General features: G+C 42.1%; 2 protein-coding genes and 1 long non-coding RNA gene across 10 annotated transcripts; 2 read left to right on the top strand and 1 right to left on the bottom strand.

The window, feature by feature from the left end:
- Positions 1-9,713: 9,713 nt before the first annotated feature.
- On the top strand, positions 9,714-43,334 carry GPATCH2L (G-patch domain containing 2 like). Of its 6 annotated transcripts, none has more exons than XM_033062088.2 (11): positions 9,714-9,780; positions 10,234-10,556; positions 10,669-11,336; positions 17,535-17,599; positions 22,016-22,192; positions 22,564-22,643; positions 24,709-24,776; positions 25,573-25,612; positions 27,715-27,800; positions 37,215-37,306; positions 42,304-43,334. In XM_033062088.2, the coding sequence occupies exons 3-11, from the start codon at positions 10,678-10,680 to the stop codon at positions 42,474-42,476; spliced, it is 1,440 nt and encodes a 479-aa protein (XP_032917979.1). In that variant the 5' UTR covers positions 9,714-9,780; positions 10,234-10,556; positions 10,669-10,677; the 3' UTR covers positions 42,477-43,334. The 6 variants fall into 6 exon arrangements, with proteins under 6 accessions (XP_032917979.1, XP_032917977.1, XP_032917983.1 ...); XM_033062086.2 differs by having other exon boundaries at positions 10,666-11,336; XM_033062092.2 differs by lacking the exon at positions 42,304-43,334 and adding an exon at positions 39,370-42,292 and having other exon boundaries at positions 10,666-11,336.
- Positions 43,335-91,997: 48,663 nt separating this feature from the next.
- On the top strand, positions 91,998-217,975 carry ESRRB (estrogen related receptor beta). 3 transcript variants are annotated; one of them, XM_033062854.1, is made up of 8 exons: positions 91,998-92,159; positions 119,942-120,042; positions 177,999-178,408; positions 187,005-187,121; positions 201,308-201,418; positions 202,020-202,181; positions 207,899-208,168; positions 214,262-217,975. In XM_033062854.1, exons 3-8 carry the CDS (start codon positions 178,012-178,014, stop codon positions 214,504-214,506), a joined length of 1,302 nt encoding a protein of 433 aa, XP_032918745.1. In that variant the 5' UTR covers positions 91,998-92,159; positions 119,942-120,042; positions 177,999-178,011; the 3' UTR covers positions 214,507-217,975. The 3 variants fall into 3 exon arrangements, with proteins under 3 accessions (XP_032918745.1, XP_032918744.1, XP_032918743.1); XM_033062853.1 differs by lacking the exon at positions 119,942-120,042; XM_033062852.2 differs by lacking the exons at positions 91,998-92,159; positions 119,942-120,042 and adding an exon at positions 136,606-136,798.
- LOC116997760 lies at positions 206,362-218,057 on the bottom strand. Its single transcript, XR_004418238.1, has 3 exons — positions 217,970-218,057; positions 210,733-210,760; positions 206,362-207,547 (listed from the first exon to the last, which is right to left on the bottom strand). It is a non-coding gene; the product is annotated as an uncharacterized LOC116997760 (long non-coding RNA).
- Positions 218,058-288,358: the final 70,301 nt, after the last annotated feature.

Raw genomic sequence — 288,358 nt, 5'->3', positions numbered from 1 at the left:
GATGTTTCAGCATCGTTAGAAGACAACATGAGTAACCCAGAATTTCAACATGCAAGCTTTTTGTGACAAGCATTTTTGTCCATTTCCATTTTACTGGTGATTTGCACAAGAAAAAAGCAAGACATATACACTGTGTTGAAAAAAGCTAAATGTACAGGCTTTCATAAATCATTCTGGCTTTAAAGATTTCTAACTCTGGTTCTGGACCTGCTCTTAATGGTCTGTTAATGATTCACTCATTGCCAACAATTTTCTCATGGGAATAAGTGCATGAAGAGAACCTGCCAAGGATTGAATGGATCTTGGTGATTACCATGCCCTCCAGCTTGCTTTCTAAAAGACCATGTATTCCTGGACATGTCCTCTATTTGTCAGCAATGAAACTTGGTGCTAAATGGGAGGCCTTGCCTTATGGGGAGGGTCTGCTTCTCTCTGCTTCTGTCTGGATCACCCCGAGGAGCTGGAGATTACTAGAACTCAACACATGGTCACACATAGATGGGATTAAGCTAAGAAGGGGTAGGAGATCTGTCTGGTTTGGGAGTTGGGAGAGATTAATTGTGCTACTGTATGTAGAACTTTATACACGTCTGCCTTTATGGTCTCTTGTGTGATCTGTGAGAAGTATTTCTGGTTTTACATGAATTTATTGTGAGTCTTAAACTGGATTGCTTTTCCTGCAGCCTATAGAGTGGCACAATCTGCCCCTCATCTTGAATATAGAGGAATGGCTTTTGTCAAAGGAAGAGGAGAGTTCAGACCCCATAGTTTTTTTCAATTTGCAGCTGCTCAGTCAACACTCTGACTTCTCTGTTGCATCTTTTCTCTCCCATATGGACCCTTTGTCATCTCAAAAACAGATTTTTGACAGTCTCAAGTATGTTATTGGCAATAGATTAAAAATCAAAAGCATTAACTAATATTAACTGTGGGAGTAATGAGTTATATTACCGTAATTCAGCAGAAACATTGTTATCTTCCTGTCCACACAAAATTTGTCTGTGATACCAAAGTTTTATATTGAAAAAGGAATGAAAATTAAAGTGATGGGTTTTTTTCATAGAATCATTCACATTCAAGGTGGGAGTTCAACTTTTTATCCTAGTCTCATCCCTTAGTGTTTATGTGGGCTGGATGAATCTTCAAGGCTGCTTACCTTCACAAAGAGGGAGAAAGTTATTTCTAGCAATGTCAGGAATCAAGGGGATTCTGTAGCTATTTGTCAGGGGAGTGATTGTGAGCTGAAGGACAGGAAATTCATGAAGACATAAACATGGTACATGAGATGGCTTGGGGGCTGGTGTGCTGTGTCACAACAGTGATACCTCTACAATAGAGGAAATATCTCAGGAGGCACACACAGAAAGAGTAGTGCAAAAGCTGGATCACAGTACAGTTTGGGGTAGTTTTCCTCCCCTTGTATGTCATTCATTTAGAAGTCCTAGTTTTTAACCACCTGTTGAGGTATCAGCTAATGTGAGACACTCTGAATAGCCATGCATGACCTCCTCATGAAGCTGGCAGGGAGGCCAACACTTGTTGCATCTTCTTCTTTGGCCAAGCCATTTGAGATAAGCTGTCAGACAGCCCTTTAGGAGCTGAACAGATCCAGTGGGCTTTTGTTTAGAGTGTGCAGGCTCTGCCACCACATAAAGCATCTCTTCAGCCACTAAAGCTGCTGATCTATGGAAATTCTTCATTGCTTTTTCCTCAGATGTGAGTACTGGTCACTGGTGCTGACATGGAGAAGAGGTGTGTAGGACATGGCAGTGAGGGTGAGAGGGAATGGTTGGTTGGTGCAGCTGCCCTTCTGCTGGGAGTCCCTCCCGAATTCTCTGCCACTCTCCTGCTTAGCCTGATAGTTCCTCCAAGTTCTCTAATCACCTTCTTGCTGTAATGAGCCTCTCATCTCACTGATGGAAATCAGGGTATTTGGTTATGAAAGGGACACTGTTAATAACACGATCTCTCTCTTCCCCACTCCATCCCCCACTCCCCCATCAACCCCCCTTCCAGTTCTCCACACAATTCTCTCAATTAACGATAGGCAGAAATTAATTTTTCCCCTGGACTGAAACAATTGCTTGGCGGAGGATTGCCAGCTCGGTTCCAGATAGGGACCTTTCCCAGCAGAGCCCAGAGAAAGGAGGAGAGACCGAGGCGATAAGCAGGGCCCTATCAGCAGCCACAGGACGCAGTAATACAAATGTTATCCTTAGAAATGTATTTAAAGAGGATATGTTTATAATTCGAAGGGGATTGTCAGGACTGCTCCCCTCCCCCTCCCCACAGATCCATGCTGCTGCGTTCTTCCTTACTATGAAGTACTCTCAATCCTCCGAAAGGCTTGGCAATGTCAGCACCCTAGGCTCTCCCAGCCACAGTATGAGGTAGGAGAAGGGAGTGCCTGAGTGCAGTGCTGGGAATGGCCGTGGAAGGCCAGAGCACTCAGCAGGCAAAAGACAGGAAAGACAGCAAGCAGGATCTTCCTCAGAGGCAGGGGTTTGCAGTAGTTCTATTTGGTTTTTGAGCAGCAAGAGGCAAGGAGTTGACAAATACACATAGGCTGTGCTGAAAGAAAGCAGTGGTAGAGGAATGAACAAGTACATGGAGATAAGGTGAGCCCGAGCTGCAGGCTGGTCTGGAGGGCAGGAAGAGGTTAAGTACAGCCAGGGGCAGGGATGTAGTTGCTGTTGCATGAGACTGGCCTATTGGTTGCTTTCTAAAACTACACATTGATGCATCCCATATTTAAAATGTAATGTCTCATGTTTAAAAAAAGCTATCTGTCTCAGCCCAACCTACAGATGCCAGCCAACAAGTGTGCTCCTGGCTGAAACACGCAGCCCAGTTCACATACCCATGGAACAGGGCACCTTCATCTTCCCTCAAATAAGGAATGACAGTGCACTCAATAAGGCCTTCTGGCAACCCCTGCCTGCCCACTTCATGCAGATTTGTGACATGCCCCACAGCTCTATATTAGACCTGCTGTTCTTCTTTGTGCCAGTTGATCTCAGTGAAACAAAACAGGCAGATAATCACAAGATGCAAGGACAACGGGAGAGAAACAAACAAGAGAGGCTGTAGAGGACTTTCAGGAAGCAAAACCTGCAATCATTATAACGGCAAAAGACATAATTCCAGCCTCCTCGAGGCTTTACCTGTCCTTGCAGGTGATCCCCACACTTGGCTGTGCTGGGTTGCTTTGAGGCCTATGGATTTTGAAACACCACTTGTTCTTGCTCCGGGCAAGCTAACACTCAGTTCCTGCCCAACCACATTAACATCCACAATGCTCCAGCCCTCACCAGCATCACTGGTACCACTGCCTGCTCTCTGCTGCCATGGCAAATGTACTTCTTTTCTGAACATCCTCAGGGAATTTAGTCAGGCCCCTGCGGCTGGCTGGTAGACTGCTAAATGCCTCTCTGGGTGTCTCTGAGGCCGCTGTTTTTACACCAGCAATGGCAGGTAGGCACTCCAGTAAGAACCCAGATCATTCCAGTCCTACAGAAGTCCTTGATCAACTGCCTAATAAAGCAAAATTATAAAATAAAACATGCTAGATAAGAGATAAGTAGCTTCACGACCAGACTTTCTGTTGCAAGATTAAGGGGAATCCTGCAATTTATTTAGTGGTTCTTTAGTTGCTGCCTTGCTTGCCCTCTGTTTCTCTTTTTATGTAGTTCTTGCTTTCAAGTTACAGCATTTACATCCTTCTTTCTGTCCTTTCCATGGAGGAATCCAAGTAAAGCTGATTTCATTTTATTAATTTCTTTCTGGAGAAACTCTGTGACACCTTGTCTTTCGCCTGTCACAGTAATAATCACGGTTGTTTTATGTTGCCTCACACCTATATTTAGTGTACTCTTTGCAGCAATCAGGAGTTTGACTTGGCCATATCAGCAGGAGTGGCACCTTGTCACAAGTCCCAGCACTGTATCCTGCACATGGTAATTGCTCAGCCAACTGCTAGCAGTGATGGAGTCCCCATGAATCCTCACTGAGGTAGGATCTGCATCGCTATTCAGCGCTCAGCACACAATACTGGAAGGAGGGTTCATACACACCAGGTCCCACAAACCTTCTGGCCCCCCTCACTTCAGCTCACTCTGTCTCCACCATGCAGACTTTGTCCATCCCCTGCCGCATGTGTGAAGGTAGGCACGGGTCCCCCAAGGTCCAGAGCATCTACTGGGGCAGAAAGGGTGGAGAACGATTTGGTAGACCCTACTGGTCTTCCAGTGCAGGGGAGCAGTGATAGATCAGAGAAGATCTGATTCAATGAGTCTGAAGAAAAGATACGTGTTTTAAAATACAAAATCAATTTGTTGTTGTACAGTGTGAAAACCTCTTTCTTTTGCTGGGCACAAGTGAAGTCTTTTGGCCTCACGTAGAGGTGCTATGGGAAAAAAATAAAACTTAAAATCCAGACCACATTTAATGGAACTAGACTGATTCACTTCAAGATTAAAATACAATTTTTGAAGGCAAGCCAGCCCCACTTCGCTTCACGTTCATAGCTAGGAAGTTCTTTCAGATATCTCTGTGGAGTGTATTAGAGACACTGGAAATTAAGCACAGGATTAAGCACAGGCCTGTCAAAGAATGTTGAAATGATCATACCTAATCATTGGGACTATCAGGAATCCTTAAAGTCCACATTAAATGGATACCAAAGATGCTGGCAGCAGATTATGTAGTGTAGGCCTGAGTTTCACTGCACCCTCAAAGACACTTGGGAACCAGAAAATATTAGGGAAACACCACCTGGTGTTTGTAGAACAGCAACCAGAAATAAACTGACCCTGTCTGTTCCACAGCTTCTGGCAAGAGTCCTGATGTTGGGTCAAAAGCAAGAGCTTTGACTATAGAGAAAAAAGTATATACTGCTGTGGTCTGTAAAAGAATGCAGACTGGATATTTGCTTTGCAAAGAAGAGAAAACACCAATTTTTTTTTCCCCCCTAGTGTCTCTCTCCACTCCTGCCCTGACTCCCTCAGCAGCATGGTTTCTCCATCCATTCCCAGTGCTGCCACACAACTGCCTCAGATCAGCACACAGTGATATTGGTGGTGTTGGGGTAACCTATGTCACAGGAGCATGTGATGACTCATTTTTCCAGGCCCATGGGAATCACTAATTTGAACTGTTACTGGCTTCTTTGGCAACACCCATGGAATGATATGACCCACTCTGTAAGGGAAGGACACAGAGCTGTCTCTGCAATTGACTGATTTGCTTGAGCTTCTGCATTGAAGTTCAGGGTTCTCTGCATGTCATTTTTTCCCTTCACTCAGCATTTCTCACTGTTGCCAAACTGATAATCCTCAGTGATGTTGTGAAGCCACCTATCCTAGTGACAGTGAAATTCTTCTCCTTTTTCATCATATTTGGTAGTACTAAAATATTCTTAATTATAGTGGCATGCCCAGTTGCTCAGAAAGGGTAACTGTGAGGTTCAACACTAAAGCTGTCACTCGATCACTTTGCATGTTTTGTACCCAATGGTACAAAACATGGGAAAAGAAGCTGAGCTCTGTAAGTGTGTTTGGATTGTCCTCCCTAGCTATGTTTTTGGGGCTGGTATTTACTGACTGTTGCCTTACACACATAACCAGAGCCTCCATGACAGCCTCCTCCTCTCCTTGCCATTTTCATCTAGCTTTTGTCACTGGGCTGTCCATGCTGAGCCAGCCTGGCATTGGTCACCTCACACAAATGTCCACGTTGGTGGACTAACATCTTCAGATGAGAGCAATCCAAGGCAGACTGTACCAGCTCCTGGGGAGTTCCTAGGAGGGTCTTGACATGTGCAGAGCCTCCCAGATGCAATTTCTGTTACTTTCAGGTGCTGTTTCAACTTGGACTTGGGAAACTGGGCTTTGAAGGCATCTGAGGGAGCATTCTTCCAAGACAAGTAGACACAGCTGATTAGTCACACCAAGATGCTGGCGAGTGTTTGGCAAACATGCACAGAAAAGGTCTCTCCCTTTGGCCAATGTACACCTATTTCTGGTAAGGACTGGATCTCTGAGAGAAGGTACATCCCACCACACCCACACAGCTGGACCAAATTGACAGCCCAAGATCTTCCAGTGGGCAACTTGCAACTTGACAGTCAAAGTCTTCAGAAACTCCTTCCGGGTGGTGGGGCAGGAAGGAAGCATGGCAGTACAGCCTTGTCCACCGTGCACTTCTCCCTCCCTCGCTCCCTCCCTCCCTTTCAGCCCTGTCCTTTCTCAATACCCAGGAAAGATTAACTCCTCTTCACACACCAGAGAAAGTTATTATCATTAATGAAGAATTAAAAGAGAGTGATTAATAAAGGGCCCTTATCTGGCCATGAGGAGGAGGCTGGACAATGGAAGGAAGATGGAGAAAATGAAAAACAATAAATATGAAGCGTAAAAGGAGGCGAGCACTGCTCCCACTTGTTAGATCGCAGCTGCATCTCCTGAGGGGGGAAGGCTCCAAATTGCTAATTACTGCCTCTGAAAAGACCTCGCTCTGATATGTTTTCTGCTGAAAGGTTCCTATTAATGAAGCAGCGATGATGCCGTTTCCCTTTGACTTGCCTTCAATTCCCTCCCTGAGCTTCCTCCCAAGCCGGGAACAATGAGGCCCTGGGAGCTGGCGGCTCCCACAGGCCTCTTGGAGACTAGGCCGGGGGCAGCCGAGTGAGGGGAGCCGAGCCGGCTGTGAAATATGGAGGGGGGAGATAAGGCAAAGACAGAGGAAAGAGGCTCACTCCCAGGAGCCCAGGGAAAATTTGCAGTTATTATGAAGGAGATGAGACAGATTAAAAGCCCTTGTGTTCTGCGCTGCCCTTTTATTTAGTGGCTTCATCTCTGAGATGAAAGAAGTTGGAAATGACTTTCTCCGCATTTTGCTGCAAGAAGCTTCACGGCACATTTTTTGACTTTATTCCTCCCTTTGTCTCTTGTCCCCTTTCTGTCTCTCTTTTCCTTTTAACCCCTGGAAGGTTTTGCTGAGAAGTGCCATGGGACCAGGCAGAGCATTTGCTGGGGTAGAGCAATGACCCTGCTGCTCTCCCCATCCTACTGGGCTGTATGGCTCCCACTGCCCACCGGGGAGGGAGCTGGGCCAAGGCCACGACAAGCAGAGAGCATCCAGCCAAGCTTCCTCTCCTGCTTGCCTCAGAAATGTCCCTTACCACTAACACACCCTCTCCTGCCTCCAGGCCCAGCAACAGTTCGGAACGGGTGACCGCAGCGGGAAAAACCCCACCCTTACAAAGCCCATTGATGGATAACAATCCATGTGGGATAAGAGTGATGAACATTCTGTATCCCTGGGGCACTTAATGAGCAAAATTACAGCTAAAAAGTAGTTCCCATTCAGGCAACCTACAAAGTGCACAGAGAGTAAACAATTTGCCAGGGATGTGGGATGAAGTTGAATGTAGATTCAAAATTTACTTTTGCTGACCCATGTCAGGGTGAACCTTGTAAGATTGGACAGGAATACAGTAAACTGCCCAAAACCAGATTATCCCAACTGCTTCATTATATTTCTTTAACTCCTATTCAAAATTTTCTGATTTTTCCCCATACACATCAGTGCTTCTTTGTGGCACCCTTTAGTTCTTGGGACTCTTGCAACTGCAAGAGCACTTTCATCCTGTCTCTTGCTCTTGCTCTATCTCTCTCACAGAAAACTGACCCTGTGTACCAGTATGTTATATTTACTCAGGCCAAATGGTGACAATATCTGCAGAAATTTGGGTTTGAGTGTTAAATGTGGAAAAAAATAATGGACAGGTGAAGTAAAATTTATACCAGTTGCAAAACATTTTGTTGACCTACAGAAACGGCAGAGAACTAGTTGGGAAATGAGGGGAAAATAAGAGAAATGAGAGTGGGCATCTGCTTCCATGTCCCCAGGACATCTGAATACAGGATTTCTTGTACACAATTGTTTGTCTGGTTTGTTATCCTGCCTGGAATGGCAGCCAGTATCTAGCGCTTGAAGTGAAAGGGTAAGAAGCTCTGAAGTGATGTTTACAGAATAACCTTCCCATCAGGGGAGTTTCTCTCTAACCCAGACATTTTGTAGCTGTTTTATATCCTGAAGCATGAAAAAGGATTGCAGCAGTGAAACAGGATTAGATTTTAGGAGGGATTTTCTCTCAGATCTAAGAGTAAAAAGAAAACTCCTGTATTGGAAATAGGAAACTGGAAGGGAAAACAAAATGCTGCTAGGAAGTAAGTTGAGTTACTGCCCCAAAAAGGGTTAAAAAACCAAAAGGACAGAATTTTACAGGCAAATTGGTACACACAAAGTAACTTTAATCAAGTCAGCTATTGGAAATGGGATTTAAAAAAATCTACCTAGTGACTTTTCTTCTTTTAATATTTATTTTCCAAGGAAATAATTGAGAACTACAAGGAAATGAAAATGTTAACATGACAGCTCTGACTGGCATAAAGGACTGGTTAGATAAACAGCATGAAGAAAGTTCACCAAAGCTAAATTAAACTTGTCCTATTGGGGTGTAGGAATCAATGGCAAACTCAAGGATTCAGTTATTTTTGAAGCATCTTGACAAACTAGGGAGGGTGCCAGAGGACTGAGGAAGAGCAAACACAGTGCTGGTCTTTTGTGGGGTGGGAGCAGGGAGGCAGCAGTGGTCTTGGCAAATATCATCCTTTCAGAGTAACTTCTCTTCCTGGCAATGTGAAGGAATAAACAGAAATGGGGAAAAAAAGTAAGAACACAAAGGACAAGAGATATGTGAGCAATAGGCAGCAGTATATATTTATAGAGAATAAATCACATTGAAATAAATCTGATTACTTTCTTTTGATTTGTTTTATAAAATTAGTGGAGAGAATACCTATATATATACCTAAATAATATAGATATGGACTCTGGCAAAACCTTTGATATGCTGCATTGTAAAACATTACATGAAAAACGAGCTAGTATTGGCTTGATTTTGAGTGCAGCTATGTCGGTTAAGAAAACCCCAAACACCCTTCTGAAAAAAAACCCAAAAAACCCCAACCAAACCCAAACAAAAAAAACCCCCCTCTCAACCCCCACCCAAAACCAAATAAAAACAAACGAACAAAACCCCCAAACAAACAATAAAAAGCCCCCACACGACCCAAACAAAAAATCCCAGAAAAAAAATCCCGAAAACAAAACAAAACAAAACAAAACAAAAACGACGATGAAAAAAATCCATTCGAAACCCCCTGAAGACGCATCATGAAAACTGAGAAATAAAACGGAATGTTCCGCAAAACTGCATGGTGGCCGGTTCACACCTATCTTTATTCTGATGGCTGCTGGTTATGTGTGAACTGGAATGGTGGGAAAAGAGATGCGAGCCTTAAGGACGGGGAGTAGCACTGTGAAGTTTAATTTAGGATGCACACAACTAGCGTGGCAGCAACGCAACGGAGGAGTTTGGGTACCAAGTTTATTTCTTGTCCATTAAAAATAAGATACGATAACCAAGCAGCTAAAGGTTACGTATATGGCGAGGGCTGCCCCGCTGGCAGGTGAGGGATCCGCAACGGCTCCGCTGGCGGCAGCAGGCACAGCGTAAACACAGAGGCAGGGAGCTCGGCGCGCCGCGCTCGGAGGCGGGCCGGGCGGCGGGGCGGGCCGGCGCTGGCCCGGCCGGGCCGCCAGGGCTCGGCGGCGGCGCGGCGGCCCCGCCCGCGGGCGGGGCGGGCGGAGGAAGTGGCCCGGGGAGGCCGGAAGCGGCGCTGAGGAGGGGCTGGCGGAGCGGGGCGCTGGCCGGTGAGCGGGGTCGTGGGGCGGCCCGGCAGCAGGCTGCGCGTCCGGGACAGTGAGGGCAGTTCTCCTGGCTTTTCCTGGTGAAGCTGGGGGCTGTCGGGCAGGAGCTACGGCGTCTCCCCAGAAGAGGGAGTTAGTGCGGCCGGGTCGCTGAGGACTAAGGGAGGCGGCCTGCGGCAGCGGGTGGTTCACCGGGCTGGGGAGCGCGGGTGTTTCTGAGCCCGGTGGGGAGAGAAATCCCACGCCTGCAAGGCAGGGGTAGAGAGAGGGGTGTTGTGAGGTGTGGGTTTTGGCCGGGACTTCGGGATTGGCACACTGACAGCCGTGAGGTGTTTTTCGGCGGTAGGCGTTGGGGCTTGGTCTCGTACACCCTGATCTAAGGAGCCCAGGGTACCGCGCGCCTTCCTTTGCTGCTGACTTGCAAACTACCTGTTTTACCATCTGTTTTACTCCCAGCTTTGCTGCTTGTCTACTTTTTGGAAGACTCAATCTGTTTGTCAAGCAGACTGACCCTTCTTTGTGGCTTTACTGACACCGGGTAGCAAAAACTAGTTGCAGGCTTCCATACCGTTTGGGATGTGTAATTGAGCATGCTGCTTCAACACAAACGATGAACCTTAAGGCCTTTTCAAACACAGAGCACTCAGTCCAGCTGCTGCAGGAGAGAGAGATCTGTGCAGCCATGACTAGAAGAGGGATTTAACTCTTGCAAAAAGAAGTGAGTGTTAGCCCAGGAAGTGGCAGTTGTCCTGCATTGGGTCCTCCCAGGTAACTTCAAAGTAAGTGTCTAACTCCATTAATGTTACAAAGGCTATGGAATACTACAGTCTAGTGGTGTGTTGTTAGCAGTATTTATGTCTAGTGCTGATTGTTTGTTGTCATTTTTAGTAGGCATTGCCAATGGATGAGCTGGTGCACGACTTGGCCTCGGCTTTAGAGCAGACTTCAGAGCAGAACAAACTGGATGAGCTATGGGAAGAGATGGCCCTGAGCCCACGGCAGCAGCGGCGTCAGCTTCGCAAGAGACGGGGTCGTAAACGACGCTCAGACTTCACACACCAGGCAGAACATGCCTGCTGCTACAGTGAGGCCTCAGAGTCGAGCTTGGACGAAGCTGTCAAGGATTGCCGTGAGGTGCTGACAGCTAATTTCAGTGACTCTGATGACATGGCAGTGGTCAAACGACATCCAGCTCTTAGTGCCACCCTGAGGAGCAAGCAACACTTGTGGCATGAGTCAGACTCCTTTACAGAGAATGCACCCTGTCGACCTCTCAGGCGCCGACGGAAAGTCAAACGTGTGACATCAGAGGTGGCTGCCAGTCTCCAGCAAAAGCTCAGGGTGTCAGAGTGGAACTATGAGAGGGGCTGCAGGTTCAAGTCTGCCAAGAAACAGCGTCTTTCACGCTGGAAAGAGAATGCTCCTTGGACATCATCCAGTCATGGCCTTTGTGAATCAGGAGAGAACAGGCCCTTCCTCAGCAACGGGGGAAGGAAGGAGCGGATGGAGTGTGAAGCTGATGATCAGAAGCAGGGTTCAGATGAAAACATGTCGGAATGGTGAGATCTCGGTTTCTTCCCTGTGCTAGTCAGATGGCCGCCTTGCTTGTAGCTGCTTGTGCCTTGCTTTTTGAAGTTCTTAAAATTATTCAGTGCTGCTCTCTTTTTGAAGATGAGAAATATCTCAACTGCTTCTAAACTGTAGATTTTTTCCAAGTCTTTCCTGTCAGTACTGTATGATGACCCAGAATGCTCCCTTGAAAAGTTGGCAAGCTGATAGGTTTCTGGCTCCTGTTACACAAGGAGTCCTCTGAAATGTCTGTGGTCTTGCAGCTACAACGTGGCATGCTTGTGGCCTGTAGTTTGGGGAGTAAACCCACAGCTGGCACTTGTGTTGCCTGATTGATACGAACTGATCTCAGTTTCTTGTTTTCAGCATTTACTATAAGTAGTAGTCGATAACAGATCTGATCTCCCGTCATAGCTGCTTGCCCTCTGTGCAGGTACTGTGTGAACCTGAGTCTAACCTACCTTGCTTGCAGTTCTACATTTCTTCTCCTGATCTGATCATCAAAGCCTAGCTATGGGGAGAATGTGGTGAGGTAATGAAGAAGTTGAAGGGAACTTATGTTACTTACAGGATAAACCAGTGCAAGCGGTGGAGTCTGATGTCCTGATGTCCAGTTTTGGAGAATTTTGATGAATTTGTGTCAGAATCACATACAAGGGATTAAAACAAGACATGTAAATGTCATGGTCTAAATTTGTGTTGCCCTTGGGAATTTTTTTTCCCCAAGTCTGACCTTTATTCTCTCTGTCAAAGGCTTGGGATCATAAAACTGCTTCTGTCCAAAGAGATTTGTCAGGTGAGAAAAGAGGCAGTTACTAAGAATCAAATGGAGGAAATTTCTTAATGAATGGCATACAAAAAGCAAATGTGATTGCTGGTTTTCTAATTATCATTGTGTAAGAACAGCTGACATTGAGGAGACATTTAAAACAAACAAAAAGTGTTCTTTTTCACAAAACATGAGCTCTGGAACTCTACTGCAGGACATTTTAGAGGTCAAAATTGAAATACATTCAAAAGTGAGATGTGGAGCATAGGTATATCAGGGGCTGTTAAACATTACAGCCCAGATGAAAGATCCTGCTCAGGAACTCCTTATATTTCTGACTTCTAAAAGCTAGAGGAACATACAGAGAAGTCTGCATTTGTCATGTTCTCATGTTCTTTTCTCAAGCACTGTAATAGTCACTATGAGAGGGGAGTGGATTTGGAAAGTCTAACTCTTTGATACAGTATGATTGTTCATATGTTGAGGTTCAGTTAAGTGTTGTGACAGTCTAGCTCCTGCAGTTTGTCAGAGTGGACAGGTAACACTTCATTATTACTGCTTTGTAGATAATAGCTGAAATTGCAGACTTCTCAGTGGTGTTTTCTGGGACCCTGTGAAAAGCTTAGGTTATAGTAAGTCCTCCCGGTGGTCCAGGGAACCACTATTGCATTTTTACTGGGTCAGTTGTGATTTGTAGCATGTAACTTTTACAATGTGGTGACTTTTTTCTTTTAAGAGTGGCTGTTGCTATGAAGTGGGTGTGAAGAGGGGCTTTACAAGAAACTTGTGGATGGAAGCTTTGTTACTGGTTGTTAAAGTAGTTTTATCTTCTCAGAGCTGTTTGCTAGTAGTCCAGGAAAAGAAGTGTGCTAAGTAGTTTCTGAATAGTGCACATCAGTGGTGATGGACTGAGAGATACCCTTACTAGATGCAGCACGGATGGACAGTGTTCCTTGAGTTGTTTTTTTTTAACACCAGTCAGAGTCTGTTCCATCATGTTAAACTTGAACTTAAACCAACAGGCTTTCATCCAGCCTTTATTTGTGCCAGCCTTGAAAGAGTAAATAAAGAACTGTGTCCAGACTGCTACTTGAGGACCATGCTGGGAGATGGCTTTGTTCTGTCTCAGTTGTCCCTTGCTCTCAGACTAATTATTGTGCAAGTGTATGCATCAAATGACACTTACCATCTGCTGCCAAATCCTTGGGATTCTCTCTGGAAAGCTAGTGCTTGGAATATTTGACCTCTCCAACACCACATGTGTGATCTGTGCTGTGACTCACTAGGGAGGGCCACAGTTGGAGCGAGGAATACATACAGCCCTCTTCACTGCAGAGTATCCCTCGCAGCAGTGAAGGATCATGCCTTGGTCTCTACTGCTCTAAATATAGCACTTTGCTGCCAGCAGCACAGTGAAACTGGCTGTGGTTGCCTCACTCCCACTGTGCTCTAGCTGTTTTTTCTGGTACAGTAAGAGAAGTACTTTTCACAAATGTATGACAAGGGCATATCCTGAGGAAGGGAGAAGAACATTGGATGCCTGGGAGAGCAAATGGTGTGGTTGTCATCACAAGCTGATGGGACGAAAGGTGACTGATGCTACTTGTGGGACTTGGAAGCAATCTGTGGTGATCTGGTGATTTACAAAACTTTCATACTGAACAGGTTCCACTACTGTTCACTCCTCTAATAGTAGGGAATGTGATAAAATGAAATGAGTTTTCAGACAAACTAAGTTGTGTATTCAGAATGGATTTTTTTAACCTTATTTTTCCTCCCCTACCCTGACAATTTCTTTGGTTTGTTATGCAGGAATGAATCTGTAAATGCAGAAATATCCAGTATTTTTTCTGCTTTCTAGAAGGCTTCTTATCCTAAGTCAGGTCAAAGACCTGTTTATTCAGTTGATAAACTCCCATTAACTGAGGAAGTCTTGGATATGGGTTCTTAATGGGGAAATGTTTTTTTTTCTAGCTTACTTGTGGGACTATGTCCAGTCCTTTGCTGGAGGAAGATGAGCTGCAGTACTATAATTCAAGTGTGCATGTAATGAAATCTTGGAAATTGTTTACCAAACATGGCAAAAGGTGAACATAAATTGAGTGAAGGATGGATGTGCAGGAGCACGATAAGGAAATGATGATGGTTCTGAATTGGGTAATGACATGACCCAATACCTGATCTATAAATAATCATGAAAATAACAAAGGAAACAAGTGGTTTTAATTTAAGCATTCATTTGTATATTTGTACAAAGGTGGCAATTAGCTGCTAAGACTGTTAAAAGTAACATGCCTTTCTGTTCCTAAATGTTTTGAGATTCCCTGCAGCCATAAATAAACAAAGGCAAATTATATATTGAGTGCTGAAGTTTTTTCTCTTGTTGATCTAAGCTGAGTACTTCCAGAATGGTCTGGGTTTGGGCAGAACAAGCTGTAGTACAAGAGCTGTCTAAAAATCCTTTTGAGTACTGTATTTACTTGTGAAAGATATGCAGTTGGTCTCATATGTTTTCAAGTAGAAGAACTCTTACTGTGACTTTTTCAAACCTGGCTGTGAGATTTCATTGGCTTAATGCTGATGCATTGTGCTTTAACCTGAATAGGCAGCTCGGCTCCAAAAAGCCACCTGCTCACTCCCCTGCAGGGTTGAGGGAGGAAAATGGAAAAGTAAAAGTGAGAAAACCCTCAACTTTAGGTGAAGTTGGTTTAGTAGCTAAAGCAAAAGCTGCGTGTGTAAGGAAAGCAAAATAAGGAATTCACTACTTCCTATCTGCAGGCAGGTGTTCAGCGCTCTCCAGGAATGCAGAAGTCCATAATTTGTAACATTATTTGGGAACACAAACACCACAACTCCAAAGGTCTCTGGCTTCATTCTTCTTTTTCCCAGCTTTTATTGCTAAGCATGACATTATATGATGTAGGATGTCACTGTAGTCAGTCAGGGCTGGTTGTCCAGCCTGTGTACCCTCACATCTTCTTGTGCACCCCAGCCTGTTTGCTGGCAGGGCTGTGTGAGACACCCATGGCACTGTGTAAGCGCTGCTCAGCAATAACTAAAACATCCCTGTGTTATCAACAATGGTCACAAATCCAAAAGATAGAACCAAAGTGCTACTATGAGAAAAATTTTAACTCTTAGCCAGCCAAAACCAGAACAATCTTCTGGCCCGAGAATGTGACCATCGCTCATCCTGAATGTCCAGTCAAGTTCCTTTACCATTTGGAAGGGAGCTACTTTGATGACAGTCTGCAGTTGTATTCATGAGTCTGGCTAAGCTGATGAATTGGAGGCCAGTCTCTCCATAAAAGAAAAAAATTCCTCTCTCTTGGAAGGCAAGTGACAAAGACAGAGTGTTCTGCTTCCCCTCCTTCTCCAGCCCAGCCTGACCTTCTGCAGCCCCTCGGTGCCTCTTGTTTTCTTATTTTTATAGAAAATCAATATCCCTCCTGACACAAACAATAGCTCAGGCAAAAGAATAAATGGGGGAAACCTGAGATCTCTGTCCATCACCTCTCAGTTTAACTCCCCCAAACTATTTAATTATAAGCATGCTTTGCTCCAGGTGTTTGCGACAGTGAAATTGCTAAATGAGGACCATTTTAACCAAAGATTGGGTGATCAATAACACTCTATAGCAGTAGCTTGTCGGATCAATAGCATTCATTATTTCATGGTTAAGGTAAGTAGCCTCCTTTGCAAGTGGAGGTCATTAATCAGTGCTTACTGGACCTGCAGAAAGGTCTGCATAGGAGTCTAGTTTGTGTTCAGCCCTGCAGTGCAGAAGAGGTAATGAAGAGGGTGAAATCCCTGAAAGTTTTTTCCTTAAAGCACTGGCAGTGATGCTTATCTATAAGGAACGAAAGAGCTCTCAGTTCAACAGGATTCTTAAAGGACTGTTCATATGACCTGGATTCTTGTCAATGCTTTTTCCTTTCTCAGGCACTTTTGCTCTGAGGATGCTAAAGCCCTTATGAAGCAATCACTTGGTCCTTGCATCTGCAGCTTGTGAGGATTGTTTATCCAAGCTATCAAAAGGGAAAGCAGGCATGCTAAGAGATTGACCCAGGGTCATACAGTGAGTTGGTAGGAGAGCTTGGGATGAAACAATTACTTCATGGTTCTCAGTCCTTGGCCTTAATTGCTATAGTGTATATGTGGGAGGATGAATGCATGGCCAAGCTTTGTAATGCATTAATTCGGAATTTGATATTCACTTACATGCTGAAAGGTGAGAATGCTGTACAGATTGTTCATCGTTTAACTATAAATGACCTTTACACAATGATGAAGATGCAGAGTTTTAGATATCCAGCATGATGAGTTAACTTGGCTGTACTTTAAGAGTGCATTTTCTAAGAACAACAATATGCTCACAAATTTGAGTTTTATTCTGTGTCATTCTTTGGAGTGACATATTTTGTGGTCCCTCATCATTCAGCCTTATGAATCAAGGGGTTTCCAGTTGATACTGGTCTCTAGTGTGATCAGGTTTCCCTGGAGAAGAGGCATCCAGAGATACTTTCAACCAGCTTTCCCTGACTGAAGACTGATTCTAGTGCTGACTTACACCTGCTGTTCACATCTAGGGTCTTAGTGCTCAGGGAGTAGGCAGTAAGTAGTTTCTACTTGTCCTAATATCTCTCAGAGGAAGTATTGCCTGAAGTATCCAAGGAATGATTTCAAGTCAGTGTTAAAGCTTTCAGATGCTTGGGACTGACATGAACATATATTTCTGCTACAAATATTCATCTAGCTTTGCAGTCAATTAATGGCTTTTTACACATGAATTTCTGTCTTTATTCTTTTGTTCAAGAATGAAATCTCCTCTAACTGCTTCAGCAAATGCAAAGCATGCTGTGACAAGGTTGTGTTCAGCAACAGCAAGTCAGGCTGTGCTAAGGTATTTAGCTGGAGAGTTGTAGATGTTGCAGCTGCTCTTTACTCCATATAAAATAAAAGTTGTGGGTTGGGGGAGGCTGTTTGTGTGACAGTGTAACATTTTTGAGGAAAAGGAGTCTGAAGTAGAAAACTTAAGAGGGTTTTCAGTAGCTGTTAAGTGACCCAAGGACAGAGTTTTTAACTGCTTTTAATTTCCTGGTGAGTATTCCACATGATGCCTTAGGTAGGTTATTAATTCTAGTACCCCAGGCAAATGCCATTTTATTAATTACTTCTTGATAACTTAGAACTAAACTAGATACGGGATTCTACTCTTTTTCAAGTGATATAGCATTGATAAGTCTTAACGGAAAGCAGTTACGTTCTGTTCTAGAGTTAGTCATGTATCTGAAATTCAATTTTTCTGAGACATGTAAAGCATTTTGGTCTTGGAGAAGCTAGTAAAATGTAGTAGAGTGATTTTTATATTGTGCCTGTTGCAATTGTAACCATGTTTTTTTTTCTGTTTTTCTTCCAGTGAAACCAGCAGTGTTTGCAGCAGCAGTGATACTGGCCTGTTCACCAATGATGAAGGCCGCCAAGGTAACAAGTGTCCTGTGATTTTCCTCATGCGCTGCTAGGGAGTTCCTTACTTTCTTTAGAAGTGAAAAGAAAGATCTATATTTGAAGAGACAGAAACAGAATTGTGTGAGGAAAAACCAGTGGCAGGGAGTGGCTAGAAGTTAAGAAATGAGGGCTACATTATATAATTTTCATAACACTGTATTTTTCCTGATGAAATACTTTTTATATCGGATCCATAATATTTGCTATATAAGAAGCTACTTTTATGGAAAGGCACAGACATACAGGAGGAATTTGAGAACTCTTCATAATGAAAAAGCACAGCTTATGGTTGTTTCTGTAGGTGTTTTAAGTGTTGTCTACATCCCATTAGTGCCCAAATATGTTAGTTGTTTTCTCTATGGCAGAAAGAGAAGATGGGAAAAAAATGACTTAATACTGACAAGTCACCTAATAGACTGTGCTAAGAAGATGATGGTTACACGTGATAGGTTTTATTTCTTTAAATATCTGTTCCTCCCTTGCTCTTGTGTGCATTAGTTGAATGTGGTGTTTTCAATATCTGTTGTAGAAATGGTATCTTAGGAGTTTTGAGTGTGAAGTGCTATCTGGTTTTATTTATCAGCCACGGCACAGTGTTCAGTTGGTGGGGGATACGGCAGAAGCAAGTGTGAAATAGGTTGTAATAGGCACATAGGCATTGAGAACTATTACATTTGGAGCATATGGAATGTGACCCTAGAGACCTGCAATTCTGTGCACTCTGATTCTGTCACATTTCACAAGCTAAGCTTTGGATGAGGTCTCTTCTGGGAATGTATGAGTGCTAAAGGAAGTAGCACCAGTAGCTCAGTAGGATATGCTGCTTTCACTAGCTTGTTAATGGCCCAGCTACCTGTGTGAAGCAGCACAATGATAGCAAACATGCTTATGTGTTTTTTGATAGTATTTTAGGCTGTAGGACCAATCTATGATCTTAGGGGAGTACAAAACTTTCCTTAAGAGTAGGGATTTCAAATATCAGCTTTGACCATTGCTGAAAAATAACTGTTTCCAGACTCTGGTTCTTCAAAGGCAACAGAAAAGTAGAATCTTTTGCCCTCTCTTTTTACTGATGATTGTTCAGGGGGAGCTGAAATTAGTGAGCACTTGTATATCAGATGATGAAGCAGAGTGGTAACTGAAGTGTTTTACTTCATCACCTGAGACAAGATTGATGGAGACTGGGTAGTGTACAGTAGTTTCACGAATACAAGCCGCACGGATTATAAGCCGCACCCCCGGTGCCTCGACAATGTTGCTGTCTTTGTCAATAGATAAGCCGCACCCCGAATATTAGCCGCACTTTCGTTCGTCGCGAGAATCCGTGCGCAGCTTTCACAAATTGGCCAATTAGTAACAGGATCGTGGCATAGCGGGGTTTACTGGCTCGGGGCGGGGCCAGGCAGGCTCGGCCCGCTCATGGTTGCCGACGGGGCCGGGTGGCCCAGCTCAGCGCCACGGCTCGGCGGGGCTGGCCGGGTGGTGCTGCCGCCGCCGCCGGGCTCGCTGGCCCCCCTCTCCCGTCAGCACCACCCTGCTGCCGCGTTCGCTCGCCCAGCTGGCAGGGCTGCCGCCGCCGGGCTCGCCGCCCGCCCCGCTGCCGCGTTCGCTCGCCCGGCTGGCAGGGCTGCCGCCGCCGGGCTCGCCGCCCGCCCCGCTGCCGCTTTCGCTCGCCCCGCTGCCGCTTTCCCTCGCCCCGCGCCGCGCCTCGCGAGCGCCGCGCCCGCCCCGCGCCGCTTTCGCTCGCGGCGGCGCTTTCGCGAGCGCCGCTTTCGCTCGCCCCGCCGGCAGGGCTGCCGCCGCCGCCACCAGGCTCGCCGGCCGCCCCCTCCCGTCTGCACCGCCGCCGCGTTTCCTCGCCCTGGCCGGCACTGCAGGCCCCCGCACCGCCGGGCTCCCCCACGCTGCTGGCCCCGATTATGCTGGGCTTCCCCCGCTGCCAGGCAGCCCCACCCGCCGGCCTTCCTGCTTCTGCCATGCTCCCCTGCACTGCTAGCCCCAGTTCTCCCGGGCTCCCCCGCCCTGCTGGCTCAGGCTCTGCCGCCCGCCCCCCACACTGCTGGCCCCGCCTCTGCCAGGCTTTCCCACCTCTGCCGGGGCCGGCCGGGCTCCAGCTTGGCTTGGGGCTGCCGCGGGCTCTCACTTCCGTGTTGGCAGCTTTTAGAATTTTGTTAATAGATTAGCCGCCCCGGAATATTAGCCGCACTTCCGGGTTTCCACCAAAATTTTGGTCAAATTGGTGCGGCTTGTATTCGTGAAATTACTGTATATACATACTTTTCTATATGCTTGCCCTATATACTTGCCCTGATTTTTTACCCTGTTTTAGACATTAATTTTTGACTGCTACTAGAAGTAGGATGCTCAATATACAGGAACGTGTAGAAATATGACTTAGATAAATTAATAAAGTCCAATTACAGCCTTCCCTGTGTAGGTAAGAGAACATCCTTGTCATCAGGCCTCTCTGTTGAAACAGTTTGTACTGTGATAGCTTTCAGATCAAGATGATGTAGCTTACAGTTATGTTAAAATGGTTAAAAATATTATTGCACTTTAGACTAAATAAAAAAAATCCCCTTTTCCTTTTTTTTTCCCTTGACAATTCTCAGTCATAAAGTAAATAAAAAAAACCAACAACTTTCCATGTCAGTGAGATGGAGTGAGCACTTTTTTTTTTTTTTTTTTGGTCACAGATCATCACCTTATAAATAGTTTTCCAGCACAATTCCACCCTGAATAATGGGAAATTTAAGCTGACAGCATTCTTAAATAAATGCAGGTTTTTTTTCTTCCTTCTTTTGAGGTTGCATCATGCAATATTTGTGCTGTTGCTAATTAAATAAATTGTCTTTGCAGCTGCATATACCAGCACACTTCTATGAGCAGAGAATGATCCTAGTTCATAATTTTTTTTTTGTTTTATATTTGTTAAATGCATGGGGATCTCTCACAGTGAGAAATTACTGAATATTAGCATATGATGCTGATTGTTAAAGTTTGTCTTGTGAAAATAGTGATTTGAGGTATGGCAGGGCACTACGCTCATAGACCCAAATTTATAGGAGTAGTTTTGCACAATTTAGGACCTCTTAGGAGAACTATCCAATGTTCTTTACAGTAATTTCACGATTATAAGCCGCACTGAGTATAAGCCCGAGTATAAGGTCAGCTTGATACATGACAGAAAAAACAATATCAGAGCTTTGGGATAAAGTATTCTGGCTGTCCTACCTGTTGCTGATCAGAGTTGGTTTTGTGCGTTGCTTCTTCTGTTATGTGCAAGATTGTAGCATACTTACTAGGATGAGGTTTTTTTACTTTCTTGTATTCTTTTGTTTTGTTTTTCTTTGTTTTTCTTTTTTTTTTTTTCCAGCAGGATGTGTAGGTAGACATAATGGTCTTTGGTCAGGAATAATGTAACTCAGTGAGCAAAGGAGAGTGAGTGGGGATGCTTGAGTTGAGAGTAAATGGTAGGCAAATGAGAATTTTCCCTAAGGTAGGCGTGCCAGTTTTTTAAGGCAAGATGAAGCACCTTGCAATTACATGGACTGTTTGTGAGTTGGGCTGCTGAAATGCTATGTGTGTCAGGTTGCTTGCTCTCTTCCTGCTTTTTTTTTCGTGTGCTGCTCATATGCTACTGCTCTCAGGAATTTGTGGCCAGACAGATTTACTATGAACAGTGTCTGATGCAGTTCAGTTTTAGACTGCACCTGCTTTAACTACAGTGACCCAGCTCCATGGAGACTTTGGTCGTGTCTTCTGTTGCTGTTGTTTTAGTTTTGCAGAGGGTTTGTAGTTCTGAGAGATTCTAAGAAATTTTGATTGAGAGCAACTCACTGCATGGTTAGTACTGACACTCACAGTGACCATTTCTGATAGTTGTGTGTTTTTGTCTTAGCTGCTGTCTTAGGAGACTAGGGGTCTTTCTCATCAGTATGTTTCTTTTGCTTAGTCTGTGAACCTGGTCTTCCCCTCTTGTGAAGTGTCTCCTGTGACAACCTATAACATGTGCCAAATGATTGGCCTCTACCGGTGTCGCAGTAATTACTTCAGAGAAAGAGCTCTGCATAAGACATCACACAACACTGAACTAAGGTTGATGAGATGCAGTAGCAACAGAGTGCTAAACCTGCCTTAGGCAGGTCTATAAAGAGGCTTTGTTCTATAGGGAAATTCTGGAGACTGATGAGTTGGATAGTTTAAAGCATTTAGTGAAGCCCCATAGTTACTGAGGATCATTGAAACAGAATACAAATATAAGGCTCTTCAAGAACGAATTCCTAATGAGACTTCAGCTGTTTCACATTCAGGTATGCCTACTTGTATTTTGAGGGACTGTCACAAGGTATGTTGATGTTATTTGTGGCTAATTTCATCCTATTTCTTTAGGAGATGATGAGCAAAGTGATTGGTTTTATGAAGGAGAATGTGTTCCAGGATTCACTGTCCCCAACCTTCTTGCCAAGTGGGGAGCTGATCACCGATCTGAAGTGGAGAGGATTGACTCAGGCCTGGACAAACTCTCTGTTTCCACCTTCCTTTTGCCCTCACGGCCAGCTCAGAGAGGTGAGGTCCATATGGAATAATGTTTGAGAACTTTTAATAGGATGGCAAGAGTAGATTCTGTTCATAGGTGTTGCATTTAAACTGGTGTTGGTGATGTTTTGGTATTTTTTTGAAGATCCAGTTAAGAAAAAACTGTACTATCGGTGAATTTACTGAAATAGTCATGCCAGCTGCCCACTGGCAGTCTTCCTTTTTTTAAAAGTAAGGGTTTGATTTGATTTGTGAATAAATCGGCAAATCTACGTCTTTGAGACTGAAAAACAAGAGACAGAGGATGTGATTTGATTACTGAACTAAGGAGTTTTCCTGGTGGTTTTGTCAGGAAGAATCTTCTGTGTTCATTGTTCAGTTTTTCTGCATTTGATTTTCAGGATTTCATGCCCGCCTGAATCGCCTTCCAGGAGCTGCTGCTCGTTGTCTCCGTAAAGGTCGGAGGAGGCTGGTTAGCAAGGTATGCCCTTTTGAAAGATGGTAATTTTATATTTCAAATTCTGATCAGTCCTGATGTGCTATTCTAAGATACCATGTCAATTGTTTTCTGCAGAAACTGGTCCTGTATATTTTTTGTTTCATGTATTGTTTGATTTGTTTAACTGCTTTGACTGTCAGAAAATGATTGAGTGACTAACTGGATTTTAAGGCACATTTGGAGTGGCAAAGACAGCTGATCAGCACTGAAAGCATAAAAGGAGGCCTGAGAAGAATGACAGGGAGCATAACTGTCAAGAAGATTTAGACAGAATGTAGGGGAAAATGGTGATGGCATGAGACCTGTGCATGCTCATCTGAGACTACAAGGGCAGAGAGGTGCCTCAAAGGTGAAGGAAGGCCAAATTTTATATAGGGAAGAAGACTGATATGAATAGCAGCAAAGGAAGGTGGTTTTAGCACTTGCATTTTCAGTGGGAAGACAGGAGACTAAAAAGGTATATGCAGTAAATGCAGACAAAGCTGCCCAAAGTTATTGACTGGTTTTATTATACGTAGGGCAAACACCAAACAAAATATTTTGTTCTTTTTCTGATAGAACAATACTTTACAGATGTCTGTCTAAAAGAGAGGGCTACAGCTGGATTGGTCTGCATTGTGGAGTATTGAGCACTACTGTTTGTTGTAAAAAATGATTCTGAGAAGGAAGGTCTTGGCTGTGTTTGGCTTTTCTTTTTATTGTGATGTGCTCTGTGCTTTTGAAAACATTGCCATAAGTTCTGAACTGGCTGGCCATAGTCTGCTAACAAGGTGTGTTAGGGGGGCCTGAAGTCTAGAAGAGTGTGACAGCTGCCTTCTGTTCAGTCATACTTGAAAGATCCTTGTCTGCCCCTTCTTTCTTCCACTCACCTTGCTTAATTGTAACCAGCATTCAAAATATGAATCCTCAGCTGGCAAGAAACTGACTACGTAGGGTTCCTGAGGCCACCTGCAAGTGACTGGGCCTGGCGGCACACCTCTAATGATCCAAATGAGAAGGATAATATTTACTTGTTTAATTCATCTTCATCACCTTAAAGGGATCTTTGTCATTTGCAGCGGAGGTCACTGCTCCCCCTTCCCCATCTCTCTCGAAATTGTAATCATAAATAATGAGTTTCATTCAGAGCTCCCCGCCAGCGAGCTGCTAATTACCAAAAGTACGGCTTGTAATTTACACAGTAATAAACCGTAAATTTAAACATTATGGCACTTTAAGTTAATAATTTTCCTGCTGTAACAAATAGCCCATCTTTCACCCCTGCTGCTACAACTGCCCCCAAACTTCGAGTGTTTTTTGCCTATATACCTGGCACAAACGAACCTTACCTGTGAAAGACTTTTGCCCTCATCTTCAGCCCTTTGCTGAAATGCATGCATCTTTTTTGGAGGTAGTTTCTATGCAGATGTGAACAGCTGGTGCTTCAGGATGTATGTGTACGTGTGTGCCAGCATCGAGCACATACACAGGGCAGCATCTTGCAGGAAGCAACATGCTCCCAGAGCAAGTCCATTCTCCTAGGACCTACGTTTTCTTTAGTTGCTAGAGGTCCTGCTGCTGAATTGCTGCTTTCAGAAAGGGCAAAAGCATCACACTTTCCCTCCTTAATTTATTCACTGGTGATTGGTGACTCCCCACTGTTAATAGAACAGTATAGTGTCCTATCTCAGCCTGTTTCTAGCCCAACTGACCCCAGTAACATGCAAGGAAACACTTCCCAGCCGTCTCCTCTGCTCTCATGCGTTCTTGTGCTGCATACTTTGTTCCAGTCCTGTTTATGGTGTGTTCCTCTGCAAGCAAATATCATCACTAAAAATAATAAATAAGCCTCATAGATAAAATTGAATGATTCTCTGAATGATTCTAATTAGTTAAATCATCTCAAATGAAGTTCTAAAATGAAGGAGTAAACATGTTTAGCTGAGAGTGGGCTGGTAAGGAAAGGATGTAACCCAGGGTAGTAAGATTTATTCTTACTGGCAGCAGCAAGTTATTCTCTGCTCACTGGGTGAGAATTTGCAACCTTTTGCCTTTCTTTGTGTTTCAGGAGACATCCATGAGCAGTCTGGGCACTGAGAGGCTGGGTCATATTGTTAATGATCCTCGACAGAAAGAGTAAGGCCCTTAAGAGCTGTTGTATAGAACTTTGGGAGGGGAAGAAGAGCTCAACGATCCTCTTCCCTTCTGAGGGGGAAGAGCTGGGTGGACACTTAAGCATAACCTGTGGAATGGGAGACAGTATTCTACTGATGGGTTCTCTGTTTTCTTACCCATAATTGCCGAGTTCCCCTTTGTTATATATATATATATATTTATATATAAAGCTACCCAATCATGTAGGCGCTACTCAAATGCCCTTTTTTTACAGTCAGCATTTTTTTTTCATCCTCCTTTATAATGTGCCATTGCAGTAACTGCCAATCTTTTAGACATTAAGAGAAGACTGAGCCCCATATATTCATTTTTTAAAATGCTTCTTTATGGAACTGTACTATGGGCAGACTCCAGAAATGATGCTGACAAGGCAGCTGTGAAATTACTTTTTCTTTCTTTGGTGTTATGTCTGCTTCCCCATTTGTGTATTTAAATTGTAGTAAGCACTGGAAGTACTCATGGTGCTTATCCTTTGGCATTTCCCTAATGCTCTTCTGGGGAATGGGTAGGTGAGGAAGGCATGTCTTGACTGTAGTGCAGTGGGTCCAGCCTTCACCAGCTGTTGATACCTAATTTTCTTCCTTGGATCTGAAATTTGTTATTTTTAATATGATTCCTGATGATGTTTAATCTTTTTCCTTCTCTCTCCGTCTTTGTTCTTCCCTTCCCCTTCTCATCCCCAACCCTCCTTTTTTTCCCCCCATGTTCATTCCTTGGCATTGCTCCCACCTATCCTTTTGCCTTTGCCTCCTTCCAGTTTTTGGTTGCCATCCATGGGGAAGAGAGATCGCAACCAGGTAAGGTCACTCTGCTTTTCCTTTTTTTATTTTCTTGGTTTCCTTCTCTCTAGAAAGAGCACAATGCTGGCTTCTGATTTCCCACACACTGTTGCCTGTGCACTTGAGGTAAGGCAGTCCTATCCCTTCTCATTTTGTTAACTGATGTCTTCTGGGCTTTGAACACAATCCATTTCTCAGGCATTGTATTGTCTATTTAAACTGAATAGCTCAGGAACTCCTTTTATTTATCTCCCTGTTTCAGGTTAGTGTAGGCCATCCTTTCTGACAGTGAGTGGGAGGGAAAATGCCTCTTGACAGGAGGAGCTTTGGCCTCTCAAAATTCCATAAGAATTGGAACATTTTTCTCTTTTTAAAATGCTTTGTTTTGCCTTGTTTGGCTGAGGCTTCTACCTGACAGTCTCATCCATAGAGAAGGGAAAAAATGGTGAGCTTAAATTATGTAGTTAAATAGCAGCTGTAACAGGAAAATATAAGAGGTGATAAGCAAGAGAAACAGGTGTTCTTGTAACTGAAACTCTTGTGTGTGCACTTTTATATTCTCCAGTAAGTCTTTCTTCGCTTCAGTGCTAGGAGTTATTTTTTACTTTAAGATATAAAAGCTCAGGCTCTTAATAGCAAAGATCAAAAAAACCCCTCTTCCATTTGAGCAGTCATATTGTAACAGTGCTCCTGGCCATGCACACTCCTTTCTATTCCTATGCGAGTTGTTTTATGGTTGGTGAGCAGTAGGACTGAAATTTCTTTTACTGTTCAGGTGTCTAAAAATGTGTATATGGCAAGAAATAATTTTCAAGCCTTTGTGCAATTGTGTGTTTTCCATTAGTGAGAATATTTTACAGATTGCTCTTGTATTGGTAAAGATAAGAGTAACTACATAAGATTTAAAAGTAAGTAACTTTTGTTTGTCTTAAATGAACTTGAATCAGCCATTCCAGTAAGAGTCAGCTCCTGGTGGTTCTCCTGACTGTGCAGTTCACTGACAGTAAAAGAGCAGTCCCACTTGAGGAGGAGCTCCCTGATAGCAGCAGCTTTGTGGTGCATCTTTCTCAGAAAGGTGGAGGGTAAAGGTACTAGTACTGAGTTCTGAAGTTACAGATAGCTTGTATGATGAGTCCTGCTACAGGTGTGGATTGTTTCTTTGTCCTTATTTAAAAATGCATCAGTGGTCCTAGTAATTCAAGAGAAGTGTTCTGGAGATTGGTGTAGCACTTTGCAAAGCAGATGGAAATTAATTTCCTGCTTGAGATGTGAATTATAAATAAAGAGGAAATGCCAAATGGAAGTATAAAGAAGCAGGTACCCCAGAGAAATCAGTCTAAAACTTCTGTTTACATACTGAGCAAAGCTTGTTCCATGTGTTCTTTGACCGGATTATTCCGTTTCTGTGCTGACCATTAAAAATCCTGACCATTGCATCTTCTACAACAAGCTGTGTTGTGCAGGTTTGATGCCTTCAAGATTTGTCTAATGTATGTCTAATGGAATATCTTAGATTAGCCTGACCATGCATTGTTTCAAAAATTTGTTTTAAGCAGTTTGCAAAGACAACTTGTGAGGTTGGAGGTGTGTGAAAGGAGCAACTCACTTGCCAGGGAATGAATTGGGTTCTCATTGTGAACTTAACCTGGTGGATCTGAGTCTTCTAGAGATCTGTTTCAGTGATTTATACAACCCTTGGGAATACAGGAACTGCCCTGTGGAAAGTTCTGTGCTCGCACAATTCATAACAGTGACTTTTCTTCCTCTGCAATGTGAAGGTGGACAAGAGGCTTTCTGAAGGAGAAGCAGACTTTTTTTCTCATGGCATGCAGCAATACAGCACATATATTCTTAGTCAACCAGCATTTTTAATAATGCAAGTTGGAAAAGGAGTGTGCTGAGGCTGTCTGTTGTGAGAAGGTGGTTATGAGATTTGCTGTTTCACCCTTTGTGCTAGCCTTTTGTCTGAAGTGAGAGTCTGTTCTCATCTGGTCTTACCCCTTGAGGTGCCAGAAAGGTCTCCTTATACTGTGTGAACAGAACAGAACAGATCTGAGGAGCTTTATCTGGGTACTATTTCTTTTAATGCTTTGCTTAAATAAAATCTCTTGACTTTCCAGTTCAATCCATTATCTCCTCTGTACTCTCTGGATGTGCTTGCTGATGCTTCCCACCGAAGATGCTCACCAGCCCACTGCACTGCCAGGTAACTCCCTTGCTCTGCTCTCTTGGGGTTGTCTCACTTCCCTCTTCTGGATATCTTCAGTAGTACTGTGTGATCTGAACAGCACTCATGGACCTGTAACTTAATGCACTTTTCCCTGGGAAGTCCATTTCCAAACTTAGCACAAAATGTAGCAATGCAGTTTATTTGAGAGTTTCAATGAACTAAATACTTACAGTAGATGAAACAGTGTATGACAGGCAGAGCATACTGTTCTTCTAGAAATAACTGCAATGTATTCTGAAGTGTGCAATGAGTTGCTGCAAGTCTATTTTATAGGTACAAATGGACATAGTATCATTGCCCACCATTAAAATTGGAACAAGATGAGAGGGAAAATGCTGGCAAACTGGTGTGGGTGACATGCTGAAGCATTTTGCTCTCCTGGGTGTCTTAAATAGACCCTCTGAGCAGATTAAGAACTCTCCTGAGGTGACCTCTAATGGCTTGGTATCTCTCTATAGCAATAGCTGAAATTTAGATCTGGTTTGGCCAGATGTTAGGTATATTTGAGTCTGCATAGTTCAGGTTAATATAGTATTCAGGCGCCTTCTGCTGACTAATCCTAAATGAAATTCAAGTGTTGGCCTTAGAGGTGACTCCCGTTTTTGTGCTGCAGGTGACTATCTAAAGATAATGTGCCCTTGAGCTCTTTCTCTGTGCAAGTAGACAAAGCCTTGCTTTGGACACAATTCTGCTTATGTGCTTGTACCACAGACCCAATCTGAAGGAAATGTCTGGACTTTCAGCTTCATGGCTTTCTTTCCCTTGTTAATTAGCAAATAGAGCATGAAAAATGTACTAAGGTTGTATGTGTCTGAACAGAAGCTTGGCATCCACCCAGCAAAGCCTCTCTTCCCACTGGCTTCTGCAGGGAATTTTGCGATGTCGCACCATGACCTCATGCTGCTGTAGCCAGCATGTTAAAGCTGGAAAAGGGGAGGGAGGAAGAAATCAGCGCTTAAATGTTCAATTGGATGAGAATAAAAAGAATTCAGAAGATCGTGCATCAGCAAATTATTCCTTTCTCTGCTTTTGCCCCACTCTGGGGATGTTTTCTGCCTGCAAAGCAAGAAGATTGAACAATCTCTTAATTTTCAGCTAGGATAACCTTTCTTTTGCCTTCATTGTTTTACTTGGTGCTTTATAGAAGTTTGTCTTCCAGAAAGGTGAGCTGGACAAATCCTGCTTGCAAATTCAAACTGGGCAAAATCTCTACCTTTATGATGGTCAGTGAAGGCTCTTTCCGAAGCCAAGCTCTTTATAAGGGATTTCTAAACCTGGAGAGATTGTGCTTGCTAGTTTTTTCTGGTTGTATAGTCTAGTTAAACAGGTAGTATATGTGTTTGGTTCCCTCCGCTAATGGACAGGTGGCTGGTGTCCTGACAAACATAATCACTGATGAATTGCTACTGAGTTAACAGAAAAATTGTACAGATGCAATTGTGTTTTTAAATGCCTGGAATTTGAGAAAATAGTTCATATTTTAGTGTGAAATGTGCTCAAGAACCTTTATGAGAGAAAGAAATATGAAAAGAATAAATGTGTTTTGTGGCCTCATGTATGTGGCAAGGTTGAACTCTTTGATACAAGGAACTTACTTTATGTAAAGATGCTGCTAGGGGCACAGAAGGGGGTTGTTCCTTCACAGAAACATTTTCTTGATAGTCATTCTGCTTTAGTTTTACAAGCCAAGCATACTCGTTAATAGTCCATTTTCTTACAGGAGGTTCATCTGATCTCTGTAAGCTCAGATAAGCTGTTGCCTGAGTTAACATCTCCTGCTTTTCCTGTCAAATCCAGTAGTTTGTGCTTTAGGAAGCTTCTAACAGCTTGCACCTCATCCTGGAGAAATTCTGCTCTGAAATTTGCTGAGCAGAAATTTGCAGAAGTAACGGGATATGTGCGTGGGAAGCAAATTCTCTGAAATAATATGAAACATATTAGAAAAGAAATGATCTTGATGTGACCATCCAGTTTCTTCAACCTGATCCTATTGTGCCATGCAAAATCTCCTTTCTCTGCTTTATTTCTGCTATCACAGAGTGTGTTCAGTGGAGTATATTTACCAAGTGGAGTCTTTTCTCTGCTGTGGAACTGTTTCCTGTGTCTCACTGGTGGATTTTGGTGCAGTTTATCTGGAAGAATGATAACCCTGTACTTTTAGTTAGGCAGAGCTGAAGGCCAGAGTACTGTGCACAGCTGAGGATTGAGAAAGAACCTCCTCCTTGACACTGACAAGCCTATGTGGAAGGTTCCTTGGGAAGTCTTGTTTGAAAGGCAGTATAAATCGTGCACTACCTTTCTTCATTTATGTCTGTGATGAGAAGAGCTTTCATTCAAAGTGTATGCACAGCACTGGGAATTTCACACCCATCATTAGAAGCAGTTTTGTGTGTGTGGTGACTGTTATCATTAGTGGTATAATTTTATTTTGTGAAGCAAGGAGAGTTTTCTGCTTTCTTGCAGTCTTCCCAAGGGATGGCTGGTGTATTAATTTGCTGTATTGCCTCCTGGCTGTTCCCAGACTGTTTTTCCTCTTCATCATGGAATTTTTAATGGCCCTGCTGCCTCTCGGGAGGCATGCAAGGAAGAGTACCTCAGGGATCTCTTCTTTTTTCACATGCCTATAATTACTCTCCTTTAAGAGCACAAAACGTTTGCTAATCATGTCTTGTCTGTTAAGGTTTCGACTTCACGATGCAGACTGCTAAAAGCATGCAAGTAGAGACTTACATGGGCAACTCAAGGGATCCTTCCCTCTTTCCCCTCTGCCTGTTTGCCTCTCTGGGAGGAGTGGTCTGAACAGAACTTTGTTGTTGAGCTCCTTCTACTTAAGATAATTTTGTGTAGGCTGAAGTGGAATATCTTATTAGATGTTGGTTATTCAATATTCCGTAGCTGAGAAGATGTTGTAGGTTGTTGGTAGATGGAATGCTATTCCCTTGAGGTAGGGGAAGAGTTTCAGGAGAGCCTAGAACCAATATTCCCTGTAATTTGAATAGCAAGCAAAATAAGAGAGGAAGGTAGAACATAAATTGTCCCTAATGCCATTTATTATTTGTCTAGCCTTGAAAATAGGATTATGAGTGAAAAAAAGCAATTAAATGTTCCCACTTGAAGTCACAGGAAAAGTGGACCTGGGATGGTAGGGAGATGTTGAAGGTGAAGACTTGAAGAACTGTATTAGAATTTTGAACAACACAGATAAAGAAAATTGCTTTGCATATGCTCTGTTAATACTAACTGTAAATGTAGAGCTTAATCTGATTTAGAAGCAAGTCGTCATCTTGCCTGGAACATGGGATATAGATGTGGATGGGTGAGTGATCTCATTTACTGCGAGTTGCCCCATACTCTGGGTTTGGTGGTGCTGTTAAATTGAACAGACTTAAATGTCTCAAATTCTAGTTCCAGCTCTAGAAATACTCTTGTGAAAATAAATATGGTTCTGTCACTTCTGTATCTGTGCACAGAGATCTTGATATTTATGCCTCTTACCCAAGCATGTGGAGATACAGGGATTGCCTGCAATGTCAGGCCTTTTCTGAGACAGCTGAAGGAGTGAACAGGTGCCCACAATTCATACTTTCCTGCTTGAGCAGGACAGTATCCAGTTCATTCTAGGCAACCTTTCTCTCTATTTTTTTTACTCTATTTCCATTTAGCTGGAGGATTTTCATGTCTTCCTTTGCTAAAGCTTGTCTAATATACCAATTGGGAATATAACTGAATTCTTCTGACAGGCATGCAATGAACAGCAGCTATCAACCTAGTGTCACATGCAGTTGACTGGGGCCTAATATTCCCATTTTGATGAAACCAAATTCTCAGGAGTGAAAAATAAATTCCCCTTGGCTTCAGAATTTTTTTTTACTTACTATTTCAAGTCTGTGTACTCAGCAGATCTGGCAAACAGTAACAGTCTTTCTGGCACAGATACAGTGTGATTCAGTGTGAGAATAGGGAATATTATATGTGGGATCATATCTTCTCTGCTTAGAGTGCTTAGATGGAAAACAAGAAGAAAACACATTCACTTGCATTTGCCACATGCAGACTTCTAGGAATGGAATTGCCGCATCATTATAATGCTTACTTGGGGAACAGACTGCTACTGTTGAAGATCTATGAGAGTTGGATGATTGAAGAAGTGAGCTGACCTATTAGAGATTTTGGAATCTGAAAATGTGCTCTACAAGCCTTCCCAAGAGGCTCTGCAGGGCATAGGAGACTGCTGTGCATCAGGAATATCCACACTGGGATGTGATAGTAAAAACCACTTGAATGTGTGGGAGCTTTGCATGCAGATGGGATGAGCAACTTGTATTGATTTACACATGTTATGTGCAGATTAGACTGGTGCCCAGCTGGCTCTGTAGTCAAAGAGGAGGAAGAATTCTGCTTTTACTATTAATTTTGTGAAGCCACCACCAACAGCCTCAGGTAACACCTCAGGGCTTAGAGAAAGAGCCTTTCATTTGATTTGTGTTTGCTCTGAATAGAGCATCACAACAGCAACAGCTGAGTTGTGTGGAGTTTTAGTAGCAGTATCTTTGTTAAAAGGCAGTCTCTATTAACATTCACTTTAACATGAGGATAATAACATCCCTTGTTTTTATAGTAGTAGACTAATGACTTCCTCTCACTTTCACTGTATAATCCACATGCTTTGCTTCTTCTGAGGATAGGGTTAGAATAAAGAGTGTAAGCAGACAAGCTGGATGGTGTGAGATGGCAGCGGGAGGCATACATACCACAAGTGTGCAATGTACCTTTTGTCTCCAAGAAGGTCACATTTAGCTCTGTATGGCCTTTTCAGACACCTTTGTTGTGAGACTGAGCTGGTTTTTACCCTGAATTTTGAAAGAGTGGACTTTATGCTACAATTTAGACTTCCTAGATAGTGAAGTTTTCAGGGTCCTGATGCTGTTCAGTAAGATTCTCTGTGGGCTGATGTCTGCTTGTGCTCTGGATTGTCTCCCACAGATTATATTGCGAGTCCTAATTTTCTGTTGAAATACTGTGGTAGGTGTAAAATAGTGGCAAGCTCCAGTGCATGGTCATCTCAAACTGTAGAAGCAATGGAAATCCTGTATATGCAAGTACTGGTCGTTAAAAAATATGTAAACAAAGTCATAGAATAAATATATGGAAAAGAAATTAAAGGAAGCATTACTTCTGACACATTAGACTACCATTAATTTCGTCTTGCTGCATAACAAAGCCTATTTTTTCTCCAGCATGACTTGCATGCAGAACTGGGTACCATAAGTACTATGTTAAAAACAAAAGACAAAACGTATTTCCTGAATAATTCCTTTAGTTTGTGATTACAAAAAATGTTATCACTGTCAAAAAGACACTATAAACTTTTCATATTGTTGAAAGCCATTTTTCCTATTCCTGTGTAATTTTTCATTCACTAACTGCTGGCAGTGACTGCTTTGTGAGTTGAATATATTGCAGCTAACAAAACAGCCACATTTTTGATCCTGATATATTTCTCTAAGTATGTTCTCCTTTTTCTCTTCCAGGGCTAGAATTTCAGTTATCTCTAGATTATAAACTATATTTTCATGTTAGTTTCTGGTCACCTGGCTGATCCACCTGTAACTAAGCACTGTGACTTCGTTTTTAACTTATGATAAACCTGTTGTAGTCCAAAAGAAACCAGGGAATTATTTTCTCATTACATGTTTAGGCAACATTGAAGAAAGCATGGAGGCCTAGCAGAAGAGATTGAAGGTTAGTAAGGACAGTGTAAGTTCTATTCTAGTTTGTAAGTTTAGGCCCAGATCTTTCATCTCACAAAGTTCTGGTCTCAAACTTCTTCACAGAGAGGGCTGTGACAATGCACAGCCTTTCTTGTTATAGTCTACTTTAGAGTAATTTTTAGCTGTTCAGAAGAATTGTTAAAATTCAGCTTTGGAAGGAGAACTAATTAATCATTGCAACTTGTGATATTTTCACGTTTTATAATTCAGCCTGTCCACTGCTATTTTGGGTGCTGTGCATATCCATGACTTGATTTTCCTAGTGGTGGTGGTGTTTGTAGGAGTCTATAGGAGTCTGCTGTTAAACTGGGATTTACTAATTCTGTTATCTCACTGATATAGACCTTCATGCAAGCTAGTGATTAGAAATTTACATTGAAAAGTGTGATATCTACCAAAAACCTGTAAACTTCATAAGTTATACCTCAGACATCCTTTCTGTCCATGTCTTAATGAGGACTGTCGTCCCTGAATGTAGTCTTCTGCTCTTCTCTCTCCCAAGGTATTTACTACCTGGAGATTCCCTGTATGTAGATTTATGGTGCCTGTAAAGTGCACCAGCCACTTGAAATGACACTTTTACCACTGGGTCAGTCAGAGCCAGTGAGTAATCAATAGGTTCCTGATTTACTAACTGAAGTGTGGGTGATCAATAAGGGATAAACCTGAATGAAAAACATGTTACAGAGACAATTTATGACCTCTGAGTCTTTGTATCTTAGATGCAGGGCTACTAGATACAGCATTCTTGCTAGCAGTCTTTGACTGAAGTATGATTTGTCTTTAACTACTAGAAGGGATTTTGAGATTCTTTTGTTCTAATTTTTTTTTTTTTTACCTCTTGTGTAATCATCAGGTAAGGGTATATGTTTGAGTATGTTGCTGAGAACCAGGAGCTTGTATGCAAAATCTAGCTGTAACATTTATGAGCTGGGAAAAATTGCATGAAGTCCCTTGGAAATTATAGTACATATTTCTTTACTAGTCCATAGTGATTCTCCACCAAGGATGAGCTTGTTAGTGTTGGTGTAAGTTCATAAAATTAAAAGGAGAACATTTTAAAATTGTTTCTGTTGTTATTGTTATATTATTTAAAATTAATTGGATTATTATATACAATTATGCAGTCTTGCAGTTAGTAATCTAATACTGTGTCACTGATGCAAAATAAAAAGCTGTTTCTTTTCTTCAGGTTATGTGTGTTTAGATGTTTCAGAATACATGGTTGCAGCTGTGTTAAACACTGTATAGCTGCTATTATAATCATGTACAAAAGCAGTTTTTAGCATCTGCAAAGTTACTTAGAGGTGAGTCACTTCAGTGTACAAACATGGCATTTGAATGTGCACTCTGTAGGTGTACCAGTATTTTTGAAAGCTTTTCACTTCCATGGGTGGTTTCTCTAACCACCTTCCTGGGCAGTTAATTCCAATGTTTGACAGCCCTTTTCCTGAAGAAACTCCTCCTGATACCTGACCTGAACCTCCCCTAGCACAACATGAGACTCATTCTTCTGCCAGTTGATTGGGAGAAGAGACTGACCCTCACTTGGCTACACCCTCCTTTCAGGTCCTTGTAGAGAGCAATAAGGTCTTTCCCGAGCTTCCTTTCCACCAGGCTAAACAACCCCAGCTCCCTCAGCTACTCTTCACAGGACTTGTGCTCCAGGCCCTTCAGCAGCTACACTGCCCTTCTCTGGACATGCTCCAGCACCTCAGTGTTCTTGTAGTGAAGGGCCCAAAACAGAGCATGGGACTCGAGGTGTAGTTTCACTGAGTACAGGGGAGTGATCCCTTCCCAGGTTCAGCTGGCCACAATATTCTTGATCCAGGCCATGATCCCACTGGCCTTGGCCACCAGGGCACACGCTGGCTCGTGTTCAGCCATGATCACCTGGGAGTGTTGATCAGCACCCCTGGGCCCTTTTCCTCTGCACTGCTTTCCCACCACCTTTCCCCCAGCCTGCAGCTATGAATGGGGTTGTTGTGGCCAAAGTGAGGGACCCAGCACTTTGTCTTGGTGAGTTTAAGTCAAAGTAGACTCAGGAGACTTGTTTGTCTGGTTGTATTAATATGTGCTTCCAGATTTGAAAAACTGGCTGTCTGTGAAACGTAGCATGATTTAAAAAATTTTGAAACTGTTCTTTAATGTCACATTCAGAGGACAGATCTTAAAGACTTCTTGTAGAACTTTCGAATTTTAGTTGAGAAGATGGAACAGTAGGTATTTCCTTTATTTTGTGGTTGCACTTTTTTTTCAGGTGAGTAGATAGACCCAGCAATATTCAAATAATTTATAGATTGGACTAGTGTAGGAATTTCTTTGTGGTCTCTGCATTGTTCTGTATAGATACAATAGCACAATTTGGTTTTGCATAAATACAGCATCTAAAATGATGCATATTGTAAATATGTGGATTTGATTTTTTAAATAGATTTTTGTCATGGAAGTAAAAGCCCATGAAGTTTTCCTTTTGTTGTATTTCAAAGGCTGTAGTATATAATAAAAGTGTTTGTTAAACTCAGGATTAAAAAAAAAAATCAGAATAACAAGGTTTGAAGATACTGAAGCTTTTCAGCACTTAATCATCAAAACATACATGGTTCCAAATTTTACACCATGTAAGCGCCTCACAGTCTTTAACTGATTTTATTTTCACTGTACTTCTGCATTTTACACATCAGATCTAATGGCAAGAGTGACCAAGGAACTTGCCAAAGGAAGTCTGTTATATTGGACAAAGAAGGGCTGTATTTATATTCATTATGGATTATATTTGAGGAAGTTCTCTGGTCTGCTGCAAAGATTGTTATTTCTGAATTAAACTTCTCTGCTTCCTACAGGTATAGAACTTGGAGGAGTTCTCAGCTCAAGTCAGTTCCAACAATACAGATTTCTTCTTAATTGGCAAATGGCTACTTCTTAATTGGCAAATGATTAAAACAAAACATCCATCAGTAGGCTTCAGACTTAAGAGTTTATATTAGCAGGACAGATTATGCCTTTCAGTTGATTTAGAGATGCAGCAAAGTTGCTGTAAGTCAGATTCAGCTGTTTGCACACCACTTTGATAAGGAAATAACAATTTTAAAAACACAAGACAGTTTTGCATTCCTAACTTTATGAATTTACTACTGTAGTGAAACAATATGCATGGACATTTGGCATTATAGGTACATTCTAAGGTGACTCTGCAGTACCAAATAGGTTGCAAAATAATTTCTGACTGAGGAGCAAATATCACACAGTTTATATATAAAGAGCAATCTTGCAGACATTTGTTATTCTAGCATAGAAGTAATTGTAGGACGCATGTCATATCACTGCTTGATCACATCTTTATGTATGCAAAGAGTTGGTTTGGAGTTAATACAAAATCAGATCCTTTAAAGGTTGAGAAATAATTACTCTTCTGAGCAGTTTATGTGTAAGCTCTTAAAGGAAATGGGAGTATAATTTATGTTGACAAAGAATTTGAGCAAAACTCTCCGAGAAACTTCTGGGTTGTGCTACTTACTAGTTAAGAAGCTGATGGGAAGGTAGGAGCTGGAGGTAGGTGGTCAGTTTTGCAGAAATGGGATATTGAAATGGAGTTTAATTTGTTTTATTTTCTCCATAGGCAAGCAAATGTCCACCTGGGACCTCCATGTTCAAGGGACATCAAGAGGAAACGAAAGCCAGCTGCAGCCTCCATGTCTAGCCCAACATCAGGTAACCTATCAGCATTTTTATAGTCATGTCCCTTTTGAGCAAAGCACCATAGACAAAAGTAGTGTTACTTTGGTTTGAAACTAATGAAACGTGTGAGAGAGCATATCATGTGTTTTCGCATAGCATCAAAAGCTGCCTACCAAAAAAAATTTTGGCAATGTAGCAATGTGAATATAATTTGCAGTGCTTTACCTTACTGAGAATTGTAATCTGCTTCTTCACGAGGTGTTATTTCCACTGTCCTAAATTATGCAGTTCATGGTAATAGGCAGTTGATCAGTATGCACAGTGTGTTCCTTCAGTGTTGGGGTGGCATTAGCTGGTGGCTCTGATGCCCTTTATCAGGATATTTGTTGACAATTTTACAGGAGCAAAAATCTGGCGATTTTTGTATAATCTCTGGGTGAAACCACTTATTCCCTGGAAGTTGTCTTATTCTTTTGGATGTAAATAGTGTTTTCTTGTTACAGGGATGTAGAAATTAAAATGCTGGTCAATTTTCATGTGGCTGTTTTCTGAAAGTTACTGATTAGTCATCAGAATATGAAAAAGCTTTAATCTGGTGAACACAGTGGGTTTTCTGTCCTTTCACATTACTCTGTCTTGTGGCTATCCACTGACATATGTTCTTCCAACTAGTTTATTAAATAACTATTCTTGTAGTCCAGTAACAAGGTAGTGGGTAAGATGAGGGAAAAAATGGAGATGTGAAAACATTGGGGAAAACCAAGTAAACTGATGATTAATAGAAGGAAATTTGTGTTTCTTCCTTGGGCTGGTGGCTAGACAGAATAATGAAGTAGAGAAGAAAGCTGAGCTTCCTCTCCAGGCCACTGATCTGGATTGCAAACTGTCAGAAAGGTTCTGTATTAAAAAAGAAGATAAAAGAATATTAATAATCTGTTGTTCAGCAGAAGTCTCTTCTTTTATTGATTATTTATTTAGGTTATTCTTTCCTGGCTTTTGAGTATTCAGTTTTGGGATATTTGAACTTCTGTAGTAAAAGGGATGGTATCTGAAACCACAGAATCTTAGCACTAGAATATTAGATTTTCATGGTGTGAGTACTAATGTTTCACTGTCCCCTGTTACCTGTCCATTTATTTATTATTCAGAATGTATTCTGTACTGCAGTGCTGGTCACTTTCTATAAGGACAGCTTCTGTTTCCATGCATATATGTTTAAAAATACTATTTAAGTTGTACTTACCTGATCCCCTGATTAGGCAAATTGTATAGTGAACACTTCTTGAAGAGCTGAGAGTGCATTTGAAGTGGAACTTAGCTCTGGAAAATAGCATAGGGCTTTGGAAAACTCTCTTATTATGGACGTTATTATGGGAGAGAGGATTATTATGTATTACAAAAGGAAGAAGAGTAGTTAGAGTACAGGCAGCATGCTTCTGCTACTCAGCAAGAGACAAGGTCTGCAAAGTCTTTAATGGTAAGAAATGGTAAACATCTCTTCCTCAGACCCTGTTTAGAAATATCCTCAGCCAAGTGAACAGCCATGGGCAGAGTTTGCTGCACTTGTGGAAAGAAATTTTCATTGACTTGTGGAAGAAAACTGTTATGATTGGGTAGCTGAAGCCGTGTCCTAAATAACGTTCTACTGCAGACTCCCAATTACAGATGAAACACAATCTGGACATAACTTGGAAACTTCTGGAATCTGATTTCTGTCAAAGGAGATTTTGCTATGGAATTACTAATGACTAATAAGATACGTAGTATTATTCTGCAATAATGTAGAATTAATTGGACATTATTTTGTTTGTTGGATATTGATGAGATAAAGATTTTTCTCCCTTGGCATGCATCTACTTAATTCCATATAAATGCCATATACTGGGGTTCCCATGTGCCTGAGGAGTCATGGCAGCCTCATTTTTTTGCTTCTGGGGCTTTTTATGTTTGTGGTGTTTTACTTCTGCGAAAGGTGAAGCACATGTAAATCAGAATGCAGGCCTGTGCCTGTCATGCAGGCACAGAGCGCTGGATTTCTTCACCTTTAAATAGCTTCTTTGCTGCGTCCAACTGCTCTCGTCTCACTTGTTGACCAGGTCCTGCTTCAGTGATCTCCTTTTTTGCAACCTGAGTGCCCCGTGGAGGTGAAGGACACAGCCTGAGCTGGCTTCATCAGTCAGCAGAACAAATGGGCTTGCTCTGCCGAACATCGGGCCATCTCGGATTCCACCTCTTTTATAGAGATGAGTGATGAAGAGGGGCTCGTTCCGCTTTGCCGCTGTATTAATACACATCAGGGGCCAGCTCCCGGCACTAAATCACGCTACTGCATACATCTGTTATCGGACTCCTCACCAGTGTGATGAACAAGACTGCAGATAGAGGCTTCCTCGTGTCATTCTTTATAGGATTTTCCTAAAAGAATAAATAGCTCAAATCTCTGCCAACACTATCCCCTGTCATGGTGATGAATTTAGCTTCTTTCTTAAACATGCAGCTACAAATCTTCCCCTGTCACCTCATCCCCCCAGCATCCACAGAAAGTTTTGAGTTGAATTTGGCTGAAATCAGAAGATGCTAATAAAAGGCAGATGAGATGTGGGTGCTATTTCCCTCCTCAGTGCAGGAATGGGAAAAGGCAGCAAGAGATAATGTTTATTTGGGAACCAAGCAACTAAATTTATTCTGTGTCTTCTCACATACTTTCATGAATGTGAGTATTTGTTAATTCTGGTAAAGTATCTTTTCCCAGAGAAAAGATACCCTTGCATGAGCGTCAAAAAACTGCATTACTGTAGAAGTGCCTTGGGTATCTATTGTATTGCTATAGTATTAAAGTTCTGGTATTTATCCTGCTCTTTGAGGCTAACTGGCCTAAATACCATAACTGAGCTGTTGAGAACAACAAAAAGTGGGTAGAAAATTCAGAATTGATTTGCACTTCAGGAAGTGACTTTTATCAAAAATAAGTTGGGCAAACTTATGCAAATATTCAGAGAGACTGAAAATTAATGTTTTCCACACTACACAATCAAACAGTGTGAGCCCTAAAGCATGAGGCCTTCACCAGAGAAGAACAAAATTCTGGCTAGTGTAGTTTGGCAGTAGAGTAAGAAAATCTGGAGGAAGTTAAGACTGACTGTACTAGATCAGACCAGAGATTCGTCCAACTCAGTGACCAGCAGCCAGTACCTAGGGAGGAAGAAGGTCTGTGGTGGTAAAAGTCCTTTGACCTTTCGTTCGTCTGAGACTTCAAAGGCATGGATAGTGCCCTTGTGTTTCCATTGCAGTACAGTAGATTTGAAATAATATCCCCAGTGGCACAGTAGAGCTTGTCTGAGAAATACTGCATAAAATGTTATTCTTATGGAAGTTATGCTCTGGTTTGAAAGGAATCTGATGAAGACTGTCATGTCTGTTTTCATTTTGTCAGAATAGGACACAAGTACAGGTGGTTGTACAATAAATGGTGAACAACTACCGATCTCTACACTGATGTTTTTAGTGTTCATGTGGTTCAATCCTCTATGCATGTAGCAGTGCACATGTAATAGGTATCCTAATCAGCTATTACAGTGAGTCTGGGGTAAAAATCTGTATAAATAGATTTTTGTCTGCCTTGGCATTTATTCACACTTAGCTTGTAAACAAGATGACAGTTAGCAGCCTGTGAAACTGCTTATTGGCGAACAGTCTGATGAGTAGTAGCAATTTGGTGAATTTTCCCTCTCCTATTTCTTGCTAATTATTCACTGTTTGTCATACCCAGAAACAGTTTCAGTCCTTTTCTTTTTATGAGGAAAGATGGAGAGCCTGAGTAGGGAGGCTGCTAGCAAGGAGCACATAGTTTGTATTGGTGGTGATTGTGAAATTAAAAACTGACTTAGCTGTTGGGGTTTTTTTCATGTTTCATATGACCTTGAGATGGAAGAAGATGATGGGCGGGATGTAAAATTGCATGGTACTTTTATCAGCTATATGGGAATGACTCACTGTTTTGGATGTACAGAAGCAGCATTGTTTGGGTTCTAGATCTACTGAATGTGGAACCTCAAGCATTGAACCAACTTTTTATTTAAACTTCAAAGCAATCTGTCCTCTAGTTGAGGCTTACTGTGGCCTCTCTATCCTTCATCCACTACAGAACAACAGATGCAACTTGTAATTAAAACACACAAGCAGCTATTATCTGTTGTGAGACTACAATGAAGAAATATGTTTTATATTGAAGTAGTTACTTGTTAAAAAAATTCCGTTTGCCTCAAAGACTCCTATGGCAATTACTCTCATTTACCCAGCCCTGTTCTGCGTGTGAGGATTCAGTGATTCAGGATACTGAGAATTTGAGTAAACTCTCATATCTCTGGGTTTTTGACAATCCTTCTGGAAATTTGAGTGACTGTTGGGTTGAGGTATGGATCTGCAAATCTCTCTGGCTATTATAGCCTGTCTCATTTGAAGCAGTGGCTGTATTGAGAAAATGAGAATGGATTTCAACCTTGTTTGGCAAGTAGTTTCTTATGCCAATAGTCATAATATGCTGATGTACCGTTTTGGATATATGTGGAGGACCATGGTGCTACCCTTACTGGGTGAGGAGAGGTATGTTTTCCTCATTAGGTGAGCTTAGCATCCTGAAATTTGCCACATCTTCAGAGACTTTGAAAGTCTCGAGTAGAGAGTTAATTGAGTCTATGCAAGGAGTCTGAGTTATTTTGAGATGAGTGATTGTGAATTATGGACCAGCTAACACTTTTGATTTTCAACAGGGACTCTGACTAAGGGAACTAGTTAGTGGACTGGGAATTTAGAGTTTTAAATATGTGAATCATTAGAGCAAAATTATTAATGCCATCAAGAACCTCTATTTCAAAGGAATTTGGAGAGAACTTTTAGAAATTCCATAAATAATATCTTCATAAATGAAATTATGTATATGAGGGATTTGCCATGAAGTCAGTTCTAACTTTTTTATTGCCCTTTCTTACTGTCTTTCTCTGTTCCCCCTTTCCTGCAATTTTATATTCCAGCAACTTTATCTGTCCACATGGATGCAGCAGAATCAGAGCTACCAGCAACACCATCCTTGAGATCCCAGAACTCTGAGTGGACTGGGAAAACACCAGCAGCTGAGAAATCTACTATTGTTGCCTCCAGTAACTTTTTTAAAATGCCACCAGAGAAGAGCCCTGGATACAGCTAAAAGGAAGCATTGCAACTCTAAAAGCTTGCTTGGTTTTGGAAGTGTTTGATTCTGGTGCTTGTCTGCACCAGACATCTTGTTTGGCAGTAGTGGTAACTTCAGTATTGGTGTGTGATGTGTGCCATCATCCAGGCTGGTCTGTGTGCCTCACACACCTAAGTCATGTTTATGAATCTATGCTTAAGAAAAGGTAATCAATGTTGGGACTGCAGTGGCTTTTAGAAATTTTCCTGCTATCACTGTATTTATTAAGAATTCATCTCTTTCCCTGATTACAGCTTGTATGTAATGGTTCATGTACAGGTTCTTTTGGGTTTTCAGATCTTTATTCACCCCCTGGACATGCTGCTTGTTTGTGTATTTGGTATTTTCAGGATGAAAGTCCCACTGCCATTCAGGGAGGCAGGAGTCTCCCTTTGCTTGCTTCCAGGCCAGACGGATTTCTTGCGTGGGGAATGAGGAGGGAATACTGACACATTGAAACATGCAACCTGAATCCTGTATTAGCAAAATGTTTTCTGGCCATGTGCTAATGGACTCAAATCACATTGCTTCTAGCAAAGCAAATATGGTGCTTGTCTATGTTGAAATTGCCATCAGCTCACTGGCAGCATTGTCCATTAGACCTTTTCCTTCTCCCTTGTTCATAATGTCTTCAGTCTTTATTGTGTATTGCATGTTCATTCCTAAACCTCCTACTGGATAAGGATTTGGGAGAACTACTTGGACGTAAATATTCAAGCTGGTGTCCTGGATGGAAACCCAGACCCTTGAATGTTGTTGCAGTATGGTAGATGATTATACAAAACATCCATATCTTAGTGTATAAATTAAAAAATGCCTGTTAGTGTTTTTAAAGGATATTTCTTGAAGTTAACATGCCATTGAACAAAAAAAAAATTTAAAGTGTCACCTGAGTTCAGAGCGTTATGGGTATAGATCAGACTCCTTCTGTATCATGCTTTCTCTCCCTCCAAAGGTCTTGTCTGCTATACCAACTGGAGGTGTCTCCACGTACTGATGATTGCACATTACACTGCATTGTACACTAAAGAGATTCTCTTCATAGAACTTCCACTTGGTCTGCTGTTACCTTCTGTGTTGCAGAATATATGGACAGCGATTTCTTCCCTCTCTTTAATAACTCTGAAGCTTATCTTGGACTTTGTTTTCAGAATGTGTACCTGTATTGCATGTGCCAAGGAACAGGTGGCCTCACATCTTCTTGAGCCCTTCAAAAATGGAATCTGTTTGTATGAATAGAACTTTTTGCTTTCCTCATGTGGAGCTTTCAGACAGGAGTGTTTAAACTTGTAAAATCTGTTTGGATTGTGGCGGTGCATCTAGCACTTTTAAACACATAGCAAAATTTGTGTGATTTTAGTGATTTTGCAGTGTTTTGCTTTCTTATGAATCAAATGACTGAGGGACAGATTTGAGTGGGGAAATATGAAGCAGTGGTTTATATTAACTGTGTATTAAAATGGGAAATAGTCATAATATGCACAAAACAAACTGAATGACTTGCTAAATCATGATTGACAAATATAGTTAGTTATACTACATGCACACTGTGTCTGATCCCCTAATACCTACTTATTCTAGGGGAGACATCCAAATTGGATTTATATTTCGCAGCACAAGCAAACTGTTGGATCTGTCACTATAAATCCTTCTCAAAACTACTTTTTTCTTTTTTCTTTTTTTTTTTTATTTGGGCAGTATATTTTAGAAGTAATAAGAGTAGGAAGTTCCTTTTTACCTTAACGAAGGAATACAGAAGTCCATTTGGAATACAGGACAAGCTGTAACAGTTTGTGAAGGAAGAAGTATACCTGTTTTAAAGTTGTCATGGCTTTGTCTTATTTGTAGCTATTTTGAACAATGGTGCCTAAGGGGTAACAGAGGAAGTTTCAGCACTGGAGGGCCTGTAATCTAAAACATCTGAAGAGAAGGTAAACCTGAAGAGCAGTAGCTTGACTATCTAGTGCTCATGAGTACAGTGAATGGGAAAGGTGGCCACGTTCTCCTGACAACTTGCAGATAAAATTTTTGATTTGAAGCCTTGTAGTCTAAACACTGCTCCAATGATAGGGAGTGGTTCCCTAAAAGAGCATTTGTGAAATTGAGTGCTTTTGATCTCATGAAGTATCCTCCACAACCTCTCTTACTTTTGAGTCTATTCAAGTTACTCAGATTACTGATCATTCAGCTGAAATTTTATATTTCAGCCATTGTATTCTCTTTTAAAAATCAATTGTGATATATCTTGCTACACTCTTGAGTATTGTCCACAGTAGTTTTTTCCTCTTCTGTGATGTCAGGATGCTTTAAAAACTTTTCCAAGAAAGGTGTTAGGGAATCAAGAGTCTCTATCTCATTGTGGTGGTGGAGGGGTGGGTTGCAGTGCTTTATGTGATTTTTTTCTGGGGACAGGGAAAGAGAATTGATCAGATTATCCTATTGAGGTCAGTAGCAGTGTTATGTGGTTAAGCCCTTACTTAGGTTGTAGGCTCCTAGGAGGTACTTCTTGCCTTTAAAAGGTGATTGTACCTGTGGCAGTACTGAAGAGCAACTGTGGCAGGTCTTGTCTTAACAAGCCCTACTTCTGCCAGGGCAACTTCCTGGAAGTTCCAGGAGTCTCCAGTTATTGCAGCTGCCCTGTCTTTCTTATTTCTAGGTTAGAATCCATTTACAAGTCAGTCAGATTCTCAAGCAAATTTGATTCTCCTGTGTAGTAGGCAAGCTAAATGGATCATGTATCTTGTTACTCCAGGGTATTTATCACAGTATATCTTCAGACTTCAGTAACTTGGTACTTAATATCTACAGCATTCTTAGATGAATAAGTCCATTTTTTGCCTCTTTTTTTCTTGTAAGGCAGATTTCGTAGAACTCACTCTGCTTATACAGTGTACTCAGTGTGAAGGATACTGCTTCCCATGTAAATTACTTGAGTAGAAAGGAGTAATAACATGGCTTGATTTGGTAGCTGTGCTTCTGTGAAGTATGTGTATGCAGTATGTGATTGTTGCTTCAAAGATACACCGTTCACTCATTTTCCACTTTTTGTCCACCAGGACTCCCCAGTCTTTTTTTCAGTTTTGTCTTCTCTCCAGTTGTGTTTCTCCTTGTCCTTATGGGAGACTTCAACTTTCCAGACAGGACCTGGGAATACCATACTGCTGTGACAAGCAAGTCTGGGAAATTCCTGAAGTTTATTGAAGATAACTTGTAATCACAAGTACTCAGTGAGCCAACTAGGAAAGATTCCCTCTTAAACCTGTTACTTTTTAATAAAGAAGGACTTTTGAGAGATATGATGGGAGGTGCCTGCCTTTGACACAGGATCATGAAATGGGTGATTTTAAAATTTTTGATGTAATGAAGAAAACGATCAGCAAAGTTGCTACCCTGAATTTCAGTAGAGCTAATTTTAAGTGACTCAGTGAGCTCATTAGTAGCATGCTGTTCCTTGAGTGCTGGTCAGTTTTTAGAAATCACCTTTTAAAAGCACAAGGGCGGGTGATCTCTCTGTGTTGAAAGTCAAACAAGCCATGCAGAAGACCAGCTTAACTAAACAAGGAACTCCTGTTGAATCTCAGGAAGAGAAAGAGATTGTGTGATCTCTGGAAGCAAGGTCAAGCTTCACAAAAAAATTACAGAGCTGTAGTTCACATATGCAGGGAGAAGATATGAAAGACCAAAACTTAATTGGAGTTGAAACTGGCCAGTGTTGTATCAGACAAGCAAGGCTTTTTGTAGTACATAAATAGCAAGAGGAGGTCTAAGGAAAATATTGGACTGATATTTGTTGTAAATGATCACCTGACAAATTGGAGTGAAGAAAAGGTGGGGGCATTCAGTAGTTTTTTTGCCTTGATCTCTTATAATATTGACAGACCTTGGGCTGCCCTGTCTTCTGATTTGGAGGACTATTACTGTGGGAATAATGACTTTATGTTTGTGTACATGGAGATTGTAAGGGACCAGTTGAATGTTTGTAAGTCTATGAGGCTGGGTGGTATTCAACCCGGAGTACTGAAGGAGCTGCAGTTGTAGCATGACCTCTTTCAGTCCCTACCAAAGGTCCACGCTTACTAGAAGCTATTCAACATTATGCTCGTTTACAAAATGTGCATGAAGCAAGACCCAAGAAACACAGACCTGCTAGTCTAGCCCTGGTACCTGGGAGAATTATAGAGGAGGTCATACTGGGTGCTGCTGAAAGCATTTAAAGTCCTTTAAATCATAGAATCATAGAATATCCTGAGTTGGAAGGGACCCACAGGGATCATCAAGTCCAACAAAAAAGGACTAGTGGGTGATGTGGTGGTTGGCATCTGTCTTAGGCATAGTGACTGTGAAATGTTTTCAATACTGGTTGAAGTAAGGAAGGGCACCAGCAGAACTTCCAGCATGGACTTCCAGTGGGCAGACTTTGACCTGTTCAGGAGATTGACAGAATCCCTTGGGAGTTGGTCCCAAATGGCAAAGGAATCTAGGAAGGCTGGATATACCTCAAAAAGGGATTCTTAAATATATTCAGTAGCAGCACCATCTTAGTCCTGCTTTGGATTCTCTCTGATAGCTTTACATCCTTCCTGTATTGTGACACCCCAAACCGCACATGGGACTCAAGGTGAGATTGCATCATGCAGGGCAGAGCAGGACAATCCCCTCCCTTGACTAGGTCATGATATAATTTTAAATCAGAGCAAACAATAAACAAGCTGGAAGGCATCATGTGGGAAGTGGTGAAGGAATTTGGTTTTGTCTGGTTTGGAGAAAAGAGACTGCTCCCTGCAGTTTCCTGAGGCGGGGGGAGTAGAGAGAGAGGTGCTGGTCTCTTCTCCCTGGTGTCTAGTCACAGGGCATGAGAGCTGCATAAGTCATAGCCTAATGTGTCAAGTGCCATGTGCCAAGGGAGATCAGACTTGGCGTTAGGAGACACTTCTATACAGAGGGGGTAGTCAAACACTGGAGCAGGCTTCCTAGAGAGATGGTTGATGCCCCAAGCCTGTTGGGGTTTAAGAGGCATTCGAAAAATACCCTTACTTTAATTTCTGTTCAGGCCTGAAATGGTCAGTCAGTTGCACTAGTTATTAATTTTAGGTCCCTTCTAATTGAACTATTCTATTTTAATCATATATTCATGATATTTCTTTCTTTCCATTCCTCCAATCTCTCCAAGTCCCTCTTGGTGGTATCCTCACCCTCCAGCATATCAGTGGCTCTCTTCCTCAACATGCCGTTATTTCTGCTCTTGTTGAGAGTATGTCTTTTTCCACCAGGTCACTAATGATCTCTGAACACTATCAATCCCAGTATTGTCTTCTAAGGCATGCTTTTCATAAATGGCTGTCATGCAGATTTCAAACCACTGATTGCTTAACCTGATCTTTCTTACTGGATGCTACTCAGTCCGTACCTCCCCCATCTGGCTCTAAGGGTGCTATGAGAGACTGCATCAAGAGGCTTACTGAAGTCAGTGGAGACATCCCTCACTGCCCTCTCTGCATCCTCAGAGCCTGTTGTTCTGTCATAGAAGACAGGTTCATAGGCTTGATTTTCCATTATTTAATCTGTCTGTCCATTCCTAGTCACCTCTTTGTCCTTTGGGTGCCTAGAAATGGCTTCCAGAACTTGCTTCGTAAAGCTACAGGGGACTGAGGTAGGGCTGACTAGCCTATCACTCCACCAATATTACTTCCTGTCATTTTAGAAAGGTGATGTATACATATATACACCTTCTTGTCTCTGGGGACCTCATGCAATTGCAACAATTTTTTATAGATGGCAGTGACCAATCTCAAAATTATATACTTCTGTGTGTAGGGAGAAGATGGACATTCTCTGAAAGAGAAATCAAGAGCTGAGAAGCATGTTTTCTAGGTGTTCTTTGCACATTTCCAGTAGTTCCAGTGAGTTCTAGAGCTCTTAATACCCAGTTTAGTAGGTACTGGAGAAGACTGAATTAAAAGAATGTCGTTTCTGTCCTGATGGATTTATGATTTTAAGGTACAGTAATGAGTGAAGAAAGCAGCAAAACAAGAGCTGGAGAGAAGCTTGTTAGAGGCTGGGACTAGTGCTACTGAATGATAGATTAGCTTTGTGATTGTGGTATGCAGAGGTGTGTCTTGCCAGCTTCATTCTTGAATAATGACATTGAGTAGGTTAGTGCTGTCCTTCAAACTGTAGATGCTCTTGCTGTTATTTTGTTGATGTTGCAGAGACCTGCATAGTGGGCAGAGGATGAAAAGGGAAATTGTAAGAAGGGCAGCAAGAAGCATGATGGAGTGCCTTCTTTTATTGTAACCCCTTCTGTTCTGAAGAAGGAATATGATACAAGAAACAGTATGTGTGCCTAGATATTGGAAAGAAATTATGTCAAATGGATAAAGAACTTTGCTTTTTTGTCTTGAAGAACAGTTTGTAACCAGAGAACTTTTCATTGAAGCAAAAGTGAAGGATACTACATTTGTTCAGAGTATGTATTTTAATAGTCTCTTAGGAAACTATCAAAGGAAGATGAACTTATATTCTCATTGTGATATTTAATTTCTCTGTCTTTGTTTCCTGTATTCTGTTCCCGTTTGTGATTTGTGACTGTAACATCCTCTTGTACCATCAAATGCAGGAAAAATGCATTACAGTAATGCTTTTTAAGGCACAAAGCATGAGGGGACACTTGCTATACATGAGGTAAAACAAGATTATTTTAGGCCATTAACTTTACCCAGTACAAGGCTTGAACTCAGCACAGAGGACATAATGTCTTAATTATACCAAAGCATCTCTTTTTTAAGAAAGCAAATAGTGCCACAGGCAAGTGCAGGGAGACTAAACTGGCACCAGTGCCTGGAGACCCGTGTGTGGCTGGGCCTCAGTCACATGACATATAATACAGATTTACATTGTAGAGACAGAAGGAACTTTCAACATCCTTCTCAACTTTAGTGTGGTTAGAATGCCTTCCCAACTGCCCACATGGCTGTCCATGAGTCTGGTGAGTTGAAAAGATGTGCTCGCTGGCATACTGTGTAAAGAGAATTCTTGTACCAATTTAAAGAATTGGTAAAACTGGAAAATGGACTGGTACAGCCTGTTACATGAGAGAAAGATGCAAAATGTATATATTTGCAGACAGACAATAATCAGGAAAAGTATTGCTGAGCTCTGTGTATTATGAGCTAGAGTATTCAATGTGCTAAAGCAGAAATGCCAGTACTACAAGGATGATCAGGGTTGTGCAAAGCTGCCCTCTTGTCCTTGTAACCTCTGAAGGAAATGGGATAAACAGCGTGAGAAAGGCTGTGCTGTGTCAGACCAAAGGTCTGCTTGTCTTGATAGTCTGTCTCTCACAGTGACCTGGTTTAGATACCTGGGGGAGGTACTATAAAGATGAAGCAGTAATATAGTGATTTTTTTTTTTAGTGTTTTCTTAGCCCAGTGTCCTGCCTCAAAAAGATGTATAAACTTTTTTCAAGGCTGGAGAAAACATTCTTGAACTTTTGGTTATAGTATTTATCCTGCAACTGGATTTATTTTTACAAGGACACATCCTGATGATGAAAACATCAAGTAAGGATTAGCATATCTTTGTTTGTAATGGGTTTTCTTATTAATTACCCTTTTTATAAGCAAGTAACATCTTGGAATTTCTTTTTTCCTAATAGCAACATTCTGGCACTATTTCTTACAATGCTTTGTTTTCCAGCAAGGTTGAAAATTCTTGTTCATTCTTTATAGTGAGGCTTCTTTGACATGTATTTGTATGTCAACAAGTCCTATGTAATCCACTAACCCATATAAATAATTTTTCGTAAGCTTCATACTGTAAAACTTGTCATTTAACCTTTAATTGTGCTCCTGCATGAAAATCCTCTGTATTCCACTTCCATATGCATTCAGTTCTAGAGTCTACACTTAAAGTATTCTTACTTTATATTAATGTTCAGAGTTACAGAGTAACTGTAAGATTCACTTATGGTACTCCTTATAGAGTGTTCTAATATTGCTATTCAGGCTTCATATACTCATATATCCAAATAGGCTGCTAGTCTTTGCTGCCCAAACGCTGCTGTAACACTACCATAGGAGGTGATACTCAGGCAATTGAGTCTGAACATAAAGTTCTTACCACTGCTTTTCAAGTACAAGATCCTGGAAGGTAAGAGTTTTTTTTTATCTCCAAAATTTCTTGCATTTCCTTTGGAGTAGTATAGCACACAATTTTGTGCCTATCATAATTTGCAATACTTAAGAGCTCAATGTGTTTAGTTTTATCAGAAGTGGATCAGAGGTGTCATGCCTGTGTGGTAGAAAACCCTTTATGACATTGAAAATAATAAGTAACAAACCATCTTTTGTTTTTGCAGATAGGCATAAAAATGAACTTGGAGCTAAAGCCTGGGTTGCCTAGATTGGTGCATGTGAGATTTCATTGCTGGAGGCATTTCTAAGAGGGTCATGATCTGAGACTGGTCTGGCCTGACCAGAGCCCTTGGGCACTGCTGAAGTCCTTGCATTTTCCCTCAGGTTTTTACACCACCAGACAGTGAGACAAAGCTACCATCAGTTGCATTTTAGCTTCCTCCTGCTGTCAAAGAGGGTTCTTCTAGAGGTAGCTCACAAACAGATCTACTCAAAGTCTGTGAAGAACTGAGTTGTGCATGTCCCAAATATTTTATGAGGTCATAAGATTTAGCTGCTTGATAGGAGTTGGACTCTATTTTAAGGATAACATGTAAATAAGAAAGATTCCTGCTTGTATCCCTCTGTTTTAAATAAGATGTGTGTTCTCTGAATGAGAATCTCTGTCCTGATTATAGAAACTGGAAATAAATCAATATATGAAAGAAGTGTTTTATCTGATATAAAGCAAACTGAGTTGACAGTGGGGGAAGAGAAGTTTTGCTGACATCTGACTAGATTTACAGTTTTGGGCTCTCCATTAGTCTGCAAGCTTCCTTGACCATTTCCGTAAGTATGAAGTATAAACTGTAATCTGAAGGTCTGTAGGGAGTTACTATACTTTTCTTGCTTTGAATTGCAAACTTGAGTGAAGGATTTGATGTAATTTATCATGTCCATTCTTTGAAGTTTTTTTGTAATGATTTTGTTTCCCAGTTTGTCAGGGCATTGTCTCTAGACAAGTGAGATGCTCCCTGTCTGGAGCATCTAGAAACAATTCTAGAGTTTCTGAAATAGCCTTTCATTTCTAAGCCACGGCTTCAGATCCCAGTCCCAAATGGGATGCCATTTAAATGAGAAGGTTCAGTTTCAACTGACAGTATAATGGATCAATTCATTTTGCCAACACTAACATCCTTTTAAGATAGATTGGCATCAATCTTTTTTTACCATGATAACAGTGACTTCAAAGATCAAATGAACAGAGGACTTAGAATTTTCTTTGCCTATGCTTGTGTATCAGTATTAATAGCTATGCATATTTGTGGTAGGAACAACACAGGAATCCCTTACCTTAACTGTTCCAATTAATAAACTGTAAAAATTAGATCCCAGGTGGACTGAACGTTTTTAAACAGAAAGACCAAGAGCCTTTGGAATTATTTCAAGTTTTTAAACACCACGTTGGGAGAAGAGGTTGTCCAATTTAAAAAAGTGATTATTTTCCTTTCTCATCCACAGGCTGAACCTATGAGAATTGGGAAGTGTTCCTAAGTGAAATATGCTGATTTTTGTTAGGTATAAGGAGTTGGACAAATAGATTTTCTTATGGGAAGGGCTCAGATTTGGCAAACTATTGGTAATGTCAAAAATTTCAGGTGTCCAAAAATTAGCTGTTTTGGTCTTACACCTACTTGCAATTTTAAAATTTTAAAATTTTGAGTAATGAAGTATTTCATCTGAATATTGGATTAATTTCTATTTAAAAAGCTGATTGGTGTTTTTTTACATGTCCTTAATTTTATGTCCCAGGGCTGAGAATTTTCTCAGTTCAGTTTGAGTAACTGGTGGCAAGTTTCATGACAGTGCTGACTATGATGGCGTTTTTCAATTTTGATATTTTTTGAAACCATGAAACTTTGCTTCATGCTTTTTCCAGCTCATAAAAATCAACTGAAACTACAGATGAATACAAGTAGACTTCCTATGTATTAATGGAGAACTTCTCACATATAAATAAAAGGCTGTTTCAAATCTGGGGTACAAATTTTGTTCTCTACTGGCATCAAGCAATTTCCCAGTCAGAACAGATACTTAGTTTTTAAATGAAATATAGTATAGGGTTTCAAAGTGATAAACTACATTAATTTAATTCATTTTTAGTGGGGTAGTGACAGGGAGGTGTTTTGATATGAGAATGTGAGCAGATCTTAGGATCTGCAGTAGGGTAGATGTAGCACACAGAGTTTTTAAAACACACATTAAAAATTGTACCTGCAGATTGGAGAATTGTACTTGCAGATTGGAGAAATCTTCCTCTGAGAAGTGTCATAACTCACAGACTGCCTGCAGGTGCAGTGATGGCAGATTAGTGGTTCTGATAAACCAATGCCAGCACTGACACCGATGTTTCCCTGGTAATTTTGACACCAGCTTCCTGAGAGGTTCACCAGTGTTGCCTTAGGGCTCTTTTTCATCCTGCTTCTCAACATAGTTTGCAAGTGCTTGGACTTATCTAGCCTTTCTCCATCGGGAATCACATGTTTCCATTTTGAGCCAGACATTCTTACTGCTGAATGTTGTATGGTGAGTGAAAGAAGTCCTGTGTTTTGTTTCTTGGTTGTCCAGTGAACAGCAAGGGGAGCTTTTGTGAATCTTTTATCCCTTGCTGGTCCTTTCAGATACTATGGAGACAGGAAGGAGGGCAGTGGACATATAGGGTTTGGTTCCTGGCTGGGGAGGAGGGGCCATGAGGTGTGTCTGCTATCCTACACTCAAACAGTGCAGGGGCTGCCTGGGGAAGGTGACATTTCACCCTTCTCTCTACAGTGATAGACTGCATGACTCTAAACCATGGGCTTCATCTGCTTACATATATATTTAGACATTTAAACAAGAATCTTCTTCAGCACCCCCACTCACCCCTCAAGTAACAAATGCAACAAACCAGAAAATTTGTGCTCTGATGACAAGGCTGCAATTTGAGTGGCCCATGTTGCTGTAATCAGTGCCCTTCTGCATGAACAGTGCAATGCAATAAGGCACTTGCATGATTTGTTGTTGGGTTTGAGGGTTGTGTGTCTCGGCCTGTCCATCTGCCCCCTTTCACACAGGGTTCCTGCCTTAGTGTGGGGCAGTTGAGACTCTGAATGTACAGCTACTGGTGTGGATTTTTTCTCTTTCCCTTACTTAGGCTGACTTCAAGCTTTATTTACTGCACAGCATCCAGACTCCACTCTGAAGAGGAAAGAAGTAATTTCCTTGTTAGTATCATCAGGGTACCTCCTGCTGTGACAGCTTAGAATGTTAATGAATTTCTGTGCATAGCATTTGGATGTTATCGTCACTCTTATTACATAAGTGAGGAATTTGAGACTGAAGCAAAACCCAGGAGTTATCTCTGAATTTGAGGGGCCTAAGATGAGATATGCAGACACTGGGCAATTTGCAGGGATTGACTTTGTACCCTTCTGTAGGTTCAAATCACATTTCCTACAAACTTCCTTAGCAGCTAAAAGTGTTCAGAGCTTCTGCACGTCCAACCCCAATTACTGATGAGGTGAGGAGTACTGTCTTTACAGCTGAAGTCTTTCCATGGCTTCTCAGCTGAGAGAGAGATGGCAGCAGGGTGGATCTCTCCAGGGCTAGTTGTCAGTCACTTTCATCATGAGAACCCAGACAGATTCCTGCTTTGTCCTTTCTGTTATTGGGTCTGACTCCTTTGTGCTCATCTCCTTCAGTTCCTGCCCTTCACTCTCTGGAGGCATGCCTTCTATGCTCTGTATAGAATCTCAAAAATAAAGTGTGTAATCATTTGATTTAGCATTATTGTAAAGTGTATGAACCAAGGGATGACTTAGGGTGGCAGAAAAGGGATTTCTTCCCTTTTGAGTATTTTTATCTGTAACCAGATATATGTATATCTGTGTGTGTATATATATTATTTCTTTTTGAGCTGGGACTTCTTGGTATGTATTCACTTTGTATTGAGAGTTTCCTTATAAAGGTATTTTAATTTCCCCAAGTATGTTTTGTGTCTGGAAATACTATGATTCCTGGATTTGAAAGGAACTGAAAGAGCAGCCCCCAATACATGGTATCATAGCGAATCTGCTGGGAATCTGCTGTACTGCTTTGTCTGCTACACCTCAAGAAAGAGCAATAGGTAGGTGAAAACTTGCTATGCAACAATCACACTTTCTGTACTTTTACCTGAACATCATAGGATGAATGTCTTGCAGTGATATTTCAAGTATTGTCTTCTTGATTTTTTTCTCTAAACTACAAAGTAATGATTGTCTAGTGAAGTAAACCTGACTGTTGTTTAGCAAATGATATGCTGCCTTCTAATGCCCAATTCAGCAAAGTTTTAAAGTATCAGAAGTCTTAATGTTTATTTTGGGAAGAATGCCCTTGGAACCAGAATCAACCATCTTGACTACTCTGTATCGGAAAAAAAGAGAAGGGTACAAAGAGAAAATGGTACTGACTATTGTCTTTATTATCCTCAGCCTTGTTCTGTTCTCTCCATGGGCTCTTGGTTTACATCTCCTAGAGAAATTAGCACATCTTTAAAAAAAAACCAAAAGGGCAAACACAAACAACCTCCCTCTACAAGCTTTTTTGTGTTTGTTTGTTAGATATGGCAGGCTCTGTTTGCAGCTGAATACTCATTCTCTCATGTAAACAGATTCCATTAAGCTGAAAGATGAAAATCAGAATGTCTGAATTTCCATTAATATGATTTTGGGACTGGACAGATAGCTACAATTGTGATTTTCTTATCCTTGCAGTAAAGTATTGCAGTCCACATAATTCATTGCTCTCACATTACACCTCACACCTGTGCTAAGTGGGCATTTTCTGAGCAAAGTGAGTTGTTTGCTCAACAGAAACATAAAAGATGACACATGGTATGTTGCTGTATACTTTACCTTCTCTCTGCTAATCACTGTGGATAAAGTGATGATGGTGCACTACCATATGACTCAGAAACAACTTTGCTGAAAACCACAAAGTTATTTCAGGTAAGTTACATCCCACGTGTGTGTATACTTAAATGTAACTGTGTATTTGTTCCTGGGAAGAAACCAAATGCTTGTCACAAGTAACTGGTGACTGAAAGCATCGGAATGGGTCTATTTAGAATATGTCTACTCTCTGTCATTCTGCAAGCACTTCGAGTGTTTAGGACATGGATGAGTACAACTTCTACTGCTTGTCACTGAACTGCTGCTGGTAATTGAAAATTGGAATACAGTGTTCCCTGGAGAGTTCATCATGGAGCTCAAGAGGTTAATATGTAGTTATGTGATGATACTATAATTTTATATGCATCTGCAGATACTGCTAATAGACATTAAAGTGGGCATTTACATCCTTATTATGGGTCAGTACTTGATGTCATAATAAAAAAGTCACATCAGAAAAGTACAGGATAAAAATCTGATTATGCACATTTTGGAATGTAAATGGCTTTAAAATTCAAATTGTCACCTGGTGGGAGGATCAGGAAGGAGTCAGAGCAAGGGCAAAGGGGCAAAGCAGTGAGACACGAGGGGCAAGATAAAGGAGGAAGAAAAGACAGTCAGGAGTAGGCTTTTGCTTGGGTAGTTTATATCCATATGAATACTATACCCCATTACTTAAGCCCTTCATGTCATCTCATTAAACATAAGCTTGAGTGAAAGGTGGACTTTGTAATGGGGTGTGAAGGTCAGTAAATTCCAGATCTTCTGTCTTTCCACAGAGTTCAAATCTGCTCAGTGTTGTAAAGACTAAAACATCATGTGAGTTAATGTAGGCTGTTCATTTGGAAAGCAACATCAAAACTAATAAAGTTTTCAAGGCAAGACAACAGCTGAAACTCTTTCATAAGTCTGCCCTAAGTAAATATACAAGTAGCACTGCAACTACTGGCCGCAGAACCTGAGGAGGGGAGGGTACTGAGGAGACAGACTTTGAATTCTGAAGGGCTGTGCAGCTCAAAATCCGTGAAGTACCATGAGGACTAGAGCAGTGTGTATGATGCACGTGCAGCTGGATACATCAGGGTACAGTGAGTTCAGGTGCAGATGCACTCAAAGGGTTTCCAACATCACCTTGAGTGTCTGGTGACCCTCCTTGAGGGAGCATGTAGAAATTTGGAAGGGTGTTGGCTTTCTGTTTCTGCACTACTTTTTAATTCAAGCACATCCTAAAAGGCCCTAAAGTTTTAGTTTCAGTGGACTGAAATTTTAGGGATTTAGTTTTTGTCAGAAGTGCAGGATGCAAGGCCATTAAGTGAGGTAAACGGTTTATGACTGATGGAAGGAAAAACCTTTTCCTTCCATCTCCACTGCATTGTTTCTTCATGCTTGGCTGTAAGTTCCTGCTGCTTACCTTTCTCTCCTTTGACTCCTCTGAGTCACTTGAACCTCTTAAACTGCAAAAAATGACTTGATTTCTGCTGGTTTTGTCAGTTGGTTTGGCTTGATTGATGTGCACGAGGAGTGCTAGGGGCAGCCCGAGGCATGATGGCAGGACTGGGACTGGGGAGTTGGGTGGGCTGGGAGAAGGTCCTGGGAATAATGGTTTGGCTGAGGGAGACTCACACAATTGGCAAGCACCAAGGTTCTAACTTTGGCTCAACTGTTTACAGGTCTGTGCCCACCACCCCATGTTCTCCAGGGATCCAGCAGCTCATAGGAAATCCCCACAATGCAAGGCTGTAAGAGGGGCTTTGAGGGGTTGCTAAAGTCACATAACCAAGAATTGCATATGCCTCTTCTCCCAGATGCTCCTTAAGGGTTTTGACATTCTCTTTAGCTGAGGAGAGAAGGGACATTTTCTGTGACATAACTGTATATGCTTCCTAAATAGAGATTATGGCTGAAAGGGACCTGCCTGCTCTAGAGAACCCAAAGTGTCATTTACATGGATGTTTTCTCATTTGGGGTCTGATTTGTTTATCTATGAGACACAATGAATGGTGGGGCAAAATTATTGAAAATTGGTCTCTCTACATCGTGTTGCATGTGATGAAAACCAGCTTTTCTGATAAATGAGAATGTTATTAAAAACACCATCTATCTTTTGCAACAGCTTTCAGTAAAAGTACTGAAATGTTGAGGCCCACAGCCTGCTCTGCAGGTTTTTGGGATCTGATATAAGGTAATTTTCTCAGGAAAAACAGGAGGCACAGAGAGAAGTTAAAATTTTGCAAGGATTATAGGACAGATCTGTCACAGACCTGAAATGCTTTTGGAATTGCATCACTAGAAGCCTTATATTTCTGTGTCCCTACACTAATGAGGTGCAAATAAAACTCCAAGATCCACTCCATTCAGTGGATCAGTGAGACACCAAGCAGGCTGGTGGCAATCAGTCAGCTACTGAGTCATTTAGCGATTAATGGATCCTTGTTTGTGAATGGGCATGTCCCTTGGCTCAGATCGCTTTAGGCTGCTGAGAGAACAGGAATGGAGAAGTCCATCCCCCTGTTTGCAATTAGTGTTTGTTATTAAATGCTGACAGTGTGTTCTCTCCTCTCATGTATCTCATCTTTGTTTATGCACTGGATGTTGGCACAGGCTTCTGTGCTGTAATGTCTTGAATTAGCTGCTGTTGAAAGGAGTCCAAGGAGCAGTGTGCTCTGAGGAGGACAGGAGGGTGGGAGAGTGGCTTGGCACCAAAAGAGCAGGAGCAATTCTGAGGGAAGGATGAAAATGGGTTTAGTTAAGTGGGAGGCTGGCAAGGAGCAAGCAGCAATGAGTCTATACACATCTCTGCTCTCATATGTAATGCCAAACACTTTGATGGGAATAAGGAGCTAGATAGGAAGTGTAATCGATGGCAGGAAGGGGAGATAGCCTTGGAAATGGTTTGGTAGAAGGGGATTTTGGCAGACTTGTCTTCAGGAAGGTAGGTAGATGGTGCTTGAATTAGGAAGCATGGGATCTAAAAGGAGGAGACTGGAATTAGTGGAGATAACCATAGGGATAGAAATATTTAGAGAAACGATAACAGGACTCAAGCTGTCTGTGGAGGATAATACACTAAAAGCAGAGAGAAGAATGGAGAAAAAACCCCTGTAATTTCTGAAACCCTGACAAGAGAGTGGGCATCAGCCCTCTGATTGGGAGAGCAGGCTTATTCCAATATGTGGGTTTTACAGCAGCTAGGAGGTTTAGGATGCAACATCTGGACTAAATACCGAGGCAAGTGCAATGGCTGTATCTCTCTGCCCTTCTCTGTGATGCTGCAGGAGTGTGTGGCACAACAAGCAGTCTGAGTTGGCCATTTTGTAGGTCAGGTCTTTCATCTGTTTGTGTGATGAGAAAAAACATGCCAGGATCTACAAGAAACAAGTATAATTTGGTTATAAGAGGCCAGGACTTTGAGCTCTGTCTCCTGCAGCCCATTTGCTCAAAATGGCTACAACAGGTTATTTTAAGATGAGAAGTAAACCCAAAGTGAGTTGATTTTTCTTTCTCTAGGAGCTAGGTACCATCTCTGTCACTCTTCTCCTGCTTTCTTCAATAGGGGGATGAAATTTTAAACAGGAATAAACAATTCATCTTGTTAGAGTTCTTACCATGTTTCTTCACACAGTGGGAATAGAGGGGGAAGGGTAGCGTGAGGCCAGGTTTGCCTCCATTGGATGCATTCACTCACAGTATCAACTTATGACCTGACTGGTTGCAGATTTGTTTGGTCCATCTGAGTCACATTCCTAAAATACAGTTATCTTTGGCAGTTGTGTCAACTAGAACCTTGATGTTCACCAGTCATCTGGAGTGCAGTGGGACAAACAACATTATCAGGTACTGTTTATTGATCACCAGGTGATCTGTGTGTAACTGCCCCTCTGTGTTTTGTGGTTTTGTCCTGAAAATATTTTTCTTTAGTCTCTGCAAACTTTGCTCCAGAGTATCTTTGACAGCACAGCTGACTGCTTCTAGTTACTTCAGGTGTTTTGGATCCACAGCTTTGTTAATCCAGAGCTCATTTGTTGCAGCAAATTGAAGTCCACGTCACCAGAAGGATACCTTGCTCCAGTCAGTACTCACCTAGCCCAATTGGAGTGAGCATCTTTATCTTTTCCCATCTCTTACTTAGTCTTTCCTGATCTTCCCATCCCTCTGATGCTGCTCTGCCACTGCTTCTCCCCCATAGCCCACATTCAGGTGTGGCTCTTTAAAAGCAATCTCTGTCAATATTTGTCATTAATCTGTTTCCATTTTTATTTATAAAAGAAAGAGAGAGAGTGAGAACAGAATAGCAGCAGGAGCAGGGCAATTGCAGATGAATAATGAAAGAATTCATCACAGCCATACCAGGATATATATATTTTTTGCAGCCAAGCGAGACGGATTCCCATCACAGCTCGGGGACTCGTTCCACACAACCACTCATCTTTCATGCAGGGGGGAAGGGAAAGGTGGAGACAGTATCATTATGGATGTAACGGGGCTCTGAAGTGACTGGTCAAGGTTGCTGCTTCAGTCACGAGGAATCTGCTTACAGGAATTTTCTTTCCAGCCGGTGTTATTGCCTGGTAAAGTGGCCTTCTACAGCAGTCTGCCACTTGTGAAAGGGAGGCTAAGGGTTTGCTAGGGGGGATGCTTGCTAAGTGTTCAAGTCCAAGGAAGGACAGAATATCCAAGTGAGAATTTCACAGGAGTGACAAACTTGTTTGAGACAGAATGAGGGACACACTGGGCAATGCAAGTGTCACTCTTTCTCATGTTTTTTGTCTCTTGAGCCCACTCTCAAGTTCCCTGTTATATCAAGCCTCTTAGCTTGCCCTGCACCATCTAACTTTACAAATCTATCTGTCCTGTTGAACACAAATGTTTTGTTCTTCTTGTTACCTTCTACTAGGTTAGGAAGATGGAAATTTGTCAGATAGGAGTGTTGAAGCATTCTGAGGTCTGGAACAGAAGCCAGAGGAAAAGAGCTGGTATTTATAAAGGATGAAAAAACTCCACCAACAACCAACCAACCAAACCCAAAAAAACTACCCCACAAACAAACACAAACAACAAATGTCTGAAATATGTCTGATTGATTGGGGTGTGCACTCAAATCCAGAAAGGTCTCTGTTTTCTCCTATCTTCCAGGTCCAGGTTAGCAGTGTCAGTGGTTCAATGCTATTTGACCTCTGTGTCCTGCACAGCTGAAGAGATAGCCTGACTCTCCAGCCCTCTTGTGCTTGTAGTGAGGCAATTCAGGCAATGCAATTACCATTCTGAGGCAGAGGTGAGCTGTGCTGAGTAATTCCTGGATGCAGATGTGCAGGTACTGTCCACTCCTGGGGCTTAGAGGGTCTGAGTTTCAGGAAAGAGCATAACATGTGACTGTATTTTTCCATCTAGGAAAGCACAAAGCAGGTTGGTTTAAAGGGCAGGATGGTCTTATTTTCTGGTGCTGTAATGACCTGTGTTGCTGGTTATCCATTCCACTTCCACCTCTGGAGACTGCGTCAGTCCATAAATAGAAAAAAATATCTTGTCCCAAGGGACTGTATATTTGTCAGGCCTCTTTGCATCCTGGAGTACTTCATGCATCTCTGGCAAGGTATAAACATCAGAGTATTAAATGCTTTTTCCTCTCAATTAAAGCTATTGAAGGCAGTCCCAGTTGGATGGGAGCATCCAATGCAATGCTACAGCTGAAGTGATCCTTGAAAGAGTAAGAAAGCAAATATGTTGCTTTGGTGGACTCTTAGGACTGTCATCTTGGCAGGGAGAAAAAGAGTTGTGACCTGTTCTATTCCAGACCCTGCCAGTGCTCAATTTTTCCTGTATAAAATCACAGCTTTGCCAGCAGTAGGGGAATCAGGGAAAAGCGACCTTTTTCTCAAGCAGCCCCTGCATTTCCCTTTTGTATCCAGGGAGTGCAATGCAGTGCTTAGAAGCTTAGACTTAGTCTGTATTTTTTACTGTCCAGTTCTAACATATGTCTGCCTTTGGGAAACCATTTGGTCCATTTCCCTATATTCCAGCAGAGGTTTATGACATGTCATTATGAACTGGATGTCAATTTGGCTACATGATCTAGCTCCATTTACGCATCCTACTAGGTCTCCATTTCCATCCCTATATAAGGACTCTTGGTTGCTCAGCATCGAGAAGGATTTTCTATTGAATATGGAAATTCTCAGGATATAGAAAAGGAGGAAGCTTCTATATGGTGTGTTTGCTTATTAAGAAAAGCAAAAAGAGTTGCTTCAGGCATGATAGGTCTCATTGTTGTACAGCTGCAGAAGTTGATTCTTATATAGCCTCTGGTTAGTGGATTCTTACTTTTTTTCCTGAAGGAACTTTTTTTTTTTCTTTTTTTTTTTTTTTTTAATCACCATAGGATCCCTGAAAGTGTTTAAGAAACTGTTATTGTTCATGGTCACCTCCTGACCTTTGTTGGATATAGCCAAGTGTTTAGACATCAAGGGAAAACAATAAAAACTATCAGCATACTTGTGTTTACAAAACTGGGCTTCATGGGCAGGTGAGAATCTTGAATAGTTCTGAAAATGCTGTGCTCCTTCTGTTTTACTTGGTGACATTACTTATTATTAATGGAAAACTTGCTTTGCCACAGCCTGGGAGATTGTCTTGCTTCTAACTGGTGCTTTCCAGGCAGATATAAACTTGATGTGCAATAAATGTGTCGTAATGTGTTTGTGGAAGAGAAGGTTCTCTTCTGACTCCTGCCAGTGAGTGGTTTATGAGATCTCGTCTCTCCAATCACATTTGTCCCACTGATACTCTGACCGAATTCTTTTATTTCAAGATTTTAGTGGCTCCGTGCAGTGGCTAACTTAGGGCATTCATTATTTGGTCTCCATGTCTATTCTGCCTAGACCCCTTCTCTTCCCCTCCCAACCAATTCAGTAGCTAGTGGCTGCATTCTGTTCAAAGTTCCAGCTTCTAGGGCTTCTTGCTGTGCACTCACTGACACAGGCAGTAGCACCATGGCACAAGGTGATGACCAGTTCTCTACCTCAGGGTGTCACTGAGATACTTTGCATTTAAGTAATGAAGATTGGTTTTCTGTAGCCTAGAACAGTCTGTAAAATACTGCACATAAGAAAATTATTTGTCTTGCCAAAGGCTTGTAATGCACCAGCATACAGTTTTTTACTGGAGATGTCTCCTCCCAGACATGTAGGCTCTTCTCAATTGGAAATATTTAATGCCCTATTGGTTTCTGATGTGTGTTTTAATATATTGGTGATCTTGATGTTCCCTGAGAAGCTTTGAATTATGAGGATATAATGGGTGCAGGTTTGCATAACCTTCTTTGAAATGCTTCACTCCATCTAATCCAAACTTAGGTTATTTTAGTGTGAGTGTGCTGAAAAATCTGCATGGTATCAAGTGAGTGGTGGATGAAGAGCTCTGAACTCCTCCAACAAAGATTGTCTGAAGAAAACTGACCAGGTAGCCTTCTGGAAAAGTAGCACTTCAAAGAATCTAAGGATCAAGGTGCCCTGAGCTACTGCTGTAGCTGTGGGATCAGTGTAAACTCAGTCTTTCCTCTCTCTCTGTACTCCTATAGTCCCTAGAAGGTTTTGGTCAATATTGAAGTCCATCTGTCCCTAAGCCATTACAAACTTTGAATAGCGGCATTTACTGTTCAGAGGGCATACTGTCCAAGCAGAGAAGGATGTGGGTGTAGGCCACAAGTAGTAAAGGTGAGGAAGGGCAGGATGATACATGATCTGTTATGACATCAGTGTGAAATGGCAAAAAAGAGATACTGATAAACTGTTGATTGCTGAATTAATTGTCCTTAACCTTCAGGACCTGAGCCAGAGCATCTTATGATGGTAGCTTAAGCATACTGAAAGTCATCAGGGAAGATACATGTATGAAGGTATGTGCATGCAGGAAGAAGAACCAAGATGAAAGGTAGATGTGTTTTGAATAGAGATCTAGCTGGAGAACAGAGCTCACATTTTGGAGATTTTAACAGAGAAATATGCTTTGGGTTGAAAGATGAGTACAGTAATTTCACGATTACAAGCCACATGACTATAAGCCGCATCTCTGGGTGTTGGCAAACATTTCGTTCTTTGTCCATACACAAGCCGCACCCAATTATAAGCCGCTCTGTCATTCGCAGCGAGGACCTGCATACAACAAAGTTGCCAATTAGTAACAGAATCGCGGCATGGCGGGGTTTACTGGCTCGGCCCTGCTCGGGGCGGCTGCCAGGGAGCGGCCCGGCCCCGCTCGCCGCAGCTGCCAGGAAGTGGGAGAGCGGCGGGCCCGGGCACCACTGCCGCTGTGCTTGTCAGGGCTGGGCAGCACCGCTGCGCTTGTCGGGGGCGAGCAGTGCTGCCGCGCTTGCAGGCTCTCACTTCCGGGTTTGGAAATTTCCTAAATTTGTTAATATATTAGCAGCTTCGGAGTGTACGCCGCACTTCCGGGTTGTGAGCTAAATTTTGGTCAAGATGGTGCGGCTTGTAATCGTGAAATTACTGTAATTTTTTTTCCTTGTATCTTAATCTATTGTCCTATTCTTTGGGTTTTTTAATTGTGAAAGCCAGACTGCGCTGCTGCCTGTGTGCATGCATTTCATTCTGTGTATGCCCTACCAAAGCAGTGGGAGCCACTAGGGAATGGTGTTTGCCTGTCCCCAGACTTCCTCCTTTTTGTTCTTTCTTTTCTGCTGAAGGAGGCACAAGAGGAGACCAAGGCTCAGTATAGATCCACCTCAGATCTGAGGCCTGAGTTGGGGTGCTTTGCTGGTGGCATGGTGATAAGCGTTGTTCTGTTTTCTGTGGTCTCCATTATTTGCATTTCTAAACTGCTTTCAATGAGGAGGTTCCTCTTTCTTAGAGCAGTGTAAGAGGCCAAACTATTACCTGTGGAAATAGTATTTTCTGGGCCCATGCTCTTGAGTGGCAGCAGTTCAGCAGTGTCTTTCCTGAAGAGGTCAATCACCCCAGTTCTTGCTTTGCCAGGGCTGCTCTCAGGTGATTCCTTCCTGTGTATGATGGCATGAAAGCAAAGTGAATCTTCCCTTGCTGATTCCTGCAACTCTGAGAAGAATTGAGGAGTTGTAATGATTTCTGCCAATTTCTGCTGTACGTTTCTGGTGAAGGACCTAAGGGCAGTGCTGGCATCTGGGGCATGGAGCTCTTGCATCCTACCCTGCCTGGGTCTGAAAAGTTGCAAAACAATGAAAAGGGATGTTTCAGCTGTTCTTGTTGGCAACAGCTATGGTGGCTGATGGGCTCAGCTTAGCTAGGGCAGAGACTTTAGGTTCTGTCCGAGGAAGCATTTGAACTCAAGAAGCTTTATACAGATTGAAAGTCTGGCAAATGGAGCAGGCCCTCCACTGTTTTATGTGTTGTTCAAGAGCAAATATCCCAGGTGCACAGACAGTTTTTTCAAACAAGTTACCAAGAAAACACAACTTTTCTAATACTTATAAAGTTAATATCCAACATCAAAGCAATATTAGCACCTCAGTGCAGAAAATGAAGAAGAGATCAAAAGCTATTTTCCTCCAGCTATTAATGGAAGTTACCCTCCTTCATTATCTCTTTCCTCCTGCAAACCACTGGAGTAAAGAAGATGATGCAGTGGTGGGGTTCTGGATGTCTTATCAAAAACCAAGGCATGACTGGGACAGTGAGACTGGATCATCCCAGCAAGTGATGAAGAGCTACTTTAAGATCTCTGATCTGTATCCTTTTTGAGGATAGGTAGAGTTTCACCCTTTGTATTTGGAATTTTTCAGCGGTGCTGAATTTTCATTGAAATTGCAGGGAACACAGGTGTCTTCCGAGTCTTACCAAATACTCCAGCTCTCCTAAATAAGGCTGCTGTCTTGCTGATCTGTATGCAGAACCAAAGGCTGCAAGGAGCCTGTGTAAACAAGGTGTCCCAATGTGTTATCTGTCAGTCCCTGAATTTCTCTTTGCCTCAGGAGAGTGGTGAGAAGCTGGACTGCTCAATTTGACCTTGCTTTTTCGTTTTTTCCCTATTTTTTTGGTTTGTGTGTGTGTGTGGTTGTGGTTTTTGTTTGTTTTTCTCTTTGCACGTGCCTCTAATTGATCTTGAAAAGAAGGGACAGTTAAAGAAGACGTTAAGGTGAAATGAAGCCATAACTGTGACTGGAGACTTTTATTAAGTGTGGCAAAATTCCCTGGGCTGCGTATAAATTGTTTATTGATTTTGGTATGGCTGGATGCTCTGGAGTAATCGCCTGCAGAACTACTAGAGAGTGAGCAGAGAGACAAGGGCTTTGCCAGGTCTCTGCTGCTTCCTGCTCCTGTCTGCTCTACCTCCTGCCTGTGCTGGTGGCCTCCTCTTTAACCTGTAAATGAGCAGCCCCAGCTGGATGACTCCTGTGGCCAGCTCCTGCAGCCCAGAGTGGGGCTCTGCCTTGCTCTTGCAGAAATAGCCCGTGAAAGAATGTAGTGAGGGAAGAGATGGCTTTGGAGCATGTATCATACAAGTAATAGAGACTTAAACTGCCTTTTGGCTCTTCTACCTGTTGGTTGTTACAGAGAGAAACCTGTCTGTGACAGCAAGGTTAGTCATCTCTGAGCCTGCCTTACCATGGGGCAGGTCAAATTTGTGACAGGGCAGAGATGAACATGTTCACGTTTCTCAATAGTTTCTGTGCTGTGAGGTTTTGCCTCAGTATCCCCTGCTTGCTCTCACATGCCCTTCTCCTCTGCCAAACCTGCAGGATGCTGTGTGCCGTGAGCCAGCCTGCCTTGCCTGTGCCATTCTGTAAGCCCAGGAAAGCTTCAGCCCCTTCTGATTTTTCCTTTGCATTTTGTTGCAACATTAGGGTGATTTTACTGCTCTATTTCACTAAACTACTTTATACTGAGATTTTTCTGATCCCATCTGGATCATCCCATGTCAGGATGAGTGCCTGACAGAACTGGAGTCTCTGTTTTGTTCACTTCCCATGGAGGTGCTGCACACTTTCCACGTTACTTTTGTGCAAGGGCAATGAAATCCTTAATTGTTTCTTATCCAGAGTGCTATGACTAATGTATATTCCTAAAACATACTGTCTCTTCAGGTCCAAGGACAATGTAGAAAGGGAAGCAATATTTTTTTGACATTTGATTGGGAGAGTGAGTGAATTTTTGACATTTGTTGCACAGTTGATACCCCCTCTTCTACAAGCGAGGTGCTGATAGTTGGTGGGAGGTTTTATTCTCTATCTCTGTCATTCAGAGTCCATATTTTTATCACCTGGTAGCATAGATTGGTTTAATTTCCTTTCTTCTACAGAGGACTTCTGAGGCCTGTAGTTGTGTGGCCATTAAATGAATGACACTCAGATATAAGTCTCTCTGTGGAGAGAAGAAAAGCACTTGTCTGCCTGTTAGGCCCCTTAAAGTCTGCTGAGCTTTAATATAATTGTCAGAAATTCTGTTTTTAGAAGATGCAGTAACAAACTCTGTTCCTTTCTTAATCATCTAATCTATATATGAGAGGGAATATGAAGCCAGAGTAAAGGTAAGATCCTCTTTTGTGTCAATTGGTAAAATTTTCAGGAGATCATGTAGATTCAATAAAGAAATGTTTTTTCTTTGCATGTACATAATGTTTCTTTAATGAAAAGGAAGGGTAAATGTGTATTAGTTTAAATTTTCATTTTCTGGAGGGCATAATGTTAATGGAAGGGAAAATATCTCTAAAGTGTTGGCAATTTTACTCCAAGGTTTGAAAATGGGATAAAATAATCTAAATAAAAATTTGCATCTACCTAGAGAGTTCTCTGACAAAAATGGCATGTGAACATTAGTCCTAGGAAGAGCAGTAACTGCTTCAACTCTGATATTTTTGATTTTTTTTACCCCTGTAATAAAGGTCAAAATTTTATCTTACTGTCAAGTAAGGACAGTGAATTATGCTGATGTTGGTCAGTGTACTTTGGCTAGGAGATATGAATGCTGTAACAGCATCTGCATTAATCTACACTGGTATATCAAAGCATTTACTATGTATGTACATCACGTAAACTTTTGTAATGCTTAGTTGCTTGAATGAACTAGGATGACTGATTTATTCTCTCTCACAGAAAAAAAAAAAAATCTCATAGTTAAAGCTGCAAAACTTTTTGCCATGGCTTGAGTTCCCTGACTACAAGGTCTTGCTCACAATTGCTGTAGATTTCTGATTCTGTTGCTTGTCTTGGAGATTTTTGAACCCCCACCTTGGGAAGAACAGCCTGGCTTTAAATTCCTCAGTCCTGCACTTCAGACTGAAGGAGTTATTTTTAACCTGTCTTGACCTCTGCCTGAGCAAGAATAAAATAGGGATTGGGCAGAATATGACACAAATCAATAGGTTATCCCAACAGATATGATCTTTGGCACCGTTTTGCCTTGGATACTTGCTGCAGTAACAAAGATAAATGGTGATTTGTTAACATTGTGATCTAGGGACTGGGTGGCTCAGTGGATCGTGTGGTGGCCTCTGACCTCTGGGTCTCCAAGCTCTGAACATCAAGATGAAATCTCATTCTGATAGTAGGAAGTTAAAAAAGGTCCACAAGGGTTGGACGATTCTGGTTCAGTGCTGATCAGTGCTCCAAAAAACATCCCAACAAGGATTGAATGGACAATATCTCCTGACAAAAGGGAGTACGGGGAAATAGGATGGGAACTGTTGCAATAGAGAGCTAGTGATCAGTTACTGCAGGCTAAGACTTTCACTGCTTTTATGGAGTGATACTAGGGCACTCAGAGCTACTTTGTCTCTTTGCCTACCTATCAAACAGGACTTGCATCGCAGTCAATTTGTGGTGGCTTCAAGAAAAAATGCAATTTGTTTTACGGAACAGCTTTTATTTCATCTTCTGGGACAGTGTCTGCATGTCCTTTGATTACTGAAAGCTAGTGATGAGAGGTCTTTTTGGGGAGCTGAAGTATGAGAAACCTCAGATACAGTTGTGATCCAGTCATGTCTCTACTAACCTTGTGTGATCTGTTCCATGTCTCTAGAGTCCTCTAGAATTGCAGGTCCTCTGTAGATGGGTGACTTTTAATATGTACTCAGCTGCACAGAGCTTGTCTTTCAGCAGTCCAAGATTGTGCATTCTCATCAGGTGAGAATAGAGTCCTGCAATAGAATTTCTTCCAGGACATTTACAAGGATTGGTATGCAGTGTTTGAAGACAATTCTATGTTGTAACTTACCTCATGTAAAAAGGTGTAACCCCTCAAAAGTCAGATCTCTTCTCCCTTGGCTGGTGCATAATTCCCCCTGCCATCAGGAGGCAGTATGACAGTATTTAATTCTGAACTGAATCCATCAGCTTCAGCTATTTGAGTGTATCTCTTTATAGTTCTTTCTACAAGACTGGCACTGTGCTCTCAGGTGCTTTGCCATGGTAAGCATTCTCTCAGTCTTGACTAGTCAAGGGGATAAAAAGCTTGCACCTGTGGGGGACAAGGGCTCTAACAACTGCCTCATTGATGTAAACAAGATGTTTACATAATAATAAATAGTACTTTTACTCTTTCCTATGTTGTACATCCTAGGGTTACATGAGAGTTCATGCTGTGCTTGGGAGCCCCAAATTTATCTGTGTGATAGTCCCCTGCAGCATCTGCTCCTCCAACTTTGTATTTTGCATTGGGCTGTGCATTGCTAGGTTATAGAGAATGATGTGAGTCTTGTCATTGAGAGCAGTTTCTTTTCCATGTTTTAACTCATTCCTTACATCTGTAGGTTGTACCAATACTAAATAGCAAATGAGCTGGAATTGCAATGGGTCAGTACAGACTTCTGCTTGTGTCTGTGTGTAATGTCATCTTACTGTTGACAAATGCTCTTGAGTCTCAAATGTGGAGCCTGTTTTTAATCCATGGATTACATGCCCAATGTGTTGCTTGCAGACTCGAGATGTCACAGAAGGAAGTTTGAGCCAAAGAATCTTGTCCTACATGTTCCTCTCCTCATGGGGTTCCTGAAAACTCAGCACAGTGTCTTCCTCGTTCCAGACCAAGGCACATTTTTGTATCCTGCCCAGGTGCCTGTTTTGTGTCACATTGCTTCAAGTCTGTCATGACACTTGTTTCTCCAGAGACAGGGGGTGCAGCCTGCCCATAACCAGAAACTTCCAGCTCTATCCCTTTTCTTCCATGGGAACACAGATTGCCCTGCCATTCTTGCATGTCAGTCCTTTGACAGAAGGTTGTATTTTTCTGTCCTGCAGCCCAGCCCAGAGCTTGTCGTGGCTCCAGGATGTGCAGAGCAAAGTGCACTGGGCAGAATGAGTGAAAGCAGCACATCCAGTGCTTTCCCCCTGCAGCCAGCATGCCACTGTCATCAGACTGTCTCTACTGCCTTCATGTGTACAGAGGATAGCTGGGGCTGACCTTGGTGCATGCACTGAACAGGGTGGTTTCTGGGCCAGGAATATGTTAGGACCTGCACAATGCACATGAAATGACACCTAAAGTGGCCATGGCTGTAGCCTTGCTGTAGATGTTGAGAGTATGCTGCATTAGCACAGCTGTCTTTGCCTACCAGGCCTGCATTCATGTTAAAAAAAAAAAGAAAAAAAAGGAAAAAAACCCAATCAACAAAAAAAGAAAGAACTGGAGAGAGGCTAGCAGCCTAACAAGACCTACTTTTCACTATATTTTTAGCCTCTGATTTTATTTTTCCCTGTATAAATCTGTATTAACTGTTTCATTGTTTGTTCAGGTTGAGATCAAGTTTAACTGATCTAGAATTCTCTGCCAACAACCCCTTTGTTCTTTTCAAACTGCAGAATTTTCTCTATAATTGCTTCATTCATGTTTCATGTTGGGTGGGTTTTATGTTTTTAAAAAGGTGTTAAGTTACATCACTGGTGAGTTCTTTGGAGTTCTTGGAGTTGTTCCAATTACAAGTTTTTACTTTTGAAAGATACTTCCCTCATGTCTTGAATATAAAAACCACAGGATCTCCTTCATTGTAAGATATATGGCATGAGCCATCTTGTGTTCTTTGGGTTTTAGAGAGAATTAGTAACTACAGATTTCTACCAACTCTCCAACTATCTAGGCCTAGACAAGGATATTCTTTCTACCATGATATCTAGTTTTACAAGGAGACAGGTCTATGTGTGTGTTGCTGAGAAATAACATTTTTTTAAAGTTGTCAGGATAAGAAATAAACTGCTCAACTTTCTTGTCATACAGCTCTGCCCAAGACCCAGTTTACTTTGCTCTCATGGAAATAGCTTAGCATATTTCTTGGTATGAAGAGCCTTTTAGGAGCTTTCTTCTGAAGGATTTGTGTTCTTATAGAGAGACCTGCTGAAGAAGTTGATACTTGTACAGCTTGCTGCATTCAGAACACTGCTGTTGCTGGCAGAGTGTCAGTGGTACCTCTGATAAGGCAAGAGCCATTCTTTTACTGGTACTAGAAAAAGTGGCAGTAGTTTGATGGGTTTGGGGTGGCCATGTTCAGGCCATCATCTCAGAGCAGCAGTTTTTCTCTCTGGTCCTGGACCATCTATTCATGGGTGCCATGAGAAGAGCTGTTCCAGAGGCAGTAATTGCAGAGCTGGTGGGAAGTAGCAGGCAGGTCATGTCACTTCCTCGCCTGCTCCTACTCCAGAAATACTTCTGCAACAAATTAATGTCTTTTGCAATCTATATGTAGAATCATTGAATTACAAAATAATTTGGGTCAAAAGGGATTTCGGCAGGTTTCTGATACAGTCCCTTGCCTAAGGCAGGATCAACACTGACTTCAGACTTGGTTGCTCAGGTCTTTGTTTGAGTCTACAAAAACTAAGGTTGTACAACCTGTCTGTGCATCTCATTTCAATGTTTGGTCGACCTCATGCTGGAAAAGGTTTTCCCTTCTCCTGTTTGAACCTCCCTTGTTTCCATTTGTATCTCCTGTATACTGCCAGTGCATGACCCACTGTAAAGAGCCTGGGCCCCTCAGTCTCTCATCACAGGGCAAACGTTTCAAGCTGCAGATCCCTTCACCCACCCTTCATTTACTTGGACCAGTTTATCAATCTTTCTCTTGTAATGGGACATCTAATCTAGACAATGTATTCTAGATGGAGTTTGGCAAGTTCCAGGTGAAGTGGAACAACTGCATCCCTTGAACCTGTGTGGCTGTGGTCCCCTGAGCACCATGCAGGGCACTGTTGGCTGTTTTTGCTGCCAGGGTGCACTGATGGCTCATATTCAGCTGAAGACCCATCAGGCCCCCAGGTCCTCTTCAGCAGAGCTGCTACCCAGCAGGCAGACCCTGGTATGTACTGTCACAGTGGATTATTTCATCCAAGGTATAGGGCTTTGCGTTTGTCCTTGCTGAATTTCATCAGGTTCATGTTAGCCCTGCAGCCTCTCTAGGGCATTTTGGATGGCAACCCCTGCCTTAAGCATATCAACTGGTCTCCCCAGTTTGGTGTCAAATGCAAGCTCGATAAGAGTGTGCTTTGTTGCATCCTCTAGGTCGTGGATATAGATGTTAAACAGGACAGGTCCTCTGCATGTATCTTGTTACTGGCCTACAGGTAGGGTATAAACATGGCCCTCTGAGCTTCATCATCCAACCTGTTTTTAACTCCTCTGATAGTCCACTCATAATGGTTTACTGTCAGTCTTGAGGCATTCTGGGAAATAGTGCTGAATGTTTTGCTGAAGCCAAGGTAAATGCCTTCTATGCCTCTCCCCTTGCCCACAAGTACTATAATTTGATCATAGAAGAGAATCAGGTTGATCAGGCATTATTTATTCTTGGTATATCCACACTGACTGTTTCTAATCACCTTCTTCACCTTCTTTGTGTGTCCAAAATAAACATTCTAAGGGGACTAACTTCATGATTTTCCCAAGGACACAGGTGAGGGTGATTGACCCTAATTTATTGAATTTTGAACCTCTTGAAAATCTCCATAATTTTCAAGGTCTCATTGCAGAGCCTCTCTGCCTTCAAGGGAGTCAACAGCTTCTCCCAGTCCTGTACCTTCAGCATCCTGAAGATGTCAAAGAACTGGACCAAGGATGGAAACCTGTGAAACCCCTCTAGTGACCAGTCACCAGTCTGATGCCAACCCATTTGCTGTAAACCTTTATTGTTTGCCCATGAACCAGTTGTTTACCCATCTCATCACTTGTTTGTCCAGATGTGTGCTGGACAATTTTTCCAGAAAGATACTGAGAGAGACATTATCTAAGACTTTACCGAAATCCAAAAAGATTACATGGAGTGGCTTCCCTTGATTAACTAGGTAGGTTGCTTCTTCATGAAAGGAAATCAGATTTGACAAACAGGACTTTCCTCTTGTGAAGCCATACTGTTTGTGACCAATGATTGCATTGTATTTCAGGTGTTTTTCAGCACCTTCCAGAATAATCTTCTCTATAATTTTACCAGTCACTGCAGAGAGACTGATCGACCTGTAGTTTCCAGCGACATCCTCTTTGCCGTACTTAAAAATTCCTATAGTTTTAGCAGCTTCCAGTCAACTGGAAGATTCCCAAGGCCATTCAAAAATCATTGAGAGAGGCTTTGTGATGACATCAAGCTGTAAGAACTTGGATATAGAAACAGCTATTGTTGGTAGACAAGACCTAAAGACAAATCACCACTTAAGCCAAAGAGCTGCCATCCAATTTGTCTATAAAGGTTGTGGAATATTCCCTCAGGTGGCATCTAATCATTGGTATGGGCTTGGGTGCACTGTTGTTCAGAGTTTACTAGCTTATGAGTTTCAACTGAATCTCTGACTGTCCTGATAATAGTTTTATGTGAGGAGGCAGATTGTTCTAAACTACTATGATGTTCTTGCAGCAAGTTTTGTCTGCTGTCAGTGAGGAAGACTGAAGAACCTGTACAGATCAACTATAATTCAGATATCTATCAGATGCAATTTTGAATCTTGCTTAATCTGTGCTACTTAACTCAGTGCTACTTGGTGGGGTAAGTTCCATGAGTTAATGTGGTTTAATATGTTCTATATTCTCCGGAAAATTTTCTCTCTCAACTTTGCATTTCTGTTTCTGCTCTCTTCCAAAAGATATTCAGTGTGCTAACCAGCTGTTATCAGTCTCTCTGAGGGCATGGTTTCCTTCTGCTCTTTATGGTGATGTGTAAGGAAGGAAAAAGACAGAGAACAGCAACATTTCTCCTGAGAGATTCCCCTGGCATATTACTGGAGACAGTGCTGCTGTAGTGTACAGAACACAGGGACAAAAATTCCTGTCTATTAACACTTAGTATTTACTTCCTGGTGTATCTGAATAAGTGGTGGGGGTTTTTCCTGCTCTTTTTTCCCCCTTGCCAACATTGGGGAGTGAAAGGTCATTTCCATTTTACTGTCTTTGTTTCCTGTATTCGTTTGGAGCTTCCAGGCATATTGAAGTGCTCTCTGAGGGCAGTTGGCATTGCCTGGCTTTGGCTGATGATGAATTTCACCAGCAGTTCTGTGCTTTTCTGTCCAGCTCTGAGGTTCTTCTTGGTCTACTTTTATCTTGATTAATTTAAATGAATCTGTCATCTGCATTTTTCTACCTTCCATTCTTCTCAGTTTCCAGATCACTCTCAATATTCCTCAGTAGCCTTAGCACACACCCTGGTGTGACGAAGTTTTTGAGCTATACACGTTCTGAAGAGTATCTGCTCATCCTATAGCAGCATTTTCAGTTTAATCCACTTTCTCATTTGTGACACAGCTTTTGCTCCACCGATGTTGATTTTCCAAGAATGTCTCTGAAAAAAGTGTTACCTGAAGGTCTAGATTGTCAGATGGTTACCTTTCAAGGTGCTGCAGGGGTACTTTTAAAGAAGTCCACTAAACAAAAGACCGATTCTTGTTCAGGAGTGAGAACACTGACTAAATTAGTACTGTAAGTTAATTATTTGTATATTGTTAAATAAATTAGTACTGTAAGTTAATTATTTGTATATTGTTGTGTATAGTCTATACAGTTCTAATTCTTTAAGCTTATAATTCTAACTCCAATTTCTATGGACATAGGGATCAGACCATTGAGTGAGGGAACTGAGGAATTTCCCTTCAGTATGGATTGACTCTTCCCTCACATCCTTCATGGGTGAGCTCAGTCATTTGTTGTAGAGAGTCATCCAGGGACTCACTGGGAAAGGTGTGACATAGAGAGAAATGGCAAGTTCTTCTGGAGCATTAAGTCATGTTTAGATGCTCTGACACCAGTCATAGAGAAGTCAGAGGCTGATATAGTCCTCACCCATGGGATGTGAAAAATAACTCTGGGTGATTATGGAAGAGAATAACCTTTTCCCTTGAAGAGTCTCCCTTAGGCTAATTTCTGAGGGAAATGAGCACCCAGGAGTTAGTAGGAGGCTGGTTTTGTGGGGTGCTTCACCCCTGAGAAGTAATTTTGGAACTGAGGTTTTATCAGGACTTACGGATGGATGCCCTAGGTCTGTTTCATTATCCACTGCTTGACTCTCCCTTCATTCTGGTGCTCCTGGTTCCCTGCAGTACTGAGCCTTACAATACTGCTGCTATTCTCTGCTCACTGGCATGTGCTTCCCAGGTGCTCATACCCTCCTGCTTCTGAGGCTGACCCTGTGATGACAGCTGCCTGGCTGCCTATCAAAGGTTCCATTTAGAGCTAGCCCAAGAACAGACAGAAGGCTGCAGTGTTACACCCCGAAATCTGACACAGTGTGGCTTGCTTGCTTTTCAGTGGGTCCTTGACAGCCTTTCAGCTCATGTCTGTCAGACCCCTGCCAGGCACACAAGTTCACTTCCATCTTGGAAGAAGGGGAGAGAGAAGTGACATTTCACCGAGCGGTGGGCACACCGGGGGATGTGAGGAGATAAGGCAGGATCACAGAAGGAACTGAAATCTCAGCGGATATTGCGTTGCTGGCTGGATTGACAGGTTAAATGTGTTGCTGGGACAAGTATCCCTGCTCCCTCTGTCCCAGAGGACTGTGCAGTGAGAACAGCACTCAATCCTAATGAATATTGTCCTACGTTGGGACCAGTTCTGTCATAGCCTGGCAGTAGGATGTTCATGGAAAATTTGTTTCCAGATTTCAACAGGAGCTACCAATAGAATGGCTTTTTAAATAAATAAATTCACTTAGCAAACAGCAGCAGTAAATGAACAGAAACACTGATGTGGCCAAGAATGAAATATTAGCATTTTTCAAATCCGTTTAGTGAAGACAGCCCCTGGGCACTGGTTCAGGTCCTTGTGTCAGGGGGCTATTTGCAAAGCACTAAGCTAACTTACAGCCAAAATCTGTCAGCTTCTTCCTGGAGCTCAGGAGGGCAAAACTTGTCGGACTTGTTGACAAACTAAGTCTGGTCTAAAAACTTAATGGTTTTGCATTTCTTTCATCTCAAGGTACTTAGGATACACCAGTCAAGAGCATAAGCTTCAGGTAGTTTTTTGGCTGCTCCAGACTACAGGCACGGAAAAGGAAACAGTTTTGTTCAAGAGCAAAGTGAGGTGACTTGTTTGAAGAGCACCTCTTCGTGACTACAGATGATGATGATGTACTTGAAAGGCCTCCCTGTTGCATCACAGCAGTGAGCAGCAGGTTCAAACAGTCCTGGCTCGGAGAACCTTCCTACACAGTTATGAACTGCTCCTGCCCATAGCTGAATTTTCTAGGGAAGTTATTTGTTCAAATGCTAATCTTGTCTAGTTCACCAGCTCTGGTGGATTGCAGCAGAGTATGGCATGGCTGGAGGCTACTGTCAAGCAAAAGTTTTCCACTCTTGGAAAGATATGACTATATCCTTGGGTAAGGGAGCCTTTTCTTTGAGGTTATTTTTCCTACCTGATCTCTACCAGTAAAGCTGTGCCAGCTGTGCCATATGAGTAGTAGTTTCGGCCCAGCATCCACTACAGAAAATCCCTGTAAAGAAACTAAGTTTAGGGCTCCTGACCTGGAGAAAGTGGTGTCAGCCCTCAGAAAATGGATGTCGGAATGAGGGTTTTCCCAAAGAATTTTCAGTGTAGTCAGTGGGGAAACACTGGTGACTGACCAGTGTGAGTGACCCAAGCTCTTACCTGTAGGTCCCAGGGCACTGTCCTAGGCAAGTGAGTGTGTTTCAGGAGAGGGGGGAGAGTGCTGGGGGTGCAGGGGGAGTCAGTCCTGCTGGGTCAGCAATAATGAACTAAGCCAGTACAGTAGAGTCAGGGGACCAAAAGGCTGTGATCAAGATGCCTAAGGCCAGGTGGTTTGCAAGGGCAGAGAGAGGAGGTGCACAATGCCTGGAGATGAAATATTGGGCAGACAGATTGATACAGCAGTGGGGCAGTGACTTGCTGTCATCCTGCAGCCAGTGTGGCAAAATTGCACCAAGGCACTGTGTGCCCTGCCAGCTGACCTCTCCACATTATTCTCCATTCCCTGCCCACTCCTATACTTGGCAATGGAGGTACTGCCTTTGCTTTGTGCTGTGATCTGTGTCCTTTCTTCCAGGTACCATAATTCTGCAGTACCTCCTGCCTGTTGTTAATGCTTAGACTGTTCAGCCCCATATCTAGGGTGTATTATCCACTTCCTTCCCTCCCCTATTTCACAACCACAGTCCCATTCTGCAGCCCCGTTTCTCAGTTCTGTGTGCAGCAGTGCCCCTTGCAGTGCCTACCAAGAGTTTAATAAAGATCTACTGCCTGAGTTACCTTTAGCTTTTATAAACCAAAAAATGCAAACAGCTTGTAAGCAGCATTCATTACCTTGCACGCCTTCAGCTGCTTATTGGATACACATCCCCCTCCCTCCAGCATCTCTCTCTTTTTTTAATATGTTTTTTTTTAATTTGTTTTGATGAATGAGTGACAACCCTGACACCCGATTCGCTGAGATTAATAGAAACGACACAATATTTACGTCGCGCCGACGAGCAATTATCCTGCCATCTATCTTTGAGATTATCTTTCTGATTGAAAACTACTCATCCGTGTAATCGGAATTATTTGGAATTAGAAGGGAATTTATGGCCCCTCTCACTCTCCCTCCTATTTGCCTCTGTCTCCATCCTTCTTCCCCTTTCTTTAAGAGGGATCCTTCTTTCCTTCATTCCTTTCATCCTTCCTTCTTTCAGCCTTGTGGATGGACACGTGCTTTTCTGTACAAGGATGGTTGTTTCTGGACATGGGGGAGACTGGGCCACACTGTGGCCAAGCAGGCAGCGGGGACAGTGAGAATGCACTGAGGCTTGGACAGCAGCTGAGGGATGAAAGGCTCTTCAGAAGAAGGCTGGCATGGGAAGTGAATACGTGGAGGATGTGACACTGTGAAGGCTGAGCAGGCAGCACTTCTGTGACAGAATAACGGGGGGCACCTCACTTATCTCACCTTCATTTTCTCTGTTTTACTCTTCCTTCCTTATGTTTTGAAGATGCCTTTCATTGGCCTGCTGCTTCTTGGTAAATATGCTCCTTGTACATTTCTTTTATCTAAGTATTTTTCTGGAAGTACTTTTCCAGGTCACAATGCACAGAAGGACCTGTTCTTGTGGGCATCTTCCTGCATACTGTGAGGCTTTCTGTAGCTGTTGCTGGTGTTTCTGCTTCTTCAACAGTCCATGGAGACAGCCTGTTGTCCTCCAGTGTATGTGATGGGGAATGGCAATCTTGCTTCAGTACTGTGTCCCCTAACACAAAGCTGTCTGTACAGGGCTTCCAGGAAATATATTTGTCATAGCTTTAAGGAGCTGATAGATGGTAAAGCACTTGTATTGGTTTTTCTTACTGGGAAGAGTTCTGTCTTTTGCATTTTTTTCAGAAGCACTTGTATTTCTCACACTTTATTTTTCTTTTTTTTTTTTCTTCTGGCCTGTGATGCAGAAGAAGCAAGTAGTCATGTTGTGTCAGGTCACCTCTAGAGGCAGAAGACACAATTCCCCCTTGTTGGTGACTCCAAGACAGGACAGCAAAATTCTCATATGCTTCTTCTCTTCTCTTCTCTGGCAGCCCACCTCTGACCACAATCTTTAATGAAGCATTTACTACCTTTCCTCTCTCCTGGGTGAAGACGGAAGTGGGACTATCCTACTACATCTGGAGAAAAAAATCTGTGCTGTAGCTCAGTCAGCACTGAGAACTACTCATTCTCTGTAGAATACTTCAAAAATAGTGCTTGATTTAATTTTTTAGGGTTTTTTTGGGTTTTTTTGGGTTTTTTTTGCGAGTGGTTGTGGCAGAAACAGAGACAGGGAAGCGGATGTCAGGGCAAGTCAAGCAGCAAACAGATTTTAAATGGATACAGGGGCATCTGTGTCCTTTGAGAACCACAGCACGCAAAGATCCTCGGCTTGTGTGAATCCTGGTGGAGAAGAGAGAAGGGAAGCACTGTAGTTTTCTGGAGAAGTACCATGCGCTAAAGGAGAGACACAGTCTGAGTGCTGAAGGAATTTGGCCTGAACTCAGTTGCAGAAAAGCCAGCTAACACAGAAGTCAGGCTGCAAAGATATTTGATACTGAGAACAGTGTAAACAGTTAATAACCTAAGGATTTGGAAATAGAAATGCTCTGAGGTACAGTTGCTCCATCAGCTCGAGAGATCCAGGCCCAGATGGGAATCCCAGATCCTTCCGCCCAGAAATACCCGATGTTGTTATTAATTAGTATGGAAATATTTTCCTTTCTTGAGAGAGGGCTGTTGAATTGCCAGTGGGATACTGGGGGGATGGGTGTGTGCATGTGTGGGGTAGCCTATCAAGAAACTATTAATTAGGTTACTTCCCACTGCTGTTGACATGCAGGGGAAGGGGGTTGTTTGTGGACCAAAATAAAAAGGAAAGAGAAACTGAAAGACTGGGATTGGGAATGGAAAGCTTGAAGAAAAAAATGAGATGGGTAGGACAAAGCATACAGGCTGAAAGAGGTATGTGTAAAAAGACATTCCTAGGATTCCCAAAGCAGAAGATGAGAAAAATGAAAAACCAGGATATGGTTAGAATCAAAGGGGGAAAACTCCTTTGAGAGAGCAGCAGCATGGGCTGGACACAGCCACAAAAAGACTGACTGATCTTCTCCTGCCTTGTTACTGGTTTTGTTGTTCGTGCTTCCACAAACTTGGCACCAAGGCTTCCTCATGTCAAAGCACTGATATTTTATGCCAAATGTCACTATGAAACAGGAGAGAATTTAGATGAGAAACTTCTTTGGTTGTAGATTACCTTCCTTTGCTGGCTGGGTTTTTATCCACCTTCCTTTAGAATGGGATCTTTATCAGCTTTGATGAATAATCATAATATTCATTGGAATTTTTGCTTGGCTTTCTATATAATATTCAAGCACTTACTACTTATCAAGGTCTTTTTGCAGTCTCTAACTCTGTACTTCTGATCATGTACTTCTGGTTCAGCCCTGGGAGAGGGCTGAATGCAAGAAAGCCCCAGCAGAAAGCAATAGTGTAGCCCTGTATGTAAGCAGTAGGTGCTGCATTTGCAGTTCTGAGAGAGTGCCAGAACAAGAAAGAAACAAGAAATGTATATGAGATTATGGGTTAGAATAAGTGAAGGATCTATTCACAGAGGGGAAAGAAAATGGAGCAAGTGGGTTACCTAAAAATATCAGTGCAGGCTCCTGGCTCCCTTGAAGAGGAAAGAGATCAGTGCAGTTGTGATTATTCAGAGAAAGTGTTTTGGGTTTGCAAAGCGGGAGGAATGGAGTGATAAAACAAAGACATAGAATTGATACCTCATATGGGACTAACATAATCCAGATCTATTTATCCTGTGATCTGCCTCTAGAGAATGTAGCTGTCTGCTGCATTTTCTTCCAGGAAACCTGTCTACTATTGGAACATGCAGAGGATCTACCCATCCTCCTTGGAGTAACAGAGCAGAGAAGGAAAACAACTCTCCAGTTTGCAGCCTACCATCACCACTTCAAATCCTCAAGTTCCCTAAGAGATCTAGAGTGAACAGAGGTGTTTTGAAACAGAGAAACTGTAAAAGAAAGTAAAAAACTGTAAAGAACTGTAAAAAGAAGCACTAAATCTGGAAGAATAATTTGTCTTTCAAATTCAGAGGTTTGTGCACAATAGTGACAATTTATCAGCATGTCAAAGATTGTTGTTAGTCCATGCACATCTCTGGGCCAAGGAAACTGTTAGCCCCAAATCTGCCACCAATTACAGAACCCAGGAGTGCTCGTGAAGCCCTTGCCTACTCCGTTCAGGTAAGGCAGATCAGGGTAGACTGATGCTCATCAGCAAGGAGGGATATGACAGCACATGAGGAGTGAAGCAGAAAGAAGCTGAGTACTGCACAGGTGAGGGCTCCTGATTCCACATGCAGTTCTTTTTGGCCTTGGTTCCTTGTGGGTGTCACTTGTCTGTCTGGTTTTGTTTTGTTTTAAAAAAAAATTAAATACAGATAATTACATTCCTTAGAAAAATGCCCTGTCATTTTAATTTGAATTTATTGTTAGGCTTGCTTTTCCAAGGGAATACTGAGTGTGGGATTGCACTGGTTAAGTTTGTGTAGCTTTTTAATCTGTTATCTAATTTCAAATGCATTTTTCACCCAGTCAGAGTCAGAGAAATGTTTTAAGTTCCGACAAGTTTCATGAAACAGGTGATAGGTAGAGACCTTATTATCATACCTTAGGGAAAGACTGCAGGATGAGCTCATGCTTATTAGAGTTCAGGAAATCCACATGGGACAGGGACTGCCCAAATGCCCCAATTACAGAAGAGTTCAGTTGAGGCTCACATCTTACTGTGAATGCATCAGAGGATCCATTGTTTGGTCAGTGTCTTGCAGATTCTCTTGTGAATAGTAAGGTATGAGCTTCCTTCTTTTTGGATATTCATAATCCTGCTAATTCAAGTGGATTCTCCAGAATTTAGTGAGTAACAGTGTAGCCTCAGTACAATAGAGTTAAAAAGCCAGTCAAACACAACAGAGAAAACTATCGCAAATAAGGTATCTTGGTTTCAGATAGAAGATTCTTAAAGAAGTTAAGTTGAAGTGCAGATATAAAATTGCTGATGTCTGTACTGGCTGTATCTTCTGCCCCCAACTTATGTGTGCCCCAGTTTTCATCAGACTCTTTGGATACTGGTTTCACTGTGATTTTAGATCCCAGTGTAGTCAACCTGGTCCAGTTCTAGCATGAGTATTACTTTGGTATGACATACTTAGTTCAGCAAAGGTTCTTTGGGGATGTAAGTTAGACTAACATAAATGTGGTTATAGTTACATAAATTTTTTCAGTGAAATATTCTTGTAAAATCATTCCTGTGAAGTGGGATAGTTGCACTTGCACAAAAATGATGCAGACCAGGCCTCAGATTACAAAGTATTTGCAGTAAAGACCATATTTGCATACTTACATATGTGTGGTGCTAAGTGTCAAAGGACCACAGGTTCTGAATGCTGCTTATAATAATAATAATAAGACCAATAACCTAAAAGTCTGTCTGGGGAGTCACCACACCGTGTCTGTAATTAGTTGAAGTAAAAATTACCATTTATGAGGCATCTGGAAACATTGTCTCAGGAAAGAACAGTACCTATGTAGTCATCTCTGTCCTGGCACAACCTTAATGACATTTTTGTCCATGAACTTCCTTACTTTTGCCTGCTCTGAAGACTAAATAAAGGTAATGGCTGAAGAGCTTTTGTTTGCAATCTTGCCATTACGTAGACCACTGAGGCTGCCCATGACTCACTTAACAATGTTTGCAAGTGTAGCAGGTAACATTTTGCAAACATGATGTAGCAACGCAGAAGCAGTTTCTCTGCACAGTCTCATACATCCTGAAGAAGGAACTGAATAAGAGTTTGTATTTATGGAGAATCTAGCTGAAGAAATCACCTTTGAAGGAGGGAATCAGTGAGCAATTCAGAGCAAGAACTGCTTCCTTGTGGCTTTGGGCATCAAAGTCTTGTTTGCTTGTTTGCTCTTTGATCAAGATTTTCTAGAGTAACAATTTCTCTAAGTTACTGCCACCACTCAGAACAATAGTAGTTAACACAGAAGACTTGAAAATAACTCTAAAAAATGGAGTGTTTTGTTAAATTTCGTGAGAGAACCACAGATATTTAGAAAAATATTTTCTTGAGGAATTTGCTAATACCATCAAGAAATATAAAATGTCCCATGATTACAAAGAACAGTCCACATGCCTCTAAATTAGAGTCTCATTTTCTGCCTAATGACCAGTTAGAAAATGGAAAATAAATTAACTTTTTTTCTTTCCAAAACATGAACTGTTTTCTTTGAAATCTTAGGAAGGAGACATGAAAACATTTCAACAAGCTGTATGTTTTCTAACATCCCGTTTTTATAAATTCAAAAATGTAAGTTGTGTCATCTGATAAAATGGCAAAAAGAAATTTTTTGGGGAGAATGACATATATGTAGATCAACAGCTTTGGAGAACAAGCTTCCAAAGAGAAGAAGTTAGTCTGTCCTTCAAGTTTCTTTGGGGTTTCACCAGGCAAATGAATCCCAGAATCTCATGGCAAGGCACATAATGCATTCAAGAAAGAGAGGTTCCATTCTTGTCTATATTACTTATGGTGTATTAACTGAGTGATAACTCAGCCCAGATACAATCTCATGGTGCTTTGCATTTGAATGAATGTAGCCTGGATCTCTTCTGGATATAAAGTCCAAATGAATGAGGCTGTCTTTCTGCTGAAATCCAAACAGCTTGTTAGGAGCGTGCTCAAATGGCCCTAAATAGCTTTGTTTTGCTAATGTACCTTTATTTGCTGTGTGGCATAAAAATGGGGCTTCTGGAGTTCCTGTAACCAAGCTGCAAAGTGATTCTGCTGCCCAGCCTTGAAAACATGCATGGGACAGAATCCAACACTTCTGGCACAGAGTTTATTATTACACAGAAGTGATAAAGGAGGGTTGTGATTTCATAGTGGGGTTTTTTTTTCCCAAGCTTGTAAGCACAGAACAGTTGTGTGGTACATGATGTGTCAGGGAAGAAGCTGCTGTGAGCGCTTTAGATCTTCCTCCCTGTGCTCAGTGGGCAGTCACAGCAAGGTGGTGTTTGAGTGTGTGAGGCCATCCCCATGACACATCCCTTAGGGGAGGGAACAGAAGAGCAGCTGGGCCTCACCTCCCAACAGCAGCAGGGCCCTAGGCAGAAGTGATGGAAGGGACTGGTTATTCCAGGTGAGGACATGTCCAGGTGTGGCAAGAGCACAGACTAAAGCAACAGCAAGGGACTGAGCAACCAAATGTCTGCATCTGGAACACAGGCTCGACAGAAACCTTCCTCAAGCAGCTGTTTCCAAGGGGCTCTGGGTAAATCCACTTACAGTTAAGAATTTGACAGATTTTTTTTCCCCCTTCTCCCTGTTAAGTCTTGGTGAATGTAACATCTTTTTACAGGGGGCAGGTGGGGATGGGGAGGAGGAGGGGAGTATGGAGGGCAATATAGCTCGCTATGGATGGTGCTATACCTGATCTCCAGCTCAGGTTCCAGCAGCTTTGAATAGTTAGTGATGACAGCTTAGTGCCCAGAAGTGGCCCAGAGCACTTCCAGGAGCATAGAAGGGGAGCAGGAGAAGGGTGAAGAAGGTCACAGAGGCATTACAAGGGGGATGCTCTCTGTGGCACATGCCAAGATTATCTGCAGAGAAAGTGTTGATGTTTTGGCTCTTTCTCAGCCTCACATTCTGTTGGCTGGCAGCACGTGGCTCTTTTGGGCTGTGGGGACTGCGGTGGTGCACTTCTCTGAGCAGCTGGCACCTTATCCTGGTACCCCTTGGCACTGCCACCTCTCTGCTGGGCCCACGTGTGTATCCCTTCCTTCACATTCTCAGCTCAAAGCATCCTCACACCGAATCCTGAGTGACTGAAAGAAGCAGTAAAGCTCTGCAGCTGCAGCTTGTCCCCTCTGTGTGCTGTAGCCTTGCTCCTTCATGTGGGATGAGCTCCATGCTGAGTAGCTGAGTTTCTGGCTGCCTGGAGAGTAGAGGAAAGGAACGCTAATCCTTTTGTGAAACTCCTCTTTCTTGCACATATTGGTAACTACACTTACAGAAAAGGCTCTTGCCATTTTCCCCTTCCTTCTCTCCACTCTCTTAAAGAGGAAATGCTCTGAGTTTTGAGGTGTTCCAGGCTGCAGAGCAGGAGGAGTCCAGGCTGGGAGAGCTTTCAGAGGTGACTGGTATAACAGATGAAAAATGACTTGAAGTGATGGAATGAGGGGGCAAAGGAGACTGCAACAGAATTGCAGTGAAGAGGAAGAAACCTCACTTACTGCTAAGAGGAAGCCGAGCCAAAGTTCAGCAGAACTTGCTATGGGTAGCCTAAAGAAAGAAAGAGAGACAAGGGATAGAAGGATACTACCTGGGTCTGTACCTGTTCAACATTTTAAAAGGGCGTAGAGCTCTCTGCCAAAGGCCTGGCAGCCATACAGTGGGCTCAGAAGTGGTTTTAGATGGCACAGAGCTGAGAGGCTGCAGTTGGAAATGCAGATTCCTGCTCCCCTAGAGGTGCAAGAGAACCTTGTAGTAGCTTTATGTGCTAGAGAGATTTCTGTGGGGAAAATGCTTAGCCAGCCATTTTGTGTTTGATGTACCCACAATGTATTATGGTGGCAGAACTTCACTACTAGCAAGGGAATTGAGGCAGGCATCTGCATACTCTTTGCTGTGTCTGTGGAAGTCATGTGTGCCCTCAAGTGCCTCCCAAACACAATTGTTTCATTTCCTCATCAGTCAGGAGCTGTAGTTAGGGGTTTGGTGTAATCTGTGTGGGAGAATAGTCTCTCCCATAATATCAAGACAGTTTCTAGTACTGTTCAGGGTTAGTTTTGGTTGCCTGTTTTCTCCTACCTGTCCCTGTGGCATATCCAGCCTGGCACAAAAGCTCTAGCAGCATCACCCAGAGATCACCTGGCCAGGAGCACTTGCTTGACTTGGGTGCAGAGGGAGAGCTACTGAAGGAAGCAGATTTTTTTTCCTATGTATTATGACACACTGTGCTGGGCTGACCTTGGCCAGCTGTGAGCAGCAGTTCCTTCAGGAAATATCCACCTGCTGCACCATGCTGTCAGCAGGGGCATGGGGGGACTGTGTGCTTCAGCACCTTGAGTGCCTCCTCCCCTCCTGCTCTGACCTCAGTGCCTGTGGGGCTGTTTCTCACTCCTCACTGCCTGTGCAGTGTTTTCCTGCCCTTTCTTAAACATGTGTTCCCCTGGGCACCACCACCTTGTCCAAGGGGCTCAGCTGTGCCCTGTGCTGGGCAGGTTGGAGCCATTTAGAACAGGCAGAGCCCCGGGCTCTCCTCGCTAAGGCTGCCCTGCAGCCACCCCACAGCCAACACCTGGCCACAGACACCTGGTGTGGAGATGCTGAATGACACTTGGCTGACAGTATTTTGACAGGGGTGCACCTTCTTCTTAGACTGGTGAGAGTCTCACTCTTAGGGCAGAGATGAGGGCTCTTTCTGACACAATTAATGTGGCTGGGAGGTCAGGCAGGACTGAGATCAATGGTGTTGCTTTGGAGTGAACTCATGTAGAAGCCACTGCGCAATTAGTCTTTCCTCACTTTAGAAGCTACAGCATTTGCATGGCACCTCACTCGTTTCTGAGAGCTCTGCTGAGATGCTCCAGACTGACAATATGTCCTCAGTGGGAATGAGTGCAGGTGAAACCCCTTCTTCCAAGCTTCTGGAAAAGCTTATTTCTCCTCTGGGTGTCTGCAAGCAGAGTATCCTCTTCCTCTGAGGAACTTCTTCAGTTATTTCCCATCATTTTCATTTTTAAAAACTTACCTTTTAATCAAGCAAGGTACACAAAGAGTATGGAGCCTTTCCCTGGAGAAGTGAAGAGAGAGCACTAACAGCTCCCCTGACACACAAATTTGGAAAATGTTGGTGCTTTTTCAAGGAAGCTGAGCTAACACTCTGTCTGTAAGGAGTTTAGATCTGGAGCCAGACATCATGGTTAGGCTGTCTGTGGTTATAATGTACTTGTTTGGGTTTTGTAGAAGTTGTCTGATGGAATCTAAACGAAGAACAAAACAAAAGCCCAAGGGGAAGCTGTTTCTGCCAGTCCTGGTCTCTATGTGATCTGGCACCAGAGTTGGTTTAAATCTCACTTTGCCCTCCTTCTCCTGATACCAGAGTTGGTACCAGCTCTGTTATGACAGTGACCATGATTTCTCTCCCTCCCCACCATGCCAAGGTCACTGAGAACATGAAACACTATCTCCTGCCTGAAGCCGACCCTAGGCGGCCGGGTTGCTTGGAGATTTGTCTGAGTGCACAGCTAATGCCCTGCCAGCACAGGTGTGGACTTGCTGGTGCTAAACAAGGTCCTGAGCGTGGTACAACAACCGTGATGAGTTTCTGCAAAGCATCTGCAGCGAATGGAAAGTGCAGAAGGTGCTTGCCCCAAATGATGCAATTGACAGCCCAGCACTGCAGGAATGCATTGCAGTGTGCTGCTGGAAGAGGATGGTGGTGGTTTCCAGTGAGTGAATATTGTGGTTGCATAAGTCAGGCAGGAGTAGATCCAAGAATTCTTATTCTGGTTTTTCATTTTTGTAAGAATTTTTTTCATGGGTGTAGACACAGAAGCCCTTTTAGGGATAGGCTGTGTAGTAAGAGTGAAAGTTTAGAATGGATCTAAGTGAAGAGACTGTATTATCATACTGTGTGTGACAGACTCACAAAAGCTGTGTATTTAAATGTAGTGCGGCATATGATTGTCCTGGTGCTTGCAGGCTTTAGTTGAATCCTTACAGATTTTATTCCTGTATGTACATGTAGAACAGAATGCTTGTTCTGGATAGTTTCTGAACACAGTCTGGTATGTGTTTTGTTGCTCAGCCCAAGCTATTTTTCATGAGTGCATTGTTATTATTGGTGGTCTCAGAAAAACAAGGGAGAGGAGCATTCTTCCGTGCTTGTTCTTGTTCTCTTCAAGCCAATAACCTCTGCTTGAGCAGCCACAGATGGTGCCTCTCCAAGGCACAAATTCTACAAATAGCTGTGCCACATGAAGACTTTTCTCTGCCCACAGGTCTGAAAAGAAATAATAGATTTGGGTGCTGCCTAATCCAGGAAAGTTCCTTAGTCCTAGCCTGACATGCTTTACTTGTATCTATTCAGAAAGTTTGCACATTCCCTTCTGCCAAAGAACTGTTAGAGTCTTAATCTCCAGCTGGCCAGCAGCTAGACAGAGCTAAGATCTTTAGCTGGAATAGTTAAATCAGGTAGGGGGCTTGTGTTAAAATCTTAGTCATTTTTATGTTCCTGTAAAACACCAAAATACATGAGAACTAAAGAAGGAGCAAAGTTTACAAGAGTATTAACAGAACAGTGTGACTTACCCTGCTGATGACAGAGACTTGACATGGCAACATGGCATGAACCATCCTGGATGGTACATGAAAAAACTGGATGCAAACATATGAACTTTGTGTTCAGTGTGTGCAATAAAAATGCCCTGCTATGGCTATTGTTTGCACAGTAAAATAATATTGAAGCAATATGAAGTTTATGGTGTTAAAATCAAATAAGAATAAAATAAAGAAATAAAAACCATGAATGTTGCAATAATATCAGCATTTGCTTCTTGAGCAACTGCTGTTTTTCAGACTACTTTGTATTAAAATGCATAGTATACTTAACATCCTATTAGATCTAAGAGTCATACTATATCTGCCCAGCATCCAGAAGAGCGTTGCTACTCAAACTTTTTCATTCTTTTATCTTTTACTTCTTGTCTTGTAATTTTCACAATTTTTTGAACACGTTTGTTGGTTTGGGTTTTTTTACATTAATTTCCATTATGTAAAAAAAAAAAAAAATTTAGATCATGTTTTTTTGGTGTGTAAGTAGTCCCAGTTTGAAACCTGTGCAATTCACACCTCTCTAAATCCAGCAGGGCACTAAATCATCTGTTTAGAAATTTTGTGTTTGTGAGGCTCTTTCAAAATAGCGTGACTCCGATGAAGAAATTTTATTGTGTGTTATAATTATTCTTCATAGTTTGTGGCTAGCCTTGGAAACTGCAAAGCTGACTTTCAGTTTATCTTTTAACACTTGTATTCATACCTGCATTTCCTAATATAAAAGCGACAGTGACTCTGAGCTCTAAACTTACAACATGTAAATCAGATTTGTAACAAGGCATCTTGAGGCACACAGGAGAAGGGACAAAGATTATCTGTATGGTTTAATGTATGGGTGGAGGCAACTGGAAGATTACATTGATTGGACCAGTATTTTCAAGCTTCAGCTGGTTTTGCTTGGCCCTATCTAAAAAAAGGTATCTTTGAATTTTTGTTTGTTTTTGTCTTTAAAAGGGAAGTATATTTTGCATTCCTCTGTAATAGCTTGCACGCAGCTGAGCAAATTCTACCCAGATCTATATGTGCAAGTCTCAAACTCTGTGTCTGAAGCAAATTAAGCACTGACATTTTACCTCCACCGTAGAATTGAGGATCTGACACTGAAATACAGGTGATCAAAGTGGCCCTAGCAAGTAGCATTTTAAAAAATACCTTCCCAAGCAACAAGTAGAAAATACTACAAACCTACACTTGCATTTTTCAATGGGTAAAGGATACCTCAAGGATAGCTTGTACTTGGGTACCTCAAGGAAAGGGGTGAGCCTTTCTAGAATCTACAAGTCACTAATGTTTATCTTTGTGATTTTTTTTGTATCTGAAGGTCATGTATCTGAAGGTGCTTTTGAAATCTGGATTTCTTTTTGCAGTGTTTTGAGTGGGCATTGAGTCTCATGGACGCCACTCTTGGATTCTTTCCCTGCCTCACCCTGACACTGGAGTCTGGAATTAAGTGGTGTTTGTGCACAGTGGTGTTGGCAGTGAGGATGGAGAACTTGTGTTTGAAGTTTTATCTAAAGCAGATCTTCTCTGGATTGCTGGGTACCCCACTGGGGTGCAATTAAAGTCATACATCCTGCTGTCTAAAGGGAGAGAGGAAGGATGGAGGAATGCATTCAAAGTTCATTCATACTAATTGACTGTGGCATGCTGTCAAGACCTCCTCCCTTCCCCCTGCAAGCAGAATGTGGAAGAATGGGATGCTAGTGTATGCCCAGGACTTCTGCTGTGTAGGTATGAGATGCTAGTGATAACACTGGACATGGCCCTAAGAACTGAATAGAACTTCCTAGCTACCTGTTTGAGATGTGCCCAAAAAATTCTTGTGATTTAGACTACGTCATGGGTTTTCCCACCAGAGCATCAGTTTAGCCCATGACGAAGTAAGGGGGCAGGGAATGCTTTTCCATTCAACACAAAGATTGACAGAGTAGTATTTGAAGAACTTTAGATGTCAGCAATGTATAACAGCAAAGAACAGTCTGTCAGTTAAAGCTGAGTTTTTCAAAAATGACTTTTGGATTTTGGTTTTGGGACCTTGATCTGCCTTCATCTGCCATGCCTCAGCCTGATTATTCTGCGTACTGAGTGTCTAAAATTCCTTCTGATGGCAATGGGTAGTATAAAAGGCTTTACAGCTCTTAGTAGTAAAGCCCAAAATACCTTGTACTAGCTAGCTGAAAGGAGAGGGCAAAAATAAAATTTTTCTTTGTTTATCTGGTAATTTTTTATCTGAGATCTCATTCAACTAGGTGAAGGACCAGAATCCAGCCAGTAATTGAGGGTGTGTTTCCATGCTGGAGCTCAGCCTCTCAGATACTTTTTTCCCCCTTTTCATTTGTAGGTCTTCATCTGTAGATATCAAAGTGCTTTAAAGCACAGTGTTAAGTATTGTTATCTCTGTTTTTTTAAAGCTGAGGGATATGCAGCTGTGGTAAAGTGACAAGCCAGACTTCACACGGACAGTAGCTCAACTGGGGAAAATGACTAATCATCATGAGTCTTTGCTCAGTGCTTCATCAGACCCCTCTCCAATGAAAACAGCATTTTTTTGGTAAAACTCCTTGCCTAAATCCTACCAGCTTAGACACAAAGGACACTGATATGAGCTGAATTAAGCATGCAGCAGGATTTGGCCAAAAAAGAGGAAATGACTGTATCTTCCTATATAATCAATAGCTGAAATTGAAAGATACCACAGCTGTGATGTGGTGGGTCCTTGCCTTGATTTGTGATAGCTGCTCTTGTTAAACTAACTTTCTTTACTCCAGTAAGAGCAGCAGCTGCAGTGTGGTATAGGCATGCCTAAACTAGCTTAAATAGTTCAGGTACTGCTAGCCACTGAGCCAAAGAACCATGGAGTTCAGCATGGGCTTGGTGCCTGAGGATTTTATCCTGCTTTTTACAAGTTTAGCATTTTTTACCATCTCAGCTCAAGCAAGCCTAGCCGTATGTTGAAAAGAAGGCTGGTGGGTCTGATACCCTGTCTGCACTAGAACTTCTGGCAGAAGTGAGTGTGGTTTCTGGGTTGATTGTAGGAGATGTTGCCAAAGACAGCAGTGTCATGAAAGCTGTTTTGCCTTTCCCTGCCTACTATTGTCCTTCTTCTTCCTCACTCTTCCACTGGTCTTTGTCATCAACTGCCTTGCCTTTGATTCCATTTTCTATGAAGCTCCCTAGTCACTAAGCTTCTACTGGAGATCATGAATTCTAGAAGCTGGTGAAGGCTTGCAGAAACAGCTGCCTGCTGGAAAGGTTACTGGCCTTGCCTGACTGTGGCTCTAACAGGAGAATCTGTAGGGACTAAATATGGGAAATCCAGGACCATTGCCTCAGTGTCAGGTAATGAGGACCAGACCAGAAGCATTTGTGATGTGTTCTCTCAAGTCACTCTCCAGATGGTAGGCTCCCAGCTCAGCCTCTGTAAGAGCTTTGCTCATATCTGTAACTCATCACTTTCTCCTGGCAGCCAAGGACTTAAGCAGAAATGAAGGTTCAGGTCCTTGAGAGCTGAGTAACTTCTGCTGAGTCAAAAGGGAGGTACCATCACTGCCCTCAGTTTTGTTTGCAGGAACAGCCTCATCAAATAATGTTTGTGGGCAGAGACCCTAAGTAGACTGCCAAGCTGTTAAATTGCCAACCTACCCACTAGTTTATTCTGCAGCAGAAATACAAGCATGCCTGGACCAACCCCCAGAACTCAGCTCTGAACTCCTCTCTCGTTCTGACAGAATTCCCAGCTTGTTTTGAAAATGGCATTTATTTTTGTTAAATTGCAAAATAGTTGGATGCAGTCTGCTAGTTGTGTTTTGCCTCTCCTTCTTTGTGCAGTGAATTTTGTTCATTTGCTTTACATGCCTCAAGTTGCTGTAATGCTGCTGGGAAAGTAATTGCCTTGCACTTTCTCTTTCTGATGCCCACGGGTGACTGTGGGGGACTCCTCCCTGGGCACAGTGCAGAGTTAAAAGCCCAGCTTTTGCTGCCTTGCTTAAGACCTGGTTATTTCTTTCCTCTTTTTTTTTTTTTTTTTTTTTTTTTTTTTTTTTTTTGGCAGCTGCCTGTTATATCAATCACAGAGCTGGGATCTATTTATAGGTTGGGACTCGGAGTACTGTGTCCTAGTCACAAAGAGAGGCAGAGACGCAGAGGGGACTGTCGGCTGGTGCAGGCAGAACCAAAAGATATTTAATCAGCAATTAGAAACACCTGAGGGCAAGGGAAATTCTACTCCAGCCTCGAGCCTCATCTCTCAGCCTGCAGCATGTAAGTAGCGAACTTCTGTCTTTTATTGCGGTTATGGGCTTGTGTTTTGTTTCTTTTTTTAATTTTTTTTTTTTTAATCAAAGCATTGCTCTGCACAAATCCCTTTATCTGGTCTAAAAATTATAGCAGCTTCTTGATATAGTTAAAACTAGTAATATTTTCGATTTTCACTCTGTTGAAGGAAGGTCAGTGCGACCCAGAAGGAGAGGAGTTGGTTCCGAACTTTGTAGAAATCAGGCAGTTTCTCTATTTGAGTGTGGCTTTTTGCTCGGGAAATACGTAAATGAAAGTTTGAGTGGAACAGTTTTGTTTTGGGAATAGAAACAGTCAGGTTTGCTGGCATTCCAAAAAGGTCAATGTATAACGTAACTCTGCTTAAGGGCTTACCAAGGACAGGTGCTATTTATCCCATGCTGGTAAAGGCAAACCTGGAAACTTTAGCAGTCTTAAAAGAACTAAGTGACAACCTTCCCTCTATTAAAAAACCCAAAACCCAATACCCCCCCCCAGCTGCATATCAAATCTTTTCTTATCAGCCACATACAATGAAATTTTTCTTTTACTGAAGGCATTTATCATGAGCAGTTGATGTTTCTTTAATTTTAAAAGTCCCAAAGCAACTGAAGTATCTTCAATGACAAAAGAGGGGTGCAAGTCTTTGCAAAGTTGGCACAGTGATAATCAAAGAGGGAAGTTACTCTGTCATCACCGAGATGTTTGCTTTAAAGCAGCCAAGATGTAAAATGTTTCAACAATGATATATTTTTTGGGTATTTTTATTAACAGAAATATGAAGAGAGGGAGAAAAATTATTATCAGAAAATGTTTTTTTATTAATAGCTTTTAGTGGAAATATGAAGAGAAGGAAGAAATAATGACTGATTTTTTTTGTTAATAGGTTTTAGTATAACATTTTTTGTCAAAATATAAGAGGTTTTTCTTGTTTCCTATTTTTGCTTCAGAGGTGTTATATTTTTTTAGAAAATGTTGGGTTAATATTTATTTCTAAGTATAGGAAAATAACCTTGCTATGTCTACCCCCAAAACCTTAATATTATGGTTTTAATTTTGGTACATCAAGATTTTAGCATCAATTTCTCATTAAATATATGTTCTTGAAAACTTTTTCCTCCCACACAATTTACCATTTTTTGAAGGCAACAACAAATAAAATTAAGCTAAACTTAAAATAATTTGGGGAAAAAAGTGTCTGATAAAAACAGAATAATAAAACCAGAGCTGCCTCACAGTTAAAACATCAGGTTCTGAGAAATACTTGATAGATTAATTTCTTGGATTGATGTAGAAGGGTGACAAATAGGCTTCTTCTTTAGTTCTTTATTTTGCATTTCTTGAATGTAAATTTTATAATACTTAGAGCATTTAGCTTAAGTACCATTAATAAAAAATATTGACTACATATTAAAGCTTTCTAAGATTTTAACCATCAATATGAATATTCCATCATTCTGATATAAGGAAAGCTTTTAGGAGAATGTGGTTAAACCAGGTGAATTAATAAGCCCAAATAATACCCCAAAAGATCATTACAACACATTGCCTGCTATGAACCTTTTTTCTTACAAATAAAACAAAACTGTGATCATTGTCATCATATGAAGCTTCATTTTTATTATTAAAGCTTTTTGCTTTACTTAAAAATGAACATATTTAAATTATTTAAGTCCTTTTCTGTTTGTTTTGCCCTGATAGTTCATTTATTGTTTCTCTGTAATAATGCAATGCTATTTTGTAATAAAGGGAGAGCAGATTTTTCTGAAAAGCATTATAGGACTAAATTGCTGACTCTGTAACTCATGAAGAATCTATCATATAGCTGGTCTGAAGTCCCACTAAGAATTAAAAACCAAGAGACAGCACTGAAAAAAAAAGATTTAATTATTTTCTTCCCTACACAAAAACAATATTAGCATGACTATGCTTGGAAATTACTGCAAACCCCCCCCTCGTTTACCATACATTTTCACAGAAATCTGAGCATTCCCAAAGAAGTCTTCCAGGTATAAAGCTATAAAAGATTAAGCAGTGTTAAGAATTTGTTTCGACTGTGCTATAGTTGTGTCCACATAATTGCTGGACTTTATCCTTCTCTTTCAACCACATGTGAGTATTTTGCCCTGTTACCTGCCACATCTTTCTATTGCTGCTTTTGAAAAAAATTAACCAAGCGCCTGCTGTCCTGTAGCACACAGGACTTTATACAGCATATACCTTCATAGGACCACTTTTATTTGGAGGGAAGACTTACCTGTGGTTAAAGGGAAGACCAATGCATTATGTAGTAGAAAGTGCTTGTTATTTAGTTTCTGCTTCACTAATGATTCACATTTTGTGGACTAAGCACCTATCAACCTCCAAACTGTCTTATGCTTGTACATATGCTGTTGCATGATTTTTTTTCATTCCTTAAAAAACCCAACAAACACCTTTTGTTTCATCCCAGTTTATTTGTTTCTTTGACTGCAAAGTAATGATTGACATGCAGATTCTCTTTTCCACGCCTCCCCTTTCATTGCTGAGTATGACATCTCTTGGGAATTATAAATAAAACCTGTGCCAAATCTGCTGCACAGGTGTCTGGAGTACAGCATGCTCAGGTGTCTCACTGCAAATCCCTGAGAATATGAAGTAAACACAAGCAGGATAAAAATACTCTTCCTGAAACAATCTTGTGTTTTGAGGGGCCTTCTGCATAAACCCCCCAAAGCCAGCAACCAGTTATTAAAGACTGTGTAGCTATCTCTCTCTCTCTTACCTTTTTTATCGCTTTACCTATACATCTGTCCATCTATTTCTCATCTATTTTTACATTTCATTATGCTGTGCTTGCTCTCCAGCTCTCTTCTTTTCCTTTCCTGAAGACACATTTCTATCTGGCACAGAAAATAAACTCAGATTGCGGGTAGTTATGTTAATCTAATTCAATCCTCTGTGGGCTAGGAGTGAAATTCTAATAGTGGAGCTGTTGAGGGCTTTTTTGTTAATGGCTTGGGGATTACATTGAGTTAAAGGCTCATTTCCTAATCAAACAGAGAGGGAGAGAGTGACTCCGAATATTTATGAGTCTCCCAGCGCGAGTTAAACATTGAACTCTAAAAGAAGGATTTCAGTGCTGCAAGAAAGAGTTAAAACCCCTCAGGGCTGCTGTGGAGAGGGAGAAAAAAAAAAAGGAAACCAGTTAAGCCATCAGCATTTTCAACTGCTGTATAACTTCAGTTTGAGAGAAAATAATCATCTCACGAGCTAAAATGGAAACTGTAGCAAGATATTTAAAACAAAGTCAAGTGATGCTTCAAAAAGGCACTTCTTCAGTGAAGCAGGATGCATGCAGTGCATGCAGCCGCCTAACAGAAACTCCAAATAAATACTCTTCTAAATGAGAAGGATTGGAGAGTGGGTTGCCTTTTTATTATTAATGCCTGGAAGACACAATTTAATTTTTTAATGCTTTTTTTTTGTTTCTACTTCACTCCTGGGTCACCTTTCCTTTTCTTTAAAAAAGGGACTATGGGTGAGTCAATATCTAAATTGTCCTACTTCTGTTCTGTAGACTGGTACCTTTTTAGGCATTTTTTTCTGTCCTTCAGTTCAGCTAGAGTCTTGTATCAAATAGTCTAGTTGAAGAACTGTATTTGCTGTGACAGGAATGATTGACCAAATTAATGCCTGATTGCCTTTGTGATGAGTTCATCATACATGCGTGGGCGGCTTGAGTAGACCTTTCTGTTGCTGCAAAAGAGCAGGCCTGCCTGCAGCAAGCCCAGCACCTCTGTGTTGCTAAGGCCTGGTGTGTTGTGAAGTAGCCAGCAATAAGCTTTTTTGTTCTGAGCTGGGACTTAGAAAATTTGTCTGCAGCAGGTGAATTGCACAAAATCAAGACTGTGCCATGATCCCGCTCTCTTCTGAAAAGAGGTCCTGGAAAGGAATGGGGATAGAAACCTGTTGTTTTCTGACACATGGCCAAGTTATATCTCTGTGTTCCTCAGTTTCCCTGTTTGTAAAATGATACGTGACTGCCATCAAAATAACTCCAGGATCTACAAAGAGCAATCTTCTATAAATCCCAAGTGGCTGATTTGCCCATGGGAAAAACTGCAAATCACTGACATAGGTGCATAGTTGAAAGCAAGAGGGCTTGTGCTGGGAGCAAAAGTTGCTCCCTTTCAATTTATTTATTGTTGTTGTTTGATAGGGGTTTGGTTTCTTTGGTTACAGTGGTAAAAATACATTTTGTATTAGCCACCAAAAAGGTTTTCTGATTTTGGCAGAACAAGCAAATAAAGGACTAACTTCTTGTGTAATATTCAGTAGTGGTGTCCTGTACATTAGGTCTGAGTTCAGTCTTAGTGACCCCTGCTGAGATGAAGCTCCAGGTTTATTAGTCAGAGTGGTAAACTCTGGGTAAAAAAGTAAGTCGCTGTTTCATCTGGAGCCATGGGTATCAGTGGTCATCCTGTATGCACCAAACTTGGCATTTTTGCTGACATGTCTATCTGGATGTAGCACCTTGAGGTAAGATTTGGCATCTTGCCCTAGTTTTAAAATTATTTAAAACAGTGACCTAATGTGAATGCCTGAGGCCCCTTTCTCTTTGTGCTCTGCGCCTGGATCTGTGAGGAGAGCACCATCAGCTAGAGTGTACTTTATTAAATCCATTTGAAATACATATTAATTGTGTTCTTTCCCTCTAATCACTGGAATCTACAGCAGATCACTTTGAAACAGAAGCTTTCTCTGGCTGAGCTGAAAACTGTGTAATGTGTTTTTTCCTGCCTTTTCTTTCTCATTGCAGTTTCCTTTCTTTTTGTCTCAACCTTTTCCTCTCCTGCTCTATTCTGCTGTGGTCAGTTTATACTTAGATTAGCAGTTTATGCTTAGATTTCCCCTGCTGACCTTTCAGGCAAAATACACTTCCTTCTCCTCTTTTTGTCCTTTCCAGTGCTATGCTGAATCTTATGAATGACTTGCTTCTCTTTACCCTGAAGGTGGCTGCATTTCAGTGAAGCTTTGCCTGGCTTGTATACAGTTTATGAAGAACTGGGAAACTGAGAAGTGTTCTTCAGCTTTCCCAAGAAAGTTACTGTGTTCTTGCATGCTACAAGTACTTTAAAAAAAAGATAGTAGCATAGAAATTTCAAGGAAGGAAACACTGCAGCTCTAAAACTTTAAAACACATAGTTTAGTTGACATGATGTCTTCAAAGTAATGACTTAGTTTTAAAGTCTCAGCACTCCTGAAAATCTCTAGAAAAAGTGCTGCACCTTTAGGGGAAATGACTTTTTTGAAAGGATGAATCTTGCAACTAAATCTTGCTGTTTGGGTACTGAAGAGCATACGCCCAGCATATATGAGAAGGAAGCATAAGTGGTTATTTTTATTCATTAAGGAGTTGCTGCCCTTTCCTTTCCCTCAACCATGTGAGATGCGAATGATCCTGCTCACAAGAGTTTCACGCTGCTCTCAGAATGGATTCTCTCTTTCTTCATAATTGTGTTTGCTGGATCAGCAGGAAATATACTCCACAAGTTCTTCCCCCAGTCTTGTGTGATCACCTCTTTGTAGTAGGCCTGAACAAATGATTAAATGACATGGTAGCCATGACTAAAATAGGCATTTAATTGACATCCCCCTAAAGCTCACAGGGCTTAGAGGGTAACTTTCTGGGTGAGAAGAGAGCATGTCTGCCACTAGGCTTGCCATTCTTTTTGTTTGCTTTTTAATTCATCCTTAGACTTATTTTTCCCCTCACAGGCTTCCTGGACTTCAAAAAATTGCAGTTATTGTCACTGGCAGATTTTTCTATGTCTTCCCTTTAAATAAGAAATTATTTCCTTTCCTTGCATCATGTCCCCATGGCCTGGTATAGGGGTTTCAAACTTTCTCTGTTGGTGATGTGAACTCAAGTAGATTGGTGAAGAGCTCATGTGAATAGGATTTTCTCAGTCATACTTTTTTTGATCTACAGTCTGTAGCACTGAGAGTGTGGCAACACTCAAGTTATAAATATTGGTGAATGCTATCTTTGCATGGGAGAGGGAGACAAGGATTTTCTGAGTACAACAGTGGCTAGGAAGAGATTACTTGCATCAGCATCCTCTCTAATGCCCAGAAAGACATTCGAGGAGCTATCTCAAGTCCCACTGCTTTTTAGGTGGAAACTGCTGTGTGCAGCTTTAAGCATGTTCATGCTGATCTTTAGACTGTTTGTATCACTGCTGTTCTTCAATTCTAGTTCCAACAGGCTCCCTGTTCAGTTCCAGGTGAGCCACTTCACTGACAAGACGTGTTTTGCCCATGTCTGACTGGGTTCCTGCTTCCCCATTCTCGATTGTCTATGGAGAATTGCACGATCTCAGCAAAAGGCATTGTGTTACTGCAGACTTTGAGCACGGTCCTGTTTTGCCCCCCGTAATCTCTATTCCCTTTTCCACATTGCAGATAATCACATTATTCTCCCATTCTTCCTGAGCTTTCTTCCCGTCCTTCTTACTCTCTTTTTGCTACATTGGATTGAACCTCACTTTTGTGCGTCTCTAAATAGGCTGTACTCTTGTGACTCTCTGTAATGACTGTTCATGCCATCTACTGCCTATGCAGCCCTTTCTGTGAGTGTCAGCTGGTGCTCTAGAACTGTCATATACTCGTGCACAGAGAAGTAGTTGGAGATAGAAAGCTACAGTTTCTTTGGGCCCTCTGTCCTACACAAAGAAATCAGATGGGAGGGTGTCTCCATGTGCTCCAAGTATATCTAGACATGTTACTACTGTGCTGAAGTGACGGGCCATACCTCTTGGTAATACCATGTTGACCTGGATACAGCAGTTCTAGCTCTGTAATCTCTCCTGGCACATGAGTTTGGGAAATGTGTGTTTAAGGAGGACAGAATTAATGGGGCTGCTGCTATGTTTGTGAAGAGTTAAATGATGGGGGATGAGAGTCACAGCTTCTCCTGGGGAATAACGACTAGCCAGAAGAATTGATTGTCTTGGCTTATTGATCCTTCAGGAAACAGCACTGAAGTGATAATGCTGTTTCTGCCACTTTGAGGCACTTTGTAGCAGCAACAACCTCTGTTTACCTAGGGTAGTGCAAAGGAAGAACTGCACTGTTGCTAACTCATTCCAGAAAAAAGTCATGCCAGACATGTTGAGTTTGCCACTTGTCTGTCTGCTCCCAGGGAGAGGTGACTGAGCAGAGTAGCTCAGAACATGTTTGTATTTTATAGTGCTTAATGGAGATTGACTGCAAAAACCTTGTGAATTGCCATACTGAGTCTTTGCTGGCAGTGTCTTGGTCTGAAGCATTGGTTGGACTAGATGGACTTTAAGGTCCCTTCCAACCCAAACTGTTCTGTGATTCTACAAAGTCTCAGGCTGTCATGTCACAGGATCTTTCATGCCCTTCACCTTTCTGGTCAATTGGCAGTCACCACTCAGTTGGTCTTGCTTGTAAGTTGAACCAGGGTGGTCCAAGTACTTTTTAACCTGTGATCCCAATGCCAACTCCTAGCCAGGAGCCAACCCACTTGTGTGGCCTGATGGGAAGTGGATGATGGAACATCCCAGCTCCTCTGCACTGAAGCACCAAACCTGCCCTGAGAAGTCAGGTATTTCTTTCTGGCCTCAGGGTGGCGGAAGGAGAAACACCCACCTGCTGCAGGGGCAGCTGGAGGAGCAGTGCTTTCACTCAACTGCACCATGCCTGTGGGTGCACAAAACTTGAACAAGGAGCACAACACTGCAGAATATCAGCTCTGAGCATCTGTTGGGTGCTTCTACAACCATGGGCATGTGAGAAGTGGAGGCTCTGACTGTCTGGGCTCTCAATTGTCCTATTAGCACAGTTGTCCTTACACTGTTGCCCCTGAGGCATCAGTTACAAGCAGCTGATGAACTGAGCTTGGCTCACACCATTAGCTGGACCACTGCTGATAACTACAAGTTTTGGACTCTCACCTGCAGAAATAAATGAATAGATTGCTTATGATGTTCTCTACCTCCTCCTGTCTCTGCTTTCTACTTCAACATTTTTTGCACCATTTCTCTCTTTGGATGTGTTGTTGTGTTTTGAGGAATCTCAGGCCGGCCTTTGCAGCTTCCCATAGCAAGGTCAGAAGACCAAGAAATCTTGGGCCCATTTGAAGCATGTTGCAAAATCTTGTATAAAGCTAGGAGGGCCAAAAGGCTATTGTGAAATGCTTCCTTGTTGAGTCAGGCCAGCTTATATATATATAGATATGCAAATAAAATACAGAGCCATTTAATTACCCTACATATCATTTCTATACTTCATCCTCTTTGATGTTGCCAACAACTTTATTGCAGCACTTGATGTTTGACTTTACATCTCGACCATGTGAAACAAGATGATGAGAAAAATCGCAAGTTTTTTTTTAAAGAAGAGTGTCTATACCACAAGGTTTCAGGGAACAACTAAAAAGCAATGGCAGCTATAGTCTTAAAAAAAAAAAAAGAAAAAGAAAAAAGAGAGATGATATTAATAATCACCAATGCATAATAGAATATATAATTATGTTTCTTTTGGGACTTGATCAGTAGCTGAACATTTGAGTCTCACAATAATGAATTTGATATAGTATGCAACATCATATGTTAGGTAATGTAAAATTATTATCTACTACTTAATAAATCTCGTGCTGTGACTGTTCTACTTCTTTTTAACTAGCTCTCAGACTGTAGCAATGAGTTCTACTAGCAGATTTGGATGTTGCTTCTGTTTCGCTCTTGTTGTTTGTATCATGACACATTCCCTAGAGCTGGGGCTGCTGCATTTAGCCATGAGACAGCTTCTGTCTGAAAGAGCTTCCAGTTTGATTCTAAACAAGAGATTACTAAGGCTAGAGTCAGTCATGAAGTCTGTGGCTAAAGGAAAGATGAGGGCAACCGAGAGGAATTTGTGGTAATGTATTGCTGAAAATGTGGCTTCTTGGGAGTACCCGCGACTTTTCTTGATATGAACTTAACAAAATGATACCAAAAAGAGCACAGGCCTATATTTCCCTGTGTAACACTTGTCTAATTCTTTGCTTTGCAAAATTAGCACCTCCACTTTCTTAGCTAAGAAGAGAGCTCTGCTACACATTGCCAGTATCTTTACATACATGCATCTGTTCCTTACTTTATTCAATGAGGCAACCATCTTTCTCTTTAAAAAGGAGTGCTTTAAATAAAACAAATGAAACATTGTATCACATAAAATTAGTCTTGGGGGTTTTTTCTGTGTCATTCAGTGACAAATTACAGATGGATTCAAAAAGATATCCCCACAAAGGCATTTATTGGACATGTGGACTCATTAGTGACAGGTACATATTATGGTCTAGAGGGAACTTTCTAAGCCACAGACTGCCAACATACTGATTATGAGGTCTACAAAGGTCCAACAAGGTTAAGAACAGGTGAAAAACTCTCCTTTCTTATAGTGTTTCCCTGAGCACATGTTAGTGTTTGATATGAGGTAGAATATGGGATTAAGTGATAACTTGACCTGGTGTAGCTCTGCTAATAACTTTTCTTGTAACTGGATGTCACTTTTTGCATTTAGTTGTTTACAGGATACTCTATTACAGACATCTAGAATCTATATTTTGGGATATCCCATCTTGCTTACCCTGAATGTTTTTCTCCTGTTATAACTAGCATTTCTAAAGCTGCTAAAGTCCCTAGGCTAGAAAAGCTATGCCATTTTGAAAGTAGCAGTGAAGAGAGGATTGCAGTCATGGAGCAAGACTGAGCTAAGCAGAAACAATCCTTCTTGAATTCTGTATGGTGCAGTACTTCTCCTCACTGACTGCATGGTTCTTGAGGTAACATTTTCAGGACAGAAGTTAGGCTCAAAGGGAAAGAGGCAGTAGGTTAGAGGACCCTTTCAGGTATTTCTGTTTAAAACCACATTCTGCAGCAGCTGGGAGTTTGCTTCTATGTGTCACATCCTTTGCTCTGTAAGGCCGAGCTCTGCAGAAGGTTTAGTCACCTGATGGGTTTTGGTTTGGGGGTGTGTTGAGACAGAGGAACTTTGCATTGCTGTATCATCAGCTGGCCAAGGTTTCTTGAAGCAAATGGTCACTACATTAGAACAGCAGGGCTTTGTCTTGCTGGTACTTGTTCCTTTTGACTTTGTCAATGGCTTCTGGCTTCAGCTTTCCCATCTGGGGTGAGAGGGAGTGATATGCCCTCTATAACTTATTTCTGCAGCACAGCACATGGGATCAGGTTTTACCTGACAGAGGAGGAAATTGGACACGAAGAAGATATTTTGCTTTTAAGATGAGAGGACAGTGAGAGAAAGAGGGAGGACCACAAGCATCTTGCACTCAGTGGTTATATGGTGGAGCATGCCTCTTGTACAATACCTATCCCGTGAGCCCAGAGTACTGCTGATGTGCCCTCTCATCTGCTGAAAACTGTGGCTTGATGTTTTGGCCATTTCCTCCCCTGCTTCCCCAGGATTTCTTGGGCCCTTACCAATGCTGCCATCTGTAAATTTGTAATTGTAAACCTGCTTGGAAGCTCATGTAGTCTCATGTAGTTTTGCTGCCATGTGTCTTCAGCAAAACACAAAATGCTTTGGGCTTCTGAGCACATTTACTTTCATGGGCCAGAACTCACCTCTGTGGTGAGAGGACAGTTGTGCATTACTTTTTGGGAGCTAGAAGAGGCGAGGGAAAGGGCAGCAGTGCTTTCTATCCTGCTTCAAATGTAGATTGTAATCTTTTGCATATTGCAGTACTTTGCGTTGTTGGTACTGATGTGCATGGGAATCAACCCAAAATCTTTTACGCTGAAGTCTTGATAAGCCCTCAGACCTGGAAAACTTGTGACAGGCCTGAAGCATTGGGGAACCATGCTAGGTTTAGCTCTCCAACTCAGCCAGAAATATTCCAAATTTCCCTTTTTTTTTTTTTTTTGAGCCCCTCAATAACGTGGGGCAATTATGTGACTATGAAGAATGATTTGATATTGTACAAACATCTTTTTGTATCACTTTCTATTTAAAAGCGGAGCTAAGCAGGAATTTATGCTGCTGGTTTCCCATTCATCTGGGAAACGCTGCAACTTTAGTAAAGGCACATTTCTGTGGAGAGGACTCGAGCTGCTAATTTGACTGTAGGAGTTTATTTCTGGAATGCAGCAGTGTTTCACCAACGGAGCAGCTGTCCTGGAAACACTTACCACATGGGGTCATTTTCCTCTCTGTGTGTAATCAACAAAGCCACCCCAGTTAATCTGAATCCTTTTAAGTCTCCTAAACTAGACCATAGGGAGTGCACAGAGAGCTACAGGACTCTGACCTCCTTCACTTCCTTCTCCTACCATTAGGGAAGAAAAAATAGTCCCATACTTAAACGTCCCTTAAAGGAGGAGCCTATAACCTCTTCTGAGCATGGAAAACTGTTTCTTGACAGTAACATACCACTGATTTGGTGGAGAGGTGTAGGTCCTCTGTTTTCTATGTGTGTTTTGTGACAGTAGCTACAAATCTCCTAAGTTTACCAAATATTCCAGGTTGTGAGATCACAACAGTCAGAGGTGGAAAAGCTTCTTGGGTTATTCCATTACTTTTGTTCTCTTTGATTTGCTTTTCTTGCATAGCTTTCTTTCACCCCTGTTCATTTCTGGGATGACATCTGTGGAGGTAAATTCCTTCTACTATATGAGAAATTTTCATGGTTATCCAGTTAAAATTATTTGCTAATTTTTTTCTTCTCCCTAATTCTCTCTCATGTTGCCTAGTTCCTTCCTCACTATTTGCACTCTTTGATACTTTTTGGATTTAAGTCCAGTCTCTAAATGCTGTTTGCCTCCAGTAGACTCTAGTGGGGAATTGTTTTTTGCCCCCTGCTACAACCTTGCATCAGTCTCTTGAACTGCTGTATAATCTTTATTGTGGTTCTATTAAGAATGTTTTACTCTTCGAGTTTAGTGACTCCTTTCTCTGTTTTAAACCTGTCTTCAAGGCCAGTCAAAGGTAGCAGTTCTTTGTATGTAGGAGGATATTCTCTCTCAAGCCTGGACAAGGACCTTTTCAAGAGGCTACCACCTGCCAAGTCCAACACCTCTGGTCTGGGCCAGCCTTGCTGCAGCCTTCATGGGTGCATCACTCTGTAAGGGAAGTCCACATCTGCCAGGATTCAGGGATTACTTCAGTCAGTTACTTGAAACTGAGACCACAAATTGCTTTGATGGTTGTTGTCTTCTCTTTCCCCAGGCAGTGCTAGTGTGGCTTTTTAGATGATTAAATATGACTTAGGCTTCCTAAAAATTAATAATATCATCAAGGACTTCTTCTCCTACAATGAGTTGTTTCAGAAAGTGATTTCAAAAGACATCTCACTGAATTCATTCAGAGTATGTAATATTTTCATTTCAGAGTAAAGAAAACTCTAAAAAATATTCAGTAAATGTAAAATATCTTTTTGTAACCTCTTTGCCTTTCCTGATGAGGTGAACATTATTTGTCATCCTCATGGAAAGATAGAATCCAGAAGGATAAAAAGGCTGTGATCCCTTTAGAGAAAGGGCAATATAGCTTTTTCTTGCTGAGAGCCAAGGGGCAGTAAGTTGTAGTAGGAAAGCAATGTTGATGTTTGAGAGTTGTTGCAGAGGGTGCAGGTGATCAGTTTTTGAACACAGCCTGCAATGATGCAAATCAGAGGGAATTGGAGAACAGCAGTGTGTGCCTTTGAGAAACCTTCAGTAGGCAATAAAGTGCTAAATGAACATGTAAGGGAGAAGAATAGAACAGTGTTTTCCCCAATACTATGAAAGAATCTGAATGAAATGACAAATTTGTTTTATCTCTTAAAACTAGAACCATGTTAATTAGCCAGAATGTGTGAGAAACTGGAAGAACAGTTTTTCCTCTCTTGTTTATGAGCACATGTTACAGCAGAGTTCTCAGCTTGACTTCAGTGCACCCACACTGAAAATGTGAGTTCTGTAGTAGTGTAGGAAAACCTTGATAGCAAAGCAAACATGTTGGCTTGACTGATTGACAAGGAGCTCCTTTCACCATTTTGTAACCATGATGTGATAAATTTATAGTATTTATTCTCATTGAAGTTTGAAGTAAATTTCAAAACAGTAAAGGAGATTTTTAAAAACTTAAATCTCATTTTTCTCACCTCCAACCAACCCAGAGATTATTGAATTCAAGACATGAATGAATTTAACTGATCACTTTTCCTGTTTATGATTTGTGCAATGCACAGCATTTTTACTTTCTTTGTATATACTTTATACTTTCTGGTAGATAAAGCATATCTCCTCTGGCAAAAATGTGTAATTTTTCATAGCAGTATTACTATAATATCTAAGAAATTGCCTTATGAAAGCAATGTATGACTTGTCTCAATTGAAGCATATTGGGAACAAACAAGTACTGGACAAACAGCTCAAAGTAAAGTTCATTCAGTGAACAGCTTCAGCAAAGCAAATGCTGTCTTTGAGCACTTGTCTTGTTTTCTGCAACTCCTAAAGAACCACGAGGAGTCTCAGCAGATTTTAAGGCAGACCCACACTACTCATGTTTTAGGCCTAACTGCATTAAAATCTAAAATCCACCTAGTAACTCCTGCACTTGTCTGGGCAGTTTCTCAACATCAACATCTTCTAGGGAGACATACAACCTTGACTTAGAGACATTGTGATAGAGTAACCAGCATCCTCATGACAAGTGATCCCACTGGCTGGTTCTGGCTGTTTAAAAATGTCTTTACAGCTAAGTGAAATTTGTCTAGTTTCGGATACTAAGAATAATTTTGTCTTATATTCTTTTAAAGCTAGATTAAAGAACTTTCCATGATTAAATTTTCCCCCATTTACAATTAGATCAGGTCAACCATTAGCCTATTCTTGGAATTAAATTTATTATGCTTCTCAGACCTGTCATTGGATAGGTTTTGTTTCAAGTAGGTATTAGTTTGACAGCACCATGCTTTTCAGTTCAGTAACTTATGTCTTTCAATCTCATTCTGTCTCAACTATGTCATCATTTATCTACACAAATGGGGACATTTTCAAAGAAAAATACCCCATATATGAATGCTTTTAAGAAACCCTTTGACACTGCTAATGGTTTCACAGCTTTCACAAGTGCTGCATGTCATATGCCATGTGCAGGTATTTGTGTTCAGCTCGACTTCCAGTAATCCTGCATGTGGTTGGTTTGAATTAAGCTAACCTTGTGGAATTTTTAACCCAGACCAGCTCCTCAGCTTGAGCTGTGTAAACACATGTGTCACACAAGGGAAGAGGCAGGACAAATGTGGCTCAGTTGAGAAGGATGGTAGGATCTCTGCTTTCAGCGACAGAGCTGCGTTAAAGTGCTTATGTAGAGGGACTTCATTTTTGTACAATTGAATCTGTAAAAGTTATAGTCCCAAAGGAAACAAATAGGCAGGAACAATATAGTTTTATGCTCTGTGGATGTAACACATGTTTGTGTCAAATTAAAAGAAAATCTACATTTCTGCAGAGGGCAGGAAGAAATGTGATTAATTGGTAATTTAAAATACAAAATCTTACACTTAAATCAAGAGAAAGAAATTCAATACACTCAAAAACCCTTGGGGTTTGCCCATACTCTATGTGGCAGAATGTGGTTGTGTTGCTTCAGAAAGAATTTGGGGAAGAAATCCTGGTTTGGCTGCTTTTATGTTCATACTTTCCTGGTCTTACACAGGAATGAGTATTAAGAACACAGTTGCTCCAAGGAAGCTGGGCTCTGAATGAGGGTTTTACATGAGGACAGAACCGGTAGTGTGTTATTAAGGGCACAATTGAATCAGTCTAAGAGAGAATGGGCTTTCTTCTGTCTTTCAGGATTTCAGAACATTTGATTATTTCTTCCAACATGTCCCCCTGCCCTGCCTGCTGTAATGCCATGAGAAGGCCACTTTCTTTCATCCTCCTTTGCTAGGATACTTAGGCTAGTCGAAATCAGACCCTGTGAATGGATGCAGTAATGAGGCCCATTCATCAGTCTCAAATACAGGTGGCCTGTCTATCCATAATTTTACCATGAGTTTTATTCCTCTTCTGTTAAATAAGAATTTGATTATCTAGAGTGCAATGGTAAGTGCTTTACCAAAGAATTCCTGAACCAATTGGTAAGTATATTGAATTGCTTGTACATTCAGTATAGCTGTAGCCCTACAATGTAAATGCTTGGATGGTGAAATCAAGGTAAAAAGGCTTCATACATCAGAGCAACAGCTGCTGCAGTGAAATATACCCTTCTTTGTACTTTCTCTGACTCTGATTGTTTGTGATACGGGCAATCCAAGACTTATGGAAATAGCTTCTCATCTGGTGTAAACTGGTACAGCTGCAGCGAAAGTAAAATATCTCTGCCACTGTACACCACATTACAGTTTGGCTTCTGCTGTCACTAGGTAGATATTTCTTGCTTTTTAGTGGTCAGGTTTTATGCATGCAGTAGGTAACTACAGGGTTCTCAGCAACCTAAAACAGCCCTAAGCATGGTTCTAGCACAGGGTTTTACTTTCTTTTTTTTATACTTTTATGAGGGGAAATACTCCCTCTAGGTAAGTGGAACACAGCTGAAAACTGAACGAGTGAGTCTGAGGGAATGGTAGTGACAGACAAGTGTCACCTGTGTTGGCAGTGTATCAGGACAGGCCAAGGGAGCAGTGGGCAGGCTGCAAACGCTAGCCTTTGTATGAGACTGGATTGTGTTGTGTGCAGGCAGGACACCAGGAAGCAGTGAGGGTGTGCTCTGCTGAGATGTTCAGCTCTGGGCACTAGCAGCAAAAAGTGCAGAGGAAAGAAACTTGGAAGGTAGTAAGAGAACAACAACAAAAATGATAACAGAGCTGGAGGGATTGTTTTTATGAGGGAAGATCAAAAGAACTAAATATGTGAAGCTTGGCTAAGTGATGACTAAGAAGGGAACGTGAAAACTACCTACAACTGTTTGAAGGATATAAACACTAGAGGTGAGCAAACAGCAGGGACAAATATTCTGAATTTGAAAGTCATTTTCAGTTCAGCTGTGTTTCTGCCTTTAGCGATCACTTTCTGTTAAGACTTGTGCTTTACTGAAAATATTTTCAGGGACTATTACACTCATATATTCAAATATTTCAGTGTCTGCAAGGGAATTCTGAAATGTAAATTCAGTCTTCAAATTTGAAATTTGCTTTAGCTTACTTTGTGTCTAGTTATACATTGCACTAATCAACAGTAGGCAAAATTTTTGCATGGTGAGTCAAATATATGGTTGAAAATTGTATTTTCAGTTTAATTTGTATGCTCCCCTGATGCAATTAGTTAGTTAACCAAGTAAGGCAGGATAGGTTCCAACTGCTTTCTATCAGCTTTGCACAAAAAGGTGCAAACAGATATTTGCTTTTGCTGTCAGGCTGTATTTTATAAATGGTGAGATTTGCATGCTGAAATGTTGGGGGAGGTATTTTTTCTTTGACTAGAGTTAAATGTCGCTAGACCCAAACACCATAACATACTATGTGTATAAGGGCTGTTGGTGCAGTTTTCTGAAGTTGTCGAGGTGTGCTTGTGCACTGCGAGGGAGGTCTTTTCTAATTTTTTGGTGCACAGTTTTTTGGCGAGAAAGGTGAATTTAGGTCCTGTGACCCTCCATGGACATTTACAGCAATTGAATTAAAAAGAAATTTCAGGATGAGTATAAGAAAACATTGTGTTAACTCCTGGAGGTCCACTTGTCATTTAAAGCTCTTGGGCAAAGAAGTGGAAGCGGTTCCTGGGCGAGCCCCAGGTGAACTGACTAATTTGGCAAGTCATTTTCAACTTTGGTGATTTGTGAATTCAGGCATTAAAATTCTATGTTAATACTCATCAACAGGCTTTTCTAAGCATCTTTCCCTGTTAATGCAGGATTGATGCCTGCTGCCCAGTGAATAACAAGAAAGACATGGTCAGCTGTGTAGATACCCACAGCTGTTTCCAGAGGCGTTTTCTCCAAGTGCGAATGTATGCACGCATGCGTCAATTCATGCTGTACAAAAAAACTACAGGCTTTGACCTAGGCAAACACACAGCAAATTATTGCTTTCTATAAACAAATTAGCATACTTTAAAAGGTGAAAATCTCTATAAAATTGTCTGCCCTGTTGTTTATGGTGTGAGTAGAGGATGCACTACATTACAGGGGGACTCGCATTTCTCTCTTCTCCCCCCCCTCTAAATGGACGTGTGCTCCGTCCGTTTCACCATTGTTCCTGCCAGCCCGATCCCAGCAGGGGTTCCCTAATTAGCAATCTCTTCATTTCCAATCAAAGCACAAAGCGGCCCCAAAAGCCTCTCTTTATGAGGGAGCTGAGCGGTGGCTGGGGACGTGGAGTGGGATAATTGCCTTCGCCACTGGCAGCAGTAAGCAGCCTGGCTAATTCATTATTGTAATAACTTTGCTTGTCCTTGGGGAGGGGGGGCTAGGGTGAGGAGGACTGAGCCTGGCAGTGCTAGCTGAGGACAGGGGGAAGGGGGAATCCAGCCAGAGCTGAGGTAGAAGATGGGAAAAATTGTCAGGAAAGAAGAAACCTTTCAAGATTTTTGCCTGCCCGCCTGCCTGCCCGCCCGCCCCCCGACCTCCCCTTAAATAAATTGAGGGTTAAGTTAATTTGTGGCATGGTAGCCAGTGCTCCCTGAGCAAGACTGCCACGAGCACCCTCTGCTCTGCCCTTGTCATGGTCACAGAGAGGGATGTCTAGAAAGGTGTGTAAGTTGGCCCCAGGAATGCTGGGGAGGCTGAGGCTTGGAGGGCTAGGAAGACTCAGGGGTTCCCTCTCAGTTCAGGTAGGGAGACTTGTCACTCAAGCATTGATAGAAGGCTGAATGACTGAGGTACCCACAGTTTGTGGCTTTTACTGATACACAAGAAGTCACTGGTCCTTGTGTGGAGATTGTATGTTGTATAGATTCAAAGGAGTTCAGGGCTGACAAATCCTGTAGCAGAGCTTTGTTCTTATCTGTTTTCTTCTTAAAAGACTTTAAATGTGTGTAAGACTTGCCTATCTTTCTGTGGGCTGCAGATTTGTGCTTGCTGGAGCTCTGCTGGCTTTCAGGAGCCATCAAGGCTCTTCCCTTGTGAACAGAGCACTGATCTGAGATGCCAGTGACTGGCTGAGCTGCCAAAGGGAGCAGACAGTGGAGGTGGCTACTTCCTCTTCCTTTAAAGGAAATGTCTGTGATGTAACACCGAAAGTATATTAAATTTTTGGTTCTGAAAAGTATACATATTTTAAGTAGGTAAGACCAGTCATACAATTTCAGACCCTCTGGTTCTTCTTTTTTTCTTATTGTTTGTCTCAAATTGGTGTGGCAGGGTTTTGTTTATTCCATCAGACTGATGGGACAGCTCCTTTTCTGAATTCCTTTGAGCTGATATTGCTGGGTACATTCATGAAGCCCTTCAGTCTGAGATGATCACCATTCATGTTTCTGCACTGAAGTGCCTGGTAATGAAGCTATGTGTTTTACTGTCAGAGTTTTTAAATTGAGAATTATTATTTCTGACATAAAAAACCTGAAAGAAACAGTGACATCAAAATGCAAGTGCTAAACATGCAAATTTGTGTGTGGCAGGAGCAGTTAAAAATTAAACCATGCCCTTGTGATAATTAGCGAACACTTAATTCTGAAGATATTTGTATTGTATTTGTGTTATGGAGAGGGACATGAAGCAAGTCTTCAGCCTGAGGGGCATTTCAGTGGTATGTAACAGATCCTTTGAGTCCCAAGCAGTTTACCCACCCAAGACACAAAATGCTTTCTGGGAGATGTTTTGAAGATAGTTGAGTAAGGCGATGGAGAATTAATAGATATTTGGAGCAGAACTTATAGTTGTTGTCATCCAGATTCTTGTGAGCAGTGATGTTTTCCCAGCTGGCTTATGCTAGTTGTTGGCTAGCGGGTTTCTCCACTTCTCAGGTAGGTATTCAACCTCTTGGACACTGTGCTGCTGCACACAGCCAAAGGAATTTGAGCTCAGTAAGTTGACCAGCAAGAACAAACTTTCTCTGTCTTGTACCAATGTCCACAGAGATGATGCTAAAGTCCCAAGAGAAATATGCCTATTCATTTCTATTTCCCCATGATCAGTGCTGTAGTCCTGATTGTGTAAAGACCATACAGGAAGGGACATTCAAATAGGCCAATGAGTGCATACAAGGAGGCTTATGGGGAATTTCAATCATTTGCTTTGTGTCCTGTGTCTTTTCTATGCCTCTGGATCCTTTCTGTCAAAGGATCGTTTTAGCAGTGACGGGAGATTTGCACGTCTCCTAGTTTGCCCAGTTAATAAGTTGCATAGGTAACAAACGTAGGATTGATGTGAGCTCGTGTAGATAACTCTGCTAGATAAGAAAATACCCCCTTTGTACATTTGTGGGATTCTCCATCATGTAGTATGCCCTACCCTTGCTATGCATTTATCTCTCCAACCCCTTTAGAGTACTTTAACTGTGTGGAAAGTGTGGTAACCAAGAGTTAAAACCATGAGTGGATAGATTCTTTGAATTAATTGTTTCCTTTCCTTGTTTCCATCTGCTTGGGAATGGGATAATCTTGAATCCTGTTTCTGATGGTTTAAGATGATATGGATCTTAAGAGCTTTTGGTAGATAAACTGGGGAAAGGCAGTTGAAAGAGTTGAAAGACAGCTGACATGCAGCACACTGGCCTAAGTTTGATGGGATGCCAGGGTATGGACAAAGGTTGATGAATTGGAGTAACAGTGGGCATTTTAGTCTTGACTTCACTTTTAGTCTGAGACCCTCAATTGTTGCATTGTTAGCAATTGCTTGTGGAGAGGTAAGAAGTCGTGGCAATGGGCATGAGAAGGAATATTAATGATCCAATTTCCAGCTGAGTTCCACTCCAGGGCTTCACTGGGTGATGTGCATTTTTAATCATAACAAACCAGAACGAGAAGGAGCTGCTTGTAGCAAGGCAGGCCTGAGTGTGGAGCTACAGTGTGTGGCATCATCTCAGAACTCTGCCTGCTGCTCAGGGGAGACACAAGGCTGCTCTGCTTGCTTGAGTGCCACCACAAACTAGGTTGGACTGTGACAGTAAAACCTAGATCCCCATTAGAAGCGGAACCAGGGAAGAGGTATAGTAATTGTCTTGAACAGCCTAAAGCTCTTGACTGGAAGAAATCACTGAATTCAACTGAAATTTTGAGTCAAAATTGGCCCTGACTCAAAAGGGGCAGAAATATAATTTTTAGATGCTAGACAGCATTGTGCTATAGCCATGCTGAATTTCCTGCTAGCTATTTTTTACAGTCTTGATGATTTCTGTGATTGGGTCTTCTCGCTTGTTTGTATTTCTGGAAAGTAATTTCTCTGACTTTTGAGGTCATCCAGTTTGGCTGAGAGATATACCCAACAGTTGCTTTGATCTCTTAGTCTTAGATACAGAGAATTTGGGAGAACCCTGAAGGTTTTCATTTCTTCTGAGATTCTTTTCATTCCAAACTTTCAGCTACAGAGAGCTTTGCAATACTACTTTGGGAGCCCATCATCACAGGTTTCAAGTAGCCAGTAGGAGTTTCTTCTGAGGGATGTGCAGGCCTCCTTACGTGGGGATAGGAATTCCATGATCATTTAACAGTGGGACATGCAGGTCTGTGCTTGACACGCGTTTGGGAACGTGCCAGGTGTGTACCTTAACTTACCTGCTAAGTTTCAAGCTCCATGTCTCAGGACAGCTCCCTCTTTACTTGTTCTTAATATTTTACTCTGTCTTGGTGACTTTGTGACTTCTTTGTTTTTAGGGGCTGGTAGTCACTTGCCCTGGTGTTTTAGTTCCACAGTTGTCTAGTGTATGTGAGAATATGGTGCAGAAGCACAGCCTTTTTGTGGCAGGGGTGTCTGACACATCTCAGTGGCAGAAGAAGCAGCAGCCTAGCTTTCTCAAAACAGGAGTGCATTGTTTCAGTGAACACTAAGCAGGACAGTAATTCCACCTAGCAGGGGTGCCACACTTTATCACTACAGTGAAGGAGTTATGGGAGGAAGAAACAGCTGTCTCACATCCCCTCAAGTATATATTAAAGCCAAAAATTAGAACTGATTTTCCTCTTAGAGTTTTCAGCAACTGCTCAGTTGCTTCTCTGTATGTTAGTGCTAATCCAAACTAGGGAAAAGGGCTGAAGTGTTGCATGCCCAGCCTTTGTAGCATCATGTTTTGTGTATCTGGCAGAGAAAAGGTGTCTGATATTTGACATCCCAGTACTCTTGCTCATTATTTTCAAGTAAACAAGATGAATCTGAAAGAGATATGGGAAAACTCCTCTGCTGTTTTTATACCATTAAATTGGGAGCTAGCATTCTCTGGGATGGTCTGTGCTGATGCAGCCATTTCTATTACGCAGGCAAGGATTAGAGAATTGCTGCAGAAAGATGGAATGCTTTCTTTCATAGAAGGAGTTTCTGAAATAACACAAACATCCCTGCAAAATACTAACCAGCCAGGCCACTAGGGCCTGCCACAGTGTCAGAGAAAATGCCAGCAGCTTTAAGACTTCTGTTTTGTTAAGGAATGAACGTTACATGATTTGTGCACGAGGGAGGGAATTCACTGAAGTGGTTGAGGAGGGAGTGGAGAGGGGATGGGAGGAGGTGCCTTTCTCCATATATTAGGTGGTGCCTCTGGCATAGGTGCAGGACAGTGAGCAGTTTATACATGTTGTGTTCATGCAGCAAGTCTGGCCTTGAGAGAGGCACCTTTCCACTTGGCAAAGCTGCTTCGCTGCTGCTGCTTGACACCCAAGCTGTCAACATGCCTCCTTCACAAAAGGCTCTGGTTTTATAAATGTTTGAACCTGCAATTCTTTTGGGTGGTGGTCCACTCCTGGCAGAGGAGGGGGCTGCCAAATAAATATAGTTTTACAGTGATTTAAAAAATCTTTTGGAGGGAAGATGGATACCATTTGCTGAGATAGGTGTTTGTTGCCCAGGCAAACTCCCAGTGTATTTACAGCTGCTCTGCAAGGTCTGTGTGTGTGTGGTAGGTATGTGTGTGTGCATGTACATGCTTGTGTATGCCTTTATTTCCATGCTCCGGCTGCCTGCCTCTGATTTAAGGGCAGGTTTTATTCCCCAGCTGCCTCAGGCTCCTCTTTTCTGATTGCATTAAAGTCTCCGTAATTCTCCCCTCATTAATGATTGGCATATTTTTACCTCTCACTAAAGGAGCTTGGAGGCAACTCCCGTGGGGCCCTGCTCGCCAAATGAAACAATTTCATCCTGCTCCAGAAACGCATTAAAAAGGGTTTGTCAGGATCTTATCGCTAGTTAGGGAAAGCTAATCAAATTACTTCTATTTATTAGCTGCTGCAGCAATGTGTCATTCCATCAAGTACAGGTAGTGGGACAGGCAGGGATTGCGTGGTGAGCTCTGTGCATCCAGCGCTGCTGCCTTGATCTGCACAACAGCATCTCTTGCCAAGGGAGGCTGGGGGCCAAGAGTAGCTGTGAACTTCCCAGTGACAGTGCTTCTGTCACCATTGCCGTGGGACCCCTCATCTGCTGCCACTCTTCATTCGTCTTTTCCAGTGGACTTCCCAAAACCCCTTTGTAGCAGCATTCCTGAGCTTTTAGCATTGAGTCCACAGCTTCTGTATTTGCCCGATCACTTCCTGCTGTTGCTGATTGTGTTTTGCTACTTACTATTTGTTTTGAGATGGTTTGGGTTTTTTGGCAAGTTTAACCAGTGTTAAACCAGTCCAGGAATGATTTGTTCCTTTTCCTTGAACCTGGCATGACAAGAAAGACAGTGGGGAGAGATTACGGCAATTGTAACAGAAACAAATATTTTTTTACTTCATGAGACTTTTATGAAATATGAAATATATTTTTCTCAAGCTTTTTTTTTCTTTTTTTTTCCCAGTACATCTGGTCTGTAAAAGTAATTGCAGTCGAAGGAGTGGGAAAGAAAGTGACTGAGCCTGTTGAATAAACTGCATACAAGGACTTAGATGGGACTCTGAAAAGAGAATCAACTATCGCTGCACTTGAGTGCATGAACAGTAGTGGTTTGTGCAGCAAGAGGTGTGAACTTAGACAGAATAAAGCTCACTCTTTTATTGATTTCACATGTGGAATGTGCATGTCCCTCATGCACATACTCATGCACTTGTATTTGCAACCATGTACACAGTGCCACTCTTGCACATGATCTTAACTCCTAAGGTGCTGTACCTCCTGTGGGCTTGTTGGTGTCTCAGAAGGAATATGGAGGCAGGTGTCTGGCATGTGCTTTCAAACTTCAGAAAGTATAGATCTACTTCCATTTTTTTACTATTCCTTTCATCTTGAAACTAAGAGTGAAACTAAGAGCAAGGAAATCTCTAACGTTTGAGATAAACATGAATTGGACAGTGAAAATGGGCTTGTTTCCAAAGTTGATCTCACATTAAAAAACTCCCACAGGAATAAAATTATGTAGTGGATATATTTGTATGAAGTGAAGTGTGTCTAAATATAGCTGCAGTGATTCACAATGACGATATTGCTGTGCACATCATGTAAACCTTTGCTGTTTCATTTTGTGCATACCAACATTTTCACTCTAGTACAAAATTCTGGGACAGCAGTGAAAACACAGCATTCTCATGTATAAGCACACATTAAAACACTCTGGTGTGCACATTGTGTGTGGTGCTGGTTTTGCTTAGGGAAGGTTTGTGCTGGCCCTCAGGATTCTGCAGTTGTACGTACACAGATGCACGCTCTGTGTTCGCACTGAACTGATGGAGCGCTTCGAGGTTTGACAGGATTGTGGCACTACAAGCACTGATTCCTGGATTGGTGGGGGGCAGGCAAGTGCCCCAGCTATTATAACTGTGGATTCTGTATGGTGGGAGAGGCTGCCAAGCTGTGGGGGCCCTGAGTGCATTCCTGGGAGCGGCAGTGTAGCAGGACTAAGGGGGAGTCCAGCCCCATCAGCCCCATGCAGCGAGCCACGCTCCAGCATCCTCATTATCCACACAGTTCAAAAAGCAGTCCTGAGCGGAGCATCACGTCCCACAAAAGGCTCTATCGATTGGCCTGTCGGAGCATTTCCCGGGGTCCTTTATATCTCTGCCTCCTCGTCAGTAATGAAGAGGCCGAGCACAGAGAGTCAGCAGACTCCCAGCTGCTGGGATTTCTTCATCTTCTCATCAGGATTTTAATTAGACACGTCCGAGAGGGCAGCACCGTGTGAGGGCAGGCGGGAGCTTTATCAAGCAGGCCACTTCTTTAATTACTGTTTACTGACAGATAACAAGGGAGGGGAGGTGGCAGCAGAGATTGTTGTAGGGGGAAGGGGGAAAGGACGGCTGTCCCCAGAGTGTGTACTCAGCAGAGAAGGCCTTTGCTGGGGATCCAGTGGAAATTGTTCTGCTCTCCCCACCCTGACATGCTGTTTATCTGTTGCCAGAGTGGGAAAGGTTCCCCTTGCCCCTTTCCTAGAGGGCAGAATATAGATCTGAAAGGTGTTAAGGGACAAAGACCCAAGGAATGAAACATACATTTGGTTAGAGAAAAATGAGAGAACTGGATTTTCTAAGCTACCAGGATCCTCACTTAAGTGGTCGTGTGCCTTCCCAGCCCTGGGCTTCCCTGTGGAATTTCTGACACTGCACAGTAGGAAGCAAAATTATTTTCTTCTCCTTCTGTCTGGAACTGTCAGCCCTCCTCCCTCCCACTGCCACCATGGCTGTTTTATCTGAAAAAAGCCTTCTTCCATATTTCCACAAGTCTTTGCCATCAGTGGTATGAGGGCAGTGTGCTCTGTCATGGACTTCATGCCTGTTGTCTTTTGGACCAGTTCTCCATCTGGTATGAATGCTATCTTCAGCCAATGCTTTTCTGTTTGACCCCAGAATACACAACCTCTCCCATCTTCTGTCTCCTTCCACTTAAGGTGTTTTTTGATCATCATTTGTATCCTGGCTGCTGTGTCCCGCTGGATCATAGCCCTGTTTAGTGGAGCTACATTTTGATTGTTTTGTGTTATGACAGGAGAATGTTCACAGTGCCCCACAGAGAAAGAGGCTGGGTAGATCACTGCTCCCTGACTCAACTAGCCCCTCGGGACAGACAGTGCCTGTGGTGGAGTGCAGCAATTGATGTTCCCGAGGACAGTCCTTTGGTGAACTAAACTCTGCAGCCTGTCACCCTCTAGAAATATTCTCTGAAGATCATGCCACAGTCTTGGCTGCATTTTTATCCACTGTAAGGCAGTCTGATGCTTCAAAAATACTATTGCCATCCCAAAATGGATGATGGTACATGCCAGAGCTTGGTTTCCATTGTTGCCAGTAAACTCCCACTACTCTGAGCAGAACAAGATCTGGAGGATGTGCTTGGGATCAGCAAGGACTTGGTAATTGGACTGTTGTTCTTTCATTTTGCTACGCAGTAGCGAGCAGATTATAGAACCCACACATTATAGATTTCCTGTCATCCCTCATGAATCAAGCTCCACCGTCTTATTTACTGTCGGCCAAGGCCTGTGAATAACATCACCGAGGGATGTGCTCCCAAGCAGTTGTGCAAACACAAAGTGCAGAGCCTTTGCTTGCGTCTTTGAGCCGTCAGCTCACCTTCCCCCACCAAACACCCATGACAGAGAAGGGTCCTCTGTTTTCTATCTTCATGGAAATGCTCCTGGTTTCCCTGGGAGCTCACAGTTTGTAACGCTGGAGGCAAATCTGTGTTATCTAATTAATATTAAATCCCACATTTTTAAGTTTATGACATTTCTGGTCACAATTTTGGCCGTTGTGTATAGTCAGACCTGCTTGCACCATGGATGTGGACATTCAGTTTCCAGGGAACCATTTTATATTAAATCTGTCTGGTTTGTACTCAAGGCACAGCACTGGATGTAAGGACCATGGGAACACCTCTCAGCCTCATCACAGACTACTAAGAAATTCTGGTGTTCTGCATAGAGAATGTAGCACGTGATAGACTTGATTTATCAGAATATGTCTTCTCAAGTTTCCCAAAATTACAGATCAAGATTTTGAAAGTGTGTGAGAAATTGAATCCAGGTGTGAGATTTGCCTCACTCTCCAATGCTCACCCCCACCCCTTTCCCTTTTTTTAAACTACAGTAAATTTCCCTGGAAGTGAGGGGAAATTTGGTTTGTCTACTGCAAGCCAGCAGGCTACTTGCAACCTTGTGCCTTGTTCTGGATGTTCGTATAATCTTTCTGGCCTTCCAGGTGATAAACTTGGATGCCCAGGAAATAAGTTAAAGGGACTGAAGTGCTAATTTGCTTCTTTTAGACAAGTTAATATTTCTCTCTTGGAAATCTAGATATTAGTCAAGATCTGGGGAATGTATCTTCAAATATTAAGAAGCTTGTCCAAGAGGAAGTGATTAAAGACATTTGCTATGTCTGATGTTGACAGAGCTGGAAGTAAATGGGCTTTGATTGCAATGTGGGAGATTTCAGTTTGATGTTGCAAGCTGGTACTGATACAGAAGCATTAGAACAGACTGAGAGGGGCTAAAATTTTTAACAGATATTTTTCCAGCGTGTTTTGAAAAAATGATGCTGCTATAGCATTATCCGTTGGGATGGAAGAATGCACCTACACCTGGCCTGGTCCTAGTCCTCTTTTTTGTGACTGTGAGATGTTAAGACATGTATGTCCAGCTGATGCAAGCTTGCCATGTGTGCAGGTGCCTGTATCAAATGAGCACTAGCATCTATAAGGAATCAGGGTAGTTCACGAAGGAGTACAAGTACTCCATGTTCCTTCGAAGGCCTGCCATCCAAATGCTAATATACCCAAGCACAGTAAGTCTTCAAAAGACACAGAAGCAGCACTCTTTTGTGCTTAACCAGTTTTCTTAATTTTTGTCTTCATTTCCACTGTCACATGCAACAGACAGATTAGTAGCACCATCTTTTTTTTTTACTGGTACATCTAGTGGGGTTTCATTTCAGTTTGTCATACTGCTACCAATTTCCACTGTTCATGAAAGTTTTATTCAAACCAGCAATTTTTATATTTTAAAGAAAAAATCCTGAATTATGCCTTCCTTTTAAAAACAAATCAAGTAGATTGACCTTTGCTAAGCTCTAAATCAGCTAGTGTCAGTAAATGGGGCTACCAAACAGGAAGAGAAAGACAGGGCAAGGGGGAGTGGGCAAAAAAGGAGAGGTGGGGAAGCAAATAGCTATTAACAGTTGACGAACAAGAGGCTAAGGCTGTGAAGTGTGGGGGAATAGTGATTGGAGGAGTGAGATCAGGGAAAAGGAAAGGGTTAGCATGGCAAGGCAGAGACAGTGAAGAGAAGCAAGTGGGCTGAGGTAGCTAGAGAGGAGAAAGGCATGACTTGGACTGAAAGGTTGGAAGAGCATCTGCATCATTATTCCTCAGCTGTCACCAGGGTTTCGAATTCACTCAGTGTTTTATGCTCCTCATGAGGCTCACCAAGGAGGATGAGCTACCTCTGCAGCTCGTTTGCTCTACTACCTTGGTTGTAGTGGCCCACGAGATGGATTAGTCCCTTCTGATAATCCACAAAAGTGTCATTGTGGTGCTTCCTGACAGAATTTCTTTGCTGTATAAGTAACAACAAACTCTAAAAATGGCATTTCACATGGTACTAATGCAAAAACTGAATGATGGAATAAGACCGTTACCCTCTTCAATCACTTCTGTCTGCCTGACTATGTCTTATAAAACTCATGTTTTAGCTACATCACTGTGTGCTGTTTCCTTTGCAGGACCCCTGCCTCATTCACTGCATGTGATGGACCTGCTCTGAGGTAAATAAGAGTTGCACAGTGAAAGAGACCATCTGTAGGACCCCTGCCTCATTTGTCAGGTGTGTACAGACTGAGACAAGGGGCTGCAGGAGAGAAAGGGAAGCTTTTACAGCTGAGGCAGTGAAATTCTGACCTGACAGTTGACTTCCTTTTTGTACGTGACCATTTCTATACAATAGTTTTCAGGGTTTTTTTGAAGCAGCTGCTATGCCAGTGGTTGTTTAATTGTGTGTTCCTTATTTTATAGGGGACCTTTTGGTCCCAAAGGGCCTACTTTACAGAAATGCTGAGTGCTTAAAGCTGCAAATTAACTGAATGAGAGTCCACAAAACCCAAGGTGCTATACAAGCTCAGATCAGTCAGGCTGTTGGTGTCTTGGAGTAGGCACCCAGAATTAGCAAATATGTTTAAACACCATCTTCGGTCATTCATCCATAAAATGGGAATAAAAATGCCCTCTCCTTTCATAGAGGTATGTGGAAATAGATGGTCGTGGGGTAGTGAAGTTCTTGGACAGTGTAATGACAAGCCCGTAGAAAAACACATAAGGAAATTAATAAATCTCTAGAGTCAGGTTTGAATAATGTGCAGTAAATAAGGCTGGGGCCACACCCTGAACAATGAACAGAAATCAGCATCTAAAGCAGCTGCTCATTACACCCTTCCCAGTGCAGTCTGAGATGGGGTACTGTGAAAAAATATGATCCTGTAATTATGGACTTTAAACAACACATATGTACATGAGGGTTAAGAGTATTTTTCACAAGTAAACACAATTGTGGTTTTTTTCTAACTTGACATCATTTGTAGTCTGCTCTATTTAACACACAGTTTTTATCTTTGTTTCATGAGTCCCGTCAAGTTTTGCAGATCTTTGAGTTTAAGATCGTCTTGTCCCAGCCCCTCCATTTAGATTAAGTGCTGCCATTTCATGTAGTTGCAGATCAACTAAATGCAGGTAGTCAAAACCTGCTCACTTCTATATTATGTATTCCACGTGTTGTAATCTCCACAGAGGTGCAGATTTGTGTGAGTGAAAAAGGCAGATCTGACCCTGTAATTTGCCATCATGAGCAAAACTGACACCCAAATGCTCTTGTTCTTAACAGTGAGGGAATTTGGGATATTTGAGGACTTACAACCAACTAACAGTAATTAAAACAACAAACTCCCCCAGCAGCAATATGCAAGAGAACAATGTCACTAGGGCTAGGACATTTCTTTAGAAGCCTTTGCTCTAACTTGTTCAGGAAGAATGGCAAAGTTTAAGGTCTTACTGAAAATATGCAGAAATATACCATTCAAAGTACATGATTTTAAATAACCACACTTTTGATGATCACTTATGTGAGGGACATTTTACAAAGGTATGTAGCAATAGGACAGGGGGGAGTGGCTTCAAACTGAAAGAGGGTAGATTTATGTTAGATTTTAGGAGGAAATTCTTTACTGTAAGGGTGGTGAGGCACTGGAGCAGGCTGGCCGGAGAAGTTGTGGCTGCCTCATCCTTGGAAGTGTTTGTGGCCAGATTGGATGGGGCTTGAAGCAACCTGGTCTAATGGAAAGTGTCCCTGCCCATGGCAGGGGGGTGGAATTAAATGATCTTCAAGGTCCTTTCCAACCCAAACCATTTTTTGATTCTATGAAGTATATAGAGACTGTAATAGGAATGCAGAAGTGTTAAACTCTACCAAGTTGAGAAGTAAAAGGTTAATGGTGTTGAGATGATCAGTGTACAAACCTGATGGTGGTTAACCTTTCTATGCCATGTCTGGAATTTGCTATAATTTGAAGAGAGAATGATATGAATAGTAGAGGAAGTAGACCTTTGTCATATATCCCTGTCATGTATCCCATTATATTTTGTTTGTAAGAATTAGAGTTGTCTATTGCAGATGCCTAAGATGTCAAAGAAATGTGCCATAAAATCTTTTCTCTTGTATTTTCCCCTTTTTCTCTCTTATTAACTATCTCAAATACTCAAAGAAGAATTTGTTGGCCTATTTAGGCAGTAGAATGTGATGTTTCTCTCAAGGATGATTAGTATTACTGTTGGCTGGTTGATGACTTGGAAAGCACTGATTCCCACATGTGCTGCAGATAACGGTTCATTCAGGAAATAATGTAAGCCAAACCTATCAAACATATTTTAACCTGTGTAAGAGACTGAATGAGTGTCGTTTGCAGTGGCTTAACTGCTAAGTTTTAACAGTTTCATCAGATAAATGTACTCTGTGGTTTAAAGACAGCACACAAAAAAGTGATGCCAGGGTACCCAAGAGCAGGAGCTCTCACAAAAATCCCCTTAGGCAGGGCCTGGCATTAGTGGCAAAAGGAGAGGAAAGCACAATTTAAAAAATACAACAATCTGTTCTTGTAGGGCTCAGACAGCAAGAGGCAGCACATGTGCTGGGTGGGAGCCATCAATGAGAGCTGATTTCCCCATGGGATATACAGACCTGGACTATCAAAGTAAGCTGGGGCTAGGACAAACAGATGTTATGCCAGACACGTCAGCAGAGTTAGTCTGTTTTGCATAGGTGTCTGATCTTACTTGGCATGCTTTAAGCTCTCTTCTGAATCTCAGGGTGGAATATAACCATTATGATTTCATCCTAACTGCTCTGTTCTCCACATATGATGCAACTCTTGGGTATTACTTCTAACCTAAGCAGGAAGCTGAGGCACAGAGTGGTGTGTCACCAGGTGCACAGCTCATGAGCGTACAACCCCAGTCACACACCTCTGCTTCCCTTCAGTGAGAGCAGGAGGGAGCCTGTGGGTCACTACATTGCCAAAGTAAACTGTCTTTGCCTACAGGTGTCTTGTTGATAGAGTAAGCAGTGTTAGTGCCCCCAAAAGGATGTTTTAAAACACCATCCTGAAGCATCCCTGCACAACAGGCACTCTGCTCTCTGGAAAACTGCTTAGGACTGAGTGGGGTAAATGAACCTGACCATAAGGGCTAGTGGCCCTCACACCATTGTGCAATGCAGGTCAGGCTTTCATTTGCAAAAACTGTGTCTGACCAGAGGGTGTGATCCTAACCTTGCTCAGGGCCAGGCAAGTTGGAGTCTCACTCTTACAGACCCTGCCAAGCAGAAAGTGTTTATTTCCTGTTCTGGATCCACGATCCAGGAGGAATGAATAAAAGTGATTTAATCTTCAGTGTGAGGAAAATCACCTGACTGAGCAGGATGCAGAGGACAAATGGGACAGGGGGCCTTAGCTTGCCTGGCAGGAGGGATGGGAAAACAGAAGTGAGACACGGCATCAGAATCGCTAATTGTTATTTATTATTAATTTTCTAATTTTTCCCTTGCTCGGATTCCATGATTGCTGGAAATCAGGGTTTCTCTGGCTGTCTGGGTGCATCTGTGACATTGACTCTGAGATGGGGAGCACCCTCTGGTGGTTAAGGATAATCTGACATTTCCTGGGATTGGCGCCCATCATCCCTACAAGCCGCCAGTTAAGGTGGACAGGAGGCAATGCTGGCGTACTGTCACTGTTGGGAAGGGTATTTGGGGTGCAAATATTCCCTCTGACTTGCTTACCCAGGAATCTGATTCTTAGGAACCATTTTTTAGCGCAGTGAAAAGCCTGTAAAATGTGTTTGTTCTTCCTGCCCTGCTGCTGTGTAAAAGCCCACTTACATTCCCTTCTTGCTTTCTCCCAATGAGAGGGCAAGTAAAGCTTAATTTACTTCACTAATTCCCAGTGGACACAAAATCGTGCCCTGGCTCTCTCCCTAGGGACTGTGGTTTCCTGCCTCAGCTCTTGCTCTTGTCTCCCAAAAGCTCTAGTCTGCACTCAGAGCTTTCCCTGGCCCATCTCTGGCTGGATTTGCTCTGCCTGGAGTGCTCAAGCCAGGACAGTACAGTCCCTTGCAGGGAACAGAGGAATTCAGCTCAGGTTTCCCTTCTCCTTCCCTAAGTGGATTAACAGGCTGGAGGGATCGTCTCTGCCTGCCTGCTTCAATCTTCATTAGCGAACATGTTTCGCCAGCCGCAGTCACATCCTGGTCCGGAGAGCTGCTTGACAGGAGTGGATTCTGGCCACAGCCTCTCTCAAAGGCTGTTGCATCTTCTGAGAGGTTTTTCTTCATAACAGGGCTCTGTGGGCTGCCCTGGATGGCAGGGACGTAGGGCAGGAGTGGTGCAAGATGTACATGATTGCTCTGCCCACTGCTCACTTTACAAGAACTAATCTGCATCCTCTGCTGACTGCAACCCTGCACCTCTGTGTAATGCATGTGCTGCATGAGCAGCAGAAAACATTCTGAAGGAGCACTCACATGTGCTTTTTTTTTAACTTTTCCCCTCCTATTTCCCAGGCAAGGGAGGATCCTGAACATACTGGGATGTCTCTGAAACTTTTATAACCTGACTGTCACTTCTGGATGCCCTTTCTTGGATGCTTGTAGGCAGTCAATTTGAATGCAGTGTTTCCTAACGGCTGTGTCCAAGAAAGTGACCCTACCTCCTCCTCAGCTGCTTCTTCCTGTTGCTTTGTAGTCATTAATGGGTGTTGCACCCTTGCACAGGCAGTCTTTTATTCCACCAGTGCTGTTGTTTCCTCGGTTCAGAGAAGATTTTTCTACACAAATCAGATGTACACTTCAAATTGCATTGATTTTGGAACAATCCATTTAAACTACTGAAAATCCAAATTGTGGATGCTCTCCTGCCAGTTTGAGAATGCTTTATTTTTGCTCGTTGATTGTCTAAACAGATTAAATTTCAATAGTAATGAGTACCCCTTGCAGCAGCTTAAGTTAATCTATTTCAAATTGTACCTTAAATTATACTGTGGTAACATTCTCATGCAAAGAAAACCTGCAAGGAGAGGTGGTGAACACTGAGCATCACTAATACCATCAGGGGCTGCCCAGGCAGTAGGGAGGCAAATGTTCTTCTTGTGGTTTTGTAATCTGACCATTGCAACAGGGGAAGTTGGTGTGCCATGCTCTGAAACAAGGTTGAGTGGCCAGGAAGAGAATCAAAATGGAATTTTTTATTTTAGCAAGTTAGAAGGAAAATAAAAAAGGCATGTGAGTATGAAGGGGCAAAGGAACTACAGACTGAAGGATTTTAGAACCTAAAGCTGTATTTAGCCAACTAAAGGATTAATTTAATTTCCCAAACAACATATGTTAAAGCACACAAATTAATAACCCCAGCACTTTTGAATTAGCAGTATATCTGGTTTGGCCCTGTAAAGCCACAGGTTGATGGTCAAAGCAGAACAGCTCTCTGGAGAGCCCTGGCTTGCTGGTTCTAACTCTCTGAGGGATGCAACTGTCTCTGGAGCACTCCCCTCTCAGGGCTATGTAGCTGTCAGTGCTTAATGATGTGCTTCCCAGAGCAGGAAACAAAGGTTACACAACTCTAAAAACATAACCTGTCTCTGAATGGGCAGCAGAAGAATTTTCCTTTGAGAGGCCAAGACCTGTGTTATTGAAAGGAAAATGGATCCCCTTTTTACTGCCCATTAGGAGGAATATAAGATGTAAGAGCAAATCTGGTTTTATATATTTACAAGTAGCAGAAATCCCTTTATGTGTGGGGAGCAGCAGGCTGGGGAGGAGGCAGATAGGACTTGGTGACGCCCTCATGGTTAAATTTTGTGCATTTTTGATCTTGAGGTTGCCTTGGATCACTGATCTTGATGAAGATGATACTCTTTTTTTCTTCAGTCCTTTCCTTTTCAAAGGTCTCCCAAAGCACTTTATGCATAATGAGTTATTTTGCTACCAGAACTGCCTTTGCAGTAGATTTGATGGCACAGTAGATTTGATGGTAGTGATTTGAGACCAGAGTTGAGGAAGAACATTATTGTGGAGTAATGCAAGATATACTAGCAGAGGCTGAGCAGAAATAAACTGGAATAGTTGAATGAGATGTGTCTAAAGCAGTAGTTTGCTATCTGCTCCTGCCCTTTTCATCTCAATCTCTGGCATTTTATCAGTAATGAATTGCAGGCAGACATGAATTGACACAGTGCAGGCTGTACCCTTCTCATAATCTGTTCAGTCCCCATCAGTGACCTCTTGTAACACTAGTTCTGCAACATCTTCTAGTGAAAGATGCTGATAGTGGTTGGTAGTTTCCACACTCTTCTACCCCTCTCTGGCCCTCTGACCAAAGCCAGAACAAGAAGTTAGTCACCAGATCTGGCTGACTGGGCAGATCTCTGTCTTTACAGCTTTTTTTAGTTCTTTATGTAGGGTCTTCTCTGAATGCTGAAGGATGCTCTTTTAGGGAACTAAAAGTTGATAGGAGACTATCAACTATCAACAACTCCTCCTCATCCTCCAGTTTTGGGAAACAGTAAGAAATTGCATTGATAAAGACAGTGTTGTGTCTTGAAAAGGAATCCTTGATACCATATCAATAATTCTGTATTTCTATGCTGATCTTTTTCAATTCACATATTTCTTCATGTTTACTCTGCTAGTTCTTCCCTCCCCTTAAGTTTAAAATGTTTAGGTGAGCTTTGGATACAGACTAGACTGATGTGCTTTCTGTGCAGTCGGAATCTGTAACTTCAGGGTTGCTTTCTCAGACGTGGATTGAATTGAGGATGTCTATTGGGAGTTTCAGGTCTTGGTTTTCTCATTGGAGGTCCTTCCATCAGGCAGGTCTGTTAAATGCTTGCTGGGTCCCTAGAGACACTTGATCTGTGTTTAAAGGGAAGCAGCTGAACCACAAGAAGAGAGAAATGGCTGTGTACTCAAGCACTGTTGCTCTAAAGGGATCTTGCTGAAAGCTGTGCAAAGCTTGTATGGCAGACTGGGTGCCTGGGGCTCTCCATGTGCTTCATCCTAGCAGAGATGTGTGTGATGCTCTAGCTTGCCTTTCCTGCTCTGAGAAAGATAAGTTGATGGCTCCAGGATGCTTTGAGCATGAACTGTGTTTAACTCTCCTGAGGCCCAAACCAGGAAAATCTCTGTAGGATTCCAAGCAGCACCTGCCTTTTGCTCCCCACTCCTCTTAAAGCTTCCCCAGTGGAGAGGTCTGCCCAGGGAGAGCAGGAAGTCCATAAATAAGTAATTCCCTCTGTCTCTCCTGATCAGCCCAAGCAGCTGTGATTGCTCCTGAATGCCTAGGTTGCTTTCCTCTTAATGGCTTTTAAACCAATTTTGCCCTCATCTGATGACCCAGCTTCTCATCCTAGTTTTAGAGGAATAATTTCTTCTTTTAGAGAGAGGGGTTTGGGGGATATTTATGTTGTGTTGAGAGTTTTGGCTGGGTGAAATAATACAGCAGTGCCAGCAAAGCCACAGTTCTTTGGTTCTCTCAGGCTGCCCCACACCTTGTTTTGACAAATCTCTACAGGACACCTCCAAGGGTATTGCAGATAGCATTAACCGTTGTTTGAGAGCACTGGACACATGTGATTCTCATGGACATCCCGCAAACATTATAACTCTCATGCCCCTCTTAAGACACTTTATTATTGGGATATTTTACTGTTGGGAGAGCTAATCACTGAGATATCTGAGTGCTTATCCTTTACTCCACAATGTGTGGGTGAAAGTCTGGGAACATAAGTTAAAAGTGCAGGCTCTCACTTTTCAGTTCAGTTGACTTACAGCATCTCATTAATGGGCGTTTGACAGCTTGACAAATATTTAGACCTTTCATTGTTACTTTTGTGCCTTGTGTGTACAAACTGCAGTAGATTTAAAAAAAAAAGTGCCCCTTAAATAGCAAGTGGGTAGTCAAATCTAAATGTTCTTGGTTTGTATCCTAGTGGAACCCTTGGAGGTACTTATTGCTCCTCTGATGGGTATCATCTAGGTTTGTCTATAGAAAAGTATTAGCACTGCCTCCAGCAGCAAATCCTACCTGCCTGGCAGTAGGACGTGCAAGGCATGTTCTGAACGTCCTTACAGTGCTGGCCAGGTATCCTGTGGGATGTGTACTAGCACAGTGTCATGTTGCAGGCTGATGACTGCCATCCCCACAGTGCCTTTGGAGCAGGCACTGGTCTGTCTGGGTGGAATGCAGCTGCCCGGCCTATGGTTGCAATGCCAAATGGGCAGATTCAACCCAAATGGTTGATGGCTAATGACTTATGAAATGAGCCTCTAGAAACAAAGTAGTGTCTTGAGGTGGTATTGTTGCCTGGAACCTTCTATCTCATTAGCAAGGCAGGGCCCACTGGGTGCTACAGCAATGGTAGTTAATAGCTCTGAAGCAGTGACAGTTTTTCCCAGTCTTCCTTCTGTTCCTGTCTAACTTCTTGGTACCCTAGAAGAACAATAGGTTTAACAAGAAGTGCTGTCCCCAGACCATATGGTTCCAAGGACAAACCTGGTAGCAACAACTTCTGGAAGTCATGTCACAAAAGCCTACCCTTTAATGCGTTGATGACTGCAGTAGTCAAGTATTGTGAAATACTGCCAAATGTTGAGGGGCAAGATCTAAAAGATGAGTTGAGTACTACTGAGTTCAGCTGACTGGAAATGTTTAATGAAAGATTGCTATGTTCAACAGAGGAACAGAGAGAGGAGGCACTGGTAGTCGTTGATCAGCACTAAAATAAAGGTGTTTGAGAGATTTGCAAAAGACCGATACTGGATTTTCTTTTGTAAGTGATGTGGAGACCACGGGGACCTGTTGCTAGGAGGCTGCAGCACCAAAGTCACCCTCTGACCACACGGGACTGAGATTTGAATTTGCCTTAACAATGATACTGAAAAGTAATCCTTCCTACTGCTGCCATAGGAACGGTGAAGCTGGCAACGTGGGACTATGAAGGATGAAAGTATTTTTACTGAAATCTAGTGACACATGTTCAGGAGAAGACTTTACTGCTGCCCACAGCTGTTCTGGGCTGGGATCTCTGAGAAATTTTAAGACTTGTAACTCATTCAACAAGAATTTTCAAAGACATCCAGGGGCTTGTACTTCCATACATGAGACATCACTGTCTTTTGGAATACATAGAGCAGCATGACAGAATTAGAACTGAGCTGGTGAAACTTCTTTCCTTTGCATGGAAGAGTTTTTTTTTCTGGTAACCAGCACCTACCTCTTCATGATTGGCTTCTCTCTTGACACTGTATGCTCATATATTGTGTAGTTAAAGCAGCCATGTTTATATGGCCCTGAGTTGCCCTGCCTCTTCTAAATGATTCTTTGTGGTATAAGCAAGGATTATTTTTCTCGTTATTTTTCCTCTTTATTTTTTGAAAATGTACTTCAAAAATTCGATCTTTTATGGTGTATAGGCAGGGTATTTGAATATTAATTACTTGTAGACAGAACAGTGGCTTCCTAATGCATTTTACTTGAAGGTGTCTGAATGTGGTGCAGACATGTATCTCATGATGGTCCTTAAAAGTTGAAAGTATATTAAGAAGCTTGGGATGGGGTTTGTAGGCAAAGCTGTGTAACCAAATAATCTGCCACAGCAACTTGGTCCTGTACAACAAGTGAAATAAATGTAATTCAAGTAATAAATAAGCTCAAGAGGGAGCTGTGTAAAAAATGTCCATTGTTCTTCAAACACTCAAGTTAATACAGAACAAATCTTCAAAAGGTCATCATGTACTTACTGGTCATGGAGATTCAGAGCAGAGGAGAGTTGAGATTGTTGTGCTGCTGATACAGCAAAATAGAATGAAGCTGGCCTGTCATGTGGTTCTAGCCAAAACCTGTAGTCACTTACTATTAGAAACTGGAGTATTCTGAGGCTGAAGATGTTGACCAGAAGAGCAGTCCTGATCATCTGATATCTCTGCTTTTTCCAGACAGAAACTATATCAAGTTTGCTAATGTCACCCAGGACCTGCAAGTTCATCTCACTGTTAAATATTTTGTATAGATCCACCACTGGTGAGCTCCTCTGCATTTGGCCCGACTGACCTGGTGAAGTCAACTGTGCCCGGATGAGGCTAGATGGAAGTTCCTGCAGGGAAAGGAAGGTCTTAAATCCTTGCTTTCTTCATCCCTTACAGCCTGGGAAGAAAAGTCCTTTCACTGTGTTTCCTCTTTATAATGAACTACCTCATATTCTAAAGTTACTCTGTTACCTACTCAGAGAACCCAGCTAAGAGGAACCTGCACAGTTACCCACATCGCTGTCATATCATTGTATTCAAACTGCAGCCACCTCATTGCTGTTGGTGGGAGATAAGTTATCTTGCCTATGTTTCCATCACAGAGTTGGAAGAATTACTCTTTGCCCTCACTGCCTGACCCTCAGTAGCCATACTTTCTTAACGATAGTTACTCTGAAGCATTTTGGTTCTTTAAGCCCTACTCCTCTGGATTGAGACACCCAGAATTATCAAAGCACATGCCAAAAGTGTTTTCATTTTTGGCATGCAGCATAGGAGTAAGTAATCATTATTTCTCCTGACCAAACAGATATTTCTTTTGATCAGTTCAGTGAGTAAGTTGATACTGTGAATTTTAGGGTCCTAGGGTGATTAAACTGGATGGACTTGGAGTGCATGGGCTTGGAGATGAAACCAGCTAATCATGTCCCTGAATCAGAGCAATGAACAGGAACCCCCTGCTCTACTGACCATCCTCCTTGGCCTTTTGCAATACCAGACTTGAAGCTAGTGTAATTTTAGGAAAGCTAAAGTAGAAAAGATACTCTTTGACATCCATCTGACAGGATGAACCACCATACTAGGAAGGCCACGCTTGTGATGGAGGAATTTGCAACAGCTAAGCAGAGGTAAAGATTCCTTAATGCCTTGTGTTCTCTCCTTCTTCCTGGTAGCTGAGCAAATAGCCCAGCTACAGCCCTGTGGACACCTAGGATCATGGAGGGGGAAGGATTAATTTCTGCTTTACTGGAATTGAAAGAGTATAGGAAATATTAGTTATTGTCCTAGTAAACTATGTGTAGCTGTGAGTGTGAATAAAAATCACTTTCCAGTCAAGGTCTTGGCCATGTTCTGCCTGACCACAGTAACCCAGCTGAGGATTAGTGTGATATATCATGGAAAAAAGATCACCAACAGGTCCAAATGTGGAGCTGGATCACAGCTCCCCATTGAAGTCTTCTAAGCCTACAAGACCAACCTACCTCTCTAATTACTACCTGTCTTTTCTGAGGACGGTTTCTGTCCACTTAGTTTAACAACAGTTAGGCAGAGACTGACTAAGGAGTAGGTTGACAAAACATGAAAAAAGATATACTGCTGTATTTCTGGGCAAGTAAGACAGAAGTTCTTATCAAATACCCCAGCTAACTGATGATGCAAAGAAGAGCAGAAGGCGTAATCCCATCTATGTAATTTCCTCACCTGCTCTCTCTATATTTCTTATTACAAATTCTTCCATAATCTGGAAAGAAATGTCTCTTTTCTGATTGTTTTTATTGTTTCCCATTTGGTAAAATACTCCCCACCTGCCTCTTACTCTGATGCTCTGTTTTGATTTTACAGAAGTTAGATTTCTCTTGCCTGGTTTATCTTTGTACATGTGTGTCTCTGCAGTGAACTTTCATTAAAGATGTCAGCAGGAACATGTTCTGCTGTAGAACTGAGTCCTGCTGTTAACACTGCTATTAACATTAGCAAAGACAAAAATGGGTTTACAACTACACAAAACAGCATTGGCCATATTAAAAAAAAAGTTATAAATGGTAATTAAAATAAAGCCTTGACTTTTCATTGGCAATGTAGAGACTATGTTTGTCTTAACTCAAGGTCCAAACACTGTTGTATCCAAGCACAGAATTTAAGGTCACAGTTTTGGGACAGAGAATTCTCAATTAAAGCGGGACAGTAAGGGTTAAGATATTTATATTTAGACTCTTGTGCTACAGATCTGCTCAGATTGATCTGGGGCAAGTCATACAACCTCTTTATGGTAGGATTTGGCAGTCCATAAATTGTAAATTATAACACGTTCCAAAGACTAGGTAATGTTTGAAGCACATTTAAGGAGGTTCAAATGGGTGCTCATTGTTTAAAAATGACAACACAAAACCTGTTTTCTGTTTAAACAGATGTTCAGCTTCATCATGATACCTTTAGATGGAAGCATATTGTTTGCAAGGCCAATTTAATTTTTATGGGGAAAAAAAAATCTATTGGAATTTTGTAGAAAAGAAGACATTGCTTTTGGTGGGGAGAACAAACTGTTTTGTTTGGGTGAGTAAGACAAAATAGAACAGAGCCCTAAGTAAAGAAGGCTGGTCTCTAAGAGCCTACCAGGCATCAGGAACCTATGTTCAGAGTTTCTCTTTAGTGCTACTAGCCCTGCAAAGCAGAGGGATCAGGGCACGTTAACACAGTGACTTGTGTGAAGTCAGGCAGTTCTGTTGGCCTCAAAGGTGTGAAAGGCTTGTCTTCTGAATCACCTTTCTGTAACTTAAATGAGACAGAGGCTGGGAAAGATTTCTTGTCATCAATCTCCTCTTCCCCCAGCAGACAAGATTAAAAAGTGTATACACAAAACTGCTCAGCCCAATTTAGATCTCCTAATTATTATCTCTTTTTTTGCCCTGTACAGACAGCATTTCACTCACTTCCTTGTGAAAATACAGTAATGTAATAGAGCCTTCATAAAAGAGAAAAAAAATCCCAAACCCTAAAAGTAATAAAGTAACTAGATCTCTTCCTCTTTTGCATTTTCCTTAAAAAAAAAAAAAAAGGATCTTATCAACAAGTGAAATCAAGTTTGTTTGGCATGATTTCGAGGTTACTCCTATATTAGACCAAATGAAATTTCTGTCAATCAATCCATCAACTTGCTAGAAGTTGATCATTATTCCATGATAAAAGTTTTTAGAAAAACTAAAACATTAATTTATCAAAACCAGATTGGTCATTAAAAGCTGGAGAAATGTCTTCAAAGAAAGTCTCTATTCATTATATCTTGGAAAAGCCAGGAAAATTAGAGACATGTATCACAATTATTTTCTTTTTCCTTTCTTTTTCTTTTCTTTTCTTTTCTTTTCTTTTCTTTTCTTTTCTTTTCTTTTCTTTTCTTTTCTTTTCTTTTCTTTTCTTTTCTTTTCTTTTCTTTTCTTTTCTTTTCTTTTCTTTTCTTTTCTTTTCTTTTCTTTTCTTTTCTTTTCTTTTCTTTTCTTTTCTTTTCTTTTCTTTTCTTTTCTTTTCTTTTTTCTTTTTCCATATTGCATCTCTCAAAGAACTGATACTGCCTATCAGTGCATCAGACTGTAATGCTCTGATTGTGATCTGTGTAAGGCTAATATCGATGGAACATTGTTGCTCAGCATTGGAACAATGTGTGAGGAGAACAGGTGACCTCAAAAGCCAGAGGCTGCCTTATGAAAGTTATCCCAAAGGATGCACTTACCAGAGCACCTCTGGGTAAGTTCTGTTCAGAGGCCACAGACTGAGTTGTCTGGGATGGTTCCCTGCCCCTCCTGCAGTGAGAGCAGCAATTCCAGAGGACGATTTGGTCAGGCCAGCAAACAAAGGCTGTGCTCAAAAACCAAGCCTGGTGCTTCTGTTCCGTGTGGAGTTATGTCTTGGATTTACCCTAAGAGAGCTCTTTTATTTCCCAATCTACCAGCTTAATCTTACAGTCCTTTCTAACTTTGCCCTGGAACTGTTTTAAAAACCACACATATCTGAAGGTTAGCCATGTTGAGATCAGTGTTCCCTTCTTTATTCATTGGGGGAGGAGAAATTGGCTAAAGCCAGCTGTGTGTGGAGGTTTGCAAAGGATGAAGCCTTCTGAAGTTCCAAAATCAACTTGCAGGACTCTTATTCTCTTTCTTAGGGAATTCAGGTTGGCAGATAAACCCCAGCCAGCAGAGACTTATTCCTTTCCACCCTTCTCCGAAAGGAAGGGTCAGACCTCTGAACAGGTTACTCTCAAGGCAGGGGAAGCTCAATTTGTCCATTTGCACTGTGTCAGAAGAGATTATTATGAGGTTTCTGCACCACTCTGCAAATGCCCACCTCACCCAGGTAGTCCTCTTTCAGCAACAGCCCATTTCCAGAGTACAAACCCACTATTGTACTGTTTATATCAGTTAATTCAGCCCTGCAGACCTTGTGCCAGGCAATCTCATGGCTCCCTGCTTGCATCACCTCAGCCTGGATACAAGTTAAAGTGCAAAATTAAAACATCAGCTATTGGGAGAGCAGGACCTGCCTGCCAAGCCATTCCCACTCTGGTGTCCCATTCACTGAGAGCCTACACCAGTGTTAATCTCTGCACAGTCAGGATCCAGCCAGGGTGCACCTTTCTGAAGAAAATTGTTTCCTATCAAAATCAGCTCGCTGCAAACACCCTGACTGCTCTTGAACCTGTCTGCCTAAGTCTGTCTAAACCCTTACCCTGTGTGACTCCTGCCTCTCTTGCTACTGCACATCAGGAATCTTCTCTATGGGGCAACTAAGTCACCAGTCAGTCCCTCTCTGGCCTCAACTTTCTGTTGGAAACACAAAGGTGCTGGTTTTGTCCTTGCCTCTACTTGGTCAGGTGTTCTCCAGTGTGATTAGTGAGATTCCTTACAACCTTGGGACCTACTAATGCCAATGCCTTGCTAAAACTTGTCTCTTCAACATTTGAAGCATCTTAGAGTTTCTGCTGTGATGATATACCCCTTAAATGTACAAAGCTATATGTATATATGTTTCATTTGTATTCATTCTGGTTGAGGAAAAGTGCATAATCTGAATTGTGCCACCTACAACATTCAGGTAATTTGATTCTGCTGTACTTTTAAAACTGGATACGTTTTCTCTCCGTCTCCATTTTTTAAACTAACCTGTTTTCTGTGCTGTCTTCATGTGTACCTTTTATCGTAAGAGACCTTGGTCTTGACAACCTTTAAAGATAGGTGATCAGAATCCCGTAACTTGTCCTCACATGGCCTGGGGACCTTAGGGCACACCATTAGTTTATATGCATTTGTTAAGATCTCTGGTAGAGGAGATAGTTACACTGGCTTTGAATTTGGACGTTCCTCTTTTCCAAATATTCTCAGGTTTCTACAAATACTGATTATATGAAAGGATGTAGTCTAAATTTATGCTGTGTTTATTGCTTATAGCTGAGCCACATTGCATTTTCTTTCATTCTGTGTTACTCCCATCATCCAAAAAGCCATAGTCTGGCCTTTGCTTCTCCTGGTGATGTACATTTTTGCCTCAGATTAGATTTTGGGTTTTATATTTAGAAATACCTTCCCAATTTCTACTTTAAAAAACCAAAATTGTTTGCCTGGCATAAGAGCATGAAGCTTTTATCCAGGTACAGTTGTATACATTTTTGTTTTAGAAGGGCCTCTGGTTTTTGTCTACCTCCTAAGCATATTTTTATCTATTTCACCAGCAAACATCTAAACAGGAACTAGAAACATAGGGGAGAGACAAGTGAGGTTTATAAGTGCAGATTGAAAGGTAGGGAGTAGGTAGCAAGGGGCAAACAGAGCCTTTAGTGCAGCTCCGTGTGAGTCAGGTGTTCAGTGTAAGACTGTGTGTGGCATATGCCTGAGAGGTTCGTGTGCTTTTATGGAGACAGACCTTCAGCTAGGTGTTGGTGTTTTGCTGTAAACATGCAGTGCAATTGTGTGAGTGCGAAAACGTGTGCGGGAGCTGTGAAAGGACACAGACTCTAGCAGCATTCGGTACATATGCAGAGCTTTTAAAACGTATCCTTTGTGAAATTAGTTGTATGTGCCAGTTTTGATGTTTGTGAAGACTTTCGAGGGTTTGTAGCTGTGTTTTTTGTGCCTGGGAATGTGTGCTGTTATCCTGAATGCCTGATTCTGATCTCATGTGCCCCGACTTATTCCAAAGTGGTTTAATAAACTGCACTGAAGTGACATCTGAATTACGCTGCTTTGAAACGGGATTCGGGTGCTCTTCTGTACACGTTTGTGGCAATGGGTATAGGTATGGGAAAATAGATTTCCGCTTGCAGAGGTTGGGCTGTGCCGCGCTGAGACGCGGGTCTGCATGTGCACGAAGTGTGTGTTTGTGGAGCCGTGTGTTTGCATATAACAGCGCCCGGGACACGCACGTTCCAGGGGCACGCTGGTGCCTTGTGCTGAGCATGTGGGATGCTGTGGGGTGCACAGCCGCCCGCCGGCACGCCCGCATAAATAGCCACGGGGCACCCTCTACCTCAAGTTTTTGCATAACCCTAAACTCCTCAGCCGCTGTCCACGAGAGACACACCGGTGGGTAAGAGGGAAGGGGCGCTGCCGCCGTTCCCGCGGCGGGACCGAGCCGGAGCTGCTATCCCGTGTCACCCCCGCCGCCGTGCCGGGCAGCCCGGCTGCCGGCCCGCCCTGCGCCTCGCGGCGCCGCGACTCCTCCGGCCCCGGGCCGGGACTGCCCTGCCCGTCCCGGCGGAGCGGAGCCGGGCCGGGGCTGCGCGGTGCCGCGGCCGCGCTGCGGTGCCGGGTCCGGCGGCCCCCCCGGCCGTGCCTCCCCCAGCCGCCGTCCAAGCCCAGCCCCTGCACGGGAGCCAATAGCCGCCCTGCCGTCTCCATCCGTCTCCCGGCGTTAAAGCTACAGCGGGGCTCGGGGCGGCGAAATCCCCCGTGGCCGTGTCCTGCGCGCCGCCCGCCTCCTGCCGCCGTCAGTGTGTCCGCACGCGGGTGCGGAGCGGAGCGGCGCTGCCTCCCGCCCGCCGCCCCTGCCCCGCCGCCGGGCTCGGGCCGTCTCCTCTTCCCGGCGCTCCCCACCCTCCCAGCCCGCCGCAGTTTAGTTGTTATCTTGTGTTTTTTCTTTCTTTCGTCTTCTGTTTTTTGTTTTTATTTTTTTTTTTCTCCTCCAACCGGGAATGCTCAAACTGGACTGATGGACATTTCCGAGCTGTGCATCTCCGACCCGCTCGGCTACCACAACCAGTGAGTGTGCCGTGCCGGGAGCGGGCGGGCCGGGGGCGGGCTGGGACCGGCGTTGCGTCCCACTGCGGGTGGGATAGGGCAGCGACCCCGCAGTCCCGCTGCCCCCGTGCCGCAGAGCCGCCGCCGCCCGCCCCCGCGGGGCACGGCGAGTGCCCGCTGTGTGGAGCGGCCGGTCGCGGGCAGGGCAGGGCAGGGCTGGGCAGGGCGCACCTCCGCCCCGGCAGGTGCAGCGGAGTCCGCGAAACAGCACTTGGGGGGGTAGGCGTGCTGGTGTGCTTCTCTCGTGCCGTGTAACTTCTCCTTCTAATGCTTCATCTCCTAGGAACAGGCAGCTAACAGTGAGCGCTGACAGTCCTTTCTGCGCAGTTTTACTTTCCGTCTGTGCTAGGATTTTTATTAGATGAATTACTAGGTGCCTATAAAGAGATGTGCATATAAAATTATACGAAGCAGATCCGTTAAAGCACCGTCTTTTATTTTAAAAGTCTGTTTTTCATCTGAAATGCACTATGGAAATTCAGTTTCCCACAGATTACTGTTTTGGGTAGCCTGCCCGGGGGGAAAGAGTGGAGTGAGTCGGAGGGCTGGCAAAGAGACATCCCAAGCTGGGACTGGTGACTGCTACCTTAGCACCTGCTACTGCTCTTTGTATTCCGAAGTGGGCTGTGCCTGGTAATGCTGTGTTTAAAATCACTTTAGCGTGTTAAGTTTGGTTTGACCCTGTTGGGGAAGTTAGGAAACAAGGCAAAACCTTTTCAGCATTTACATCCAGCTGACTGGAGCAATTAATTTTAAAAGCATTTCTCCGATAAATCTCATCCTGAGCAGAGTCCTCTTTTGTGTGTTTGCATGTTAATCCGTGTGTCACCTATGCAGGTTTTGTGTCATCAGAGGTGGGAATTCAGTAATTTTACCTATTTCATTGCTTTTGTCTTAAGAATACATTGCATTTAGTAAAATTAAAATAATTAAAATCAAACAAATCATCCACAAATACCCCTCTTTCCTCATTTCAGCTTTTATTTGTCTTTCTGTACCTTGTTTTCTGATATTCCATCTTTCTTTACACTCATTTCTCTTTCCTTTAATCCCCAGCTTCCAGCAGTTTCATTAAAATGAGACTTTGTATTGTTAATAGAAATTAATAATCTAACCCATGTGATTTTCTTTTCCCCACTGGTGCTACACTTGTGGCTGCTCTACTTTGAATTTAAAATAAACAAACATTTTCTTAAGGGAAATGTATTCTGAATGCTGCTGGGAGCCTTAATATTAAGGCAAAAATAGAAGATGCATTTACCTTCATTAAAAAAAAGAAAATAACAAAATGGCACAATGAAAACCTAGATCTTCATCACTTACTATATTGTGTCTTAACTTTTTCCTTTTAATTTTTGTACTTTTGGAATTGAGAAAAAGGAAGTCAAACAACATGAAAATAGTTAGAAGTAATCTGCATATTGTGTTGCCTTTCACCCTTTTTACTTTTTTATGGGCTTTCAGTCAGCTCTCAAAAATGTCAAGTGCACCTTACCCGTATGCACAACTCCTTGGCTGCTGAGTAGACAGATGAAGGTGGCCCTGGGGGAAGTGCCACTGAGCCCCTATGGCTTTACAGCAGGCACAATGTGCTGCTTTTTGAGATGAGAAACTGTGGGAGAGCTCTTTGTTTAAAGAGGTGCTTGGTTCTGTGTGCTAACTGACCTTCTCTTTAACATTGTTGAGGTTTGGTAAAATAGAGAAGTATAATTTAAGATATTTGTACCTCAATTTTTTTTCCTTTTTTTTTTTTTAATTGAGGAGTACAACGGTACAGGAAAGTCTGAAAAAAGTTACTGAGAGAAGTATGATATAAGCAGCTTTAAAAAGACAATGTATATAAAGGTGTATGTGCAGTGTGTCAGGTACTGATTTGATTTACATTCTGATTTTATTAAGGCTAGATTTCACATTATATTCCCGTAGCTGAGGATGTGTTGGCCCAGTCTGTATCTGGTTTAGAAGTATCTTTTTCTCCCAATGTAACACAATTACCCTGTGAACATACAAAGTAAATACAGATGTTGTATTTGTGCCTGTATCCCCAACTAGCTGTGTGAGCATATTACTCTTACCGTACTGATTTATTCTTTTGACTGCTAGCTACTGAAATAATTTTAAGCTATTTTCTTCCTTTTAAAAAAAATTTTTAGATACCACTTTTAATTCTGTGAATGGCAATTTTTGTCACATTAAACCTTAAATTAGGAACAAATTTAAAAATATTGCAAACTGCTTCTTCTTGTTTAGTTTCTTATTAAGCTGTTAAGATATAGGAAAAAATATGAGGAAGATGCTGGAAGAGAAGTGGATGTGGTCACTCAATATATGATCCATATAGTTCCCTGGAAACTGTATTTCACCTCACAATTATTGAAACAGAGAGCGAATGAACAAGGCAAAGGAGAGGAGAGGTGACTCCTTTCACCTTGGAGTTTGATGAGATCTTAATTTTTGTAAAAGTCAGACCTAAAAGGAGTCTGAACAAAACCTAAGCAAAGGGATTCCTTGCTTCTAATTCTTTCTTCAGATTTTGAATTTATCTTCCTCAAGCAGTGAAAATTCCCTTTCCATTGCCTATGTGCTGATCTAAGTGATTGCACTAGGAACCTGTGGAAGGTCTGTTTAGCAGGTGTGTGGTTTCTCTTGGTGCAGAATCTTTCAGGGAGAGTAAGAAAATGCTTCTTCCTAATTTTGACCTTCTGTTCATATATTCTAAGGCCATGTATATTTTATTTTCTTACACAGAAATCCACTCTTTAGCAACTGTTTACTACATTTTGGTACTGACCTCTGGGAGAATTGTTCCTGGGGTAGATGATGCAGCTCCAAGAAAGAAGCTTTTGTATGAATTGGAATTTGTTTAAAGCATTTTCGAATTGGGACATTAACAAAGGCAGTGATTTGTACCTGCAGTTTGCCTCTCAGGTGAGGGCATATGGTGAGCATACATTAGTTAAACTGTACTGACAGCGCCTGTCTGCGGTACGGCAGGAAGGGAATGCGTCTGCAGACACCACAAATATACACTCTGCCATATAAAATGTGTTGTTATAGCCACACACAAACACGTGTGCATCTGTAAATGTTTGTGTGTAGGTATACACACAGGTATACATGCATATGTATGCTCATGTGGAGTACTGGTGTTGTTTCTCCCTCATGTTTCAGAAGAGAGTAGAATACGGCATTTTTACTTTCCCGTATTAACTTCTAAATCTCAGAGAATTTTGTTTTCTGCCTCATTGTAGTTACCACTAGAAATGTTGATAGGACTAATAAATTGCCATTTCTATCTCTTATTAATATTCTACATGACAGACAGAAAGTGACCAAGAAGCCATTATGAAGGTAAAATAAAAATCACTGGCAAATGACAGCATCCTGACAGATGCTATGTCTCTTACACTGTTTCCTCTAAGGTATGAGAAAGACACACTGATACAATAAGAATAAAAATTATTTTATGAGGAGAAGGAAAAAGTTGAAAGGAATAAATTACATATTGGATAGTGAGATGAAATGGTATAATGTTGGAATTTTAAAGAAATGAAGGAGCAAATTCCAGACCCTGCAGCAGAGAATTAACAAAGTTGCTGTCACTGACCCTAATGCGTAGATTGAAGTAATGTGACTTGATTTCAGAGGTTACTGGAAATCTCCATATTCTGTGAATGGAAGGAAATCTGAGTCAGAGAATCTGAATACATCTGTCTGCTCTGGATATATCTCAGAGGCTGGGATTGGGAGGAGTTGTTAATTGGAGAGAATAGGATGGAGTAGTTTGTTTCATTGACAGAATAAATTGCAAAACCTCTATAAGGAATTGGTGCAGTTACTGGGTTTCTGACAAGGTTCCCATCATAAAATGGGGTCTCCATACACTAAGATTAGGGCTGATGAGGAAATCAGTATCTTTAGAATATTTATATTAACTTTTCTCTCCTCTTCTAATTCCACTTGTAAAAGTAAACATGATCTAATCATTATCAATTATTGAGAAATATGGAAAGATCAATATATTTAAAAAATAGGATTTTTTCATTGTATCGATTTGAAGTAATCAATAAATATTGCATTTAGCCTGAGAGGGGAAAGACTTTGGAGAGATTGCATCAGAGAAAGTTGCTGTGGTAGAGATTTCATATCCCGTTTTCTTCCTCTCCAAGAGCATGTTGCTCTACTCTCTGTGCCCTTTCCGCTGTAATTTCCCAACCCTGTTTCTGCACTGTTACTAGTGCTCTGAATTTCATGTTGTTTGAAAATACCTGTAGTCTTCAAATTATTTCAGTTCAATAAGAAGTTTTGTGCATTGTGTCAGTGGGTCTCTTTACAAAATTTTCCACGGCTTGAAGGATACAAATTCTCTCTCTTAGGGAATAGGAATAGCGAGAAGGTAAAAAGTTTAAACCTGAGTGTAGGTGAAATTTATGGGTTCTGTCAGGAGCAATGTAGAATTTCCCCAAAGAATGTAAAATGTCTAAGTTAGATTTAATTGAAGAAAGAAACAGTAAAAGTAGAAAAAAAAAGTGGTGACAAAGCTTGGATAAAAAAGCCAAAATCCTTTCCCCATCTTCTTATTCTAAATTGTGCTCCTTGGTTGAAGAGTTGGGGGTCATAGAGCTGCACATCAGCAATTCCAGTGTAGACTGCAGAGACTAGGAAATTCTTCCCAGTCAGACCTGGTCTTTATTCTGTGGAGCTACTGGCAGTAACATTACAGCCAGGGAGCCCAACAGAATTTTTAGTCTGCGCTGTGTGAGCGAGTAAATATAGCATCTGCCCAGAACCCAGCAGTGAGCTTCTTAGGTAATGCCGCTGTAGAAACTGGGGGGAAAAGGGGAAAGGTCAGAGTTTCCATGACAAACTATGAATCAGAATGGTTGGTTGTTTAGTGAAGGAACTTAATGAAGAAGATACTAGCAGTACATAGTTATGGTGACCTTGCCAAAAAACAAAGGAAACACTTGATTTCTTTCTGTCTTTGCGGTATGAGCTGCATTTGAGTTTTGAATGTAGTCATTTCTATGTAGCATGCTTGTGTAAAGTACTTTGTGCCTGTTATTCGGAACAGAACACAATATTACTTGTTAGTAATAGCTATTGACTTGGCAAGTTTTACTTCTTAGGAACTAAATTGTAATAACTTACTATTTGCATTTGTTTCTATCCTTGTTATGCTGCCTCTCTCTAAAGCTTTGCCCTGTCTCTTCAGAGCAATAGAGATGCCCACAAAAAAATGATGCTTGCAGCTGGAGCACAGTGCACTTTGATTCTTCCAGTGCTTGAGAGTCTGGCTGCTGGCAATGACTGTCCGTGAGGAGAAACATGTCTGCTCAAGGTGGAATGCACTGTATAATAATATATTTGTCATGTTTGTAATTGCAAATGTAATTAGCAAACAAGCTCTGGGGGATTGAGGACTTGAAACTTTCACTGCACATCATTTGACCCTATCTTGACTGGACCGGAGCTTACATGTCACTGTTAACCCTTGCTGTTCTTGCAGAGAAATGCTCCTTCTAAGGTGACTGCTGATAAGTTTCCTGTCTTCTCCCTCTCCTTGCCCCTCCTCCTTGCCCTCTCCCCCATACCTTCTTTTTTTTTTTTTTTTGGTTATGAGCAGCATTGTACCTGTATTTGCTTATACCTTCTTTTATTGTGATAGCAAGTGCTTATGTTCCTCCTGTGACACATGCACTAATATTTCCTTTCCTAGCACTTCTGACACAGCCTGGAAAGCATTCTGCAATGCCCTTTGTGAAGAGCACTGTGTACCAGTAAGTGCTTTTGCATACTGAGCTGTTCAGTGCATTCCTATCACCACAGGCAACGTTACTACTCAGTGCCCCTTGCACTTCACAGAGACAACTTGCGAAAAGCAGGTGGCAAGCTGTTATCACACAACCTGCGATGGCTCTCTGTCCCTGCTGAGCTGGAATTTTCTTGCACTCCCTTTCTGAATGGGGGAGGAATAAATATCTAGTAAATCCTATTCATTTTATGGAATCCTGGCAAATCTCAGTCTAGTCATCCTTAGGACGACTCTTTTGTCCTACAAAAGATATTCCTGATCCATATGGATTTAGTGAACAGCACCGAATCAGTTCATAAAGTCACAGACTTATGTGTGCATAGGAAGCAAAAAGGGGTTACTTCACTTTTTTCATATTAGTAGTCGTTTTTTTCCTTTTTTAATTTTCAAGATAAATCTTAAATTGCAATAAAATTTGTGATAGGATTGTTCTCATTTTGGACAGAGTTCTATTTTTTCTTGCATTTTTGCATACGTGAAAGGAAATCAGTTAAATGTAGAGAGGGGTGGCTGTTTCTATATAGTTTTTGTCATGATAGTAAGGACATGCCGCAAGTATTGCATGCTGTTGAAGGCTTGGAAGGAAAAGGAAACCTATTCTAGTTTCTTCTTGGGAGGATAAGAGTGTTTGATGAGGACCCCTTCTTTCTGTCCAGTTTTTCCTTTTCCATTCCTGGAAATTGTGTTTCATTTGCCATTTATTGAAGAGTCATATATATATTTCTTAAATGAGCATAGCCTATAATGTGGGTGATGGAAGTGGGACCTCCAGCTTAGAGTATCCTGCATAACAGGAGAAAATTTCTGACAGCGCCTTTTGTTTTGATTTGATTGTCCGTGTTTTACTGCAGATCTTTTTACAGAAAGATGTTTTTTCTTGCTATATGTCTGCTGGTCTGAAAGGCTGTGCATACAGCATATTAAGAAGTGTTATTTTCTAGGTTTCCCCCCTGCTTTTTCTCATGTCACTTTAAAGTTCCCTTTTGTAATAATGGCCCTCAATCTCCGGTGATGGAGCCATCACTGTGAACAATGCTGGTGAGTGTATTGTCTCACTGTCCTTTCACTCAAGACAAAGGTCAAAAGAACAACTTAAAAAAATGTTCAATTCTCCAATTATGACTTTGCATATGAAGATAATTTTAAGAATGTATAAGCACTTGGGTGAAAATAAAACAGAAATATGATTTTTCTGTCAGTTTCTGCAAGTACTTTTTTTAATGTACTGACATGAATAATTACAAACCAAATTTCTCAGTGAGATTTACACCATTTTACGTATTAAAAAATTAAAGAGCTTAAGGACACTAAAGAATTATTCTTCAACAGATTTTATTTTTCCAAAGTCTTCTGTGTTGCTTTTGTTTTTGTTCAGTCAAACTGACAAGTTTCTCTTTCCCAAACATATTTGTTTCATTATTTAAGAAATTACACTTATCTAGATGAGATTTTCACAGAAGTGGCAATACAGCAGTGAAAAACATAGGATGTTACTGATTTCAGGAATTCAGTGTAAAATTTGTTTTCACTGCACATAACCAAAATTAACAGAAACACATTTTCAATGTGTATGTTTTCTACATGCTGCACTTAGAACTTTTAAAACTATTTATAATTTATACATTAATTTTAAGGACTTGCTGTTGTTCTATTTTTCTTTTTTTCAGGATCATGCATAGCATATGATTGCCATCTAGTTTCAACCATTCAGAAAGTGCTATAGAGGGAGAGCAATTTTTTAGAACACATAAATTCAGTCCTGCTTCAGTTCCTTTTCAGACATATATGATGTTGCTTCTATTTTTATCCTTAAGAGTTTAATTCAGTTTCTTCATAGTTTTTGTATTTCTGTTGATGAGGATGAGTTTTTTTGTTTTATTGTCATTTTTGTAGGCTAAGGGAGTAACGGTACAGGGAGGCACTGAAAAAATTCTAAAAACATTGGTTCCTATTGCTCGACACTCTGTAGTAGGCAATTTTTGTTATCAGATTCGTCAGTAGTGCAAAGGTATCTGGCTGGATAAAGGCTCTCCACACATCTGTGTTAAACAGCGACTTTGAGCAGTGATGTGCAGCCTAACCAGGGACTGCGACAGGGAGGAGGCCACAGCTGTCTTGTACAATCGGAACTCACCTTCAAAGCCAGGGAAATCCCGACACAGGAACTTGGATTTTTGTGCTTGGGCATCATGAAGGATGATGACTTTACCTTCTGTGGGTTCTCTTTGCCTTAGTAGAGTGTAGCAAATAGGACCTTATGAAAATAATGTTTAAGTGTCATGCATTCAAAGGTATTATTTTACATCGATGATACCAGACGCATCTCCTCTGAAAAAATTGATACAAGTTGTGTAGGGGCACCAGGCACGCTGTGGAGGACTAGGATGTGCCAGGGTAGGACAGAAAAGAGTTTTCTTGCATAGAGAGATCTGTGAGTGCATGGATGGATATCTGTCAGGGGTGTGTGTACACACTTAATTTTACGTAATTGTGCACATGCTCTAATTTAACAGAACACACATGTATATAAACGATATAATTTTATATATAATCCATTGTTCATATGTTGCATAGTGAACTATTTCACTTATCCATCCAATGTCTTTTTGGATGCATACGCAAGACTTTCTGCATGCGGTTACGTATTTCTGTATTAGTGCACAGAAAGAAAGAAGGACAGGTCTGTCTCTCTTCGTCACAAGATTGTTCCTAGTCTTTATTAATTCAAGCTTGTAAATCTGTTCATGGATTTACACAGAAGGCATATTGTAAATGTAGAAGACTATACAAATATACCATACAGAACATTTGCGCTGAAAAAATCGGTTGTTTCTCTGGGAAGATATATTATTATAGATAATATAGAATTAGGTACTACTAAATAACTGCAATTAGATCTTCTGCTTATAAATCAATGAACTGGTGTTTTTTAAAGAGGAATAGAAATTTTGTTTAAATGGAATATCACAGAGGAATTTGAAAAAGAGTATGAAGAACACAGATCCAGCTATAACATTGTCAAGATAAAGATGGGCTCGAGTGTCATAGCCATAAATATCAGCGATTTGGAATTTCTTTTATCTGTTTATTTAATTTTTGGTGGTTTTGGAAATTTTCTCTTTCTTTTTTCTTTTTAATATGATCTTGGTTTAGTAAGTCACAAAATATAGTGTGCTTCCCCTTATGGAACAACTTAAAAGGTTATTTGATTATGAAATATTTGGGGTTTTGTTTTAATTTCATCTACAGTGTATCTGAAAATTGTCTTCTTATTCTTTTTTAAAATGTTTTTTATTTTCCTACAGAGCAGTTTCTTTTTTTCCTAGAAATTACAGTTAGGGGACTGTCATTACAGAGCAACTACAAGCCCTAATCACTGCCCATGATCATTACATCTCTAATAATATGGACTGCCTCTGTTGAAATCTTCCTTCTTGATTTCCTAGTCTAACATGAACTTGTTTCTTAGAATACTAACAAATTTAATTCTACGGCCTTTTTAAAATGACATAATTATGAAACAAAAACAAAAGCTCTTACAGTGCAGTGATGTGCTATCTATACATGTTTTAATGTGCTAATTTTCCTTAGAATTTTCCCTTGGGTGTTTAGGGAAAAACAGATTCAGCCCTCTTAATTGTTCATTGAAAGAAGAAAAAATACCTGCTTTTGGTTCGTTTACTTTCTCAACATACTGTTGCTTTGCTTAGGTCTCTGCAAAATGTTATAGATTCAATTCCCCTGCTGGACCAAGAGTTAAAAATTAATTCATGAATAATAAAAGCCAATCAGTCTTGTTGAGTTTAAGAAGGATTAGAAGAAAGGGTTTTGTACAGAAGCAGTTATATATCTTGGTTGTGATATTGTTGGACTAATAGATATTGTACTAGGTCCCACTGGTTATCTGATAAAGGTAGCTGATTTGCAAATAGGATTGTTATCCTGATGACTAACGAGTCTAAGATTGGATGGGTTAAAAGAGAATGGGCAGCTGGTGTCTATTGTAAGTTTTTGACTCCCTCTTAGAAGACAATTACTTGATTCAGATGGATAGATTGGAAAGGGACCAAGTAAATATAAACTATGAAGAAATGGTTCCCTCTATGATACTGCAGTGGGAATTTTCAAGCACAGTGATCTGACTTGGGCACTGAAATCCACTGAGTGTCAGTGTACCTGTGATGGGGAGCTGTCCATAATTGTTGAGAGACCTGCACAGACATCAAGCCACCTGTGCTCAAAGCATGTAACTGATACAAGGTTGACACCTTGAAAAACTTATTAATCCCTTGAGGAAGAGGAAGGATTTGCACACAAAATTTTGTGATGCAAAACCCCCTGTCCCTACACAGATCTGCTGAGTAATATCGGAGAGGGGAGAAGGAAATAGGTGACATGGCTTCGGAGGAAGGAGGGCATCCAAAGTGACAGACATCTCAATTATATTTTTTTGTGAAGGATTTGTTGCTAAAGGTAGAGTTTAGGGGAAAGACGGCGGACAAAGGTGGCTTTAGGAACAGTGTTTGAGGCTGACATGAGGTGTAAGAAGAAGGCTGCAGCCCTTCAACTCAGTTAGGTGGAAGTCTGGGGAAGGGAAAAAGAGGATGTGGCTGCCCTGGATCCATCTTTTCAAATATCTGCTCCATAAGAGCTTCTTAGGACTGCAGACCCTTGTTAAGAAAAGCATCGTGAGTGACAAATTGTTCTTGTGTATGGGGAGTTCACTGTCACAGTCAGGAGCCACAGCATCTCTGTCTTTCAGCTGTCGTTGTGGGAAAACTTGTAAACAGAGGATCTTTGTGAGGTTAAAGACAGTGATATTCAGCCTGCAGGCGACTGCTGTTACATTTGGGTAGAAATAAAGGCAGCATAGAGAGGTGTCCATCTTTTGAAGGGAGCGGAATTTTGCTTCTTTCAGTGCAGGCCTGGCCGGTGTCCTCGCCTCCAAGTGCCCAGGGCTGTAGCGCAGGTGGAGCTGGAAGAGCTCTGCAGCCATCTGCAGGGCTGCGCTGACAGTGCGCCGGGCTGCGCAGGGGCTGCACAGGGGCGGCCCTGGAGAGCAGCCTTCCTCCTCTGCTTTCACTGGCCAGCTCTTTGAAAATGTTCACATTACTTTGTCGCCCTCCAAAAGTACACGTGGGTTTCTCCTGGGCATCTTGGCGGTGCTCTCATTACTGCATTAAGAGAGTGTTTCCATGTTCATGGACCTGATGGAGTCTCCAGGGAGACTCTGTCATCCTTGCTGTGCACTCCCTTCAGCATCTCACTAATATGTTTGGATGCCTGAAGGGCGGTTCCGCAGTCTATGGATCTCATGGTAAGCAAGCTTGATGGGGAAAGAGAAACTTTAGCATTTTGCATAAGAGTTTCACGCAGTCTTCAAAAAATACATTAATCTTCATGGCTGCATCATTTGTGTTTATGTACACTGTTTCCAAAGTGGAGCTATCTCTTGCATTCTCACAGAATCACAGAACTGCTGAGGTTGAAAGAAATCTTTGGAGAGCGTCTGGTCCAACCCCTTGCTCAAGCAGGACCACCTAGGGCTGGTTGCTCAGGAGCAGGTCCAGACTGCTCTTGAATATCTCCAAGTGGACACCACAACCTCTCTGAGCAACCTGTGCAAGTGCCTAGTCACTCACAGCAGTGAAAAAGTGTTGGCTTATGTTCAGAAAAACCCTCCTGTATCTCAGTTCATGACCTCATGTGTCCTTTGAGGGTTTTTATCTCCTACTTGAGTTTGCCCAATCATTTCATGGTGTCTCAAAACTCTTTCTAGTTTGTCAGTCACTTCCTAACAAAGCGACACACAGAAATTTTAGATCCATTTAGGCTAAATGTATGTGAACGAGAAGTATCCCCTACCTGGTTCCTTGGGAGTATAACTGTCATTGAGACCATTGAGACCTGAATTGTTGGGCTCTGGCAACCTGAGCTAAGAATGGCAGGTATGTTGTCTTAAAATTACAATTGGTTCACCAAAAGCATCTGTTATGTCTCATGAGGATATAAAGGAATTTCTTATCTAGTTTGGAGTATAGCTTATCCACATCACAATATGATGACTAAGTAGAGGTATTTGTTTTAAATATCATCTCTATTTTTTTTTTCCACTCAGTAGCTGGTTTATCATCTTGTTTATCAGCTACCCAGTCTTGTCTTAACAGGGTAAATGAATAGCAATGAGCAACAATTAAATGCAGATTTAACCAGGAGCAGTCCAGTCATTTGGTGGTTGCCCATTACTTTGACTGCTGTTCTCAATCATTGTCTCTGGTCTCTTCTGGAAGAATGCCATCTGAGTTGTCTCATTGTAGCTTTTGTGCATCACAGATGTAAGAGTTAGGACATGAATGTAGTCCACTGTTCATGATGTGGACTACTGAACCAGGGAAAAATCCTTGAATAGCCATAGAGAAAAATCTTTGAGGAGAATGCCATATTAAAATGACTTCTACTATGATAGAAAACCTTCTGCCTGTAATAATGTAGTCAATACTTGCAGCCTTCTAGAAGTGACTACTGTGCTAACAGGTTCTGTTGCACTCACAGCAATAGGTAATTTGTATCAGGTTACTTCATCTTCTGAGAGCAGCTAACAACCATGAAATGCTGTCACTGCTGTTGAAGAAAGAGGCTGGTTTGAGGATTTATATGGGAAACTAGATAAGCAGAAACCACAAGATGAAGAAGCCATCTACAACCTTTGAGCATGCTTGGGGACTTTCTTTTTAAAACTGTCTTCCAAGGTACTTTGAATATGAATCTGTTGTCATTTTTGCTACTGTAAATGGCAAGGAACTATGAAAATCAGATTGGTTGCACCAATGTAAAATTGGTACAAGATTAATATTAGGCCATTCAGTTCAACATCACAGTAGAAGTATGCAGAGGCCGTATAAAAATCATACTGAAGTGAGGGGGCAGGAATCAACTAAAGCTTTGTATGGGAGCAGTAGAAACAAATTATTTTCTTTCCATAAAACTCTGCCAGGTGCTGTTAGTGCCTCAGATCACTGGCTGATTCTTTCAGAGTTCAGGTTTCATGCTTCTAATGCATGAAATTATTCTTTCACCCCTTTGGGAATAATTTGGAGTATGTTGGAGAAGGCTGCATAGTGGTAATTGGGGAGCAGTTTGATGCATTGCTAAAATGCACAGAGGACAAAATGCCAAATGAGGTGTGAGAGCAGGTGAAGTGTGAACTCGCTGAAGTTGCAAAGAATATTATCCAGATAAAAACACACCAGAGGTGAGTAAAGCAGGACTCCAAAGAAGCATTCCAGCATGTGGAGAATTCCAGAGATCTCCAGAGGAGAATGCCCTTTTGCCAAATTTGTGAGGATGAAACTCGTGGAATATGGATGAAACCCATCTCCTGGGAGAAAGAAGACTGCAACAGGATAGCTGGGAAGAAGAGACCCAGCTCTGTTTTTAAGCTTCTTTTAAGGTATCTATATATATAATGCCCTCAAACTGAATAGCGATTGCATCTTTATAGTAATAGATAAAATCAAGATAAAGAATAAAGCAAATGTAACAAATTAAGTGCCTTAAGCAAAATCTCCCTGTGGGTAGGAAGTCTTAGTACCATTTGATTCTGTAGTATCCTGAGAACTCTGATGCTGTAAGGAAACGCAAGACGCAATGTCAGACAATATTCTACTGCTCTACACGAGATCCAAAGGAGAGTTGATGATTCAGAATGATCTTGAGCAGTATAGTTCCACTGAATTCTGTTGGAGCTATGTTTGATTGGAGATGGTGCACTGGGGGAAGGACAAGCAAGGGTAGAACCTGTGTCATGGAGCTTGAGGTCAGACTGGGACAGAGAAATGGTGGCTGAAAAGCCAATGGCAAGGTCCAGTTGCTGTGACTGCATTTTGACTTGTGACTAAGGCTTTTGTCTGAGATGCGGTAGAAAACATCTGTTTCTCACAACTTTTCTCATTTAACTCGACTGAAGATACTCTGAAAACACACAGGCATTCCTTCCTACAAAAAGGTGGAATTTCAATAGAACAACTTCAGGAGAAGGAGAGATCACAGAGGAGGAAGAAAGATTCTGCCAGCATATGCACAGGTTTCTGTTGCTAAAATTGAATGAGAATTGGCTTAAAAATGAGGGTGAAACCTTGCAAAACTACTGCTTTGTTTCTCTTGCAGCTTTCTAATTCAGTACCCACCGTGTGGCTGTTGCTCTGGAAATGGACTTTACTTCACATTTGCAGGCTGTCTTGTTTTGTCTTTCCGCTGCAAGGTGAAAGTAGTGATCAGCATCCACATGAGGTGAGGATGGTGTGCACATGAAAAGCTTGCCCACACAAGCACACAGGTTCCTTCTGCCTGATAGCCCTGTCACGACCCTGTCACATAGGCTGGGGGTTTCAGCTATCCCCATGGTGGAGAGTCTGAAAGCTGGGCGCTGATGGGAGCAAATTGCCCTGCAGTAAGACATAAAGCAGCAGGATCTTCCAGAGGGAAGAGAAGCATTGAAATGGAGCTTCTGACATTGAGAAGAGCTGCTGTGTATAATGCCATGGGGCCTGAAGTAAGAGAACTGATCCCTTGGGATGAGGAGATTTATTGCAGTGTGTTTAGCACCCCTGCAACTCGAGGAGAAAGATACACATTAGCAGCTGGTGGGAGGCCTGTGCTGCATTTCTGCTCCAGTGGAGAAGGCAGGAATGACACATTGCTGTGAGGTGGGATGGGAATGGAGCTCTGCACATCAGCTGGGGCAAATTAGAGGAGCACTGATTTGGCAGGGAAGAAGGAAAATCTTAACTGATGTTTTTCATGGGGGTAGAGATACTACAGGATATTCCCCAGAGAAAAAACTCAGTCAGTAAGCTGGAAAATGAGAGAACCGGGGACCACTAATCAATTAAAAAAAAAATTTCTGGCTTGTTCTACTGGCCACTGCTGGGTATTAATGCGATTTCAAGTCTTCATGCTGTGTTGCTTACCTTTTGGTTGTTGCAGTGTGGTACAAGAGATGGTTTCCACTTTTCCCTAACTTTTATCTGAAGTCCTTCCTGTTGAGTGGGATGGAGAGAACAGAGAACAGCTCATGGCAAATCTCTTCTGCTTCAGAAGTTCATGAGCTGATGGAATTGCTTTGTAGTTCCTGTTCTGGTGGCTCTTCACAGTTGTGCCGTGCTTGCTCTAGAAATTGTACACACGGATGGGGAGAGAAAGTAAGGCTCCTTCCTGTTTATACCTGGTTTTGAGGAATACTTTGCATGGTTATTCATATTAATACTTCATATGCCAGTGAATGTAAGGAGAGTAGCATGGTGTCTGTCTTCTTGATGTAAATTAATTTGCTACCTTGCCTATGTGCCTTATGCATGCATCTTTGCACACTTCTTGTGTGTCTCCAGCTACGCTAAAGTGAGCAAGGATATCTTCTGTGAAGCTTGGTCTCTGTTGCAGGAGATGCTTCTCGCTGAACTGAGTCTCAGAGCATCTTCTTGGCTTAAGGAAGGTGCTGTAAGGATGACTTCTGTAAAGGTAGTACATAAAACAACATAACAGGAGTTGAATGTGTTAAATCCATGAGAGAATTCCAGTAGGAGTTGGAGATTTTGGACTGGGCTTTTTGAGCCAATACTTATTTAAAGTGTCATCAGGACTAAAAGGCACTTTGTGGAGGTCAGTTGAACAGCATTCTTCTGAGAAGCTACAGTTTCAATGGACAAGGAGCAATATAGTGCTGGACAAGAGTCTACCATCTGAAAAATAAGTTTTGAAAGGGCCAGTTGTAAGATCTTGCTTAAACAGTATTGTTGCCTACCTCCAGCTTTCTGGATTTAAAGGAGCAAAGTGGAAGAACTTCACAGGGGTAGGAGGTAGGGCTGAGCCATGTTTGCATGCAGTGGTGCTGAGCCTCTGTCAGATATATCCTTTTCATGATGTGCATTCTGACATTTCCTTATCACTTGGGGTGCAAGGATGCATCTTTTGCCTCCAGCAGCCCAGCTGCCAGGATAGAGTAAATATTGCTTTGTGGCCAAAGGGTCCTGTTAGCCTCCAGTAGACACAAAACAGCAGCACTCAGAAAAATTAACAGCAGTAAAAGTACATTATACAATTCATCGATCTTTTGTTTTCAACACTGGAGCAATGCTGCTTGGGGCACACAGGTTACACCAGGGTCAGCACTTTCATTAGAAGAGCCTTGGTCCTCCACCCTCACCCCAGCACCCTGGATGGGTGCCTGCAGTAGGTGCAGGCACTTGCCTGGCATGAATGGGTGAGGCTAGGAGCAGACGCTCAGTTCTAGGCAGCGTGAAAAATCAGAGGCAGTTAGGTACAAGTGAAAAATATTATAAGTTTCCCTGGTGTCAGCACAGGCCACTTCTGATTTTAAAAATGAAATATGGCAGCTAATTAATCTAGATCACAGCTTAATCGCCTGTGGTGGGTTTAAAAAAAAACATTTTTGTGTGAATTTAGCACTTATGAAAGTGAGAGGCTGGGATTTCTGCATAGACCAAAGCACAGCATGGATAAGCTGTCTCCTGCTGGCTCTGTTCATGCTCCCCTGTGGTGGCCTGCAGTAACCACTGCTATTTCTTACAGTTTGCCTTTCATAGCCTCCTTTGCAGCAGCATTCATGCACCCAGTGTGACACACACCTCCCATGTGCCTCCACAGGTCCTTGTAGGAGCAGTCACGGAGGTGCAGAGGCACAGAGCAGCAGATGTGCAGGCTCACTCCAGGACGATACAGGGAATGCCTCTTCCCAGGGCTCATTCTGCTGTGCACTCCCAGTGTTAGGGGTGTGGTGAAACATGGTACTGCCCCGGAAAGTGTGGTGTGAATAGGGAAAGGAAAGAGATCGGCAGAGAAGGCGCCGAGAGGTCAGAAAGCTCAACAGATGAAGGGTTTGACAGCTCTGTGCTTTCCCTCAGACCAGCAGCAGGCCTGCGCTGGGGAAAATGAAAACAATCGGTCCAGTTCCATAGCCTGAGTGCATTTATGTTTTGTACAGATTTCAGAAAGACAAACCATGAGTCCTTCACTGCTCATCTCACCTATCATTAGTGAGTTGATTTCTGACTGTTTTCAGTAGGTGTGGATCTTGTACAGAGAGGCATCACAGGCCCTGTCTGCAACAACACGTCAGCCAATGGGTTGGGTGAAGTGAGGGACAGCATGGGGGAAAGCAGGTGTGTGTTTGAGAGACCAGCAAAACAGATGGACTAAGCTGAGCGCATGTGATGGATCACAGAAAGGACCAGGACAACATGAGACATGATCCATATTATACGTTGTGGAATGACTGAAATAATCTGCCGGCAAAAGGACAATTTTCTACTCGACTCAATTTTCTACTCAACTCAGTAGAACTTGAGTTCAGTAGAACTTTCTTAGTAAGACTCTCTACAGTTAAGAGCAAACCATTTCCTTTTTCCTTCCTCTTTCATTCACACTTATGCTGAATTGTGATCCTGGGTGCTCTTGCAGGTTAGTGAAGCTGAGCAGGAGCCAAGCAAGCAAATGTGGAAGGCAGGGCAAGAGTTGGTGTTGCTGGCCAAAAATTCTTTGCTCTGATAGCTGGCACCTCAATCTGTGATCAGGGTTGTCCTGTGTCCCTGGCTCCCATCTTGGCATTGCAGTATTGATTATTTGGTGTTTTCCAATGTTCTGATTAAATTTCAGCTCATATGTTTACATTTTTCCTTATTTTCCATTGCTTCTTATTCACTGTAAATCATAATTTCTAATGTATTAGGTCACACAGTGACCTAAGCAGATAGACAAGGAATTCTTCCATTTTGTGAAGTAATAACTGTAACCTAGGTAAAATAAAGTACAAAGCCAAAAGCTTTATACAAAAATGGATTGTTAATATTAATAAAATACAGTAGTACTATTTTATACTGTAACCTTCAACAGTCATCCTGACCTAAGTAGGAGCAAATACTTGGTGATTAATCTGAATAAAAATGTTATTTCTTATTTTGTCATTTAGATGAATCGAGAAGATGAAGCAGTCATATTTGCTGAGGGTGTGGGGGAGATCTGGAGAATACAGTACTCATTCAGTCAGTGTTTTGACCGTCAAACAAAGTCCTGTCCTAGCATAGTACGTAGGGAACAATGTGATCTTCAGCTTCAAAATGCAATATTAGTGGATTGGTTTTTGTAGTGTAATATTTGATCCATGAGGGCCCTGTGGCTGGAAGTCTGTAAAGCAATTTGAAAAATGTAAGAAATGTGTAACAAGGTAAGAAGTAAGAGAAGAGGCAAAGAATTTACAACAGTGTGGAATGGGCTGCAGCAGGAAAAAGAAGGGAGAATTGCACGTATCAGAAAGCACTTTTAAAAGATTCAAGATACTCACATGTCCACTAGGTCAGAAACAATGAGAACGGGGTTTGTCCTTTTCAATGTGACACTGTTATTACGCAGTACATATCCCCACAACATCTCAAATCTCGTGGTTTTGTCTGAGGAAGAGTAACAGATACATGCGGTTTAGGAATACCTGTGATTTGTTCTTGCAAAACAGGACTTTGAGAAGCCTGTGGGCACACAATTAACTCATTTTAATTCAGCCCTTGTGGGAAAGGGTCGGGGTCTCTCACTCTGTCTCTTTGAAATTGCTTTGTAGAAGAGATGGTTGGTTAGCATCGACTGAGCATCTGCCATCGAGGCTCAGTGAATAATCCTGCTCTGCATTAGGAGAGGAGAGAAATCAGACAGGGCAAAACAGCAATGATTAGTTAGCTTTAGTGCAGCCTGGGGATGCATGTGATCTAGGCAGGATTTATTTGGCTTTCCCAATTTTAATTTCTGTGTTTCTCTGTGAGCTAGTCAAGACCAGGCAACCAACAATCCCACAGGTAAAAGAGCAGAGCTGATATCTCATTTTTCTCTTCCTTATTTTTTTGTGGAAATTCCCCTTTTTGTTTTCCTTAATTTGTGATTTTGGGTCACAGAAAGGTGAGAGCATCCCTGAAGATGGCAGTACAGGCTCCCCAAATCCTGCAGTGCTCACAGAGTGTGGAGTTAATGCTTTCTGGCCTGGCAGAGGGAACCTTTCCCTGTTTCCTTCCTTCCTTCTTTTGCAGTCAGTCAAGAGGATGTTTCTTCTGCCCAGGACTTCCTTTTGCTCTCTGGTTCATATTCCCAGTGAGTGGAGATTATCTGTACAATGTTTGCTTTTTGTTTTGTTTTGTTTTTTCTAACTTACTAGGGCAGTGCTAAAATTTTAGGCTGAGAAAATTGATTTATTTTATTTCCTAACTGTGCTGAAGTGAAACTATATCTTTGTGGTGTTGTCATTTCTGAGTGAAAATGATCATTCTCTTAAAATAACTTAAGCAAAATCAAACATATATCAGAAAGGAAAAGAAATCCTGAAAACTGTACAAATGTATTTCTAATGGGTTTTAGAGCAAATCAAAAAGTTTTTGCAGTTTTTTTTGTTGGCTTTTTTGTAGTTGTTAAAAAGAAAATTTTTTTTCTCTATGTCCCTACCAATAAATGAAGTATGTACATTGCTCTTGGAAGCTCATAAACTAACTCCTGTGATTAAGCAGCTTTCCCCCTTTCTGTTTCTTAAGGAGGCTGGATGCTCTAAAGCTGGAATAAAGATTGAAGCCCAGTTCCCAGCTCTTCTATAACTTCCCTAGGTGAAGTGAACAAACACTTCAAGTCTCTGCTTCTCTCCTCATCTCTAAATTTTGAATCAAAACATTTCCTATCTTTCATTTTTCTCTGAATGCAGGTTCTTATGGACCAAGACAGGTCTTTAATACATAGTACACTGCCTAACACTTTGGCTCAGTGAAGTGCTTTCATAATGAGAATAATGCCTTTAATAATACAGCCTGTCCTGTCCTAGTCATCATACCACAAGTTAGTTTGATTCCAGTTTTGCTTTGGTGGGAAAGAAGTTCTTGGAAGTGGGTGCCTTGTACTGGGTTGTTTAGCTTGAATTTCTGTAGTAAGGATGAAAGCTTAGGAACTGTGCAAATGCGTCAGTGCTGCCTTGACACAGATTTTTCAGCAAAGAGCACTCTGCCTGTTTCCAAGCATATTTCTATATGTGTATGTATAAAGTTGTATTGCACTTGCCAGTCCTGATTTGCACACACAGATACTGGAGATAAGCACATTTTGTATTTCTGCAAAAACATCCTCCTTGCTGAGGAGATCTCTGTGTGTTGCAGTGTGTGCGTAAGCACTAATTTCAGAGACCTTTAATCTTGGCAGCATCTGTATCACACTGTCTGTGTCCTGTGTCTATTCATACTCTTTGCCAAAGTCATAAATGACAAAATGTTTTTCTTTTTTCTCCTGCTTACCTGTTGGCTTTCTCCTTTTGAGGTGTATCTGCGTCAGTGTGATCTAGATTGCCTATGACTTAGTTATTGGAACTTATTTTTCTGTTTCTGACAAATTTTAGAGTTTTCAGAGTTAATTTCTCTTCTACATCCCCTTCGCCCCCCATGGTCTCCACCTTCTTCTCATTGTCTCTCTAGTGAAATTGGCTACCCAAGACTGCATCACATGCCTGTTAGAGCCACTCAAGGTTCACTTCTCTCACCTCAACCAGGCCTCCCTCTATTCTGCAGTGTTGCTTTGCCCCAGACTGGATGAGTAAAAGCGCTTGAATTCTACCAGTGTGAATGATATATGGCTCTGCTATTCTGGGAAGCTTTGTAACATGAAGAAGCCAATATTGATGGTTTAATTACTTCCCAGGTCAGTGAGGAGGGCAAAGCTACTACTTAAGTGTATCTCCTGGGCAGTTCTGCAGTATCACCCTTTACTTGCCAAATTTAGGATCCCTATTGCCAAAGGCTCTTTTAAAAGGAAGTTCTAATAAGGAAACTTTCCTTGCTACCCAGGACCAGAGGAGGTGGCCTGTGGATGACTGACACTGGAAGTCTCTGTAATGTGAGGCTTCAACAAATCTCTGTTCACCATCTATTTGCCTGACATCCCCTGCAGCCATATGGCTCTGCTCAGACCCAAGCAATGTGTAATGCTCTCCACAACAGAAATGTTACTTCCTAGTTCCTTCCTTCCCCACCTAATGGCTGTGATTTAAACACTAACATTGCATCTTCACCTGTCTGAAGACTGCTGCCTCGGCAGCACTTACCTTTTTGTGACAGGGTGCTATTCAGCAGCCTACCCTCAATTTCCCAGGAAAATGGGACCACACATCGACTGACCCTGAAGGCAGCAATGAGAATATGTTGCTTGTTTGGGATTGTAGGAGATCCATTTCCCCATGTTTTCAGTTCTAGCTGTCCTGAAGTATTCACTGGAGCTAAAATGTGACAAACTGTTTCTGTAATGACAGGGGAGGAAATTGCTCTTTAAGAACTGAGACATCACTGAACATGTCAGATACGAGAATTCTTCTTGTCCCTTCTTGTGCAGGAATCTACGTTTCCTCAACTCGTCTTTCCTGCAGCCAAAAGTTCCAAAAAAAGAAAAAATTTCTGTCCAAAGATCGTCATCTTGTGTAAGAGTAGGCTCCAGACTGAGCTCCAGGTGAGGTAGATATTACTGGATGTCACACAGGATGTGTGTAGCCCTACATTGTTGAAAATGTTAACAATAATTAATTTTTTTCAAAAATGTTTTCCACATGTGTGTTTTGTCTCCTGCATTGTTTCTTTGCCTTTTGAGGTACTGTGGGAGGCTTATGCTGTTCCATGAGATCTCAACACAAAGCAAGAAAGTCTCCCCATGTAAGGTGCACATGGACAAGGCATATCAACGCTTCTAAGGCCAGCTAGTCTGCGGTTCTTTCCTTTCTTTATTTTCCGATGAGTGAGAGTACCAAATGGAACTAGAGCTTCATGTAGGACATGAAGCCAAGTCCTGAATATATCCTTGCTATATATTTATCACACTAGAACACTGTAAAATACACTGGGTGCTTGGAAAAAATACAACTATTTGTAAAAGACAGTGAGGAAGGTGTGTGATAATATTTATTGTTTTTTTTCTTAATGAAAATGTTTTCTCTCAGGATAAGAAGGAAGTTTGGTATCACAACTTGAAAGCATGAAACAGACACAGAAGACATTTTTCTTAAATTTGCATTATTTTCTGAGTTTAATGCCATTTTAATAATTTTAAGGCTATAATTTAGATTCTAGTATTTTGGGTACTTAAGTTTGGTGACACCCGTATGGCAGGTTTGAAACTAGTTAAATATGGTGGGCTGAGCACTGCAGGGGTAAATCTCAATAGACACTCTTAAAGTCATGTAACTCTCTGGAACTCCAAGACTGAAACGTCCATGGGCTGTGTCGGCAGGATGGCTTGATGTGGGACTCAAAGGTACCCATTCCTCCCTCCCAAGGCAGTGTGTGTATGTGGCTGTATTAAAAATACCTGTATTTGCATCCCACCCCCTTTCTCCCCTCACCACTTGTCAAAGTTCAACAGCCAGAAAGGAAGGAAGGGACTCCTAAGTGTCAGCCCTTAGGGTACAGCACTTGTCACCCACCCTTGGGAGGGCTGCTGTGCCTGTCTTTTCCCAGCTGGAGAGAAAAAACAGCAAAAAAGCTTGAGGCTCCATCCCAGTTCTGGTTCCAAGTCACAAGGTAGTATCAGCCCTAAAGTGGTCCATCCATGCTTTCCCATCTGAGGAACTTTCCTCTTTCTCCTAGTTGTGTGCTTCTATTTCTTCTAGTTGTGTGCTTCTACTGCCCAGGGTAGGTTCCTGGAAGAACGCTGCCTGTGACACAGCAGATCAGTGGGCACAGACCCAAGTCCCTGCTCCCAAGGATCAATATGATGCTGGAGTACAACACTGAGGCTGGCAATGCCTACTCCTTTCAGGTCTGGCATCAATTAGCTGCAGCCTGCAAATAGAAGTGGAGCAGTAACACTCTGCAACCTCGATAACCTGTCCTGAGGAGCCTGCCAGAGTCAAGGGGCTCCTTGCTGCCACTGCAGCCAATAGACCCATTTCATTAGTGTGGAAAGGTTAATTGCATTGAAAACTGCCATCATCCTCAGCACATGATCATTGTAGAACTCCACAGTGGTGTGAGTCCTGAAGCTGTCTCAGGGAAGCCCATCTGAGCTCTGAGAAAATTTTCTCAGCAAGGCTTCTGTGCAGAGCAGTCAGACCCCTACCTCTCACAATTCTCTTGCTGAGGTCCCTTTACTTTGCTTAGAGAAGTCTGGTGAATTTCAATTTTTGCAGTGATTTGTTTTGAAATACAGACTTTGTTACCTTAGCGAGCATCCTCTTGTCCTTTTGTTAGAAACAGCACCCTAGAAAGCAAGTAAAGACTAATGTTGGAGTCTGAGATTTGGATTTCTAATTTGTTTGAAATATTTTGAGGTATTTTTACTGAAAATATTAAAATGAAGCAGAAGATTATTCCAAGATCTGACACAAAAAAAACCTGGCATAGCCAGAATATTCAGAAATACCCTTATTCTCTGGTTAGTGGTGACTGAGCAATAGCTAGTCTATTAAATATTTAGTTGCAGCTTCTTTTATAAACCCTTCTGTCTCCCTTTCATCATCATCTTCTGTGGACCATCTTATGCAACATTATTTTTCATGTCAGAATATTGGTTTCAGAGAAGGAAACCTGCTGCCATAGATGAGAACTTCCATTGCTAAACAGAGAGATGAGGACAGAAGGATGTGAAGATGCTGGTCATGTAGAGCAGCTACTCTCTGAAAGGAGTCCTTTAGCCTACACTGAGTCACATCTTTCTCAGGATGCGGCTGTTTGTGGCATCTCAGTCGTGTGTGCCCAGCACCAGGTCAGTGCCTAGCATCTTGAGTGTAACTGCAGGGCACCTGTGTTGAAGAAGGAACTCTCCTTGAAGCTGGTCAGCTGATTTTTCACCTTACCCACTTCTTACAGATTCTTGTGACAGGCCTAAAAGGGTTCATATGTTCTCATTATGTCTAATTCTTAACATCTATCATGGCTCTGTAGCTCCCCTGTCTCCTCTGCCCTCTGTGCAGGAACCTCCTGCAGCCGTTTGAGAGGAAGTGAATGGAAGCAGGGATTTAAAGGTCAGAAGTAGGAAGGGGAGAGGAGGATGTGAGGGAGCATCTCAGGTTTGGGAGAGCTGTTTTGTGTTTTGAGGTGCTCTTCCAATGTGCACAGGGTTCTTGGTGGGAAGGGCACAGTGGAGAGCTTTCTCTTTAATACAGTGTGTGTTTTATCTCCGCAGACTTCTTGCAGACTTAGTTTAAAGATCTTAGCTCAATACCATTAGTGTATCTCTGCTGAAGGCCCTTTATAAAATTGATTAGAAAGTGGGCTTTTGCATGTGTGTGTGTGGGCTCTAATCTGATTTGAGTCCGAGATGGTATCTTTAATTCAGTGCATCGCGGCAACTAACTCACGAACTTCACCGAGAGTCAGAGCCCCTAATTTGGTTTGAGAATACATTAGCAAAACGAGCTCAGAAGGCCCCTTTTCGGGGAGAGGAGGAGGGGGTGTCTTGAGGGGGGCTTTGGGGGAGGATTGGAAGAATTGGCTTGACAGAGAGGAGTCGTGGATTTAAACAAGATCCCGGGCATGATATTCCTGCAGTGGGTCCCAGGGAAAAAAAAGGAGGAAAGAGAGAAGATTGATTGATTGATGGCCTTGCACAAACCATGGAGAACAAAGTGAACCTCAAAGCAGGCTTAACCCCTTCTTCCCATGCAAACAGATAGAATTGTCATGCTCTTTATCCAGAACTGTCTTTTCCTCTTCTCATTGCTTCATCCTGCTCTGTGGGCTATTGCTTTAAGCTGCTGCTTAAAACATTGCAGAAGTAATAGTATACTTTTGCTCTGGCAGATGATCCACACTATCAAAACTTTTTATGACTGATACAACTTGAATTAAAATATTAGACCACATGTATCTCCTTCCTTCCTCCTTACTTCCTGAAATAGAGGAAAAAAAACCCCCAAAAAACGGTTAGAAGGCAATAAATAGATAAGCGCAGCTGGTCTTTGCAGTGGGACAGGGAAGGTGGTGCTTTGCTCCAGGTGATATGTAAAAGCCAGCCCTGGGAATTGTTAGACTAAGTGGAGTAGCTATGTACATTCACTTACAGTTTTATATCTAGCCTTCATTCTTCAAATCCCGTATTCCTGTATGATATGTAGTGGGGGTTGTGGAGCAACCAGCTGGAGCGGGGACAGAGAGGGGAAGAAACTCTCTATATTCTCCACAACCCTTTTAAAATGAAGAATTATTTTAAGAAATTGTTAAAATAAATGAAGGAGTAACTCATCCTAGATTCTATTGGGTGCTATAGAAATACTCAAGATACAAGTAAATATTTAATTTGGAAATGTAATTAGTAAGCTGTTAAACACAAAATGTTTACTGTGTTAATTCGGTTTTATGGCTGAAATCTTACACACACAGATGTCAGCAAACTCCAAGTTCTGCCTCCTTCAGTAACAGTATTGTATTCCCCCTGCAGCTGGGTCCTATTTCTTCTTGCCAGGAATATAGTGTTCTAGGAGTTGCTGCCTTAAGTATTTTAACTGATACAATTCCATGTATTGCAAGGGAGCTTTACTGGGTTATACTCAGACTGGCCATTGATACAATTTCTGCCTTATAATTTCAGTGGAAGTTCTTAAATTGTGTTTGCAAAGCATTTACAAGATGTCCATTTGATTGCATGGGCAAGGCACTCCTGGACATAAATGACTAATATAATTTCACCTATGTGCTTGTGAGTGAAGTTGACTGAGTCATTGGTTTTTCAGTAAAAGTGCGTGTTTTGTAGTTACAATTCAGTATTTGTGTTTGTGACCCTCTCAGTGCAATGGCATGTTTAGGTTGGTTTAGGCAGAGTAACACCAGATCTGACTTTGGTGTATTCCAAAATTTTCAGCAGAGAGGTCCTTTATGATTCATGTCTAAATTGCATTGCTTGAGTATAAAATCAGCTTCAACCACAGCTACACAGAGGACACAATGTACTCAGAGAGGGTTTGTGACTCTTCTTCTAGAGAAGTGCATTTTTGCAGTTTCAGGAATGAGGAATCACAAAACCAAGTACCTCAGAAATGGAAGATTTTGGCAGTAGGTCTTGCTGCTCCTATTTGGGTATACAACTGGATTGATTCAATGCCTGAGATCAGCTGTTGAGCCCCCTTCAAATAAATATTTTGGCTAGTTTCATGCTCTATAGATAGTTTACCATATGCATATTTGAGATTCCTTTTTCTACCTTCTTTGATGAACTGCTGAGGTCAGCAATTTTATTTCAGTAACATGCTCTGATGAACTTTATTTCTATACCAGCCTTCCCATCCAGACAACACTGCAGTGCAGAGAAATAATCCAATTTTACTTGATTATTAATAATTACTCTCAGCTACTGTTTTTTCAGTTGATTGATTAGAATAAACACTGCTCTGGTGGGATATACTAGAATCCATAACTCTTCTTCCTTTTTTACTGCTACTTTAGCACAGGCTTCTTCAGGCACAATGTGAAGCAGGGGATTGTAATGCAAAGTGGCATTTAAAAATGTGCCTTCTTGCTGTTTTTTAACTAGGTGTGACCAAAATTCATTTATCTGAATTGGTGGAAGACTACAGGCCCTTAATAATGGCTCTGGTTTGCAAGCCAGTGCTTTTGCTAAACACGTGTTTTCTCCTGTTTAGTGTTGAAGCTGGACAAAACAACTCCTATTTTTGTTTTACTCTTCTAAACTGATCAAAGACTTTAGGTTTGCAGGAATGTGCTTTCTTCTTATGATCAGGTCCCTATCCAACTGGTTGTGTATCCCTCCAGGAAGGTTTCAGGCCATAAGTCTCTTTGGAGGAGGGATCTCACCTTGTACTTAAGTAAGGTTTTTACTGTACCAAATTTGACAGTTTATTTTTTTTTTATTTGGAGGGAACATATTACAAGGCACCCTCTCAACAACTCGTGGCCTGAAACCCTATCCAGCAGTTCTGCAGGGACAGAGGAACTTAAAAGTGTTTGCAGATTTGTCAAGAACTTAAACACATCAGCTAAATTATGCACAAAAAATATAGGAAGACTAACACTGAGGTTCGTGTTTTCACCAGCTTAGTGCACAGTCAGGAACAACCTCTCCCAGCACTGCAATCCAGTTGCTGTAGCTCCCTTGCTGATTCAGCCTGTTTTGTACCATATGCTGTGAATGCCAAGGGGTGAACAGCACAGCATCCAGTACCTCAGAAAGTCAGAACAGGCAGCTCAGGTGTAGCTAGGAAGAGCAGTGATTTTCTTACAGAGTAACTGCTATTAACCCTGTGGCGTTCTCTCTGTGAAGGTGTTACTTGTAGCTGTTTTGATTTGCATCTTGGGCTCCTTAAATTCATTCTGGTTTGAGAATAATGCAATTTCCCATTGGGAAAGTGGGAAGTGAGTAGATTGATTTAACATGAACAGAATTTTCCTTGTCTTTGCAAGCAGGAAAGTTTTCAGAGGCATTTTGGAATTTTAATCCATATTAGATATTTTTAAGAAGCGTGTTGCTGTTGAATTTCCTCTCTGGAGTGAACTGAACAGAGTGGGGAAGCCTGTTAGAGCTGGCAGCACATGACTTCAAAGATATACTCAGGCCAATGGATGTCACCTGGAGATGGAGATGTATGAATGGATGCACTGTACCCTGTGATTTGCAATGTGTGGACAGGGCCATCAATCTGTGCAGTGTGACTGGTAGGAGAAGAGTGTTTGTTAGTGTAAGTGGGAATTTCTGAGAAAGTCCTCTATTGGGAAAAGTTTGCCTTCCTTTCCTTCCCAGGAATATTTGAAATAAAAGCATGTTTGGAGGAATGGTTAAACACTAGAAGACAAGTCTCCAGAAATCCGGAGATTGTGGGATAGCTGCAGTGTTCGACATTCAGATGACCTTTCAGATCCTGAGGTCTGGTCTGTGTTCAGATCAATAGGAATCACAATTTGATTTCAACAGGAGTTGGAGCAAGGCTTAAATGAAGAGCCAGGATACTGTAACAACTACTTCTGATTTATTTCCCCTGTAGCTAGAAAATTCTGGATAAGATTTAGGTGTCAGGTAAGATACTTATACTCAATTCCAACATTTTTTCCTCAGCGAGCTGTAAAATGAAGCATTTTTTGTGGGTCACAGAGATGCTAAGAAGTAGCACTCCTTACCATGAGTGAATGAGAAAGAAGCTTCATTCAGGCTCTCATCAAAGTGGATAGACTGTCCAGGTCAATTTTTGTAAACCGATAGGCAGCCAGGATTTCAGAGCTTCTGATCACATGCCAGCAGCGATTTCATTGTGATGCAGAAGGAATGGGGTAAAGCTTAAATGGCACCAGATGAAAAGTGGAACTGTGTTTCTCCAACAGCACTCAGCTTTCAAATCAAGGGGACTGATTTTTGGCTGCAGATGCTGCTTGACACATGGTTAATCTCTGAGTAATACAGGATAACCATTTTGTGTGAGTTGAATGGCACATATTTCATGGCACTCTTGAAATTCCGGAACTTTTATGTAGAATTCCACCTTTTCGGATGGTTTAGATGCAGTTTATCTTCCAGTCCCAATCTCTCTATATTGCCTGGCTAAAGAAGATAGCATGAAGTGTCAAAACATTTCTGTGTACATTAGAACACAGATATTTCTGAATGTATGTAAGTAAAGAGACCTACTGGGTGAAGCACAAACAGGGCTGTGTGGAAAACAGGGAAGGGAGCTGCATGGAAATTAAAGTCTTGGTTCACAGAATATTTGTTGTTTGACAGTGTTATTTTGCCACAAATGTGACTGCAACCTGAAATTTTAGGCAAAGTAGAAATTCCAATGAAATTAATTTTGAAGAAAGTTCCGGTATTTTGTTTAATTTTCTTCTTGAAGCAGTGTGTGATTAGTTCACCAAACAACATGAGGCACCACAAGACAGGCTAAACAAAGTGCTAGGAGCAAAGTAAAGTCAAACATCTAATTTTTTTAGAGTTGCTTTTGAAGTACTACAGGAAAAATACATTGCCAAAATTGACTTGGTTCTGTAATGAAACAGAATAGCATTTTTACACAAAAATTATTTTTTAATGAGAAACTTATAGTGAAGTATAATTGCAAAGGAGGATAGAAAAATGAGTTGTATGGACGTGTGATCAGGAGGCAGCTGGTGTGTGAAATAGCATGTGGAGAGATGGAGATAGGATTAGGCAGTATTAGAGATTAGGTTATTGTGTAGACTGGGTCACAGGGGACTGGGCTCAAAGTACAGTGAGGTGTAGAAGGAGGTCAGAATTGGTGTGTGTTATAGAAACAGATTTGCCAAGCCAGTGTTTTCTTCCTCTGGCTAGCTTGCTCGCAGAAAACACTAACTCACACAGCTTACACAGGAAAACTGGAGAGCTGTGGTGCTGCAGAAAGAGGTTCAAATTCTGCTGATAATCTGGAGCAGAGGACATCATGTGAGCATAGAATTTGTCTGTCCATCATTCCATTTGTGGCCACCATGAATGGTTACCACAGTCATCTGCACGCTCCATTCTTTTAGTCGTAGTTGCTGTTTGACTCTCAAGATGTTCCTGAGGGGTAGATCCTGGGGGACCACGTCAGCAGGAGGAAGCAGTGTCCTGGAGTGCTGCAGTGACTTGCTGAAGTCTATAAGAAGATCAGCATTGAGGCTGAAATTGGACTTTGAGATATTTTGGCTGCATTTTAAGGGCTGAGGACACTGTAATTCACTGCCCCACGGCGTAAGCACAGAGCCAGTGACTAGGAGCCACAACATGTATAGGGGTCTTTGGGCTGTGTTTGGGGCATGGTTACCTAGTGGTGATCAACATGTAAATGATTCCCAAAACTCTGCTCCTAAGAGTGGGCAGAGAGGCAGATCTGGGAGGGTAAGATGTACAGTATAGACTGGTTAGAGGGAGATGGGGTGGGACACTGACTTAGTTTGCCAAGGGCAGAGAGAACTGGAAGGCTGGGCACACAGAGCAGATGAAGTGTGAGTGTGTGGAGTTATAGATCCTGTCTTTATGCATCACATTGATCTCATTCAGTGTGTTATACTTAGCATTTTGTTTATATAATCTCAGGATGTTACAGGGGTTTGTTTATTTTTAACTCCTGGATGACAGGCAATTTCAGTCTAAATGCTGTCTGTTTATAAATGGGAGAAATTTGTCCAGGCCTGGCAAAAGATTTTTTTCCAAAGGCTTTCTGGAAATTGAGAGAAATGCTTTTGCTTGACTTATCTTGTCAACTGGGAGCAAATCCAGACAATCTGCATGGGATGGTGAAAGCACTGACCACTATTTGCATGCAATGGTAAATGATGGTGTCACTGTTGCTTTTTCTTTAGGACTTTAGGTAGGAAAAAGAAAGAGGGGTAAGGTTTATTCTGCATCATGCAGGAGTCTGGTAAAACCAGCCACTTGGTGAAGTATGCCACGTAACTAGAAGAGTTTGGGACTAGAAGCTGTCTCATCACCCCATGGTCATGCCTGGCCACTGCTGGTGGCAGCTCACTGACTCAGTATTTGTGTTGTGTTTCTTATTGTAGGCAGGGATTGAGTAGAAGCAGTCTGTGGATTTGGTGCAGGATTCCCTGATGTAAACAGAGTGCTGAATTAATAGAGATCAACACCTACCAGAGATTTTAGCGACACCTCTGGATGCCCCTTTCTTTCTGTATCACCACCAGATTCTCCAGAGGCAGTCATATTTCCCAAAAAAATCCAGCAAGAATTAACAGGGTTTTCTTCCTGCAGGTTTAGATATTCTGTGTGTATCTCTAGGACCTACTGAACCCTGGTGGAGCTAGGCTTCAGAACTCGCTTTAGAATTGACCCTGTTTGCCCTGATGGGTTGCAGTGCTCACTGCTGGCTTGTCACCAGACATTGATTTCTACTTCCCATTGCTCTGAACTCTTGCATGGCTCACACACAGAGAGCTCAGTCTATCTGCTATGAGCTGTTGGGGTTGTCCAATGGAGGGAAAGTCTTTGGCTTTCAGGATCTCTCACTGTCAAAATATCTGGTAAAGCTGTCTTGTTGCCTCCCCCTACCCCTTGTCCAGGTTGCTCACATCTTCTGTTCTGCATGTGTCTGTTCCCCTTCAGCCCACTGCTGTCTGCCCATCATCTTCTGTCTCTGTGCATCTAATGGAGGTTGGTAATCCCGTTAGGTGCTTGCAGCGGGTGCTGCCGAATTTGCTTGCAAACGCCTGTGCCAGGTCGAGTGTCATTGCCAGCAGCACTCTTGGCGGGATGAAGGTTGCATTAGCGAACAGTAATTGAAATGCAAAATAACATTTTGATCGAGCGAGCAGGCTGTTTATTTATCAGATCAATAGCCAAAATGCCCCATCTGGAGAAGTCAGCGTGATAACAAGTGATAGCATTCCAAGGGCAAAGGGAACAAGCGCAGCGGGGAGGACACGCCGGCAGGGTGGGCTGGTTTCAGTTGGGTCACACCAGGCCATCAGTTGCTGAAATTTGCTTCTTTTTGGGTCCTTACTTTGAAGAGGGTGGGCCCCCTCCTAGTTGCACCAGCAAAGGTTGCCAGACCTCTGGAGAGAGAGCAAGCTAAAATGTGGGATAGGACAGATTGCAGACATATGTAAAACCATGTGAGGTCTTCTTCCTCCCGTGCTCTGATAGAGACAGGAGTGTGCCTCAAGGTGCAGGCTGCGGATGATGTGGCTCAGTTAGGCAGTGGTTTTGATTGTTTCTGCTTTACTGCATTATGTTTGCTATAAAGGTCTGACCACTCAGTGATGATCAGGAGGTATGAAGTCATAGCTTGGCTCCTATAGCAAAGCTACTGGAATGGCATCTAGGTGCATGCACACGATGAGGAAAGGAGAGATGTGAGAGAAGGGGGTTGTGCATATTTACACAATAAATTTATGCATGCACAGATACCCTACAGAATGAAGCTATGTAACATTTAAAGCTATCTCAGAAAGTGTAGAAGCAGGTGTATAGCTTCTTTGCTGGTGTCTGACTGCCTGTCTGCTTTGCTATGTCTGTTAGGTTCTGCTTAGCCATTGACAGGGATGCTAAAGAATGGAAGAGGAAGAGAAACTGAGGTTAACGAGATTGCAAGCTTACATTCTTTTCTTTCATATCCAGAAACAGTAACAGACAAAAGTGAAAACTTAATTGGATAAGAAAATAATCTATTAATGATGACAAAAGGATTCTTTTTGTGGGGTTTTTGTAATCACATTTAAATTTTCCTACAGTGATGCCAATTTTGGAGGAAAATCAAAGTAATTCAAAAGTATTTTGCTTCAGAATTTGTTTTGGCTGAACTGTGATTTTTAGGGAGGTTTTGCTTGGTTGGGGTGTTTTTTTTAAACTAGAGAAAGGAACATGCAAGTTTTGCAGAGTATTGGTGAAAATTATGTGTTTTTTCTGCTATATGGTTTCTGTCTAATGAGCAGTTTGTTGATCTCATCTCTTGGTTCAGGCAAGTAAGAATGCAGGACACTGTGGGACCTCAGGTAGGGTCAGACTTGAGTGGACAGGAAGCTGCTTTGTCAGTCAAAGGAAACGGGGACAATGAGAAAGATGGATGAATGAAATGGATTTACAATAAGTTATGGGGGTTAGAAGCTGGAATTTAGGTCAGATACAGCTGCCTACTTAATATACACAGTGTGTGCTAAGAGATCTGCTAAATAGTTACCCAAGGTGGGAGTTTAGAGACTCAGCAAAACTGAACCTTGAGGTTATTCTAAATAGGCAGCTAAAGATAATCCTGTATGTTACGTTAGTGTAAGGTGTGCAGAAGAGAACCTCTGTTTCCATGTGTGACCTATTCTCCTTTACAACTGTTGTATTCATTAGCAGAAAAGGATCCTGGTCCACAGTTAATCACAGTCACCTTGCTTTGCCCCTGCATCATCTTAGAAATCTTTTCTGGAGAGTCAGGGTTAAAAAAAAATCAAATTAAAAAGCACTAATTGTCCTTTGTTATTTCCCCTGCTGTAATTTATATGGAACTAATTTCAGTTAGTTTTTCAGGATCTGTCAGGTTTTGAGCAACGTTCTAATGGTGAAGCACTTAGTTATAGATTTCTCTAAGAGCTACAGGTGGAATCTAGGCAAAGTCCATCTAATATGTCTGGATTGTCTTGGCCAGGGAGGGAGAAGGAGGCAGAATCCCACTACAACTGTATGTTGAAGCGAAAGAAATTGAAACCTTCCCAAAAAGTATTACCAGCTTAAACCCAGAGATTTTCTGAATGCATCCAGGTTGAATAAAATTCAACTTCATATTTCATCTTGATAAAGCCAAAATCCTCCTTTTCGGTAAGCTAGTATTCCTAAAGAAATGACAATTACTAAGTCTCTTCGCACATTTGTTTCTAGGGTGATGTCTTTGATATGTATCTCCCATCCTAACTCCTTCCTCAAACACTTAGAAAAATTAAACAATACTTCTGGGTTTCTCTTTATTCATGCCACTGTTCACCATGAATTGTAGGCAAGGTTGAAGGGGGATGTCTTCAATGAATATCTTGAAATGCAAGGAGGTGCGGGCTGAAGAATTTGTACTGGTGGCAGTTTTCTCTCAGAAATGCTGAGGATACTGAATCAAAAGTCTCTGAGAGATGAGATGTTGAATGAGGCTGCAATGCAAAAGTAAGCGTGATATGAATGGCAGTGCTAGAAGTTCTCCTTTCCTTGCTCAGCTGAGAAGGTGGAAGCAAAATTCTGATGTGTAAGTGTTTGAAATGTGCTCTACTGAGCCTCCTCTGCATGGGTCTCATTCACAAGTGTCTGAAGGACACTGAAGGTGCTTAGAGAGATATAGATTATAAGTGCTCTAGATAGGCAGAGTATAAAGAAAGACACTCAAGAAGAAATGAAGGTCTAGCTGAGCATTTCAACAGGGATTGAGTTGCAGCTTTGCTGTGTACAGGCAAAGTTGTTGAACTGCTGTGAATGTAGAAGTAGTGGGGTAAGTGGAAATGTGCAACACAGAATGATAACATTGCGGGGAAAGGATGGTGGTAGAACTTGGATAAATAGTGAACAGCAAGTCAGCCCTGTCCTTGTTTTGTGATATCAACAATACGTATAAGCAAGAGGCATTAGCTCAAGTGCTAAAGCAATTCACTCTGGAGGAAGTGTCATTTAGTACACCAGAGGGCAAGGTACCTTCAAAAGGCAGTGTGTTAATAAGAGAGTGAACTGATAATGTGTGTCACACCTCCAGATTAATTGTCACTTCATCTATGTAATACTTTTTACCATTTACTAACAAGACTGTTGTTGTAAGGGTGAAGAGATATTACAGTAATGAGGAGAGGGATGAAGGCTAGTAGGAAATCCATAATGACTTCTCCCCGTGAGAGTCTTTTTTATTTATTAAACAACCCCCCCCAGACAATTTGCTGTGGCAGCTTTTTTCAGCATGAGCTAACTTGGGCTAGAGAAGATCTACTGATATGCAGCTGGGCTCTGGTTATGCAATGGGTCAAAGGGATAAAATATCTACTGGGCATAAGACAAGCAAGTACTATTTGTGTAAGAGCCAGAATGTGAGCATTAGCTTGTCCAAAGACAAGTATGTAGTGTTGGGGAGGGGGGCATGTATTATTGACAAATGCCTTGAAAACTGGCTGTCTGGGGTTTGCCACACTCTACAGAATAGGAGCACAACCCATGCAAGCCAAAAGGAGCCATCTCTAGGGAACATGACAAAACTCTTAGAAAGCAGATCTACACCCCAGAGAAAAATAGTTAAATCTAGCTGAGCTCTGACTCTTGTCCTTTATAGCAATGCAAAATACTGTGATTGAAACAAAAAATCTCTAAAGCCCATGCACTGTTTATATTTATGATCATGCCCATCATGCTGGTACTACCCAAGCTCTTGCCTAGTCTCAGAAAGAAATTGAATTTGTCTCGGGAACAGAATATGTTCCTGTAGGGCAGAATAAGCTCTGAAAAGATTCCTGAAATGACTGAGTTACCCACAGTTATCCACTGGACAGGAGTAAAGTGGCATGTTGGCAGATCCCATTATTCTTGGACTGTTGAAGAGAGAAAAGCTGTCAGTATAAAGTCTCTAAATGATGGCTCTCTCATCTGAAGTCCATATGGGGTAGAGAAGCATGAGAAACCAGTGTGGGTGCTGGTCCCTTTCCTCCGTTCTAGCACTTTAGTGGATGTTCTCAGTGAAGCAAGGGTGGGAACATGTTTGTGAGCTGTCCATGGTAAAACCAGGCCGACCAACAGGTGTGGCTCAGCTCTATGACATTAACTCTTTGCATAAGTGATCTAAAATGACACTGGTTGTTACTGCAGCTGTCACATTTAGCCTGACACTTGGAAAACATTATTTCTGTCTTCTGTATCTAAAAAAAACCCTGACAAAATTTGGCCTGCTGGAGTGGCAGCCCGTGTTTGAGAAGCTGACCTACATTGTTTGTCAGTCTGCTGTAGATTGCAGAGCTCTCTCCTGTGGCCCACAAAAGACAGAGAATCTATGTTGCCCATGATGTGCACATCCCATTTACACATGCAGTGCAAGTTTGGCCATCGGAACTGACAAATACCGATAACAGAAATAGGTCTGTACCACAGAAGAGAATGGATATTTTATCTCTCTTACCATTGATATTTCTGCAGATTAAAGTGACTTTTGTTTAAAAATTTCTGTGCAACCCAAAGTGTGCTTTTGTCACCAGCTGGTGCCTGAAGTGAGCAGCTTCATACTGGGAGAATTCTTAGATTTTGTCAGTATAACTTAAATCTACTGTGAGGACTTCAGGACTGAAGTGCAGTTCCACAGGTACAGCCATATGGCTCCTGGAGGTTACAAGCTGTACAGTCATCTTATCTGCAGGGTTTTCCAGTTTATGGAACTTCAGAAAAATCAAGATTTTGTTCTGTCTGGAATCCATTTCCAGAGTAAGAGCAACCAAAAAAAAAGCCAATTTCTGACCTTTTACAGTTCTTCTTGTGCCCAGAATAAGAAAGATTTTTCCTGAGGAGAGCCTGAGTGTTTTCTTTTTCTCTCCCTCCACCAGCTGATACTAGTTCTACAGTATTTCAGTATTTCAGTACTCATTTTAATGATAATTTCAGTCTTGCTGTGGGAAATCTCCAGCATGCTGAGTTGGTGACTTTATGACTAAACCAGAAAATACTGGTGAAGGGAGTGAACTACATGGCAGAAGGTATGCCTATTCCTTACCTTTCTTCAGGAAACTGGAGTATAGAATTGATCTATCCTTGCATTTCCTACTGAAGATGAGGTTTCTGCCACTAAGGAAGCTCAGCAGTGTTGTCACAAAACTTTTTTTCATCCAGTTTTGGAATAGTGAGTGCTACTTCGAGAATGCAGAAGGTCAAATACTTAGGTTTGCATGAGCACTTCAGTGCTCAGATATATTAAGTTACTGAATTATGTATACCTTTAGCTGATAAAAGTTCCTCTGGGGGAAGAAGTTACCTTCTGTTACAAACCTGGGTGTTCTGCCTGTCCTGCTAAGCAGATGCGAGTGGTGGATATTTTTTTCCTCACTTATACACAAAGACTACTGAATTATTGTAATTTCCAAATCCAGAAGTGGGGTAAAGAGATGAATGTAGCTACAAGTTACTGTTTCATGCAAAAATAATTCTGAAGGATGTGCAATAAAAAAGCCTTACCTGTGTCAATCCCAAACTTGTAATCCTTGATATTTAAATGAATGAAAATCAGGGGCACTACTGCCTTAATTTTATAAATCTAGTCTCCTGTCCCTTTCTGTTCCTCCCCATCTAGCAATCTTTCTGTCTCCTACAATTGGTGTTCTTCTCAAAAGATCATTAAACTCATAAGCCTTTAATGGCTAAATACTAGCCATTGCAGAGAAATAGCAAAAGATGAAAGGCTGGAGAAGAATTGAGGAAACTGGTAACATTAACCAACATTGCTGCCTAAAGGAGAGAACTCTAATGGATAAAAACCTAAAGCACAATCTTGACTTGGTCTAAACCTGTGTATTTACATTCAGAATCACTGAGGTCAGAGCATGCTTGTCTGAGGGCAGTTACAAGCACGTAAAGGCTAACAACACTGTTAGTGATAAACAGCAGTGGGTTTATGAAACAGGAGTACAGCAGACAATAACCTTTCTTGATGCAATTAGATAATTAGTGGGCAAAGGGAATGCAGTGAATAGACTAACTCTGGACCATGCATAGGCTTTTGACACAAAGCTGTGCAAAATCTTGTTAGGGAAATTAGATCAAATTGGTTTTGATACAAATCCTGTGAAATGAATCATGGATTAAATGACAGAGTGGAAACAGAAGGACTAGAGATATTCTTTATCCTTCTGCAAAGATGGTATCCAAAAGGACAGTGCTTTTACTGTAAATGCTCATTAGTGACCTGGAAGAAACGTAAAAGTGATCACTCAAATTTACAGTTGACAGAACAAAAAAAAAATCAGCATTGAAAAAAAGAGGAACTAGGCTGAAAAAATGAACATTGTGAACAGACTTTAGTAAAACAAGCGATAATGAGCACTTGTGTAGTTCAAAGATGATTCTGGATCTACTTTGGAACAAGGAGAATCTCCAAATTTCATGTTGTGCAGAGCACAGTGGCAAAAGCAGCTTATGTTCAGAGAGGTCCCAAAGAGACAGGCTATCAAATTGTGTGAGCTGATGTGCAATCTGATGTCTGGCAAAGCTACTGCTCAGTTGGTCCATATGTCCTCCTGGCTGTGTGCTTTCCAGAGTGACTCTCCCCTGTAGTGCTGCAGCATTGCACTGTGCAGTTCAGGGCACCTTGCTGCAACAGAGACCCAGAGAAGTTGGAACAAATCCAGAGAAGGACCACAAAGATGCTAAAGGGATTAGAATGAATGACCTATGATGAGGAAAGGTGAAAAGAACGAAATGTTTAGAACCTCTAAGCCTGTTACATGGGCACAGAAATAGTAACGGAGTTTCCTGTGCCAGCACGGAGGAGAGTTGGATCAAGTCTCTCTCCTTTTACATTCCTATTAAGGTAACTAGAGCCAAGCAAAATGGCTGTTCATCACTTTGAACTCTTTGCAAAAAACATTTAGCTGTTCTTCTTAAAGTTCAAGATGTTGTATCTCATTGCCAGGGGACACTCTGACTGTTTAAGAATCAGCACAGGATCTCCATGAGACTTGCAGAAAGTCAGAGGCCAGAAAAGGAAAGCACATGCTCTGGAATGGCCAGAGTCACCTTAGCTGTAATCTTTGATCTATCTTGGTGTTCAGGGTTTTTCTCTCAAGCATGCATTCACTTCCAACCAGAACTCACTATGTTCTGCTGCCTGCTGGAAGGGAACAGGAGGGTCCTCAGCTGTAAGGACATAGGGGGCTTGTTTCTTGATTCATGATCAAACATTCACTCTTTGTATGCCTTGGGGAAGGAAGATTCCTTATTTCCCCATGCTTTTTTATTTTCCTTTTCTCCCCCTTTTTAAAAAATTTATTTTATTTTTAATTTTTAGGTGGTTTTTTTTTTGTTTTGTTTTTATCTTTTTTTTTTTTCTTTCCACTGAAGGAAAATACCTTGGTAAGCCCTCTTGAGGTCATCCATGAATGTTGGGTTATTTGACAAACAGAGTTGAGATTTGGGCTCCACTGACAGAATCTTCCAGTACAGTTCATTTCCCTGTCATTCCTGTTTCATAGTGTTTTCCTCTGTCTACCTTAAAAATTACAACTCCAGCTGCTCTTACCATGGAGTTCCACAGTGCAGAACAGTTTTATGGTTGTTTTGCCTTCCATTTTAACCTTAATCTCATGTTGCTGTGTCCAGTCATCTTCATTTCTTTACCACAGATGCACTTCTTAGGTAGGGAGAGGTTTCAGAACCCGCACAGGAGGTTTCAGCTTTGCTGTGAGATGCTAAGATCTAGTCTCAGCTAGCAAAGTTTCATCTTCCTTCACACAGTCAGCTGTCGTTACACCAGAAGATCTGCAATATGTCTAAGTGCCCTGTGGGAATAGAGATGAATGCACCTGCAGCAATTTCTGTAACTGCTCCATGACCTCTAGTTCATTGTGGCACTCCGGGCAAAGCACGGGCATTTATCAACTCATTACACTGTCTCTGAGAGGGCCCAAGCCCTGGATTCCTCTCAAGTAACACCAGGCAAAGCAGCTGAGGAACGTGAGATGCCTGCCCATATTCTCAAGGTCAACAGTCTTGCCAAAAAACAAACTTGGCTGATCGATCCCAGAGATAGGAGATGAGGTCAAACTTTGAGGAGGAAACAGAGAAGGGAAAATTAGGAGATACGTAGGTCAAATGAGATCATACGGATGCAGGACTGTGAATTTGCTGCATATCAAACATCTATATTCCTATCAACAGACACACAGATGTGATATATAAAAGTGTGCATTCCAGTCTTGCTGATTCACAGAATGTTTTGTCCTGTCCCCTGGCAGATTTGACCTCTTGGCAGAAGGAGCTGCCACAAATACCAGGTAAATAGGCTGAAACTGAAATAGAAATAGAAATTGCCCACATGACCATGATGTGGAAACTTTAAACAAGCAGAGCTTCCAAGAAGAAAAGTCAAGCATTTCCAGCCAGTCAGAATTCTTTGGCCATGTCATCAGGAAAATGCATGTTTAGTTTTTCTTAAAACCTTTGACAAATTGTCTTGCTGAAGGGAAAATTTAACCTCTCAGGTTAATACTATTATCAATTAAAAGGTGTCAGAGACCCTACTCAGAAAAGAAAGAGAAGTCAATTTTCAGCATGATAAAGGTTAACATGCATCACCCACAAAGATCAGTATTGTGGTGTTTGATCCATGTGTTAATGATCTGGGAAGTGGGTGAACAATGAGACTGCAGGTGAAATCAAATTACCAAGGAAGACTGAAGAGCTCCAGAGGATTCTAGTAAAGCTGGGTGTGTGGACTGCACAGCATAGTGGCAGATGAAATACACTGTTGACTATTGCAAAATATTGCACACCAGAAGGATTAATTTGATTTTTCATACATCTTAATGGATTCTAAATTAAGTGTAGCAACTCAGGAATAAGATGGAGTGTTGCAGTAAGTACCTTCTGATACTATTTGTTGAAGAAATAGTAACAATTTAGATTTTCATTTAAAGAGGGGAAAAAAGCAAACACTGCAAGGAGTTACATAATACGTAGACTGAAAATAATATTGAAAATATTGTAACGTCACAAGGTAATTGATGGCGTGCCTTTGTCTTGACTACTGTCCAGACCTTCAGCTGGAGAAGTGATGGAGCAGTGCCAGTTTCATGCTGCTGAGGAGCTGGCTCACTGAACTCTGTTCTGGACTGAACAGAAATAGCCAGACTAGAGGAAGTTCAGAGATGGATGATGAAGCAGATAAGAGATCTGCAAAAACTTCTGCATGAAGAGCAATCATATATATATATATATATATGTAATGAAGAGCTGAATGAGGAGAACATGGCAAAACTACGTTTCCTGAGGAGAAGAGTGAGGAGATGTTCAGGGAGCTTGACAGGCTGCAAATATATTATAGGCAAATAAAACTGGGATTTGTTTGTTCATACACTGCACAAGTAATCCCATTGCTGTAAATATCATAAAATTTAGCAATCTTCCAAAAAAAGACTGAACACTTTTATAAAGAATAAGGCTATCTGTGACTAAAATAAATACAAAGAGCTTGAAAAGCTGGTAAAGTTCTTATCATAAACTTAAGAGTATAACCTCTCTTTAAGAAGTGGGAATCCGTGTGTCCATGCAAAAGCTCAATACTAGTACACAGAGGAAAGATTGAGACAAAAGAAACTTTTGATCAGATCATTTTCCTTCTGTTTCTAAGTTCCTCTTTCAGTGATGATAGTGCAGCAGGGTGGGGTAGAAGGTGAAGTGGGTGAGAGGAGTCAAACTTGAAAATTAATCAAAAACTTCTGTATTACAAATGAAAAAATGAAAATCCAATCTGAGCAGGTCCTTTCTACAGAGTCTGCTACTAAACCTTTTGCATAAATCCAGGACAACCCATTTTCCATTAACCAAACATCTTTTTCACCTGGTCTGCCACAGGCAAACTTGTTTCTTTCCGCTGTCTTGGGGTATTTGGTGCTCTGGATAGAACGTGCTTCATCAGCATTCATATGCCTTCACAGCACTGCAGCCTGTGAACAGCCCGAAATTGTGATCTACACAAAGAGCTTTGTCTTTACTCTAGTGTGAGTCTGTGAGGAGCAGGTGGGCTGGTGTTAGTCAAGATATTCCTGAAGAAGAAACTGCACGAGGTTGAACTGCCTGAGCCAAATGGAGTTGGACTGAGGTGGCAAAAGGAGGGCTCTCTTTTGACTAAACCTGGAGCCAGGTTTCGCCAGGCAGTTGCTGAGTGCCTTTGCTCTCTCCCTGCAGGCTGCTCGGCAGAATGGCCACGGAGGAGCGGCACCTCTCCTCCAGCTGCGGGTCCTTCATCAAGACCGAGCCCTCCAGCCCGTCCTCTGGCATCGACGCCATCAGCCACCACAGCCCAAGTGGCTCCTCCGACGCTAGCGGTGGCTACGGCATCGCCATGGGCGGCCACCCCAACGGCCTAGACTCGCCCCCCATGTTCAATGGCACGGGGATTGGCGGCGGGTCCTGCCGCAAGCGCTACGATGATTGCGCCAGCGCCATCATGGAGGACTCACCCACCAAGTGCGAGTACATGCTCAATGCCATCCCCAAGCGGCTGTGCCTGGTGTGCGGGGACATTGCTTCTGGCTACCACTACGGCGTGGCTTCCTGTGAGGCGTGTAAAGCCTTCTTCAAGAGGACTATTCAAGGTATGGTGGGAAGGAATGGAAACTGAGGCATTCACTCCATAGAAATAAAGGGACGTGGCCCCAGACATTGCCGAGACTGCGGTGTCATATAAAAGGGGAAAAGGGAGAATGATTGCAATGCACCTAGCTCTCCCTCCTTTTGTATGCTTCCTCTCTCCTTCTGCTCAGTTCTGGTCCTTCCAAATCAACATGGACATGGAGTTAGGCTATGTGATGGTAGGAACCTTTGCCAAGTTCCATGCCTGACTGGCTACCAGATCCTGGGTATCTGGACTAGTGAGTCTTCCTGCCTCTGCTAGTGGCACTGATACTATGAGAATGTGGCAGCTAGTGGTGTAAGGCCTAGAAAGGAAATGCTTTGCCTTCTAATGGTGTTTTAAGGCCCATCTCTTGCCTCTGCCAAGTGATGGAATTTATGTAGGCATATCTGCACCTTGAGGTGAAAGCTCCAGCATTACAGGAGTAGAGAAACTCTTTGTCCTACCAGTCCTGATATGTTAGCCATGAACTCCAAACCTCAGCACAAATCTGGACAGAGAACTTTTATGAGAGTAATTATTTTTCTCCTTTTCCAGTTTCACCAATCTTTTTCATTAAGATGCAGATTCTTTGAAGATAAAAAAAACTAGGCACTGAAGAAGATGAAGTTTTTGTCAGCCTTACTAAGGACGAGCAGTTTCTCAGGCAATTTTGAAAACCTCAATGCATGTGTGTGTAGGTGAATTAGAATGTGTTGGTCCCTCATGTACAATTCACGTATGAGGAATATGGCTGTGTCCTGACTGCCAAAAGTGTGCTTGCAGATGTGCGCATGTGCAGCTACAATGTAAACAAAAGCAGGAGCACATCCAAACAACCTCCAATACCCATGGATGCTTGGCTATGCTTATATGCACATGCCCTGTGTGGGCAAACATGCCTGGACATACAGATACTCCCTTTCTTTTCTCCACTAACTGGAAAAAGGACAGATCTTTCATCTTCCAGTGGAAGCGTAGTGGGTTTGCCCAAGTATGGTGTGCTGACTGAAGGCAGGTCTGGGGAGCAGGCAGCTGGGCATGGACTAACTCAGCTGGCTAGAGTTAGCCCATTAAATCAATACTTCCTTGTCTCCTGTGAAATGAAAGAAATGCACATGTGGAGAAAACACTCACTTTGTTGATTGAATGGATCTGATTACACTCTGTTGCTGGGGATGTTCAACTCCTGAACAGTACAAGGTGCAGTTTATCCCAGGTCTCCACAGAAGTCACTATATCTGTCTTGTTTTCATAGATTTTAGATATCTCTCCTTAATGTGGAAATACAGCTGTGGAAATAATTACTCTGCCCCAGTGATACTTCCTTCTTTATCATGCCATGGCCATCTCTGGGGCATTGGCCTGATCCCTGGAAGGGTTTCTGTGAGTTGTCATTGCTGAATCTCTGTGATTGAATGTGAACTTTTACTTGCATTTCTGTCAGCACTCACTACATCCTTTCTCCAGCCCTTGGACCTTTCCTAGTGTTTCTTTTAGGCACATCAAGTGCTAAAACAGGGACAGGGCAGCACTCTGAAGCAAAGTCCTGGGATCTCCTAATACAGGAAGAGACCAGATAATTAACTCTCCATGGGAATGATACTGGGGAACCTTTGTGACAGAGCAGAAGAGACCTCAAGAAGGAGAAAAGGACATAGGAACTTTTGAAAGGTTTTCAGAGAGAATCAGAACAAAATTAAGCACGTGTAGCAGTACATGGAGCCTGTATCAGCCAGGTGATATGCCAGCTGACTGAATCCCAAGAGGGAAGAGTGTTTTCTTCCATCTCCTTTCCCTAGCACAGCCATATTCTTTCTCTCTGTGGGTCCCTAATTGATTGCCTGTTAACATGTAACAGATGCGGGGAAAGGAGTAAGTGGAATTTTCTCTCACCCTGTCATCAGCTTGGGCTGGCATCTGAGGTACCAAAATGCTTTTATTCCTAAGAGTCAAGTGTGCTGTGCCTGAGGGTGAGCAATTTCAGCTATGCAGCTGAAGGCTGAGCCCAGGGAAGTGGGCAGCAAGTAAGTCTGCAGAGTTTGGTTGTGTCAAGAAAATGCACTGCTCCCAGGGCTCTACTGCTGGGGGTGTGATATCTGAGTACAGCCCTGGGTGTTGAAGGGAAAAAGATTTAAGGATCTCATAAAAGAGGAGTGGCAAGAGCATTTCCAAAAGGTGTTTATCCTGCAACTCTATTATACTCAGTAGCTGTTTTAAGCATCTAACAGACAAAGTGAAAACATATTCATCTAGGCTACCTAGCAGCGATGTAGGCTTTGCAGAAAGCATGCAGATGTGTATGTATATAACTACTTTCCTGGTATCCTAGTACCAAAATGATTTGTATTAGGATATTAGTACTTTGCCATGATTCAATATATGGGAGGGGCATTGACTCAATAATTTGAGCACCGAGATGGAGCGATAACCACAGGATTTCCCAGATGCTCAAGAGATGAAATAGGTAAATTCATCATCAGGCTTTTGTGGTCTTGGACAAGCCACTTCACTTCTCTGTGCCTGAGTATTGACAGGTGAAAAAAGAATGAATACTATGACAGTACTTATTCTGCTGGCCTTACATGTGCATGCTGCCATAAAATGGGCCTAAATCTGTGCTGAGTTACTAAACTACTGCAGCCGTATCTAGATACCCCTGATCATGAAGCAGAACTTCACATGAAGTTCCCCTTCCAACTAGCCTCCCCTTCCCTGCTACAAATTACCCTGTGCTCCATAGGGTTTTTTAAGCTGTATTAACTCACGTGAAACCTGCATATCTTGAGGCAAGAGTATCTTGCAATAGCTTTTGACTCCCTCTGCTGCTGTAGCAGCAGCAGGAAGAATGGACATCCAAGCTGCAGACCTTCTTTAAGCATGATGACCTTTTTGCAACTCACTTTCTCACTTGGCCAGGTGAGGCCAGCCTGTCATGGACAGCATAAGGGCTGCTGCTTTTCAAGTGATGGGGAGAAGATAGACTGAGAGCCAGCATGGACATGGCTGATTATCTATGAGCTCACTAATATTGCTGTGTGGGAGTCTTCTATCAGTAGGATTTTTCCAAAGAAAAGTGGAATTTTTACCAAATCCAATTTCCCCAAGAAAAGTTTTGATTATAGAAGTGAAAAAAAAAAAGGAGACAGGAAAATGCAAACCATTGATTCCCTTGTAGCTGAAATGTAGTGTTTGGTTTTCCTGAACTAGGATGGGAAGACAGGATCACCCAACACACCTTAACCTGTCCCACAGGTTGTGGGGGAGTGTCACACCTCTGTCCTTTCTTATGTTGTGTTACATAGCCCAAGGATCAAGGCCTGGGAACCTGTGTGTCGTTTCCACTTTGCAGCATTGGCAATGCTTGAGACAGAAAAGTGAAAACCCGAGGTGAGGTGAGATGAGAGAACACACCCCTGGGCTGCAGGTCTTCCTCTCTGAACATCGTATTTTGAACCCCAGGACTGGACTTCCCAAGCTTTGAGGCAGTCGGAAATCCTAAACAGACCTGAAGCATTTTCAGTCAGTTAGGCTGTCTGACAAAATTTTAATCCTGTTTCTCTATCATTGTCCTGTTTCATGGGATTATATTCTAGTGGCAGTTTGCATTTACCTCACCTGACTGTGAATATTGTGGAATGAATTCTCTCCTAGTGCTGACAGGAGAGAATCTGGATTTCAGACATGTTTAAGTGTGTTGCTATTGGTGCTCAAGAGAGGTCTGATTTGAAACAAAAGATTTCATATTAGCTGAATGTAAAGGAATGTTACATAAAAGATAATTTGGGATGTTTATAAATAAAAGCTCTTTTAATTTCAGTTCCATGAAAAACCTAACTAATCCTTTCATCCAAATTTAGACAAAGGCAATACTGGACTTTTTACAGGATAAAAATTCTCAATGAAAGTCTATTCCTTCTCTTAATAATTTGCTCAGTAGATAGAGAATTATGTATCAGTTAAATATATATTCTCTTTTGTTCATTAATTGTTGCAACTAGTAGGTAGTTTTGCCTACTTTGAATATTAACTAATAGCAGTGCTGTGTAACAATACGAGTCCTTTATTTTTCTATATAGTCATGGCTATGACTACCTTGCATCTATTTTTCATCTTCAAATGGTGAATATAAAGGCTATTTCTAAAATAACCCATTATTATAAAATAAAAGCTAAAAGCTCAGCAAAACATTGGAAATTCAGAGAAAAGAGACACATTTACCATCATCTTCTGGATAGTAAAGTTGTGTGTTAGGCAAAGTGCCTGCATCTGTGGATTCCCAGCTTGAGTTTTGCAAGCTTCAAACTCAGTGAGTGTAGCAACAGAACTGCTGTGTTGGGATGCCTTTACGCCAATAAGGGGCTTAAAAGGTAGATAATGCAGCTCAGAAGACTTGTAGGGATTTATAACAGGCTTGTAATAAAGTCTTCTAGGGCTTTCTGGTTGTTGTGGTGCTTAGAGTGGCTCCCAGGAAGAGGAGTGGTTGACAGAGTTTTTTTCTGAGCAGAAGAATGTTACAATACACACACACAAAAGAGGTTTTGTGTCCCTACAGCAGCACCCACATCAGCAGGGCACTGTCCTACCCTTCTGTCCTTCTCAGAAATGTGCCTGCTACTTTTCAGGTGGGAGTTCACAGCTTTCCAAAAACTTCTAAAGCTTACCCATGGAAAGTACAGTATTTAATGATCTAGTGCTTGACTGCTGCTTACTATTCACAGATCTATCTCTTGAATTTAAAGACCCATCTTCAGTGCAACCTCAGCTCTATTAGTCTAGTGTTTTCTGTTTGCCTCAGTACATCTGTACAGTGAGCTCTGTGCAGAAGGATCTTTTCTGTGGAAGTTCTGTAAAATATTTCTGTGTCTGAAATCCTATAGACAAACTTGCTGCCAACAGGGAGTCCCAGAACCCCTATCCTGCAAGCTTGTGCAAACAGGAGGCTGATTCAAGTAAGGTTTTGTGAAATGTCCGAGGCCTCTTTTGTGAACAAGAGCCAGGCGTGCCACCCTGAGGAAGCAAACAATTCTGGTGTTAAACCTATATGTATCCTGTTTTCCTCGTGGCATCATTTTAATACTTTTCTTTGAAAACTGAGGCTTAAAAAATAACCCATTTTACCTCATGCAGATCACAGATTTTCCTCTGATTTTCATGAAGTACCTCTCCTCACAGCAGGACTTGAGCTATGATGCCTTGGTTAGGACTAATTGACATGAATAGCAACAAAGAAGAAATGAGAAAAAGCAAGATGGGCTTTTTCAGCAATCAGAAGCTGAAAATTATTTAAGGACTTTCTTCGCTATTTTTATACAGTCTTTCCTGAGTTTCCTTGCAGAAAGTCTTTCTAGAAAGATAGAATCAGTAAGCAGGGAGTAGCCCGTGTCCTCAGTGCTGTACTGATTTCAAGTTCAGTTCCCCTGAATACTCTATCCCTAATTTAAGCAGGAGATAGGTGGGACTTTACTGTCCTCCCCAAGCTCAGGGAGGCATTCTTGTCTTCCCAGTCCATCCTGTTCCAGAGAGGTAGGGTGAATATCGGGTCTCTTGAATGACCAAGTTTTGGTGTGCAATTTTCAGGTGCTGCTATTATATGTGCACTAGAAATTATGTTCTAAATTGTTTAACAGTCAGAGGTCTAATTCTGCAGAAAATAGGGTAGTTTTGCAGTTCTCCAGCATAAAAAAACCCATGATCTGTCACTTTAATAGTCCTTCGCTATTTTGTGGTGTCTCTCATCTCAAGGCTTTAAAGTACAGTTACACCTTAATGAATAAAGACTCACAGTCTCTCCAGAAGGTAGGTTTGGTATTCAGATGAGCAAACTAGGACATGGAGATGGAAGATATAGGAAGGCTTAGAAGAAATCCAAACTATGATCTGTTCACCTACCATTTGATTTTTGAAATAATTTTTAGGTAAATCTTGTGCCATGGCATCAGTGGGGTTCTACTGGTTTTTTTTCAGAAAAAATGTAAATATTTTCTAAGTAAAGGAAATCTCTCTAATAAGCAACAGCTCAAAGCAAGGCCTTGTCTATTGAACTATCCCTTTTTTTGCCCCTTCCATCTGGAACACATAATCTACAGTTTGTGACACACAGAGACTTGACTCACATTCTGTTGTTGCATACAGAGGTGTGTGCACCTTTGTGTGCTTACACTCTTCTGCAGGACTCAGCTGCTGCAGTGAAGGGAAGCTCTCTCTGAGGCCCCTGTGCTGGCAGCTGGGCTGGTGGTGTGACTGCCAGCCACTGGGAGGCTGTTGGAATTTCGATGAGTTAATCTCATCACTTTATCACAGGGCACTTACAGAAATTACAGGGAGCTGTGAGCAACTCACTGTGCTGGCAGGCAGCCCCAGGACCCATAAAAGAAATTGAGACACACACAAAAAAAAAATCCGAGAACTCTGGTAAACTTTTGGAAACAACAGTTTTTTCTGGTCAAGTTCTGCTTGAGTAATGCTGATTGTGCCTTCCCTGATGATGCCCCTGCTTTCTGCAGTAATGGCAGGCATTACCCCCACCTGTGGCTCTCAATCTCTGCAGTGCACAGCATGGTTTTTGGGCCTGATGTAAAGAACTGATATAGAGAACTGTTTATTCGAGCTGCACATAGAGTGTGTATGCAGTAATTAGTACCTTCACATACTCTGACACTCTCCCATTTAGTTGGGATGTAGGTTTTGTAGACTCTTTCCAGTACTACGCTTGTCAAAGAATCCAGGGAGTAGAGGCGTGGGGAAGCCTGGGGATCTGCTAGACACTGCGGAGAGACCTTGATCTTCCAGATCAGAGCTGTCACTTTCTCCCACTGCTATAAAGGCTCAGTGCCCTCACTGCAGTGTCTCTGTTAGGGGACAAATTTTTGGGTTTTGGACCACAAAACATGAAATCTTGCATTTCTCCAGAGCTCTGATCCTGACTTTGGTGAGAAAGGTTGGCATTCAAACAAAGACAAAACCTCCCAAAGTGAGAATGTGAGAATGTATCGGAGTTTTTTCCCAGGTTTGCTCCTGCTTTGTTCCTTCTTGTGTGGGGCACAAGTATCTGATCATGAGATCAGTGCTGGAGCACTGTGTCTAGAACAGGAATTGGTTTATTACCTCGAGGTCTAGCTTGAATCTCAATTTCCAGCTCTCTGAGAATGTTGATACATTGCTGGCTATTGAAATTCAGATGTTGCACAATGACGAAATGCATCCTGAATGGAAGCAACTTGTGCAGCACACTCTGCTCTTGCTGACAAACTGCATTTGGGGGCAGATGAGCAGTGGGGAAAGGAATGGGTGGCTGGGCTGAAGCTCAGGGGGAAGTTGCAAGTTTTGTGACAAAACAAGAAGCAAGGGGTGGAATGTTTACAGCTAGCAGGCTGACCACCTTTAGGCTTTGGGGGTTGTGTGCTCCTGGGGTTTCACTCAGCATGGGCCAAAAATAACGAGATAAATCAAGTAGTGCTTTCTTTCTTTTGATTCTGTGCTTTGTTTTCCCACTCAGAGATCCAGGGGCTTTCCAAGAGCTTAGTGAACCCGAAGGTCTAGTTACCACTCCCAGAGACTGATATGTATCAGATGGTTGGTTTTTATTTAGAGGAGCTTGCAAAAAACACAAAAAATCCATTACAAAAGTAGGAATAAAAATCAATTCCTGTCCCAATATTACTAAACTGTAAACTCTACTTCTAATCTGATGCTGTACAAAGTCCATACTGTGTCTTCTCTCAGCTCTTACCTACACTTCTCCCCACAGCTCTCATTGAACTCTCAAACCTCAGTTTCCTGCTGTAAACCTTAAACCAGCTTTTCCATTGTTCCACTGACTATAGAGCTTAGGTACCTTTTCAGTGCTGCCTGATTTACCAGTAACTAGACTGCCTTAAATGTATTGTCATTGTCAATGCATCAGTGCCAAGTTTCGATTTCCAGTCCAGTTCCACAGCAAACTTTGAATAGCCCTCTTCAGAAACATCAGCTCAAAGTGGATGGCAGGATGGAGACAGCCATTTCTGTTTATTATCTTCTAGTACCTAGGACTGTGATCCAGCATAAAATGTAAAGATCTGCACCGAGAACCCATGTTCATTTTACAGGATGTCTTACCCAGCTTTCTCAACACAGACCTACTGCTTCCCTGCTACCTGTAGTATGCCAGCTGGCAGGAGGAAGCAAAGGAGGAAATGCTGTCTCTTAGCTCCCTGATTCCCCAATCAGGACAAGAAAGGGCAGGTGACATCCATCCCACAGACATGGAGCAAGACTGGCAGCAAAGAAAATTCCAGTAATGTCTGAACTGCTCCCAGTCTCATCCCTGGACCTCAGGGAGCAGGACAAGTTACAAGGGGTGCAGCACAAGGGATGACGACATGCCTGGAGGACACGTGCCTGGAAGCCCAGCACTGCAGTCATCCCCTTGGCTAGGTCAGCAGGGTAAAGTCTCAGAGAATGTGTGTGTAGGTGGATGAGCAAACATGCAACAATTACAGACTGATGGTGGTGGGAATATCTGGGCACTGCAGCCTCTCCCTGGATCCGTGGGGATAACGTGATTCCTGTGTGACCATCTCTGTGTTTGATTACAGGGAACATTGAATACAGCTGCCCGGCCACCAATGAGTGTGAGATCACCAAACGGAGGCGCAAGTCCTGTCAGGCCTGTCGCTTCATGAAATGCCTCAAAGTGGGGATGCTAAAAGAAGGTAAGAGAGAGTCAGAATGACCATTTTTCTCTGTCCCAACAGTCCAGACATTTTCTCTGTCTAGACATTGCAGAATCTCCCAGGCTAACTACATGCTTGCCTTCTTTGTGTTCCTGAATGTATCTTTCTACAGGCTTTGTAAGAGAGCCAGGATGGGCAGTGACCAAGAGGGCAGTCCAGAGAACAGAGTGGTTCTAGTCAGTGCTCTCACGATCAGACATTATTTCTAGTACTTGCAAATTTGACAAATAACTCGAAACTTGTGGTGCCAGACTCTTTCCCAAAGGAGCCCTGGGCTGGACAGTGTTTCTCGCCCCCTAGTAATTTTTCAGTGTTGAGGAGGACAGGCTCTTTGGTGATTATGACTGGGTTGGCAGCTCTTCATAAGGGAAGGATGGAGTTAATGCAGAACTGTGGCGCAGTGTGCAATGAAGGTCTGCCTGTATTATCACTCGGGAGACTTCCTGAAGATGGTTGGTAGCATAGGTTTGTCTCGGAGCTGTGGGTCCCCTGCCCTGCATACTCAGCCTGTGTTTTGCTCAGCCTATTGATCTGTTCAGCACTCTTTGAGCAGTGTTCAGCTTCTTTCCAGTGCTGTTTTTCCTCCCACACCCCCCTTTTCAATCCTTGTCCATTCAAGAGGAACCACAGGGAATTCAGTGGCAATTAAACACATTCTTATGGATTGACTTTAAAGGTTTGTTTCCCTTGGGTCCCTCTGGGAAAGGCAGTGAAGGGAGGAGGGGAAGGAAGGAAAGGCATTGCACATAACCCTCTATATTGCTGTAGCAGCAGAGCAAGGTCCTCTCAACCTAACCACAAGAAACAGCCGCCGGCTGTGGTTATGCATGAGTCCTATATGCTGGAGCCAAGACACCATCATACAACTTTCCTCCAGGTCATAACATCACAGCAGCAGCTGGTAATAAATTGTAACAGTGTCAGTTGACTGTATTGCTTCTCACTAGAGTTCTCTCATCTCTTGACAGGCAGGTTGATGGCAGCTAGTAAGAATGTAGATTAGACATTAAACCCATTTTGCTCTTTAAGGGATGTGTAGTTTCTATGGTTAAATATCTTCCTTCTAGAGCACACCAGTTACCAAGGGGAAGAGATACAAGGTTCTGTAGTTTGGCCCTTCCTGACCTAGGTGTAGAGGTAGTAGACTCAGAGGATCTTGATCTCCTGCTGGGAGGGAGGCACCTACTTTGTAGTTAGAGACCACTGGAAACCTGCTTCTCTTCATGTGGTAGTTCAGGAGGGGAGGGGATGTATCCCCTTACCCACTAAAGCAAATATACACTCATGACACTGGCTTTAGTGGGAGTGCAGGTTGTTAATACACTGTAGGCTATTCATATGAATCCCATAAAACAACCTTAAATGCCTGTAGTGACTCCAGTTATTCTGCAGAGTAGCAGCACGGGTTCAGGCTTGCTGGCTGCCAGTGTCTGTGCTGTTCTGCTTCTGAGCAGTTGAGCCTCTTGGAGCTGGAAGCTGGGGGAACAGTCACAGGAGCTGGTGCAGGTGTGCTGACTGTGCCAGGGCATCTCTGCTTCCAGTTCTGGGAGTTCAGCACTGTTCAGAGCAGGGTCCTGTGAAGGGTTTTATGTCTTAGCCTCCAAGTTCTGTGAAAACAGTTAACTCCTTACAGACCAGACTTTGTCACTCACACCATGCTGTGCCTGAAATCCCAAACCCTATGGGATACTACTCATGTCAAACTGAAATTTGACTCTATGGCTACTTTTGTGCTGAAGTGTATTTAGTTATTCTTATAGGGATTGATCAAGCATCATTAAAGTCACTGGGGAAGGGTGGTTTGGTATTGATGTTAGTGTATCTGTGATCCTGCCCATAATATTTAGAGCTGTGAAAAATACAGCATGAAGATTTATTGATAGCAATGGGATACAAGAGCACATGATAATATCAGGAAGAGCAGAGGAGACTACCCTAGCAATCTGCAAATAGGGGTCCTGTGTCCTAACAGAGAGTGGTCAAGTGATGTTGGGCAGGCATCTTTTTTTCTTTCTTTTGCTCAGTATTCCAAGCTGAGAAATAAAGGTCAAACTGCTTTGCTTGTGAGGCCCAATTAGTTAAGTTTATGTGAAGCTTGGTGGAAGCACAAAGTATTCGTATACAGAATTCAATCAATACGCATCTTTAAAAGCCAAATCCAAGAAGGGAGAAAAATGGTGTCACACTATTTTGTCTCCACAGAGCCAAGAGTTTCTAGAAAGAACAAATCCATAATTGTTTGAATTGCTCAAAATGCAGAATTGACAAGGGATTTCAGATTAGAAAAGGTTCATTGGTCTTTTCCATCTCTGATCTGTCATCCTATTAGCTCATCCATCCCTTTTCTCTGCCAAGGCACGAGAGTTCCCAACTGTACCATTCTAGTAGTTGAACTGTTTCTAAAAATCCCTGATGACAGGTTTCCCCAGAGAGCTTATTCTGCAGTCTCCAAACTCTCATTAGGACAAGATATCTCTTGATATTTGGGCTATGATTATTTTCCCTTTTAGTAGATCACCTTCCTTCTTTGCCTTGGTGTACCTCTCATCATTCCTGGGTTCTTGCATGGTAGAAGGTTGCTAAGCCATGTTCTTTGTCATGCTTGATTATCAAATGTGTGGAGAAAAGCCGTCTTTTGGTTAAAGGCAAGATCTAGAAATCAGTTCTTCTCAGTTTTCTACTTGATGTCCTTGGGCAAGCCACTGGGCTTGTAACTTAGTGGGGATGTTTCTGGGTAAAGAAATTATCCTTTTGCTCAAGAAGAAAATGACATTTCATTAGTAACTAATTAAGGGCTTCATGATTGCTACTCATTTTCCATTATTGTTGCCGTACATTATGTACATGCCACCTTCTGCCTGCTGGGCATGTGGCGTTATCTTGTTGTTTGAGCAGAAGACATCAGTACTCCAAGATGGCAAAAACAAATAACCAGAACTTCAAGGTCTGCTTTACACTTGAAATGCTCAGCTTGATGCTGCAGGAGAGACTTGGATCCTCCCCTTGGGCACTGCATATAAGGGTCACCAGACATCTCTTCTGTTCATAGGCTGCAGCTAGGAAAAACTTTGTGAATGTAGCCCTTTAAGATCCGGGGAGACTGGCCCTAACATAGACGTGCAGGTTATTCAGGCAGTGCTGAGTGAATGAGGATCAGGGCAGGAAGAGAGCCAATGGAGCAATCAATAGGTGTCTCAGATATCCAGGCCACTTTCTTTAAGAGAGCTCTGATCAATGTATTGCAACAAGGGAACTGCACGGACACCAGAGCTTTGCTGTCTCAGGTTCTCCTGGCGTGATGCTGCAGAGCAGGCAAGACTCACTGGGGAAAGTGGCCAGCAGAAAGCTCTGCCCACGGAGCCCAACTGGCTCAGATGTCTGAAGTGTTGGCCTGTCAGGCTGCCTGTCTCTCACTGTCCCCTTCCATCTGTAGTGTGCTCCCAGGGAGCATTAATTAGCCCTAGCAGACTCATGTAGGAACCTGCTGAATCTGAGGTCCAGCATTCCAGTGTTCATGTAGGACACGTTGTCCCCAGAAAATCTGTGCTCTGCTGCTCTTTGCCTTGTTGAACCACCAGCCTGAAGGCAGTGGAGATGGGCATCTTCATAGCTTTGTCCAGTAGATTTGCATGCCCCTCTGCTCTGCAAAAATCAGAGAAATCTGAGCAACCAGTGACACTGCTCACCCCAAATGGAGAAGATGATATGTCTGGTGTGAGGGGATGGCCAGTGCAGGGAAAGTGTGCCCTGCAACTTACAGTGGAGAGGCATTGTTCAGAGCTGAGAATCTCAGGGTTTGTCCACCCCATTGCCTCTCTTTGCTCCTATCACTGTCTGTCTTGTGCCTACAATGACTAAGCGTAGTTCTTTAACTCTGGGCTCTACAGAGTAGATCTAGAGCTTCCTAGATTTCTGGAATGATAATCAGAAATTTCAGCAGTTTCCTCAGAACTCTTTTAAAAACTCAGTATACCTTGTCAGTTCTAGGAAGAATATACCCTTGCCATTCACGCTCTAGCCACCCATAACCTTTCTGTTCTACAGCAATTTGTCTTCAAGAGGTAGATGTAATTTCAGATGACACGAGGCTTGTGTATGTGGGCTCAGAGGTTTCATTTTGAACATTGGTTGGCTAGTTAAACGTGACCTCACAACTTTGCCTTCCACACCTTTGCTGCCTCTCTGAACCTGGGGCACCCCAGGTCTTCCAGAACCTGAGGCACCTCCTCTTCTCTGACCTTGGTATCTGTAGGGTTGTTTCTTCTGTATTTTCTCATGCCTCTCTCTCAGCTGCTTTTACTCTTTCTTGAATGTGTTATCACAGAGGCACCGCCATCATTGCTGAGCTTTGGGCAGTGCTGGGTCCATTTTGGAGCTGTCTGGAGTGGACATAGCGGCAGTTTCTGGTGTCTTCTCACAGCAACCACGCCTGCAGTCTGCTGCTACCAAAACCTTGTGACTTAAATGCAGTACTACCCATGAAAGGGAAATGTTCCGAGATCATCAGAAGAGGGATGGGGATAACAGGTGAATTGCAATGAAACATCAAGGCCTCTCATTACAGAACTCATCTTTGGCTGGAAATGACAGGCAAGTGGAGGAGAGGCAGTATCAGACATTTCAAACCATACTATACCAAAGAGAACAGACTGGCTGTTGTCTGGGTATTTAGTCCTTTCTCTTGTGAAAGCCCTGCAGAATTTTTTCTTCAAAGGATTGTATTGTTTCTAAAGCTGTGTTGTTCCCTGTTCTGTGCTGGCACATCTGCAGAGACCCAAATGGATCATAAACAGTTCTGCAAAGGAAGCAAAGCTGGGTCATGAAATGCTTTTCATGAAGTGCATGCACATGCAATTGTGTCATATCACTGCAGAAAACAATGCAACAATGAAAATATCCATTTAAAAAATCTCATCCAGGCATTGAAATGCCATAGATTATCCCCTCAGCCTTTGAGTCATTTTGCTTCTTAATAGCAGTAATTTATATTATGTTGCTGAAGTTGTCCTCTGCTCCCTGCCAGTGCTGAGACTTGTCTCCTCAGAGTCCTGCTCATGACTGAGTCCTAAGTGCAACTTGCTGGGATGTATGAGTGGCTTCTGCTCAGTTTCTTGCAGACATCACTGGTTGGCTTCCAAGAAAAGAGGTGAAGGACTGAAAGGACCCTGGGGATGTGTCGTGTGATAGACCAGGTATACCTTATTTCAGAAAGCAGAAGATAGGAGTTTGCAGGACTACATGTACTGCACGTGCTAAAAGCAGGAGTGGGGAATCCTGGGATGGGAAACCTGCCCTGTTTTACCCTATGAGGTGTTTTACCCCATTCTGAATGTCTTTGAAGGTAAGTTGTCCTCAGGCCTAGCCTCCTAGCTCACAAGAATCACCCTTGTGTGGTGAGAGTGAAGTCTACAAATAAAAGGAAGGAAGATAGAAGAATATATAGGTCACGATCTGGATGCAGAAAAGGGAGGCTTTTTAACAGCAAGAGAGAAGCTAGGCAATTATCCAGTAAAGACATGTGATATCTCTTACCTGCATAACTCTCTTCCCAAAACTGTTATGCTGTAGTAAACCCAGGTACAACCATTCCTTTCCCGGGCTTTGTTCCTTTGGTCCTAATGCATTTTGATTAGAAATGCTAGAGAACATTAAAATTTAACAGGGAACCCAAATTCTTTGCTACAAATCTCCCAAGCTCTTGGACTCCTATCTATCTAATATCATTTCTGCGTAATTAGTTCTGATGTAAAGTTTGCTGGAATGTGTGGATACTGACACTGCAGCACCAGGCAGTGAACAGTTAGAGAAGTCTACAGAAGAGAGCCACATAATTCATTCAGCTCATTTTCCTGTTAATTGTTCCCCTTTCCTTCCTTTCCCTGGTGTCTCTGGAAGTACCCTGCCTCCTAGAAACTTGCAATAACCTGTGCTATCTGAGTGCCTGTATCTCTGTGAATGCTGGAGGTGATCCCCACTTCTGAGATGGTGAGACTGTAATCTCCAAGTTTTGGAAGCAGCTATCTCTTAAATCCATCTCCTCCTCAAGACCCAGGCTGATTAGGAAACTCTGTACTCAGTGAAACTGCCCTGGTGTTTATTCCTAACTCTTCAGTGTCCCTTACCAGCTGCTGATGTCATAAATTTTTCACAAGGAGTCAAATCTGTCATCCTGGACAGACTTGGCTGTGTGATGTTGTAAATTTGATGCCATCACCTAGTATCTGAGCAAGGGATTCCAAGCAGTGGTGATTTCCAACCACTTCAACTTACAACTTTGCCTTCGTCTTCTACTAAAATCCAGATAACTGAATCAACAGCAGAGCTCCTTTTCAGCCACATAACCAAAGGGAAGGTGTTTAATTTCTGTTTTCAAGTGAAAAAATCTCAATGGAGCAAAGCGCTTGCAGCAGCCTCTCCCTCCTGCCCCCATCCCTGCTTCCAGACCATGTGTTCTCAAAAAGATATTTGATTTCAGTGAAAGCTCAGCTGACATCTCTGCAATATGCTTGGGTTCTTGCTTTGTGCTTCCTGGGAAGGATGAGGACTCCTCCGGGGACCCTGGGTAATTGGGTTAGTGGCCAGCTCATGTCAGGAAATTAAAAGGTAGCCCCGATCAGGTTGCTGCTCTGTGCAATTTAATGGCTTTGTATTTATAGAGTATTCTGCCTCCAGCCGCTGCCAGAAATATCACTATTGGAGGTACCCAAATGAAAAAAAGAGAATGAAAAAAATATTTTTCTTTTTCTAAAATATCCTTGTGTTTAAAGACAGACAGGCAACCCCCTGCCCTTTTAAATGGGATCTCTAGGAGCAGTGAGTGGCATCTTGATGACTCTATCTTCCACACCCAACTATATTCCAAGGCATAAACTGAGCATTTTCAGTGTGGCTGGAGCTGAGTTGTGACAGAGAGCATGTGCTGCCTTTGGCAGGTTGATGGTAATTCTCCAAAGAGGAGGCTTCCTGCTGATGGACTGTTCACAAATTGCACATTGGACTGAGTGCACTTGGTATCTGTTTTCTGGACACAAGAATGGCACATCCAGGACCATGCCTACACCTTCTTCCTTATCTAATGGATTATGAATCTATTTAATTTGGTTCCTCTCATTCATTTTGAATTTTGTGGTTCTTACTACACCTAACTGATCTCCCTCCTTTCAAACCTTGAAGTCCAGGTTCCACCAAATATATACATTTAGGTGGGTTCAGAGAGGCTTTTATTATAATAAATAATTTGTGTGTTCTGTCATCAAAACTGTGCTTAGTGCTCTTACAACACATACAGAACAGAGGAACCAGCTAAAAACAGCAACAACCATCCTGGGATTTTTAGAACCCAGAATCTTTTAGGCAGCAACACAGCAGGTAAGACCCTCAAGGTAAGCAAGGATGGGATGGGACTAAACATATGCCCCCACTGCTCTACAGTAATTTTAGGCATGTGCACCAGCAGGCACAGTCACCTGTGTGCACCAGTGACTCAGCTGAGATTCTCAGTCCCTTTCCCTGACTCACCTTTGAAGACAGTGCCAGTCCTTGACCTGCAGGGTATCCTGAGAGGATCTTTATTCAGAACTTCCTGGCACAGCTGTTCCTTCCAATTTAAGAATTCAGTAAGAAGTGGACAGTAGTTCTTAGCATTAGAAAAGGCCACTGCTGAGGTGAGGACTTAAGGAGGTGCTTCAAGCCCCAAGCAGAGTTGCTGTTAGAGGCTGGACAAAGCAGAGCATGGTTGGGTCTAACTCCCTCACCTCTGTGGATCTCCATCACAAGTAGACTTCTTTCCATGTAGTGGTGGGGATCTCTCTATTGTGTCATATATCAAAAATTGTTGTTCTTGATCCATGCTTGTGCTCCTCTACCTGTTCCAAAATCTGCTCCACTGAAATACCCTGAGACAGAGAACTGGACTAGATATAGCATTGGTTTCACCCCACAGGCTTCTCTTGCTAGTCAGTGAAGTATGATGTCATAATGCCTCCTCAGGTAAGTGTCTGGCCAGTGAACTGAATGTGGAGGTGCCTTTTTCTCTGTTGCCTGTCAGAGGAGCCCAGATGCACAGCAGGGAGCTGTCGAAGTCTAAAGTGAGTTAAATCGCACTTAGGGCTGCAAGTTCCTCTAGGCAGAAAACACTGCTTTGGGGCTTAATTTCTGAGTTCTACCTCTTGGAAAATCAGTGGGGCTGAGGCTTTGTCATCTTTTAGGTCCTGTTGTGAAAGGCAACCTTGGTCTTTTCCTACCAGGCATGTGCTTGCATCTGTTCCTTTTGCACAGTGCCCCTCAGCCCGCTGCTGTGCAGGCATTGTGGCCATGGGTGACATAACCAATAGAGCTGCTGACCTGCTTCAGATTGTTTGGAGGGCTGGGAGGGGAAGCAGTCAAAGGAGAACATTTGCATGGACCATGAACACACAGGGTGAATATGTGGGTGTGGGACTTATTACAGAGAGTTGGTGGAGAGAGCAAGGTACTGAGGTATTCTTTATTCCCATTTGCCCTTGAAGCCTTTGTTAGTTCCTGAGTTTCTAGAGGGAGCAAAGTGAGAGGGGCTCAGCTTGGGAAGAAAGATGTACATTTGAGAGACAGCAGTGGCTAGCACTGCAGACAGCCCTGCAGAGCTGGCAGCCATGCAGCTGGCATTGGCAGAGGAGAAGGACTGGTTTGCAAACTGCGTGGGTTTTACCTGGCTCTGTAAGCTTTGGACCAACCATTTGGGACATGCTGCTTGTGTTTCTGTATGTGAGGAGCTCACATCTTGTGTCACTGCTCCAAGCCATCTGAGAGCCCCTGGGACCAGGTATCATCGGGTATCACAGGGCTAACCTATCTCTGTGAGTCCAGGGACTCTTCAGTCAGCCCAACAGTGAAGAAACTTTCCTACCTAACACAACCCTGGAACCATTAAAGGTGGAAGAGACTGCAACATCCTATTTGAACTGATCTAATTTCTCTGTAGGTTCTTGTAACACAGGAGATGGACTTCCATCTCCACTTCCCCTCATCCCCAGGATAGTTCTCCACCCTCTCTTTCCAAGTGTAATTTCCAGCTTGTTCACCTGCACCAGCCTAGTCACTGGGTTCTGGCAGTGCTGATCTGTGACCCTCAAGTTGCTTTCCTTTATTTCAGATGTGTTGGGTAATCGCATCAATCACCTACCAGAAGACTTTCTAGGGTCTGGCCTCTTTTGGCCAGTGTTAGAGCCTAATAGTGTAAAAGGATCTTTTCTCATTCCCAAGCTGGAATCTGAGTAACAAAAGAGAGCCTGGTCAGTTTGCAGCCTCTCAATTCCTGTTAGGCAGAGATGTTTCTTCCTATAGTCTATTTCTTTCTCCATCTTGGCAGGCCTGGCTTTTAATGGTCATCTCTGCTTTCTATTTCCTTGATAGGCTTCTTCCTGGCTCACTCATCCCATTACCACATGCTGTTGTCTCTCCTGATGTTCAGAGCAGAAAGGAAGAGGGAAAATTTGTAGGAGATGCTTTGGATACAACCCTTCTCCCTTCCTTTCTTCTTTGCTCTTAGCATTCCAGCTTCCTTGGCCAGTACCAATCCATGTACTTTAGACTGCAGCTCCCAAAGACAGGTGCTCTGCTAGCTACAGAGCACCACCCCAGCACAGACCTGGGAGAGCAAGCAGTGTGGGAATTGCAGCTCAAGGATTAGGTGGGCAGTCAACATAGGACCTGGCTAGTGTATCAGGGCAGCTCAGCAAAAGCAGCCCTTTTGCTTCCTGGCCTGCACTTGCCCTGTGTTCCCTTTTGGTCCCCTTCTTGCTCTAGACACATACTGTACCATGCAAACCCTGAAGCTTGGCTCCTCCGTTAGCTCTTTTGGCAAGGCAGATCTTTCTGTTCCTATCAATCCGTGGGCATGTGATAGGACTCGATGGAAAGTGAGGTGAGGCTGGTAATTTGACACGACAGCTGATATTGGCCCTTGTCTGCATTTCCCACTGGCCAGGGCTTAGCTTCACAGAGCTTTTTGAAGTATTTTTAGTCCCCAGAAAATAAAAGAGAAACTAAACCTGACTCTGTGTGCTGTCGCCTCTGCATACTCGGCTATTTTTACTTCCGACAGTCTCGGCCCGGGTCCAGCTTTTAAAAAAAGACGGAATTATTTTACTTCCATTAAGAAAAAAACTCCAAGGCCTGATGTTATCAAGTCGGTAAGGGGACATCTGATCCCAAAGTTGTCAGGCAGACGTCTCTCCAAGGGGCATGTCAGAGAAATTCAGGGAGCTTGAACGATCAGCAGATCAGCTCTCCCACTGCAGAGGCTTAGTGCTGGCACAGACCTCTCTGCAAGAGTGCTTGGAACACGAGTGGCACCCACAGGATGCTTAGAAAACTGACATCCCTGCCCCAGGCAGGACGCTGAGCTGAGAAGTCCTGCACAAGTCCCGGCCCTGCCTCCTCCCTGCAAGGTCAGAGGGTCTTGGACAGGCAGGGGAGCTGAGAACAACCTGCCAGAGAGCTGGAGCTCAGTCCCTGTGGTGCACACCAGGGTCAGCTCCGTAGCTAGGTCAGATGAGGAGGATTTTTATGCAGGGTCTCAAAAGGTAACAAAATTGAATGAACAGCAGCACTTTCTTGCCATACGGGGGAATGGGAGGAGAGGGCATGTTTCCAGAACAGATAGCCTTAATTTGAAGGAACTGCCAGCAAGATAAGTTATCAAGGGGTGGTGCTTTCCAAACTTTGTCCTATACTGTTGATCTCAACTCCTTGCTGACACAAAGCGGGGTCCAGTGGTGGTGACACTTTTGTAGGATGAGTGTCTTCTCTCCTTTGAACTGGCCAGTTGGGATTCATGTGAGCACAGGGTTTGTGCAGGAGCTTTATTTTGCTGCTGTCTTGTTGTGAGGCTGCAGTACCAAATCCTGGGTAAGTCTTCAGTGTGGACAGCTGCATTTCATGCGTGGCTGCTGCACCTTGCAGTTAATGCTCAGGTGGCTGCACATGTGGTGTGAAATCTGCTATTGTGATTACAGTGTATGTGCCTCTCAGATTTGCTCCAGCCCTCTCCTCTCTCTTTTGTCTCCCTTCTTGCACTGTCTCACTTCCACTCATATCCCAGTTTACATTCCCCTCCTCCTCTCTGCTCAGTGTTTTCCCTCATGCTGCTTCTCTAAACTCACCCACCACACCTCCCCACTCCATTTTAATGTCTGTCCTTTAGTGTCCCTCTCACAACTGCACTGTAACCAGCCTGTCTGTCTTAAAATCAGCCTCAGAGGAAGTCAAGCAGAGCAGCCAGCATTAACCCAAGTACCTAGATACCACAGGTACTGATTTTTAGCCATGCCCTTCCCTTCCATCTCGATATGACCCATTAGGCTGTCAGATCTTTAGAAAAAGGATTTTACCATGATGCTTATGTCTGGAGTGTCACAGTCAGGGACTCAGAGGGGTTGAAATGCTTTTGTTTACTGCAGTATCTGTGGGTCACTGCACTCAGCAGCTGGAGCTGGGATGTGCTGTGTGGGGCTCAGCCTATTCACCAGCTCTGTGGCTGGAGTGAGGATGACAGGGTGGAACTGTGGCTCTGCAAGTGCTGATTGAAAACATTTGCCTCAAGGAGTGTCACAGAGGAAGGGGAACAAGAGGAGGACAAACAGTTGTTCAAAATTAACAAGCTGAAGTCCTTGGGCAAACAGACCTCTATCTGCTCAGTGGGGGAAGGAGGGATGGAGGGTAAATCTCTCTGCATCTTTCTTATCTTTTTTTAATGCACTTAAGTCCCTTGTGTCCTTATAATCTGATTGAGGGTCCCTAATACTGCTGCAACCTGTGCAGCCATCCCTCTGCCAAGCACTGGAGGATGGCATTCTCCTTGGGAGGAGGAAACAAGCTCCTTCCCCCATTCCCTCCCTATTCCTTCTAGTTCCCCCTCCCCACTGCTTAGCAAACTGCACAGCAAAAGCACCCTGGAGGCCTGTGTGTTGGTTTCTGCTGGCCAAGAATGGCATCTCACTCTTTCCCTCCCCCTGACCATCTGACGTGAGGGAATGCACCCACCTATGATCCTTATCAGGGATGGTCCTGGGAAGATGTGATTCAGTCCCGAAGTCTTGACAGCCTGTTCTGGATTCCTCTATAATATTCCAACAGTGTAGTCCTGACCCTTTTAATTTTTACACCTGGTTGTTTGGTTTACTGTCAGTTCAAGAAATTTGTGCCACTCTCTTCTCTCCTGGTTTATAGGTAGGTGTCATTCATTCAGCAAAGAATGGAATAGAGTCTTATTTCTTAAGAAACCAAGGCACATTTATAGAAGGAAAGAAATCATGGATGGAAATTAAAATTTCCTGCTTCATCCAGGATTTTATTACTGCTGTTCCTCAGGGATCTCCCTTGATAACCTCAGGTTTGGGATTCCCTGGCTGTCCTTTTTGAAATTGCTCTCTGAAGCATGTTTCGGCTCCCAGGAAGGAGTCTTGTCCTCAGGCTACCTGCCACTGGAAACGGAAGTAAACGCAGCAATAGGCATCATTTTCAGAAACAATACCATGTAATGGAAGAGAAAGGTGGGACTTAGAGATGTCAGTGAATTCTCCATGCAGAGTCAGAAATACAAGATGGAGCAGGGTAAAGAAATTACTCAGTGTGACCTGAGTTCACCTATATCAGCTGCATACCTTTCTCTCCATCTTTACCATCTGCTGTCCTCCTACAGCAGCCACCCACAGCAGCAGTTCCCTTGCTCTGCTCATTCCTGCTTCTCCTGCTCAGAGAGAGATCCTGCTGCCAGACTGAGCATTGTTGGCCTGGTATCCTTGCTGCTTAGGGGGCAATTGGTAGTCAAATTGTTTTGGTGCCTTGAAGAGTATCAGGATCTAGATGTTATTGCAAGTAGTGATTTCAGGTGGTGCAGATGTGGCTGGTGGGAGCATTACAGTAAAAGCTTTCTCTTTTCTCTGACAGAGTAAGCAAACATAGCATCAAAAGGCAGTGTGACTGATGTGCCTCCTTCCAGGGTAGAATATTTGCCAGCTGACTGCAGATTTTTTCAGGTGTACAGGTTGTTCAAAAAGTGTCACTTCAAAACTGATTGAGTGTTTGCTTTTAGTTGTTTGTGTTTATGTAGCACTATGATTGCAAAATATTAATGACTTAATGTGATTAGTAAGTGTATCACATAATTGGTTCCCATGATCAGACTAGATAAACTCCTGTGTGTTTCTAAGGAAGTACTTGCATAGTATAAACTCAAAATTTTATTCAAATAAAATGCTTCTACATTTACCATGAAAGATTTTTTTCCTAAAGCTATTTCTCCCAACAAGACTAAGTAACCCAAATTTCACAGACCGATTATCAGAGTCCATATGGCTGCTCAGAAATAACAGACAACTGCACAAATATCTGTAGGGTTTTTTTCACAGTTTCTTTTTAACATTATATTTTGTACTATTAGGACAACTTAGTTGCTGTTTCGGTCTATTGATGGTGCCATGGTTTGTTGCATGGTGACAATCACTGGTACTTCCCAGTCACTGGGAATTTTTTTCAGAGTGCAGTTTCCAATTTGGTTCACTGTGCTTTGAAAAAGCTGCAACAAATTTTTCAGTGTCTCCCTACTTCATCTTTATCATAGTTTCATTGTAGTCAAGGTTGTTTCTATTTACTTTGATTCTACTTTTATTACAGTTGCCTTACTTGATCAAGTCTGAAACATCTTTATTGGATTCATAATTCATTATCTGTTTGCTATAGGTCACTTTTTTCAAATACAAACAATGAGAGGTCCCAGAACATTTAACTTCTCATTTTTAAGAACAATCTAAAAGCTTATTTTTATAACTGCACGTTTGATTGACACTTAAAGTCTTTCTTTTTAAAAGCAGGATCATGTAGATAGCATTGAGGTCTGCAGCTTTTCATTTGCCCATCAGATTTATAGTGATTCAAGAGTTTGAATGGATTAATTTCTGTCTTCATTAATGTTTTGAATAAAAGTAAAGCTCAGAGCAGCATGCTTAGAGCTGGAGGCAGACTAGCTGGTATTGAGATTGATGTGTTCAGCTGAGATTTCAAGTGTTTGGGAGAGAGAAGCTCCCTGGAGTGTGGGGAATATCTCACTTAGCAAATTTTAGTATTTGCATGTCTAGGTTCTGTCAGGCACTAAGGAATCATGAGGACTTTTTTGGTTGTACCTGCAGGTGTTCGTCTGGATCGAGTCCGTGGAGGCCGTCAGAAATACAAAAGGAGACTGGATTCTGACAGCAGCACTTACCTGAGCTTACAGATCCCTCCCCCAGCTAAAAAGCCATGTATGTATTGGTCTTGAATTGTGGTCCTCCAAGCTGCCACTATATTTCTTTTCACTGGTCTCCCGAAAGTACAGTGTAGCAATTGTCACTTCTGATTCCTGTATCAGTCAACAGCACTTGGATTTTGTCTTACAATCAGTGTGATTAGACAGGCCTAGGTACAGCTCAGGGCCTGTATCCATTGTCCCTAGGTTAAATACCAGACCTTTCCTAGGAGATTATGTAAATCCATTTAGTGATATTCTGATCTTTTCCTTAACCCAAGCCATGTTAACAAAACCCATCCCATGCTGATTTTTCTCTTCAATACTATCCATAACTCTAAACTTTTCCATATCCCATCAACTTTTTGCTTATACCTCCTTCTACCCTCTACATGGGGCAACGACTGACAACATTATAGCAGCTTCCTGCTTTTGTCATCCCTGTGCAGAGCTGGTTTGGCATAGGCAGATCACTGCAGCTTGTGTAGCTGCAGGGTAGTTTTCTGCTGTGACCTAAACTCTTACTGAGGTCCTAGGGGGTCTATAATCATGTCTTACCCAGGAGGGTTCACCTTATATCACAAGAGATACAACAACTTCTCCTTTGAAATGTGCAGTGACAAAGATCGTCTCCCACTTGCTGGTGGCTGAGCCAGAGAAGATTTATGCCATGCCTGACCCAACCATGCCAGAGAGTGACATCAAAGCCCTGACAACGCTCTGTGACCTGGCAGACAGGGAACTGGTGGTGATCATTGGCTGGGCAAAGCACATCCCAGGTAAATGGGGAATTACAGGACTTTTTCCTATAGTGATGGGTGAAAAAATGCTGTTACAAAAAACTGCTAGTGATGGGTCATTGGTAACAAGCTCCAATGCAGCCTATGATGGAGGTGCACAAATGGATCACTGTACGTGTGTGTGCCCTGGGATTACACAGAAGGCTTTGATATGATACGGTGAAGTTCTCTGTCATATCCAGCATTGAGTGGCCCAGTGAAAGCAGCTGGGAAACAGCCTTAGGGATGGTATGGTGGACTTTCATGTCCATCAACATGACCTAGGTCTGCTGTGTTTATAGATGAATAAATATTATGGCAGTGATTGGACTTTATTGCTAAGAACAAGGTAGATACACACCCTCTCAGCAGTGGGCATTCTTGTCCAGACTCAGGAAAGCTTGTCATAATGGATTTTTCACAGAACAAATCCCATTGCCATAGACAACATGCTATTGCCAGTGAGTCTCAAGGCTTCTTTGTTAACAAATAATGAGGACAACTTATTGGCAGTGTGACTGGCCTTGGAAGGCTCACTGACTATAGGCAGTATGTGTCTGTGTGATTGAGTGACATAGCAAGTGTCCCACACCAGCAGGTAGGGTGGACTGAGGCTGAAGGAGCAGATATGGCCCTCAGTGTTGAGTTCTGGGCTCTTCCCAGATTTGGATTGGGAAGGGAAAATGTTCTCTCTCTCTAGCCTCTTTCCAACCCCACCAGAAACATATAGGTTGGATTTGTGTGTGGAGAAGGCTATCAAGGGAACTTAGAGGATATCCTTGTGATTTACAAGGCTGCTTTCAAAAGATTGCTTCAGACATTCACTATAAACAGCTCACTTCAGCTATCTCCTGCCTTCTGTCCCCCTTCCTTTTGTAAGGAGAATATATGAGGCTCTGATACAGGATCACAGGATTTACTGCATGCTGTCTATGTCTTCCACTGCATGGGTCTGTGCTTTGCTTCTTGGCTTTAAGTTCTTTTTTTTGATGAAACATTTTAATATGAGTGATCAGACAGTTTAGTTTTCCCATGTATTTTGTTTCTTTCTGTTACTCCTCTTTTGGCTTTTTGGTAGCTGCTTCTCTTTTTCTGTAGAGTGTTTCTCCTGAGACCCAAGAGTTAATGGTTTTCTGGGCTATATGGAATATAGATTGTTATGAGATGGGACTATGAAGTCTGAAGAAACTTTTCCAGGACAGTATTTCTGAAAAGAGGTTAATCTTGGTGGTGCCCTTCTTACACGAGATCTGCCATATCTGCAGGGATTATACCCATCACTAGTGCTGGAATCCATCTGGGGCTGATTCATCACAAGTGGGGTTACAGCGATGATTAGAGAACTCAGCCTGGATTGCTCTACTAACCCAATACCTGGCATATTAACAGGAGTGGTTTTAATGCAATGCAATTAGCTGCTATGGCTGTCCAGTGAGGTGCTGTTGTACCTCCCTGTAACCTTGGCTATTTTTGTTCACACAGAGTGCCCTGCTGTAATTTCCTACATTTTAGCTGTGGGATGAGCCAAATTCCTACAGAGTTTTCAATCCTAGCAATACTATCCCAGAAAAGGATAGTAGAGATTGCTCCTGCACTGTGAAAGGGACTCTTCCTCTCCTTTCTGAAATCAGGACATAACCAGCCATCGTCTCAAATTTCTCTGTGTATTTTCCTCTCCTATCAAAGGCCCTACAACACAGCAACAGCCACAGTAATCAGCCTGGCACAGTTCAGACCAGTAGCAGTATTTTATAAGGGGACTGTGCACAGGCAAGAGTTCAAGAATTGTTACATAAGAGATCAGTACTGAGGAAAAAAAAGACAATAAATGGTAGTTCATAATAATGGAACAAAACCGTTGTAGTTCTGCAACAAGTATGAAACATACTGAGTTATGCAGCAAGGGGGCAGAGCAGGGCAGGGCCAGGAGCCTGCCAGGTGTCTAAATTATCTATGCACTCTATTTCTGCCTTCCAAGAATTTTGAGCAAAACATTACATTGCATTGGTCAGAGAAGGATGGAGAAAGGAGAAAAAGTCACATATTGCTGTCTTGTAGTTACACTGGAATTAGTAAAGAAAGATGTGACATTTAAGTCATACCAACCCTGAAGGATCCCAGGTGTCAACTCAAACTTCTACCCCACAGTATTAGCAAATAAAATCAGTAAAACTTAAACACACTTTCCTGTGACAACAATAAAACATGATTTAATAATGTTTAGCAAATGTTATTAGCTCAACAGCCTTATAGGCCATGAGCTCAAAAGCCACACGTAGCCAGTGTGGGGTTGTTCCCTTCTGTAGGAGGCCCCCTCCCCACATTACTCCCCTACTCACTCTTCCCCCATGGAAATTGTCTTGGAACAACATCCACCTTTTCTTCTTGCTTTGATGCAGGGTGACAAGACTTCTTTTGAGGGGTGATGATGAAGGCTCTCCCAGGGTAGCTGTTGTGCTGTTCTCACCAGGAAGACATTAGTACTAGCACAGAATGAAATATGGCAAGTGGAGTGACAGCAGCTGTGTCTGGAGTGGCCTCAGATCCTATAATTACATCTCCTTTTATTACCTCTGCTAATGGCCCTCCAGGATGACAGAAATGATAATAAATTAACAGATTATGAACTCCACTTGCCACAAATTATGTGATTTTTTTTTTAAATTCTGGGAGCTCCCATGCCAAACCACTGAAATAATAATAAAAAAAGTAAAATTAAAATAAAGCACCAACTTGAATGTCACATCAGCTATTGCAAATAAAGCAGCTTTTCTCAAGTTGCACCTGGGAAGGAGGGAAATATGTATGCAGCTCTGTGCTAGAGCCAGGGGCTTCTCTTTTGGGGCAATGGTAGATTAAGCACCGTTCAGGGTCAAACTTGAGAAAAGCAGCAAGAAACAGATCACTAAGGGCATTTTCTGGATGCTGGGCCATCAGCAGCTCAAGAATGCAAAACAGTTGAATTCTAGCAATTCCTGGGAGCTGTAAGATGACAGAAAATTTCACAGCTAGAGGTTCCCCAGTGTTATAATCCTATAATAAATAGCAAACCTGTGATTTTGGCAGGTGAAATTAACATTTGCTTTCCATGATCTCAACTTTTATAGCATGAGAGAGTTCTATGATTTCCCCTTTGCTGCAGTGATTCAGGGACAGTCCATTAGCCCTTGCACTCCACATGTGTGAATGCTGGAGGAAAAGGCTCCCAGTTCTGTCAGACATTTCAAGTCCAGGCTTGACACCACAGCGCTCTCTCTTCCCACTCGCCTGCTGGAGCTGGAGTTGTTGGCTACCTGGGAATGCTTCTGGCCAGGGGCTTTCCCAGATGGGTGGGGCAATTACAGCTGGCTCTTCTGTTCTTCTTGGCAAAGGGTAAAATATGCTATCTCCTGTTCTCACCTGCCACAACAGCCTCTGGGAAAGGGCAATTAATAGAGATGCTGTGTGTACAGGCTACTGCTAGAATTAAATCAATTTTTCTTCTTTATTCTGTAGCAGGAAAGTACAAGCCATGCCTGTCCTGGATCCCCTCACTCTATTACGTGACTCAATCTTTAAGAAATGTTGTTCCCTGACTGCAGTGAGGCAATGGCCTAATGCCTTTTGTAATCCAGATGGGGAATGAAGATGCAGAAAGGCCATGTGACTGATCCAGAAAATGTACTTAACACAGCAGCCCAAATGCTGGACTTATCTCCGTGGTCAGAGCTAGGAGAGGGATGACCAAAGGAGAGATCTCAGGTTCTAAGGAGTGGAACAGTGGCTGTGCACCTTTACTCTGATCTCAGGACTAATCTCATCAGTTCCCTGTGCAGCAGGGATCCCAAGCACTGGAGCTGCAGCAGCCTGCACTTGGACTGAGTCAGGAGAGCTGCATTCCAGAGCAGCACGGTTCTGAGTGCAGGGCATAAGGTGAGGTAAAGGACAAGGCACCCATCTCCCAGCCCGAGCAAGAGGTGGTATTCTTCAGGGCTATATGGACCACAGGCTGCACTGTACAGGAATCAGTCTCATTGTCATGGAGCTGGATTTGCAGCTCTTCTCCCCAGTAGCCTGGACTCCTCTTTAGCTGTTCCCTCTGGCACTCCTCCCCAATGGTTTATTGATTCTTCCCTCCCACCCACTGCTCCCCTCAGACCTTGCACACACAGCACGTGACAGCTGATTGGTATCTGTTAATTAATGTGGCCTGGGGCCTCTTTTCTATTCAGTGGCCTGATAAGGGAAATTGGATGTCCAAGGGCTGCCAGGCCATTATCACCCTTTGCTTCCCCTGGCAACACAAACACAAAACATGGCGTAGAGATAAATAAATACCACTAACCCACCCTTCTGCCTTCCCTTCCCCAGCTGAGATAGTGCAGATAGAAAAGGAGATCCCACAGTCAGTCAATATAGCAATCATCAGCTCTTTTGTTAATTGCCAACTTGATAACAAGAGAAATCAAATGATCATCATGGTGGCTGTCTACATAAGCCCTGATGTGGGGCCAAGAGCTATGAGCAGGGTGGGGTGTGGGATACAGAAGTCCAGTTGAACCTTATATGCAGCCCAGCAGAGCTGGGAGGCTGCTGCACAGAGGCTCGTGAGTTCACAGGTCTCTTGGTGATTGCCAAGGCTTCACATGTATCTGGGGGGAAAACTGCCTGGGGAGGCTGGTGGAGCAACACCCTCCCAGCTAAGGCATGCCTGGGTGTCCCATTCTTTCACAGCCCTAGGAACCTTTAGAAGCAAGGGGCTGCCAAAAAAAGTACAATTTCTGCCTGCCCATGCTGGGCAAAAGCTGTCTAGAGAGGGCCAACACACTGTGCTTAACATTCCTGTTTGATAATGACTGTTACATCTCCCAGGAGCTTTCATAGTCTGGCCTTCAAGGGTACCATGCACTTTTTTCCCCCCACTTTGAGGTGAACATTGCCTCTGGTTTTTGTCCTCTTCACTTTCTCAAGTGGACTCCAAAGCTGTCAGAGTCTATCTTTGCTCTTTCTGTATTTTGTGAGAATATTTGGTTCGCTTTGGGGGCTGGTTCCATTGCTACCAGGTTTGGCTGTGTACTTGTATGGCACCACAAAGGTATTCTGTCTCTGGGTAGGGTTGTAGGCAGAGCTGTTGGTATGGAGATTAGAGTGTGATGAGGAGTAGAAGAGGATTCTGTTCACAAATGTATTAATTTTTTAACACATTTCAGTACTTTGTTGTGGCAGGACGTTTTTTTATCTTTGCCAATATGTGAGACTGTAGTATACTTGTAATTCAAGCCTGTGTCATTCCCTCCTATCCCATCAGAAGCCATCTCTTCTGCTGTCTGGAGCTCTTCTCTGTTCATTTTTCAGCTGGGACAGACTAAACAGGCTACAATACAGACCTGCAGAGAAAGAGAGGGAAGGCAATGTGGTACAAAAGAGTTGCTGCTATTAAATAAGCAGTGGTCATTGAAAAGAGGTTGTCACCAACCTTGGGCTCCCATAAATGCAATTAGAGCATCAGAACTCCTGTTTGAGGCTGTGGGTGGGCATAGGAGCAAAGGGGAGGGGAAGGTCCATGTGTGCTGATTGCTGCAGAGACAGGGTCACTTTAGTGAGTTGTTCAAGTTTTTTAAAGCAGCAGGTCAGTAGGGAAAAGTGCATGGTTTGAATCTCAGGGAAACTAAGGTCCCTAGTCTCCTGGAGGTTTTTCTGCACACCCATTTGACCCTACTTGTCTTTTGCTCTGTTAGGATTCTCCAACCTCTCCCTTGGAGACCAGATGAGCCTTCTGCAGAGTGCCTGGATGGAAATTCTCATCCTGGGCATTGTGTACCGCTCCCTGCCATATGAGGACAAGCTGGTCTATGCTGAGGACTACATAATGGATGAAGAGCACTCTCGACTGACAGGGCTGCTGGAGCTCTACCTGGCCATCCTACAGCTGGTGCGCCGCTACAAGAAGCTCAAGGTGGAAAAGGAGGAGTTTGTCACACTCAAAGCTCTGGCCCTCGCCAACTCAGGTATGGCCCTGGCCCAGCCAGTCTTGCAAACAGGCAGTCTAGGTTCATGCTGTTATTTGACCTGGGAGGAGGCTAGAGCCTACTGCCTAAGAATCTCTGCCTGTGTCATGCAACATTCTCACTCTAAGCTGGAAAGCAGGGCGAAATGAGGCTTACTTCTGCTGGAGCCCTAGCTGTGCTCTGACCTTGCAGTAGGGAGTAGAAGACAGGGATGGACTGGTTGCTGGTTTCAGGCAGTAAAAGGGTCTGTGGAGGCCTTTTCCACTAGCAAGCTAACTCCAGTGCCATGAGCTCAGAAAAGGGATGTGAGCCACACTTGCATCCATCTCAGCAGCGTTAGTAAGATACAGCAAACAGGGAAACTCGTCCCAATTTCAAAAAGCTGTGGGGTTGAGGCTGCCTGGCCCTGTCCTGGAAATGTTGAGGTACCAGAGACACTGAATTCCCCTTTAACTGGGAGACAGTGTGGATGTAGATTGCAGCCCTCAATCCAGCAGGCTGCACTGTATCAAAGCCAGCCAGATACAGATTTGCTCAGGAGTCCCATCTGAAAGGGAAACTGCTAAAGCTACTGTGTGACAAGGGCTCCCTCTACATCCCCTGAGTCTCACTGTCTCACATCAGATCTCTTTGCCAAATTTGCATCATGCAGGTCACAGAATTCACCCTTGCAGCCCAGCACTGAAACCAGTATCTGTGTTTGGCTAAAGCCACTTTACAGAAAAACACCCAGTGTGAAGCTGGAAGATTAAAAGAGGGGGAATCTTCATCTTGCTTGGCAGCTGACTCTAATAATTAATCATTTTCTCAGTTAAAAAAAAAGGCACCATATCTTAATGTCTGTTTGCCTGAGTTCAGCCTCAAAAGAATGATCTTTGTTGAGCTGGTTCCTATGACTCCAGGTCTTTTTATACCTAACAGCTTGACATAATAAACTTACTGTTCCATAGTTGTGTTCCTTGGCTATGGATATATTACTTCAAGTGTAAGGATGTGGTCCAGGAGTCTGTGAGGCTGCCTCACCATTTGACACCATTCTCTCCCTGTTTGCCATCCATCCACTCCTTAGCAGTAGCAATTTAAAATTAAAAAAAAAAATTCCTTACAGCTCATTGATACGAATGTTGAGTAGCAGCTTGTTTTTTTAGTGATCCCTGTGGATTTCTATGACAAAACTACTTCTTCAGGGATGATTCACCACTGATAGCTACTGTGAGTTCTGTCATCTAGCCAGTTACTAATCAATTGAAAGTGTTCTTTATTGATATTGCATAGTGCTAATTTTTTAATGAGAATGTCCTGTGGTCCTAAGCCAAGTGCCTTATAAAAACCTAAGTCTATTATATCTGTGCAGTTAACTTTATCAACCAAACTTGTAATCTCATCAGAGAATGAAATCAAGTTTGTTTGACAAGACCTCTCTTCCCAAGTATCATGTTGACTGGCAGTAAAATCACAGAATCATTTATGATGGAAAAAAACTTTAAGATCACCACTTCCAATTGTTAACCCAGCACTGCCAAGTCCAACACAAAACCATGTCCCTAAGTGCCACATTTACATGTCTTATAAATGCCATCTTATTAGTCTTAATTGAATGTCACCTTTATTTTTTCCTTTTTTTTTTTTTTTTTTTTGCCCTGGTTCATATCAGGCTAGCATAGAAATTATCAGATAAAACCTGGGAAAATATGTGCATCATTAGAACAATTTCAGTCATCTTGAATTTCTTAAAAATACCAAGATTAATTAATCTGCCCTTGATGACCCTCAGCAATTTTAGAACTCTTAAAGCCAAGTTATCCAGCTCTGCTGATTTCTGTGAAGTTTGTGCTAATACCTTCTTGCATAAACAACAAACTATGAAGTCTTCATCATCTTCATATAACACAGGCATATAAAGCTTCTCTTTTCTAAATAAGATAGAAATACTCATGCAGGACTTCTATCTACTCTGCACTGCTATTAATAGGTTAATAATCTCCAGTTGAAAAGAGCCCCCTACAAATGATCATTTTTCTTCTATTCCTTAAATATTTATAAAACTTCTTTACTGTCCTTAGCTCTTCTAGCCATGGCTTTTCCTCCTATGTCCTTCATTTCCCCTATTGTTTTTCTACACTTCATAACTTTGTTCCCTTTTTCAATTTCTCATATATTGCTTTTTTTAAATTTTAATTGCTGCCTTCACTTTGCCAGTGAACCAGGATGGGCAGATGGCCAAGGCTAGCCTCTCTTGTCTGTGCAATGGTGACTATGGGTGATATAATCAACTTGTTAAAGGCCCTACCGGGAGGGTCACAGGATTAAACAGGGAGAAGGGCTCCTCAGAGAGGCTGAAGTGCTAAGGTAGCAGTTGTGACAGGAGAAGTGCCACACTGGGACATTTAGCTGGCCCATGATGTGGACATTGCTGTCAAGTTCTTCACAGTGCAACAGAAGCACTCTCTGCTGTTGTTGCTCACTGTGCTTTCAGGACTAAGCCCACAGTAAAGCTTATGAGACAGTCTACAGAGGAGTGGAGTAATAATGAACAAAGACAGAGCAGAACAACCAACACTCACCAGATGCTTTGGGGTTCCATTTCCAGTGCTGTGGAGTAAAGAAACCAAGGTAAGGGTCAGGAGGCACAGGCTAAAGCATGTTCTCAGCTCAATGGAAAGAATCACTCTGACTTCACTGGTTTCTCCTAGTGCAGCTGGAAGTGTAGCTATGTAGAAGCATTATCCACAAAAGTCCTGCTTTGTTATTTGTATTGAAACATACAAAAGCAAAGCATGGGATTTTGTTTTTCATGCAATTAAAGCTTCTTGGAACACATAGATAAGAAAGCTGGAATATGGCAAGTGTATTTTTCTGTTGTAACTTAATGTTGAACCTTCACATTCTTTTAATGCCAGTTATTTTTCTTAGTGTATTTTTGACAGGGATAAACTTGCAGAGCCTGCACATGTGTACTTGCCATGCAAACAGTTGATTCCTAAAATGGAAGGAGAGCAGTTTAGGCCAGGCTTCAGCTCCCTTGTATCAGAGATAGGGCTCAAAGATGAACACCTAGATTAGCACCTCTACTGCCTAAAACTGCTTTCTGCCTTCCCTCCCACGTAGATAAATTCTATGTGTAATTGCTCACGCAACCCAAGTTCTAGAGACTTATGCAACCCAGTGTATACTGACCCTTTGGTTCTAGGAATTCAAACAAATGAAAATAGAAGTGGGAGCTCACTCACTCTTTACTAGAGAAGCTGACAGTAGGCTGATCTCTGAGTCCTTGGTGTGACTCACCAACAACACACCTGCTGGGATTGGCAAAGATAATTCAAGGGATCTCTGTCTAATAAGTGCATTTTAGAGACATAAGGGATGAATTCTTAATTCTCAGAGCAGCAGGCAAGTCCCAGACAATATGATCACCTATTTTTTGACAGAGTAGAGGTGATGTAGACATAATTTACCCTTCAGAGTCAGCAGTCCATTTTTTAAGCATTCCTAGGTCCTCTTTCCTTAGGAATAAAAATTGATCAGCCTAAGTATTGAGGAGCCCTCTAGGTTAGCATACAGCACACATTCATTTTAGGACATCCCAGAGTGGCCAAAATTTATTTCCCCTTTTCTTTCTGCAATGCATTTTAATGCTAAGATGGAGTGAGCAATGTCTAGGTCTGGCAAAGGGATGCATAGCAAATTCTAATGGGTACTAATGTGTCCTGTGAGGTTCCTGTTCCTGCCAGAAGCTGCAGGAACAGTTAGGTGAGGAAGCAGTAGGCCTTGTCCGTTCTCACACCTGCCCTGTGCCCCATGCCAGCAGTGCTGGAGAAGGGCTCCTGGTATGAAGCCCAGCTTCTAGGCCAGCTGACCCTCAGGGACATGGACAGGCAGCCTGCCCCCAACCTCAGTGCTCTGATAGCTGGAAAAATTCATAGCTATTGATTTCGTAATTAACAGTTTATCAATGCCATCGACACCAGTTCACTGATGGATTGCAAGGAAATTAATCCTGCAATGTTCTTTTATTTTTTGCAGTCAGATGCCAATTTTGAGCTTCTTTCAGCAGAGTGTGGTGGGGGTGGGGCAGGCTTTGATCTTTATTTCCCCACTTTCTCTCACTGTATACACTTAGTTATTTAGTGCTGTTAAGTCTTGTCACCTTTACAGAGCCCAGGTGGCAGAAGGGAAGTTTTGGGATTCTGTCGAGTGTACAGCAGCATCAGTTCCCAGAAGTAGAGCACCCACTTTACCCTGAAGCATGGCTCATTGCACAGTAATTCTACCACCCACTGGGATCTCAAAACTCTGACAGGCTGTGATTACTTCTCCCCCTTGTGCCCCTAGCCAGAAGGACATTCAACAGAAAGGATAGAGGACATTCCAGCTTTTGATACTTCCAGTGTTCAAAATGACCTCTGAGACTTGCCAGGACCAGATCCCACTTACTTCTCTTGAATTGTGTATGGAAATTTTTCAGAGGCGTTACCTGGCTGGGAGAAGTTGCCCAACTGACTTGGCAACATGCTTCTTTCTCCCTACTTTTCAGATTCAGTCTCTAGCTCAGGTTCTGTGATGACCTTGTAGCTCTCGTCTGAGCTTCTTTGCCTGGTCTCTTGAATAAAAAGTGTAAATGTATCAAGAATCATTCTTCAGTAGGCTTCTTGGTGATACTTCCCTTTAATACCTTCTTAATTAGTGCATTCCTTCTAAACAGCTTCTTAAACAGCTTTCTTGCTAGACATAATATTTTCCCAACTGTTATAATACTTTATAAATCATGCATCATAAATAGCATTTTTACCATAAATGTATCTTACAAAATTCACAGTCTCTAATTTGTGTTGTGCTCTCCACAAAGATGACACATGTTTCTAGAGATATTTTAGCACTTCAGTTAGCTTTCCTCCCCTTCGCTGCTGTCACTCTGGGGAGCCCATGTCCTCACATTTGTGTTTGTGTGTAGGCTGAGCCAGAGTACTGCCACACTGCAAAGCTCAGGCTGTGATGGCAGGCGGTGCAACTACATGTGTGTATGTGTGCTTGCCATACTGTCTCTTTGCCATTGCTTCTGTATTTGTTGCCTTGTGGCAGGAATCTTTATCAATAGGTTCAGTATTGATTAAAAGTCTCTGAACAATGAAGACAAGGCGTCAGTCCAGCTCTGTCATGGTTGTAAAGAAAGAAGCACACATCAGCAAGATGAAAAAGGAGAAAACCTTTGGTGATGCTGTTCTTCCCTCTGACACTGTGACTTACCCACAAGTTTAGCAGTCTGTGTTCAACACGGTTCCCTATCTCAACCCTCACCAGCTAGCTACCTTCACTTCACAGACACACCAAGGAGCCTTACAAGCTAGCCCTGCTAGCCCCTCCAACAGCTCATAGAAATACAACTGGTAGCCAAAGGGAAGAGGCCTTGCAGGAGGCGTGGGTTTCCTTTATTTCAGCGGGAAGCTCCTTGAGCAGCTGCTGGCAATCTCTGAAAACAGGGGCATATGCACAAAGGTGGGTCTGGCAAACACCCCTGGGCACACTGGTTGTGACCTACTGGGGCTTTTCTGTCTTGCTGACACCCTTAGCAGCTGCACAGCAATTAGGCAGTTTAGACAGATGAAGCGCTATAGCAGCGTTAATTATTCTTAATGAGATTGCTCCCAAGCGGCAGCACAGCAGCTGCTGCCCCTTGCAGGGTGACTCTCCCCATAAGGAGCATGGAGGGCAAGTGAAAGTGCAAATCACAAAGGCCCCTGCCTGACCCTTGCTTTGCATTGGGGTGGCTGCAAAATGGGCAGCACAGGGCACGTGTGTCACCAACCTGCCCCTAGCAGCCGTACTGTCCCTGCACTGCTAGGGCAAACACACCGGGTGCTGCCAGACTTCATGCAGCAGCACCCCTGCCAGCAGGCTGGCTTTTTCCGCTTAAGAAACAAACCAAACAACACCCCTCACCCCCTGCCCTGGGGAGGGGGGAAACAAAAACAACCCAAAAAAGCCCCACAAGAACAGATAAGAAGGAAAGAAAACATAATTAGCTTCACAGCAGTAAAGGATTTCTTTTCTCATGTCTGACTTGTGTGTTTTGCTGTCTTTTCTCCCTCACCCCAGACTCCATGCACATAGAGGACATGGATGCAGTGCAGAAGCTCCAGGACCTTCTCCACGAAGCCCTGCAGGACTACGAGCTGAGTCAGCGCAATGAGGAGCCCCGGCGAGCAGGCAAGCTGCTCCTGACCTTGCCCCTCCTGCGGCAGACGGCTGCTAAAGCTGTGCAGCACTTCTACAGCATCAAACTGCAGGGCAAGGTTCCCATGCATAAACTCTTCCTAGAAATGCTAGAGGCAAAGGTCTGACAGCCCCAGCACCAGCCGACAGTGGCCGGGGAACAAACTAGAAACAAAGATGCAGACAACGGAGCAATCCAAACAGCAGCAGCAGCCACCGCCGGCTTTTATCTCCAATCATTTATTATGGAAGAATTATTTAATGTCTATCTGCCGGCGTGACTGCAGAATCTTGTGTACAGGAGGGGGGAACTTTTGATCAGTCACCTGTTTCTCTTTTTTTCGTTGTTTTCTCTGTGGGAAATACCAGATTATGCTCTTGCACTTGTTGAGGCATCACTGGGGCTCAGACCCTCTGATCAGTGATGCTCTCAGCGCTGTCCAGGCTGCCTGCTTCCCAGCTCCCTCTGCCAGTTCTGGAGGGGGATGGGGACAGAAGCAGGAAGAGAGGAAGAATAGAGTCAATATAAACTTTATCTGCTGGTGTTACGAGGGGTCAGTTAGAAAGCGAAGCAGCCACGGTCCTTCTTTTTGTCACCTTTCTGCCTCTTACCATAGAGTAGATGCTCCTTTGGAGAGCAATGCTGTTGGACCTCTCCTGAACAAAAAGGCTGCCTCCCAGACTCCTCTAACACTTGTACATACAGGCCCCACTTCTTACTGGGAAAGATGCTCCTAACTGTGTAAGATATTCTGCCACCTTGTACAGTGTGTCATTACGCCTGGCTAGTCCCTCCCATGTACAACCCCGCAGGACCCTGAAGAGGTAGGAGGTATGTCCCTGAGAAAATGCAAGTCTTTCCTAAATGGCAAGAGAAAAGAGCCTGATGTTAAGCTTCAGTGCTGGATTGACTTGATAATCTCTGCATCCTCTCCTATGTGGTGCTAACTACAATTCTTCCACACTTTTCACACCATAGTGTATCACACCTGCCTCTTCAGCTCAGCTGAATGCCATTCCCTACCTGTTCCTTGTGGCAGAGAACACAAGGCTTTGTCTGCATGGTTACTGCCCAAGTATAAATACACCCCAAATCAGATCTTTCCTAGACTTCATTAGAGCTCTTTGGCTCCACAGAGACTTTAGGCTTATTGCCAAATTCTAGTTAGGAATCAAGGGCACTGCTTTTCAGAGGAGGCAGCTCTAGAGCCTGAGAGATTGCTTTCTTGTGGCAGCCTAGGGAAATAAATTAGAGGATGGCATGAAAACCCTGATACTCCAACTACTGTCTTCCCCTGCCTCATCCCATTATCCTCAACAGCAGAAAAAGAGCTAGCATAGATTATACCTGGGGCTGGTAAGAGGTTCTCTTGCTGATCAGAAAGCAAATATCTGACCTTGAGGTGGTGAGAGAAAAACAGGGGGAAAGTTTAATTACTCTTCTTAAGTAACCAGGTTCCTGCTGTCTCCAAGACCTGGTTTAGATCTGCTGCCTAAGCCATAACTGCTACATTCCCAGTAGCCAGAGGGGAATGTAGGTGAGTGACACAACTGATTTTTGGTGTTCTCTGAAACTTTATTTTCTAGGTCTCTTAGTTTTAAGTCATCCCGACGAAACCTGAGTGTATTGTCTTTTTTTTGTGGTCAGCAGCATGACAATAGAGGTGAGAAAAAATCTCTGATCTACATTTGAGACACCACTAACTCTATTGCCTCTGTTCTCCTCAAGCTTCCACCCCTTCCTGGCTTCTCCAGGAGAAATGTGGTGTGTCAGAGGAGTAACTTACCTTCAGGAGGAAGTCTTCAAAACCAGGGTTGAGGTGTGTGATCAGAGACACTGGGTGCTTGTTTTCTGCTGGAGCAGAATGTGTCCGAGCATGGCTGTCATACTGCAGAGTCCTGCCCTGGCAGGCTCAGACACAGGGGTGCACATGGTGACCTCTCAGCCAGCCCACACCTTGTACTAAAGTTAGTTCATTCCATCTCCTTTGAGTTCTTCCTACGCTACACAGTCACTCATTTTGTACTCACTTGATAAAGGAATTGTCTTGCTTCAAGGATATTAGTAAACCACCAGAGACCTGAGGGGCAGAAGGCACATGGGAACTGGGCCTCCTCTGTGCTCACAGCAGCAGCAATTACACAGTGGCCTCATGCTTCGAGCAAATACTTGTGCTTCTCTCCCCTGTTCCCTCCCAGAGGCATTTGGGGAGAAAGTGAGAGGCTTTTGGTTGCACTCATGATCCCTGTACCCATCTGTGACTGAGGGACCAAAGTGAAATGCATGCCACCGTTACAGAGCCAGCTTGCTATGTGCTGCACTCTGGCAACTCTTTCTGGCTGTGGTATAATTGCTTTCACAGATGTGCTGGGTTGCATTGTCACCTGTAAATTTGACTCCTGCAATGCTGCCAAGTCCCACCCAGCTGAGCGGCAGCACATTGTGTCCCAGCCTGCTGTGCAAAGGTAGCTGTCCCAAAAACAGATTGACAAGATCCTAAGAAGCAATACTTACTCTGTTGGGCCCCGCCAGAAAAGTCACTTACTCACACACCAACACACCCATCCAATCCTCCCCCCCAACAAAAAAAAACCCAAACTACCAAAAAACAACCCCAAAAGGCTAGCTTTGTTGTATTTGAACTCAGGCCTGCTCTCCATAACAGGAAACTGTCTACAAAGCATGATTATGGAGAGCTGCTGAGTTTGCTTCTAGCTCACAGAGACTGCTGGCTATTTAGATTAGGGTGATGGGATGGAGGCAACTCCTGCCTTGGAGCAGCAATATGAAAATACCAAATACTTTTTTTTCTAGGAACTTCTTTCTCCATCAAAGCTGCATAATGTTGGAGTCCATCTGAATATTCTCCATTGCTTGATGATAATAGGCAGGAAAATATTTGCATTTCTTCTGAAGCAGGATGAGAAGTGAACCAGACAGGATATATTAAACTCTTTAACCAAGGAATGCAAACTTTTTCCCAGGAACTGGGACACAAACACCTGTCTAGATTTAACCCTTAAAAGGCTTGTACCATCCTAAATTGGGAAGCAGGTCAGGTCTCCTGAGCCCTGCAAACAAGTGCAGGAATCACAATCATCTCTTCCCAGTTACTCTGATCTGCTGTGCATCATTAGTACTATCACATTGAGGAGCTGAGGAGCATTTCCAGCTACACAATGAGCAGGGATTGCAGAGGAGTGTAACATAGTGTAGTTCTCCCAATGCACTTTGAAGTAGGAAATGGAGCTTAAGCAACTGCTTAGGTCTTTGAATGCTCACAGTCTCTGACAAAAAGGTCTGGGGATGCGGAAGGTGAGATATGAACTAGGAATGGGTTCTGGGTCAGTGCCCTTTATGCTGCTCCTTTGTAACATAGGATTCCCAGAGTCAGCATCATACAGCTGTCCTTCATGGGGTAAAAGATGATGGAGCTTGAGCCTTGGAACACAGATGGGCTCTATGACTTAAAGAAAAGAGAAGCAGTAGAGGTAAGTGTATTGGTGACAGTGAATAAACTCACACCAGCAACTATGGTGAAAGCAGCTCCAGCCCCTGATTTGCATGTGTGGATAACAGAAACCATGTACCTGTCAGCTACTACAAAAGGCAGTTCTTCCCAAGTGACCAGCGCTTCTGTTTCAGGCACATTCTTCTCTGGGAACAGCAATGTCTGACCTGTAATGCAAAGTAAATTTCATGGGGATCAATTAAAAGGTAAATTACCACTCTGGATTTAGGTTTCTGGGGAAACTTGGGCATTACACCTCGCAGCAAAACTGTGAAGCTACAAGAAACGGCCCCACAACAATCAGAACCTTGCAGTATTGCTCATGCTAAGGGGGCATTATTTTTCTCTTTGTAAGCTATGTCATCTTTTTTTTTTTTTAACTATTATAAATATATAAAATAAAACACGCTTCACCAGAAACATGTAAGCAGCTATTAGAGAGGCAAGTAATTGAGAAAGACCCTAGAATGTAACATGTTGAGCTTTTATTACCAATTGGAGCTAAGAAAACAGAGCTTCCACTTTGTATCCACAAGCTATAATCAATCCTATGGCCAAAGGCTGCTCTGTTGTTCTTGTGGCTAGGTTACATGCAGAAGCCAGAGACAGAGGCTGTGAGAATGATGCAGGGAGTCATAGACAGTCAGTGAAATAAACAGTATCTACTTAACTATTATCTGCTCCTAAAAAAATAACAACCTGTTAAATAAATTGTATTCCTGTGGTACAGGTCATTTCAAACAAAACAAGAAATAAAACAAAGAAATGTAAAAACTAATGCAGACAGAGTAATGTTTATTGTGTTTAGGAACTGCTCTGTCCCTTGGGATGCACATGGCTCCACAGAAAAGGCTGGTGGGGGGAAGGCATGATCTGTCTGTAATTTGCTGCAGAAGAGCAGGAAACTCCCAGCACTCTCACTTAGAAATGCTCATTTCATGTTTTCCCATATAAAAAAAAATTCTCAGAAAGCTTCTAAGTTTTTGTGAGATGAATTTTCCTGAAGACTTTTAAGACAGGTACTGTTGCCAGTCTTTGCCACAGACCAGTTTATTTTTCCCCCTCACTCCTTTTCTTTCCATGTTCTACACTTCACTGGTGCAAGGAATAAACAGGAGCTAGTGATGAAGAAATCTTGAAGTTGTTCCAGTGGGAAAAAAACCTCTAATCATAAAATAGACCACTGGCTTAAACCCAGCAGTGACATCATGAGTGTTGCAATCATTGCAGCAGCTGCCCAGTGCTTATGAAGTGGATGCAAGTGCTAAAGTTGTGGCATTTGCATTGATCTGGTGGTCAGGCGGTACAAGAGGGAAAGGTCAAAGCTGCTTAAGAAAACAGAAGGAAATGCACTGTGCTAATTGGGGCAGGGACGTGAGAAACAAGGACCCCAGGCTTTTGTTCTACCTCTGGCACCAGACACCATCCCACTCTGCTTAAGCACCTCCATCTCCAACACACCTCAGCCAACACTGCTAATGTCCTTCTTTCAGGCAGTGGCACTCACTGGGATGATGCATCAAACCAGGCAGCCAGGAGGCCACTCAGCCTTCCCACTGAAGAGGAGACAGTGGCTGAATTAGTGGTGCCCAGCGGGAAAGGCCTTGTGCTAAAAGAGAGCCTGAATGCAAAAACAAAATGAGCGGAGAGCTGAAGGGGGCATGAAGTGTGACAAGCTTTTTGTATGCTGGAAACAGCTACCCCTAGGCCCACAGTCAGCAGCACCCTGACTGTGATGGATGCAGCCTTAGAACCAACACAGTCCCTTCCAAGTTCTCATACACAGCTCACAGTCACAGTTCACCTACATTGCATGCATAAGTACTCTGAATGTTGTATCCATTTACAGAAGGTTTTGATTTGGCCACCTCAGCAGGACTTTTAAATGGACCCTACTTTCCTATAGCAAAGGTATGTCAATTTGTGGCTTTTGGGATTCTGAAAAGTTCATGGGGCCCTGGAGCTGATGGTGTCCAGAGATTGGTAAGGATAGCCAGCAGACTACAGAGAGCTTGAGCCCCAATCTTCAAACACCTTTTAAGGCTATTAGCATTCCTTGGTCCTTTAGTTTAAAGTTGGTGCTGCCTTACTGGTAGACACATTTCCTGGGCATCCTTCTTTCTCTAGGTTTGTTTGAGAGCTTCCTTACTTTGCTTACTACTCTTCAGTCACACTGGAATTAAAGAAAAAAAGAAAAGGGGATTGTCTTCATTGTAAAGCCCACATGGCATTGAGAGAAACTGAGGCCAACCTTGATATTTCCTCTTACAGATGAGCTTCACAGGAAATACCAGGAAAATACTCTAATTTCTCTGATTAGCTGGAGATGAAATTAGGTTTCTTTACTAATGTTGAGTTCTCTAAACACATTTCTCTCAGCAAAGTTAAGTGCTTGCTTAATTTCTGGGGTATGTTCTTAAATTTCAAATGTTAAAACATGAGTGCAGTAGGTTTTTGTGGCCACCTACACACAAAATAAAAGGAAAACCAGTAAGAGAACTGTCTCTTCCAACTCAGGCCATTCTATGATTCTATGATGATTTTTCTCTTTCAGGCCAAGGTATTACATAGGAAATCAAAGCAAACATTGGTTGAGGTACAGAAAACTTTACTGTTCAACTTCCAGTAATGGAAAACTGGAGAGCTTGCACTGTGTGCCTAACTTTCTTTAGAAACACATTTTCTCCTATTGCAGCATTTTTGAAATGACATCATGGGAAAAGCGGAACACCTGCACCTGGGGAGCAGGAGGACTAACCTAGCGGTGTGCTGAGAGTAGCATCCAAATAATTATAAGTAGAAGTGAAGTTACAGGAAAGATCAGAACTGGCTAGAGGCTCAAAACATCTTTTGCAAAAAAACCAGAATCTTTTTTCTACCAGCTACCAATGACATATCACAGATTTGCTAAGGCTTCAGTGCTTCACAGAACCCTTCTTAAATAAAGCGAGTAACATGCCTACTGCAACCATCTCTTGGCAGCACACTCAGCTCATGCAGGAACATCTGTGTTGGTTCAGACCACAGACCCATTTAGCCCACCACCCCCTCTGGTAATGTGGCCAGCAGCAGATGACCAAAGAACATACAGCCATGACAAGGAGGTATAAGTCTCCCAGCAAGTTAAGGATCAAAGGTCCTGCTCAACTTTCCTTACCATTCACAATCTTCTAGGTCTCTTGATTTCACCCACAGTCATTTCTTTTCAGGGAGGAAGCACAGCTGCCAGCCTTACCCCCTCCCTGGGTACACTCAGCATCAATTAAGTTAGGAAAATATGACAATGAGAAAGGCAAATAGCTGCCTTCCACTACTTGATCTTGATGCTTTAAAGACAAGTACAAAAATCTAATCCCAATCTGAGATACACAGACACATAGAGACCCCTCTTTCTGTAGCTAGCTACACACAAATGTACCCACCCATTGCATTATTTAATTACGTTTTCATTCACAGCGCTGGAGCTCACAATTGCCTTCGAAGTAACTTTGAGAAAAGATTAGCCCATTTAAATGTTTTCCTACTAATAATAACAATAACAGGTTGGAATCCTTCCTCCTTTATATGCAGCCTTTTCCTCAATCTTTTTCTCTTTTTCATCCACCTGAAAAATTGAGGAAAATAATAAAATTTTATTATAATACAAAGGAATGTTTTAAACCTGAGATATTTTAATGCATTCCTTGATATATTGAACAAAATAAATTTTTAATGCATTTCTTCCTATTGCACAGTAAGAAGTTGATTTCTGTTTAGAAGTCCCATTAAGCAAGAATTGACATCCCATTAAACAAGAATTAAGCTTGTTTAATTTAGAAATACCAACCTCTTAATTTTAAGTGCTTAAAATCAGCACCTTAACCATTCTATAAAAAGGCTCAGAAATAAGTTCATTATTTTGATGAATGAAATTATTATATGTTTTTTCTCTGATTTTAAGAAATTGGTATTATATTTTAATAAGCTTCTTCATATCTCCCTGATGTAACTGCAATTTTTAAATTTTAAAAAGCAGGGCAGTAATCAGATAAGGAGAAGCCAGGTCAGTGTAAACTCAAGTCACTTTACCTAAATTGGCAAGAATCAACATAAAACAAAGCTGTATTTAATAGATCAGTTAGAACAAAGCATATAAATCATGTTTTTGAGAGGGATTAATTTATACCATATGCCAATTAATTCAAGTGCAATACATAAGTTATAAATAATCTCATTGGAGTGGAGAGTGTTATACTTGGAATGAAAATTATTTAACTGAAGCAAAAATTATAATCACCTTCAATAGTTGCATCTCCAGCACTGCAAATTCCTTTCCATCACAACACTGGAAGCAGTTAATGCTGCAAATAATTTTCTATTACTATTTACATTATTAAACTCAAACACATCAACCAAACTCTTGTTTATATTTTTGTCAGTAGTTAATGCTACTACAAATCAATGATCCTCTGGGTCAGTCTTAGGAAGTATGGTTTCATCAGATATTTTTCAATCTAATGAACCCTTAAAACCAAGACTCAGGTAATCACTTATGTCCCCCTTTTTTTTTAATCATTTTTATCATTACATCGCAAAAATCTAGCAGTGTCCTAAGGGAGTGGTTCTTCCAGCATTGGCACAGACACCAGCTTTTAGGGGTGCTATCCCCAGCTCTTCTGCTGCCTTGAGCTCTTCTAGCTCAGACTAATTTTTTCTAGTGGCAAAAAGTCCCTCCTTCTGCAAATTTCTTCTTTTAATCACAGCTCTATGATTTCTTGTCACAAGGTTCCTGCTCTGATCAAGCCTGTTTCCCTGGCTAGCTTGGATATATTTTTCTTTTTTACACTACTAGACAGTCTCTTTTTCTGTTGGGTCCCTCCTCCAGTCCTGTTTCTGGTCCACTGCCAGAAACATGTGGGTGAGGAGGCCATAGGTGAATAAGCCATCCCCTGTGGCAGCCAACCCCACTGAACTTCTCCAGACCTCTGCTGGGATAGATGTTCCAACTTCCTTAAAAACAAGGCCCCTGTGGCTGGCAGCCAGCTCACTGTTCTGGACACCCTCCACTTGGAAGGAGAGTCACCCCAGCTAACACTGTTTATTGTTCCCCATTGCTGAAGCTTTGCTCAGATGTCTTGGCTTTCCAGTGCAGCCAGAAATGCAATGTCACCCAAATTACATTCTCCAAACCAAAGGAAGGGCTAGGGGAGGATATTTGTAAAATTACACTGTTGATGCCTTTAGGTCAGGTTATCCTTTCCTATCATTCTGAAACTTATGTCCACAGCCAGATTGTATCACAGCAGCTGCTGCTGCAGCAGCATTAGTTAACTGGACAAACAACACCAAACCCGAGAAATACCACATTCACCTCAGGGTCCACTGCACAGCTCAAGAGAACTTCAAAATCCTGCCAGCATAAGCCAGTGAGGCCATGCAGCAGGACAGCACACAGCCACACGTGGTGTTGCCAGTGCTTTAACTAGAACAGTTGCATTCCCATGATGGTGTGTTTGCTTTGCAAATAGTTATTAATCCAAACTGAGTTACAGCTATCATAGAAACACTATGAAATTCACAATAAACGATCACAGAAAATAAAACCTTCTATAAATAAATCATGGACACCTTCTAAATGTGCCTAGAAATGTAAACATGAGAGAAAAAATCAGTAAAAAAGAACAAAGCCTGCCTAGACATATATTAGGCTCTGTTTCTCTATTTGCTTGAATCAAGAGACAACCCCACCTTTTTACTAGAAAAAGAAAATGCCTGGCCTACCTCAGGACTGGGTACCAGCATCTGAAAATGAGCAAGGGATAACCAAAACTTCGGTGGACAGGCAAATAAAATGCTTTGAGTTTACCAAAATGATAATGTTATTATCATAACTATAAAAAGCCTATGTAAAATTTTAATTGATAGATAAGAAAATGTGACACCATTCTGCAGTCTCCTCTGAGCCCACTAGCCTGTGCTGCAAGCAGAGTAAAACTATGCGAGAGGAGTACACCCTGAGTGTATTCTGAACTCTGTAAGAGAGATTGCAGCTGGATAACACATCTGCCCAGCACACTGAGACATTGCAGCTCAGCACTTCCTTCTGCCATCATTGCCCATTGCAAGCACTTTGGGCAGGGGCCTCCTTTTCATTCCATGGCTGCGCACTGCACACATCGCAGGCCCCTGGTTCACCTCTTATCCCCCAGGGAATGGAGCTTGCAAATAAGTAAAAAGTGACTGAAAACCTAATATAAAAGATGCCTGAGACCTCTCAGATTCTGGGAGAGCTAATCACTGTGTTGGCTGAATTAGCTTGGACTGGGACTTGACAGCTGTCTTTGGGCATTGCTTTTCATGTGGAACACATTCACAAAAGGATGCATCAATGACTCATTCTGGAGCTTGTGATTGCTGCGTGTCCTACAGCATGCTGCTGAGCTGCTCCTGTCAGTCCTCTGGACATTTTCACTATCTCCAGAAGCAGGCTACCTACAGCTGCCTGCTGTGTGTATTTGTTCCAAAACAAGGAATAAATAACTTACCCCCAAGCTGTCAGTGACATCATGCTAGGCACTGATGCTGTTACCTTCTAGGTAGCAGGTCCCATATTCTGCTGGTTACATTAATTCTCACACAGGTCATCACAGCAAATGCCCTTTTCACTGAATCTCGCTCTGCACCCTCCACACCAAAAATTGTTCATCTGGCAGACTCAGAAGAGTCAAAGAACAGAAATCGCAACAGGAACTGTCTGGGCCATGTCTATGAATAGTTGCAATTCACCTGTTAGATGCCAAGGGAGAGCAACTAATCTGCACTGGGACAGTGCTTCACAAGGTGAGCAGAGCTGGCTAGATGTCCTTCACAAAAGTATTCGTGTGACCTCCAGGCCATGATGGAGAAATTAAATAATCATGTCTTCCATGAGCACTCATCAGGGAACTTGCTACCCAGCAAGTCAGGAACGCATAATACCTCTGAAACAAACAGGAAAGAAAAAAATATAATAATAACACAAAAGGGACATCAAGCAGTACCACTGCATCTTTGTGCTTCAGAGTTTGCTGAGGAATCAATCACCCTTTGCAGATAGCTTTATGCTTCACAGCTACTGCTGCTAAGCAGGTTAAATAAATAAATACTCTCTCTTCTGTTACTTCTCTCCTTCACAGTCCCTAGCCTCCACTTCTTAATGGGAGTAGGGAGACAGGGGCACAATATTATTTTCTGTTGGATCATAGAATCATAGAATCATAGGATGGTTTGAGTTGGAAAGGAACTGTGAAGATCATCTAGTTCAAATCCCTCTGCCATGTGCAGAGACATCTTCTACCAGACCAGGTTGCTTAATGCCCAATCTACCCTGGTCATGAACACTCCCAGGGATGTGGCAGCCACAGCTTCTCTGGACAACCTGGTCCAGTGCTTCATCAACCTCACAGTAAAGAATTTCTTCTTAATACCTGATCTTCCAAATATTTAATCATCTCTCTGTCTAAAAAGCAGAATTTAACCTATTACCCCAAATCTGTGTTTTGACAGCCAGGAGCAAAGAATCCAAAAAAGAGGAAGTGAGGAGTGTTAGAAGTTCTGGGACTGCTTCGCAGCAGCAGAAATTGCAGCTGCTGAAATGCAGCCCAACTTGTATACATTTGTGTGAGACACAGTGTGTCCTGCCCCAAATTCAAGTAGTTCATAGGGCTCTTCTTTGTGGAGAAGAGATTGCTGTGTCTCTGCAGCACACAAGAAAGAGAAGCAGGCCTTAAAGACAAGTACTTGCCTAGGTATCCAAAGATGCTGCTTCTCTGTGCCAGACTGCACCAGAGAGAGACCCACTGGAGAGACATCTCTCCTAGAATTACCCTTTCCAAGTAATGAAGATGAGACACCTTCTGAGTCCAAAGTGTCAGGAGAGAGAATGTTGGAACAAGCTGCTAAATAGCAGATAAATCACCAGCACAGTTTATCATGTACATCTGAGAGATCTGTAGGAATTTTGAATGGAAGTGGCTGAGCTGCTGAAGACATGAATTCTCTCATTAAAGTCAGCTGTTATACTGGAGTAATGAAGGGTGGCAAATGCTGTAAGTTGTTCTAAAAAAGGCATTTGGGATGATCTGGAAAGTCACAGACCACTGAACTTTACTCTGAATCAGTTAAATTGGTTGAATTATCAAGTAAAATTAGAATCAAAAGGAAGGACTACCACAAAGAATTTATTTAGTTTTGCTCCAGTGTCCTTGCCCTCTTTCCACTGCTTCTTACTACTTTAAAAGTCCTGTTGATTCTTCTGAAGTCTGCTTAGCTTATTCCTCTTTACTTTTTGTGCGTTTGGCTATGTCTTGCAGAAAAAAAAAGGCTTTTCATCTTCCTTCTTTCCGCCTAATTCTGTCATGGGGAAAGCTGCATAAGGAAATATTTATATTTATTCATGTCATGACTCTATTTCCATTTTGGGTACTACAGAGAAAAGTGGCAATAGGAGAAATCCTACCCCATGTCCCAGTGATCCACCATCAGCCCCTCACTTGTCCCAGACTTAACTGACAAGAGCTATATATTCTAGGAGGACAATTGCTTAAACTGCTGCAAACTGTGCTTTAGTTACGATGTTAAGACCATGCAACCACTTGTAAGAACATTTCTCAAAGAGTTTTCAGCATGAACCCTTATATGATTCCTGATCCAGATGGAGTCTTAATGAAACAAAAGGCCAGATCACCTCATCATTTTCCTTGTAAGATACACTGCAGAGAATGATCCATCAAGTGTCTGAGTTCTGTGCCTGACTCAGGATTTGCTTTTATATTGCAGCACAACACCTTTTTCTGAACAAGTCGTGGGAGGTAGCACCTATGAAAAATGCTGGCCAAGCCATGGCCAGGCTATTGAGGGCACAGCCAGGAGGTGAAAGTCAGAAGCAGAGCATGTGATAGATAAAGAACTCAAGGAACTGGGAGCAGGGGAGCTTGAAGCAGAAGACAGAAACCAACCTGGGTTTCTTCTGGGGCAGCCAGGCAATATGCCAGGTTCTTACCCATGGGGAAACATCAGAGGCTAGAGGCAGAGTAGTAGAAGATCCCAATGAGAAAACTCAGGAGGTCAGGTATATGTCCTACAAAAACCTAGCTTGGAGGCATGCAGGCACCCAGCCTGCAGCTGACATGCTCTAAAAAAGCACAGGCAGGCACTATTAGAGTTTCACATCTTCTGTTTCGATCTTTGCACCATGAGTATTTGCAAACCCACCCTATTTTGACTAGTCATTGTTGACTTAGATTAATTTAAGATTACACAGATCCTAATAAACATTAATTCGACAGGTTTGCTTCTGGTCCTGCAATTGCTACATAAAATCACATTTCCTTAAGTAGAAATGAAACAAGTTACCAGTTTTAACAGTTTTAATTGTTAAAGCAGAGCAGATAGGATTTTCCCTAACACCTCTTCAGGCAGTTCCATGTCTGGAAATACCACCCTAAAGAAGACATAAAAGAATCATGTTGATCTTGTTCTACTTTGGCTATATCGCATATTCATTTTCTAATTACTTCATGTTTCTAACACCTAATTCTGTAAGCCCCAAATGTCACTAGGTAGTGGCATTAATGAATATGTTAGACTCTAATTCATACTAGTGACCCATATTACTTGGGATAAACTAACCTCAGTGTTTACTCAGACAGTACTCTAGTCAAATTCTTTTTATAATTTCACTCCACATTTTGATAAGCATTCTAACTTCGCAACTTTCATAATTATCATGACTTTATTTTATTTCTAGGTAATAAACAAGGGCTCCAGAATTTTTCTGACTTTACATTAGCTTCCATGCATCCACATGATGGAAATGCAATTCACTTTCAAACTCCTAAGGTCTACATTTCTCTGTTTGGATTTTTGGAAAATTAGAATGCTGTCTGTAAGGTCACTGCAATGCTTCCTTTTCACTGAAGTCCAAATTCTAAGTGGATATTATGATTTCTAAAGATTATGACCTTTATGGCTTGGGAATTGGAGCATCTCTGTTCTTCCCTCTCAGTCACAATGCACCTGATGCCTCACTAATTCCCGAGAAGTTTGGTGTACCATGGCACTGAACAGCTATAATTACTCCTGGAAGCCAGCTGCCACTCAAGTGACAAAGAAGTCTGCAGAGCCATTCCCCCAGCCCACGTCTTTGAGCACTTGGACCATTTGAATACAATATTAAATAGAACAAGACATGGGCAATATGTTATTTTTGCAAAGCTGAGCTTGTCACATTTGCAAAATTAATATGGTGTGGCAGGAGATGAAAGGGCCACCTTCACTGTGGAGCTCCCACGTCTACAGAGCCAGACAGCGTGAGCCCAATAGTGAAGTGCCTGATTTTGCACAACCATGGATTTTTCAGACATGAAAAGGACAACTAGCAGTACATGGCAAGTCCTTTAAGATAAGCACAAAGATGAGAAAGTAATGACAGGAATGCGTGGAAACAGGTATTTCCTACTAAACCTCATCAAAACTATTCTGACCCTCACTGGAACACTGTGCTAGCAGGCCTCTGGATTTTGTTAAAGGTGTTAAACCCTTGCAGTGCAGCAGGCAATCTCAAAGGCAGAGAGCACTGGCAGCCTCTAGAGTCATCTTTTCTGGGACCACTAGACAGTGCATATAAGTGATATTTATTTATTTGGCCTCCACAGTGATCCCTGTACCCCAGGGACAAAGGGGACGACTGAGTGCCTGCTCCAAGGGACTTACAGTCTCAACTGCAGACAAGTCCCTGCTGCTGTTCAAAGAGGGTTACTTTCAGGGCAAATTTCATTTTGTTTTGAAAGAAAGAAAGAAAACACTTAGGATATAATAAAGAAGATAAAACAACTGCCACTTTGCAAAGCAATCTGTGATACCAGCAATATCACCACATACTTATTTTTGTTCCTTTTGTCCTTCCTTGAAACAGAAGTTAAACACATCCATTTCCTCCCTTGTACACTTTCCTCTTCAGACATGGCTTAGGACACCCTCCTCCAAATCAGAATTTCACTTGGACACACCCCACTAAAAATTCCCCAGTAGAAACTATAATAAAGTATGGCACCTTTTGGTTCTTCAGACAATTTGCAAGATGGATTTTTTTATATACATGTATATGGGGGGAGGAGTGTTCATGTATAATGTATACACATAATACATACATATAATATGAAGAATGCTTGTGGATAGTATGAACATATAAAAACATATAAAAATATAATTCAGTGCTCCATGCTGCAGCCAGCTCATGTATTCCCAAGACAGAGACAGTGGTGAGTATGGTGGGAGCCTACTTTGAGCCTGAAATATGACAAAGAAAGACTGAAGGAAGCTCAGAAGGCTTCAGGCTATGTATGCCCCACATGAGCTTCGTGGCTGCCTACCAACTGTGTGACACTGACCACACAGCCCAGAATTCTCCAAAAGTGTCCACCTTCACAAGACACGACACACAATAGGTTTTAGTGTCATGCCCTCAAACAGAAGGCAGGGTCAGTGACCTTCTCCTCATCCCACTGCAGTATCCTCTGAGAATGAGAGGCCATTTCAAGAAAGGGTAGATAGTTCCTATGCTGGTACTGGGAATTCCACAGAGTGGCAGAGAGCAGCTCTACAGCAATTGCTTTGTTTAAAATGCAAAATGTGGATGTGTTTAGAGGAGGTACCAGCATCAATCACTGTATGCAAATACTGCCTGTGGAGAAGAGCTTCCCCTGTAAGTCACTCCTCACTGCCCTAATCGAGTTAGCACCAGTGACTGAGGGCATGTTGAATGCTGATGGGCCACTGATAGTGCTGTCCCAGGAGAAGATTAATAAAAAGTAGCAGGAATACTTAGCCCCAGTTGGGCACAAAGTCAGGGAGGGAGGTGAGGGGGGAGGACAAGGGTGTCTTTCAGTCTAGCAGCTGTTGCCCATTACCACAGACACACAAAAAAGCAAAACTTGCAGCCTTCTCCCACAATCATTATCATAATTGTGGAGGAAGGTCAGTGCAGACCACATGCACTGACTTGAATAGATGACATTGCTGACTTGTGGTTTGTAGTCACAGGGGAACATGAATCCATAAAAGAGATAAAAAAATGTGCAACTCCCCTGCTATTAAGCTTATATGGACCTAAAACAGGGGTCTGCATCCAGCCTAGGTACCCACAAGATGACACGAGAAACTAGAGTCGCATAGAAACAATGAAGGATTTGTTAAGCATGTCATGAAGGAAGAGTGAAGCACATTGCACACAGACCCCAACAGTCACTAGGGAAAAAACACTGCAGCTCTCATTGCACCAACCACAAGTGAACTTCAGCCCTTGTCCCATTCTGGTAGACAAACTGTAAGTACTGCTGGTAGTCATTAACATCATTCCCTTCCTTTTCTCAGCAACCATAGCAGTAGAAGGAGAGTGGGGAGGGTGCAGAAGTTCTCAGTTTTCTCAGTGCTGAGAGTAGAAAAGGAATGGAGCACTGTTGGCTAGGCTGGTTTTAATTCATTCATCAATAGCAGTTTTACTGCCCTTTAGTGGCCCTTCTCTTACAAGTTAAGTCCTAACACTTCTACCTTCCTACCTTCTCTCAGCTTCTCTCATCATCACCCTGGTCACATAACCCACACCTGCTTCTGCACCAAATTCTTGCCAATATCTCCCCTCTTCCCACAGTCTCCTGTTGCAGGCTTCTGCTCTGAGCTCCTCTTGCACCATGTTGGCCCTCCTCAGAACATGAGTCATTGTCCCATCTCTCCAATATATATGAGATACTGTCAGCATTCTGAAGAGAGAGAATCTTCTCTTTTATGTATCTGTAAAATGCTCAGATCCTTTATATTGCTCTATAAATAAGGATAGTAAGAGTCTAATGCTGGCAACTCTGGCAGATGTATAGGAAAAGGATGATGGCCTGCCCATGGAATGAAATCATTCTGCTTACGGGAAGATTTTATATCAAAATGGGCTTCTGCATGAGGTGCAATACCTATCAAAATCCTTCTCTGTCTAGCAAGAGCAAAGCTAGTGCTGTGTTAGGAAGCCAATTTGATGCAACAATTCCCACAAGGGCCCATCTGTCGGCCAAGCAATACAGAATTACAAGGAGTTCATATAAGAAGTAATGTCCACTGTCACCAGACAGTGAAAAGTAACTTCTGCTTTCCTAGAAAACATAGAAAGCATAGGGCCACCCTGGACCATGAAGAGCTTGATATCAGAGAAGGTGCCACCATCCCTAGCTGCAGATTTGTGGTGTGTGCCCCTCTAAACCACTAGGAGGACACCAGTCCCCATCCTGCCACAAAAGGAGCTCCCATCATTAAAAACTTCACAGAGCTGGTCCTTCTGCAAGCAGTCTTACCATCACAGGCTGATTCTCCAAGGTGGGTGAGGAATCCCATACAGGGGGTATACAGTATTTCTAGAAACACAACATGATGTTTGTAGGCTTCTAGAGATGAGACTTATCATTACTGCTGAACCAGGAGTGAGACAGGGAGGGAGAAGAAACAAATCCTTCAGCACAGTCTGTGTTAACACCACAAACAGTAGCAGTGTGCTGCATAACCTTAGCCCCAAACTACATTTTTGTAGGTTTCAGGTTGTTGCTATCTGAAAACATTGCCAGAGGGAAGAAAGGGATGAATGGCAAGTCTTCTTCCTTCACCCTGTCATCTCCAAGCCTTATCAGTTATTTCAGCTTCCCTCTGAATTATTTCAGCTTAGTCACAGAAATTGATGTACCATTGAAGTGCAGATGGACGGCTGCCTATGGATTATTTGAGGGCATGCATACAAGACAGAAGATGGCAGGATGCTCTTTCAGTTATGTGCTAGCCCCACATATTCCACAGCTCTGACACATGCATGCTACCACCCAAGCAACTTTGAGATACTCAGCTGAAGGATAGGTATTTTACACATTGCATCCCCTTCACCATCTCCAGCATTTGAATGATCATGTCCTTCCACAGGCACCAGCTATGAGTGCCCTGGATTCAGGACCAACTACCATCTTTATGGGATGAAATAAGGTTACTATCAGCTCTCCACTTCATGACTGGAGCTGCTCCTCCAAAACCCAAGAGCTGAAATCCAGTCAAACCATCACTATTGATCACAACAGTGATTTCAGGGAACAAAAAGGATCCTGTGTTTTTTCTAGTACCCAGTGGACAGATAGTTTGTTTCTGACATACAAGCAGTTTAGCTACCAGGGCAGGAGTGGAGGGGGAGCAGAAAACCTAACATAGAGGGAGGACGGGTGAGCAGCAGGTTCTGGCTTTACAAGAGGATGATAAATGATAACAGCATTAGGAACAAAACCAAACATCTTTCATGCTGTCAGAGCAGTGAAACCAGCAAACACCAAGACGTGGGCGCAGGGCAGTGTGGTCATTTTCCAGAGAAGCACACAACGATCAAGTTACTTCTGCTCTGAATCAATAGACCAATTCATCTTCCCTGGGTTCCTGCAGAAAAGGGCAAGGGAGAAAGAGGCAATAATTCCTCTTCAGTTAGTAAAGAACTTCAGCTGATCCATAGAGCATTGAATTCAATAGACAGGGTCAGGACAGCACTGATGCCAGTGCAGAAGACCTGTAAGAGGATGGGGATCACAGAGCTCTAGATGATCATGAACTTTTCTCACACTGCCCTAGTAGTTATCAAAGGGTACTATGGGAGACAGCTGTAAGACAGATTGGAAAAAGTACTACAGAAGATGACTATCACAGCGTCCAATACTATTCATGGCTCCCCCAGATTCAGACTCCACACAAAGCTTTGCCTTCCTGCAGAGGAGCATAAAAATCCTTTCCTGGGGCTTACCTCATCTTCACAAGAGGAGGTCACCAGAGCAATGGCAGTAATTAGTGAAGGCAAGACTTCCAAAGCAATCACCTTGTCAGGCTTCCTGAAGACCAGATTTGGTGAATTAGTGCTCTGCTCAGTGCAACTGCCCTTGTAGTTTAAGTCCTGATAGTGAGGAAAATGTCACTGATCAGCACAGAATTAAGAATGGGATGGGGTATCCTGCCCAGTTTTGCCTTTACCAGATCCTGATTGTCTCCTTCTATGACCCAAGTTGGCCCTGTTCCCACACTGAATCAGACAGAAAACGTGACACCCAGTGAACCTGAGCCAGGAAGGACTTTCAAGCACTACTGTTCTGACAGATCATTCCTCTCAATATTAGGTGGCGCTGGAAAGTAATTCCTGCTAAACTCCAGTGAAAGTATATCCTGCTAAAATCCCAAATCTCTTTAACAGAACAGGAGCAACACTTGGTGATTCTTCCGCTGGCAAGCGCATCTCATTTTACTCCACTAATGGCAAGAGACACAGATAGCTGTTACTGTTCTTAGCCTGCATCTGGGGAGACTCGGCAAGTGAAGGGAGCTTCCAAGGCGAAACACAGCAAGGGTTCATGTACAGGCTTTCTCAAATCCCTCCCTACTCTTCATACTGTTTGTAATCTCCTTCTTTAGAAAATGCTCTCTCTCAAGCTGATCTAAAACTTTTAACAACTGTCGTGATTTAACCCCAGCCAGCAACCAAGCCCCAAGCAGCCACTAAGTCATTCTCCCAAGTGTGATCAGGGAGGTCACCAGTGAGACCAGAGAGAAAATCAGAAGAGTGAAAGTGAGATAACTCATGGGTTGAGATAAAAACAGTTTAATAGTACAAGCAAAAGCCACACATGTAAGCAAAGCAAAACAAGGAATTAATTCAACTGCCTCCCATGACAGGCAGGTGTTCAGCCATCCCCAGGAAAGCAGGGCCCCATCATGTCTAACAGTGACTTGGGAAGAAAAATCCCATCACTCTGAACATTCCCCTTTCCTCTTTCTTCCTCCCATGTATGACATGCATGATGTCACACGGTCTGGAATACCCCTTTGGTCAGTTAGGGCTGGCTGTCCTGGTTGTGTCTCCTCCCAGCTTCCTCACCAGTGTGGCTGTACAAAAAGCAGAAAATGCCTTGGCTCTGTGTAAGCCCTGCTTAGCAATAACAAAAACATTTCTCTATTACCATCACTGTGTTCATCACAAATCCAAAGCACAGCCCCATACCAGCCACTGTGAAGAAAATTTGTTCTAGTCCAGCCCAAACCAGCACAGCCAACCATATATTTAACTGTCCACAAACTAGGTAGGCACCTTCATCTCACTGCAGACAACAACTCTGTAAGGCCCCATAATGCAGGAAGGTTCTGCCACACCAGCTTGGACTTGTCTTCTTTAGGATCTGAGGACTGCTGGTTACTCCCTCTCCTGCTGTAAAGGGTGACCATGGACACAGACACTTAAGCAGAATGCACTGCTAAAGACATCCCATGATTAAGAGCACAAGCAAAATAGGAAAAGTGTGAGAATTCAGTGGAAAAGGAAAGTTCAATCTAGAAGAAAGCAATAGAAAGAGACACAAAAATTCACATAGCAGGTAGAACTCAACTGAACTTCCTAGAGATTTGTGTCTTGTGCTGAATTTATTATGCTGCATATCAAAACAGGTAAACTCCAGTCAGAGTTTTCCCCACAACTGAGATATTCATGCATCCCTTCTTCAGGATTTTTTGTCTCCCTAGCAAGTGGTGAGATTAGGAATCCTTCACTCAGAGGTGATACTGAAAAACTGTCATCTCTGTCCAGGGAAATTGATGGGATCTAGCACATTTAAGATCCCTGCATCACTTTTGGGTATATTTATTTGTGGGTGAGAGGTTCAAGACTCATTGTAAGGAATGAGTGAAATAGCCAGATAAAGACTGTCATGGATAGACAGTGTGATCTCTTAAGCCTTGTTTCCTTTGGAAGTTGGGCTTTAGAGGAATTTAAATCTCCTCTGTATCCACCGGAGACAGAAAGTTTACCAAAAAATTGGTGGTTCTTTAAATTACAAAATTTGCATGGTAAGAGGGAGCTTAAGGAAGAGAAATCACACTGTAAGAAAACAGCCCTATTTCTTTCACAAGAAAAATTTTGAGAAGAGATTGAACTTGGAATTATTATTTTCCAATTATAATAATGAAGTTTGGAAGTAGCAAGACTCACAGTAGGAAGAACTGGGAGAAAAAAAAATAAATTCAAAAGCAATAATGCCCCAAGATTTTATGTCATTTGTTTGGGACCCCTAAAAAAATGAAAAACAGAACAGCCTTGCTACTGAGACAAAACATAGTAAAGAAATAGAATTTGCTACTCTACAGAGTGAATTCCATCCACCTACCCAGCCTCTACAAAATAGTAAAAAAACCCAAAAAACTCAAATTAGTGAGGGCAAAATCAGGCCATCCCAAAGAGAGAAGAGCTTCCTCTGGAAGACTAGCTAGTGATGTTCAGTATGCCTGTGCATTTTGATCTGTTGAATACATGCCCATTTATCTTACCACTACTGGTCTTGTTATTCCAAGTAAGGATGATCTTCTATTAAAGCAGCAATGTGTCTCTGCAGGGAATGTAGTTCATCTTGGTCTACTGTCCACACTATTATTCCCATGTGCAATGCCACACCACCTCTGTGGCCAAGCACTCAAATCATCTAGCCTACCACTCAATCCAACTCTGGACCTTTCTTACCACATAAAATGGATTTTTAAAATGCATCTTTAACTTAATGGAATTTATATGCCACTGAGGAGAAATTCAGACCCTCCTCTGAAATGAAAGAAGGAAGAAATATAAAATCCTGCCCTTGACGTAACCTTTTACATGCAGCATCTCATCAAGGACGGAATTCATTCAGCAATGGTTCATTGCAAGTTTATGTCTATATCACAAGTAACCAGTGCCTGACCTACGAGCCAATTATAGCCTCTAGAACTGTACATCAGTATGGGATAGCCTGGTGACTCTTTTGTCACTCAAACAGTTTCCAGTGGTTCCTTCTAAAGGTTCCAATGTCCAATTTGATTTCCGTGGAGCACCACAAGATTTGCTGTGTAGTTTTTCGGGATCGTATCTATTTGTCCTTACATGGGGTATCTTTAATTTGCTACACTGGACTCTATCATCAATGTTTTCACCAGAAAAATAGTGGGTTACAGTTCCAGCTATCTTGCAAGGTCCACAACTGCAAGGTCTCCTTTAAGTGTTGTTCTCACGGGAGGTGGTGGGTACCCCACAGGAGCATACACAGGGTTAACATTCTTGAATTTCTTTCCAGAGACAAATGGTTTGTGTTGAGGAACTGCTGCTGGGAAGGAGGAAAAAAAACCCACCCTTTTTTATTATTCCAAGGTGCATTTTAATTTGCACAAGCTACATTGTGTCTGTGATGGATTACACGAAAGGAAACATTACAGCCCAGCAAGCTTGGCAAGGAAAAAAAATAGGGAGATACGGGGAGGATTAAAAACAACCTATTGCAGTGCAGAATTCTGATAAGGGATCCATGGTGCCTTCAGAATAGGAGCAGGTGGAGCTCAGGGTGCTGAGGAAGAGAAGAGGCACAGTATAGGGTGAGGAAAGGGGAGTAGAGTGGAAGTACAGATTGGAAGAGACTCCTTGGTCATGTAGTCTACTCTCTTCCATTACAGAAGACTTTTCATAAAAGATCAAGTTCCATCTTAAAATTTATTCTGTTTCTTTTCACTTGGAAGTCTATTACAGAATCTCACTTCTCTTTCTGATGGCTAGAAACCTTTGTTTAATTTCCAGGCTAATTTATTCTCAGCCTTTTTTTTCTAATGCCAACATTTCCTTAAGCTTAAATAGCTGTTCTCTCTCTTGAGGGTTTTGCAGTTTGATGTATTAATAGAAATCATATCTCCTCTTTCCTAATTTTGCCTGGCTGAACTAGCAAATTTCTTATTCTACTGCAAAACACATTCCCCACATCACTGATCATTCTAGTACCTTTCTGTGCTCAGTTCCCTTTGTACCCATCCCTCTGGGATGGTGGTGACTGGAATTGTATGTGCTGCTTCAGGAGTGGTCATACAGGCTTTTGGACTATTCCACAGTAATTCCGTTTGTCTACTGGAAGCATCTCTATGCTGAAAATGCCTCTTGGCTTTGGAACTTTCATCAGGACCATGTTGATCTTTTTTTCAAGGCCAGTGGTGAAGAGAAAATCAGTTCTGAGAAAAGTTTCTTTCAGCATAATATTTCGACTTTCAGCAGCACCTGTTGCTGTCCCCGCCTCAGTCACCCCTATGATTCCTCCACTAATCACCTCATGCCACCTTATCTAAAGATTTTCTGAACTCATGATAAACAAGTTCTAGCCAGTTATCTTATCAAAGCAAGCTATCTCTTTGCTTTTTATCCCATCTTCTGTTTTGCTCTTGTGCAGGCTCTTTTCCCTTAACGGTACAAAACTACTGTATAAGCTAGAGAAAAATTCCAATTGCCAGCTAATAGTCTGTGTTTACAGCACAATATTAGGTAATTCTGTCCCCTTTTTGGGGTGAGCAATGATGATGTGCAGTGGTCTCTTTACCATAATATTATATTTTCTTACACACTCTTGGGGGCCCAGCTGCATAAGCAGACTCTTAGTACCTTTTTTTTTTTTTTTTTTTTTTGTATCTAGCTTCTTCTTGTTTTGACTAAATATAAAAAAGAATTTTTCCAGAGATGTTAGTGTCTGAAACTAAAGGAGATAGATTTCTGGCACTTAGGGATGAAGGCATTTAACAACAATAAAAATGCAGCTTGGTAGGTAGCCTGAGAAATGCCCTCCCACAGCAGGAGAGACTTGAGAAAGCACGCTAAATTAGGCAGGCTGTTGGTTTACAAGGCATCACATTTCTGTACTGTGAACCATGGGGAATATTTGCAGTGACCACAAGAAACATTTATTTATTAATTTACAGACACACCTTATTATAAAAATCCAGGCATACTCATAGAAAGGAATAAAAAATCTCTACCCAGAATATCCTCATTAATAAGTTCATAAATGAAAAGAGCCATGCTACCCCAAAATCTAGCTAAGCTGCAAATCAGAATAGCACTGAGCGCCTGGAACCACCAGCTACTTCACTGAAAGCTGCACAAGCTCAAAATTTTTCCTAATCAGATGTTGAAAGCCTACTGCCAAAAACTCTGGAGGATTTTTCTCCAGAAGAAATAGATAAGCTGTGTAGAACCTCTAAGGTCATATAGCCATAGCTGGGGCTCTGGTGCACCACATGACTGGTTTCTGGTGTAAACTTCTGGCCATCAGTGCATGCTACAACGCATACACATAACTACTTATCTCTCCTTACTTCCATAAATGAAATGATGGTGAGACACATATGGGAAGGTGTGAGTACTTGAAGCCTAATGACTTAAAAAATGATGCACTTGTTTTCATAAAGCTATCATTACTTGTCATGAGTAAACTCAATCTCGTCTCACGAAATCATGCTGAATTCTGATTCCTTGTGCCTTGTCAGTAAGAAATGCTCTACTGCATAAATGTGTCTGGCCCTGACTAAAGGTACAGGGACAATCCAACTGTTCCCCTGCCTCCCTCCACGTCTGTTCTGGGAAGTCACAGATTCAGTTGTTAAGGGAGGAACAGAAATCTGCATTCTTTCATCCTGACTTGATCCAACTGCAGTGTAAAACATCACAAATGCTTCTTTTTGATTCCAAAGTCAGCAAGATTAACTCTACATAACTGCTAACAAGAAGGTAACACATTCAAAGACAAATTCCAGAAATGTGTTTTCCATTTTCCCTGTTATTGGTGGCTGCGGCTGTCCCAGTACTCTCTGTTAATGAAGACTTGAGTGTTAACACTGTTCATAACAGACCTAAACTCTGCTGCTCCAAGACTATAGACAGGTCAGTGTTACACTTACAGTTGTCATAAGAAATACCAGAGTCAACTTCCAGAAAATGCTAAGTGAAAAATTTTCATGGTGTATTACTTCTGAAATCCACTTGTCTCTCTGTACCTTGCTGTCCTTCTGGCTAAAGTTTTTGTAAGCAGGAATCTTGTTGTATGCTTGAAGAAACTGTTTCTCTACTCATAGCACACATAAACTCCACTTCTTCCTCTGGGGTAGTAAAATGGGCTTCTTTAACTAAATTCATTGCAGAAAATTAATATGTATACAGTATTAATTGGAAAATACAGTGTATTTAACACATGTAATTTCACAATTATAAGCCGCATTGAGTATAAGCTGCACTTCCGGGTGCCAGCAACTTTTCATTCTTTGTCCATACATAAGCCGCACCCGATTACAAGCCGCACGTTACAATACAGAGTGTGATAAAAGGTATCTATTCTATCACCATCTGTTGAGGGTGGGGGCAGTGATCCTTATCTCAACGGCAGATATTCTGCTAATGGGCCATCCATTGAAACCAGGCAGGGCATTGTTCTTTATCTTTTCACAACCCATCCTTCCTCCAGCCAGTCATTGTCTGCTAATGGCCATTGAGTCCCACTGTGTGACTGATAAAATTACTTCATCCCATTGGAATTTGCTCCAGCCAGGGGGAAGAGTCCAACATTTCTTACCAAGATAAAAACAGAGGTTTTGGGACACTAAGGGAGCCCCTTTCTCCACTGGACTCCAGAGGAAAACCGGATTTCTCCACATCACCACTGGACCTCCGGAGGGAAACTGCACCTTCTACAGGAGCACTGCTCCAACTGAATCACATCTGTCACTGCAGGAGGATGCAGCCACCATTTAATGGGACTGCTGCCAACACCCTGCCTGACAGGGTGTCAGGTTGTACTCTGACTTTGTCAGGGTTTGGAGTTTGTTTCTTTGTAGTACTGTATTTCTATTTTAATTTCCCTAGAAAAGAACTGTTATTCCTAATTCCCATATTTTTGCCTGAAAGCCCCTTGATTTCAAAATTACAATAATTTGGAGGGAGGGGGTTTACATTCTCCATTTCAAAGAGAAGCTCCTGCCTTTCTCAGCAGACACCTGTTCTCCAAACTAAAACAGCAACTTTTCATTCTTTGTCCATATATAAGCCGCACCTGATTATAAGCTGCACTTCGGGTTCGGACCAAAATTTTAGTCAAAATGGTGAGGCTTATAATCGTGAAATTACTGTAATTAGAAAATGGCAGGTAAGTGTTGGTGCAGGAAGAGAGTGAATGCATTAGATGAGTCATTCAAACCATGCTTAGGCAGTTCAAGTGCTGAGTCCTGTCCCTTTACAGTTATACTGTCACTGAAAACAAAAAGAACTAAAAGGGGTATTTTTCTAGGCAAGGATTCTGAAATAGAGCCATTTTCCTCTATCCCAGTGTATCCCTAATCCTGTCAGCTCCTTTCTTTCCTAAGTGATTGTTAGGCAAGCAGGTAGTAAAACCTAGTTGGTTTTTCTTGTGATGGACATAAGAGGGGATCGGTTAAGGAGCTCCATGATAACCTTCCTCAGTGGGATTTGTTTGCAAGACAAAATGGATGTGGCAGGTAGTATTGGTCTGAAGATCTCTTGATATGGGAAGGACCCATTCTCATAGTGATGGTATCATAAACATACAGTCACCTACAGAACAAATGGAAAGTTTTCAGCCCCCTTCTTGATGCATAAACACTCGTCCAGATGAGGTGGGAGGGACAAATCTTCTGTCTAGGACTTTGAGCAAAGTATTCCCACTGGAAGGTGACAGTACTGAGAACAGGAAGCCAGGAGAAGCATAATGGCCACTGCTTCTGCCACAGTTGCTCTGCAGAGAAAGCCTCAGGTACATTCCATGACCCCACACGAAATCTAGGTTTCAAAAAAATTATTCCACTTCAAATTCAATGGTATTCTATCTCAGATTTGCTCTTGCTCCCAACTAGCTGAGTCAGTACATTTTGAAGTGGAGACTGGACAGCTGGTGCCACACAAAAGGAGGGTTGAGAATTGATAAAGAGAATGCAGTGCCCTTACTTCTTGTATGTGGGGACCCTGGGCCTATCAGATCCAAAGGAAGGTGAGATGAGGTGGGAGGTAGTCAAAGCAAGCCTAGCTGTCTCTTATTGCAGTCCTAGGTAGCTCTACCAGGTTTCAGACTGTGCAACACAACTGTCTGTCTCTGCCTGGACACAAAGCCTACATGTTTGCTGCCTTGATACTGTGTCAGTGTTGTCCTAGAAAAACACAAGATGCAGGAAGGAAACAGAGATTTCTAGCAGCCAAATTTTCATAACAACAAAAAAAGAACCCTTAAAAGTTCTTTCCATGGCAGGTTTCATAAGGCCATAAAACAGTGTACCTGTCAGAGAGCATCTAATAAACATAAGTTTAAGAGTGCTTGATTCAAGGCAAACTAAGGTCACTCTAGGATGAGTGACCTCATCTCCAGGATAAGACTGCTGTGAAATAGTAAGGATTTCTGGGGAAAACTCTGAACATTAAATCACACACAGAGTTTTCAACAATGAGCAGAGCAAGGTAGTGGATCTGTCATGTCAATGTTCAGTACATGCCAGGTCCTTGGGAGGAGCCAGCTCCTCCAGAAGATTTATCTACTATCAAACTACCTTTTAAAATTATGTTCAAAATGTATAGGTAAAGCTTCAAGGATCTTTGTTTAAAAAAGACACGTGCTGGTGAGGGCCTGCTGGTGTGTCAGATGTTAACCCAGTGCCCATATGTCTGAGTAGAGTGAATCTCACTTGCTCTGCAAGTCATGAAACAACTTATGGGCTAATTCCATGGGTAATGGATGACTTTGTCAAGATTCGGTCAAATGTTTTACATTATTAAAAACAACAGTGTCAGGCTACAATTACTAAAAAAAGTATCAAGTCACCCAGGCTTTAGACATTATATCCAAAACTTTTAAGTTTTCATGTCCATGGACTACTGTCCAGAAAAAAAATTAGTTTGAAGGACTATTATCCTAAAAAGATGAGTTCAAAGACCTGCTCTCATTAACTCTTTGGTGACTTCCAGCACCTCCTAGAGAGCTGCATAAGCTCTACTTTTGCTGCACATTTCAGGAAATTTGACATGTTAGAAACACCTTGCACAAGTGCTGTTTATGTATCTTCCCCTTCTGATTCTTTGCCGACAAATTTCTGCTACAGTTCTATCAAAAGAGGATCACCATTGTCATCTTCATGTTTACACAGGACATGTGCTCTAGGATATTCCCAAGTCAGAAAAAATTAAATTTACTTTAGTACAGTTTCCACTGTGATGCCAGTCCAGTACTGGACACCTGAAAATATCCTGGGCTGCATTAGGAAGAGCATTGCCAGCAGCTTGAGGGAGGTGACCCTATTCCTCTGCTCAGCCCTGGTGAGGCCACAGCTGGAGTGCTGTGCCCAGTTCTGGGTTCCTCAGTACACAAGAGATGTGGAACAAGTCCAGGGGAGGATAACAAAGATGCTTAAGAGAGAGAAGCAACTCTCTTACAAGGAAAGGATGAGGTAGCTGGACCTGTTAACACCTCAAGAAGAAACAACTGAAAGGGGTCTCATCAATATCTCTAAGTACCTGAAAGGAGGGTGCCAAGAGGATGGAGCCAGACTCTTCGTGGTAGCACCAAGGAACAGGACAAGAGGAAACAGGCAGAAACTGATGTGCAGGAAATTCCACCTGAAAACGTGAAGAAGAATTTCTTTACTGTGTGGGTGATTATGCACTGGAACAGGTTGTCCAGAAAGACTGTGGAGTGTCCCTCACCAGAGATACTAAAGAAATGTCTGGATACAATCTTGAGCCATGTGCTCTAGGATGACCCTGCTTGAACTGGGAGGTTGGACCCCATGTGGTCCCTTCCAACTTTACCAGTCTGTGATTCTGTGATTCTTTTCTCTTCAGCAAAGTCCGCTTTTTAGATTACAATATCAACAACCTCTTTCTCCATTATGCTTTTAATGATAATAAAGTATTGTTATTAAAGACAGGTAAACAGAACACACTTCATCCTGACAAGTCTTAACCTTGAGCCAGCAACTTTCCCTGCTCATCAGAAGCATGGTGCTTTTTTTTTGACTCTGTTTTCAAGTGCGTAGTCAAAACAAGAATTAAGAATTACTTTGTATTGCTCTTAAAGGAAAAAGATTTCATATGGAAAGTGCACCTCTGCACACTTTTTGGGTGCAGAGTACGCAACATAGTGCTGTCTTTTGGATCACAAGAAGATGCTGTAGGGTGAAACCAAATTTCCGCCATCTCCAAGTAACTCTTTTTTATGCGTAGATTTCCCAGTCCAGAGTATACTGAGCTCAGAGTATCATTGGTCTTTAGGGTGATGTGGAGCAGTATTATTGATTATGGAGTTATATAGTGAATGCCAGCAACCATTCTTTCCCTGACAGGACAGAGGGGCTACATATGTATCATGTGGCATAGGAATGCCTTGAGTCATGCTCAGTTAGCTCCTCTATTTCTTTATTGAAAGATTCCTGCAATACTCCTCGGTCAGAAAAATAACACTTACAGCTTTAAAGAATGTAAATAAAGACAAAATGAGAATAACAGGGGGAAATGAGAACAGAGGGGATTTCCTCAGCTCTTTCCCTGAAGAGAAAAAGATAAACTGTCCAATAAACATGAACTGATGCATTCCCTTTGCCACTCTTGTTTTGCTGTACAAGCCTTACGTCAATAAGCTGCACTATAATTAACTCCTGTTTTGTCTTACTGTTTATGCATGAAGGCTCCTTAGATGGAGATGGTAATACCCACTGCAGAGCATGCCAGCTATTTTCTTGCTCATGGGTTCTGGCACTAGCCAATTCCTTTGTGTGATTTATCACTTGGTAATCCATCTCCTCCATCCATTATCCTGCACAAAAATCAGCTCTGGACAGCCGTTTTCTCTGCAGCAGAGCAGGCAGAGCTGTCACTTTGCCTACCCTGTTCTCAGCAGGGCAAGGGAATTTTCTCTTTTTGGATTCAGTAAGTTTCATGGCAATTTCATTGAATGTCTTACAGGTGGAAATAACAGCTCTGTGCACATTAGGCCAGACTGATGACCTGCATAAACCTTTCCCTTCAGCTGGGATGGCTCTTCCAACTCGGCAGCTGCCAGCATCTACCATATTCATGCAAGTTAGCCCTCCTGAACACAGGCTATTTAAGTCTCAATTAATGAAGCATCCAGAAACTATTTTGCTACAATCAAACAGAGCTGTTGAGTCTATGCTGAACTCATAGATGTGACATACAGTGATTTCAAACACTCTAACGGTAGCCTATGCAAATATTCAGAAATAATTCATGCTGTGAAAAGAAAATCTATGGAAGCAAAACAATATACTATTGTATGCCAGTTCTTTGATGTTTGAAATCTGTTTCTAGGATTTTTTATATGCAAGTGCACATGTATGCAGCATCTGAATAATACACAAGATTTATGATACACTAGATTACCATTCATTAGCAGCATAAAGGATTTTATAATAGAAAGGTGCAGCTGTATCTTTATTGATATTGACACCTTCCTATTATAACACGAGCTCCTAAAATAGATATTTGCTAATTAGTACAACCATGGTTTAAGTTGATTTCATGCATGGAGTCATTGAAGCCAAAAAAAGTTTCTGGTGTGAGCCTTTTCTAAATTACCAGGGCTTGGGTACAGGTCAGTCCTTCTGCATTTGTATGACAGCTAGCTAGAAGTACTCCAGTGTAAATATTAGCAGTGGTGAAGGATACACAGAAAAATTGCACAATACAAATTAAAATTCTTCTGCCTGCAGCTGTGCAGCTCACAAAATATTTCCATTCTGCGAAAAGTTCTGTGTACAATAAAGAAAAGGGAAAAAAGGAAAAAACACTATATTTTTCTTCAAAGACTCAACAAAAAGCAACATATCCTTTCAAGAACAAGACTTTCACCTTTGATACAGCTGTACTGGGTCTAGAATTCATCATGTGCTTAGGGAGAAGACTCATAAACCCAAAGAGGGTTCAGGTTTGGGAAAATAATTAATTTCTATTCCTCTCCTTCAGCTCAGTCAACCTCATGGGGGGAGGTGCCAGAAAACATTACTGCCCTCCCTTTCTTCAAATTAAAAAAAAAAAAAAAGTAGATGAGAAGGGAAAGGGGAAACAAAGATACAGAGAGAAACTAGGGAGGGGAGGAGTAGGGACAGGGAGCTGAGAAGCAAGAAGGAAAAAGCATTTGTAAAATTAAAAGGTAGGGGCCCATCAGATTGTGTCGGGCAGGGGAAAGCGTGTCGTAGGCAGAAGTAATTGGTAATCGGAGCAGAAGTGAAGAAGGGGATGATTTATGGGAGCATGGAGACAGGGGTGGAATAATTTTTGGAGCAGAACGGGGAACTTACTGAACGCCTGAAACTCAGCTACTTATCCACTCGTTCCCGTGATAAATTAGCTCTTGTTTAAAGTAACCGGAGCTCCATTTTTCATTCTGATTACTACACTTGATATCTCTCTCTCTCCTTCTGTTTCTCTCTGACCACTGCCCCTTAGCAGGTTCTCTGAGCTGCAGCAATGGGTTTATGGAAACTCTTCACCCCTCCATTACACTGTTTCCCCTCTCTCCCTCCCAATTATGGTAGGGTTAACTCTTTAAGCTGTTGTGTGTTTCTCCAAGCTCTCCAAGCTGCTTAAATTATTTCTGAGGGTTGACCTGGGAGCATATGGAACATGATCCTCCATTTATGCTATGGAGGGGAGTAGGTGGGGGGATTGGGGGGGGCCCAACACTTGCAGGTGTACAGAATGAGCACAGTGGTACATGGAGTTTCACTGTGCGCTTGCCATGTTTGGAAGGCAGCACCAGGTCTGGCCTAGAGCACATCATTAGTAGGAATGATTTATTTTATGGTACCACTCAAAGCCACCACACCTCCCTCAAGCACAAGGTCTCACTATTTCAGTTTACCACTGAAATCCATGTGAAGGTTTAGCTGACGCACAACATGCCACACTGAAACAAGTAGCAGAAAGAAGGGGACAGTGACAGATTCGCCAGAAGCAAGAGTAGATGACTTCAGGGGAAAATAATTTAAAAATATGCTTTTAATATAAAATTGTAAGACAAATAAATACTAATATATAACAAGTTTCTTACTGACAACCAAACCAGTTATTTTGCTAAAAACACCAAAATAACAAAGTGGATCACAAGAAAAGATTTGAAGGATGAAGTGGTTTTGCCAGTCATTTCAGAAAACACAAAAGAAAAAGTATAAAGGACACCAAAGAAGACAGATCAGCTAGGTTTCTGCTATCTTCTCTCATGAGTAAGAAACATGAAGTGTAAATTGCTGAGGATATTGAGGAATAAAGAACGGGAAAAGAAAAGCTAAGAGTTTGGTTGTTATTTCCATAAGTCTAAACTAGAGTATAAAAGGAAGAAGGGGACATTCACTACAATGAAAAGATGATGAAGTAATATTTCCAAACACAAATAATTTGTGCAATCTTCACCTCAGTTGCTATTAATGCCAGGAGCTTGGCACAATTGAATAAATGTAAGGCAGGTCCAAGGATAGATGTAGACGCACGTTGGTGTGGAGATCAATAGCTGAGCCCCTGCACAATTTCTGTACATGCAGTCTCAGTAGATGTGACCTTACAGACCAGCTGTTCCTTAACTTTCCACCTGTCTGAGTCCTTGCACCTTCTCAACTGATTTTGCAATCAGTCACAACGAAAGACAAGGAACCAGGTTAGCAAAGGATACCAGATCTGGCCCACCACAGCAGCACATGACCTCCCATCAAGGGCAGCACAGCCATAAAGCCTTGTGGAATGAGCAGGTTGCCTGCCCAACAGCTCACACTCAGGGAAAACTCTATCACATACAACAGGACACAGCACTGATTAAACTGCACATGCAGTTCTAGCTCTTGTGAAGGAAGCCTGTTCTGATGAGTTTTGATCTGTCTGATTTGCTGCTACTCTCTGCCCTGTGACATTCCCCATACTGCCAGATGAACACATTCTCCTAGGTACAAATCAGCTAAATCACACCAAGTAACATTCAAAACTGAGCTTTTACTGAGTCCAGTAAAGCTTGTATAAACTTAACTCAAATTTATCTTCTATTTCGAGAGCCAGCAGGCAATATAGCCACATATCACCATCTTTTTGCCAGAAAATACTAATATTATGGATAGGTGCTTTTGGACCTCAACAAAAATGTATTCATACTATTGTGTCTCAATACAAGGTTTCTTCGTATGGGCTTTCAATGCTTTGATTTTCAAGTTCAAGCAGAGCCCCTTCTCCATCACCTCCTTATTCATACAAATACAGAACTGTGTGTTAATGAACAACACGGGAGCACTGAACTCCTGCTATTTCCTATGTTAGAGGCATTCTTTGAATAAGAAATTACAGCTTGAATTATGAGATGTCTAGGAGAAAAGTCTAGATAAAGCAAAAAAATTAGGAAGAAATCTATAAGCCTTGTCATTCCCAAAACCAGCAGGTGGGCACGTTGCTTGGAAACAGTGATGGAACCTCTGCCTTGGAGGAGTTGCAGACAGCATAAGAGCTCAGACCCCCTGAACACATATTTACAAGTTCACAGCCTGATGTGGTTCTCACAAAGCTCACCAGAAAGGTATCTTTGGAAGATAAATGGGACCACCAGGTATTACACCATTAGTATTTTGCCAGTGATGTAACACAGCTACATTGCACAGGCAGGGACCACAGACCAAGGCCCAGAGTAGAAAGCAGCTGCAAGAGAGGCAACAGACAAGGACAAGGTGTGCAATAAAAGGTGAAGATAATGACCGTGAATTTACTTTGAGGTGAGTATACTGCACATTCTCTAACCTTGGAGGATCTCAGGGGATTTTGGAAGGGGGATGAGGGTGGTTCACAGTTGTTAATACATTTTTTATTATATATCTTATTATATTAAGTAGAGGGCAAACTGATCACTACGACCAGACAAGGACAGGAAGATTAGCCTTACTGCAGTGATGGGCAGTTTCTTACTCAGAAACTAGACAGCTAATCTACTCACCATGTTTCAGACAGCACTCACTTTATCTGTACATAGGAGCCCAATCCCATCTCTCTTTCTCACGCTTTTGATGGCAAGCAGCTAGATTTTCAGAGATTTCAAAAAGTCAAAGTATATGAAGCAAATGAAGACTCTGAAAGTTTTGTTTTTGTACTCAGCAATTTCAATGCATGTGTATCTAGCATAGTCTCATGGAGGAAGAGTAAACCAGAGAATCCAAACTGATCTGCTTAAATGTGCTTAAAATTTCCCATTTTGAGGCAAAAAATAATAAATCAAAGTCCTCACAGCTGTAGAATAGGAAATGATGCATATTTAAATTATTTAATTTTTTAAAGGAACTTTCAGGATTAGTCCAGAACCAAAACTTCATATTTCATAGGGTAAGCCAAAAATCATCAAAACAAAATATCTGCTCCTGAATTTTCTGTATAAGGCACTAATACAAGGGAATAGAACTGGTGGATTTCAAAGAATGGTACTGGTTTTCCCTTACTCTGATCAGTGCTGATTCACAGGCATATATGTTTTACACCAAAAGAATAGAGACCACACAGCAGCTTCAATACTGGAATACTTCAAGTAGAACAGCATGAAGAAAGTGAGTAAATTTTACTCTGGAGAGACCAGTTTGTTGCAGACACAAAGGTAGTGATCTTGCATCCCCTACCACAGCTCATAAGAAGACAACTAGAAAAATAACCTTTTTTTTTTTTTTCTAATGCAGAAGTAATGATCTCATGCTTTTTTTAAGGAATGGAATTAGATGGGTCTTAAATGAGCTGCAAATCCAACCTGTATGAAATTTGGCATTCCTGTTGTTTAGACTGGCATCTAGAGCAGCTTGGGTTTTGAAAAACAAACAGACATCCATTTTTTCCTGAAGGACTCTTAAGTGGTGAAAACTTACTTGGCAGGTCTTGCTAAGTGACCATATGGAGGGAATGATTCCTTTGATAGACTGTTTTACTTTGCCTTGTGGTTGTTTTCTAAATGACCACTGTCATGGTGGTTTACAGCCATGGTTCCTTCCTTCTAGAACTACCTGAACAAAATATTATTAAGATACTTTATGGACAAACCAGAAGCAGCTGAGTGTAAAATGGTGTACTAGTTACCTCTGGCACCTGACTGCCTTTTACTGCCTTGGCTCCAACCTAGACAACAAACTGCAGGATCAGAACCAATCAACTGAGTAACTCTGCTTCATGTGCTGGCAAACTCATCCTGTTCAGCCGGGGAGCTGGGATGAGCATGCAAGCAGGCATTATCTTTGCAGCCATTGCCTTCCTGCACAACCAGCCAGCCTTCAGGGGAACATCCAGCACTCATTGGAAGGGAGTCGCTGAAATATTTAGATGGCGTCAAGACATCTCTTCCTTATAAAGAAAGTACGCATTCATTTATTGGACAGAATCAAAATTCTATGCCTCTGCTTTCTGGTTTTCTCAAGAGTGAGAGAAATCACCATCACTCAGTGGACAACAAAAATTTCTCCCTAGTTATTTCCAGTATCCAGTCAATTGACAAAAAGTTTTGTGTAAACTTTTTTGAAGAAAACTAAAGGGTCTTAGAGCTTCTTCCATTTCTGTTGGCCTTCTAGATGATACTGGTATTCATATGACATATCTGATTAATTTGGGGGGCTGTAAAATACCACAGGTAGAAGGGAGAGGAAGGTGGAGAAAGGAATCCTAAGATACAACAGATATATTTATTTTTTAAGAACTATCGTTTCTCTCTTCTATGCCCCCTCCCCTGGCAAAGGTGAACTGCATATCTTTAGTTAATAATTAACTTGTCATGAGCTCCATCAATATCCCATCATCTAAGTGACAGAGGGAAGGGAGGCGATGGGGGAGGTGATCAGCACGACATGCCAGCTCTGCCCGCAGCCTGCGATCTCGTCTCGGCCATAATAAATAGGATGAAATGCGCTCCTGATAAATGCCCATGTCATGGAGAGATTTTACCTTCACTCAGAAACAATGTAATATCTCAGCTATTACCCAAAATAATTTATCAATGTGTAATAGCTTTGTGCAGAGCTCAGATAGGAGGGGAGCAGCGCTGCCCGAGATGGATGGATCCTACCTTCTGCTTTTAATTTTTAATGCTCGTAGGCAGCTTCACATTAAAGGCCAGGTGTCATATATAGACTTAATGTAAGAATGGAGTTCATGAATTCTAATCAGGAGAGAATCTCCCTCTCTCTTCTCCTGCTTTAGTCACTTCTCTTTGTTTTTTATTTATCAATTTTCCTCTCTTTCTGTACTCCCATCTTCTTTGCTTCTCTCTTTTAGTCCATTTCTTCCTCCCTGTTCTTCAGATATGTCTTATTTCCTGTCTCTCAACATAACTATTTGGGTAGCTATTTGCTACTTCCAAAAAACTGTACCACCACTTCAGGATAAACTACTTCAGCCTTGGTCCTGGTGTCATGTTTTTTTTACCTAGAAGAACAAACTCAACCTAGGTATCCGGTCAGCATGTTAGAATTTGATATCCAGGCAAAAAACCCAGGACAATCGTGATCAAGAGTGGAAAAATCACAACCAAGTTCATTGTGGAATAATTCTGAATAATTGTGGAATAATTACTGAAAAGATCCTGTCTTTAAAGGGCCAGTGGAGAAGGCACATTCCATATACCAGCTGAATCTCACAGTCTTGCAAAGAAACATGTTTCTTCAGCTGTCAAGAATATTGTACTGGGATGTATGGATCCAAAAACTACCAAATCACAAGGTGTCATTGTCTCCATATTTCTAGGCTCTTTATAGCCATGCCAGCCACATAAATGCTCTCTTTGCATTCAACATTACACACATAAACCCAGTTTAGATGAATCTCATCAGGTGATTTGCATCAGAGGAACCTATTCAAGGACCTCTGTAGCAGTATATGGACAATGGGATAATGCCAAGAGTGTCATTAAAAACACACCATTAGGACTCCCATTAAGAAATACCATTGCTGTGTCAATACACTACATCAAAGCATGACGTACCGTCTGGGTGAGACACACCTGAACGCACCAGCAATGCATGACAGCACTCTCAGCTCTGCACAAAGGAGGGAGCTGCAGGAAGGAAGGGGGGAGCACCACTTACTGGCCAGAATGTGCCAGTATGTGCTTCACACAAACAGCAGACACAAAGATCAAAGAAGTGCCACAGGCTGCAAAGAGGAAAAGATCGACTGTTTGGAATTTTGTTTGCACTCAAAATGAAGGAAAATAAAAGCACACCAATGCAATACTGCCCACGGGAGGAGCACTGCCAGAGCTGCAAACCTGTTTATAACCACTTTGCTGACTTGCAAGTTACAAGGACACCAGTGCTGAGAGGAGCTTGGGCTTGATTTCCTGCCTTCTATTAACAAAGGTAACGTTAACTGCTCCATTTATTGGTTGACAGTGCAGGTACCACAGACTGATTTATTCTTGGGAATTCAATCAAAACAAAAGATTCCCCTTGTGCCTAAAAACCAGGATGGCATAAAAAGACTTGGCTGATGCTGCTTCCATGTCCTTTTACAGATAAACAGAGGACAACCACCTTTAGGGGTTGCACTGTCAGCTAATTTCTTCTCTTTTCCCCTCTCCAATCAGAAATCTTTCTTTCCAGAACATGAAGAACTTAGCCTACCAGAGTAACACAGTTTCATAAGAAATTTTCTTTTAATGTTTTTTACCTTCCACAAGGACTGCTCTCTGAACATTCTTTTATTTTCACCTTACTCCTTCCCAGCACTACATGTCACACAGTTCAGAGGGTCAGATCTGACCCAGCTAAAACAAGTACCATATGCAAAACTACATTGGCTTCACGTGGCTTTTCAATGGGTGGTTGAACAAGGATTAAGAAAGGATGGTGTCCCACTGTGACAAGTCCTTTCTGCACAGAAATAAGCCATCTCTATAAAATAAGTTTTAAATTTTTTCTCTAGAAATTTTTCTCTAAAAAACAAGTTCTAAGAAAAAGTGTATGCATAGTTGATAAAAACCAATACTTATCTTTGTGAGTGACAGAATAAGAGACTGCAAATCTTTGAACAGTGTGGTACCAGAGTACAGGGAACATGTGGCTGTTTGTGGGCAGAAGCCCTGGAAACTTCACACTGTCTATAAAGATACCCAAAACTGCCTTATCAAGCACATTTTGCTCCTCTGTGTCTGTGTATAAATGTGTCATTGCAAAGGCAAGACACCAGCATCCCCTGGTGCAGCAGCCTTAGGATACCCTCTGTGATACAGGATTATCTGAACTAATAAGGAAGAGAGCTGTTGTCTGAAGAGGACAGAAAGATCGGGTTACCTCTCCTGAACACCGCTCACTTAGTGGCTGTGGCCTGGCTCCAGGCCAGGAGGGGAGCAGCATGCCCTTGTCTGTGTTGAATGAAAGCCCATTGCCTGCTGCCAAACAGCCTCGGGCAGACAGACTGTGATTCCAAGAACCGAACTAAGAGCTCTAAAATCATTCATTCATGGTCCAAGATCTTTTCTAACCCCAGGAGAAGTGATAGACAAAAAAAGAAAGGTAACGGGTAAGTCCTCCAGGTAACTGTCTCTTGCACCATGCAGCTGGAGTTTAATCAGGGTCTATTGCTGTCTTATTCCATTGCCAACACTGTGACTCTAACTGCCGTGTACTACAAATTAATTCATTCCTTCAGGCCTTGCTGTTCAGTAACTGGCTGTCACAGCAATCTCCCGAGGAGCTAATTGAGAGTTGTGATCCGTGCAGTATTTCCATTAGTGCTGTAATGACAGGCAGCCAGACACACACATGCATGCTCACACACAGAGCACAGGTTCCTCTGCACCCGCAATGAGGAGCAGCTAACAAGCCAGTGCCATCTCAAGTGTTCAGCAGCAGCTGGGAAAAAGGGAAAACAGGAGAAACAATATCCATTATTCAAACTGAGGTCACCTAAACTTGGCCTGAATGAGAGCAACTTGCTCTCAAGACAAGCTCCTAATTTACTACAGGATCCTTCTGTCCAGTGGCACTGTTCCCAGAGACTACAGATCCCACTAACAAGTCATCTCTATTTGAGTGGCCCTCTCCGTTGCATGGTGGCACCATGCAATGTAATCTCCTTAGAGATGCTTCTTGAGTAAGGTGATTGCAGATGTAGCTGTGTGTTGCGCTGTAGAAGACACTAACATTAGAGTCTTACAGGTTCTGCTGAACAAACTAGAAGAGATGCTAATTTGGGAAGAATGTATTTGATCATTTATGATGTGGTTCATTCAGGAACCTGGATGGCTCAGGGGTAAAGTCTAAACTTAGTCTCTTTTTTATTTGTTTTTCCTTTCATTTGTAATTTCAAGCAGATCAACAGGAAAGCACTACATGCAACACCTCCTATAGCTGCGCCACTTGTTAGTAAAGACTTAGCCATCACAAAGGACACATTTTTAGGTCCCTTCTGGTCTACAGCCTCATGGTTCTCACCTAGAAAGCAGAGGACATGCAATTCTGTGCTGTCACTAATGATTGCTTAGCAGAGTCAGAAGCTGAAAAACCTTTTTTTTCTTAGAGGGTTGTGCACTTTTTTTGAACTAACTCTAGAATTAACCCCAACATATCCGAAGACTTGTCTCTGTACAGACAAATGTATATCCATTTAACTTGTCTTAGAAGTTGGTCAGATAGTTGCAGACTAGTTCAGTAGGCACTTCTCACTGAGTGCTTTCTTAATTCCCAAGTCGTGAGTGGTTTCTTTATAAATGAAAGGTGGTTTCAAAGTCCATTAGCAATGGAAGGAAAATCACAGCATTTATTTTGAATTACGTATTTTCCAATGAATTAATTCAAAGTGATCTGTGTGGTTATTGTTGTTATCAACAACTTTAGTCACCCTTAAGTTGAGATGGTTGCAACAGCAGAAATAAATCAGCCATGGGTAGGGAAGTAGCTCATGTTGGAAAACTATCAGTAGGTGAAGGTAACCTCACTTGGTACAGGGCTACTCACACAGTCCCAGATTTCCAAAACCAGCTTTTTGTAAGGAAATGAGCTGCAGATTCTTCAGAGCATTCCAAAGAGCAGACTATGCTACTCTGACTGCCAGTGCACTCTGGCTTTATAAAAATAGGGAAGATACCCATTCAAGGCACACAAACAGCCTTTAGGGCTCAAACAGAGGATTAAGTTAGTGAGCCTTAAGAAGTTGTGGCATATAATCCTAGCTTCATAATTGAGCATGTGCATGCTTCTGGCATGTGATAAATGCTAGGTCATTTGACTTAACCTAGGAGAAGACGACGTTAAGTGGAATTACCCCATGTCTGCTGCAGGCTAGTTGTGCACACAGCTGTTACCACAGCTCAGCTGATACATAGCAATTTGTTCAGTTGTGCTAAATGTTACTGGATGTACAAACCCCGATTCTGCCCTCTTGTGACAACATTACAGGAAAATTCAGTTATTTTAAAAGTGAGATGAATTTGATAACAGAAACACAAATTTTAGAAAACTTCCACAACTGCAAAGAGCCCCTGTAAACTGGGTTAATGTAGGATGTTCTGAGATATATATTCACATAGACCCATACTGCAATATGTTTGGCTCTCCTATGTATAATCGTAATTACAATTTTTGGTTGGATATACCTGCTATAGATATGATCTCACAGGGAGAGAGCAGAAATTAACAGATCAGGTATATCTACCTCTTCTACAGGTAATGAGGCTGAAAGCTCAAACCACACCAGGAGCAGGCCTTACCATCACTCATGGCAAGCTTTTGGATGAACCACGGGTCCTTCAGATTCTTCTTGATCTCCAGAAGAGAATGGGTTATTGCTCCCCACTACGGTTTGATCTTCACAGGGTGGTTCTAAGCTTGAGGCCAAAAGCTCCAGCAGGAAGGAGAAGAAAGGGCTGAGCTGTGCAAGGTCATGAGAAAGACACATTGACTTCTCTAACAATTCCCAAGGCTGTTGCTGGCTCCATGCCTCTGACACACAGAGCAAGAACATGGAGGCAAGCTGAGGTGGAGAGGCAGCAAGCCAGCAGTTTCCCAGAAGAAAACAGATACAGCACCTAAAGCACCTTCACACCACACCTTCTCCAGCAAACCCAGGCAGTCCCAAGGCACAGGCCACCTGTCTCAGCTCAAGTGGTCCTTGCAGCATTGTTTGATGTAAGACACCTAGCTACCCTATGAACATATCTGCTCTTCCTGTGAGAACAGGGGTCTTGAGAGAGGAGGAATTACCATGATGCAGTGATCTCATCAAATCATTTGGAGGGAAGCTTTGGGGGACATCTAGTCCAGTCATGAAGTGGGACATCTACCATCACTAGAATTTGTCAGCTGTGCCTTTGTCTAGGTGAATGTTGGAAACCTCCAAGGATTTAACCTCCATCATATCTACGGGCAATGTTTTTCACTACAGCACAGGCTCCCTAGGGAAATTTTCCCTATCTCTGCTTCAGATATCCCGGGACAGAGATGTACTGCTGGCCACAGTTTGCAGAAGACCAAGTCCTACCTAGACTATTTCAAAAATGGTAAGCAAAAATTAGTAAAATTAAGCAAACATTTGGAAACAGACCCACAAACAGAGAGTATAAATGCATTTCTCATACTACTGAAACTTAGCCCTAACTACAGGAACTCCTTCAGGATTTCTATTTTCAAAAGCTCTTTCAGTCAGCAGAACTGAAGAAAGATTATGGTACTCTGATACTCCCTCTGACAGAATAAAGCAGCACAAAAACAATCAAGAAGACATTAAACAATGTCTAACTGCAAGCCTAACTTCCATGGCATTCTCTGTTCAGTAGAGCATTTTACAGAGTAGAGATTTCAATCTCTGATTATGACCCCTCATTTATGCTACTTAGCTCTCTAAAGTAGTTATCAAGCACAAATAAACTCACAGGGGCACACTTGTCCCCTCTAGTTCTAATTAATGCCACTGAAACTCATCATTAGCTAGGTGTATGAGGGCAGCTCATACACATGCAACCATCCATCAAGAAAAACCCATTGTATAATACCAAATAAAGCATGTATTAACTTCAGGGAGTCTTTTCTTCAGGATATTCTCTTGATTCAGTTCAGAAGGCTAAAGAACCAAACCTCATGTACATCACTCAGCTCCTTGTCCACTTCTCTGGCTAAAGCAAAGAACTAGTTCTAGTCTGCTCTGCCATGTTCCAAATTAGCTCAATGCATAATTTAGTGTAGCTGTCTTATAAATCACACTTTGAATCACAGAATTAGGATTGGAAAGGAACCCTAGAAGTCTTCTGATCCAAACCCCGGCTCAAAGTAGGCCCAGCTTCAGACTTAGATCAGACTGCTCAGGGCAAATTGTGAGTCTCTTCTGAAGAAGACAGCCTCTCTGTAACCACTCTCATTAAGAAGGACTTTTCCCTTAGAGCTATCATAACTCCCCTGCTGCAGGTTGTATTCATTGCCTCTCATTCTTTCTCTGGGACTCTCTCTGTCTTTTCTTTATCCATTTGGCAGTTGAAGACTGCAATTAGACCTCTTTTAGCCTTTTCTTCCTTGCTGAATAAACTCAAGTCTTCCAGTCTCTCATTTTATCTCATGTACTTTAGTCCTCTAACCACCTTTGTCATTGCTGGCTGGACTTGCTCTGCTTTGTCAACATCTTACCTATACTAAGAAACCCAAAAATGAAGACAGGACTACAGGTACAGTCCTGTGATTGTTGAATAGAGGGGAATCACTCCTTGAGTTGCTGGATAAAATCCCATTAATGCAACCTAGTATGTGCTCAGCTTTCACTACCTCGAAGTCACACTGCTGATTGATCTTCATCTTGTGTACCTCAACCCACAAGAAGAGCTGCTCTCTAACCACATGGATTCTAACCTATTGCATCTTGTTGCTGCTTGGGGTGATAGCAAGTATAGAGGCAGGAAGGGCCTTTGGAAGGGTTTCACATAGATGTTTATTTCATCCACGTATGTACATTGTCCATGGTTCAGCGAACAAAGACAAGGTACTTTGTGAGGCTCCAGGTTAAGTACATGGGATGAGCAGGGTGGGGAAAAAGCATCACAGACCAATTACCAGGGGACATGGGGGTGTTACAAGGGTGGGTTTAGGGCAAAGGGCCAACAGGGATACAGGGTGGGAGTGACCAGAGACTGAAGGACAGGGAGAGGGGAACTGGGCTGATCCAGGGAACGGAACAGGAGTTGCTTTGGCCAGATAAAACAGGATTATTATCAAGAGAAGACAGTGAGAGAGGCCTCCCGTTTTCCCTAATTGGAAATGCCTTTCAGAGTTTCCATACTAACCCACACTTTTTGCAAAAAATTACATTTTTGATATGCCTTAGCAGCACCACAAAATCAACATGTGATTCAAGGGCAGTAAATACACCTCATGTGCAGAACAGAAAACAGATGGGAGGGCAGCTGAATTTGTTTGCAAATGACAATTTAGGGCATATTTAGGAATAATTTACAAATTGTATTCCCCCACCTCCTACTTTTCTTTTTTCTTAATGCAGTACATGACCCTTAAATGGTTGTGTCAGATGCCACAACTTTTGCCTTCTCTGAGGCCTCATAGACTAGATGTATCAGGACAGCCTGATCATCTGTGCTCCACTGGGGAGAGGGAACAAGGTCCAAATATTTGTTACCAGACTCAAAGGAAGCAAAAGTGACACATCCTTGCACGACAATCTCTAGCCTGTGGGCAAAAGAAAGGTCTCTGGTTCACAGTATCTAGTTCAAAGCCAAGGCTGGGGAGTGAGGAGTGAAGGAAAGGTCAGGAGATCAGTATTTCCCTCATCTTCTCGCTCTGAGTTTAAACAAACAGAGAGAGAAGGGGAAGAAAGATGGCCTATCTTGTCAAGAAAGCAATAGAAAACAGGCTAGCTCTTCAGAGAGGACACCACAATATGGAGAAATGAGGACAAGCAGGCCTTTTCCACCTGTCTTCCCTACAGTCATACTTCTATTGGAATATTGAATTGTGTTAGCAGCACCTCTGGCACAGCAGGATAGTCTAAGACACTGTTTCTGCTTCATCTAGTGATTTCAGAACATGCCAGGCTGCAAGCCTGTACTGGAATTGAAGATAGCTGCAGGTGACAATATAGGGCACTGTAGACTATATACCATCTGAGGCTGCAGCTTGGCGGTCATGGCAGTAGAAGAGCCGATGGGAATTTCCCATTCTTCATGGGATGATGTGTGGTAAAACAGATTTTGTGAAATGGGATCCTTCATATTTTTTATTTCACTTCCTTATTTCAGTTTTCAGCTCCTTTCCTTATATTTTATAAAAGCTCAATCTCCCTTACGTAACAAACAAATAAACAAGCCGCAAATGAGAGTATAATGTCATATCCGTGGCCTCACAGCACTCTGAGACAGACACATCATGACAAGAAGAAAAGAGGAGGAGGGGAAGTTCATACAAAGTACTGCCTTGCTCCAGAAGGTAAATATACAGACAGAAAGAACTCCAGTACAAGTGAAGAAAGCTCTCAGTTTGCTCGGTTCTCAAAGCAGAGGACTGGAGCAGCCTACGTTTTGACTTAATTGTCATAAAACAGAGCACATGACAGCAGTTGGTATCTTCAAGGATAAGCAGCAGAAACAGATTATATACCCTGCCATACATGTGCACATTGCATTGCAAGAGCCACAGATGCTACATCTGACAATCAAGTTTAGGTGACAACACTAGGTGCCTGGACTACAACTTGATGCAAAAAATTAACATCTCTGTGGCTCTTTGCAGAACAAAAGCTAACACTTTCCTTGCAAAACCATTTTCTGTTTAATTTCCCAAATGAAAAGCCAATTCTGAAAAGCATATATACAATGTTTTCTCATCTAGATGTAGGTTTATATAGTGTACTGCTGGCAAGGAATCTTTCCTTCCCCTGCTAACACTCTGGCATCAACTCTGCTCAGGAAAAGCCCAGTGTTGCTGACCGAGATCACTATTTATACTGGATGCCCATTAATTGCATTGCTTGAAATGATTTGCTGTGGGTTTTCTTTTTTTATTCTAGCTGCATTATGTCGTGATCTGATGACTGATTGGGTCCTGTGAGCAATCATGAGCCCAAGCCTATTGCTTCTAGCTTGATAGAGTGTATATCTCTATTTCATATTCAATAATGATGAATGGTCATGGCTTACATTTATATAGGGCCTTTCATCCAGAAAGATCCCAAAGCACTTTACAAATTGATTTACTGTGCAAACTATGGGGTTTATTCTCCGCTTCATAAGCTCGTATAAATCCCATTGAGTTACTTGCACTTCATCACAGTACTTGGTATTGCCCAAACAAAGCACAAGCAATACACCCAGCAGAGAGTCAGGGAACACTTATACAAATATGAAAGAGTTCAGAACTTCAGTTCTATGTCTTATCCAAAAGGCAGAATCTTTAGCAAGAGAGCATCCACCTAAACCTAGAAAAGTACTATTTTCTGCATTACTTCTAATAAGGCTTCTTGCAGTAAAGCATTCCTTGGAGAGGACACAACCCAGAGCTGAGTCTGCCTGCTCACATGGCTGCACCTGCAGGCAGTAGCTGCTAAAACTCACCAGTTCCTTCTGTTTTAAAAAAATACTATTAAACAGAAAACTGCAATCAATGAAACATCAGTACCCATCAATATAAGTTGCTTGTGCTTCTTAAGAGTTAAACAGGAGTTAAAGCAAAAAGATTAAACAGGAAGAATGCTCAGGCAAACTTCCTGGCAAGAATTTTGAGCAAATATTTAGCCACAATATGATGCTCTGCACTAATGTTTTGAAGCAAATCATCCAGTTCCCTTCTCCTCTGTTTAACTTGGAGTGGGAAAGGAAATGCACAAAGTATGTGCTTGGGTTGATCAGCTGCTGTTTTTCCCTATCAAAAGGGAATCCCAGATCTGGGATCTAGCCTTTACATTTCCTAACCTAATGGATTACAGCGTGAAGCAGGAAACTCATGACTGAGATGATAGGTAATCAACTTAAATATTTTCTCCACCCAGCTTAAAAGCTTTAAAGGAGCAACATCATCTCTACCTCCATGAATTTGTCAGAGAATTAAGTGAGGTGCACCAAAAAAAAAGCAGAGATTCTCTAATAAATATGGTGCCTGTGAAAGTGAGATGCCAACAGTGGCTCTTGCCTTGCTGTAAGCTGAATACTTACCTTTGCTCCACCACATCACTTCTGAAATGGCTGCAGTACAAATGCTGGTTCTAATCTGACCAACAACCAAGTCATGCAAAATTATCCAATGTGGGTGAAAGACCCACCTCCTCAATTTTAACCAAAATTTGTTCTCTTGGAAAAGAAATAGCTCATAGATATTTGAATGTAAAAGTTAATATTCTAGTGCCAGAATTACATAAAACTTCCAGGTGTTGACCATTGTGTTTTCTTCTGGCCTATCAGAATTAGCATGCTGACATATTGCAGCAATAAGTACAGTCTAAAATAAAAAGATAAAAAAATCATTCCCTCCTTTATTATATTATGGACTGTTTGCCATATTCTTTATTAACACCAGAGCTAAAAATAAATACAGGCCAGGTTAAGACTAGGCAAAAATTCCTTCTAGAGGATTGACATTATCAGCCTGAAAGGTCCCATGTAACATGCATTCCTGGGGCAGGCGGAAAACATGGAGGGATTTATTCAGCAGTTTCTTGATAGGTTAAGGCCAACACAGCTCCTGTCAATCCCCAAGTTAAGCATGTCCCATCTCTATTTTGGTCAGCTCCAGCAGCTTGCCCAATACCTTACACAATACCAAAAGATGTAAAATCTTCTGGACATCAAATGAGGTTTTAAGGAGGCTGTAGGTACAGAAGCCTTCCATCCTTAGAAGGTTTCATGGTCCAGCCTGATCTTTCCTATACACATTCCTCTGCCCATCCAGCAGTTTTCCCAAGCTCCTCCCTCCTCATTCTACTTTCTCTGTATCTTATGTTCTGCATGACAGTGGCTCCTTTTTCTCCTTCTGGCTTTGATGCCAGTATGAGAGGAAAGACTGTAAGAGCAAGGCTTCCAGTTCTGGTCTATAAGATGACAGTGCCCTTCAGATGTTTGGAGAAATAATGACCTAGAAGGCCAGATCAAGGCTCACTGACCTAGGATAAAGCATATAATTGCATCAATTGATGCACAACATAATGAAGGCTGATACTTGCTTGTTACAGACAGCCCTGTAAGAATTTATCTGCCAAACACTAGCAAGCAGTTATTGGTCTTGCATGAGCAACAGGAAGAAAAATCTCAGCAAGTTACCTGCTTTTTATAATGCAGTGATATTGAAGAAAGTATAATAATGGCACTTTGCCTTATTGTAAATCATAGAATCATGGAATGGTTTGGATTGGAAGAGATATTAAAGATCATCTAGTTTCAACTCCCTGCCTTGGGCAGGGACATCTTCCACTGGACCAGCTTGCTCAGAGCCCCATCCAGCCTGACTATGAACACTTACAGGCATTAGGTATCCACAATTTGTCTGGACAACCTGTTTCAATACCTCACCACTCTCACAGTAGAGATTTTCTTTCTAATATCCAATCTAAACCTACCCCCTTTCACTTTAAAGCTCCTCTCCCTTCTTCTATCAGTAAATCCCCTTGTAAAAAGTCCCTCTTGAGCTTTCTTGTAACCCTCATTAGGTACTGGCTGCTCTAAGGTCTCCCCAAAGCTTTCTCTTCTCCAGACAACCCCAACTCTCTCAGCCCATCTTCATAGGAGAGGTGCTCCTTCCTTCTCAACATCTTTGTGGCCCTCCTCTGGGCCCTCTCTATCTGGTCTGCATCCTTCTTGTACTGAGGACCCCAGACCTGGATGCAGTACTCCTGGTGGAGTCCCAGGAGAGCAGAGTAGAAGAGTACTGGGCACGCTGCCTTTGATGCAGCCCAGGATACGTTTGGCTTTCTGGGATGCGAGTGCATGTTGTTAGGTCACATCAAGCTTCTCAGCTTGACATCCTTACCCCATTACCTTCACACTACAGAGATAAAAGGGCTCCTTAGCCAATAATGAAAGTGTTATTGTACGGACAAAGTACATACTGCTGGCACATGTTCTACAACCTAGTCAAGTTGTTCTAGCTAGATGGCCCCAGAGTGACACCACCAGAGCAGGGCACCAAAAGGCAACATAAGGTCAAACCAGGTAGCTTCCCACCACAGCTGCATCAGGAGTGTTTGGAAACTGAAGACCACCACTAAAAAAACCACAAATAAACAAAATACAAAAGCTACAATAACTTACCTCAGAGCCAAGGCTGTCTATACTTTTAGGAACCGTGAAAGATTACCAAGCACACCAGAATGACCTCCATGTTAGGAGACACTGTTCAATCCAACTGTTCAGCAAGTAGCTGTAAAGATTTTAGGACTTTTTGATCCTTAGAAAACTTGTTAACAATGACAGGACAGCCCATCAACACTGAAGAGCAAGTGACATAAAAATAACAAAGTAATTGTAAATTAGGGAAATCACATTAAATTATTTAAATAAACAGGGATTTCCCAGCAAAATTGAAGAAAAAATGCCTTACAAGAAATGACAGCCAAAATGACAGAGATTGGATGTTACTGGCACTCAGCTATAAAGCCAAGGACCAAACAAATGTTGGAGACTGAGATTCTCCCGAAGTAGAAGGATCCTGACCTTCCATAGCAGGTGACACATTCACAGGGACAGGGATACTAGGGAAGCCTGCATAACTTTCCAAAGCTTTGTTTATCCTAGGGATAAGGAGAAGATTCTCACAGTCCTCCACATGTGCCAGTCTATTAATGTTCAACAGCACTGAGCTCATGTAGTATCATCACAGCAAAGAACGAAAAAGCAAGCAACATTTTTGAGAATGAAAACAAATACTTCCAAAAGCTTTGCAAGAAGAAAATATGACTGGTAGTGCTCAACAATCTTAAATTTTATATTCACAAATAAGAATAAAGCAATATAATACAAAGTTTTCAGTTCCTTGACCTTTGCAGACAGATCTGTTTGGACAGAATGCAACAGTGCCCAGCGCAGTGCATACTAAATATCTCAGCGTCCAGTTTCGTGAGCCTGAAACATTATTGTACCTGCCTGTAGTATCTCCCATTTAGTCATCAAACTTTTCATCCTGCAGCTCCCCAGAGATGGCATGGCATCTGGATGCCCATAACAACCAGAGACAGACATCTGGTAAAGCCCTCCTAGCTGAACAGGACATGGTAGCACTCAGATCACTACAGCAGGAAGGGAGTCCAAAAAAACATAAACTGAGGACTAAGAAAACGGTGTTTTATAGGAGCTTAATGCAAAAGAAAATGGAGACCTACAGGGCTCCTGAGGCTTTTTCCTTCCCAAAGCAAGCAAGTGCCAGTTTGTAGCTCAAGTCCTGTTTACAGAGGATCCTCTTCAGGCTCCCAGCATGGAGAAGCATGTTGAACCACACCACCCCCTGCAGCCCTCCCTCCCTCTCATCCACTGTAGATATACAAGGCTAAGTTGATGAGCTGTTCAGCTTAGTGTGAAATGTGTTACATTTTCCCCCCAGCTGCTTCCTGATTGCAGTATTTACTTTTAATCTCCTCTGCCTCAATGCCCGATAAAAACTTTGTCACATTAGATGGTGACAGATGGGAAAGAGAAGGGGGGGATCACTGCAAGGGAACGTCCTGGCTTCCCAATAATTTTTCACAACGCCAATTATGTCCTTCAGTGCTTCCCGGCATGTGCACCCATGTCAGCAGAGAAGGAAATAGAAAGGCATAAATAAAGACAAAACCAGGCACTGCGTGGCTTTAATCTGCAGAATAACATTTCTCATTTGGGTGAAATATTGTAGGATTCTCTCCTGTGCTGGAAATGGAGACACACACACAAGATATACACAGAGACACAGATGCACAGAGTTCACAACTGCTTTCCTCCTGCATGGGTACTGATGTCCTCACAAGCAGCTCTCAGCATTGTGATCAAGAAAGTGCAGATGTCTCCTGCTTTCTGAAAGGTATCCATGTCCAGCAAGCCAAATCTTATGCCCTCTAACCCAGCTACCATTGAGCAAGTAGGAGTAATGAGAAGATTCTCATCTTTAAGGTTTCAAAATGGTTCTCAGAATGTTTCAGATCATTTGTCATTGTACTTGAGGCTCCTTGCAAACTCCAAACCTAATCCTGCATGCCACTGCATTTGCCTCACCTAGATGTTCCATCCAATATGAGGGGCTACAAAGGATAATCTTTTGAATCTGAGTTACTTCTTGCTTAGATTGGAGAAATTAATAATGTAATCACCTATAATAATGCAATCACCTATATTGGTGGACATGTTTATAGTAGCAGATGAAGGTAGTCACAGAAGCAAAGAGAGAGAGCTTTAGGAGGAAGGTGAGAAACAACTTTGACCCAGGCTGGGATTTATCTAGTCATACCAGTACAAAACGAAACAAAACGAAACAAAATAAAACAAAACAAAACAAAACAAAACAAAACAACCTTTTTGTTTGCCCTTTACCTACCGTCTTCATAAACAAGAAAAAGGAAATCAAAATATAGCATTTTCCCAGACATCTTTCCCTTTGAACTAAAAGAATCATGTGCTTTGGACCACAGCTACTACTGTCTTGACAACTTATGTGTGGATCCATACAGAGACAAGAGCTTGTTGACTTCCATTCCAGGCGGAATGGACAGGCAGTGTCAGAGAGAAGTGCATAATGAAAGAAGCACGGCAATAGAGATGATGAAGGGAGAGGAGCCTCAGCTGGAACAGGAAGAACGGATGACTGTCCTGTCATGATGGTATGCATAAATGTTCACAGGTAGGGCACATTAATGGATCTTCCATTAGGCCAGAACCTGGCCTCTGCAGGACTCTTGGTAAAAGCCAAGACAGTGCCCTCGTCTTCATTACATATGAAACAAGATATATAAATATGTAAAAAAAGTAAGTACTCCCAAAAGAGCAGATTTCCAGGTAGCTACAAACTGGGCATCAGTCTAGGAATTACTCATTCAGTCGCTAGGGAAAAAAATATGAATGAGAAGTCTCTGGGCTCAAGGCTAGAGGATTTAGTAGCTATCAGACAAAGGACTGTGAGCCACAGAAATTATGAAGAAGCCACTGATAAAATGGACTGTGCTGTATTTGCATCCAGGGAACAAACAACTGGAGCTGGAACAGAAAAGACAAAGTAAAGGACTGCAAGTGAGTTCTTCAACTGTGTTCTTCAACTGCAGATTTGCTCCACAGAAAGTAGCTAACTAGTAACAGAAACATTACGCTCTTAGAGCATCCTTATGGTTGAGCATTACCAGATTTTGGCAGTTGTATCTGCATTTACATGCCTGTCACTTTGGATGCATTATAGGCAGGTTTACAGAACTAATTATGTCAATGAAACTCCTGCAGAAGCTCAACTACAGCAGGTTCAGAATATTATAGTGGCAGTGAAAAATGCCCTTTTCCCTACAGAGAGAGGCAGTGAGGTCCCTGAAGAACTTGTTGAATGAGAAAGGCACAAATTAGCAGCCCCAGGGTAGCTAGACCTCAATGGATGGAGGAGCAAGAACCTCCATTTACAAGAGAAAATTAGTATGAAGCAAAAAGAAATGTCAAGGCAAGGAGATTTAAGAAAGGTAAAACTCAGATATGAATAATTTTTAAAACCCTGTTGCCTTCCGAATTCTGACAGCCAAAGGCTAAGAACTGTGCATGGGCCCTACAAAGATCCTATGCGAGGTATCTGTGATAGAGCTGCTAAAAACACAGCATCATGTTTGCAAGCAGATAAAGCAAACAACTGCTTCAGTGTGGAGACATGTTCTAGGATGACATTCTGTTTTTATGAATATATTGAGTCCAATCACTTGTGGTTCACTAACTGATGAAAAATCTAAAGAATAAAATGTAGGTACATCCAAGTTATTTGTTTTCATCTGTCCTCCAAATTAGTTACTTAGCAAGTAATATGCTCAGTTCTTCATGTCAAGGTATTTCTACAAAGCAAGAGAGGAGAAAAAGCAGATATCTACTGTTCTAATGTAATTTGATCTAGAAATGTCTTTTTCTCAACCAGAAGAGCTGAATCACATTTTCTTTCTCTGATTCTTTTTAGAGATTGTCAATTAGTTTTACTTGAATTTGTTCTCATTTGCAAATTACGTTAAAGGAGTTGGCCTGTCCTAGGACCCAAAGGAAGAAAAAATATGTTCCTACTCACATTTTGAATTCCTTTTAAGTGAGAAGGATAAGGAACCGAAATGCAAGACTCTTTCATCCCAAGTTTGTCAGGCAATATCCATCCCACGGTTCCTCCTCAGTTTAGCTGTGTTACCTTTAGCTGTGTTACACTTTAATACATGATCAAAGAAATTTTTGCCCACCTATCTTAGAGCTTACCCTTAGACTGAGACTAAAGCACTGTCAGTAAGACTTAGACAATTCTTTGTTTTTCCTGTTACGAGGTATGTACATTTATATGTCACACCCCCTCCCAAAAAAAAAAATCAGACTTTCCTTCATTTAGGCACAATAAACTTCCTAATGATGGGAGGAAAACAACTGGCAGACATTCAGTGACTCATGCACCAAGGGGATTTCACATGCTACCCCATTAACTTCAGTCTCTAGAGGAAAGACAGGAACTCAGCTTCAGTATGTGCTCAACTTTGCCCTGCCCCCACTTTTCTTAGTCGATATCATCAGTTGCTCAGTAGAAAACTTCAGCCCTTGAAAATAACAGAAAATTCACTTGTTTTCCTCTAACCATATGGTCTAGCACACTAATGTAAGGAAGAAAGGTAAGTTAAACTTCCAAGTCAAAGATCTGCCTACTGTTCAACACAAAGCATTGAAGACTACAGGGACAAAATGGTCACTATATAACCTGCCTTTCCAAAGCAAGCATATGCAAGTTAAAAGAATTTGTGATACTTCAGTCAGCTGGTACTTTTGAGGAATTTAATAAAGTAAGTAATAATTACTGTCAAGGAACAAAAGGCAACATTCACCCTGCCCTATAGGGCATTGAAATCAAATATTGGAATGCCTGCATCATCCACACTAAGTTCTCAGGCTGCACTGCAGAGCACCTGGATTCCTAAAAATATTCACAAAATAATCACAAAAGACTTCCACAGGAAGCAAACCCATTGTCATAAGGCTCAGTATCACTATGGGTTGTGGGTCCTCCTCTCAAAGGACTCCACATATTCATGGAACATTGTTTCACTAGTCCAAAAACTTGTAAATTGTATTGATTTAAGGGATAATAATAGATGTTTAGAAAGCATCTGTATTATTTTTGTTTCAAAGAGGGTTTTTTTGTAATTTTCTTAAAGAATAATGTATTTAGAAACAAATCACAGTGATATTTCATGTGTTACTCATTCAAAGTCTTTCGAACAATAGCATATTTACAAGATGAGCATATTTTTCCTTTCTGTTCTGCAGAAACATAGTACAAATAGCAACATATTTTTCTTTAGGGAATAAAAATGCAACAGAAACCAAGAGACTTGTTTAGAGAGCAGTGATTCAGGGGAAAAGTCTTTGGCCAAAGCAGATACCAAATTGTTAAGCAGCAAGCAAGGCGATTTTATTACAAATGAGGTTTTAATATTTATCTACAGACGCAACTTTTGTGACACACGTGGGTGACAATGGCTCCTCCTCATTCAACTTTAGTGAGAAGGTTTAGAGCACTATTCAATATTGCCTCCTTGCATGTCACAAAAACACAGAATGTTAATGGTTTTGAATGGACCCTAAAGATCATCTAGTCGCAACCACTCTCTGCCATGGCCAGGGACATCCCTAGACTAGGTTGCTCAAGGCTTTATCCAACCTAGCCTTGAATACTGGTGTGACTGGGGCACCTACAACCTCCCAGGGCAGCCCCTTCCAGTGTCTCACTGTCCTCATAGCAAAGAATTTCTTCCTAATATCTAACCTTCCCTCTTACAATCTGTACCCACGGTCTATCACTGCAGTTCCTGATGAGGAATCCCTCTCTGGCTTCCCTGTAGGCCCCCTTCAGACACTGGAAGGTTGCTGTGAGGTCTTCACATAACCTGCTCTTCTCCAGGCTGAACAGCCCCACATTTCTGAGCCTGTCTTCACAGGCACCAGTCCTCTTACCAACTTCATGGCCCTTCTCTGGACTTTCTCCAACAGGTCCACATGCTTCTTATGTCAGAACGCAGGAAAATCAGATAGCGCTCAAGCAAAATCTCTGAATATGCCAAAGAGATCAGCTAGCACACTCCAAGCCATTCAGCATGGAGTAGAAGTATTATGGAAACATATCATAACTATGACCACGACAACAGAGGAAAAATGAAAAATGAAAAAAACCCCAAACAAACAGACACATACTACAATAAATAAATAAATAAATAAATAACAAAAAGGAATCTATTATTATTATTATTATTGTAGTAGTAGTAGTAGTATAGCACAAACAATCAATGCTTTTGTTAGTTATTCTGATGGAACAGCCCAAACTGACATGAAGCAAGAAGCCCAGTTGTAACCAGGGGTGCTCAGATGACATCAGCAGACAGAAGCATCAGGACTGGACCTATGCACAACTCCTCACCTCATACTAAAAAGGAGGAAAGAGCACAGGAAACTACTGAATATGGTCTGTGGATTTTAGGCAACCAGTGAACCATAGCTGAACAGGAGGAAGCTTATCTTAAAGCCTGCACCCTTCTCCCACAGAACCAATAAGCAGCAGCTCCACAGGCTTCAGCAGAATATAGCAGTGAGCTAACTCAGATGAGCAAAACTGCAGCATCAACACGAGGACTTAGGACCTCCACCCCTTACCTACAGGTGAGAAGAAAAACCTCTTCTCTTTAAATAAGTTTCAAAAATAAGTTTTGACCATACATTTTTGTCCACAGCTAGTTAAAGTGGGATTTTGAGCCCTGTAGAAGCAGAACAGGGACCCTATTTGCTTCTCAGAATTTGTGAAGGCGAGGATAGTGGGTTTCAGAAAGATTATCTCACAGTTCAAACTCGTTAATGAAAGAAATAAATTAACCAAGCTCATTTTTCAGGGAATTCTTGTGTAAACTGGAAATTTTCCAGTCTGTGAGCCCCGCGCTGTGCTAACCCATAAATCACAGCAAGCAGGTTGTCTGTATAGTGAGAGCAGCACGTTTGGAGATGGAGGGGTGGGGGGCTGGGGGGAGAAACCAGCATATGTTCATGGAGGAAAAAAACCATAAAATCTAAACAGGAGAAAAAATACCTCCCTTGCCCACCACTGGAACAAAATAAAAGGCTTGGCCTCAGGCACTGGAACATACGCTGTCTGCAAAGAGCCCCCCAAACCAGGGGAAGGCACCTGAAACAGGTCAGCTTTTAATTGAATACAATATTAATTACCGCGTGCACCATTAACGGTTTGTGGGATTTGACTAATTAATGTAATAGTTTCTGAGTCACGCTCATTAAATATGAAAATTACGCTGGTGAAAGGTATCGGTTTCATTATCAATCTTGTATGGACAGGAGGGGGGGTGGGGAGAGTGCAATGGAAAGATTCCCACCCTGTGTTATTTGTTGTTAGCTCCCTTCTCCTGGATTTCATTCAGGTGAGCAGATGGAAGAGCCAAAGTGAAAAAGAAAGAGACAAGGAGAAGATGAAACATTGCCTAGTGTCATGAGCTAGTGGCTGCAAGTCAGGACCTAAAATATGTCCAGCTCAGAGGGAATGTGCCCTTTTATTTAGTGAAAAGAGCTGGGTTGTCTGCATGAGGCTACAAGTTGTTGTCAATTCCCATCATAATGCTTAGTTTCCTTCATTCCCCTGTAACAAACATAATGAGAGATACTGATGTCACATGGGGTACTTAATTCATTAACCCATCTAAAGCATGTGGTGGTCCCTTATTGGAAAACTACAGGGAAGGTAATTATCACTGTTAAAAATCAGCTCCAGAGCAAATTATGCACTAAGGATATGCTGAGATAAACTGCCATGGGACACAGCCCTCACACGGGGCAAAACTGTTACAAAAATAGGACCAGAGATGTTATACCTGCTTTCCTATCTGCAGCCCAGGTAGGGGCAGCACTGATTTACAAGAGGGAAGTGTCATCAGTGCTGTATGGGAAGAATACTCTCCTACATGCAGGATGTCTGGGAAAAGAAAGGAAAGAGAAAAAGGTCCCCTTGTTCCCCACTTGCTGCAACAGAAAGAAATGCAGAGGTCACCATCTAGTTCAAAATATTCCGAGAATAAGTACACAGCTGACAGTGTGTGTGTGTGTGTGTGCGTGGAGGAAACCCTCAAGAGTGAGATAAAAGCCTAACTCACTTAGGGTTTCCAAGCACCCCAAAGGGAGGTTGGATCAGTATCCAGCTAGCAGTTATGCTTAAATATTGCATAAGGAGCCCTAGGGTGGTAGGAGGAGCAGAGATAAGTCAGTGCTTTTTTTTTTTTTTTTTTTTTCCATAGGAGTCCTCTTGACTGATTCTTAGTGCATTGGCACGTATGTATGTGGTAAAGAAGGGAAAGGGGATGGCCTTGTACCAGAGCTGCATGACTTCACATTCATGCTACAGATATATGCCAGCCTGGAAAGCCCAGATACAGAGAAAAGAAGAGAAACCAGCAGGTCAGGAAAAACTAAGAACAAGAAAATAACGTGCATGCAAAACCCAAAAAAATCACTCAAATCTCTAATTCTCCTTAAAAGGTGGGGAGAAAGAACAAGCAGTAAACATATAAGAAAGAGGAAATCCCCCACACGCTGTTTTTATCATTTTATCTCACAAGTAATAGCTTTCTGATTTATATTTCTTTGAAATAGATGCCAGTCCTAAATAGCATTTACTCTCCAGGAGTCTGTGGCTGAGATTGAGTTGGTTGGATTGTTCACAGCTTATTCCTTTTGGGATTAATAACATGCACAACCAAGAACAGTGCAGGCTCCTGCACTGCATCATTGTCTTTCTCCAGTGTACAGCTTCATCCCAGCCACTCACACATAAATGATCTTCATACTCCAAGCCTCATGGCCCAGTTCCAAGCAAGGAAGTCTTAGGCCCTGGACTGCTTGGTTGCTTTAGGGGAAGGTTATTTGATTTACTCAGTGTAAAGTGAAACAGCAACATTCTCAGGAGGTTCAATGACAAACTCTTACTTGCAAACTTTAGAACATTGAGGTAGAACAAGGTACTTGTAGCCATTTTGGTTAGAAAAGCAACAATCTAAAAGCATAAAAATGACACCTAAGAAAATGTATAATGGAAAGGAAAAAAGATAAAGAAAGGATAAGAGTGGAAAGATACATAGTCAAGCCCCTGGGATTCAGTGATGAGACTTGATTGTTGTAATTTCAATGTCCCTTAGTCAAAGAGATGGTCACAGTCTTAATCCAGGAGTGGGATAGCCCTCAAAACACATATTTCAATGGATTAATATAGGCTCAGGTTCCAGGAGGAAATGTCCAGGTACCTCCCCTGGGGAGGGGAGTTTTACCCTGTCTGATGTAACACACAGGGGATCACAGAGTACTGTGAGAGTCTGATGCTTTATGACAACTTTTAAGATGTTACAGCTGCCTCTCACATCACAGTAGTTGAGCCAACTATGGCTCATCAGAAGGGATAAATCCTTTCAGGTCTACATGTGAATGTTGATACTTCTTGGGGAGTTTTCACACCTTAACCACTTGTATGACACTTATATTGCCATGACAAAAAGCACACATGCTAAAATCCCACTTCACAGGATCTGCTTCTTCCCTTATCCGGCTCAAACCCCAGCTTGTTGCATCCTGTGATGGGTATTCAACCACTCTGCACCTGGGCTGTGACCTTGCACATCATCAGCAAATCACAGATGTTTTTGCAAATAGCTGATTGTTTGAGCCATTAACCTTTAATTTTCTAGTCTCACAGGAAGGCAGATAGCTATAATCAGTTCTGGTTTGTATACAAACTGTGACTGCTCTGAGAAAGCTCTAAGTGTTGCATGGACCCTGTAAAAATTAAACTTCTGTTTTACACAATGGCAGGCCTCTTTGCAACCATATTAACAAGGATATATTTTCACTCCAGAACAAGACAAATTAGTCACAAATTTATTGAGTGAGAACTAGTTCCTCTTATGATTCATATTCTACACCAAACAAACAAGAGCTCTTCTGGACTGAAACAATGCCTCATACAGATTGTATTTTCCAGTCCTACCTTCTTCCAGGTCACAGGGTTTCATTTAACTCATTCCCATCTATTTTAAAGACCAACTTTGCTCTTTCCAGTACATTAAAACAACCACCTCTATAGCTGACTAAAGGTATTTTGGTTTCACTTCTGAGTATATTTCAGGCATCAAAGAAGATCTAAGTTACTCAGCTCCCACTCTTGCTTTGCTAAATGTAGTTCATCACAGCAATAGGAAACTTTTGGCTCAGGAAGCCCCTAAACTGCTGGATTACCAAACACTACTGTTCTTAAAGTGTGCAATAATGCCATCATCAAATAGGATACCAAGACACATGAATTCTTGTTGAAAAACAATTACAGTTGTTTCATACTGTCAAAGTTCGCATGGATTTTGTCAATGTGAATAGAGAGGACAAAGATGGAAAGTTTCCCTACCAAAAGCAGAGCTTAGACACTCTTCTCTAGGAAGCACACTGAGCAGCCATGCTCAGCACATTGCTTCTCATTAGCACTACAACAGCTTTTATCAGCTCACACTCATTTTTACCTCCACTGAAATAGCCTCTACAGACTAATTTGATCCTTTTCAGTTCCTCTCATTCTCCATTGTTGATTTTTTTTCATACATCTGTGCTGATGAAACAGAGAGGACTTTACAGAGCTGAAGTCCATTATTCCATGTACAAAAGTCCTGGTTGGAAAAAGAAAACCCACACCCAACCCAGAGTACTTTGTGATAGGGGAAAAACCTTTGCAGCTATGAAAAGATCCAGGTGGCAGCTATGTAATCAATATATATTATGGCCTCCTGTAGCTTCCATAACTTTACTAATGAGTTCACAGTGTTTAATTAATTTAGCACTACGCTGGTGAGATATGCTGTCACTGCCTGCCTGTTATCTCCTTCTATTTAATTTTAAATGTTTCCATAGCTCAAATGTATCTCTGAATGAAAGTCAGTGTTCCCAAAAGAATATAGCAGTAGACACTTTCAACTTCAGCTACAGGAAGACAGCAGAGTAAGAACATGAAAGATAATATTCAGTTAAACTCTAAAGTGGGTAAGCACAGCTATGCTGAAGCTGCAAGCAAATTAAGTTATTACTAAAGTGCCAGTCAGATGGCACCAATAGCACTGCCCTTCAGACCTACACTGTTCCATCAGACATCAGAAAGTGAACCTCTAAAGGTGAGGAGGAGTTGATTGTTTTGTTATGTGGTTTTGATTTTCAATGTTTTGGGAATTTTAAAGACATATCTTTCACCCAATCACACAGCACAAGTCTATGTAAGTGTCTTGTGACTACAAATATATTTAGGAGATAACACCTAATTGCTGCCAGTAGCTAAAAATATGTTAAAACTGCACAGACCTTATTTCTGATACCACAACAAAGTGGCACTTATCTAAGCAAAGTTCTTCATTATAAGTTCTTCATTACAACCTCTTCTCAGTATGAGGTCTGAGTGGACAAATTCAGATTGCCTTAGGTTCACCCTTAAAACACCATTTTATGCTTCTCTATATTGAAAAACAACAAGAATTTGCCAAGTAACACAGAGAAAAGTGTAGTAAAGCTCAGGCAATAAACAGGTTTTTTCCTATTGTAAGGATTTTCAGGTTTAAAACAAGTGTCAAAATTATTCTGTTGAAAGCTTTGTAATAAGGATAGTTGAATTGATAGTTGGGTTTTTTCCAAACAATAAGATATTTTAAAAATCAGCAAAGGAATTTTTGAGTTTCTGCTTTACCTTTCAGCCAAGCAGTTTAATCACATAACATTCCTTGGGTGGTTCATCTGGCCTAAAGCCTTTAGAGTGGTTTCAGAAGTGCTGTCCCATCAAAAGTACAAGACAGAGACCAATAGTGAATTCTCCAGGACACAGGAGTCAATGGCAGAACTAAAAATACAAACTCACAGCTGTGACATTAAACTTAAACACATAATTCTAAATACGGGGATTTAAAAAAAAAATCCTACTGTTGAACAATAGTTCGTAAGTAGAAACACATCATAATTACTGCTTTAGAGACTTTACAGTGCCGACATCTGTGACAAAATCCCCAGAAACAGCATGTTGCTAGACATAATAGGATTTTAAGTGTGTATGTACCAAGTTTGGTCTCCTACTTTCTTGAAGAAACTGATTAGCAAAATTTCAATATGGAAGGGACGTATTGATCACATCATGCATTCTGTGATTTATGAATTTATGCAAGGAACATTCTGTCCTGGCAAAACCAGACAGCCGTGTGTAGAACAGTGAACCCTATCTAAGCCAGGTCCCTGAAGAGGAGCCTTCTCACTGCACAAACATGAAGTGTGAAAAGAAATTTAAGACAGGGAAGCAAGCCAAAGCCAATGGGTCTGCAGTCAGAACAGTTTGCTGTTCCATTTGAAGCCAGACAAATAACCATTCATCTTCTAACTGTAAGCAGCATTAAAAAAAAAAAAAAAAAAAAAAAGAGAGAGAGAGTTTATTTGTATCCGGTAGCTTCCTGTGTTGTTGGGAAAACCCAAAGTAGCAGCCATCAGCAGAGCTAATGCATGAGGGAAAAACTGGAGTTTCTTTCAAATGCTTCACTTTTCACTTTTCTGTACTGTTGTTTTCAATCACCCAACTCATGCATAACCCCTTCCCTAGCAGTATTCAGTATCTGGACAGAAAATTACGAGAGAGAGCATTCCTTTCAAAGTTGAAAGTCCTTGCACAGGGTTGACTGGCAGCACTCCCTGATCTTATTATCCAGCAGGAGTAATGAGTTCTCAGAGATTTGGGACATATGTTTTCTACCAAACTGAAAAGACAGCTTTAGGGCAAGATTCCAAGAATTAGGGGGTAGCCTCCCTTACCAGCCACAAGGCACTACTTCAGTAAACAGAAGAGCACAAGGCACCTTATAACCCAGTCTATTCCTCTTCCTATGTAGTAGCTATATGATGAGTCTCTCTCTTGAGGAGCTTTCAGTCAAGTGAGCTCTATATCCCACAGACTCACAAATAGACTTGGCCTATATGGAACATTTTCAGAGAAGGGTGAGAAGACATTAAGGTCTTCTAGCTCCTGTTCCATATTCCATGTGGTTTCTCTCTACACAGTATAGATGGTGATGCTATCTTTATTCCTTCATACAAAAATGGGAGAAAAGCACAAAGAATGGAACTCACCTGTACTGCAGTACTCTCTCCTGCCTTTTGCTTCTGAAGCCACTCCTACTTCATGTCTTTCAGAAACCAACCCCACTTCAAAATAGCTTCATACAGGAAATAAGAATATGGCACATCACTGCAGGTATCTGCAGGACTATGTCTTCACATGTAGAATCCAAAAAACTCTCCTGCAAATCACAGAGGGCATACAGTTCACTCTTCTACCAGCTGCATATTTTCTAGAGATTCGTCCACTCTTATTTTATATTTATGTCAAGCACCATGGATGATGTAACTTGTCTTGAGAATTTTTTTCTTATGCCGGTTTTGATTCAGATAGTTTCTCCTCACACCACCCCACCAGTGAGGAGTCTGAGTGTGCAAAAGGAGCAGGAGTAGACACAGCCAAGACATCTGACCTCAACTGATCAAAGGGATGTCACATATTATATGGCATTATGCTCAGCATATAAGCGGGGAGGGAGAAGAAAGAAGGGGAGCATTCAGAGTTATGGTATTTCTCTTTCAAAGCAATCATCACACATGATGGAGCTCTGCTTTCCTGGAGATGGCAGAAGACCTGCCTGATCATGGAAACTGCTGAATGAATTCTTTGTTTTGCTTTCCTTGTGTGCGTGGCCTTTTCTTTACCTATTAAACTGTCTTTATCACAACCCATGACTCTTCTGATTCTCATCCTTTCTCCCCTCATCCTGTCATGGGGAACAAAGGAGCAGATGGGTGGTGCTTCATTGCCAGATGGGATTAAGCCATGACATTTTTCCATCTCTGGTCCAAGATTTTTCTTTAGTTCCAGTATCCCTCCCAAGACTTGACAAAAAAAAGATGAGATGCTAGTGGGAACTTAAAACATTCAGCCTGTTTTCAGAATGAATGCACTTTCTCTCTGCAGCCCACTAATCAGTTCTTAGACTTGTCACTTGGACATATTGAGTTTCTTGATCTGGAGAAGGAAGAGTTATATCTAAACAGAGTCAAAAGGGAGAAATAGTAGCAGCCATTCAGGAAAGCAGTCATGTAAGGCAGTTTATTGATCTGCAAATATTCTGAAGAATATCCCTTTCACCTGTTCACACAACAACATTATCATTATAGTAACACATAATAGCATTTCTGCATCCAGCCAGGTGTGCTCTGTTTGGGTTCAGCCATCAGGTCTTGCCAACACTTAAACTATGAGGGGAAACACTGCATGTCAGTACTACTCTTCTGGAGAAATGCTCAAGAATACTTCTCTGCTTTGCCCCCCTTTTACTGAATTACAGGCTCCATGCCCAAAATGACAGCCTTTACCCATCAGGAGGCTTTCTGAGTAGCAACAAAAGGCTTTACTGACTGTGAGCTGCTATACAAAGGTATGTGGATCATTAACACAAGCAAGCCTCCAGCTTCACCATTCATCACTAGCTGGCTTGACACCTGCTTTCTGGTGACAGCCTTCACTGGAGAAAGTTTGCAGCTGGCCCAGCTCTTACTGAGCTTACTCATACCCACCAACTATCTCCACTCTCCATTTGTCAATTGTAAGTGATAATTTCTATTCAATCTGATACATATTATAAGAATATAAACAAATGCCTCTGGCTGTATCATAGCTGCAATCACTTCCCTTTATAGCCATCATTTATTACCGGTGGACAGGTGGCTGTCCGGTGGAATGCCAAAGAGGCTATCTTCTGGACAATCATGAGGAAACACAGCCACATTTACATTCTTCCCAAGCAGACACAGAGGTGTGTGATTTCTGAAAAAACTTCACTATGTTCCAAAATTTCTTCCTTTCCCAGCCATGTAAGTCACAGAAACAAATCTGAATGTTACAAGCCTAGCCCATGAATGAACAGCAGATTTCAACTTTAGACTTATATAAAATTTTTGAAAATAAGGAAGGGGTCTGGGGAAGCTTTTCATCCCCAATTGCTTCATTTATGTCTTACGCTTTTGATACAGGATACATGATTTTCTTAATACTGGCCATTTGATTTCTCAAAAATATACAAAACACTGAACAGTTTTGTTGCTCAATTGGCTTTTGAAAGAAGGCTTATTTTGTACTACCCCTAGGCACATGTAGTGGTTCATTTCAAAAAGACCTTGGAATTCATATATTGGAATCATTTTACCTTGCTTGAAAACACTGGCACCTGTAAACCAGGTATATGTCATGCTACTTCATAACACAGGCAGCAAAAGTCAGGACATAAAGTGAACAGTATTGCAGTAACTTAGAGAATTCAGAATATAATTAACATATTTGTCAAGGTCTAGAACAATGTTTAACATCAGCTTGTGCATCAACATAAAAGGACCTCAGACTTAAACTGCTTCTGAAACACTGCAATTTCACAAGCACAGCCTAGTATGAGATCAGTATGACTTACACAATCACAGGTTGAGCAAGTCCCTGCCACCAGTTCTGACCTGTGCTACCTGATACTTGTCAACTTCTTAGAGTGTAGAGAACTGGGCTTTTGCACAGGGTGCTGCAAGGACAGAGCAAGGAATAAGTGGAAGAGTTGCTGTAGGACCTTGTCATAGCTTTTAATATTACTAACTATCCGTCATTCTCAAGACTACAACTTACATTGACTGTCATAGCAAAATGTGCATTGTGAAGTTCATAAGAGCAGACAGACTTAAGGTTCATCACACCAAATGTCCTGTCTCATCAACAGGTGCTTGGGAAAGTGCCCACCTACTTTTCTAGTACCCAGTCCTTTAGGGAGTTAATAAAGCCAAAGGCTGTATTAAAACCATTCTATTTATTACCCATTAATGGACTTGAATACCTAATATAATTTATATTCTTGGTCCCTACAACATCCAGTGAGAATAAATTCTACTGCTAAATGCAATTTGATACTCCAGAGTGCTTCCTTCTTCTCATCTTCATATACTCAGCACCCCGTGAAACTTTGAGACTTATTCACTAGTTTGTACAACCTTCCCATCATGCACACTCCAGTGGCAGCCCCCCAATAAGTACAGATAAGAGTATCTTAATTACTACCAAGCATAGTGAAGTTATTATTTAGTGATTCCCCGGGTCATCAGCAGTGTAGCCAAATTTTCAGGCACAAAGAAAACCATCAGATTTCATATGTTAATGCCTAGTGACTATCTGCAGACCTGAGTAAAAGCCTTTGCCTTCTTTTACCTTTACTCTGCTACCTTCAAGTTAGACATAACACTCTCTTATTTTAGGAGCAGGATCTGAAAATGCACTGTAAATGCCTGCAAAGCATTTTATGAATATGAATAAAGGTAACCATAAATATATTAAACATAACACCCAAAATTCCCCATTGTGTCCTATGAAAGTTTATTCTGAGAAGAGCTGTGTACAGCTGCAAGACACTCCCTTGGAAAGAGAGAATAAACACAGCAAACACCTTTGCTACTTCAGGATATGACCTGGAAATGGAATCAAGTTCTCTTAGAGCTGAGCTTCACATAAGCAGCTGGTCTGTGACTTTCATCATCACAGACAGCTTTGAAGGTACTGTAATAATATTTCTGCATTAACAACATAGTTGTTCTCAACATTTTGGGATGATCCTTTCTAGGATAAGCATGAAGCACAAACAGGTACCAGCTGTGATCATGTCACTCAGTTGAGAATCACTGCTGCCAGCATGCTCCAAAGAGCCTACTGCACATCAATGCTCATTGCTGAAGTGACTTTTGAAGAATAAAGAGAGGCAGAAAGCACAGTCTGTCCCCAACATCCTGAGCCACAGAGCAAGCTCCAGCCTTGGTGCACACACAGCACTGCTGAAGATATTTTTTCATGGGCTTCTGCCATTGGTGTCCATCCAGTTTCATCCACCAACCAACCTGGGATATGTTAAGGAAAATTAATAATGTCAGTCAATATCACCTTGAGGAAACAACTCACTGAGTGTTACACCCACCTCAGAGCCAGTACAGGTATTTACTTTCACATAAAACACATGTAGGCCACTGGGATCACAAGCTCCTACAGTAATTCTGTCCACAGGTCACCTCAAGTTTAGTCCAGCCACACTAGATATCTGTCATACACAACACTACAAAACAAAGCAAGCTAAGCAGAGCTGTGTACCATCTCTTCTAAAACCACCTTTGGCAGCTCCTTTCTTCCTTCAGAGATGTAATATTCAGCAGTACCTCTCCAAGTTCTCTTTGGCACTCATTTTATGAGTCTGCTATACACAAATTTGCTTAGTCCCTCTTTGAACATCCAATTCTTTCAGGTGCCACAGCCAAGTACAGTTTATCTGTTTTAAATCAATCTCCTGTCAGCATTGTGGAGTTCTGCCTTGTTCTAGAAGTAGAATTCAGCATGTAACTGTTCTCTATTTTCCCTATGTATTATCTTCTTTCATAAAGGCATCTTTTAAAGGTTCTTCTGCAGAGCTTTTTCCAGAGGCTACCAAATATTTGCCACCTTTCCTGTGAGAGGTGTCTGCCCCCAGATTGTACATTTTACTACAAATAAAAACAGAATCAGGTAAAAATTAGAATCAGGTACAGCCAAGAGGATGGAATGAGCCTACTCCATTCCAGTAAGCTCATTTGCCAGTCTGTCAGCTGCAGTCCTCAGCCCCTGCCCTGCAAGAAGGATCTGAATTCCTCACCCCAAAGGAAAACGCTGGGACAGTGAAGTCAAGTGACTTGACTGCACTGAAGAGGGACAGGGTCTTTAGACAGGGGCTTTCAGTATAATGGTTAAACCAATAGATGAGACTGTCCCCTGTGCAGAGGGCTGTGCCTATGACCAAAAAACACTCTAGTTTCTTACCACAAGAATCACGTTAGAAAGATTCAGTGATTAGGACTGAAGACGTAGACATTTGCACTGCAGAGATAAAGGCACTGCTGATGCCATCTTTATGGTGGCAGACTGCTGAGGCCATCTCACTACAAAGAACTGGAATCCAAAGGCCAGTTTTCAGCAAAGTGGGGAGAAATTACAGTGGGTTTGACCCTGGCAGCCAGTTAATATATGTTTGGACACTATAACAACAACTTCACTATTAAACTAAGGGTAGGACTCTTCTTTTCCTGCAGACCTTCCACATAAGGAATCTTTGGCTCTCAAGGTAGGCAGGGACCAGTAGCACTGTAGAGAGAGTTGCACATGGATCCCAGGGGTAAGTGAATAGCTAAGCCTGTACTTCCTGTTGTGTACAGTGCATGGAAGGCTCTCTAAACAGGGACACACTAAATCTAGATTGATTTAAAAGTGCTGGGGAAGCCTTTGGTAAAGACACCTGCAACATGGCTGATGCTCCATTGGCTTTTTAACAAAGCACTGCCCCAGAACACTTCAGTCCCAGTTTGAATTTGGACTTTTAGGCAGGAAACTGTGCCAGGATCAGACCCTCTTTTGGGGGTAGTGACAACAGGGAATACACAACTTTCATTAACCTAACTACTGAAAGGAACCTAACTGTAATTAACCCAAACATAACACTGAACAGAAATTAGTGCTGGTAGCTGATAAACAGTGAGTGGAGTTAACGGGCAGTGATGTGTAGACTCCACTGATGTCTCTGTGTCTCTCTGGGATTGCTGCCACAAGCAGCACTGAAGCATTTGCTCACCTCCCCCCTTTTTCCCACATGACAGTTTCTGCAGCCGCTGAACTGTGTGCATGACTATACACTGCCTGCCTCCATGGCTCTCCCAGGCTCATAGAACGGGAAAGAGAGGGAACCAGGAAAGGCAGGACCACAGGTTGGAAAAGGAAGTGCCTACCAAAACAATCCAGCTCAAATGCTCACAGAACAGGCAGGCTCACAACAGTATCTCAGAGAGGTCACTGTTTAGGTTGACTGGTTCATTGTCAAATTCCCTCATTACCCATCTAAGCTGTCTTTCCCATGTACTGCCACAGTATTTCTATTTCTGCCACAGTACTTTCAGTGCAGGACAAAGCAGTCCAACTCCGTCTGAGAACTGCTTTGCCAAAAGACAGCAAATGGTAGAAGCCACCCATTACTCTATTTTATATAGCTGTTTGATTTCCCCTCCCCAAGGGTTTTGTATCTGTCCCTTTCCAAATTTATTTTTTCCCCACTGATAAAACACTGTAAGAATTGATGTACTATGTACAATGACAATTATAATTTTATACACTGACAAATGGAAGTTCTTGCAAGCTTTCCTACAAATTAGTTACCTTTGACACAATTACAGTTTTGGGGAAAATTTCTGCTTCCTGTAGAAACTTCATATGTTTTATTTGAACAAAAAGATCTTCCACAGTGATCTGTAGTGATGGCCTAAGTCCTCACAAAAGCTTTCTAGTGGAGCAGTTAAGGTGCACCAAAGGAGACAGAGTCCACCAAAAAAGCCTAATGAGAAGAACAGCAAGAGAAGCACATGAGCTGTAATTTCCAGGAAGGTGAATTTAGCAGTTCAAATCTACATAACTAGTTAAAATTGATTTCATTTTGTGTGAAAAATTAAACTCTTCCCTCACACTACAGATAAACAGTCTGTTTTTCCAAACAACTCAGCCTGCTGCCTAGCTCTGAAATTCTTCTATTTCTGCAGTAGTCTGTGACAGAGGAGACCAGAGTGAAACACAATACTCTTAGGCTACCACATGGTCCATTTTGTGCTACCAATAGTCTATAGATTTTTGATTCTGTTTTTAAACATTGGTTTGTGGAAAGTTAGGTGCTCTGAATTTCTAGTTGAAAAACTGAAACATTTTAAAATATAAACTAACATACATACAGAATTCCAAGACTGTTTGTTGGTTTTGTTATTAAGTGGACATTTTCTTTTTTGCCTTTTTTTTTTTGTCTGAGGTAATGATTTTTGCAGAGCAGTAAATTTGGATGTGCAATGCCCAAGTTTGTATAACTGCAGAGCAAAATTGGGAAAATATTTAGCTCTCCCCACAAAAAAGAAGCCTCACTTAGAATAGTCCAAGAATTGAAGGTCAAAAAAGACAAGCTCTGACAGTAATTTGGTACACAGTTTGACATCATGTTGCAGATTCATCCACAAGTCCACAAACTCTCTCTTACTGGCAGGCATTTTTTCCACTAGGGAAAAGATACTAGATGAGAATATACCTATACACCTATTTTTCACATATTTAAATGCAACCTGTTTCACTTTGAACATGCCACCTGGATTAAATAGAAGTTAATTAAAACAATCCCTCATTTTTTTGTGTTTTAAACTGAAGACTGGGTTAAGGAGGGGTAAAACAGGACTTTTTATTACTCTTAGATGGTGCTAAGAGGACCCATAAATACATCTCTTCTTCCTGTGATCCCATTCATCTTGCTGCCTTTCCTACTCCTCTCTGCCAACAATCAGATCCCAGTAAACAACCTCAAGTGAAATTTGCAACTGTCAGATAAACATTAAAAATGCTTCTCTTGTCCTTTCCCATTGATAGTCCCATTAATATTGTAATAGAATAAAAAGTTATGAAAATGAACGCATGTTGGGTTTGGAAGTGAATTATGCAGACAGCAGCTGTGAAATATATACACTTGAATATGCATAGACAAAGAGATACTGTGCACCCACAAAGAAGCATGTATACACTTACATGTGATATTTTATGATACAGCACTTGGTTCTAACCTTGTCCTACTGTACACTGTGCAGCAACTCCACTGACTTTCATCTGGTGGAAATTCAACACAAGAAAAATCAGAATTATACTACCACAGGGTTTTATTTTGGTAAAAAAATATCCTATTCACACAATTTTTCTGTGCGGGTTTTTTTTTCAATTTGTTTTTTTTTGGTAGTCCAGTAGTATAACCTGCTTTTGCTATTTAGTACTTTTTCTCAGCATGCAAATCTCTGGTTGTAGGTCTACTGTAATTAACAAAAAACCCTCTACCTCAAACTATAATGATGGGCTGTGAAAAAAAAAAAATCTTAACCTTTAAAGTCAAGTTTTTTTTTTACATTTGCCCTTTAGACACTTATTAATTCAAATAGTATCCATTAAAAGTCTCAAAAAAGGAGTATTTCAGTCCTCCCAATACCACAATGAAAACATTGTATCTTATGTCCTGTCCATCTGAACCTTCACTGAGATCACTGACTGTTTTGCTAAATGAAAGACTTCAAGTGTGAGTTGGTTTCCAAAATAATCTTCTAAATGTCTTAAAATATTATGAGGTACTGTTGAAAGTTACATATATATAGACACACATCCATATATATGTATTGTATTTTCCTGTCGGGTTTTTACATTTTCTGAGCCATTAATATTCTACTGTTTCAAGCTTTTCTGAAGAGATAAAAGCTTTGCAAGCTTTAATAAAATAAGAACTCTTCAAGGGAAAGCAGAATTTCAGAGACTGGAGTTTCAGAAATACTCCCAGGTAGAGAAGAAGCTATGATGGGTCAGTAACCACAAAGGAAGACTCCACAGAGACAAAGTCTGCCTGAGAGGCTTTCTCTGCTTGAACAAGACCTTAGCTCTCTGAACAAAAACATGCTGCCAGTTATATTGTTCTAATTCCCAAATTAGTGAAATTTTGCTGGGTCATTTCATAATGTCAGGCAGCATTCAGATGCTTCCAGTCATCTATTTCTCAAGTCCCTTAATGTTACATACCCAGCATTCTCTCTCTTCTGAACCTGGAGCTTTTTAAATACAAGTCCTACAGGCTTATATTTCTATATGCAAGCCAAAAGATACTGAACTGGGAATACCAACTGGATCTTTCAAACTCATGGTTCTCCACTGTTCAGGACACCTGCCAATTTGCATGGAAATCATTCCTTAGTTGAATTGTGTTTATATTAAGCAAAGATTAAACAAAATAACAACAAATAGAATGTTAATTTTATAGTGTTTTTTACTTTCATAGAAACAAACTGTCAACATTTCTGAGTTGCCAACAATCTTGAAATGCAGTATATTTTTACCTGTTTTGGAACATCATACATCAAGCAAAATTGATTTTTGGTGCTCTCATCAAAGTCACAAAAAAGGTCAGCCAGTCTTTACCAGAATTCAACTTCTCTAGCACCTTTTGAATAAAAATGTGCTTCATTCATCCACTCTGAAACACAGATTATGGAAAAATTCCACTTTAGATAGCTGCAATTTTACTGAGAGATCACTAGAAAATAATCAACTTCTGGAATAAATATTAAATCTTTTCTGAGTGGCAGTCAGGTTAGGTATTAGTAATTCAGCTGGATGAAATTAAAAACTCACATGAGATTGTCTATGTTGCAAACTTTAAAGTAGCTGAAAGCAAGAGATTGTGCCACAGATGCACAATCTGGATACTCAAGAGGTATTGTGTGTCCTCCCACAGACAATTCCAGCAATTTAACATAAATACAATGAGTACAATTGGTCGCACTGAAAGGGTATTTCCCCAAACACTTTACAGGAAATGGTCACCATGTTCCTGGTGTTTTGCTTCGTAATTTATTGCCCTATAATCTTTGGGCTGATAGTGCACTACACTTCAAACTACAACTTGTTCTTATGAACTTTACTGGCTACCTTTCAAAAGTCACCTCTGGGTACCATATTTCAACAGCAACATTTGCTGGAAGAGTGTATACAAAGATGTCAACTTTGTTAAAATATTTTGGTAACAGCTGGTCCACAAAACAACCTTTTTCTTCTAATTGTTTTTGACTTGGATTTGTGACAAATTGTACAAAGTGTTTACTTATTACTTATGTTCATTAATTTAGGGTTTGTATAGCAGATTATCTTCCTATATGATTACTGCTTTAAATTTTGTATAACCTGTTATAATTCTCACAAAAATAGTATTATTGGAAAGTTACTATTGTCATGGAAACGTCTTTTCTGGTAAAGAATCAGGCTAACTGCTTGCTCTGGTGTCCTGCACAGCTACCCCACACTTCACTGCCAACTGACTTCAGCTCCAAAATTCCTTTCTGCTCAAATGTTGACTGAAGCAGGTCAGTTGAAGTGTCATGGAGCACAGGATGAAAGACCTTTCCACTGACTTGCCCTCATGCTGTCATTTGCACAATGGCAGTAGGGCTATAATGAGTTCTGGTTCCCAAATGGGATTCTGTGCCTATATAGTATTAGTGTAAATAGGAAAGTGATGAATTGGGAGCAGTCTGAGCATGCCTGGGAATAAGAACCATGGGACCCTGTCACAGAGGTCTGGATAAGCAAAGGATTCCCCATGCTTTCACAAAGATGGAAATGTGGCCCACAGTACCAACACAAAGTTCAGTCTGGATCTGCTTGTGGTTTGTGTTTTTTCCAGCCTCAGGGAAACAAGTGTAACAGAGCAGAGACAGAGTGTAGGGCAGAGCTGGGAACCTTCTTCCACTTACCAAATCCTCATCAGAGAGCAAGCATCAAGGAAAATAAGCACTAAGGTGATTAATGTATTAACTTTCTGCCCTCCAGGGTCAGCATTTCTTAAATCATACAGGACATTACATTCTCTGCATAGTCTCCAGTCATTCAGCAATGGATGGCAAAGGAAGCTAAAGCTCTAATGGGATGAAGTGTCAAAGAGAGCTTTTTATTTAAAGAACTAGAGAAAAGAAAAGAAAATGGATATTTTAACTTTTATCTTGGAGTTAGTTAATATTCACACTTAACTGCTGAACTGGCTAAATTCTTTTCTTTTCTTAAGGACCTTTATAAATTTCATCATTAATAAAATCAGACATTCAATTAGCAGGGAATTTCTGATTGCTAACTGAGATTTCCCCCCCAACAGTTTCTCTTTTTCACTCTTTCTAGACTCTCTTTCTATTTTCCCTTCCTACCCAAGTCCCCCCTTCCCTGAAAAACCAGGGGAAAGTGAAAACTGACTCCATTAACCTCTGTCATTACCTAAATCCATCTCTTAATTAATATGAGTTAATATGATTAATCAAAATAATGAGACAAACCTATTAAATTAGGGTGTTTAAATTACAAATGGAAGTGGTAAAGGCAAAGGGCTGATAACGAATAGCTGCAGTCAGAGATGGGGCTAGCTCTTGAAATGATATGTGACAAACAGCAGAGAGAATCAAGAATGAGGGAAAATCAGCAAGATTCATGTGAGAAAAATATTCTACATGCATACTTGTTTGAACTACAGTCCTGAAATCTGTTTAACTCCCTTGTTATAAGCCACAAATTAAAATAAAAATAATGTCTCTATCATAGGTCACTGTAACAACAAGAGAAAGTGATTGTCATTTTGGGAGGTGATTATATCTGGAGTGTGAAGTCTTCCCTGCAGAAATCCGTTAGCAGTTTTTGTATCAGTCAAAACCATCAGTAAAGGAAATAAATGTAGTACAGGACTGATGCAGAGAAAAAAGTGCACTACAAACTACTGCCTAAACAGTTAGACATCATAATTAACACGAGTGTCCTGACCTTTGATTCCAAATAAATTTGGGGCCTGTTAGTCAGGTCTCTTCTCCGGATTAGGATTTCTGCATGTTACCAGACAGTAGTAAGGTGCTTAGTTTCTTCATACAGATTCTGGCCTATGAAATGGTGCTAACACAGCACAGGCAAAGGTTCTGATTTTGAAGACAAGGCTTAAAACACTCCACACCAAAGCCTCATTAAAGGCCATTCAGACAGGCTGTTGCCGACTACTGATTTTATATTTCATTACACTTTATCAGAAGAGCTGCAAACAATAGACACAAAAACCTCTGATTAAGGAATGTCTTTGCTAAGAGAAAATATTTAAAGAAATTTAAATTTAGCTTCAATTTACAGTTTTAGTTTCAAACTTCTCTAAGTGTGTAGGCCCAGCTATCAGTCTTGCTCAGAGCAAGAGAGCAGAGGGGAAATGGAAAAGGTTGAGATTTTTCACTAAAAGTACTGGCAAATTAAAAAAGGTTCAATACAGATGCTATCATCAATTCCCATCCCCTTTGTTTCCTTAAAAGAACAACAACTTCAATGTCATTTTTTTAGACTTCTAAAACCCTCCACTCTTTTGTGCTCAACCTGGAGAACAAAGAAAAGAATCCTAAAGTTCAGCTTACACTTTAGAACTATAGTCTCTCTGACTCGTCAACTAGCAATGGAAAACCCTGCAATTTAAATATTTAACCATGATATGTATGGTGAACAAGCCAGAGAAAGATCCAGACCTGTCTCCTATAAACTGCCTGGCTTTGCAAGTCCCCCTAGAGAGATAGTAGTTGGTCAAGAAACTTGGCAAAAGCTTGCCATACACACAGGGGCTTGTGTCAGAGAAAACAAAACATTTTCATAGCCAGATTTGCTCCTTTGGACTTATTACTTCAAGGAGTACAAGAGGACCCTCTGCATCCATTTCTTCAGGATCTTTGATTGCAAGACACTGCAGTAGATTCTAATTATCTAATGGTCTGTTCAACTCCCGACTTCTTTGCCAAGACTACTGTCAAGGGGGCTGGTCAATGCCAGCCATGACTCTGATCCAGATGTCCACTGGCAACAGACTGAGACTATCTCATTCCAAAGGCCATGCAGTTATTAGAGAATGCTTTACAAGCACTGGTGGGGCTGGATGAAAACCAGTGCTGTAGAAGTGACCTTGCACTTACATGATGCAATACCAAGGGTCTGGAGAGAACACATCCTTCCAGTTACAAGCAAGCACAACAATAATTCTAGGAAAAGCAAGGTGGTGAATTAAAGATCTACTCAGATGTCTTTGGATAGCATTGATTGGTAGCCCTGGTCCAAATGGGCACAAAGGATAAGCAGTCATGCATCTGAAATAAACAGCCCTAGGAACTGCTCCAAAAAACAGTACTGGAAACAGGAAACACAGAGCAAATGTAATGGAAGGATTTGTTTTCATACAGGCTAAAATCCCAAAGTTCATGTCTGCAAGTAAAAGCACTGCACTTCAAAACACAGCTCCATTCCTCCTGTACACCCAAAGGAAATAGGCAAAGGAAAGGGAGTATGGTATTTTGCAGGCATACACTGCATTCAATAGAGAATGACTTAAACCTCCCAATCTTCCCTATGACTTCAAATAAAATTTGTTCATTTGCCACATGCTGCAGCCCAAACACAGAAGACAGTTGCAAGAACTCAAAAGAGAGACATGGATTAAAGCAGTTGCCACAAGTCTGCCCATGCTTGCCCCGCCTTAACATCTCTCTCTCTACTGCTTGTCAGTATCTCATCCACAGAACTGCTTATGGGCTGTGAGGTTCTTTTCCTTGTGTCTTTGGCATAACCAGCTTTGTTGGGAAATACTCAGTTTGTTGAATCTACATGTTTTGCAGGAATTCATTGTCTTGAGGAAACA

This window comes from Catharus ustulatus, chromosome 6, assembly GCF_009819885.2.
Source record: "Catharus ustulatus isolate bCatUst1 chromosome 6, bCatUst1.pri.v2, whole genome shotgun sequence".
NCBI classification, from domain to species: Eukaryota; Metazoa; Chordata; class Aves; order Passeriformes; family Turdidae; genus Catharus; species Catharus ustulatus.
This window is presented reverse-complemented; position numbering and strand designations above follow the sequence as displayed.

Bases quoted from the DNA above. Each gene is read 5' to 3' on its own strand.
- GPATCH2L (XM_033062088.2), top strand. From the start codon at position 10,678: ATGGATGAGCTGGTGCACGACTTGGCCTCGGCTTTAGAGCAGACTTCA. The intron at 22,644-24,708 runs GTATGCCCTTTT...TTTGTGTTTCAG, and splicing joins GGAGGAGGCTGGTTAGCAAG to GAGACATCCATGAGCAGTCT. The intron at 27,801-37,214 runs GTAACTCCCTTG...TTTTCTCCATAG, and splicing joins CCAGCCCACTGCACTGCCAG to GCAAGCAAATGTCCACCTGG.
- ESRRB (XM_033062852.2), top strand. From the start codon at position 136,749: ATGGACATTTCCGAGCTGTGCATCTCCGACCCGCTCGGCTACCACAAC. The intron at 187,122-201,307 runs GTAAGAGAGAGT...TTGTACCTGCAG, and splicing joins AGTGGGGATGCTAAAAGAAG to GTGTTCGTCTGGATCGAGTC. The intron at 208,169-214,261 runs GTATGGCCCTGG...CCCTCACCCCAG, and splicing joins TCTGGCCCTCGCCAACTCAG to ACTCCATGCACATAGAGGAC.